We start from the raw sequence: 288358 nt of genomic DNA, 5'->3' as shown, positions 1-288358 counted from the left end.
GATTTCCAGTACTATTTCTATGCTGATGACACCCAATTATACACCTCTACTGCTGACATCACGTCTGCATTATTACAAAACACCAGTGATTGTCTTACCGCTGTCTCCAACATTGTGTCCTCTCTCTATCTGAAACTGAACCTGTCAAAACTGAACTTGTGTTTCCTCCCTCTACTAACCTACCTATGCCCAATACTGCCCTTTTCCATGTGTGGTTCTGCCATTACTCCACAGCAACATGTCACTGTCTTTGGGGTAGTACTTGATTCAGAGCTTTCATTCACCCCCCACATCTGATCACTGGCTCGCTCTTGTAATCGGCACCTCAAAAACATTTCTAGAATTTGACCGTTTCTCACTGTGGACACTGCAAAAACTCTTACTGTAGCTCTTATTCATTCTCATCCGGACTATTGTAACTCTCTATTAATTGGCCTCCCTCTTACCAAACTCTCCCCCCTCCAATCCATCTTGAATACAGCAGCTAGGATCATATTCCTCACCAACCGTTACACCGATGCCTCTACCTTGTGCCAGTCATTACACCGGTTACCCATCCACTCCAGAATTCAACATAAACTTATCACTCTCACCCACACAGCTCTCCACAGTTCAGCACCACCCTACGCCCTCCCTCGTCTCAGCCTACCACCCTACCCGTGCCCTCCGTTCTGCTAATAATATAAGGTTAACATCCTCATTAGAACTTCTCACTTCCGACTCCAAGACTTCTCGCATGCTGCGCCAACTCTTTGGAATGCACTACCCAGGATAATTCGATTAATCCCCTTTTACATATTCTGGCTGATAACTGATTCATGCAGCATTACATGAACATCCGGTTTCTTTCATTATCGCTGGTTAGAACAATTAAAGCAATTGTTACCATCCACCTTTTGTGTCTCCCCTGTTTCCTCACATAGATTGTAAGCTTGCGAGCAGGGCCCTCATTCCTCCTGATATCTGTGGATTTATGTGATTATTGTTATGCTGTAATATCTTTTGTCTCTACAAGTCCCCTCTAAAATGTAAAGTGCTGTGGAATATGTTAGCGCTGTAGAAATAAAATTATTATTATTATTATATTATACTAGCTGTTTCCAGCCAGCTAACGCTCGGCATGCTCATTGCTATCTAATTAACGCTGCTAGTGATTAAACTAAAGTAAATAATGACAACATTCAAAAGCGCTTAAGCAGGTGGTAAATTAACAAATTAAGTTAAAATGAAGTTAATAACAATAATAATTAAAAATCAGAATAATACTAATACATTTTATTCACAGTGTAAAATCAAAAGCAAATTGGATTCGTGTGGTAATGTGTGTGGACAGAGCCTCGTGTGGTTGTGTGAGGAAGGAGCCTTGTGTGGTAATGTGTGGGGACGCAGCCTCATGTGGTAATGTGGGGGGATGGAGCCTCGTATGGTAATGTGTGGGGACAGAGCCTCGTGTGGTAATGTGTGGTAACGGAACCTCATGTGGTAATGTGTGAGGACGGAGTCTCGTATGGTAATGTGTGAGGACAGAGCCTCGTGTGGTAATGTGTGAGGACAGAGCCTCGTGTGGTAATGTGTGAGGACAGAGCCTCGTGTGGTAATGTGTGAGGACAGAGCCTCGTGTGGTAATGTGTGGGTACAGAGCCTCGTGTGGTAATATGGGGGGACGGAGCCTCGTGTGGTAATGTGTGGGGACGGAGACTCGTGTGGTAATGTGGGGGGGCGGGATTATGTGTGGTAATATGGTGGGGGGCGGGATTATGTGTGGTAATGTGGTGGGGCGGCGGTATTGTGTGGTAATGTGGTGGGGGGGGCGGGATTATATGTGGTAATGTGGTGGGGGGATTATGTGTGGTAATGTGGTGGAGGGGTGGGATTATGTGTGGTAATGTGGTGGGGGATTATGTGTGGTAATGTGGTGGGGGGGCGGGATTATGTGTGGTAATGTGGTGGGGGGCGGGATTATGTGTGGTAATGTGGTGGGGGATAATGTGTGGTAATGTGGTGGGGGGGCGGGATTATGTGTGGTAATGTGGTGGGGGGGCGGGATTATGTGTGGTAATGTGGTGGGGGGGTAATGTGTGGTAATGTAGTGGGGGGGCGGGATTATGTGGTAATGTGGGGGGGCAGGATTATGTGTGGTAATGTGGTGGGGGGGTGTTATGACCCCAATGGCAGAGTGTCTCAGAAATAAATACCAAGTCTGCAAACACAAAAAACCAGCTCATAGGGCAGTGGTAACTGGGCTGACCGTATATCTAATCCTAGCACCACAAATAGCAGCAGCCGGGGAACGTGCCTACGTTGGTTCTAGACGTCTAGCGCCAGCCGGAGAACTAACTAACCCTAGAAGGGAAAAGATAGACCTTTCTTGCCTCCAGAGAAAAGACCCCAAAAGTTGGATACAAGCCCCCAACAAATAATAACGGTGAGGTAAGAAGAAAAGACAAACGTAAGAATGAACTAGGTATTTAGCAAAGAGAGGCCCACTGACTAATAGCAGAATATAGTAAGATGACTTATACGGTCAGCAAAAACCCTATCAAAAATATCCACACTGGATATTCAAGAACCCCCGAACCGTCTAACGGCCCGGGGGGAGAATACCAGCCCCCTAGAGCTTCCAGCAAAATCAGAAATCACATTTAGTACAAGCTGGACAAAAAATAAGAGCAATACAAATAACCAAAAAACAAGGAAGCAGGACTTAGCTTAATTTTGCAAGAACCAAGACCAGCAGACAGGAGCAAACAGAAAGGACTGATTACAACGATGCCAGGCACCAGACTGAGAATTCAGGAAGTTCATATAGCAACACCCCTGGACTAACGACCCAGGTGGTGCCAAACTGAGGAAAGACAATCCCAGAGTCATATCACTAGTGACCACAAGAGGGAGCCAAAAAAGTCTAATTCACAACAGTACCCCCCCCTTTAAGGAGGGGTCACCGAACCCTCACCAAGACCACCAGGGCGATCAGGATGAGCAGCGTGAAAGGCACGAACTAAATCGGCCGCATGCACATCAGAGGCAACCACCCAGGAATTATCCTCCTGACCATAGCCCTTCCACTTGACCAGATACTGAAGCCTCCGCCTGGAGAGACGAGAATCCAAGATCTTCACCACGTACTCCAACTCGCCCTCAACCAACACCGGAGCAGGAGGCTCAACAGAAGGAACCACAGGTACAACGTACCGCCGCAACAAAGACCTATGGAACACGTTGTGAATGGCAAACGACACCGGAAGATCCAAGCGAAAGGACACAGGATTAAGGATTTTCAATATCTTGTAAGGACCGATGAAGCGAGGCTTAAATTTAGGAGAGGAGACCTTCATAGGAACAAATCGAGAAGACAGCCATACCAAATCCCCAACACGAAGTCGGGGACCCACACCGCGGCGGCGGTTGGCAAAACGCTGAGCCTTCTCCTGTGACAACTTTAAGTTGTCCACCACATGATTCCAAATCTGCTGCAACCTATCCACCACAGAATCTACCCCAGGACAGTCAGAAGGCTCCACATGTCCCGAGGAAAAACGAGGATGGAAACCAGAGTTGCAGAAAAATGGCGAAACCAAAGTAGCGGAACTAGCCCGATTATTAAGGGCAAACTCAGCCAACGGCAAGAAGGTCACCCAATCATCCTGATCTGCAGAAACAAAACACCTCAAATAAGCCTCCAGAGTCTGATTAGTTCGCTCCGTTTGTCCATTAGTCTGAGGATGAAAGGCAGACGAAAACGACAAATCAATGCCCATCTTAGCACAAAAGGATCGCCAGAACCTGGAAACAAACTGGGATCCTCTGTCAGACACGATATTCTCAGGAATGCCGTGCAAACGAACCACATTCTGAAAGAACAAAGGAACCAGATCGGAAGAGGAAGGCAGCTTAGGCAAAGATACCAAATGGACCATCTTGGAAAAGCGATCACATACCACCCAGATGACAGACATGCCCTGAGACACCGGAAGATCTGAAATGAAATCCATGGAAATGTGTGTCCAAGGCCTCTTCGGGACAGGCAAGGGCAAGAGCAACCCGCTGGCACGAGAACAGCAAGGCTTAGCTCGAGCACAAGTCCCACAGGACTGCACAAATGACCGCACATCCCGTGACAAGGAAGGCCACCAAAAGGACCTAGCCACCAAATCTCTGGTGCCAAAAATTCCCGGATGCCCTGCCAACACCGAGGAATGAACCTCGGAAATGACTCTGCTGGTCCACTTATCAGGAACAAACAGTCTGTCAGGTGGACAAGAGTCAGGTCTACCAGCCTGAAATCTCTGCAACACACGTCGCAAATCCGGAGAAATGGCTGACAAGATTACTCCCTCTTTAAGAATACCAACTGGTTCTGCGACTCCAGGAGAGTCAGGCACAAAGCTCCTTGAAAGAGCATCAACCTTCACATTCTTTGAACCTGGTAAATACGAGACCACAAAGTCAAAACGGGAGAAAAACAATGACCAACGGGCCTGTCTAGGATTCAGGCGTTTAGCAGACTCGAGATACATCAGATTTTTGTGATCAGTCAAGACCACCACACGATGCTTAGCACCCTCGAGCCAATGACGCCACTCCTCAAATGCCCACTTCATGGCCAGCAACTCCCGATTGCCAACATCATAATTCCGCTCAGCAGGCGAAAACTTCCTAGAGAAAAAAGCACATGGTCTCATTACAGAGCAACCAGGGCCTCTCTGCGACAAAACGGCCCCTGCCCCAATCTCAGAAGCATCTACTTCAACCTGAAAGGGAAGTGAGACATCAGGCTGGCACAAAACAGGCGCTGAAGTAAACCGGCGCTTCAACTCTTGGAAAGCCTCCACGGCTGCAGGAGCCCAGTTAGCAACATCAGAACCTTTCTTGGTCATATCCGTCAAAGGTTTAACAACGCTAGAAAAATTAGCGATAAAACGACGGTAGAAGTTAGCAAAGCCCAAGAACTTCTGAAGACTCTTAACTGACGTGGGTTGAGTCCAATCATGAATAGCTCGGACCTTGACTGGGTCCATCTCCACCGCAGAAGGGGAAAAAATAAAACCCAAAAAGGGAACCTTCTGTACTCCAAAGAGACACTTTGAGCCCTTAACAAATAAAGCATTCTCACGCAAAACCTGAAACACCATCCTGACCTGCTCTACATGCGAGTCCCAATCATCAGAAAAAAACAGAATATCATCCAGATAAACAATCATAAATTTATCCAGATACTTCCGGAAAATATCATGCATAAAGGACTGAAACACTGAAGGAGCATTAGAGAGCCCAAAAGGCATCACCAAGTACTCAAAATGACCTTCGGGCGTATTAAATGCAGTTTTCCATTCATCTCCTTGCTTAATGCACACAAGGTTGTACGCACCACGAAGATCTATCTTGGTAAACCACTTGGCACCTTTAATCCGGGCAAACAAGTCCGACAACAGAGGTAAAGGATACTGAAATTTAACAGTGATTTTATTCAGAAGCCGATAGTCAATACAAGGTCTCAAAGATCCGTCCTTCTTGGCCACAAAAAAGAATCCCGCACCAAGAGGGGAAGAGGATGGACGGATATGCCCCTTCTCCAGAGATTCCTTGATATACGAACGCATTGCGGTATGCTCAGGTACAGACAGATTAAATAGTCTTCCCTTAGGAAATTTACTACCTGGAATCAAATCTATAGCGCAGTCACAGTCCCTATGAGGAGGCAGAGCACTGGACCTGGACTCGCTGAATACATCCTGAAAATCAGACAAATACTCAGGAACTTCCGAAGAAATAGAGGAAGCAATAGATACCGGCGGGGAATCACCATGAATTCCCTGACAGCCCCAACTTGACACAGACATTGCCTTCCAATCCAAGACTGGATTATGGGTCTGTAACCATGGCAGACCCAAAACGACCAAATCATGCATTTTATGCAGAACAAGAAAACGAATCACCTCCCGATGTTCAGGAGTCATGCACATGGTTACCTGTGTCCAAAACTGCGGTTTATTTTCCGCCAATGGCGTAGCATCAATACCTCTAAGAGGGATAGGATTTACCAACGGCTCAAGAACAAAACCACAGCGCTTGGCAAATGACAGATCCATAAGACTCAGGGCAGCACCTGAATCCACAAACGCCATAACAGGGTAGGAAGACAATGAGCAAATTAAAGTCACAGACAAAATAAATTTAGGTTGCAAATTACCAATGGCGACAGGACTAACAACCCTTGTTAGGCGTTTAGAGCATGCTGATATAACATGTGTAGAATCACCACAGTAAAAACACAACCCATTCTGATGTCTATGATTTTTGCATTAAATCAGGTGTTTGTTCAGACAACACCACCAGAGGATTAGCGGCTTTGCGCTCCCGCAAACGCCGGTCAATTTGAATAGCCAGCGCCATGGAATCATTCAGACTTGTAGGAATGGAGAAACCCACCATCACATTCTTAATGGCTTCAGAAAGGCCATTTCTGAAATTTGCGGCCAGAGCACACTCATTCCACTGAGTAAGCACGGACCATTTCCGAAATTTTTGGCAATACACTTCAGCTTCATCCTGGCCCTGAGAAATAGCCAGCAAGGCTTTTTCTGCCTGAATTTCAAGATTGGGTTCCTCGTAAAGCAATCCGAGCGCCAGAAAAAACGCATCAATATTTGCCAATGCCGGATCTCCTGGCGCTAGCGAGAAGGCCCAATCCTGAGGGTCGCCCCGTAAGAAAGAGATAACAATTTTAACTTGCTGAGCTGAGTCTCCAGACGAACGGGGTCTCAGAGATAGAAACAATTTACAATTATTCCTGAAATTCCTAAACTTAAATCGGTCTCCAGAGAACAGTTCAGGAATAGGTATTTTAGGTTCAGTCATAGGACTACTGGTAACAAAATCTTGTATGCCCTGCACACGAGCAGCAAGCTGGTCCACACTTGTAATCAAGGTCTGGACATTCATGTCTGCAGCAAGCTCAAGCCACTCAGAGGTAAAGGGGAGGAAGAAAGAGAGGAAAAAAAAAAAAACTCAGAAATTCCTTTCTTATTATCCCACTTCTGCAATGCATTAAACATTCAACTTTGGCCTGGCATACTGTTATGACCCCAATGGCAGAGGGTCTCAGAAATAAATACCAAGTCTGCAAACACAAAAAAACAGCTCATAGGGCAGTGGTAACTGGGCTGACCGTATATCTAATCCTAGCACCACAAATAGCAGCAGCGGGGAACGTGCCTACGTTGGTTCTAGACGTCTCGCGCCAGCCGGAGAACTAACTAACCCTAGAAGGGAAAAGATAGACCTTTCTTGCCTCCAGAGAAAAGACCCCAAAAGTTGGATACAAGCCCCCAACAAATAATAACGGTGAGGTAAGAAGAAAAGACAAACGTAAGAATGAACTAGGTATTTAGCAAAGAGAGGTGTTGTGAAATTGGATTTTGGGCTCCCCCGGTGGCCACTGGTGGAATTGAACTTGTGTGCATCATCCCCTCTGTTCACCTGTTCCCATCAGGATGTGGGAGTCGCTATTTAACCTTGCTCCTCTGTCACTTCCATGCCAGTCAACATTGTAATCAGAAGCCTTTCTGTGCATGTTCCTGCTACCAGACAACTTCCAGCTAAGTCGGACTTTTGTCCTTGTTTGTTTTTTGCATTTTGTTCCAGTTCACAGCTGCAGTTTCGTTTCTGTGTCTGGAAAGCTCTTGTGATCTGAAATTGCCACTCTGATGTTATGAGTTAATACTAGAGTCTTAAAGTAATTTCAGGATGGTGTATTGATAGGGTTTTCAGCTGACCATGAAAGTACCCTTTCTGTCTTCCTGCTATCTAGTAAGCGGACCTCGATTTTGCTAAACCTATTTTCATACTACGTTTGTCATTTTCATCTTAAATCACCGCCAATATATGTGGGGGCCTCTGTCTGCCTTTCGGGGAAATTTCTCTAGAGGTGAGCCAGGACTATATTTTCCTCTGCCAGGATTAGTTAGTCCTCCGGCCGGCGCTGGGCGTCTAGGGATAAAACGCAGGCTATGCTACCCGGCTACTGTTAGTTGTGCGGCAGGTTTAGTTCATGGTCAGTTTAAGTTTCCATCCTTCCAAGAGCTAGTTCCTATGTATGCTGGGCTATGTTCTCTTGCCATTGAGAACCATAACAGTTTGACCGGACCACAAAGGGTTAAATTAATTGGCAGAGAAAGGAGAGAAAAAAGAAGTCTGCTGAATTTTTTTTTTTTTTTTTTTTTTTTTTTCCTTCAGTTCTGAGTGTGCTTTCAAATGAATCACTTGCAAGTCTGCCTATATTGCAGCCTTCCTCTCTCTCTCTCCTTCTAATCCTGGAATGGCTCTGTGTTCACCTGTTTAAAATGGATATTCAGAGTTTAGCTGCAGGTTTGAATAATCTCACCACGAAAGTTCAAAATTTACAAGATTTTGTTGTTCATGTTCCTATATCTGAACCTAGAATTCCTGTGCCTGAATTTTTCTCGGGGAATAGATCTTGCTTTCAAAATTTCAAAAATAATTGCAAGTTGTTTTTGTCCCTGAAATCTCGCTCTGCTGAAGATCCTGCTCAGCAGGTCAGGATTGTGATTTCCTTGCTCCGGGGCGACCCTCAAGATTGGGCTTTTGCATTGGCTCCAGGGGATCCTGCGTTGCTCAATGTGGATGCGTTTTTTCTGGCCTTGGGGTTGCTTTATGAGGAACCTCATTTAGAGCTTCAGGCGGAAAAAGCCTTGATGTCCCTATCTCAGGGGCAAGATGAAGTTGAAATATACTGCCAAAAATTCCGTAAATGGTCTGTGCTTACTCAGTGGAATGAGTGCGCCCTGGCGGCGAATTTCAGAGAGGGTCTCTCTGATGCCGTTAAGGATGTTATGGTGGGGTTCCCTGTGCCTGCGGGTCTGAATGAGTCCATGACAATGGCTATCCAGATCGATAGACGTCTGCGGGAGCGCAAACCTGTGCACCATTTGGCGGTGTCTACTGAGAAGACGCCAGAGAATATGCAATGTGATAGAATTCTGTCCAGAAGCGAACGGCAGAATTTTAGACGAAAAAATGGGTTGTACTTTTATTGTGGTGATTCAACTCATGTTATATCAGCATGCTCTAAGCGTACTAAGAAGCTTGATAAGTCAGTTTCAATTGGCACTTTTCAGTCTAAGTTTATTCTATCTGTGACCCTGATTTGTTCTTTATCATCTATTACCGCGGATGCCTATGTCGACTCTGGCGCCGCTTTGAGTCTTATGGATTGGTCCTTTGCCAAACGCTGTGGGTATGATTTAGAGCCTCTTGAAACTCCTATACCTCTGAAGGGGATTGACTCCACCCCATTGGCTAGTAATAAACCACAATACTGGACACAAGTAACTATGCGAATTAATCCGGATCATCAGGAGATTATTCGCTTTCTTGTGCTGTATAATCTACATGTGTTGGTGCTTGGATTGCCATGGCTGCAATCTCATAACCCAGTCCTCGACTGGAACGCTATGTCTGTGTTAAGCTGGGGATGTAAGGGGATGCATGGGGACGTACCTTTGGTTTCCATTTCGTCATCTATTCCCTCTGAGATTCCTGAATTCTTGTCTGACTATCGTGACGTTTTTGAAGAACCTAAGCTTGGTTCATTACCTCCGCACCGGGAGTGCGATTGTGCCATAGATTTGATTCCGGGTAGTAAATACCCTAAGGGTCGTTTATTTAATCTGTCTGTGCCTGAACATGCTGCTATGCGAGAATATATAAAGGAGTCCTTGGAAAAGGGACATATTCGTCCTTCGTCATCTCCCTTAGGAGCCGGTTTTTTCTTTGTGTCTAAGAAAGATGGCTCTTTGAGGCCGTGTATTGATTATCGGCTTTTGAATAAAATCACGGTTAAATATCAATATCCGTTGCCACTGCTGACTGATTTGTTTGCTCGCATAAAGGGGGCCAAGTGGTTCTCTAAGATAGATCTCCGTGGGGCGTATAATTTGGTGCGAATTAAGCAGGGGGATGAGTGGAAAACCGCATTTAATACGCCCGAGGGCCACTTTGAGTATTTGGTGATGCCTTTTGGCCTTTCAAATGCCCCTTCAGTCTTTCAGTCCTTTATGCATGACATTTTCCGTGATTATTTGGATAAATTTATGATCGTGTATCTGGATGATATTCTGATTTTTTCGGATGACTGGGACTCTCATGTCCAGCAGGTCAGGAGGGTTTTTCAGGTTTTGCGGTCTAATTCCTTGTGTGTGAAGGGTTCTAAGTGCGTTTTTGGGGTTCAAAAGATTTCCTTCTTGGGATACATTTTTTCCCCCTCTTCCATCGAGATGGATCCTGTCAAGGTTCGGGCTATTTGTGATTGGACGCAACCCTCTTCTCTTAAAAGTCTTCAGAAATTTTTGGGCTTTGCTAACTTTTATCGTCGATTTATTGCTGGTTTTTCTGATGTTGTTAAACCATTGACTGATTTGACTAAGAAGGGTGCTGATGTTGCTGATTGGTCCCCTGCTGCTGTGGAGGCCTTTCGGGAGCTTAAGCGCCGCTTTTCTTCCGCCCCTGTGTTGCGTCAGCCTGATGTTGCTCTTCCTTTTCAGGTTGAGGTCGACGCTTCTGAAATCGGAGCTGGGGCGGTTTTGTCGCAAAGAAGTTCCGACTGCTCCGTGATGAAACCTTGTGCTTTTTTTTCTCGTAAATTTTCGCCCGCCGAGCGGCATTATGATATTGGGAATCGGGAGCTTTTGGCCATGAAGTGGGCTTTTGAGGAGTGGCGTCATTGGCTTGAGGGGGCTAGACATCAGGTGGTGGTATTGACCGACCACAAAAATTTAATTTATCTTGAGTCCGCCAGACGCCTGAATCCTAGACAGGCGCGCTGGTCGTTGTTTTTCTCTCGGTTTAATTTTGTGGTGTCATACCTACCGGGTTCTAAGAATGTTAAGGCTGATGCCCTTTCTAGGAGTTTTGAGCCTGACTCCCCTGGTAATTCTGAACCTACAGGTATCCTTAAGGATGGAGTGATATTGTCTGCCGTTTCTCCAGACCTGCGGCGGGCCTTGCAGGATTTTCAGGCGGATAGACCTGATCGTTGCCCACCTGGTAGACTGTTTGTTCCTGATGATTGGACCAGTAAAGTCATTTCTGAGGTTCATTCTTCTGCGTTGGCAGGTCATCCTGGAATCTTTGGTACCAGGGATTTGGTGGCAAGGTCCTTCTGGTGGCCTTCCCTGTCACGAGATGTACGAGGCTTTGTGCAGTCTTGTGACGTTTGTGCTCGGGCCAAGCCTTGTTGTTCTCGGGCTAGTGGATTGTTGTTGCCCTTGCCTATCCCGAAGAGGCCTTGGACGCACATCTCGATGGATTTTATTTCGGATCTTCCTGTTTCTCAGAAGATGTCTGTCATCTGGGTGGTGTGTGACCGTTTCTCTAAGATGGTCCATTTGGTTCCCCTGCCTAAGTTGCCTTCTTCTTCCGAGTTGGTTCCTCTGTTTTTTCAAAATGTGGTTCGTTTGCATGGTATTCCGGAGAATATCGTTTCTGACAGAGGAACCCAATTCGTGTCTAGATTTTGGCGGGCATTCTGTGCTAGGATGGGCATAGATTTGTCTTTCTCGTCTGCTTTCCATCCTCAGACTAATGGCCAGACCGAGCGGACGAATCAGACTTTGGAGACATATTTGAGGTGTTTTGTGTCTGCAGATCAGGATGATTGGGTTGCTTTTTTGCCTTTAGCGGAGTTTGCCCTCAATAATCGGGCCAGCTCTGCCACCTTGGTGTCTCCTTTTTTCTGTAATTCGGGGTTTCATCCTCGATTTTCCTCCGGTCAGGTGGAATCTTCGGATTGTCCTGGAGTGGATGCTGTGGTGGAGAGGTTGCATCAGATTTGGGGGCAGGTGGTGGACAATTTGAAGTTGTCCCAGGAGAAGACTCAGCTTTTTGCCAACCGCCGGCGTCGGGTTGGTCCTCGGCTTTGTGTCGGGGACTTGGTGTGGTTGTCTTCTCGTTTTGTCCCTATGAGGGTTTCTTCTCCTAAGTTTAAGCCTCGGTTCATCGGCCCGTACAAGATATTGGAGATTCTTAACCCTGTGTCCTTCCGTTTGGACCTCCCTGCATCTTTTTCTATTCATAATGTTTTTCATCGGTCATTGTTGCGCAGGTATGAGGTACCGGTTGTGCCTTCCGTTGAGCCTCCTGCTCCGGTGTTGGTTGAGGGCGAGTTGGAGTACGTTGTGGAAAAAATCTTGGACTCCCGTGTTTCCAGACGGAAACTCCAGTATCTGGTCAAATGGAAGGGATACGGTCAGGAGGATAATTCTTGGGTGACTGCCTCTGATGTTCATGCCTCCGATCTGGTCCGTGCTTTTCATAGGGCTCATCCTGATCGCCCTGGTGGTTCTGGTGAGGGTTCGGTGCCCCCTCCTTGAGGGGGGGGTACTGTTGTGAAATTGGATTTTGGGCTCCCCCGGTGGCCACTGGTGGAATTGAACTTGTGTGCATCATCCCCTCTGTTCACCTGTTCCCATCAGGATGTGGGAGTCGCTATTTAACCTTGCTCCTCTGTCACTTCCATGCCGGTCAACATTGTAATCAGAAGCCTTTCTGTGCATGTTCCTGCTACCAGACAACTTCCAGCTAAGTCGGACTTTTGTCCTTGTTTGTTTTTTGCATTTTGTTCCAGTTCACAGCTGCAGTTTCGTTTCTGTGTCTGGAAAGCTCTTGTGATCTGAAATTGCCACTCTGATGTTATGAGTTAATACTAGAGTCTTAAAGTAATTTCAGGATGGTGTATTGATAGGGTTTTCAGCTGACCATGAAAGTACCCTTTCTGTCTTCCTGCTATCTAGTAAGCGGACCTCGATTTTGCTAAACCTATTTTCATACTACGTTTGTCATTTTCATCTTAAATCACCGCCAATATATGTGGGGGCCTCTGTCTGCCTTTCGGGGAAATTTCTCTAGAGGTGAGCCAGGACTATATTTTCCTCTGCCAGGATTAGTTAGTCCTCCGGCCGGCGCTGGGCGTCTAGGGATAAAACGCAGGCTACGCTACCCGGCTACTGTTAGTTGTGCGGCAGGTTTAGTTCATGGTCAGTTTAAGTTTCCATCCTTCCAAGAGCTAGTTCCTATGTATGCTGGGCTATGTTCTCTTGCCATTGAGAACCATAACAGAGAGGCCCACTGACTAATAGCAGAATATAGTAAGATGACTTATACGGTCGGCAAAAACCCTATCAAAAATATCCACGCTGGATATTCAAGAACCCCCGAACCGTCTAACGGCCCGGGGGGAGAATACCAGCCCCCTAGAGCTTCCAGCAAAATCAGAAATCACATTTAGTACAAGCTGGACAAAAAATAAGAGCAATACAAATAACCAAAAAACAAGGAAGCAAGACTTAGCTTAATTTTGCAAGAACCAAGACCAGCAGACAGGAGCAAACAGAAAGGACTGATTACAACGATGCCAGGCACCAGACTGAGAATTCAGGAAGTTCATATAGCAACACCCCTGGACTAACGACCCAGGTGGTGCCAAACTGAGGAAAGACAATCCCAGAGTCATATCACTAGTGACCACAAGAGGGAGCCAAAAAAGTCTAATTCACAACAGGGGGGATTATGTGTGGTAATGTGGTGGGGGCAGGATAATGTGTGGTAATGTGGTGGGGGGCGGGATTATGTGTGGCAATGTGGTGGGGGGTGGGATTATGTGTGGTAATGTGGTGGGGGGATTATGTGTGGTAATGTGGGATTATGTGTGGTAATGTGGTGGGGGGCGGGATTATGTGTGGTAATGTGGTGGGGGGATTATGTGTGGTAATGTGGTGGGGGGGTGGGATTATGTGTGGTAATGTGGTGGGGGGATTATGTGTGGTAATGTGGTGGGGGGGCGGGATTGTGTGGTAATGTGGTGGGGGGCGGGATTATGTGTGGTAATGTGGTGGGGGGGTAATGTGTGGTAATGTGGTAGGGGCGGGATTATGTGGTAATGTGGTTGGGGGGCTTATGTGTGGTAATGTGGTGGGGGGGCGGGATTATGTGTGGTAATGTGGTGGGGGGGTCAGGATTGTATGTGGTAATGTGGTGGGGGCGGGATTGTGTGTGGTAATGGGGTGGGGGGCGGGATTGTGTGTGGTAATGTGGTGGGGGGCGGGATTGTGTGTGGTAATGGGGTGGGGGGCGGGATTGCGTGTGGTAATGGGGTGGGGGGCGGGATTATGTGTGGTGATGTGGGGGGGCGGAGCTACTGTGCAGGGGGCGGGATTAGTGAGTAATCACGATGCTTCTTATATATATAGATTAGTGAGGAAGAGGAGTATTCAGCCTCATGATTCCCTATCCTAAAACTAATATTGGAGTCAAATAACATCTGACACCTGAAATCTCTTTAATTTTTCTTCTGATAAAGTCTCAAAGGAATTATACAGCAGTCATCTTTACATGGAGGCAGAGTAAGGGTACTGTCACACACTGCAACTTTCCAACGATCACGACCAGCGATACGACCTGGCCGTGATCGTTGGAAAGTCGTTGTGTGGTCGCTGGAGAGCTGTCACACAGACCGCTCTCCAGCGACCAACGATGCCGAAGGCCCCAGATAACCAGGGTAAACATCGGGTTACTAAGCGCAGGGCCGCGCTTAGTAACCCGATGTTTACCCTGGTTACCAGCGTAAAAGTAAAAAAAAAAACCCGTACATACTCACATTCCGGTGTCCGTCAGGTCCCTTGCCGTCTGCTTCCCGCTCTGACTGAGTGCCGCCATAAAGTGAAAGCAGATCACAGCGGTGACGTCACCGCTGTGCTCTGTACTGCCTTACGGCCGGGAGTCAGCGGGAAGCAGACGGCAAGGGACCTGAAGGACACCGGAATGTGAGTATGTACGGTTTGTTTGTTTTTTACTTTTACGCTGGTAACCAGGGTAAACATCGGGTTACTAAGCGCGGCCCTGCGCTTAGTAACCCGATGTTTACCCTGGTTACAAGCGAACACATCGCTTGATCGGTGTCACACACAACGATCCAGCGATGACAGCGGGAGATCCAGCGACAAAAGAAAGTTCCAAACGATCTGCTACGACGTACAATTCTCAGCGGGGTCCCTGATCGCTGCGTGTTAGACACAGCGATATCGTATGGATATCGCTGGAACGTCACGGATCGTACCGTCGTAGCGATCAAAGTGCCACTGTGTGACAGTACCCTAAGACAACGTCTCCAGTCCTTCTCATGAAGTCATGTCTGGCTCTTTTTTATCGTACTGTGCAAAACTGGGGAAAAATGCTACAATGAAAAAGTGCTTTACAAAATAGAAATGTTAATAGCTTATGTTTATCAATTGGAAAAAGAAAAAAACAAAGTGATGAAGAAACGAGACATCTAAATGAAATCAATATATGGTGTGACCTCCCTTTTCCTTCATCAGTTCTTCTATGTAAACATGCAAACAGTTTGTGAAGGACCTCAGCAGAATGTTTGTGGCAAACATCTTGGAGAACTAACCACAGATCTTTTGTGGATATCACTTGCACAAATCCTTCTGTGATCCCAGACATGATGCTGAGATCAGGGATCTGTGGGGCCATGTCATCACTTCCAAAACTCTTTCTTCTCCTTTACGCCGATAATAGTTCTTAATGATATCGGCTGTATGTTTGGGGTCATTTTCCAAATGCAGAACATATTTGGAGATAATCAGGACTCCCTGTAGTTATTGCATGATGTATAAATAACTGCCTGTATTTCTTAACATTGAGGACTGCATTGATCCTGACCAAATCCTCATCTCCATTTGCTGAAATGCACCAGGATTCACTGTTGCCTGCAGACACTCATTATTGTACCCTAGCCAACAAACTGCCTCCTGTTAAAGCCAAATATTTCACATTTTGACTCCTAAGTCCGGAGCACCTCATGGTATTTTTCTGCACCCTGGGAGTTATTTTGTCCTGCAGAGTTGAGTCGCTTGGCTTTGTTTCTACACCGAGTATATTTTTGACTGCAGTTCTTCAATGAAGACCACTTCCAACCAGATTTATCTGACCAGTAGATGTTGTAGCTGGGTCCCACTGGTTGCTGCACGTTTTGAACTGATGCCACTGCTGGACATTTTCCAATTTCACAATAAAGTAAGCACGTGATATCTTTCTTCTGCTGCACTGCGATCACTGTTTCTATGCCCCCAATGTTGTCCACTCCTTGGTGTCCTCAATGCTGAGAAAAAAAGGCAGATACTTATCCATCATGCAATATAATCATGGAGGCTTCTGATCGGCTAAAAATGTATTCTGTGGCAGTATAACGACCCCAAACACACAGCCCATGTGATTAAGAACTATCATCAGCGTAAAGAAGAACAAGGAGTCCTGGAACTGAAGATATGGCCCCAACAGAGAACTGATCTCACCATTATCGAGTCTCTCTGGGATCACAAGAAGAGACAGAAGGATCTGCACAAGTATCATACACAGGAGATCTGGGGAAGTTCTCCAAGATGTTTGGAACTACTTCCCTGCCCAGTGTCTTTAAAAAGTATGTATATAGATATATATATACACATAGTGCTATCCACGGTGTTACTATACAGTATAATGTATAATCAGTATGCAATAAGCACGGAATAGGAATTTCAACTTTTCGAAATTACAATGTTTTATTTTGGCCTAGGACATATTCTATAATGTTTTATTACTTATAATCCATAGTTTATTTATAGTTTTAGAGCATAATTTGCAGGTAATGAAGGTGCATATTTCCAGCAGTAGATCAGCGTTTGTTCTCTATGCCCTTCTTCGATGAGTTGCATTCTTTGGTGTAAATTATTCCTTCGATTCTTGAAGCTTTCCTTTGTGTACAAATGAGCAATATTTCCTTCCTGAGTGCACATCTGGACGACTCACCACATGGTCATTCCGGGTCACAATAACCTTGTCCTCATTATGCCGGCTCCTGCACCACAAAGCTTTTGGATCTTTCGATGTTAGTAGTACAACAGCCTTACCCGTCCCTGCTCTGGCACTGGCTGCCTCTGCTGTCGGGGGTAGCCACTCCATTTCAGTGGGCGAGACAGTGGTGACACTACCACAAATACAAATCTAGAATACTTACAATATATGTACAGGCAATGAAAAAAAATTGTAACTCATTTTTTTTGTTGGCATTGACGTTCCAAGGTCAGAGTCTGCAGTATTTCCCTACTGTACTTAATTTTATAGTGTTCCTATGGCAACACTTCCGGCTCTGTCTTGATATACAGTTTATATATTCCAATCTCTGTATACATTCATTACAGATGAGCAACTGTTGTGAAATTGGAACATGCCAGCGTCGCCAATTTTTTTCCACAAAATCAATTTGCATTGAATCGTTTATACTGCAAAGCCTACAAGTGCCCTGAAAAGACGTATAACACTATGTCAGGTGACGTATTATAGGGAGACTGTACAGTCAGGCCTGGGGTCAGGTGATCCTTCTGCGGCTCATGCAATCTCCTGTAACGTGCAGCATAGCAGCTGGTCTTCTTTTAGTGATTCGTGTCAATCACATTGCAAATTGTTTGAATTCGTCGGATCCAACAAATTACCTAAAATTTGGTTTGTATAGATTCGATTAGCTCATCTCTAACATTGATGTCTAAATTACAATGGTTGCAGTTCTTATGAAGGTTCTGATGCCTACGACAAGGGTCAATCATCACACTACTGGATAGAAAGTCATATGGACAACAGAGAAGAGCTGGAAATGTGGGAACTGAGAAGAGGGCTTAAAAACTGTTCAATATTTTTTAGATTCAGTTTTACTCTCTTGAAGTTCTTCTTAAAGGGTCATCCAGGACTTTATTATTTAGCATAGGTTATCAATTTCAGACTGGTGGGGGTTTGAAACCCGGCAACTGTACCAATCAATTGTACTCAGCACCAGAAGTGATCGATTCCACTCTGCAACTGATCACTTCCAGCTTTCGCCAAGACCAGGAACACCTGATCAGCCAGGAAGCCAAATATTGCACCTCCACCAATCTGGTATTGATGACCTATCCTGGGGATACTCCATCAATATACAGTCCTGGGCAACCATTGTAACTGTTTTAAGGTGTGAAAACTACCTTGAATGAAGTGTGATTGTAAAAAGTATCTTTACTCAGCGCTTTCCATTTGATACTTGCACCCAATAAAACCTTTGAGAAGATTTATAAATAAAATCATTCAACACGAGTAATCTATAAACTTAGAAACAGGTCTGATTACCAGCAGTGAAGGATTGCTGCATACTTTGAGTTACACATAAAGTGATGAGTATATGCTCCTTGTCACCAGGAAGCGTATCAAATCCAATTTTTTTTGTAGTTTCTATATAATTTCCAAAAGCAATTCTGTAAATATTCTTTACTATCTGTGGAATTTAAATGGACACTGTATTTTCAGGCATCTTGATCTCATATCAATATATCATATTGATAAGCACTCTGTTAAATAGACAATCTACAAATCACTTTATTAAATTATGTTGTCTTACCTGCGATTAACTCATTCCAAGGTGCCAGACTCTATGTGTCTAACTTCTGTGTAACTTGCTGTCTGCTGCCTGTTGTCAGGTGTAATCCATCTCTAGCAGCAGAAATACCAAAACCAATTAGAGTAAGTGGGGGAGGGTTTTTTGTCTCTCTACAGACAGTGGGGAGGGGTCTTTGTCTCTCTACAGACAGTGAGGAGGGGTCTTTGTCTGTCTACAGACAGTGGGGAGGGGTCTTTGTCTCTCTACAGACAGAGGGGGAGGATCTTTGTCTCCTTACAGGAAGAGCGAGTGAGTCTTTGTCTTTCAACAGAAAATGGGGGTGGGTCTTTGTTGCTCTACAGAAAGTGGGGGCGGATTTTTGTTGCTCTACAGAAAGTGGGGGCATGTCTTTGTTGCTCTACAGAAAGTGGGAAGCGGGTTTTTGTTGCTCTACAGAAAGTGGGGGCGGGTCTTTGTTGTTCTACAGAAAGTGGGGACAGGTCTTTGTCACTCTACAGAAAGTGGGGGTGGGTCTTTGTTGCTCTACAGAAAGTGGGCGCGGGTCTTTGTCGCTTTACAGAAAGTGGGGGTGGGTTTTTGTCTTGCTACAGGAAGAGAGGATGGGTCTTTGTCTCTTTATGGGAAGTAGGGCAGGTTGTTGCAGTGGTCCCCAAAATTTCTGACCTTGAGAGCCACATTCAGCTCTGAGGGTCATGAGACACAGCCAAAGCTTGTACACTGAAATCACACCAATCGCTCCAGGGTTTCCTATCTTACCCTCAGTCAGATCTGCTCTTCGGTGCAGGGGCTACACACAACAGTCTCCATCTAGAGATCTGCTTTTAATATCTGTTTGCTACACCTGCTGCTAATGCACCAACTAGCAGATGGACGCGAGGCACACATCATGGGCTCACAAGCTACATGTGGCTCTTGAACTACAGGTTGGGGACCCCTGGTCTACAGGAAGTGACGACAGGTCTTTTGTCTCTCTACATGAGGTGGGGATGGGTCTTTGTCTCTCTACAGGAAGTGAGGGTGGGTCTTTGTCTCTCTACAGGAAGTGGGGGCGGGTCTTTGTCTCTCTACAGGAAGTGGTGACAAGTTTTTGTCTTGCTACAGGAAGTGGGGGCGGGTCTTTGTCTCACTACAGGAAATGGGGGTTGGTTTTACATTCTAAAGGACTATGTGTAGTCAGGTTAAATACACAGGAATTATTTAAACAGTTTTCTTATCAGCCATGTGGTCAATCAGTTCTTAAAGAGCTAATTTTTGCCTTTGTTAACCATTGCATGTAGAAAGGTTTCCATCTGCTAGAACATGTGCTGAGTGGGGAAACCCTCTGTTATGTTCATATGGGGTTGTGTTTATTTAATACAGTTTTCGGACTAGACTCTTCTGTTACGTAGTATACTTCATCATGGTGTTATTTTATGTGACTGATGGAAAATGCAATTAAATTCAAAATAATGGAAGATAAAATGCCTAACAGAGCATAATAAATAAACCTTAATCTGTGCGTTCAGGTGCTCCCTGGTATTAACAAGTCACAGGATGTGGTGACAAGATGAGTCAGTAATGAAATGTATCATTTGGTAACAATCCGAGTTTCCCTCTGTAGTTATTAATTAGGGAATTCTTCAGACACCCAATTGGTTTTTATTTTCTAAAACTCTTGAAGTTTATTAAGAGCTTTGAGTCATCAGATGACTACATTGTAACTTCATCTTCATGTGAACACTAGTAGAATTATTTGCCTTTCCAGAAAGCTCCTATAACTAGTTTTTAATTGTTCTGTATGTCCTCCAATTATTCAATCTAGTATAGCAATTGAGTAAACGTTGATAGCAGTTGAATAAACCGCCATTAAAGCAGATTTCACAATACAAATTGTACTACACTCTGCGACCTGATGAGGCTGGAGTACTTATTTTAGTGATTGATAGAGCTCTTGAACCTGTAAGATGGTCACTGGATAAGTCCTTGAGGGGAGATATGTGTCATTGCGGCTATTAACTGCGGTGATGTGAGCCCGGAAGTGTGGTCCAGCACATATAGTGTTGAGAGAATTGTTTGGGGTGCTCCAGGGCCAGGTTTTACGAGCGGTCATAAGAGGTGGGTGGGAATGACCGCTATCATATGCCCACCCCAGGGGCGTGGTTTGGTAAATAAAATGGAGGCCAATTGCCTCATTCAGTATCTGTGTCTGGAGGTGTGGAGACCTCCATTGTGTGTGTGCTAAAGACACTGACCTGTGCTATACTATACTATATGGACTGTTATATTTTTTTCGTTTGTTACTTTGTGCCGGAAAAGGCTGTTTATTTGTTTTCCTAACCAGAGCAGTTTATGCTGTTTGAATAAACCTGCTTGGGCATTCCAGGGATACCGCTTACTGTGCCTACCTCAACAGCAGCCGAGTGAGTACAGATCCTTACAAGCCCATCAGTACTGTCTCCACCCACCCAGCTTGATTGTCAGTTACAGCTTGCGCTGAGTAGTGTGAGAGATCAGCTGCAGCAGTGAAGAGAGACACTGAAGAGCTCTCAATCAGGCTATGTCGACATTCACTAGCAGGGAGGAGAGGCACTAGGTAATCGTTACTCAGAATGGTGTGTGGAGATACAGAAACAGCGAGGAACGACATTAAAGGGACACTGTCACCTGAATTTGGAGGGAACAATTTTCAGCCATAGGGGCGGGGTTTTCGGGTGTTTGATTCACCCTTTCCTTACCCGCTGGCTGCATGCTGGCTGCAATATTGGATTGAAGTTCATTCTCTGTCCTCCATAGTACACGCCTGCGTAAGGCAAGATTGGGAGGACATAAGCCAGCGCGCCATGCAAGATGGGAGCAGGAGCGGGAGCGGGGGGGTGGAGAGATAAGCCATGCATTCAGGGGGGAATATGAGCCATGCATTCAGGGGGGGAATATGAGCCATGCATTCAGGGGGGAATATGAGCCATGCATACAGGGGGGAATATGATCCATGCATTCCGGGGGGGGGGAATATGAGCCATGCATACGCGGGGGAATTTGAGCCATGCATACAGGGGGGGAATATGAGCCATGCATACAGGAGGGGGAATATGTGCCGTGCATACAGGGGGGGAATATGAGCCATGCATACAGGAGGGGGAATATGAGCCATGCATACAGGAGGGGGAATATGAGCCATGCATACAGGAGGGGGAATATGAGCCATGCATACAGGAGGGGGGATATGAGCCATGCATACAGGAGGGGGGATATGAGCCATGCATACAGGAGAGGGAATATGAGCCATGCATACAGGAGGGGGGATATGAGCCATGTATATGGGATGGGAGGGAGATGAGCCATGCATACAGGGGGGGAATATGAGCCATGCATACAGGAGTGAGTGGGATCATGTGGGATCATTATACAGTATGAAGAACTGTGTGGCCATTATACAGTATTGAGCATCATATGTGGTCGTTATACAGTATGGAGCATCATGTGTGGCCATTATACAGTATGGAGCATCATGTGTGGCCAATGGCCATTATACAGTATGGAGCATCATGTGTGGCCATTATACAGTATTGAGCATCATGTGGGATCATTATACAGTATGGAGAACTGTGTGTGGCCGTTATACAATATGGAGCACTATGTGTGACCATCATACAGTATGGAGCACTGTGTGGCCATCATACAGTATGGAGCACTGTGTGACCATTATACATTATGGAGCATCATGTGTGGCCATTATACACTATGGAGCATCATGTGTGGCCATTATACAGTATTGAGCATCATGTGTGGCCATTATACAGTATGGAGCATCATGTGTGGCCATTATACACTATGGATCATCATGTGTGGCCATTATACAGTATTGAGCATCATGTGCAGCCATTATACACTATGGAGCATCATATGTGGTCATTATACAGTATTGAGCATCATGTGTGGCCATTATACAGTATGGAGCATCATGTGTGGCCATTATACACTATGGAGCATCATGTGTGGCCATTATACAGTATTGAGCATCATGTGCAGCCATTATACACTATGGAGCATCATGTGTGGCCATTATACAGTATTTAGCATCATGTGTGGCCATTATACAGTATGGAGCACTGTGTGGCCATTATACAGTATGGAGCACTGTGTGTGGCCATTATACAGTATGGAGCACTGTGTGTGGCCATATTACAGTATGGAGCATCATGTGGGGTCATTATAACATATGGAGCACTGTGTGGCCATATTTTTTTTGTTTAAAATTATTGTATATAAAACAGTGTGATCAGCAGTGCTAAATGGGTGTGGTTGGGACGTGGATATGGGTGTGACTAATTATGAATGGGTGTGGCCAGAGGCGTGGCCTAAAATTTGCCGTGGCGCGCGTTGCGCGCCGCAAACTTTGTCCCTCTTTCCCATCTTCATAAGTTGGGAGGTATGAAAACATACTGTAGACATTCTGACATGGATTTTCAAAGTACACTAACCTCAAGTCTGAACAATGTATTTAGGCATGTATGCAGATTTCATTTTGAAATTTGGTGTCAGATTACCTTTAACTTATAATTCCTTTTTTAATTGGAACTGGAAGCCAAAGGCCGGCGTCACACTAGAGAGTTTTACGGACGTATGCGAGGCGCAAAAACAACGCATTGCACACGGACCAATGATTCTCTATGGGGCAGCTCCTATTTGGCATATATTACGCATCTGTATTTTACGGGCATAGAAAATTGCAGCATGCTGCGTTTGTCAGCGTATTGCGCAAAAAATCCACCAATGAAAGTCTATGGGTGCGCAAAAAATACGGATTACACAATGACAAACAGTGTGACTTGCGTAAAATACGCAAGAGTTCAGCAGGTGATAGGAAATGTGCCAAGCCCTCAATCAGGAAGCTAAGACATGCAAATTAGCTGAAAAAGCCACACAGACATCCCGGAAGTCTGCCTCGCCTCCACGGGGTCTCCTGCATCATGGCCAATATTATAAATGTGGAAATGCTGCTGGTCCTGGTGCAAGAGAGGCCAGAAATATGGGATCAGCGAGATGCCCATTATTCCAACCGGGCCACAAAAGAGGCGGCATGGAGAAGCATATGTGGGATCTTTTTCCCAGAATATGAGCAGCGGCCACATGAGGTCCAGAGGCAGATAAGTAAGTACACTCATGTTTCTCTATGAATAATATTGCAAACTGCATTACCTACATGAATTTGGGCCTTTTGTTATTTTCATTAAGATTAATCTCATTTATTTATATAGCACCATTAATTCCATGGTGCTGGACATGAGAAAGGGGTTACATACAGAGTTTTATAGATGTCGTTTACATTAAACAAATTTACAATGACATACTGCTACAGAGGGGAGAGGACCCTGTCCTTATGGCCTGAAATTCTATGTATTTTCCATTATATCGTATTGCGCTGTTTGTGTTTACAATATTTATGTTGATGATATTTTTTAAGAAATGCAGGTTACTAGGCCACATTAAAATCTGTTATATCACTGAAACATTGTGGTACCACTGTGCACAATGGCCTCATACATTATTTTTTTCTCTTTCATTGCAGTGGAAGATGTTACGAGACGATGGTGCAGCATAAGGGACCAATATAGGAGGGAAAGGCAGCAGCGGGCCAGGAGTGGGTCAGCAGCGCCTGGAAAAAAAGAAAATATATTTATTATGACCAACTCTCCTTTTTAGATCCCAGTATGGATCTGAGACCGTAAGTAAAACATAAATAAAAATTACACATATGTTTTATAAAGGTAAAATTTAAATTTTTAATTAATTATTCTCATACTTTACAAACAGAACACAGTCAAAACTCACCGAGAAGGAGACCGGCTCAGACTCGGAGGCCCTGATAGATCCGGTTTTGGAAGGAGAAGAGGTGGCTGGCCCATCTTCACATCCTTCCAGTGACATCCCTCCTGCAACATCTTCAGTTGCACCACAAGATGCGGCAACAACTGGCCAAGAAGCTGCACCACCACCCACAGCAGCACCACATCCAGGAAGTCAGGATGATCCAGGAAACAGTAGCAGCCCTACTGTTCCACTGGAGACATCCCCACAGCCTGCTGTCATTTCCCGGCGTGGCCGCTGAAGGAGAGAGCTGCAAGAAAGTCGCAGAAATGTGGACATTGGGGTCCTTAATTATTTGGCCAGGGATGCACAGGATGATGGTGAGGAGGCCTATTCGAGGAGCCTGGCCCGGTACCTCCGTCCCATACCCAGTGAGGTGAGGCTACGTGTGAGAGGGTGTTTTCAAATACTTATTGATGCATGTACCCCACCAAATGCACCCTATGAATTATTTGAGTTCATTGAGAGGTGGCAGCTGTCAGCACGTAACGTCCTGCACCTTCCATCATCTCAACAGGTGCATGCTCAACAAGTATTTGAAGAACCCCCTCCACGCGTGCCTACACCTCTACCCGTTCCCACCCAAAACCCACCAAGGCCAGCACATTACCATTTGCCATCATACCATCAACCTTCCCAATATGGCCACTTGTCCAGACCCAGTGCTGGAGGCTGGTCCCAACCTTGTTTTGGACGACAAGGCCATATTGGGGGGGGGGGGGTTATGATGCAAGGCCTTATTTTCAACCTCATGAGGGCCATACTCAAAACCCTTATTATAGCCAATACACAACTGGCCAATATGATAAAGGGCATCATTTTGAGCAGGGACAGACATCATACACATAGGATGATGGACAATTGGCACAACAAAGGCCACCTGACCAGGACCCTGAGCTTCCGCCATCACCTCCACCAACTTACCGAAATCTGTAATGAGAATTGTTTTATGAGGAATCTTTTTTATTTTTGGTTCTAAACATGTTTTTGTTTGACTCTGCTGTGATAGCACTTTGTTATATTTATCTAACAAAATGGGTTATGTCATGTTTTATGAAAAAACAAACAAACATATGATATTAATATGGTGTTTAAAAAACAAAAAAGGCCTTTGCTATGATAAAAAAAGTCAAAAGTCAATTTCAGTTTGTTGAACAAATCATTACATCATACTCAATTACTCGGTTGATAAACATCTGTTACATAATTCAATGAAACACACATAGTTAAGTAATTTAAGTAATTTTTGAATTTTTTTCTGAAAATATATATAGATATACCGTATATACTCGAGTATAAGCCGAGATTTTCAGCCCATTTTTTGGGGCTGAAAGTCCCCCCCTCGGCTTATACTCGAGTCATACCCAGGGGTCGGCAGGGGAGGGGGAGCGGGGGCTGTCTAATTATACTCACCTGCTTCTGGCACGGTCCCTGCAAGTCCATGGCTTCCCCGGCGCCGGCAGCTTCCTCAGTAGTGAGCGGTCACATGGTGCCGCTCATTACAGTAATGAATATGCGGCTCCACCTCCCATAGAGGTGGAGCCGCATATTCATTACTGTAATAAGTGGTAACAGTGACCGCTCACTACAGGAAGAAGCTGCGGGGAAGCAGGGACCACAGCGCCAGGAGCAGGTGAGTATAACTGGGAGGGGGAGCGCTGCACGATATTCACCTGCTCCCCGTTCCGGCGCCGCTCCATCTTCAGCAGTGACGCTCAGGTCAGAGGGTGCGGTGACGTGGTTAGTGACACTCTGCTCTCTGACCTGAGCGTCACTGCTGAAGATGGAGAGGCGCCGGAACGAGGAGCAGGTGAATATTGAAAGTGCCGGGGCCTGAGCGACGGAGAGGTGAGTATGTGATTTTTTATTTTTTTATCGCAGCAACAGCAAATGGGGCAAGTGTCTGTATGGAGCATCTATGGGGCCATAACGTTTGTGCAGCACTATATGGGGGCCATAACGTTTGTGCAGCACTATATGGGGCCATAACGTTTGTGCAGCACTATATGGGGCAAGTGTCTGTATGGAGCATCTTATGGGGCCATAATCAACGTTTGTGCAGCACTATATGGAGCAAATATCTTTATGGAGCATCTTATGGGGCCATTATTAACCTTTATGCAGGATTATATGGGGCATATTTTGATATGGAGCATCTTATGGGGCCATAATGAACTGTATGGAGCATTATATGGGACTCCTGATTCAATATGGATATTAAAAAACACAACCTACTGATGTCTCAATTAATTTTACTTTTATTGGTATCTATTTTTACTTTTGACATTTACCGGTAGCTGCTGCATTTCCCACCCTAGGCTTATACTCGAGTCATTAAGTTTTCCCAGTTTTTTGTGGCAAAATTAGGGGGGTCGGCTTATACTCGGGTCGGCTTATACTCGAGTATATACGGTATATGAAAAAATTACAACAAAGAAACAGCATTATCCTACCAGGGAGTAGCTCCCTGAGGAGAAACAAAATCATTTGTAAAAATATCCCTAACTTTTATGCCAGAAAGGGGACGCCGCGGAGTAAGGAAATGTGTTGTAGGCCTACCCACATTAGCCAACATGCCTTCAATACTGTCAGCTGAGGAGCACTCATGAATTCTTGTGAAGTTGTGTAGAACAACACAAGCTTTTATGACTTCATTGACATTTGCCTCACTCAGCTGAATGGCAGACTGGAGAACACGCCATTTGGATGCCATAATGACAAAGGCGCACTCCACCAGTCGCCATGCCGTGAAAGTCTGACATTAAAGACACGCTCATGACATGCCTGGTCAATTGGAAGGCCTCATCTGCCACAAGTACATATGGGACTGCTTCAGCATTGGAGCCTGGGAGTTGTCGTGGTGGTGGGAGGTCCAACAAGTTTTCACGTAGCTGCCTACCCATAATGGACGCATTGAAGACTCTAGAGTCTCCAGTTCGCCCATAGGCCCCAATATCTACAATTATAAACCTGTAGTTACTGTCAACTACAGCTAACAGAACTACAGAGAAAAACTGCTTATAATTATAGAATTGGGTTACCGAGTTTGGCAGCTTACGCACCCTGATATGTTTCCCATCCAGGGCTCCAATACAGTGAGGAAATTCACAAGAGTCAGTAAATCCACGGGCTATTTTCAGCCAATCCTCCCTTTTGGGCTTCGGCATCACAAGTTCATGTAGTTTGTCCCATACTTGAACACATGTATTACGCACAAAGCCTTAAATAGTGGACCGCCCCATGAGAAATTCAAGATGTAGTCCCGCATAAGATAATCCAGTTGACAGGAATCTGAAAAAAAAAAAATTGCTAAGTAACAATGCTTTAAAAAAACCCTAGTAAACCAAAGTAATATGAGGATCAAAAAGGCAGGAGACCAGTGTACCTTCATAAATTTACACTGGATACTAACACTTACCATTGAATACATATTTGTATATGATTTATAAAAAATATATTAATATAATTTTAATAAGATGCTATGAAAATCAAAGTAGTACAAAAAATATCATCAACATATAGTATGTGAGGATGGTGAATACATACCGTAAGGTCAGGAGAAGACGCTCCTCTGTGGATATGCATTTCCGCATCCTGGTATCCTGATACGTTATTCCTGGATGTACTGTCTCCAACAAGATATCAAAGGTGGGTATTGTCATGCGACAGTACTGGAAGAATTTGTTCGGATGTGTTCGCAGAGATGAATAGAGCCGGTGAAAATGCCCCTTAGTGAGGCGTTGCCACAAAAGTGGATGCACCCACAATCATCTTCTCCTCCTTCGCGGATCAACTATCATGGGGTATGGCTGGCCAAAGCGGTGTGACAAGACCCAATTAAATAACACCCGCTGAGTTGGTGTGAAATGCAGGAGGTCAGGCATGTTGCACAAGTACCACCAAAACACCTACACAAGCACAGCAACAAAATGGCCATATGGGAGGGTTTCAGCTGTTGTAGAGGCCTGAAATAGGGTTTATGCTGATGATTTAAATTATTTTCAGGCCTCAAAACCGTTAAATGTCCATTTTGTAAGGTTGCGTGAAAAAAACGCAGTATGGATGTCATACGGATTACATACGGAGGTTAACGTGCGTAAAATACGCAGACACGCCCTGCCTACGGATGACATATGGAACACTATTTTTGGGATCATTTCTGCGTATTACGTGTGTATAATACGGACCCTATTTTCCTACGCTGAGTGTGACGCCGGCCTAAATCACAACAAATGCTCTCTAAGAATTGCACCAAACCCACCTATCTGAACATGAGATATCGATTACAGTGGACTTACAGTCACAGATGCAAATCCATCCTTACCCCTGATAATTATGGCTTATGACATGTCCCTTAGGGATGCTAGCAGTGGCATAAAATCCTGTACAGGATATTCTGAATATACCGTATTTTCCGGCGTATAAGACGACTTTTTAACCCCTGAAAATCTTCTTAAAAGTCGGGGGTCGTCTTATACGCCTGGTATCGCCTTGTACGCCGGGTGTATATGGTGGGTGGGGGGGGGAGTGGTCCTGATGACGACGAGGGGGCGTCTCACAGGAAAGTGAGTATCCCCCATTACCTCATCATAGCGCTGCAGCGTGGGGTCTCTGTGCTGGGAGCGGCGGCTGCTGTGCTGTGGGGCGGCGGCTCCTCTTCTGCAGTGTGGGGCCTCTGGTGCTGTGGGGCGGCGGTGGCGGCGTATCTTCATGCAGTCGGGGCTCCTCCGGCATCTCCTTAAAGCTCGGAGGCCCCGCGTCGCTGGCAGCTCCATCGGTACAATGCGGTGGCCTCCGGGAAAATGGCCGCACATCGCACGTGATCGCACATCGGAGGACAGAGAAATAGGGTCCCCGATGGCCCCCGATAGCCCCCCAATACTCACCTATCTCCCCCGGTGCTCCTCGTGGCTCCCGATGGGCGCCGACATCTTTTTTCCGGGAAAAAATGGCGGGCGCACGCGCAGTACGCCCGCCGCCCGGCACCCGGAAGATCTTTGGGGTCTCGGCTGCCGGGGGTAGCTGAGACCCCAAAGAACATGATCGGGGTCGGTTTGCACCGACCCCTGTTTTGCGATCGCCGGTAATTAACAGTTTACCGGCGACCGCAAAAAAAAAAAGCGATCTGTAATTCTCTGTCCTCTGATGTGATCGCACATCAGAGGACAGAGAAATAGGGGGATTCGGGGACCCTATAATACTCACCCGGTGTCCCTGGGTCCTCCTGTGTCTCCTCTTGCCGGCCGGCTTCTTCGTCGGGAAAGAAAATGGCGGGCGCATGCGCAGTGCGCCCGCCATCTGCTGCCATCTGCCGGCCGGCAGGAGAGACGAGTTGGGGCTAAAATTAGGGTTAGGGTTAAGGTACTGTCACACTAGGCGATATCGCCAGCGATCCGTGACGTTGCAGCGACCTGGATAGCGATATCGCTGTATTTGACACGCAGCAGCGATCTGGATCCCGCTGTGAAATTGCTGGTCGCTGCTAGAAGGTCTGCACTTTATTTGGTCGCTAGGTCGCCGTGTATCGCCGTGTTTGACAGCAAAAGCAAGGATACCAGCGATATTTTACACTGGTAACCAGGGTAAACATCGGGTTACTAAGCGCAGGGCCGCGCTTAGTAACCCGATGTTTACCCTGGTTACCAGCGTAAAAGTTAAAAAAACAAACAGCACATACTCACCAGCGCGTCCCCCAGCCTCTGCTTCCTGACACTGACTGAGCGCCGGCCCTAAACTGAAAGTGAAAGCACAGCGGTGACGTCACCGCTCTGCTGTTAGGGCCGGCGCTCAGTCAGTGTCAGGAAGCAGAGGCTGGGGGACGCGCTGGTGAGTATGTGCTGTTTGTTTTTTTAACTTTTACGCTGGTAACCAGGGTAAACATCGGGTTACTAAGCGCGGCCCTGCGCTTAGCAACCCGATGCTTACCCTGGTTACCCGGGGATCTCGGCATCGTTGGTCGCTGGAGAGCGGTCTGTGTGACAGCTCTCCAGCGACCAAACAGCGACGCTGCAGCGATCGGCATCGCTGTCGCTATCGCTGCAGCGTCGCTTAATGTGACGGTACCTTTAGAGTTAGGGTTAGGGCTAGGGTTAGAGTTAGGGTTAGGGTTAGAGTTAGGGTTAGGGTTAGGGTTAGAGTTAGGGTTAGGGTTGGGGCTAAATTTAGGGTTAGGGTTAAGGCTAGGGTTAGGCTACTTTCACACTAGCGTTTTTTGGCTTCCGTCGCAATGCGTCGTTGGAGAAAAAACGCATCCTGCAAAAGTGCTTGCAGGATGCGTTTTTTCTCCGTTGGCTTGCATTAGCGACGCATTGCGACGGATTGCCACATGTCGCATCCATCGTGCAACGGATGCGTCGTGCTTTGGCTACATGTAACTTTTTTGTGCGACGTGTCCGCCATTTCCGACCGCGCATGCGCGGCCGGAACTCCGCCCCCGCCTCCCCGCACCTCACAATGGGGCAGCGGATGCGTTGAAAAAACAGCATCCGCTGCACCCGTTGTGTGGCGCTTACAACGCTAGCGTCGGTACGTCGGCCCGACACACTGCGATGGGCCGAGTACGACGCTAGTGTGAAAGTAGCCTTAGGCTTCTTTCACACTTGCGTCGGTACGGGGCGGTCGCAATGCGTCGGCCTGACGTACCGACGCACGTTGTGAAAATTGTGCACAACGTGGGCAGCGGATGCAGTTTTTCAACGCATCCGCTGCCCAGTCTATGTCCTGGGGAGGAGGGGGCAGAGTTACGGCCACGCATGCGCGGAAATGGCGGACGCGACGTACAAAAAAAAGGTTACATTGAACTTTTTTTGTGACGACGGGGCTAAAGTTATGGTTAGGGTTGGGGCTAAAGTTAGGGTTAGGGCTAAAGTTAGGGTTAGAGTTGGGATTAGGGTTTGGATTAGGGTTGGGATTAGGGTTACGTTTGGGATTAGGGTTGGGATTAGGGTTACGTTTGGGATTAGGGTTAGGGGTGTGTTGGATTTAGGGTTTTGATTAGGGTTATGGTTAGGGTTGAGATTAGGGCTGTTTTGGGGTTAGGGTTGTGATTATCGTTAGGGTTGTGATTAGGATTATGAATTGGGTTAAGATTAGGGTTAGGGGTGTGTTGGAGTTAGGGTTGGAGTTATAATTTGGGGGTTTCCACTGTTTAGGTACATCAGGGGGTCTCCAAACACGACAGCCAATTTTGCGCTAAAAAAGTCAAATGGTGCTCCCTCCCTTCTGAGCTCTGCCGTGCGCCCAAACAGTGGTTTACCCCCACATATGGGGCATCAGCGTACTCGGGATAAATTGGACAACAACTTTTGGGGTCCAATTTCTCCTGTTACCCTTGTGAAAATAAAAACTTGGGGGCTAAAAATCTTTTTTGTGGGAAAAAAAAATATTTTTTTATTTTCACTACTCTGCATTATAAACTTCTGTGAAGCACTTGAGCATTCAAAGTTCTCACCACATATCTAGATAAGTTCCTTAGGGGGTCTAGTGTTGTGAACTATACTTTTTGGCTCCCTCTTGTGGTCTCTAGTGGTTTGGCACTTGGATTGTCTTTTCCCAGGTTGGTACTCACCTGCTTCGTTAGACCTGGGGTGTTGCTATTTAAACTTCCTGGATTCTCAGTCCAGTGCCTGGCATCGTTGTAATCAGTTCATTTCTGTTTGCTCCTGTCTTCAGGTCCTGGTTCTTTGCAAGATAAGCTAAGTCCTGCTTTCTTATTTTTGTTTATTTGCATTGTTCTTATTTTTGTCCAGCTTGTACAAAATGTGATTCCTGATATCGCTGGAAGCTCTAGGGGGCTGATATTCTCCCCCCTCACCGTTAGTCGGTTTGGGGGTTCTTGGATATTCAGCGTGGATATTTTGCAGGGTTTTTTGCTGACCATATAAGTCATCTTACTATCTTCTGCTATTTAGTCAGTGGGCCTCTCTTTGCTAAAATCTAGTTCATTCTTACGTTTGTCTTTTTGTCTTGCCTCACCGTTATTATTTGTTGGGGGCTTGTATTACTTTGGGGTCTTTTCTCTGGAGGCAAGAGAGGTCTTATTTTCCCTGATAGGGTTAGTTAGTTCTCCGGCTGGCGTGAGACGTCTAGGATCAACGTAGGCACGTTCCCCGGCTACTGTTAGTGTTTGTGCTAGGATCAGCTATATGGTCAGCCTAGTTACCACTTCCCTATGAGCTGGTATTTATGTTTGCAGACTTTGCTTTAATCTCTGAGATCCCTTGCCATTGGGATCATAACAGTATGCCAGGCCATTAATAGTTAATGCATTGCTGAAGTGGGATTAAAAGAAAAGAAGTTCTGAGTTTTGTTTTGTTTTTCTTCCTCCCCTTTATCTCTGAGTGGCTTGAAGCTTTGCTGCAGACATGAATGTTCAGACCTTGATTACTAGTGTGGATCAGCTTGCTGCACGAGTGCAGGGCATTCAGGATTTTGTTGTTAGCAGTCCTATGTCAGAGCCTAAGATACCTATTCCTGAGCTGTTCTCTGGAGATCGATTTAAATTTAGGAATTTTAGGAATAATTGTAAATTGTTTCTATCTTTGAAACCTCGTTCGTCTGGAGATTCAGCTCAGCAAGTTAAAATTGTTATCTCCTTCTTACGTGGCGACCCTCAGGATTGGGCTTTCTCGTTGGCGCCAGGAGATCCGGCATTGGCGGATGTTGATGCGTTTTTTCTGGCGCTCGGATTGCTTTATGAGGAGCCTAATCTTGAAATTCAGGCAGAAAAAGCTCTACTGGCTATCTCTCAGGGCCAGGATGAAGCTGAGGTGTACTGCCAAAAATTTCGGAAATGGTCCGTGCTTACTCAATGAAATGAATGTGCTCTGGCCGCAAATTTCAGAAATGGCCTTTCTGAAGCCATTAAGAATGTGATGGTGGGTTTTCCAATTCCTACAAGTCTGAATGATTCTATGGCGCTGGCTATTCAGATTGATCGGCGTTTGCGGGAGCGCAAATCCGCTAATCCTCTCGCGGTGTTGTCTGAACGGACACCTGTCTCAATGCAATGTGATAGAATCCTGACTAGAACCGAACGACAAAATCATAGACGTCAGAATGGGTTGTGTTTTTACTGTGGTGATTCTACACATGTTATATCAGCATGCTCTAAACGCCTAACCAAGGTTGTCAGTCCTGTCACCATTGGTAATTTGCAGCCTAAATTTATTTTGTCTGTGACTTTAATTTGTTCATTGTCTTCCTACCCTGTTATGGCATTTGTGGATTCAGGTGCTGCCCTGAGTCTTATGGACTTTTCGTTTGCCAAGCGCTGTGGTTTTGTTTTGGAGCCTTTAAAAGTTCCTATTCCTCTCAGAGGAATTGATGCTACGCCACTGGCGGAAAATAAACCGCAGTATTGGACACAAGTGACCATGTGCATGACTCCTGAACATCGGGAGGTGATTCGTTTTCTTGTTCTGCATAAAATGAATGATTTGGTCGTTTTAGGTCTGCCATGGTTACAGACCCATAATCCTGTTTTGGATTGGAAGGCTATGTCTGTGTCGAGTTGGGGTTGTCAGGGAATTCATTGCGATTCTCCGCCGGTGTCTATTGCTACTTCTACTCCTTCAGAGGTTCCTGAGTATTTGTGTGACTATCAGGATGTATTCAGTGAGTCCAGGTCCAGTGCTCTTCCTCCTCATAGGGACTGTGACTGCGCTATAGAGTTGATTCCTGGCAGTAAATTTCCTAAGGGACGATTATTTAATTTGTCTGTACCCGAGCATGCCGCGATGCGTTCTTATGTCAAGGAGTCTTTGGAGAAGGGGCATATTCGTCCATCCTCTTCCCCTCTTGGAGCGGGATTCTTTTTTGTGGCCAAGAAAGACGGGTCTTTGAGACCTTGTATAGACTATCGGCTTCTGAATAAAATCACTGTTAAGTTTCAGTATCCTTTGCCACTATTGTCAGACTTGTTTGCTCAGATTAAGGGTGCCAAGTGGTTCACCAAGATAGATCTTCGTGGTGCGTACAACCTTGTGCGCATTAGGCGGGGAGATGAATGGAAAACTGCATTCAATACGCCCGAAGGTCATTTTGAATACTTGGTGATGCCCTTTGGGCTCTCTAATGCTCCTTCAGTGTTTCAGTCCTTTATGCATGATATCTTCCGGAAGTATCTGGATAAATTTATGATTGTTTATCTGGATGATATTCTGTTTTTTTCTGATGATTGGGATTCTCATGTAAAGCAGGTCAGGATGGTGTTTCAGGTTTTGCGTGATAATGCTTTGTTTGTGAAGGGCTCAAAGTGTCTCTTTGGAGTGCAGAAGGTTTCCTTTTTGGGTTTTATTTTCTCCCCTTCTGCTGTGGAGATGGACCCAGTCAAGGTCCGAGCTATTCATGATTGGACTCAACCCACGTCTGTTAAGAGTCTTCAGAAGTTCTTGGGGTTTGCTAATTTCTACCGTCGCTTTATCGCTAACTTTTCTAGCGTTGTTAAACCTTTGACGGATATGACCAAGAAAGGTTCTGATGTGGCTAATTGGGCTCCTGCAGCCGTGGAGGCCTTCCAGGAGCTGAAGCGCCGGTTTACTTCGGCGCCTGTTTTGTGCCAGCCTGATGTCGCACTTCCCTTTCAGGTTGAAGTGGATGCTTCTGAGATCGGTGCTGGGGCTGTTTTGTCGCAGAGAGGCTCTGGTTGCTCTGTGATGAGACCATGTGCCTTTTTCTCTAGGAAGTTTTCGCCTGCTGAGCGGAACTATGATGTTGGTAATCGGGAGTTGTTGGCCATGAAGTGGGCATTTGAGGAGTGGCGTCATTGGCTCGAGGGTGCTAAGCATCGTGTGGTGGTCTTGACTGATCACAAGAATCTGGTGTATCTCGAGTCTGCTAAGCGCCTGAATCCTAGACAGGCTCGTTGGTCATTGTTTTTCTCTCGTTTTGACTTTGTGGTCTCGTACCTGCCTGGTTCGAAGAATGTTAAGGCTGATGCTCTTTCTAGGAGCTTTGTGCCTGACTCTCCTGGAGTCTCGGAGCCAGCTGGTATTCTTAAAGAGGGAGTAATCGTGTCGGCCATATCTCCTGATTTGCGACGTGTGTTGCAGAGATTTCAGGCTGGTAGACCTGACTCTTGTCCACCCGACAGACTGTTTGTTCCTGATAAATGGACCAGCAGAGTCATTTCCGAGGTTCATTCCTCGGTGCTGGCAGGGCATCCGGGAATTTTTGGTACCCGAGATTTGGTGGCTAGGTCCTTTTGGTGGCCTTCCTTGTCACGGGATGTGCGGTCATTTGTGCAGTCCTGTGGGACTTGTGCTCGGGCTAAGCCTTGTTGTTCTCGTGCTAGCGGGTTGCTTTTGCCCTTGCCCGTCCCGAAGAGGCCTTGGACACACATTTCCATGGATTTCATTTCTGATCTGCCGGTGTCTCAAGGAATGTCTGTCATCTGGGTGGTGTGTGATCGTTTTTCCAAGATGGTCCATTTGGTACCCTTGCCTAAGTTGCCTTCCTCTTCCGATCTGGTTCCTTTGTTTTTTCAGAATGTGGTTCGTTTACACGGCATTCCGGAGAATATCGTGTCCGACAGAGGATCCCAGTTTGTGTCCAGATTCTGGCGATCTTTTTGTGCTAAAATGGGCATTGATTTGTCGTTTTCATCTGCCTTTCATCCTCAGACTAATGGTCAAACGGAGCGAACTAATCAGACACTGGAGGCTTATTTGAGATGTTTTGTTTCTGCGGACCAGGATGATTGGGTGACCTTCTTGCCATTGGCTGAGTTTGCCCTTAATAATCGGGCTAGTTCCGCTACTTTGGTTTCGCCATTTTTCTGCAAATCTGGTTTTCATCCTCGTTTCTCCTCGGGTCATGTTGAGTCTTCTGACTGCCCTGGGGTGGATTCCGTGGTGGATAGGTTGCAGCGGATTTGGAATCATGTGGTGGACAACTTGAAGTTGTCACAGGAGAAGGCTCAGCGTTTTGCCAACCGCTGCCGCGGTGTGGGTCCCCAACTTCGTGTTGGGGAATTGGTTTGGTTGTCTTCTCGGTATGTCCCTCTGAAGGTCTCCTCTCCTAAGTTTAAGTTTAAAATTTTGGAAGTTCTTAACCCGGTTTCTTTTCGTTTGGATCTTCCTGTGTCGTTTGCCATTCACAACGTGTTCCATAGGTCTTTGTTGCGGCGGTACATTGTGCCTGTGGTTCCTGCTGTTGAGCCTCCTGCTCCGGTGCTGGTTGAGGGCGAGTTGGAGTACGTGGTGGAAAAGATCTTGGATTCTCGTCTCTCTAGACGGAGGCTTCAGTATTTGATCAAATGGAAGGGCTATGGTCAGGAGGATAATTCCTGGGTGGTCGCCTCGGATGTTCATGCGGCCGATTTGGTTCGTGCCTTCCACGCTGCTCATCCTGATCGCCCTGGTGGTCTTGGTGAGGGTTCGGTGACCCCTCCTTAAAGGGGGGGTACTGTTGTGAACTATACTTTTTGGCTCCCTCTTGTGGTCTCTAGTGGTTTGGCACTTGGATTGTCTTTTCCCAGGTTGGTACTCACCTGCTTCGTTAGACCTGGGGTATTGCTATTTAAACTTCCTGGATTCTCAGTCCAGTGCCTGGCATCGTTGTAATCAGTTCATTTCTGTTTGCTCCTGTCTTCAGGTCCTAGTTCTTTGCAAGATAAGCTAAGTCCTGCTTTCTTATTTTTGTTTATTTGCATTGTTCTTATTTTTGTCCAGCTTGTACAAAATGTGATTCCTGATATTGCTGGAAGCTCTAGGGGGCTGATATTCTCCCCCCTCACCGTTAGTCGGTTTGGGGGTTCTTGGATATTCAGCGTGGATATTTTGCAGGGTTTTTTGCTGACCATATAAGTCATCTTACTATCTTCTGCTATTTAGTCAGTGGGCCTCTCTTTGCTAAAATCTAGTTCATTCTTACGTTTGTCTTTTCGTCTTGCCTCACCGTTATTATTTGTTGGGGGCTTGTATTACTTTGGGGTCTTTTCTCTGGAGGCAAGAGAGGTCTTATTTTCCCTGATAGGGTTAGTTAGTTCTCCGGCTGGCGCGAGACGTCTAGGATCAACGTAGGCACGTTCCCCGGCTACTGTTAGTGTTTGTGCTAGGATCAGCTATATGGTCAGCCTAGTTACCACTTCCCTATGAGCTGGTATTTATGTTTGCAGACTTTGCTTTAATCTCTGAGATCCCTTGCCATTGGGATCATAACAGTCTAGTTTCCAAAATTTGGTAACTTGTGGGGGGTTTCTACTGTTTAGGTACATCAGGGGCTCTGCAAACGCAACATAACACCCACAGACAATTCTATCAAAGTCTGAATTCCAAAATGGCGCTCCTTCTCTTCCGAGCTCTGCCGTGTGCCAAAACAGTGGTTTACCCCCACATATGGGGTACCAGAATACTCAGGACAAATTGGAGAACAAATATTGGCATCCAATTTCTCTTGTTACCCTTGTGAAAATAAAAACTTGGGGGCTAAAAAATCTTTAGTGTTAAAAAAATATATTTTTTATTTTCACGACTCTGCATTATAAACTTCTGTGATGCACTTGGGCATTCAAAGTTCTCACTACACATCTAGATAAGTTCCATGGGGGGTCTAGTTTCCAAAATTGAGTCACTTTTGGGGGGGGTTTCTACTGTTTAGGCACATCAGGGGCTCTCCAAACGCGACATGGCGTCCGATCTCAATTCCAGTCAATTTTGCATTGAAAAGTCAAATGGCGCTCCTTTGCTTCCGAGCTCAGCCATGCGCCCAAACAGTGGTTTACCCCCACATATGGGGTGTCGGCGTACTCAAGACAAATTGTACAACAACTTCTGGGGTCCATTTTCTCCTGTTACCCTTGGTAAAATAAAAATTTGGAGGCAAAAAGATCATTTTTGTAGAAAAAATGCGATTTTTTTATTTTCACGGCTCTACGTTATAAACTTCTGTGAAGCACCTGGGGGTTTAAAGTGCTCACCACACATCTAGATAAGTTCCTTAAGGGGTCTAGTTTCCAAAATGCTGTCATTTGTGGGGGGTCTCCACTGTTTAGGCAGATCAGCGGCTCTCCAAACGTGACATGGCATCCGATCTCAATTCCAGCCAATTCTACATTGAAAAAGTAAAACGACACTCCTTCTCTTCCAAGCTCTGCGGTGCGCCCAAACAGTGGTTTACCCCCACATATGGGGTATCGACGTACTCAGGAGAAATTGCACAACAACTTTTGTGGTCTAATTTCTCCTGTTACCCTTGTAAAAATAAAAATTTGTGGGCGAAAAAATAATTTTTGTGAAAACAAATGCGATTTTTTATTTTCACGGCTCTACGTTATAAACTTCTGTGAAGCACTTGGGGGTTCAAAGTGCTCACCACACATCTAGATAAGTTCCTTAAGGGGTCTAGTTTCCAAAATGGTATCACTTGTGGGGGGTTTCCACTGTTTAGGCACATTAGGGGCTCTCCAAACGCGACATGGCGTCTGATCTCAATTCCAGCCAATTCTGCATTGAAACAGTCAAACGGTGCTCCTTCACTTCCAAGCTCTGCGGTGCGCCCAAACAGTGGTTTACCTCCACATATGGGGTATCGGCGTACTCAGGAAAAATTGCACAACAAAATTTGTGGTTAAATTTCTGTTTTTACACTTGTGAAAATTAAAAGAATGGTTCTGAAGTAAAATGTTTGCAAAAAAAAGTTAAATGTTCATTTTTTTCTTCCACATTGTTTCAGTTCCTGTGAAGTACGTAAAGGGTTAATAAACTTTTTGAATGTGGTTTTGAGCAGCTTGAGGGGTGCAGTTTTTAGAATGGTGTCACACTTGGTTATTTTCTATCATATAGACCCCTCAAAATGACTTCAAAGGTGATGTGGTCCCTAAAAAAAACATGGTGTTGTAAAAATGAGAAATTGCTGGTCAACTTTTAACCCTTATAACTCCCTAACAAAAAAAAAAATTGTTTCCAAAATTGTGCTGATGTAAAGTAGACATGTGGGAAATGTTATTTATTAACTATTTTTTGTGACATATCTCTCTGATTTAAGGGCATAAAAATACAAAGTTTGAAAATTGCAAAATTTTAAAAATTTTCGCCATATTTCCATTTTTTTCATAAATAATCGCAAGTAATATCGAAGAAATGTTACCACTAACTTGAAGTACAATATGTCACGAAAAAACAATCTCAGAATCAGCGGGATCCGATAAAGCGTTCCAGAGTTATAACCTCTTAAAGTGACACTGGTCAGAATTGTAAAAATTGGCTCGGTCATTAAGTACCAAATTGGCTCTGTCACTAAGGGGTTAATAAAGATAAAAGTAAACAAATGTCACCCAAATGTAATTAAAAAGAGGGATACAGTCTCTTCCAAAAAAACTTTAGAGACTCAGTGACCTCTAATAGGAAACCAAACTCCGCATATAGCAACTCCTGTGGAGTACAAATGGACCAAGGTACAATACACAAATCTGCTGCAAGAAAAAGTATATAATAATCAGCAGCACGAATGAACATACACTTGGTTACATAAAAAACAATTAGTCATTTTACACAATAATGGCACTTGATACAAACCGTGCCAGTTTATAGTTACAAAGTAATGGAAAAGGAACAATCTCACCAATTCCACGGTGGAGGCACAGGAGCTCTGGATAATCTCCAGTCAGGAGTAAGTCCAAGAATTGATAGGGGAAGACAATACCCTGTCGATCCCTATGGGGCTACCGATAAGCTATCCCCAAAGCTCCTGCCCTTACAAGGGCAGTCCACAACTACCCCTGCACTCACATGCCCTGCACTCTCCCTGTATCATAGTCCCAACGCGTTTCTTCCAAGCTAAATCATCAGGGGACTTGCTTGTTTGAGGAGACAGAGTGCCTATGTGCTATGCTAGAGGACAAGAAAGTCCTGCCACCCTCTGTGCTATCTTGCAGAGAATGAAGGGGCGTAGGGCCAATCTTTAAATACCAAGCGGTCTGGTAAAAAAACAAACAAACCAGAGCACTGGTTATGGGGTAATCAATATATATTTGTGGCAGCTGTGGGTACGAAACAATGAGCCAATGAATTGTGGGCAGGCAGAAACGAAACACCCACTAATAGTTATCAGTAATCTGTATGGACAACTACCGTTTTATGAACGTGCTGTAATACTGGTAACAGATAAAGACTCACAGTTATATAGACGTCACACGCCGAGGAGCGACGCTCGTGTACAAATGGAAAAAACAATCACTTCCGTCATGCGCAGAATAGACCGGAAGTTGCCGCTGCTAGGTTACAGAGAACGCCAGACCATCTGCCAATTTGAATTGTCAAATAATGGAGAGTCGGCGTTAGTTAATGAGAGACAGCCAGCGATGCGAATACTATCTGTATAAATACATCGCACTGACGACTATGCAGGAGAAAAAGTTACATCTCCTGAGCGTCGGACGGAAGTGGCTGTCACTAAGCAAAGCAATACTAAACAAAGCAGAAGGCAGGGTAGAGACTGAGCGCATGCGCAGGACTAAATAACAAATGAACACTTGAGTCATGCGTAATATCTACCGGAAATTACCGCTGCTATCTTACAAGGGACGCCATTCTGGACGTTAGTTACACTTCATGATACCAGCGAGAAAAAAGAAGTAACAAGTAGTGTGAGTGCTACCTATATGAATATCATAAAGATATGCCGGTGCAGATGAAAAACGTTAAGCATATTATACTCCGGCAGGGAGTGGCTATAAATAAGCAGTAGCATACCAAAGTACGAGCGGCCAAATAAAGAATGGGCGTGAGCATAGACCCCACATATATATAAGAAGGAGAATATATAATCAAACACTTAGCTATAGTAACCACAATAAGTTTTAAAAACTGCGGCATATAGCAATAAGTTATATAAGATATGATTGTTAGAAGCTTCTATTATAGGAAATTGCCGCGACACAAATAAACCCCATACCACATGATCAGTGGAAAATATAGAATGAAAATTATTAGTCATGCACATCCAATACAGAATGTGGGTGACAGTAATGAGGATTTAGGCATAACAAAATGAATAAATAACTGTGTAATAACAAAAAGGAAGACAAAAAAAGAGGAAAGGAGAGGAGGACAATTCAGATAAAACAGCTGTAGTTAATTTGGTCATTCAGACCGTGTGGACTGACAGTATTCAAGTAGAAAGTCCACTTGGCCTCTCGTTGCAGTAGCAATTGGTCCCAATCACCTCCACGTATAGGTTTTGTCACTTTTTCAATTGCCATGAATTTAAGATGATTAGGAGAGCCATTGTGTGATTGATGAACATGTCGGGAAATAGAGGTATCTCTACCATGCAATACATCTCCGACATGTTCGCCGACTCTTCTTTTAAATTCTCTGATGGTTTTCCCAACATATTCAATTTCACAAGAACAAGATACTTTATATACAACCCCTTTGGTACTGCAATTAATAAATTGCTTGATATTATAGCTTCTGCCTGTAGCGTTGCTTACAAAGTTAGTACCTGTGTCAATGTACTGGCAGACCGTACAATGTCCACATTTGAAACAGCCCTTTATGTCACTCCTTAACCATGTTTCATTTACAGGGCTAGTAAAATGGCTATGAACCAATCTATCATTAAGTGACCGCGATTTCTTGTAGGTAATCGCTGGGGTGTCATCAAGGTAGTTAGAGATGTCCATATCCATCTTTAATATGGACCAATGTTTCGCAATGATGTCTCTCACATGATTGGCACCATTGTCAAAAGTGGTAATAAACTGCACCACCTCACTGGTCTGTGTCCTTGCCAGGGGATTCAACAAAGAAGGTCTGTCCCTACTCTTGGCATCATGATAGGCCCTTGTGAGGATCTTAGGTGGATAACCCCTGTCTCGAAAGTTTCTCCTTAGTTCCTGGGCCTGAGACTCAAAAGTGGCATCATCAGAGCAATTCCTCCGAATCCTCAGGTATTGCCCCTTAGGGATACCTCTCTTGAGGTGCTCCGGGTGATGACTGTTCCAGTGTAGAAGGGCATTGGTGGCTGTAGGTTTTTTGTAATTTGAAGTAACCAAATCACCATTTAATCCTTTGGTGATAAGGATATCCAAAAAAGGCAATGCGGAAAATTCAATTACTGACGTGAAAAAAGGCCAATGTTATTATGGTTAAGCCCATCCACAAAACTTTCAAAATCACCTCTGGAGCCCATCCAAATCAAAAAGATGTCATCTGTGTACCGTGTCCAAATGTCCAGGACACGGCACATAGATACATCAGGGTCATCATTCCAAACCATAGTCTCCTCCCACCAGCCGAGGAAGAAGTTGGCGTAGGCCGGGGCACAGGGACTGCCCATGGCCGTCCCCCTCAGCTGGTGGTAGGTCCTACGATTGAATGTAAACACGTTATGTGTCAGACAAAGCCGGAGCAGTTCAAGAACAAAATGATTATGTTTCTCAAATTGTAAACCCCTCATTTGGAGAAAGTATTTGACTGCCTCCAAACCCTTATCATGAGGGATGGAGGAATAGAGCGCCTCCACATCGATACTTGCAAGATATGCATCAGGATCGATAGTGAGGCCCTCCAAACCACGAAGGAGATCAGGGGTGTCCTTCACAAAGGATTGTAGGGCAGACACAAAAGGTGACAATACCCGATCTAAATAAATGCCTGCATTCTGACAAAGACTACCTACCCCTGACACAATGGGCCTCCCTTTTAACGGGTTAAGGCCCTTGTGGATCTTGGGGAGGCAGTAGAAGGTGGCTGTTATAGGATGGCGTGGAAGAATGAAATCAAACTCCGTCTTATCTATAATACCACTCTCCAAGCCCTCCTGTAGAATCTGAGTGAGTTCCTCACGATATTCATTATTTGGATTCCGTGAGAGGACCTCATAAGACTCGCTGTCAGTAAGGATAGATTCACAGATCTTTTGGTAATGGGCAATGTCTAGGATGACAACATTGCCACCCTTGTCCGAGGGTTTAATTACAATGGTGTCATCACTCTCGAGGCGATTGATTGCCTCCATCTCCTTTTTAGTGCAATTGAATCTACACGGTAAATGGGATTGCGAGAGACCAATTAAATCAGATGTCACTAGGTTAGAAAAAACATCAATAGCTGAAAGATCCCCCCCCCCCCCACCTGATGAAGGAACCTGAACTTTCATCTGCACCTTCCTCTTTGTCCCCGTGTAAGGTGGTATAGTATGCGGAAAGGGGAACCTGACTTTCAGCAGGGTCAGATTCTGGTTGTGTAGAGTGCAAGGGGAATGTAGTGGTCTGGGTCAATGTACCAGCAGACTCATTTAGCAGTGGCTGGGCAATGGGCAGGATGAGGAGGAAACACAGATATAGGCCCAAATAATAAAGTAGGCTAAATGCAGTTCAAATGTGGTAACAGGACTAAACAGGCGGCATTGCTTTGTTCAGTGGAGGAAAACTGTAATGAGTGGCAGTCACAGTTAGTAGGCCCAAATAATAAAGTAGGCTAAATGCAGTTCAAATGTGGTAACAGGACTAAACAGGCGGCATTGCTTTGTTCAGTGGAGGAAAACATTTGTAATGAGTGGCAGACACAGTGAGTAGGCCCAAATAAGAAAGTGGGCTAAATGTCTGCCAAAAAATTGTTCATAAATAAACAGGTGGCATAGCTAGGTACAGGGGTGGGCTCCTCTGCTGAGTAGCAGACAGTGGTAGTAGGCGCAAAGAATTAACTGGTCTAAATGGAGGCCAGGGCCCCTGTATATTTTTACTATCATCTATCATTTCAACAAATTTGTATTGGCAGTGCCATTGAAGGATTTAACAGCACAGACTACACAGTGGTGGAGCAGGGAGAGGTAAGTATTGCAAGTGGTAGAGCACTGTTCGAGCTGGGGGGAACACTCTCTCATGGGCGGCAGTACTGGCACAGGGCCCCTCATATTACGATGGTGTGTCTGACGTTGGCTCGCACAGGTGCTTGTGCCAGGTGGTGACCACGGCCCTGGGGGGGGGGTCAGCCCATTTAGGGAGGTATAAAAATGGCCTATGTTGGACATTCAGCAGCTGCAAATGGAGGAATTGGAGAAGTCAATAAGAGGAGGCCAAAAGCAAGACATTTTTCAGGCAAGCTACGTGTCAGCAGGGGAAGGTGGGGCAAAATAATTTGAAATCCATGATTGGTTCATTTTAATGAAGGTTAGATCATCAACATTTTGGGTAGCCAGACGTGTCCTTTTTTCGGTCAGTATTGAACCAGCAGCACTGAAGACTCTTTCTGATAGCACACTAGTACTGGTAAATGGTACTGTAAAACAAGGTAGACGGTGTATATAAACTTGTTGAGAATTTAAATCTCCCTTTTTTTTGGGGGAGACTGAACCAAAACTCAGGCCCTGTGCATAAAACAACACATTGTAAGTGGCAGAAAGTGGCTGGCTGATATACGACAAACTAACAGGACTGAAGTATATCCACTTTGTGAGAATTTGAATCTCACTTTTTTTTGGGGAGACTGAACCAAAACTCAGGCCCAGTGTATAAAACAACACAATGTAAGTGGCAGAAAGTGGTGGAAGATATATGAAAAAATCCCAGGACTGTAGTACAATTTCAATCTCCCTACAATGATCTCAGGACAAATATGGCAGCAATAAAAAGGACTGCTGCACACAAAAGTGTGGACAAATAAACAAGATAACTGTGCAGAAAGGAGCAACAGGATTTTTGCTTTTAAAAAAGCAGTGGGTTTGCAGAGCAGCGTGTAAACAGCAATGCAGCTATCATGGAGCCTTATAAGGCAGCCTAATAAGCTACAGAGCTGATGCACAAAAATATAGCCTCCACTGTCCCTGCAAAAAAAGGTGGTGTTGGACAGTGGAAATCGCTACAGCACAAGCAGTTTGGGGGTTAATCTTCCCTCCCTAACTATATCCCTTCTGATGAAGCTGCAGCAACCTCTCCCTATGCTAAGATCGGCAGAAGTAAGATGGCGGTCGGCGTGCACGCCCCTTTATAGCCCCTGTGACGCCGCAGAAAGCAAACCAATCACTGTCATGCCCTTCTCTAAGATGGTGGGGACCGAGACCTATGTCATCACGCTGCCCACACTCTGCGTCCTCCTTCATTGGCTGAAAAATGGCTCTGAAAGCGTCATATGAAACGCGCAGATCGGCGACCTCATGGCCGATCCCACACTAGGATCGGGTCGGGTTTCATGAAACCCGACTTTGCCGAAAGTCGGCGATTTTTGAATTTGTCTGATCCGTTTCGCTCAACCCTACTGATAGGTCATCAATATCAGATTGTGGCTCTCTGACATCCGACACTCTCACAATCAGCTATTCACTGTATTTTTTTTATGCTGTAATGTCTATTATCTGTACAAATCCCCTCTATAATTTGTAAAGCACCGTGGAATATGTTGGCCTATATAAATAAAATTATTATTATTTATTATCATTAGCTGAGCTGCAGTACCAAAAGTGGCCACTACACAATGTACAGCGCTGTATACACCCAGTCACAGCTGATCAGTGGGGATCCTGCTTGTCGAATCCCCACCAATTTGATATGGATGACCCATCAATATCAAAGTAGTGGACATCCCCTTTAAAATTATTCAATAAAGTACCAATTAGTACTTTTTAAGAAAGAATCCGCCTATAATGATGCATTTTCCAGCCCATGGATTAGTACTTTAGGAGACAGTTTAGCATCTAGTGGCTGCCAGTCCTGGTCAACATGGTGGTTGCAGCAGTAAAATATGGAATCCAAAGTTACACATTGGCCATTAATAAAGCAGATATCCCGAATCTCACCGTATTTGCCTCGGTCTAGGAGCAGCAAGTTGTCTAGTGAATAGCTAACAATGCAAAAAAAAAAAAAGCAGACCTGCAGTGTAAAGTAAAGGGAAGAGCAGATCAACAGTTTAATAACACTAGATGGGTCTTAGAATGACGCATGGTTTTTCGTCCAGCGCCTCTCCGTTCCTAAGATAGTGACCCCCTCTTCGCTGTAAAACTAATCTTGTTATTCAGCTGGTTGTGGTCTTGGAAGAAGACGCAGACAGAGAGGAGTTCAGGACCACACCAAGTTTGCTAAAGGACTAGATTTATACATTTCTTATCAGATTATCGTTCTTTATCTATGATCAATTAGTCATTTGTTAGCAAGCATTCACAAATTCACGTATGTTGATCAGCCATTACAATAAAACCACTGACGGCTGATGGGAATAACTTCAATACTTGTGTCTTTATATATCACTAAATCTCCTACCGCAGGCAGGCGCTATTGTCACCAAATAATCAAAGGCAGATATTTCCACCAGCATCTAGACCTGACGGACACTTCTTGTCTCTCCTGTTATGTATAAAGGACAATGTTTCTTTACAAGGTTTCTGCTATTTTGTGACAACAGTAGCAGGACACATAATGTAACATGTGTCACTCTGGTCATGTGCACAGAACTGGATGACTCTGTCTGGCCCCAGATATTACCAAAATATCACAGACCTGCTCTCACATTCTTCCTTCTTCATAAAAGGAAAGTTATTACTTTTAGCTTCACCATAAAGATCAACAAAACCCTAAAGCGACTGTGAAGAATTGCTGCAAATTGGGTCCTCCAGGCAAGAAGAAACAATGTGTCCATGTCTTACCTGTACAGCCCATTGATCACAATGAGACTTGTGTAATACTTCATCTTCCCTGAGGTGGCGCAAAAGGAACTAAACTTTTACTGCTGTAATTGCAGCTGATCACTGGGGGTCCCAGCAGACCCTTCTACACTGGCATGTAAAACCCCAATCTTGATAAATCCGGGATTTAGCATTTTAATATAATTTTTAGATCTATGTATGTCGTTAGCGAATGAAAATATTTTTGCTTACATCCAGGATCAAAAAGGCTCTTCAGGGCTTTTCCAATATCTCTGCTGTTACAAACTAGGAAGAAATTCGTTTTTGGGAATGTTCACACAGACATATTTTCAAGCAGATTATTCTGGCTGAAAAATCAACATGAAAAAGCTTAAAAAAAAAGTTTTGGGGGAAGTTTGTTATTTATGGGGCATCATTTCTGCTTCAGTTAATTGAGTAGCCAAATTTGGTGTTTATACATTGGGTACGGAAAGTATTCAGACCTCTTTGTTTCATTGCAGCCATTTGGTAAATTAAAAAAAGTTAATTTTTTCACATTAATGTACACTCTGCACCCCATCTTTACTGAAAAAAAAACAGAAATGGTCAGCTGAAACACACTGACATGTGCACAGACCCTTTCATTTGAATGGGTCTATGTGTGTCAGTGTCTCAGGTACATGTGAAAACTGTCACCACAAGTACCAGAGACACGGATGTGTGAAAGAGGCCTAAGATATGGCCTCCTCTTCTCCATGTGGAAATCTAGCCTTTTTATCCAAGTTGGCACGGACTTCAAGAAGACCACTAAGAGTTGAGAACCACACCCACTTGTCTTAAAAGACCAGGTAGATATACAAGGAATAGAGGGGCGCAGGAACAAAAGAAAAACAACCCCAGATTCAGGAGAACAGCGGCATTTACACCAGGTAAGGCCTCTTTCAGAAGACAGTGTCTCCGACACATGTGGTGACAGTTTTCATATGTCCTGGAGACACTTTCACATGTAGACACATTCAAGTGAATGGGTCTGTGCATATGTCAGTGTGTTTCCACAGACCTTGTGTCCGTGGGCAAAATATGCTGACATGTCCGTTTTTTTAACAGCAGCAAGAACCTGGGAAGCAGCACTACAGTTAACGCTGCTCCCCGGCGCCAGGTGCTGAAGACCGCTTGCATCATTCTCCCCAGCTCTGTCGGCGATCAGCACGAGTAGTGGAGAATGTTGAGAGTTATATTCAACTAGTAACAGCGAGAGCATGCAGCGGCTGATAAGACTATTACTCCCATCAGCCTACACCTGCTGCCGCTAATAACTGTGAGAGCAGGCAGCGCATGATTGGAGTATTCATCAGCCACCACCTGTGCTATAAATAAATAACAAAACGGCATGGTTCCACTGTATGTTTGATAACCAGCCAGGCAAAACTGACAGCTGCAGGCTGCAACCCTCAGCTGTCAGCTTCAGCAAGGCTGGTTATCAAAAATAGAGGGGTCCCCAAGCTGTTTTTTTAACCCCTTCATGACCTTTGACGCCACGTAGGCGTCATGAAAGTCGGTGCCAATCCGACCTGTGACGCCTATGTGGCGTCATGGAGGGATCGCGTCCCTGCAGATCGGGTGAAAGGGTTAACTCTGATTTCACCTGATCTGCAGGGACAGGGGGAGTGGTACTTCAGCCCAGGGGGGGTGGCTTCACCCCCCCGTGGCTACAATCGCTCTGATTGGCTGTTGAAAGTGAAACAGCCAATCAGAGCAATCTAATATTTCACCTATGAAAATTGGTGAAATATTACAATCCAGCCATGGCCGATGCTGCAATAGCATCTGCCATGGGTGGAGACCCCGATCTGCCCCCCCACCGATCTACTCCTCTCTGTCCTGCCATGTCCCCTGCTCCCCTCCGTCCTCCTGTCCACCCCCCCCCGTCCTCTTGTCCGCTCCCCCGTGCTCCGATCCCCCCCTCGTGCTCCGATCCCACCCCCCCATACTTACCGAGCTCCGATGTCCCTCCCGGTGTCCGTCCGTCTTCTCTATGGGCGCCGCCATCTTCCAAAATGGCGGGCTCATGCATGCGCAGTGCGCCCGCCGAATCTGCCGTCCGGCAGATTCTTTCCAGGTACATTTTGATCGCTGTGATAGGTTCTATCACAGCGATCAAAATAAAAAAAATAGTAAATAACCCCCCCCCCTTTATCACCATACCCCATAGGTAGGGAACATAAATATATTTTCTTTATTTTTTTATTTTTATTTTTCCACTAGGGTTAGGGTTGCACTTAGGGTTAGGGTTGCACTTAGGGTTAGGGTTTCACTTAGGGTTAGAGTTGCACTTAGAATTGCACTTAGGGTTAGGGTTTCACTTAGGGTTAGGGTTGCACTTAGGGTTGCACTTAGGGTTAGGGCTGCACTTAGGGGTAGGGTTAGAATTAGGGTTAGGGTTGCAATTAGGGTTAGGGTTGCAATTAGGGTTGGTGTTGCAATTAGGGTTAGAATTAGGGTTAGGGTTGCACTTAGGGTTAGGGTTGCAATTAGGGTTAGAATTAGGGTTAGGGTTACAATTAGGGTTAGAGTTAGAATTAGGCTATGTGCACACGGTGAGGATTTGGCTGGGGATCCGCAGCGGATTGGTCGCTGCAGATTCGTAGCAGTTTTCCATCACGTTTACAGTACCACGTAAACCTATGGAAAACCAAATCCGCAGTGCCCATGGTGCGGAAAATACCGCGCGGAAACGCTGCGTTGTATTTTCCGCAGCATGTCAATTCTTTGTGCGGATTCCGCAGCGTTTTACACCTGCTCCATAATAGGAATCCACAGGTGAAATCCGCACAAAAAAACACTGGAAATCCGCGGTAAATCCGCAGGTTAAGCGCAGTGCGTTTTACCTGCGGATTTTTCAAAATTGGTGTGGAAAAATCCGCACACAAATCCGCAACATGGGCACATAGCCTTAGGGTTAGGTTTGGAATTAGGGTTAAGATAAGGGTTAGGGGTGTGTTGGGGTTAGGGTTAGGCATGTGGTTAGGGTTATGGTTAGGGGTGTGTTGTGGTTAGGGTTGGGATTAGGGTCATGGTTAGAGTTTGGATTAGGGTTATGGGTGTGTTGGGGTTAGTGTTGGAGTTAGAATTGAGGGGTTTCCACTGTTTAGGCACATCAGGGGGTCTCCAAATGCGACATGGCGCCACCACTGATTCCAGCCAATCTTGCATTCAAAAAGTCAAATGGTGCTCTCTCCCTTCCGACCCCCGATGTGTGCCCAAACAGTGGTTTACCCCCACATATCGGGTACCAGCATACTCAGGACAAACTGGACAACAACTTTTGGGGTCCAATTTCTCCTGTAACCCTTGGGAAAATAAAAAATTCTGGGCTAAAAAATTATTTTTGAGGAAAGAAAAATGTTTTTCTATTTTCACGGCTCTGCGTTATAAACTTCTGTGAGGCGCTTGGGGGTTCAAAGTGCTCAACACACATCTAGACAAGATCCTTTGGAGGTCTAGTTTCCAAAATGGGGTCACTTGTGGGGGGTGTCTACTGTTTAGGCACATCAGGGGCTCTGCAAACGCAACGTGATGCCCGCAGATCATTCCATCAAAGTCTGCATTTCAAAACGTCACTACTTCCCTTCCGAGCCTCGACGTGTGCCCAAACAGTGGTTTACCCCCACATATGGGGTATTAGCGTACTCAGGACAAACTGGACAACAACTTTTGGGGTGCAATTTCTCCTGTAACCCTTGTGAAAATAAAAAATTGCGGGCTAAAAATCATTTTTGAGAAAAGAAAAAATATTTTTTATTTTCACGGCTCTGCGTTATAAACTTCTGTGAAGCACTTGGGGGTTCAAAGTGCTCATCACACATCTAGATTAGTTCCTTGGGAGGTCTAGTTTCCAAAATGGGATCACTTTTGGGGGAGCTCCAATGTTTAGGCACACAGGGGCTCTCCAAACGCGACATGGTGTCCGCTAATGATTGGAGCTAATTTTCCATTCAAAACGTCAAATGGCACGCCTTTTCTTCTGAGCTTTGCCGTGCGCCCAAACAGTGGTTTACCCCCACATATGAGGTATCGGCGTACTCAGGAGAAATTGCCCAACAAATTTTAGGATCCATTTTATCCTGTTGCCCATGTAAAAATGAAAAAATTGAGGCTGAAAGAATTTTTTTGTGAAAAAAAAAGTACTTTTTCATTTTTACGGATCAATTTGTGAAGCACCTGAGGGTTTAAAGTGCTCACTATGCATCTAGATAAGTTCCTTGGGGGGTCTAGTTTCCAAAATGGGGTCACTTGTGGGGGAGCTCCAATGTTTAGGCACACAGTGGCTCTCCAAACGCGACATGGTGTCCGCTAACGATTGGAGCTAATTTTTCATTCAAAAAGTCAAATGGCGCTCCTTCCCTTCCGAGCCTTACCATGTGCCCAAACAGTAGTTTACCCCCACATGTGAGGTATCGGTGTACTCAGGAGAAATTGCCCAACAAATTTTAGGATCCATTTTATCCTGTTGCCCATGTGAAAATGAAAAAATTGAGACTGAAAGAAATTTTTTTGTGAAAAAAAAGTACTTTTTCATTTTTACGGATCAATTTGTGAAGCACCTGAGGGTTTAAAGTGCTCACTATGCATCTAGATAAGTTCCTTGGGGGGGGTCTAGTTTCCAAAATGGGGTCACTTGTGGGGAAGCTCCAATGTTTAGGCACACAGGGGCTCTCCAAACGCGACATGTGTCCACTAAAGATTGGAGCCAATTTTTTATTCAAAAAGTCAAATGGCGCTCCTTTCCTTCTGAGCCCTGTCGTGCGCCCAAACAGTGGTTCCCCCCACATATTGGGTATCAGCGTACTCAGGACAAATTGGACAACAACTTTCGGGGTCCAGTTTCTCCTTTTACCCTTGGGAAATAAAAAAATTGTTGCTAAAAGATCATTTTTGTGACTAAAAATTTAAATGTTCATTTTTTCCTTCCATGTTGCTTCTGCTGCTGTGAAACACCTGAAGAGTTAATAAACTTCTTGAATGTGGTTTTGAGCACCTTGAGGGGTGCAGTTTTTAGAATGGTGTCACTTTTGGGTATTTTCAGCCATATAGACCCCTCAAACTGGCTTCAAATGTGAGGTGGTCCCTAAAAAAAATGGTTTTGTAAATTTCGTTGTAAAAATGAGAAATCACTGGTCAAATTTTAACCCTTATAACTTCCTAGCAAAAAAAAAAATTGTTTCCAAAATTGTGCTGATGTAAAGTAGACATGTGGGAAATTTTATTTATTAACTATTTTATGTCACATAACTCTCTGGTTTAACAGAATAAAAATTAAAAATTTGAAAATTGCGAAATTTTCTAAATTTTCGCCAAATTTCCATTTTTTTCACAAATAAACGCAAAAATTATCGACCTAAATTACAACCATTATGAAGCCTAATATGTCACGAAAAAACAGTCTCAGAATCGCTAGGATCCGTTGAAGCGTTCCTGAGTTATTACCTCATAAAGGGACATTGGTCAGAATTGCAAAAAATGGCCAGGTCATTAAGGTCAAAATAGGCTGGGTCATGAAGGGGTTAATTATTTAAATAAACTATAAAATATTTTATTTAAATAATTATAAATAATAATAATTATAATAATTCTGCCTAATGGGAGTGCATTATACAATACTAGATGGTGGCCCAATTCTAACGCCTCCAGATCTCAACCCATAGAAAACCTTTGGTGGGAATTCAAAGTCCGTGTTGCCCAGCGACAGTCCCAAAACATCACTGCTCTAGAGGAGATCTGCATGGAGGAATGGGCCAACATACCACCAACAGTGTGTGCCAACCTTGTGAAGACTTACAGAAAACGTTTGACCTCTGTCATTGCCAACAAAGGATATATAACAAAATATTGAGATGAACTTTTGTTAGTGACCAAATAGTTATTTTCCACCATAATTTAAAAAATCTTGCCAAATCAGACAAGGTGGTTTTTTGGATTTGTTTTCTCACTTTTGACTCTCATAGTTGTGGCCTACCTATGATGTCAATTACAGGCTTCTCTCATCTTTTTAAGTGGGAGAACTTGCACAATTGGTGGCTGACTAAATACTTTTTTTCCCCACTTTATCTAATCCCACCTTAGTCTTCTCTATACATGTCCCTCCCTCATTATAGGAAGTTGGGTCATGGGATCTCCAGTCTGACAACCTTTACAATACATGTGCTTGTGTGTGGACGGGATGTCAGTCTCTGTCGGAAGGACTTGAATTTCTTATTGAATAACAATTTTGGATCATCACTACTCAGAAGTTTGCATACGGTATTGTTCTTCCTCTGCTGTTACTCCTGGAAATGTATGAAGAGACTTATTGAAGAGCTGTCTCTCATTGCTGCTCCAGCTGCTGCAGTGATGTAACGGCGGCAGCTCTGCAGCCATCACTTAGCTCAGCAGCACTGCCTGTATGAGATCAGTGATTGCCTGCAGCACTCACTGTTGATGTGACGACACCACTGCAGCCTGTGCACAATCATCTTTGAAAGGGGACAACCGCTTTATTTAAATTATATAAAAAACATAGAGTAGGACTGCCCCATTTGAGAATGCCTTGGCATGGTGGGATAGCTCAAATAATTGATCAATTGTTTGCTAAATGTCTCATTTTGAAATACAGTTAGAAATCAATATGTGCATGTGCACTTTATGTATTGCGTTCTGACCATAAGCAGCGCTGGCTTCTCCCCTTTTTTGTTTTATTATAATAGAGAGGCTGCCTATGGGGGGCTGCATTATAATAGAGAGGCTGCCTATGGGGGGCTGCATTATAATATATAGGCTGCCTACGAGAGGGGGCTACATTATAGTACAGAGGCTGCCTATGAGAGGGGTGCTGCATTATATTACAGAGGCTGCTTATGAGAGGGGGGTGCATTATATTACAGAGGATGCCTATGAGAGGGGGGCTGCATTATAATATATAGGCTGCCTATGAGAGGGGGCTGCATTATAATATATAGGCTGCCTATAAGAGGGGGCTGCATTATATTACAGAGGCTACCTATGAGAGGGGGGTTGCATTATAATATATAGGCTGCCTATGAGAGGGGACTGCATTATATTAGAGGCTGCCTATGAGAGCGGGGCTGTAGTATAATAGAGAGGCTGCCTATGAGAGGGGGGATGCATTATAATATAAAGGCTGCCTATGAGAGGGGGGCTGCATTATAATATATAGGCTGCATATGAGAGGGGGGCTGCATTGTATTACAGAGGCTGCCTATGAGAGGGGAGCTACATTATATTACAGAGGCTGCCTATGATAGGGGGGCTGCATTATAATATATAGGCTGCCTATGAGAGGGGGGCTGCATTATAATATATAGGCTGCCTATGAGAGGGAGGCTGCATTATAATATATAGGCTGCCTACGAGAGGGGGGCTGCATTATATTACAGAGGCTGCCTATGAGAGGGGGGCTACATTATATTACAGAGGCTGCCTATGAGAGGGGGGCTACATTATATTACAGAGGCTGCCTATGAGAAGGGGGCTGCATTATAAAATAGAGGCTGTCTTTGAGAGGGGGCTGCATTATAATACAGAGGCTGCCGATGAGAGGGGCTGAATTATATTACAGAGGATGCCTATGAGAGGGGGGCTGGATTATAATATATGGGCTGCCTATGGGGTTGCATTATAATATAGAATCTGCCTATGGGGTGTGCATTATACTATATTGAGACCTATGGGGAGTGCATTATACTATATGGAGGCCTATAGGGAGTGCATTATACTATATGGAGACCTATGGGGAGTGCATTATATTATAATATATATTATAAATTCTGCCTATGGGGAGTGCATTATACTATAAATTCTGCCTAATGGGAGTGCATTATACTATACTAGATGGGGGCCCGATTCTAACGCATCGGGTATTCTAGAATATGTATGTATGTATGTATGTATGTACGTCGCGCTTAGCACAGCCACGTAGTATATAGTACAGCCACGTAGTATATAGCAGCCACATAGTATATAGCACAGCCCACGTAACAGACAGCCACGTAGTATATAGCACAGCCATGTAGTATATAGCAGCCACGTAGTATATAATACAGCCCACGTAATATATATAGCACAGCCCACGTTATAGCACAGCCCACGCAGTATATAACACAGGCCACGCAGTATATAACACAGCCCACATAGTATATAACACAGCCCAAGCTGTTAGGGTTGGCGGAACGCACAGAGTATATATATGTATTAATAGGTGCGTTCGCAACCCGGGGTCCACCGTGCAGGAGAGGAATCTGCTGCTGGCAAATGGCGGTGCTATATGTCGGTATAAGCGAACGCTGTTAACTCTACAGATTCGCTAGAAACAAGATGCTGTGCCATGTTAACCTCACAGAGGTACATAGCTACCAAACAGAGCAAAACTGTGGTCATGCAGTCAGAGAAACAGGCAAACAACTCCTCACTGGAGGTGCCGGTATTCTAGCGGCTTATTTCAGCCAAGGCCCTGAATACACACATACAAACTCCTCACCAGAGGTGCCGGTATTCTAGGGGCTTATTTCAGCCAAACCCTAACCACATCCAGACATGACCACACTGGCGCTGAACTCAAAGACTTTGGTTTATACTAGCGCATGGCCATGCAAACCTTTTATAGCTGTAGCAGACAAGGACCTTCCAAGTGGTCCAATAGCTGCTACAGGGCCTCAGCATGTGACCCCCGACCTCCACTGAGAGGTCCTCCCATGGGCATGCTCAGTGTGTGCAAAGCAGGACTTAGTCCCAGAAAAGCCTGCACACCGCTAACCAGTGCTGGCTACAAAAGCAGAACCTGGAAAGGCAGCAGTAACTAACCCTTTGCACAGAATCAGGCTGAGCGAGACACTGGTACCTACGTCTCCGCTAAGCAGGCTCCACTGCGGCTGAAGCAGAATAGGAGACCGCAGCAGACATGGCTCGAGATTCCCCCTGTGCAGCGGCGGGAACTCGACTCCTAACACACGCAGTATATAACACTGCCCACGCAGTATATAACACAGCCCACGTAGTATATAGCACAGCCCACGTAGTATATAGCACAGCCCACATAACACAGACAGCCTCGTAGTATATAGCACAGCCACATAGTATATAACACAGCCCACATAATATATAGCACAGCCACATAGTATATAGCACAGCCCGTGCAGTATATAACATAGCCCATGTAATATATAGCACAGCCCACGAAGTATATAACACAGGCCACGTAGTATATAACACAGCCCATGCAGTATATAACAGCCCACGTAGTGTATAGCAGTGTGGGCACCATATCCCTGTTAAAAAAAAAATCAAAATCAAAAATAGTTATATACTCACCCTCTGGGGTCTAGCGAGTCATCTGGGTAATTTCGCAATGCATCACTGGGAACGGAAGCTGGCGGCAGCATCGCGTGCATCGGTGGACGGTGGAAGGTGAGAATAGCACAATTTTTCATTTTTTTTAACATATATCTTTTTACTATTGATGCTACATTATATTCTATGGTGGGGACTGCATTCTACCTGAGGGAGTTGCATTATATTTTGTGGGGTGCTGCATTATGTTCTATGAGAGGGGACTGCATTATATTTTATGAGGGGGCTACATTATATTCTTGAGGGGGCTACCCCAACCCTTGCTACATAATTAAGATGTGAACAACCTTATATTATACCCTGATATTAGCGCTTTTTACCGCACAATTGGTGGTCTTGTATCTATTTCTATGTAGCTACATAGTGGGCCCCAATAATGATTTTCTCTTGTGGGCCCAAGGTGCTCCGACGTTAGATTAGGTGGGCTGTCCAGTGTTATCCCAAATGCATCCCATGTGAACAGACACCACAGTTCACAGAGCCAGGATGCAGTTGGGCCCATTTGGCTCTGTGAACTGTGGTGTCTGTTCACATGGGATGCATTTGGGATAGCACTGGACAGCCCGCCTAATCTAATAGTAGGGGTGTGACCAATAGGCTGTAAGCTGGATGCTCTGCATCACCTATCTGTGAACAGTGCCACAGACAGGCAGACTTTTTTGTGCATTAATATGCCAAGCAACCACCCCCTCCATGGATTGGCAGGCTGTGAGTGTTTGCCTCAATGGCTTTTTCTGCACATGTGTTAAGTGGGTCCACTGCATCTTGTTAGTGCATTTGTCTGGAGGCCTCGGCAGGTAAACATCTCTGCTCTGCTGATATTTTTCTCTATGTTTTGTAGGATTTTGAAGTCCTTTTTTTTTGTTGCTTAGGAATTTGTTGTATTCTCTGCAGCCGAGTCCTGGCTGGAAGAAGTCGATATGTTGGTCTGGGCCAGATGGAAAAGACGGGAAAAGTGAACGATTTCATCAGAAAGAACGTCAGCAGTAAGTCATCATCTATAACCGTGCTGTAATCTCTTATATGTTCTGTAGGGCTGGTATCTACCACTGACCATATGGCGGTAATATCAATATTGGTCTTTATATAGAGATTATTTTCAGCAACAGTGCTGTCATCTGCTGAGGTTCTCCTCCACTATTAGGGTGAGTCATCCAGTTGCAATCAAGGTTACCTGGTTAGGGGCCCACTCAGAAGTTTCGCCCCCCCCCCCCCCCCCTGAATTAAAACCCTAGCTACGCCTCTGGTCCTTCGACAGCTCTTTGGTCTTCACCATAGTGGAGTTTGGAGTGTGACTGTTTGAGGTTGTGGACAGGTGTCTCTTATACTGAAAATAAGTTCAAACAGGTGCCATTACTACAGGTAATGAGTGGAGGAAAGAGAAGCCTCTTAACGAAGAAGTTACAGGTCTGTGAGAGCCAGAAATCTTGCATGTTTTTAGGTGACCAAATACTTATTTTCCACCATAATTTGCAAAATAAATCTTGCCAAATCAGACAAGGTGATTTTCTGGATTTGTTTTCTCAATTTTGACTCTCATAGTTGTGGTCTACCTATGATGTCAATTACAGGCCTCTCTCATCTTTTTAAGCCGGAGAACTTGCACAACTGGTGGCTGACTAAATACTTCCCCCCCTACTGTAAATGGAGCATTGGGAATATTGATGGCGGGTAAACATTATATTGTGCAAAAATAGCTGGACTGCTTCTTTCAGTACATTGCTCTCTTTTATATAAAAAGCTGACTCATCACCATTAAATAAACCAAGAACTCAAGTATTAAGCCATCTGTATGACGTAACGCTGGGGGATCTCCTTGGTTCCATAAACACATCTTCTGTTCGCACAAACAATAAGCCAACGGTCGTACTCCAATCTGCTGCAGATTTCCAGGAATCATTGTCCTCACATCAGCCGGGACCAGCGTGGAGTCATTTCTACATTCATGGTCACTAACATTGTCTCCAAAGTAACAAAATATTTATTGTTACCGTTGACGGTGAGGAAGTGAATCTCCCATTGCTTCTATATATTGTAAACATATTCTGCAACATTGTTCCCAAAGCGTAATCACTCCCATCAGATCCTGATGTCAGAGGGGCTCAATCTAAACTTCAGCTGACCACCGTTCCGCTGACAGCTATTCCTCCAGAGCCTCTATATAAATACTCGCTTGGCTCCATTATGTGGAGGGGAGTCAGCAGCTTTTAGACACATCTGATGGCGGCATGTCTCCCTCGGGAACAAACACATCAGGCATTGAAATTCAACATGCCAGATACTTCTTGGGGAAAATAAGGACACCCCATATGTCAAGATGGTTGGCCAATCCTAATGAAATCAGCGAGTCTAACTAATTTGGGATTCACACATCCGTGTGTCGTGAGTGCAGGACCGCAGTGCCCGGACTGGCCATGGGTCACCTGACCCGAACCCATCAGCCTTATATATGTCTATAGGCAGTGTTTCTCTAAAAATAAGACAGGGTCTTATATTCTATTTTGCTCCGAAAGAAGGATAAGGCTTATTTTCAGGGGATGTCTTATTTTTTCTCATGAACAACACTCCACATTTATTCCTGCACAAAAATAATCAACATTTATTCAAATATAATCATGTCATCACACACACTGCACATACATATAACACATGCTGCACATACATACACCCACACTGCACATACAGTGGGTACGAAAAGTATTCAGACCCCTTTACATTTTTCACTCTTTGTTTTATTGCAGCCATTTGGTAAATTCAAAAACATTCATTTTTTTTCTCATTAATGTACACTCTGCACCCCATCTTGACTGAAAAAAACAGAAATGTAGAAAGTTTTGCAAATTTAATAAAAAAAGAAAAACTAAAATAACACATGGTCATAAGTATAAAAATCTTATTTCTCATAGTCTGGGAATCCTTCATGTGTTTTTTTTTATTAAACTCTGTGCGGGCTTTCATATGTCTTGCACTGAGGAGAGGCTTCCGTCGGGCCACTCTGCCGTAACGGCCCAATTGGTGGAGGGCTGCAGTGATAGCTGACTTTGTGGAACTTTCTCCCATCTCCCTACTGCATCTCTGGAGCTCGGCCACAGTGACCTAGGGGTTGCTCTTTACCTCTCTAACCAAGGCTCTTCTCCCATGATTCCTCAGTTTGAATGGACGGCCAGGTTTAGGAAGACTTCTGGTGGTCCCAAACTTCTTCCATTTAAGGATTATGGAGGCCACTGTGGTCTTAGGAACCTTGTGTACTGCAGAAATTCTGTTGTTACCTTGGCCAGATCTGTGCCTTGCCACAATTCTGTCTCTGAGCTCCTTGGCCAGTTCTTTTGACCTCATGATTCTCATTTGGTCTGACATACACTGTGAGCTGTGAGGTCTTATATAGACAGTACCTTTCCAAATCAAGTCCTATCAGTTTAATTAAACATAGCTGGCCTCCAATGAAGGAGTAGAACCATCTCAAGGAGGATCACAAGGAAATGGACAGCATGTGACTTGAATATGAGAGTCTGAGAAAATGGTCTAAATACTTATATCCATGTGATATTTCAGTTTTTCTTTTTTTTATTAAATTTGCAAAAATGTCTACATTTCTGTTCTTTTCAGTCAGGATGGGGCGCAGAGTGTACAATAATGTGAAAAAATTAACTTTTTGAATTTACCAAATGGCTGCAATGAAATAAAGAGTGAAAAATTTAAAGGGGTCTGAATACTTTCCGTACCCACTGTACTCACACACCCACTGCACATACACACACACTGCACATACATGCATGAACTAGGCAGCGCTCCTGGGCAGCAGCCTGTATAAAGATGTAGCAGGAATTCATCGGTAACATGCAATGAGAATAATTGCTAAAAGGCACTAAGCATCATAACCTGTCAGTGGACGTATTCATAGTGATTGGCTCTTTGCAGGCATGAAAGGCTGCAGGTCAAGAGGTTAAGTGGGAACCTCACCTTGCTATTATTGCACATATATACTAATCACTCCCTCACAGTTGCCCTTTGCCTCTAGTGATCAAACACAAACACACTAGCTGGTCTATTCAACCTCTGGGTAATTGACCGAGACCTCTATGTCCACACTTCTTAAAGGGAATATGTAATCAGAAAATTACCTATTGTTTAAATCAGGTTTTTGTGTTACATGTATTTTCTTTTTAAATGTTGCCATTTTTTTCATATCTCGATCTTTATTACAAAAAAAAAAAAGCAATCTTTAAATTTGCACACTTGCCACAAGGGTTATTTTATAATAAGTTCCTGTTATTTCAGAAAGAGTTGTCAAGAGGCCTACTATCAGCAGAGGCAGGATTACAACAGGTAGCACCTCTATATAAAGTAGATAACACAGGATCCACCATTCAGAATAGGTGATGTCACAGCTCACCTCCTCCTCCTGTACAATGCCTGATAACACCTCTATATACAGCAGATAACACAGGATCCAACATTCACACTAGGTGACATCACAGCTCACCTCCTCCCCCTCCGGTACAATGACTGATAGCACCTCCTTATACAGTAGGTAACACAGGATCCACCATTCACAACAGTTGCCACAACTCACCTCCTCCTCCAGTACAATGACTGATAACACCTCTATATACAGTAGATAACACAGGATCCACCATTCACAATAAGTGATGTCACAGCTCGCCTCCTCCTGTACAATGACTGATAACACCTCTATATACAGTAGGTAACACAGGATCCACCATTCAGAATAGGTGATGTCACAGCTCACCTCCTCCTGTACAATGACTGATAACACCTCTATATGCAGTAGGTAACACAGGATCCACCATTCACAATAGGTGATGTCACAGCCCACCTCCTCCTCCTGTACAATGACTGATAACACCTCTATATACGGTAGATAACACAGGATCCACCATTCACAATAGGTGATGTCACAGCTTACCTCCCACGCCTGTACAATAACGAATAACAACTTTATACACAGTAGGTAATACAGGATCCACCATTCACAATAGGTGATGTCACAGCTCACCTCCCATGCCTGTACAATGATTGATAACACCTCTATATACAGTAGATAACACAGGATCCACCATTCACAACAGTTGTTGTCACAGCTCACCTCCTCCTCCAGTACAGTGACTGATAACACCTCTATATACAGTAGGTAACACAGGATCCACCATTCACAATAGGTGATGTCACAGCTTACCTCCCACGCCTGTACAATAACGAATAACAACTTTATACACAGTAGGTAATACAGGATCCACCATTCACGATAGGTGATGTCACAGCTTACCTCCCACACCTCTACTATATAATTGTCTAAGGGTCACTTCCGTCTGTCTGTCTCTCACGGAAATCCCAAGTCGCTGATTGGTCGCTGTTAAACGGCCACGACCAATCAGCGACGGGCACAGTGCGGCCGTGAAATGGCCGCTCCCTACTCCCCTGCCATCAGTGCCTGCTCCATACTCCCCTCCAGTCAGCGCTCACACATGGTTAATGGCAGCGTTAATGGACCGAGTTATGCCGCGGTGTAACGCACTCTGTTTACGCTGCTATTAACCCTGTGTGACTAACTTTTTACTACTGATGCTGCCTATGCAACATCAATAGTAAAAAGATCTAATGTTAAAAATAATAATAAAAAAAAATTCATTTTATACTCACCTTCTGTCGGCCCCCGGATCCAGCCCAGGCCTTTCCCGCTCCTCGCGACGGTCTGGTCCATGCATTGCGGTCTCGCGAGATGATGATGTAGCGGTCTCGCGAGACCGCTACGTCATCATCTCACGAGACCGCAATGCACTCGTGGGACCGGAGCATCGCGAGGAGCATCGGTAAATGCCTGGGCTGGATCCGGGGGCCGACAGAAGGTGAGTATATAACTATTTTTCATTTTAATTATTTTTTTAACAGGGATATGGTGCCCACATTGCTATATACTACGTGGGCTGTGTTAGATACTGCATGGGCTGTGTTATATACTACATCTCTGTGCTAAATACTATGTGGGCTGTGCTATATACTACGTGGCTGTGGTATATATTACGTGGCTGGGCAATGTACTACATTGCTGTGCTCTATACTACGTGGCCTGGGTTATATACTGCATGGGCAGTGTTATATACTACGTCTCTGTGCTATATACTATGTGGCTGTGCAATATATTACGTGGCTGTGCAATATATTACGTGGCTGGGCAATATATGTGTCTGCTATGTACTACGTGTCTGTGCTATATACTACGTGGCTGGGCAATATACTACGTGGCTGGGCAATATACTATGTGGTTGGGCAATATACTATGTGTCTGTGCTATATACTACGTGGCTGGGCAATATACTACATGTCTGTGCTATATACTACGTGGCTGGGCAATATACTATGTGGCTGGGCAATATACTATGTGGCTGGGCAATATACTACGTGGCTGGGCTATATACTATGTGGCTGTGCTATATACTACATGGGCTGTGTTATATACTACATGGGCTGTTATTTACTACGTGGCTGTGCTATATACTACGTTGGCTGTGTTATATATTACCTGGGCTGTGTTATACGCTACTTGGCTGTGCTATATTGCTCTGCTGTATCTGTGCATCATGAATCATGGTATGTGTTAAAGAGGGAGGCCCACTGAGACTCTTTCGCCCGGGGCCCTCAAAAACCTGGAGCTGGCCCTGGCTTCACTGATTGGTCACGCCCGGTCGCGAACAATCAGCAACAGTCGCAGTCCGCCCGCGAATTGGCGCAGAATTTGAACCACGCTTCGCTAATTGGTCGCAGCCGGACAGCCGAATCCTTTGTATAAAATGCATTATTCTGAAAACTTCATAAATAAACTACACACATATTCTAGAATACCCGATGCATTTGAATCGGGCCACCATCTAGTGTACAATAACTGATAACAGCTCTATATACAGTAGATAACACAGGATCCACCATTCACAATAGGTGATGTCACAGCTCGCCTCCTCCTGTATAATGACTGATAACACCTCTATATACAGTAGATAACACAGGATCCACCATTCACAATAGGTGATATCACAGCTCACCTCCTCCTCCTCCTGTACAATGACTGATAACACCTCTATATACAGTAGATAACACAGGATCCACCATTCACCATAGGTGATGTCACAGCTCGCCTCCTCCTGTATAATGACTGATAACACCTCTATATACAGTAGGTAACACAGGATCCACCATTCACAACAGTTGTCACAGCTCACCTCCTGTATAAGGAGAAAAGAAGGTATCCAGCTCCAGAAATAAAAGCAAAAAATCTTTATTACAACATTTTTTAAATAAAAAGCCGCTTGCAAATGACCGGCGTTTGCCTAGGAGAAATGCCATGAACCACTGAACGCGTTTCGAACACGTGTGGTGTTCTTAGTCTTCCTAACACGTATAGGTTCAGTGGTTCATGGCATTTCTCCTAGGCAAACGCCGGTCATTTGCTAGCGGCTTTTTATTTTAAAAATGTCATATTAAAGATTTTTTGCTTTTATCTCCGGAGCTGGATACCTTCCTTTCTCCTTATACAAGTTTACAGCGTTGGGCAGAGACGCTTTTCCGTGCTCGTATTCTCTCTCGGATTATTTGGATGTTCTCATAAGGGTGAGCTGAATTTTCCTCTTGTTTTTCTACAGCTCACCTCCTCCAGTACAGTTACTGAGAACACCTCTATATACACTAGATAACACAGGATCCACCATTCACAATAGGAGATGTCACAGCTCATTCCCTCCCTTAAAGGGAACCTGTCACCCCGTTTTTTCAGTATGAGATAAAAATACTGTTAAATAGGGCCTGAGCTGTGCGTTACAATAGTGTATTTTGTGTACCCTGATTCCCCACCTATGCTGCCGAAATACCTTACCAAAGTCGCCGTTTTCGCCTGTCAATCCAGGTGTTCTGGTCAAATGGGCGTGGTGACATCGCTGTTTCTTCCCCCAGATCTTGCTTATTTTTCCGTTGGTGGCGTAGTGGTTTGCGCATGCCCAAGGCCCGAATCCACTTCATAGGTGTGGAAAAAGAGCGCGATCTGCGATATTCCCCTGGTGATCGGTGGGGGCGGCCATCTTCCTGAGGCCGCTCGTGCGCAGATGGAGTGCTCTGCTGCCCGGGGCTTCAGGAAAATGGCCGCGGGATGCCGCGCGTGCGCAGATGGAGATCGCGGCGGCCATTTTCCTGAAGCAGAGTTCGCATCTCGGCTTCAGAAAAATGGTCGCCGCGATCTCCATCTGCGCACGCGCGGCATCGCGCGGCATCCCGCGGCCATTTTCCTGAAGCCCCGGGCAGCAGAGCGCTCCATCTGTGCACGCGCGGCCTCAGGAAGATGGCCGCCCCCACCGATCACCAGGGAAATAGCGCAGATAGTGCTCTTTTTCTTCACCTGTGCTGTGGATTCGGCAGTTGGGCATGCGCAAACCACTACGCCACCAACGGAAAAATAAGCAAGATCTGGGGGAAGAAACAGCGATGTCACCACGCCCATTTGACCAGACCACCTGGACTGACAGGCGAAAACGGCGACTTTGGTAAGGTATTTCGGCAACATAGGTGGGGAATCAGGGTACACAAAATACACTATTGTAACGCACAGCTCAGGCCCTATTTAACAGTATTTTTATCTCATACTGAAAAAACGGGGTGAAAGGTCCCTTTAACAATGACCTTTATAGTTTTAATACGAACAGTGTTTTGGCATTATTATTATTATTATTATTATTATTATTAAGTAGCCAATCCTAAAATTATTACTATAGAGTATGGGGACACACGTGGCAACTTTGCTGCATTAACGTACCTACCGTATATACTCGAGTATAAGCCGACCCGAGTATAAGCCGACCGATTTCCCCTAATTTTGCCACAAAATTCTGGGAAAACTTAATGACTTGAGTATAAGCCTAGGGTGGAAAATGCAGCAGCTACCGGTAAATGTCAAAAATACAAATACGGTAGATACCAATAAAAGTAAAATTAATTGAGACATCAGTAGATTAAGTGTTTTTGAATATCCATATTGAATCAGGAGCCTCATATAATGCTCCATAAAGTTTATGATGGGCCCCATAAGATTCCCCATATAATGCTGCACAAACGTTGATTATGGCCCATAAGATGCTCCATGTAGACATTTGCCCCATATGCTGTTGCTGCGATAAAAAAAAATAAAAAAATCACATACTCACCTCTCGTCGCTGCCGGCCGCCGCTGCGTCTTCCCCGTCCTCTGCACTAACTGTTCAGGAAGAGGGCGGTGCGCACACTAATCGCATCATCGCGCCCTCTGACCTGAGCGTCAGTGCAGAGGACGGGGAAGACGCAGCAGCGGCCGGCAGCGGTGGAACGGGGAGCAGGTGAATATCGCGCACTGCGTTATACTCACCTGCTCCTGGCGCGGTCCCTGGTTCCCCGGCGCCGGCAGCTGCTTCCTGTAGTGAGCGGTCATATGGTACCGCTCATTACAATAATGAATATGCGTCTCCACCCCTATGGGAGTGGAGTGGGGTCCATATTTATTACTGTAATGAGGGGTACCATGTGACCGCTCACTACAGGAAGAAGCTGCCGGCGCCGGGGCACCAGGGACCGCACCAGGAGCAGATGAGTATGATTACACAGCTGCCACTCCCCCTCCCCTGCCGACCCCCTAGGTATGACTTGAGTATAAGCCGAGAGGGGCAATTTCAGCCGAAAAAAATGGGCTGAAATTTTCGGCTTATACTCGAGTATATACGGTACTTGCCTAATCGTTTCTACTGTTTCATGGTGCTGTACACCCTCTTGACTCTGCTGCTTCAAGGTTCCTAACTTTCTACTCGTCACAACTGTTTCAAAGTGCTATCCGCATTCTTGACTGCTATTCCAAGGTGCCAGTCTCTAACTCCTGCTCCATTGTTCATCCTACCATCCAGTTCCAGGTGCCATCCTGCATATTTAGCTCTATTACGGCTTAGTTAATGAACCTCACCACTATATGGTCGCTGTATGGTGGTAATATTGGTCTTGGTATTTTATTTTTTATTCAGTAACAAAACGATAATCTGTTAAAATACCCCTTATACCCACTATGATTAGAGTACGTCTCCATATTTGTAAATACTTGCTAGCCAGGTTGAGAGCCCACTCAGGGTGGGTTCCTCTCCATCTCTAGCTACGCCTCTGCCCCTATGTTAGCAGGAGCTACATGAAAGACCCATTATATATGTGCATTACTTCAATAAACATTGAAGCTATGCAATGAGGGCATTGCAGGGAATGGTTAGTGGTCAGACTTATTTGCCCCTGAGATAACACTTGGGACTTGCAAACAGTTGATCATGTCAGTCATTATAACCGCATAGTTGGCCGAGCATTTGTACAAAGATGGCTTTGCACTGTGGACCAGCATTGCAAATGGTTAAATTTGCAGTTTTAAACGATCAAGTGAATGCAGTACCAGACACAGCCACACTTGCATGCATGGCGCTGCCCTCCCTCATCATGTTAATTGCAGGGGGTTGTGCTCCCATTAATCACACATTGATAATATCAAATATAGAATTAACTATAATATTGTGATCAAATGAGGAACTACGTTTTCAAACAAAATAATTTTTTTGAAAGCTAATTGATAAATTCTCAGATTTCATGTAACTTCCACAAAAGCAATTCATTTTCTGTTTTTTTTTTTCCCCAAAGATGTCGGAAAGGAGAACTCAGGCATTGTGTAGAGTAAAAGCAATGAAGCAATGAGTATGTGTGTGAAGATCTGTCAAAATACATCCACATGCAGCGGTAATGTTACACCAGGAAACCATGACTCTCGCGGGCAGGGTCCTCTCTCCTCCTGTACCAACAGTGACTTGTATTGTTTAAGATTATTGTACTTATTGTTAATTATGTATCCCCCTCCTCACATGTAAAGTCCCATGGAATAAATGGCGCTATAATAATAGATAATAATCAATGGGACTGATTCGGTTATGGAGTAGGGTGTAGTGACACAGTCTGAATGAGATACGTCAGCCGGTTATACAAGTTCAACAAGAAGAGTGACTGATGGATCTTGTGATATTAGCACAGCCTGGGAGTGGCTGCTTGTAGCATAATGAAAGTGGATGGAGGGAGACGTGGCTGGTTATGCTACTGAGATATCAGGATATCACATGGGGAACAGGTCACTTTCTGTGCTCCCAACACAATGATCGCGTTTCCTACACTAAATTACAAAATCTTCAGTAACTACAAGTCGCTGCTGACACAATCTAAGAATCATATTAGGGGTTCATCAGGTGCAGCACTCTTTAAAAGAAGCTGAAATTTGTTTCCTCAGATTCTGTCTGAGACCCGGCAATAATTACTAGAGAGCCCCTAGTTACAGTGCAATGCAGACAGCCCCCAATTCCTGGCGACCTCAGAATGCCTTATTTGTAAACCCATCATTGTACAAGAGCGCCCCTATCCATAGTGCCAGCAGAGCGCTCCCTATCCATAGTGCCAGCAGAGTGTCCCCAATCCATAGTGCCGGCAGGCTGCCCCTATCAACAGTGCCAGCAGAGTGTCCCCAATCCATAGTGCCGGCAGGCTGCCCCTATCAACAGTGCCAGCAGAGTGTCCCCTATCCATAGTGCCAGCAGAGCGCTCCCTATCCATAGTGCCAGCAGAGTGTCCCCAATCCATAGTGCCGGCAGGCTGCCCCTATCAACAGTGCCAGCAGAGTGTCCCCAATCCATAGTGCCGGCAGGCTGCCCCTATCAACAGTGCCAGCAGAGTGTCCCCTATCCATAGTGCCGGCAGGCTGCCCCTATCCATAGTGCCAGCAGAGAGCTCCCAATCCATAGTGCCGGCAGGCTGCCCCTATCAACAGTGCCAGCAGAGTGTCCCCAATCCATAGAGCCAGCAGAGAGCTCCCAATCCATAGTGCTGGCAGGCTGCCCCTATCAACAGTGCCAGCAGAGTGTCCCCAATCCATAGAGCCAGCAGAGCGCCCCCATTCCATAGTGCCAGCAGGCTGCCCCATATCCATAGTGCTAGCAGAGTACCCCTATCGATAGTGCTGGCAGAGTGCCCCCAATCCATAGTGCCGGCAGAGTGCCCCCTATCAATAGTGGCAGCAGAGTGCCCCTTATCCATAGTGCCAGCAGAGTGCCCTCTTATCTATCGTGCCAGCACAGTGCCACCTAACCATAGTACTAGCAGAGTGCCCATAAAGGGACTCTCCAGGCTTGGAGTACAAGTTGGCCCTCACTCTATGTGACTGCAATACTCTTGCAATGAGTGAGACCGCGCACGTCTTGTCGACATATGACTACATCTATGCAAATCACATACTTGCGGTCACACGCCTGCCTTCTCACGGCGCAGGAGAATCTTCAAAGCAGAAACTGTACACTGCTAGGATTCCCATGTCTTCAGTCACATAGAGTGCAGACTTATTCCCGAAGCCTGGACACCCCCTTTAATTTTACAATATTCCAATAATTCCCTGACTGGTGAAGAAAGCCAGACAATATGGAGGAGTAGGCAGGCACCCAATAAGCCTAAATGCAACTTGTTAAACATTATACACTACTGTGCTTTCTGGAAAGCTGGGAAACAATCAGCATGTCAGCCACTAATATTTCATTACTGTTTCCAAATGCCCCAGAATGGCAAACTGCGCAGTGCACTGTGATATCACACAGCATCGCAAGGAAATATTATTCTATTCCCTGAAAGGATTAATACAACCTGGAACATACCAGAATGTGATGGAGTCAATAAAGAATCTTTTTGATGTTGCTCCTTTTTTATTATTGTGCCACAGAGTCTTCTGTGTTTCATATATGGGGTTCTGGTTATTCGGATGGTGACCGCACTGCTCGGTAAAGCACATATGTAGATCGAAACAGATTTCCTTTAGGTAAATTTTAGTTCCCCTTTCAATTTACTTCCCCTGTGGTTTTCGACAGTGACGCTATAAGCACTTAGCAAAGTGACTGAACATAATATCATGTATGTATTATCCCCAAATCAGAGCTTATTACATGAAGTATACACTGAAGAATGTTATTTGTAATAGGATATAACCGCCTGATCAACAACATCTTACAGTTAAGGTAGCAGAAAGTGAGTGCAGCTCTGAGGTATAATACAGGATGTAACTCAGGATCAGTAATGTAATGTATGTACACAGTGACTGCACCAGCAGAATAGTGAGTGCAGCTCTGGAGTATAATACAGGATGGAACTCAGGATCAGTACAGGATCAGTAATGTAATGTATGTACACAGTGACTGCACCAGCAGAATAGTGAGTGCAGCTCTGGAGTATAATACAGGATGTAACTCAGGATCAGTACAGGATCAGTAATGTATTGTGTGTACACAGTGACTGCACCAGCAGAATAGTGAGTGCAGCTCTGGAGAATAATACAGGTTGTAACTCAGGATCAGTAATGTAATGTATGTACACAGTGACTGCACCAGCAGAATAGTGAGTGCAGTTCTGGAGTATAATACAGGTTGTAACTCAGGATCAGTAATGTAATGTATGTACACAGTGACTGCACCAGCAGAATAGTGAGTACAGCTCTGGAGAATAATACAGGATGTAACTCAGGATCAGTACAGGATCAGTAATGTAATGTATGTACACAGTGACTGCACCAGCAGAATAGTGAGTGCAGCTCTGGAGTATAATACAGGTTGTAACTCAGGATCAGTAATGTAATGTATGTACACAGTGACTGCACCAGCAGAATAGCGAGTGCAGCTCTGGAGTATAATACAGGTTGTAACTCAGGATCAGTACAGGATCAGTAATGTAATGTATGTACACAGTGACTGCACCAGCAGAATAGTGAGTGCAGCTCTGGAGTATAATACAGGATGTAACTCAGGGTCAGTAATCTATATACATGGTGAGTGCAGTATTTTTCTTACATCTGCATCTGCTATATAATCGTCTAATTCTGTCTGTAACGAAAATCTCGCATCGCTGATTGATTGGTTGCGCCAGCCGCCCGCGACCAATCAGCGACAGGCACAGTCCGGCCGCGAATTGGCGCGGGATTTGAACCACTACATACATATTCTAGAATACCCGATGCGTTAGAATCGGGCCACCATCTAGTATGTGAATAATTGTCCAGTTAGTGATAATAATTAGAAATCTATGAGGGAAATGTACAGATGATTCCAGTCGTTGAAATTGTCTCTTGTCTTGTAGTTGTCCTCGGCTGGAATGACTGTCCTAACCCAATAAACCACACGCCCTGTTTGATGCCTGTAAACGTAGTTTTATGCCCACGTCTGTAATTATAATGTATTCTTTTAGGTGTCTGAGTCATTAATCACACATCTGATCTCACTTCCTTCACTGCTGTACTGTAATTAAGGCTACGTGCCCACAATCAGGAATAGCAGTGGTGTGGATGTAGCTCTGTATCTCACCTGCGCTGCATCCAAAACACTGCGTTCTAGGTTACAAGCACAAATCCCATGCCCACTGTGCTTCTGTTTAACTCTGCGTAAACTCCCCTGTGGTGCGGGTTTATGAACCGCAGCATGTGAATTATCTGCAGCGAAGACGTCTGTCTCCGATGTCTAGTTTCACCGTTAGGCCAGTGGCACACTTGCAACTGCAAGGCGAGAAACTGGCTTGAGTCTCTCGTCTCAATCCCCGGCACTGCAGCCGGCGGTTCGGACCGCAGTGTTCAGCTACATAGAAATACATGCAGCGACACACTCTGGTCCCGAGTGCCGCGGCAGTGCCGGGTATTGAGGCGAGAGACTTTTGCGAGTTTCTCGCATTGCAGTTGCAAGAGTGACGCCGCCGGTCTTAGCCATTCATTAGATGCGATAAATCCGCATGACTCACTGAACGCATGCGGATTTACCTGCGTGATTGAAAGTGCAGCGAAAATACGTTGAGTCCAAAACGCTGCTATATCCTGATGGCGGCACCATAGCCTACCTCCTGGTCCCCTCAAAGGAGAAATGTGAAGAACGCTTCCAATATTTCTTGAAGGAAACCTGTCACCAGATCTTCTAGGTATTTTCTTTTATCGGATCTGATGACATGAATGGGGGTATACACTGGTGGGCTTCTCTAACAACATATCTAACACGCAAGTCATCAGAGGACATCATTACTATTCTGATCTCTTTTTATTCCATTTCATTTTTTTTAGATTTTATTTCCATTCTGGGAAAAGGAGTGGTTTCAACTTTTTTTTTTTATTATTTAAAAAAAGTATTTTCATGTATTTGACCCTTTCTCTATTAGTCTCCTTAGGAGTCTTGCACCAGGGATCACTCAATTGTACTGTAAAATTATCCATCTCCTATAAAGTACAGCCTCAGACTTCATAGATGTCCCAACATGGCAGACATGGAGCCTTGGGTAGCCCACCGCATGACCCTTCCAGGCACCATGGGAAAGCCTTTGGCATTCTGCCGTCATGTCGGAGAGTGTTAGGGACACATTCCCGTTTCCAAACTCTTTAATGCATCTGTCACGATTGACAGCCTCATCTAGGAGATTAAACTCCCGCAATGGCAGCCAAGTCTGTTTGCAGCAGGTAGTCTTGAGTGCCAGCAATGCACACAGCTATGGAGGAGTTTCCAAAATGAAACATGGGCCGACTGGGCACCCCGTTGCCGTGTGTCCATGGACAGAGGTTTGCCATGTGATTGCACCAGCCCCGATTTTAATTTTCGCATGTCAAGGTCCCATTCTGGGGTTTCATGCATTGAAATGATAATACCAATACCATGTAAATATTCCTGGCCAATGGCTTCCTCTGCAGGCGTCAAAGACGCGCATCAGGTTCTATGGCCATTATGCACACCCATCTTCCAAATTCAAGGCCTGAGATGCAGCGTTAATGACATGCTCACAGTTTACACGTCAACCACTTCCTGAGGAGCCACGTGCCATAGCGATAAAGATCTTCCTGACTGATAACTTCTCACTTTCCACTATTACTAAAATCCCTGACTATGCATTGCCCCCAAGCAGGACGGCCGACCGCTGCTGAATCCGTGACATTTCACTCTGCTGCAATTATTGGTTCCATCTTTCAATGGCGGTATCTCAACATCTATGATATAAAAGACGTGGGTCTCATCCTTTGCTGGGACCTCCACCTACTTCCAAAATAGGGATTCCTAACTCCTGTTCATCTGGTGAAGCAGCTGTTGGAGGAGAATGAATGGAGAGGAGGGAGCGCATGCATATGGCTCTATTCACTTCTATGGGGTAAAGTTTATCCTTGCGGAGAGCTCCAAGTTGGCATAAGGGGGGGACTTATAGGTCGTGCTATGCTCCCCTGAGAAATCAGATGAAAATATCCTCTTCACAGAGGAACTGTAGCACCACCTATTGGAAGTAGCAATGCTCAATGTCAATATAGACTCTTTAATAAGGTTGTGTAGCCAGAAAATTACTTATTATTTAAATCATGTTAAATATTAAATACTTACTTTTTTAATTTCTTTATATCACGATCTTTATTTAAAAAAATAAACCCAAAATTAATAATCTTACAATTTTCAAATTGGACACTGGGGTTATTTTAGACTCATACTTCCTGTCCTTTAACCCCTTACTGACATCGGACGGGATAGTACGTCCGATGTCAGCTCCCCTGCTTTGATGCAGGGCTCCGCGGTGAGCCCGCAACAAAGCCGGGACATGTCAGCTGTTTTGAACAGCTGACATGTGCCCGCAATAGCGGCGGGTGAAATCGCGATTCACTCGCCGCTATTAACTAGTTAAATGCCGCTGTCAAACGCAGACAGCGGCATTTAACTAACACATCCGGCCGGCCGGCCGGAAATGACTGCATCGCCGACCCCCGTCACATGATCGGAGGTCGGCGATGCTTCTCCATTGTAACCATAGAAGTCCTTGAGACCTCTATGGTTACTGATCGCTGGTAGCTGTGAGCGCCACCCTGTGGTCGGCGCTCACAGCACACCTGATTTTCTACTACATAGCAGCGAACAGCAGAGGCGATCGTGCTGTGCCTGCTTCTAGCCTCCCATGGAGGCTATTGAAGCATGGCAAAAGTAAAAAAAAAAGTTAAAAAAAATGTGAAAAAAATAAAAAAAATATAAAAGTTTAAATCACCCCCCTTTTGCCCCAATCAAAATAAATCAATAAAAAAAAATCAAATCTACACATATTTGGTATCGCCACGTTCAGAATCGCCCGATCTATCAATAAAAAAAAACATTAACCTGATCGCTAAACGGCGTAACGAGAAAAAAAATCGAAACACCAGAATTACGTTTTTTTGGTCGCCGCGACATTGCATTAAAATGCAATAACGGGCGATCAAAAGAACGTATCTACACCAAATTAGAATCATTAAAAACGCCAGCTCGGCACGCAAAAAATAAGCCCTCAACCGACCCCAGATCATGAAAAATGGAGATGCTACGAGTAACGGAAAATGGCACAATTTTTTTTTTTATTTTAGCAAAGTTTGGATTTTTTTTTTACCACTTAGTTAAAAAATAACCTAGTTATGTTAGGTGTCTATGAACTCGTAATGACCTGGAGAATCATAATGGCAGGTCAGTTTTAGCATTTAGTGAACCTAGCAAAAAAGCCAAGCAAAAAACAAGTGTGAGATTGCACTTTTTTTGCAATTTCACCGCACTTGGATTTTTTTTCCCGTTTTCTAGTACACGACATGGTAAAACCAATGATGTCATTCAAAAGTACAACTCGTCCAGCAAAAAATAAGCCCTCACATGGCCAAATTGACGGAAGAATAAAAAAGTTATGGCTCTGGGAAGGAGGGGAGTGGAAAACGAACACGGAAAAACTAAAAATCTCATGGTCATGAAGGGGTTAAAGAAGAGTTTCCAGCATGCTCTTTATCATCAGAGGTAGGATTACAATGATTGATAACTCCTGTATATACAGTAGATAACACAGGAGCCACCATTCTCAATAGGTGATGTCACAGCTCACCTCCTCCTCCTGTACAATGACTGATATCTATGGTATACAGAGGTGTTAACACAGGATCCACCATTCATAGTAGGTGATGTCACAGCTCACCTCCTCCTCCTGTATGATTGAGAACACCTTTATATACAACTGATTACAAAGGACCCACCATTCACAATAGGTGATGTCACAGCTCCCCTCCTCCTCCTGTACAATGACTGATAACACCTCTATATACAGTAGATAACACAGGATCCACCATTCACAATAGGCAATATCACAGCTCACCTCCTCCTGTACAATGACTGATAACACCTTTATATACAGTAGATAACAGAGTCCACCATTCACAATAGGGGATGTCACAGCTCACCTCCTCCTCCTGTACAATGACTGATAACACCTCTATATACAGTAGATAACACAGGATCAACCATTCACAATAGGTGATGTCACAGCTCACCTCCTCCTCCTGTACAATGACTGATAACACCTCTATATACAGTAGATAGCACAGGATCCTCCATACACAATAGGTGATGTCACAGCTCACCTCCTCCTCCTATACAATGATTGATAACACCTCTATATCCAACTGATGACACAGGATCCACTATTCACAATAGGTGATGTCACAGCTCACCTCCTCCTCCTGTACAATGACTGATAACATCTCTATATACAGTATATAACACAGGATCCACTATTCACAATAGGTGATGTCACAGCTCATCTCCTCCTCCTGTACAATGACTGATAGCACCTCTATATACAGTAGATAACACAGGATCCACCATTCACAATAGGCAATATCACAGCTCACCTCCTCCTGTACAATGACTGATAACACCTTTATATACAGTAGATAACAGAGTCCACCATTCACAATAGGGGATGTCACAGCTCACCTCCTCCTCCTGTACAATGACTGATAACACCTCTATATACAGTAGATAACACAGGATCAACCATTCACAATAGGTGATGTCACAGCTCACCTCCTCCTCCTGTACAATGACTGATAACACCTCTATATACAGTAGATAGCACAGGATCCTCCATACACAATAGGTGATGTCACAGCTCACCTCCTCCTCCTATACAATGATTGATAACACCTCTATATCCAACTGATGACACAGGATCCACTATTCACAATAGGTGATGTCACAGCTCACCTCCTCCTCCTGTACAATGACTGATAACATCTCTATATACAGTATATAACACAGGATCCACTATTCACAATAGGTGATGTCACAGCTCATCTCCTCCTCCTGTACAATGACTGATAACACCTCTATATACAGTAGATAACACAGGATCCACTATTCACAATAGGTGATGTCACAGCTCACCTCTTCCTTAATGACCCTTACCTTGGCTACAGTATGCCCAGAGGTTACACTTATTTACAAATAAATTTGAGTCAGTCTATTTCTAATATTAGGCCTATTATTATTATATTATTTTTTTTTTTTTGGGGGGGGGGATTGTCACCGTCCGCTCCACCTATGTTTTGCACTGATGCATGGCAGCAGCAAGCTTTGTTAAGAGGCGCACACACCCTTCATCAAAACTGGAACACAAAACGCCAATTTTATTGACTGTGAAAACACATGCACTGTCAGCGAGAGTCACTTGAGAATGATCTGCAATCTTTGGCATCCCCCCCCTCCCCCTGTGGTTGGCTCTGCATTTTCTCTGGTAATTGGTTATTGCATAGACCATCTCAGTGTCATGGCATTACATGGCGAGCAGGTCCCCTGCCCCCCGAGTGCTCACTGCTTCCTGTCCCCCCATCAGTAGGTGTGGTACACCGAGATTTCCTGTGACAAGGCCGCGTTCTGTTCACTAATCATTATCAATTTGCTCAGCCTAGGACCACACCCAGCAACCATAAAAATCTCATTATATAATAAGGCAAACAACGCGGTCGCCAGCAACACGGGGGATACACAACATAACACTGCACTGCGTAATCAGTCCCAGGCATGCCAGATGTTGCAAAAGTCTTCTCATTGTGAGCAAGAAGCGCCCACCCTCCTGCGTGACTGATCAGTTCATGCAGAGAGCATAGCCCCTCCAAAAGTTTTCACAACTAATGCAACTGCAAGAATTCCACTTTTGTGGTACTGCAGGTCACAGCATGCCCTGGAAGAAACTTCAGATGCTGTAGTGTTTAGAGAAGTGTGGACGACCTATAACAAAGATCTGTTCCCCTTCCCTGTCAGCCGATTCAAGCTGCCCACGGTTTGTCTTGACTGCAGCTTGCAAACCATTTTAGGCTATATGTGCACATTGAGTTTTTGATTCCAAAAATTTCTGCAAGGTTTCTGCATCTCTTGGCAGGAAAAACGCTGGGCCAAAAAAACCCAAGTTTTTGCCATGATTTGGTGCATTTTGACGCGTTTTTGTACAGCAATGAATGCTTTTTTGAGCTAAATAAAGATATTAAAAAAAAGTTTTGTGATGTAATGTCTTGTCTCAGCACCACCTTTTTCACGCTGATGCAGTGTGGCATCAGGGTAATGGGATTAGGGCAGCAACTGTCATTGACACTTAGCTCTAGGCTCAAGGCTGAGTCACACATAACGATATCGTTAACGATATCGTTGCAACGTCACGCTTTTGGTGACGTAGCAACGATCCCGCTAACGATCTCGTTATGAGTGACAGCGACCAACGATCAGGCCCCTGCTGGGAGATCGTTGGTCGATGGGAATGATCAGGACCTTTTTTTGGTCGCTGATCACCCGCTGTCATCGCTGGATCAGCGTGTGTGACGCCGATCCAGCGATGTGTTCACTTGTAACCAGGGTGAATATCGGGTTACTAAGCGCAGGGCCGCGCTTAGTAACCCGATATTTACCCTGGTTACCATTGTAAAAGTAAAAAAAAAAACAGTACATACTCACATTCTGAAGTTTGTAACGTCCCCGGCGTCCACAGGGTTAAAACTGCTTTCAGCAGGAGCGCTGTTAATGCACGCACTGCTGCCGAGAGCTTCCCTGCACTGACTGTGTCAGCGCCGGCCATAAAGCAGAGCACAGCGGTGACGTCACCGCTGTTACTGCCGGCGCTGACACAGTCAGTGCAGGGAAGCTCTCGGCAGCAGCGCGTGCATTAACAGCGCTCCTGCTGAAAGCAGTTTTAACCCTGTGGACGTGACAGACATCAGTATGTGAGTATGTAGTGGTTTTTTTTAACTTTTACAATGGTAACCAGGGTAAATATCGGGTTACTAAGCGCGGCCCTGCACTTAGTAACCCGATGTTTACCCTGGTTACCCGGGTGCTGCAGGGGGACTTCGGCATCGTTGAAGACAGTTTCAACGATGCCGAAGTCGTTCCCCTGATCGTTGGTCGCTGGAGAGAGCTGTCTGTGTGACAGCTCCCCAGCAACCACACAACGACTTACCAACGATCACGGCCAGGTCGTATCGCTGGTCGTGATCGTTGGTAAGTCGTTTAGTGTAACGGTACCTTTAGTAATGAAAAGGTGTCAGCCTGACACCCTCATTACTAAGCCGATAAGTAAACACAAACACACACATTGTCACCAGCCTATGTAGGAGCGTTAACAGAACAAAAGTACATAGGCTGTAACCAGACAGCAACTGTTAATTTTAAAGAAAGCAAAATGAAAAAAAAAAATTGTTTGGGCGCCTGCATAATCATCAGGAGAATGCCAAGAGTGTGCAAAGCAGTCATCAAAGCAAAAGGTGGCTACTTTGAAGAACCTAGAATATAAGACATAATTTCAGTTGTTTCACACTCTTTTGTTAAGTATATAATTCCACACATGTTAATTCATAGTTTTGATGCCTTCAGTGTGAATGTACAATTTTCATAGTCATGAAAATACAGAAAAATCTTTAAATCAGGTGTGTCCAAACTTTTGGTCTGTACTGTGTGTATGTATATATATATATATATATATATATATATATATATATATATATATATATATATATATATATATATATATATATATATATATATATATATATATATATATATATATATATATATATATATCTTATTATATATATCCCATGTCAGCTGTGCAGAGTCTGCTGAAAATACGCCAGATGACATCTGTCTGATACAGCCAGCACCTGCCTCCAGGAGAGAGATTAGCGCTAGGTACGGTCGCTGCTGCCAGTCCACCATTTAGATGCCGATGTCAATCTGTGACTGCGACATTTAAATGATTTGAAGTGGTGCAGGCGTGCAATCAGGAGCCCCCTGCACCCCCCACCCACTCGCCGTGACTAAAGACCTCTCTCGCATCCATCTTCGTGCTCCTACTGGGAGTCTAGGAGCTATATTTACTATATAGAAGTAGCAAGAGAAAAAAGCGCCATCTTAATAATATAGAAAGCAGCAAAAGTAATGATGCAAGGCCTGAGCCAAAGCACAGAGAAGGTGGCAGCATCCCTCGTCCTGCCTAGCCCCAGAGGTCCACAGCCTGCAGTGAATGCTGGAAAAACAAGCTTAGATATAATGGCGGAATTGCTTGTTCTTTTGACCATTTCATCACACTTGGAATTTATTTTTCTGTTTTTCAGTGCATTATATCATAAATGGGTGGCATCATTTAGGCTACATTCTGACATCATAGTGGGCTTTGTTTTTTCTTGGACAGGGCCCGAACCCAGAAAAGTCTATGGGGGATCGGTATAAAACAAATGGCATGCGGAAGAAAGACTTTTTAATTCAGTTTTCCATCCGAGTTTTGTCCTTTTTTTTTAAAACTGATCCATTGCAAAGAGCGAATGGATAAAAATAAAAGTTCAGACAATGAGGAAAAAAAACGGAAGCAGCTAGGATGACACCGAAGAGAAACAAATCGGGTTGTTACTTGGATGTGTGAATGCGGCCCTAAAACTTCAACTCTTCCCACATAATACACGCCCTCGTATGTCTGCGATAATGGAAAAAAAGGGGAAGAAAAAAGAAAACGTAAAAAGGTTACATTTGGCCGCATTCTTAAGGGCCATGCAGAAAAAATCTGCGCATTTGGAGAATCTGATTCTTGGTATCTGTACACACCTGCTGTGACTGTGAACCACGAATGACTGAATAAATGAAGCTGTGCGCTGTAATCTCACACGCAGCACAATCATCCGCTGCTTTATCCGGGCACAATGCCCCTCATTACAGGGATAACATGCCACAAAGAGGAATGCCCCCTCAGCAGAAACGTGGCAGTGATTTGCCAGCTCTATCTTCACTTTGTAAACCTATATAGTGCTGCAAAGCGACAACCTCAGAAGCAACGTTTTCTCACTCTGAATTATTTAAAGAGGAAAATTCAATAATTCTCCATAAGTCTAAAAACTGCTGACAGCTTAGAGATACCTGTAGGTGCTCATATGAATGGTAAAATATTGCCGACAGGATCCCTTGAAGTTCAAGAGTACAGGATGACAAAACCATGGCAGCTTTCTTCCAAAAACTGCACTGCACCTGTCCCCAGGTTGGGTGCAATAGAGCAGCCCAGCTCCATTCACTGTAGTGCATCCGATCTGGAGCATTGGACACAACCCACGGTCAGGTGTTTGTCTAATCCGTAACACACCTTTAAGGCTCATACCCATTTGCGAGAAAAAAAACGGTCCGATTTCCTGACCGAAAAAACAGACGAGTGCTATGCGAGTGTAATGCGATTTACGTGCGAATTTCCCACGTAACATCCATATGACATGCGTATGCAATCCGTGTGCAATTCTCTGTATGTAAAAGCTCATGTTAAAACCACATTGTAAAATACAACTGTACACATCATTTTAAAACAAAATAATCTTCAAAACATATACCGTATACACTCGAGTATAAGCCGACCCGAGTATAAGCCGAGACCCCTAATTTTGCCACAAAAAACTGGGAAAACTTAATGACTCGAGTATAAGCCTAGGGTGGGAAATGCAGCAGCTACTGGTAAATTTCAAAAATAAATACCAATAAAAGTAAAATGAATTGAGACATCAGTAGGTTGTGTTTTTAAATATCCATATTGAATCAGGAGCCCCATATAATGCTCCATACAGTTCATGATGGCCCCATAAGATGCTCCATGCAAAATATGCCCCATATAATGCTGCACAAAGGTTAATAATGGCCCCATAAGATGCTCCATAGAAACATTTGCCCCATACAATGCTGCATATAGGTTGATGAAACCCCATAAGATGCTCCATAGATTATGCCCCATAAGATGCTCCATAGATTATGCCCCATAAGATGCTCCACACATTATGCCCCATATGCTGTTGCTGCAATAAAAATAAAAAAATCACATACTCAGTCACCTCTCTTCGCTCAGGCCCCCGACACTTGAGATATTTACCTCTCCCAGTTCCACCGCTGCGCGCAGCTCTGTTTTCCATCCTCCGCAGTGACTGTTCAGGCAGAGGGCGGCACGCACACTAACTACGTCATCGCGCCCTCTGACCTGAACAGTCACAGCCAGAGGACGGACGACACAGCGGCGCGCAGCGGTGGAATGGGGAGAGGTGAATATCGCGCAATGCTCACCTCCCCCGTCATACTCACCTGCTCCCGGCGCAGTCCCTGGCAGCGTCTCACTGTCAGATGGTCTCCGGGAGCTGGCGGCATCTTCCTATGTTCAGCGGTCACGTACCCCTCATTAAAGTAATGAATATGCATCCATATTCATTACTTTAATGAGCGGTATCACGTGACCGCTGAACACAGGAAGAGCTGCCCGTAGACCATCGAGGCTGCAGGGACTGCACCAGGAATAGATGAGTATGTGACAGCCGCTGCTCTCCTTCCCCGCTGACCTCCTGGGACGACTCGAGTATAAGCCGAGAGGGGCATTTTCAGCCCAAAAATGGGCTGAAAATCTCAGCTTATACTCGAGTATATACGGTATATGAATGTGTTGAGAACAATAAAACCTAAAAATATCATCAACGTAAATCACAACTAAGTAATATCCCACGGAGGTCTGGAGTTGGAATGATGCTCAAAATCAAAGTGGAAAATGAAGTTACAGGCTGATCCAACTTCAGTGGAAATGCCTCAAGACAAGGAAATGATGCTCAGTAGTGTGTGTGGCCTCCACATGCCTGTATGACATCCCTACAATGCCTGGGCATGCTTCTGATGAGGCGGCGGATGGTCTCCTGAGGGATCTCCTCCCAGACCTGGACTAAAGCATCAGCCAACTCCTGGACAGTCTGTGATACAACGTTATGTTGGTGGATGGTGTGTGACATGATGCCCCAGATGTGTTCAATTGGATTCAGGTCTGGGGAACGGGTGGGCCAGTCCATAGCTTCAACGCCTTCATCTTGCAGGAAATGCTGACACTCCAGCCACATGAGGTCTGGCATTGTCCTGCATTAGGAGGAACCCAGGACTAACCGCACCAGCATATGGTCCGAGGATCTCATCTCAGTACCTAATGGCAGTCAGTCTACCTCCGGCGAGCATATGGAGGGCTCTGCAGCCCTCCAAAGAAATGCCACCCCCACACCATTACTGACCCACTGCCAAGCCGGTCATGCTGAAGGATGTTGCAGGCAGCAGCTCGCTCTCCACGGCATCTCCAGACTCTGTCATATCTGTCACATGTGCTCAGTGTGAACCTGCTTTCATATGTGAAGAGCACAGGGCTCCAGTGGCGATTTGCCAATCCTGGTGTTCTGTGGCAAATGCCAAGTGTCCTGCATGGTGTTGGGTGTGAGCACAACCCCATCTGTAGACGTCGGTTTCTAACCGTTTGTGCAGACACATGCACATTTGTGGCCTGCTGGGGTTCGTTTTGCAGGGCTCTGGCAGTACTGCTCCTGTTCCTCCTTGCACAAAGGCTGAGGTAGTTGTCTTGCTGCTGGGTTGTTGCCCTTCTACGGACCCCTCCACGTCTCCTGGTGTACTGGCCTGTCTCCTGGTAGCGCCTCCAGCCTCTGGACACTACGCTGACAGTCACAGCAAACCTTCTTGACACAGCTCGCATTGATGTGCCATCCTGGATGAGCTGCAATACCTGAGCCACTTGTGTGGGTTGTAGATTCTGTCTCATGCTACCACGAGTGTGAAAGCACAACCAACATTCAAAAGTGACCAAAAATCAGCTAGAAAGCATTGGTACTGAGATGTGGTCTGTGGTCCCCACCTGCAGAACCACTCCTGTATTGAGTGTCTTGATAATTGCCAATAAGATTTTTCTGTATTTTCATGACTATGAAAATTGTACATTCACACTGAAGGCATCAAAACTATGAAATGACACATGTGGAATTATATACGTAACCCATTATCTATCAATGTCCTTTTTTTGGGACGCCTAATCCTTAGCTTCTAGCAACTAAGGTTTTATAATTTTTATAATTAGGTCCAATTTTTTGTGTTGTGTTTGTAAAATGAATGTTTTCAAAATAGGAAATCATGTAATTGTCATTTTTAATTGAATATTGGGACACCCTTTTCTGAAAAATACGTACTTGCAAAAATTTTAATTTGGCAAGTAATGGGTTAACAAAAAAGTGTGAAACAGCTGAAATTATGTCTTATATTCTAGGTTCTTCAAAGTAGCCACCTTTTGCTTTGATGACTGCTTTGCACACTCTTGGCATTCCCTTGATGAGCATCAAGAGGTAGTCACCGGGAATGGTTTTCACTTCACAGGTGTGCCCTGTCAGGTTTAATAAGTGGGATTTCTTGCCTTATAAATGGTGTTGGGACCATCAGTTGTGTTGTGCAGAAGTCTGGCGGCTACACAGCTGATAGTCCTACTGAATAGACTGTTAGAATTTGTATTATGGCAAGAAAAAAGCAGCTAAGTAAAGAAAAACGAATGGCCATCATTATTTAAGAAATGAAGGTCAGTCAGTCCGAAAAATTGTGAAAACTTTGAAAGTGTCCCCAAGTGCAGTGGCAAAAACCATCAAGCGCTACAAAGAAACTGGCTCACATGAGGACCGCCCCAGGAAAGGAAGACCAAGAGTCACCTCTGCTTCTGAGGATAAGTTTATCTGAGTCACCAGTCTCAGAAATCGCAGGCTAACAGCAGCTCAGATTAGAGACCAGGTCAATGCCACACAGAGTTCTAGCAGCAGACACATCTCTACAACAACTGTTAAGAGGAGATTTTGTGCAGCAGGCCTTCATGGTATAATAACTGCTAGGAAACCACTGCTAAGGACAGGCAACAAGCAGAAGAAACTTGTTTGGGCTAAAGAACACAAGGAATGGACATTAGACCAGTGGAAATCTGTGCTTTGGTCTGATGAGTCCAAATAGGAGATCTTTGGTTCCAACCACTGTGTCTTTGTGCAACGCAGAAAATGTGAACGGATGGACTCTACATGCCTAGTTCCCACCGTGAAGCATGGAGGAGGGGGTGTGATGTGTGGGGGTGCTTTGCTGGTGACACTGTTGGGGATTTATTCAAAACTGAAGGAATACTGAACCAGCATGGCTACCACAGCATCTTGCAGCAGCATGCTATTCCATCCGGTTTGCGTTTAGTTGGACCATCATTTATTTTTCAACAGGATAATGACCCCTAACACACCTCCAGGCTGTGTAAGGGCTATTTGACCAAGAAGGAGAGTGATGGGGTGCTATGCCAGATGACCTGGCCTCCACAGTCACCAGACCTGAACCCAATCAAGATGGTTTGGGGTGAGCTGGACCGCAGAGTGAAGGCAAAAGGGCCAACAAGTGCTAAGCATCTCTGGGAACTCCTTCAAGATTGTTGGAAGACCATTCCCGGTGACTACCTCTTGAAGCTCATCAAGAGAATGCCAAGAGTGTGCAAAGCAGTCACCAAAGCAAAAGGTGGCTACTTTGAAGAACCTAGAATATAATTTCAGTTGTTTCACACTTTTTTGTTAAGTATATAATTCCACATGTGTTAATTCATAGTTTTGATAACTTCTGTGTGAATGTACAATTTTCATAGTCATGAAAATACAGAAAAATCTTTAAATGAGGTGTGTCCAAACTTTTGGTCTGTACTGTATATATATTAGATAGATAGATTAAAAGCCAGCAGATGCCGAGTACAGTATAGAATAGGTTAGAATAAAATAAATAGAATATATACACATAGTATATGTCACTGACAGAATACATATATATATATATATATATATATATATATATATATATATCTATATATATATGTATTCTCTGTGTATATATCTATTCTATTCTAACCTGTCAGTGTGATTTTACTGTACGACGGACATGCTGCGATTTTTTTCAGTCCGATTTCGATTGAGAAACAATTCGCAAATGAGATGTCACCTATTGAATAACATTGGTCCGAGTGCAATCCGATTTTTAATCGGATTGCACTTGCCCGTTTTTCTTGCGAGTATGAGCCCTTAGGGTTCATTCCCACAGGACATAAATGATACAGAATTTCTGCACTAAACTGTTAGCTTAGTTACATTGAGGTGAATGTAACTGATCTGCAATACCACACATGACCTGGGAACAGATGTGGTCTGTTTTTGGAGAAATCAGCCATTTTTTTCTAATTCTGGACAACTTCTTTAGGTCATGGTCTCGCTCCCCACTGCAGGGATGGACACTGTGGCTGACATGGTGGCAACTGTAGCTGGCGCTGTATGAGAATATTTCTGGCTTATTTGCTCAGCAGCAGAAAAAAATAATCTTGCATCTAACATGGATATACGGTCTGTGGCTGCCGCGCTCCAGACGGCAAAAGAAATAAGAGTGTAACCTACTTGTCTGTATTCTCAGATTAATGCGAAAGAGAGAAATAAGGACACAGGTGCCGAAGAACTAACATCCGCCCATCAGTCACTATATGACGCAGTCAGCAGGTACAGACAATAATTCTCCAACTGCCCCGATTATTATGTTCTTTCCATAAATCGTAAACTTTTGAGATCATTTCAGGTCTATTCCCATTGGATGAAGTGATGGGCTCTGGGACCCTGACCAATCCTGAGAACATTTAACTGGTCTTCAGAATTTAGTCTCTGGGAAAGCTGAGTGACAAGTATGGTCATCATTAACAGTTTTATAAGAGTCCAGAAGGGCTGTAGTTAGACCACATATGGTAAAAAAAGATGTTGGGCGTATCTATGCCATCAAATAACTGGGGAATTTGGGTTCAAATCTCGGAAGAACCTATCATGGCATCTGAGGTTTCCTAGAAATAAGAACCAGCTGATTAGGTGGCATGGGGACGTGATTGAAATGGGGCATATGGGCTTTTTATGGTGGCCAGGGACCATATATGAGATGGGACCATGTACAGCATAGAGGAGATCCACAGATGCTCTTTATATTGGTATCAGTCCAGATCACTCCAGCCTAAGCAAGCAATTGCCTATCCAAAGATCGGAATAGAACCCCCACCTATCGGCAAAACAGGAAACATGTGCCCCCCTCTTCCACCTGCTTTCAAGACAGCAGCCAGGAGGAGTTGAATGGATCAGCAAATGACATTATGGCACCATAGACTTGAATTGAGACACCTTGGCCACAAGCTTGTGGCCAGGAGAGTGGGAGAAAAAAGCCCCCTATTCTGGAAATCAATGGGTGTCTTAGTAGTTGGAACTACACCAATTTAGCAGATGGAAATGTAGGATCAAAGTCACCGTGGCCACCATTATGGCTCATACTAGGAACGCCACCCATTGTTTCCACATTCCTAAACACCCAATCCTTCTAGTTATCCGGATGCAAAAGAAGAGCCCTAGGAAAAGATGACTTATGGCCGTGGACAGGATTGAATGGCCTCCTGACTCTGTATGTAAGGAACAGTAGCTCCATCCAGAAAGAACCCAAAAGGGACGTGCATTTTTTAAATTTCTGTTAATCAGAAGCATTTGGAGGTCCTGTGTATTTCTATGGCAGCCCTAGTCTAAAGAAAGGTCTTCCGGCATGGATGAAAGTTGTCAAAGATCCTAAATGACCTTATCACAGGTCAGTGCAGGTTAAGACGAGGTCACAGAGCAAATGCCATTCTTTCTCCATATATAGGTGAGCCGATAATAGCACTCTGCGCACACTGTCATTATTTCCCCATTGATTATGATGGAACCGACGCCACCTTTGTCAGAGGTGATGACGCCCTGCACGGTGACATGGATTTTGGACACACCAGCCGAAGATCTTGAGTAATACGTGAGGATGAAGGATATTCATCAGTAATGGAGGAGAAAGCAGTATAAATAATGCAGCGCTGTCCTCCTTACCTGTATGATTTCTCTTTCTACACACTGATTATTCATGGTCTTAGGGAATTATTATTTCGGGGTAGAGCTGGCCATTGCAGCATTGAGATTTTAGGCTTTGGTCATTTGTGTGCACGTCTGTAACCAACATTATCTTCCTCCATTATGTCTAAACTAGAACGTAAAGAAACATTAGAAGACCAGGCTACGTGCAAGGCTTGTTTGTAATGTGTAACCATGAAGACACACAGGTCTGCGTAGGAGCTGTGTACATTAATCAGGACTACTTGTACAGCGGCTTCAACTGTCATTGCGGATGCATTAATTGGACGGAGAAGCATACATACCAGTGAACGTGTTTGACTACATTCACACCTTGTATATTTGGATTTTTATGCAGCAAATTCAGAATGTGTCACATGCAGATTTGTAGGAAACGTCTTTCTGCAGATTTATTACTCGGCACGTCAGGTCAACTTACACAATGATGAAAATTCTTCAGTTTTCGCCTACTTGGCTGCTACTGTATTAATCAGCAGCTTTTCTGCATGCAAATCAATGCGGAAAATTGACACCAGTAATGCTGTAGGGTTAATGTGGAACCCTCACTCTTCCCTGGTCACAAGATCACGGCCAGGTGAAGGAGTACCCATCACTTCACCGCACTGACGAAGATGGGCGATCATTGGCACTCCCAGACAATGGTGCCGCATCGAGATTATGTGACCGGACGCTCCATTCAACTCCTCACAACCATTGTTTTATGGTCAGAAGATTATTTCCCCCAATCTGATGATCGGTGCGGGGCACAATCTAACAATTATCCCCTATGTGGTGCAGTGACGATAATCGTTATAGATTGGATTAACCATTTAAAGGGAACCTGTCAGCTGAATTTGGCGGGACTGGTTTTCGGGTGTTTGATTCACCCTTTCCTTAACCGCTGGCTGCATGCTGGCCGCAATATTGAAGTTCATGCTCTGTCCTCCGTAGTACACGCATGCGCAAGGCAATCTTGCCTTGCGCACGCGCAGTATGCTTTGCCCAACTGCTGGCAAAGCCGAAAAGCATTAGTGCGCATGCGCCGGCGCACTATGTCCCGGAAGTATTTCGCTGTGTTCCGGGACATAGTGCGCCGGCGCATGCGCACTAATGCTTTTCGGCTTTGCCCGCAGTTGGGCAAAGCATACTGTGCAAGGCAAGATTGCCTAGAGCAGGCGTGTACTACGGAGGACAGAGCATGAACTTCAATCCAATATTGCGGCCAACATGCAGCCAGCGGGTAAGGAAAGGGTGAATCAAACACCCGAAAACCCCGCCCATATGACCGAAAACCAGTCCCGCCAAATTCAGCTGACAGGTTCCCTTTAATATTCAGTTTAGTTCTTGGGTAGCAGAAAGTAGTGACAGAGCTCGATTCCTGGGTTGTCACATAAAATAAGGGTTTCTCAGCTGCAATGGCAACCGAGCACTTAAGTCCACCTCATGATGTGCGCACCCTCAGTTTCTCCTATCCATCACTTACGTCTTCCACAGCATACATAAAAAGCTGTTAATCACCCACAGGAGGCTGTGGGGGCTGCAGCTCATCGACACCACGGTTCACCTTATCACCCACTGACACACTGTGGGTCTCTTGGTCCCTACTTCCGGGCTCCTTTTTGACACACAAGAAATTGCCAATAATCACTGTCAGGTACCTTTCCTTGCAATCAGAAAAAATGTAAAACCTGTCCCTTTATGACCACGGACAAGATAAAGAACCCCAACTCACATCAGGACTACAAGATACCAGATACTTTCAGCTGCATCACATCTAATGTGGTGTACTTAATTATTTGTACTAAATGTCCAACTGGGGGTCTGTATGTGGGGGAGACAGGGCAAAAGCTTAGAACAAGAATGAATTCTCACCGCCATACAATAAGAGATAAAAGAATGGATCTACCTGTGGCAATACATTTCTGTCTCCCCAATCATAACATTATGGACATGAAATTACTTGTATGAAAAGAGAACTACAAAACTACAAATCTCAAAGAGACAGAAGAATATGGGAATATAAATTGATGATGACATTTGACACTCTTAGTGCAGGAATGAATGTGTCGCATGGATTTATGTCTTTTCACATCAACTAAGGAATTTGCCCCTCAAACCATGTGGGGTCATCACAACAGAACCAGACCCCAATCAGAGGACAATAAAACATTCCTTATCTAAGAACTGATCCAATATTTATGGACATAACTGTTTATCACTCATGGTAATTCTACTTCATGTCACCTGTCTTATCCTTGTTTTTTTTTTCCTGTGATGTGTTGTGCATAAATATGTGATTTTCCAGAATTTCTTTTAGTCTATGCCTGATGAAGAGACCCGAGTAGTTTCGAAAGCTTGCAATTTGTTACCATCTTTCAGTTAGCAATGAAAAAGTATCAACCACTGAGGATTCTCAATTCTAAATATTTTTCTGTCTCACCCAGTGATTGGCTGAGTGGCATTGCCTCTAATAAAAAGGAGCAGAAAACTGAAGCTAATGAGAATGCATGGAGCACTGGAACAGCAGAAATCGAAGGAGGTAAGTATTTTTTTTTTTTAAGTTGCACATGCAGGACATCCCCTTTAATGTTGGAGTAAGTGGATATTTCAAGTAACAGCAGTTTTCACCCAGTTAAATGTGTTTTCTATTCTTCTTTCTTCAGAAGCGCCGGCTCCTTGCTTAGGTAATGTGGCACTCATATTGAGGGGGGCTGGTAGCCTAGGCAAAAAACTGTAAAGTATAACATGAAGAATCCCTTCTATTGTGAAACTAGATAATATTATTAGGTTATAAATTGCAAAGTTGACGATTTTTACAAACATTTCGCAATTTTACCCATTAATGAAAATGATAAAACCCCTTTACAGGTCTCATTCACATGTTTTTTTCAGTCCGAGTGCGGTCTGTGAAAAAAAAAGAAAAAAAGAGACTGCACTCAGCCCAATGCTTTTCAGTGGGGAAGTGCAGATTTTTTTCACTGACCAAACAAATCTAAGTGTGAAAAAAAATTGCAGCGTGTAGGATTTTCCTACGGAAATCAGATGAGTCTCATTCATTCAAGTCTGTGGGTGTGGAAAAAACAAACAAAAAGAAACAAGATTCCATATGGAGCCACAGTAAAGGATCCAATTTGTATGGATACATTTTAATTCTGTAACATAGGAAGCTGCAAACGGTCCTGTAAATTATTAATCGCTGCTGTAAAAAACGGATTGTACACGGATGACAAGTGAGAAATAAATCATCTGAGTTTTGTAGATGATAACCTGACTGATTTGTTAAACTCTTGTGTGACCCTGGTGGTAAACTCATTCAGAAAAATAGAAATTGATGGCAAAAACGGTAACTAAGTGGATAATACATAAACGGTGACCAATATACAACTTCCTGTATTAAAAAAAAAAAAAAAAGACACCACAACAAAACTAAAATCAAATATTTCTGTAAAAAGGAGAACAATAATTGGCAAACTTTAGCTGCTGCTGCTTTTACATACAGCCATAGCTTTGTCCATCCACAGCGTAGACTGGAAGCAATGGTATAAAAAGATCACATTTTATATCACATCAGATGGTGATGGGCAGGGACCAAAAAAATAAAAAAAATATTTTTCATGCAATTTAGAGAACGTTGTAGCTTTGGTAAAGATCACAATGTAGCGGCAGCACCCCCCACAGGACAATGACAGTCACTGCATCTCAATAGTAATGCGTGCAGGTCAGGCAGCAGATATGGGAGAAGTCTGAGCCAATCAGATTGTAGCAGCTGATGTCAGGACGGGTCCCCCCAATTATTAGTCCCATTTTAAAGGGGCAGATATGCCAATAATCCATAAGAATTTTTATGGATTTTTTTAGGGCTAAAAAACCTCATTTACTTGCAGGGTATATGGAGTATTCGTGAATGTGATGAGGATTGCACAGAAGGCGAACCAAAATTCTCATCACTTCTTGAATGGGTCTGAAGCATCAAGGAAACGAAACATTTTATACAGATTTCAGAGCTGTTCACTCATCCAGGATCTAATAGGGATTAAAGAGGGGAATCTGTGCCAAGAACCTTACCACATCCAGTGCATCTGTAAGGATTTCTTTTGGATCCATTTTAATCTACATGGATATTTGTCTGCACAGTTGGGAACAAAATCCATGAGAAAAATATGCACCATGAATGTTTTCATGAATTCTGCATGGAAAAGACTGCAGGTATTGTGCACCCCCGATATCCTAATGATGGCACAGGAGCACAATTCCTGCCCGGCAGGCAGCAGGAGCCATGACGTGTCCTCCTCCCCCCAATGTGGATGTGAGTGGACCAGGTATACCCCTTTCTGGCCTATCCACACAGTCTCATACATGGCAGCTTGGTGCAAGTGCGGATTCCTTCTTCATTACAATCCATGGAGAATGTGACAGCTGTAAATTGTGTAATGGGGGTCAGCAGACCAGTGCCCTCCTGAGATCTAAAGGTCCCATTGGGCATTTATGGCGCATCCCTTTCACATACCTTCATGATGTTATGATTCATTCTTTTCAGATGTATCTTGCAGAAATTATTACCTGGCTACATGCACAAAATATACAATATAACCAAGCTGGCATAAAATACAGAATTAGGAAAAAAAACTCAGGAGATATATAAATATGAAGTGTTTATCTTCCGGATAGACATTACACGAGTGCTCAGGTCACGTACAGACCACAGATTCCTACAGCCGATCTTCCCTTTATATTTACCAGGAGGTAATTATGGAAAATCTTCATACATTCACTTTGTAGATAAATGGTGACTGCACTGAGCAGAGGACGGCCGCACCGCAGACGTCTCCTACAATCTTCCTCGCTGCGGTCTGTGATGTGCCCCACCCCCGACCATAATCTCAGCATGCTCCCGGGGTCTCCGCCACCATCCAGCACACATTTACCATCTTCTTAGCCTTGTGGAGCTGGTCCAGAAATGCCACAGGATGCGATGACGGCATTACTGCCCGACATTCCCTCCGCTTCTACAACACCGAGGAAAGAGAGACCATAGCAGTCATTATAAAAAGATCCACCTGCGGGAAATATGATATTTGCACAAAATGCAAGGTACATCGATGTTACTAGACCCTAAGACCTCATTCAGACGCCCGTGAATCACCTGTTTGTTCTCTGGTTTTCACCGATAGAGCACGTACCCATTGAAGGCTATGGTGACGGTCACACCTTCGTGGTTTTTGGGGACTTCTGAGGATCTAATGACACTAGGACCGTTTTTGCTTAAGTGAAAATTCACTGACGTCTGATTAAGGCCATAGGCCCTATAAAAAAAGAATGAACCAGTCATGTCTGCAAAATGTGGATGTGGACCAGAAGAAGTTAGAACTTATTTTTTTCTTCCATGCATTGATCTTTGTGGAAAAACGCTCTTTTATTGATTTATTTTTTTACACAAATGCATTTCTTTCTGGACACAATTCACTGTTGCAATAGGTTTTCCTGGAAATGTGTGCACCGTTTGCCTCCCAATATCATGCAGAAATCTGAGGCCGTCAGAAAGGAGCAGCTAACCAAACGAGGAGCCGCGATTTGCAGGGCGCCCGTCCAGAAGCAACAGATGCCGACACGGCTGCTGGACTGGGTACTGCGAATCAATCTGCACCATTTATAAAACTCTTACCTTCCTTCTTCCATGCTCCTATCAGTTGAGTTATAAATCACTAAGTTCAGGTCAATGTTCATGTGGTCATAAATCAGTGTAAGAGGAGAAAGCTAAAAACGTGCTGGTCTGAGAGGGCTCACTGATGGGTTCTCAGTTAACTCACTGTGCAGCACAGAGGCCACTGAAATCAAACCGTGAAACATTTTTAAGGAAACCCAATTGCAAAAATGATTTTTAGCCAAAACTACAAAAAAAATTAAGCTACGTGAACAGGACAAGGATAGGAACAAGATTGTCTCCATTCACTGACAGCGAGCAGAGCTCTTGCGCAACAACGTATATGAAAAAAATGTAAAACTTATTTTACAAAGCTCAATATGTATCCACATATAATGGGAAATGCTTTATGACATTAGACAAGAACCATCACAGCGGCGAAGCTCTCGAGCACGTGCGACTCACTTATTTTTTCCTGTAGATTTGCAGAATATGGATGTCTTCACTGCGATATTCCTCATCGTGTTTATCAATGGGCACCTCCTCATAGTCAAAATCCATTTTCAGCAGCTGCATAAAGAAACAGGGACAGAATTACCGCGCCTGCTTAAAGGGCTATTCCAGGAGTGACCATTACACAGGTACAGCATTAGTGCAGGCCGGACACTGAAATGTGGTGTTTATTTCTAACCTGTCCCCAACTCAATACTGGCTTTTGCTGCAATTGTGATCATCTTGATCTTCTAGGTTCTTGAAGATAATATCAGACTTGTGGGATTGCAAGAATTATTATGACCCTCAAAAAGCAGCAGATGATAGAAGATGGATGACAACACCTAAGGGAACTGTAATGGAAGCTCTTTGTATGAGCTGAACACAGGTGATGATTTGATAAGTGGCGGTGGATCTGTGAGGGATCTGAGCAGATCATGGAATAGGGCTTTAAAATGGCCCATTATAATGGAGTGGTGGACGCACATGTGAACCACACATTGTTTATGGGACTGTGGGAAAAAGCGAAGTGCTGAATTTGGCCATCTCCAACAGTCCCATGAACAATACATGGAGCAGAGCAGTACCTGCACAATAGTACTCGCTGGCACGCCACTAATCCCACACAAGAGGCTCTAAAATGCCATGATGGAATAGTATGGTGGCCATGGAGCAGTGCCATGTGTGACGGTTAGAGATAGCTCACTGGGGCAACGGTGGAAAACCCAGTGGTCAGTTACCCACTGATTAGCAGGTTATCCCCTGGTTTTGGTTTGGGAATGATCCTTTAACCCCTTCCCGACATGTGACGGTATAGTACGTCACATGTCGGGACCCCCGCTTTGATGTGCGCTCCGGCGGTGAGCGCACATCAAAGTCGCGACATGTCAGCTGTTTTTTACAGCTGACATGTGCGCGCAATAGCGGCGGGTGAAATCGCGATCACCCGCCGCTATTAACTAGTTAAATGCCGCTGTCAAACGCAGACAGCGGCATTTAACTACCGCATCCGGCCGTGCGGCCGGATATGAGCGCATCGCCGACCCCTGTCACATGATCGGGGGTCGGCGATGCTCCTCCATTGTAACCATAGAGGTCCTTGAGACCTCTATGGTTACTGATTGCCGGTGGCTGTGAGCGCCCCCCTGTGGTCGGCGCTCACAGCACACCTGCATTTCAGCTACATAACAGCGATCTGATGATCGCTGTTATGTAGCAGAGCCGATCGGGCTGTGCCTGCTTCTAGCCTCCCATGGAGGCTATAGAAGCATGGCAAAAGTAAAAAAAAAAAGTTTTTAAAAATGTGAAAAAAATAAAAAAAACATAAAAGTTTAAATCACCCCCCTTTCGCCCCAATCAAAATAAATCAATAAAAAAAAAAAAAAACCTACACATATTTGGTATCGCCGCGTTCAGAATCGCCCGATCTATCAATTAAAAAAAAGCATTAACCTGATCGCTAAATGGCGTAATGAGAAAAAAATTCGAAACACCAGATTTACGTTTTTTTGGTCGCCACGACATTGCATTAAAATGCAATAACGGGCGATCAAAAGAACGTATCTACACCAAAATGCTATCATTAAAAACGCCAGCTCGGCACGCAAAAAATAAGCCCTCACCTGACCCCAGATCACGAAAAATGGAGACGCTACGAGTATCGGAAAATGGCGCAATTTTGTTTTGTTTTGTTTTTTGCAAAGTTTGGAATTTTTTTTCACCACTTAGGTGAAAAATAACCTAGTCATGTTAGGTGTCTATGAACTCGTAGTGACCTGGAGAATCATAATGGCAGGTCAGTTTTAGCATTTAGTGAACCTAGCAAAATAGGCAAGCAAAAAACAAGTGTGGGATTGCACTTTTTTTTCAATTTCACTGCACTTGGAATTTTTTTCCCGTTTTCTAGTACACGACATGCTAAAACCAATGATGTCGTTCAAAAGTACAACTCGTCCCGCAAAAAATAAGCCCTCACATGGCCAAATTGACGGAAAAATAAAAAAGTTATGGCTCTGGGAAGGAGGGGAGCGAAAAACGAAAACGGAAAAAGCTCCGGGGGTGAAGGGGTTAATAGAAAGTTGGATAACTACTTCTAAATCCAGCCATTATCTACCTTTTTTGTTTGTTATTTTCTTTGCTGCTATAGCGCCATCAATTCCGTAGGGCTGTACAGACATCATCGGCACTGTCCCCAATGGGGCTCATAATCTAAATTTTCTATCAGTATGTCTGGAAAGAAACTGGAGTACCCGGAGGAAACCTACGCAAACACAGGAAGAACATACAAACTCATTGCAGATGTTGTCCTTGGTGAAATATGTACCCAGGACCCCAGTGCTGATCATAGTTAGGAACCATACAGTTTAAACTATGCTAGGTCTGCACCCGCATCCATGGTGGCTCCATGCTCTTATACTATGGTAGGTCTGCACCCGCATCCATGGTGGCTCCATGCTCTTATACTATGGTAGGTCTGTACCCGCATCCATGGTGGCTCCATGCTCTTATACTATGGTAGGTCTGCACCCGCATCCATGGTGGTTCCATGCTCTTATACTATGGTAGGTCTGTACCCGCACCCATGGTGGCTCCATGCTCTTATACTATGGTAGGTCTGTACCCGCACCCATGGTGGCTCCATGCTCTTATACTATGGTAGGTCTGTACCCGCACCCATGGTGGCTCCATGCTCTTATACTATGGTAGGTCTGTACCCGCACCCATGGTGGCTCCATGCTCTTATACTATGGTAGGTCTGTACCCGCACCCATGGTGGCTCCATGCTCTTATACTATGGTAGGTCTGTACCCGCACCCATGGTGGCTCCATGCTCTTATACTATGGTAGGTCTATACCCGCACCCATGGTGGCTCCATGCTCTTATACTATGGTAGGTCTGTACCCGCACCCATGGTGGCTCCATGCTCGTATACTATGGTAGGTCTATACCCGCACCCATGGTGGCTCCATGCTATGGTAGGTCTGTACTCGCATCTGTCGCTATGTACAGGCCCAGGATAAGTACAACTCAGTAAACAGCAGCAGAAGTAAATAACTTATGGAAATCATTGTGATTTCTTACCTCAAAAAATTTCTGTTCTATTGCAGGATTTTTACCAGTGGTTCTCTCCTCGTAACAGCATAAAATACAAGTCTCGCCACTCGCCAGGTCCCTCAAGGTCTTCAGTAATGGCTGCAAAGACTGGAAGGATTCAACGGGCGGAAATAGAAAAAATTAAAACATTGCCTTTAAGCCAGGACGTTAGAAGAGCAAATAAGTCTTGGCAGAGCAAATTACTGCAGTGCGCAGGCGCTGGGCCTCTCTGACCTTTCCGGTGCCTGCGCACTGCAGTACTTTGTTCTGCCCTCAACAGCGCAGACAAAGTACGCCTGCGCCGGAGCCGCGGCCTGAAGAACAAAAGAGGACGCCATGGAATGAAGATGGGAGGCGCCGAAGCGGACCTGAGACACCCATTTGACCAGACCGCAGCGGGACCACCCCTGGGTGAGTATAATCTAACCTCTTTTTCTCCTCTTTCAGGATACATCGGGGCTTATCTACAGCATTACAGAATGCTGTAGATAAGCCCCTGATGACAGTGAGCATACCTCACCATCGATTTTGGGGTTGACAGGTTCCCTTTAAGAATATTGCAAAAGTACCCTCAAAGCATTGGTGCTCATTTTAGAAAAGCTGATCTCACCTGGTCCTCTGGTCATGTCCTTCTTTACAGGGCAGGGGTTAAGGTCCATTTGCTACCAACATAGCACTATGTCGTGCCCCTGCAGTTAAGCTGTACCCAAGTGTTTCACTGCCACTCAAATTCTCAACTCCCTTCTCCGGATGAGTCTTGGAACCAAGACTAAATACATCAGGGAAGTATGTGAGATAACAGCAGAGAGACCCAATAATGGGGTCCACACCGCTGGAGGCACTTAGGTGGACATTTACTCCTGTAACTCTACCCTGTCAGGAATGGCCCTGCCGATGTTTGGAGCACGAATACTAGAGGACCGGGTGACATCTTACTTTTCTCTGGAATTACCACTTTTCGACGTTCTTGGGTGACTTAATGCTGCGTTATTAATGACTGGCACCGTTTTATACTCTCGGACCTACAAAAATTACTATTTACACTGTGACTATGACGTAATAGTAGCTGTATTTTGCCTGGGAGGTCCCAAGATTTTTCTCACTGCTTTATGCCAACAAGCTTGTGAGTGTGTAATTCAATCTTAGAAGTTGTCGTTGAAGCATGGCCTCTTACATTGTGAACGAAAGCTTATGTTTTCATTCATTCCTCGATCATTTGAGTAAGAAAAAAAACATTCTACATATATTGCATTTTATCCTAGTAATAGGATCCACACACCTCCTCGTAGTAGATGCAGTCAGCAATCAGGATGTAGTCAGGAGAAGAGGAGAAACCAGAGACGTCCTCACCCCTGAAACACAAAAACATCAGTGTTTTACGAACCTGTCACTAAGCGTTACCTCGGTCAGCACAGATTCTCCAGCAGGTCCACAGATATACAAACCATTTCAATACCTTCGCTTGGCAAGAACCTGTGATGAGAGCGGAGTTTCTTTTAATGTTCATTATCATCAGATCTTGCAAATCTTCCAGATCCGTCACAGTGACGTCCGCTCTGTAACAGTAAAGGAAGGTTAGTGCGATCCATGAAGTGGGGATCCTCCCAAGATCTAAGCTGCTGGTGTGTGCAGCAGTGATACCCGACCTACGGCCTTATGTACATGATGATCGCATGGGGATTCTCACCCTCTGTAACACAACTTTCTGCAATCAGATACCCTACTAGCTCCATTTTCTGGCTCTCCTGTCCGTTCCTAGTCCCTGCTTAAGTGATGAAATTTATGACATAGTCCGGTGACTGCAAAGGCCAATGATCGGCTGTGGCAGGCCACTTGTAAATGTTGGGGTTGAAGCAAGAAGTAGGGACTGGCCTGGAATCCCCGCCATTGGCAGCACTTCCTGGGACACCAAGCATGGCCATGTCAGCCCAATTTAAGTGGCTCTTCTAATAATTTATGCAACTGGACATTAAAGGGATCATCTCACGTTGACGTCCCTACCCAGTCTCCTGGCCGGGTGGGCACAACCAAGAGGTTTGATTGACAGTTTGGAACAGTGCCATCGTTTCATTGCTGATCCAAACTGTGTGCTTCCAGATGCTGCCAGCAGAGGGCGCCATAGCTGTAAAATGGAAGGAGCACAGGGACACTGACGCTTCATTGCAGTGCTGTCCGGCTCATGCATGGCCAGGCATAATGGGGCTTGTAGTGCGCCTGTGACAAGCTGGGGCTAGAGTTTTATAAGCGCCCAGAGCACGGCTCACCCGAGGGTCGCTGCCATGATGCCCACGATGCCGGTGCCCGAGCCCAGCTCCACCGCTGCTTTCCCAGTGAACAGCCCGGGCTCCGCACTTTCCCTCCGCTCCATGAATTTGGAGAGGACGATGGCGGCGTCCCACACCACACAGCCCACATCCCCGGAGCTCAGCTGCCGGATCTCCAGCACTGCCCCATCCCGGCGCTCCAACTCCCGGACAAACACTCCGGACTCTTCCGCCATGTCCGCTGAGGAAACCGCGCGTGCGCCAATAATCAGCCGCAGAAAATGCTACGGCGCATGCGTGCCACTCAGTAGTTACTTGTGTGCTTAGTATGCTTTACGTTACGTTTTGGTGCTGCAAACCCTAGAAAACAGATCACTTATTGATCAAGATACTAATTAAAAATTATATAAATAAGACACCACACTGAATTTTGGGGGGACAATCCTGCAATTCTTTTGTTTTTCTATTTAATAGTTTATTGAACTATTATTCCTCCAAGATATACTGCTCAGAAGCGAAGCACCATTGCAACTGCAGGGTTAAATAAACCAGATGGTAGTTGTCGCTAATCCAGGCTGTTTCTGTACAGATACATGGATGGCGCAGGCTACCCCATACCGGGGCAGCAATTGTTGCCACCAATGTTGCCATAGCGATAATGGTGGTTATTTTCAGAACATGTCGACTGGCTAATAAGGCTTCTCGCTCGTCGGATCACCCTTGGAGCAGAAAGATGTGAATACGGCCCAAGAGGCAGAACGGACCCGCTTCCATCCATCGGTGCTCCGTGTGTATGGTATTAGCAGTGGCGCGGCTGGGGACCATAGCCAGAGCCAAGACTACCCCAGTATCACCAGGTGAGGTGAGTGACAGGAGGCTCACCAAGGAAGAGACCTGTCAATCACTAGGAGGAGACGGCCACTGTCTATTCTGCACAAAATGTCAGAACATTTCATCTGTAATCACACAAGATTAATGATCAATGCTGCCCGCGGTTTAGGCAAGAAGCAGCGGCCCGCGTCACTTTAATAGGAGTCTGTCAGTGGGACTTGGCTCCTATAAAAATCATACCTATATACAGATTGTAAAGGGCTAAGCTGCGCTTACACTACAAGATAAATCTGAATGAGTGTTCTTAAAAAAACCCCGGTGGTTTCACAATAATCTAAACAAGCTGCCGATCACCCTATGAACAAGCGAAATGCTCCATCATCGGAAGAAATGGAAAGAACCATGGCAGCCTGTGTGCGGAGCGATCTATGACAGGCCGCTGTGTGCATTGTTTACGTCGGTCTGCCTCTGTGAACCCTTAAGATATGTGCACATGTTGCGGATTGGTGTGCGGATATTTCCGCACTGGTTTTGCAAAACCCGCACTGCGAATTACCCGCGGATTTACCGCAGTTTTTGTGTGGATTTCACCTGCGGATTCCTATTATGGAGCAGGTGTAAACCGCTGCGGAATCCGCACAAAGAATTGACATGCTGCGGCATAAACAACGCTACGTTTCTTGCGTTTTTTTTTTTCCGCAGCATGTGCACTGCGGATTTTGTTTTCCATACGTTTACAGGGTCCTGTACAACACATGGAAAACAGCTGCAAATCCGCACCGAAATCCACAACGTGTGCACATAGCTTTAATGAGTTCGGTGTCATGGGCTTGGAACACTTTTTGCTATAGCTTACACCACTTAAAAAATAGAGTATCATTGCAAAATAGGAGCCTGTTCACAGTGGCTATTAAACAGATAAAAACCCAAGCCAGAAACCAAATGACCATGTACCCTGCTGTAAGTAAGGCTACTTTCACACTCGCGCCGTGTGACGTACGTCACAATGCGTCATTTAGGAGAAAAAACGCATCCTGCAAAGTTGTCCGCAGGATGCGTTTTTTCTCCATAGACTTACATTACCGACGCATTGCGACGTATGGCCACACGTCACAACCGTCGTGCGACGGATGCATCGTGTTTTGGCGGACCGTCGGCACAAAAAAAGTTACATGTAACTTTTTTTGTGCATCATGTCTGAAATTTCCGACCGCGCATGCGCGGCCAGAACTCCGCCCCCTCCTCCCCGGACATTACAATGGGGAAACAGATGCGTTGAAAAACTGCATCCGCTGCCCCCGTTGTGCTACTTAACACACTGTCTGTCCGGCCGACAGTTTGCGACGGCGCGTACCGACGGACTAGTGTGAAAGTAGCCTAAGAAAGCTATAGTTGCGTATAAACAACATTGGGGACTTCGTAAACACCATTTTTGATTTAAAAAAAATAGAGCGTAAAAGCCATCTCCCCCCCCCAAGGCTGTGTGTCCATATTCGGGATCCGGTCCTGCTCGGTCCTTATTCACATTGTCGTCATTGACATACAGTAAGGTTTTAATACTGGAGTATAAAACAATTCTGATTAGGTACCACCTTGTTGCGGTGGGATGGCTTTTATGCTTTTTTTTCCGAAAACTGTTTAGGAAGTACCCCATTTATGTGCACTGTTTCTTTTACTTACATCAGGGTATATGGTCATTTGGTTTCTGTTTTGGGCTTTATCTGGTTAATGGCCAATGTGAACAGGTTCCCATTTTGCATGCATACTAACTTATATTCCAGTTCATTTTTCTTGTAAGTAAAAGTGGCATTAATTATAGCAAAAGTATTCCAAGTCTATGACGCTGCACTCACTAAGAGGCGGTCATTAGCATTTTACACAAGTGTACTCTGGATATAAAAAAGCCAGTCTTGATAAATTGCCCCTTCTAATATTGATTACTAGTCCTTCGTTCATCTTTGTCAGGTCAGTGGTGGTCTACACCTGACACCCCCCCACCCCGATCAGCTGTCTGATCTTACCAAAACACCACTTTGTGGTGGATCCAGGTACTGCAGCTCAGATCACATTCACTTGGATAGGAGCCAAGCTGCAGCACCAAAGATCGTCCACTGTCCAATATACGGAGCCGCGGTGGCTCTGCACCATGTTTACATCGAGGCTCTCCAAGAGCTGATCGCAGGTGGTGCCGTGTGTGAGACCACCACCGATCGGACATCGATGACCCTTCCTAAGCGCAAGTCATCAAGATAACAATAGTGAACAATCCCTTTTAAAATTATACAGTGATAAGGTGATATAACACCAGAAACCCTCTTTAACCCCTCACACGCCGATCACTTACCAGTTTTTCATGGATCTGATGGAAATCATAGATATCGGGTCATCGGTTTAAGACTACTGAAAATTTATTACATCTGTTAAGAACACAGATACGAAGCACAGTAAAAGGCCACAAGACGGGAAATGAACGTGGCTCTTAGACAGCTGTACAAACACTGCAGAAACCTGATAAGTCATGTGACATCCCACGCTGTCCACCATTAGAGGTCTGGTACAAAAGGAAAAAAAAATGTCCATTGCCAAGACGGATTCTCGCCATCGATATCAAATTTATCGGAAAGCTCTTCCATAGGGGAAGTTACGTTATCCTCACTTTACCCTCCCCCCCCCCCCTCCATGCATCGCTGACCGCCCCCCCCCATTATTATAGAAGAATACAACAGATCCAGCATTAATAAGGCAGAGCTGGAGAAAATAGCGGAATCACAAAACTTCACTTTCCAGAGGGTAACAGGGTTTCAGATCTGAATAAACATTTGCACAGTTTTACCAAAAGTGGGGCGATCGATAAAGTGCAACATATTACCTGTACACAGAGTTGGCGACCAAACTGTGCCCCCCCCAAATGCCACCCCTCAATGCAGCACTCCACGCAGACCAGCGCCCGCCCGGTACAGGTGACACATCCATTTTACTAACTCGCCCAGAAGAACTTATCTATATACAAAGTGCAAGGACTGAATATTTGATAAAATACTTTCCTTTAACCCATTGCATGCCATATGCGGAGTCTGCAGAAAATCGGTGTGGGGGACAAACTTTGTAAAAAAAAAAAAAAAAAAATTCAGTTTAACAGAGAAAAACAGCCGTAAAAGAGGTCGTATTAAATCGTACATTCATACCAGAGAGGACTGATCGATAGAAAAAGGCAACTCATCAGCAGAATCTGCTAAAATAAAGGAAAAAGGCACAATCTGAATACTCCGCAAGAGTAACCTGGGGTCGGCAGAGAAATTAACACTTATATAAGGAATCGAAGTGGTGGAAGTGTGAGGGCGGCTGACATTTACTGGTGTGAACCCTTCTCATCTCTATTGCACTCTGGTGTCAGCCATACAGTGGTGGATGCCACACTGGTCGTAGCAAATGCGCTCTCTGGTATCGGAAAACGATCACCATCCTGACAGAATCAGGTTGTGTGTGAGCAGCTTTACTCAGGGGAAATCGTACTTTCAGCTCACAAACATAACATACAAATGTAGCAGAGCAGAGTCTGTCATACCAGGTTGTGATCGACTGAGTCAGTGCAGACATTGGACCCACCATGACAATGCACCATACAGTGGTGTTCTGCTATTTAAGTTTAAAAGGGTTGTCCAGGGCAGAGATACCAGATGGATCCTAAGGATGAGGGTCCGACACCTAGTACCCCCCCACCAATCAGCTAACATACAATGTGTAGTGGCCACTCCTAGGTATTGCAGTACCTGACACCCGCCACTACAGTGTATGGAGCTGTGCTATTCCTATTCCGATATTCACAGGACCTGGTAGTTGATCAAGGGGGTGCGAGGTTTCAGACCCCCAATGATCTGACACTGATGACCTATTCCTGAGGTAAGCCATCAATAACTATTCAAAGAGATATTAAAAAATGGCAGAATGGTGGGTCACACCACGAAGACCCCTAAGTACTGTGTGTTCTCCATATACTTCAATGCTGAGGGATGGCATTTGCACAATATTCTCAGCTTAAATTTATACAAGTTATGGAAAAAACTCAGCAAGTAGTATTGGCCATGACTACAAAGTCCCATAGACCTCAATGGAGAGGGTAGTGCCCAGCTACCTCTCCACCAAAGTGAATGGAGCCAGGAATGAGCCAACAAGCCTGTGGACCCCAGCACCTGTCAGACGGTTCTGGCATCTACTACAGATGGGAATAGCCTCTTTAATCAGAAACTATAAATTAAGCATTATTGATGAGAACATGCTCAGATAACGTCTTATCCGAGCATGCTCGGGTGCTATCAGGGTCTCTTGGCTGTGACTGTATATTATGTTCGAGTCCTCACGGCTGCATGTTTTGCAGCCGTTAGGCTATGTGCACACGTTGCTGAATTGCCAAGGAAATTTCTGCGGCAATTCTGCAACTCCCTGCCACGGGTAAAACGCATGCGGAATTGGCATGCGTTTTCCCGCTAAACACTAGCGTTTTACAAGTGTAATTAGCTTTCAGAATGTTAGCGTTTTCCAAGCGATCTGTAGCATCGCTTGGAAAACTGATTGACAGGTTGGTCACATTTGTCAAACATTGTGTTTGACAAGTGTGACCAACTTTTTACTATTGATGCTGCCTATGCAGCATCAATAGTAAAAAGATATGTTAAAAATAATAAATTTAAAAAAAAAATCATGATATTCTCACCTTCCGGCGGCCCCACAGCCTTCCCGATCCTCGCGATGCTCCCAGCAACTCCTGTTCCCAGTGATGCCTCGCGACAATGACCCCAGATGACGTAGCATCACGCGAGACCGCTACGTCATCACAGGTTATTGTCGCAAAGCATCACTGGGAACGGGAGCTGCCGGGAGCATCGCTAAGGCCTGGGCTGGATCCGGGGGCCGCCAGAAGGTGAGTATATAACTTTTTTTCTTTTTTTAGGACCTGGAGGAGAGTCTCCTCTCCTCCACCCCGGGTACCATCCGCACAGGATCCACTTACTTTGCGCATGGTGGGCATAGCCCCATGGGGGAAGTAAGCAGATCAATGCACGCCTATGTGTGCGGAATCGCCGCGATTCAGCACAAAGAATGAGCATGCTGCGTATTTTTCCGTGATGAGATTCTGCCGCGGAAAAATACGCAGCATTAGCACAGCATTGCGGTATCCCATTGAATTCAATGGGTTGTGTTATGTATGCTTTTTCGCCGCAAAAAAAGAGGCAAAAACACATATAATCCGCAATGTGTGCACATAACGTTAGACAGACAAACATGCAGGGATTGCCTGATTGTTAGGGAATCCCCGCATCTTTTGAGGCTAACAGCTAGCTGCAAATCATGCAGCCGCGGGGACTCGACCATAATATACGAGCACTTCCAGATGCTCGTTATCCGAGCATGTTCGCTGATCACTACTAAGCATCTATTTGTAGACATTTTTACTTAATTTCCTTATTTTTAATATTTGATGGCTGTTAGTGACTTGAAACAAATACTTATTCCCAGATACAGTCTTCTTATTCTATGAATTAAAGGAGTTGTCCAGGCACAAACTATAGATGACTTATTTGTGTGATAGGCCATCAATAACGGTTCCGTGGTGATCCAACAAATGGCACCAGCACCGATCAGCTTACGACAAATCCAGTGTCTGCTGGATGTAAATGTTGAGCGCAGCTCCGTTCAGGGAGCAGCAGCACCTACTGTGTACTGTACATCGTGGTGGTGGTCCAACACCCAGCACCCCTACCGATCTCAAATTGCTGACCAATCCCATAGATGGGTCCATGTTTTCTGCCTGAACAGCCCCTTTAGGTCGGATTCACACATCAGATTGTCACGGTCTGTGCTCGGACCGTGAGAACTGGATGTGGGAATCTCGCCTTAAGTACATCGGCACGATGCTCCCTATTTCAGAGGTAGCAATGTCCATTGGAAAAACTATTTCAAGTCATTGACAACAAGCAGAGGTCTTTAAAATGGACGTAATTCAAACATGCTACCAAAAAATTGCAATTTTCATTACACAACCCCTTTAAATGACAGACTCCATTCTGCTATTCGTTGAGAAAATCCCCCAAAAACCTTCCTTTCAAATTATTGTACCCTTAAAAAATTGCTTGCATGTAGATACCCATCTGCCAAAAACAAAAAAGGAAAAATAAATAGCACCCAATGGTCTGCACGCAACAAAGCCGGACAGGCGGAATGCTGCTCCCATCTGCGGAGGATTAGCCACGTCTCGTTTTCGATTTGGAAAGAAAAAGGACACTTAGTGCATTTGATAACCAAGACATCGAATCCTCCGAACTAGACAGTTTTTTCCCCAAAAATTATTTTGGCGTGCTGAATGGGCCTGGAATGTGCCGATCCATTTGGAGGGTGAAATGCAAAAATAAAAAAAAATTGCAAGATGTGAAAGCGGAAAAGGTGGGAGATTAAGGAGCCGACAGCACTGTGTCCCCAAAACAAGGCAAGGACGCATGGTGTTCCCCTGAGGCAGTAACACGCTGTTTTAGTGTTTGAAGGCCGTAGTGTGGATCATTCCTGCACTTGCTGTTTTGATCAGTAGCACTTTAGTATAAGAGCGTTATCGTTAACCCTTCCATTAATAAGTGATGAGCACAGAAGGGGTTAACGGTGGAAATACAGTGCCTTATCAAAATAAATAAATTAAAAAGAAGCTAATAAAAGTACATCGCTGATCCCTATCCAGTGTCGAGGACTTCTGTCGGCTGTAGTCATTGCGGCGTTTCTGCATTCTCCAATAAGGTTAGTCTGTGCAAAGGAGGGTGGGAAAATTCCCTTTTGTAAGTCTTTGGTGGCAGTTTTGGTAGCTGAGGGCTGGAATTCTGCCTCGGAGGGACCGGCGGAGCCGCACATGGAGAGAGGTTGTTGTGGCTGGTGCTGAGCCCACAGCAGCGGCGCAGCGCTCTAGGGGACGGAGTGCTTGGCGGGGTGTTGGGAGAGTTGGGGATGGTGTTTGCTTCCCGAAACCAATCCTGCTCTCGGTGGAGACGTCCCAGGGGTGGAGGCTGAAGGTTCAAGGGGCAGTTTATAAAGTGTTCAGGAGGCCTTTGTGGAACAGGAGGTGGCGTGTCAGGAAGAGGATCTCTGGGGGGAGGAGGAGGTGGGCTGTGCAGGGGTCCATCAAAGGCTCCGGTATAAGCAGGGACTCGGGGTTGGATCTTTGGAGGTGGAGGAAGTCTGGGTGGAACTGCAGGAGGGTCCTCATCTGATCGAGAGCTCCCCTGAATGACAGAAGAAAAATCAGCATAAATGGAAAACGTGAACGAATATTTCAGTATAGACCGATATTAAAGGGGTCCTCCAAGCTTAGAAAAACATGTCTGCTTTCACCCAGAAACACTACTCTGGCCATGGATTGTGTGATATCGCAGCTCAGCTCTACTGCAGTACCAGACACAACCTGAGGACATGAGTGGAGCAGTCTTCAGAGGAAAGCAGCAATCAATATATAATATTCTGTACATCGGCAGTTCAGTTAATCTATTCTTTTATTACTCATTTAATCCTTGAAGGTGGTTGACGGGCAAAAACAGCTGGAAATAATAATAACACACACACGTACTCCCCTACCAGGATAATTGCCCTCACCACATGTATTTATTACATAAGGCCGGGGTCACACTTGTGACCGTGATGAGAGAAACTCGCGCTAGTTTCTCGCATCAATACCTGGCACTCGGGACCGGAGCGTTCAGCTGCATAGAAATACATACAGAAACACACTCCAGTCCTGAGTGCCGGTGGCAGTGCGGGTATTGATGCGCGAGTTTCTCGCATCACACTTGCAAGCGTGACCCCGGCCTAAAGCTATAGAAAGCCCGCTTTAAAGGTGAATTCCAAAGCTATACATCAGAACATGCCACAAAAGCCTGACAGATGAGAGTCTTACTGCTGGGTTCTAAAATCATCTCTGCCTTCAGGCATGGAGTGACTGGAGAGGTGGCCGTAAGTGTATGTGCCACTTTTCATGAGGTAGGACATCAACTAAACATCTATCATGGGAACAATCCTCTGCAGATTGTATGTTACATAATGGGGTCCCTGGTCACACTTAACGTATGGAAAACTGGTCGGAGTCTCCCTGCCAAGAGGGTTCTCTGTATGGTCATCCGTGTGTAAAGCGTTTGCAATGCTATGAGATTTTCTTGAACCTATGTATCTGCATGATACGCGTATGGCTTTACATTTCTCACTGATTTTCCCCATTGAATTTAATGGCTCAATGGGCTGAAACGAGGAAAATGTGCGTATTTGTCACAAGCTAGATGGATGGTCCGTGTGGTGTCTGAGCTTTTCTCGCACCCATAGACTTGCATTGGCGAGACTCGGATGATATCTTAGCATTCTGTGGTTTCACACGCACGTAGAATACGCCTGAGAAAAACAATACAGTGATGTGAGCTGCCTCATAGATTGACAGTGGTCCGAGTGCTATGCGATGTTTTCTCGTATAGCACGCGTCTGTATTCTACGCTAGTGCGTCTCCGGCCTTACTGCGTGTATTGGAGAACACAAATCACAGGCTGGGCCCTGCTCTGCACTTACAGCTTCTGTACAGCATCATGGCTTCTGCTTATAATGAGATGTGTCAAGTTTCCCGAATTTTTTGTGCTTTGGATTCATTGGATTCAGAACCCTAATAAACTGTGAATGGGGGCTCTGTTTTTTGTAATTGATGAATGGTATATTTCTGCAGACACCACTAGGGGGAGCTCAGCAGTAATGGATTTGCATAGATCGTATAAAAATAGTATTAAGCAGTATTCTGCATTCCGACATCCAGGGAACGCAGCCGACCCTATGACTACCATCATTATCACAATGAAATAAGAAATCTGTACAAGAGAATCACATATCTGGAATTCTCCGATGATGGCAGGTAACGGCACATACCGAGAGGCTGCAAGAGTCCGGATCAACTTTCTTACGTGGAGGTAATGGAGGAGGAAGGAGAGGCTCTTCACTTAATCTGTGCAGACTATTACATGAGCTGAAGAAGGATTCTAGAAAAGACCGAAAACAATAGCGGAGGTCAGTGAGAAAAGGAGATTTTTGTGTGCTCACCGTAAAATCTTTCTCTTAGCCTCTAATTGGGGGACACGGGACCATGGGTGTTATGCTGCTGTCCACTAGGAGGCGACACTATGCATAATCTGAAAAAGATTAACTGTGGCTCCTCCTCTGCAGTAAACACCCCTGGACGGCGTCAGCCTTCTCCAGTTTTGTGCAAAAGCAGTAGGAGGAACGTAACATGAATAACATAATTATGCCTGTAAGAAGGCAACTATGTACGAGCTCAAGAAAACAAAATATGAGAACTCAACAGTTACAACGGCCCGGAAAGGGCAACAGGGTGGGAGCTGTGTCCCCCAATTAGAGGCTAAGAGAAAGATTTTACGGTGAGTACACAAAAATCTCCTTTACTCTGTCGCCTCATTGGGGGACACAGGACCATGGGACGTTTTAAAGCAGTCCCTGGGTGGGAAGCAATGGACGAATATTGTGCAGACAGGCCCCTATACTTAGGGCACCGCTGCCTGCAGAACACATCTACCCAGGCTCACATCCGCTGAGGACTGGGTATGAACCCTGTAGTGTTTAGTAAACGTATGTAGGCTAGGCCAAGTGGCCGCCTTACACACTTGTTGTGCCGAAGCCTGGTGCCGAATGGCCCAGGAGGCCCCTACCGCCCGTGTAGAGTGTGCCGTAATACCGGCTGGAAGAGGAGAATTCTTAAGGCGGTAGGCCTCTTGTATAGAGGATTTGATCCACCTGGCAAGGGTAGCTTTGGAAGCTGGCAGACCCTTGTGGCCGCCTTCCGGAAGGAGGAAAAGAGAATCAGACCTCCGGAAGGACGCAGTCCTAGACACGTATATACGCAATGCCCTGACGAGGTCAAGCATATGCAGAGCCTTCTCCACTCTATGAAACGTAACCGGACAAAGGGATGGTAGTGAAATTTCCTCATTGAGGTGGAAGTTGGACACAACCTTCGGAAGGAAGGATGGGACCGTACGAAGAACTACCTTGTTCTGGTGAAAGGCCAGGAATGGCCGTCTGCAGGAGAGTGCTGTCAGTTCAGATACCCTGCGTAGCGAGGTGATTGCCACCAGGAAAACCACCTTCTGGGAGAGAAGGCGGAGCGGGGCCTCCTTAAGGGGTTCGAAGGGTGGTTCCTGCAATGCTGTCAGGACCAGGTTGAGGTCCCACGTTTCTAGTGGTCGTCTGTAGGGGGGAACCAATCGGGAAACCCCCTGAAGAAAAGTCCTTACTTGCGGCTTGGTAGCAATGCGCCTTTGAAAAAGCACTGAGAGGGCTGACACCTGGCTCTTAAGCGAGCCCAATGACAGCCTGGCCTCCAGACCCGATTGGAGAAAACCAAGTACTTTGGGTAGGGAGTAGGGGAGTGGGGTCTGGCCACGAGATTCGCACCAGGTAAAGAAAGCTTTCCAGGTACGGTAACAAATCTTGGCAGAGCCTGGCTTCCGTGCCCTGATCATGGTTGCAATGACGTCCAGCGAGAGCCCTGTCTGGGTTAGAATCCAGGTCTCAAGGGCCACGCCGTCAAATTGAGAGCCCCTGAGTTCTGGAGGTAGAACGTGCCTTGTGATAGAAGATCGTGGCGGTCGGGGAGACGCCAGGGGGAGTCTGCTGTAAGTTGTACGATGTCGGCGTACCATGTACGTCTGGGCCAGTCCGGTGCAATTAGGATGGTTGGAACTCCCTCTTGTTTGATCTTCCTCACCACTCTGGATATCAGGGGGAGAGGTGGAAAAATGTACAGAAGCTGGAACCGAGTCCAGTCCTGAACCAGAGCGTCTGCTCCGAGCGACCGCGGATCGTGTGTTCTGGCCATGAAGTTGGAGACCTTGGCATTGAAGTGGGATGCCATTAGGTCCACATCCGGGGTCCCCCAGCGATGGCAGATCTGGCGGAAAATTTCGTGATGGAGAGACCACTCTCCTGAGTCTATTTCTTGTCGGCTGAGGAAGTCTGTTTCCCAGTTGTCCACACCTGGAATGTGGACCGCCGAGAGAACCGACCCTGTGTCCTCCGCCCAGTGGAGGATATGTGACACTTCTCGCATCGCTTGGGTACTGCGGGTCCCCCCTTGGTGATTCACATATGCCACAGCCGTGGCATTGTCCGATTGTATTCTGATGTGAGAGGCTGCCAGTAAGTGATGAAAGGCCCTCAATGCCAGGAGGATGGCACGAATTTCCAGGATGTTGATGGGCATGGTCGCTTCCACTGGGGACCACTTGCCCTGTGGTGTAGGTGCACTACACCCCAACCATTCAGGCTCGCATCGGTGGTCAGAACTTTCCAATGACTCGTGAGAAAGGATTTCCCCTTTGCTAGGGAGGTTGATTTGAGCCACCAGTGCAGGGACTTCTTGGTTGACGTTAGCCAGAACTCCCTGTCAAGAGAGAAAGGGTTTTTGTCCCAAGACTTGAGGATGACTAGTTGGAGAGGCCTGAGGCGAAACTGGGCAAATGGGACGGCTTCTATTGCTGCCCCCATCCTGCCGAGGCCTCTCATGGCAAACCGGAGAGATCGAGGGGGTTTGCGGAGGAAGGTGCGAACTCCTAGACAGAGAGCCAGTGCCTTGTCCTTGGGAAGGAGCACTAGACCCCTGGAGGTGTTGAATAGCATTCCCAGAAAGGTCAGAGACTGACTTGGGGTTGGTGATGACTTTTGTAGGTTGACTAACCAGCCCATGCGACTCAGTGTCGATTGTGATTGAGACGCTGAGCTCGCAGTCCTTGAAGGTGGGAGCCTTGATGAGTAGATCGTCCAAGTATGGAACGACTACTATGCCTCTGGAGTGCAGGACATCCATGGTGGCAGCCATGACTTTGGTAAACACTCTGGGAGCCATGGCGAGTCCAAACGGGAGAGCCACGAACAGGTAGTGGTCCTGGTCGATTGCGAACCTGAGAAATCTCTGATGAGCAGGTGCAATCGGTATATGCAGGTATGCGTCTTGTATGTCTATGGAGGCGAGATATTCTCCCTTCTCCATGGACGCAATGATGGACCGAAGGGACTCCATGCGGAAGTGACGGACCAGTACGTATTTGTTGAGTTGTTATAGGTCCAGTATGGGCCACACGCTGCCTCCTTTCTTGGGGACTACGAATAGATTGGAGTAGAACCCTCGGAAGCGCTCGGCCGTGGGGATCGGTACCAAGACTGCTGCTTGAAAAAGCGAGGCGACTTCTTGCCGGAAGGCACGAGCCTTGGCTGGTGGTTTTGGGGGGACAGAGAGGAAGAATCGGTTCGGTGGGTTGGAGGTGAAGTCTATTTTGTATCCGGAAGACACTAGTTCCCTGACCCACCTGTCTTCTGTAATAGGCAGCCAGACTTTATGAACGAGCAAAAGTCGTCCGCCTATGGGTGTGGTGTCTTCCGGGGTCCGTGAGTCATGAGGAGAAAGTTTGAGATTTTCTTCCTCTGGGTTTAGACTGGGCTGCTTTTGCCTGCCATGTCTTGTCCGACCTCTGCGTTGATCGTGAGTTGTCCCTGCGTGGGGAACGGTTACAATTTTGTGCTGGACGCGAGACGGACCAGCCCGAAGAATTCCGAAAGGATCGGAATCGTGTTTGGCTACGCTTCTTGTAAGTGCGTTTAGGTTTCAGTTGGGGAAGAGAGGTACTCTTACTCCCGGTGGCGTTGGATATCATCGTGTCCAACTGTTCACCGAAAAGTCGCCCACTGAGGTAGGGGAGGTGCGTGAGCGACTTCTTTGAGGCTGCGTCGGCTTTCCATTCCCGCAGCCAGAGGATACGCCGAATTGTGATGGCGTTTGATGCTATCCCCGCTACTCCCCTTGCTGAATCCAGAGCTGCATGAAGCATGTAATCTGCTACGACTGCTATTTGAACCGCTTGGTCCGACAGCTCAGGAGCGGATGCTTGGAGGCCAGCTTGTAAATTTTTGGCCCAGGCCAGAATGGCCTTGGCAGCCCAAACTGAAGCAAACGCGGGAGCCAGGGATGCCCCTGCGGCCTCGAAAATTGAACGAGCCATGCGTTCTACCTGCCGGTCTGCTGCATCCCTGAGTGTTGAGCTATCTGGCAGTGAAAAGGAGGGTCTGTGCTGCTAGTCTAGAGACTGGGGGATCCACTTCGGGTGGGCCTGTCCACTCCTTGGTACCCTTCTGCGGGAAGGGGTACCTCGCCTCCAGATATTTGCAATTAGCGTCTTTTTTTCTCAGGCTGCGAGAAATGCTTTTTAAGGATCGCCTTAAACTCTGGGTGGTTTGAGAAAACCTTAGGCGGCTTCAGAGGTCCTTCAAAGGAAATCTTGTGTTCTGAGGCCTCTGGTGGCGGATCAGAAATGTCCAGCACCCGAAGGATGGAAGAGATTAAGTCCTCAACTAGCGCTGTATTGCTAGGGGGGATTGGGATCAGGGACCCCTCCATTTCCTTGTCTGAGTCGGAGTCACAGATGCCTTCCGAATCCTGTGTATCACTGAGGCGTCCCCTGCTGGGTGAACTGGGGAGGAGGCCTTCTCTGGTCGGGGATTGCGGAGATCTGCATTGTCTGTCCCTGGAAGGGGACGGTCTAGATGACCTGGAACTACGGTGTCTCTCCCTAGAAGGGGATGACCGAGTGCTATGGGATGACGTAGATGGACTGTGGGTCTGCTTGCGTCCTGACTTAGATGTGGATGTGCCAGGGTCGTCCTGTTCCTGAGTCAAGCTCTCCCTTTGCTGGGTAACGGTCATAGCTGAGGCATGACTCTGCAGAGCCTGAAGCAATGTGGAGGTTACGTTATCTATAGACTGCGTCATAGATTGCGACATCTGAGTGACCCATTCTGGCGTGGCATTAGACACCGAAGCATTGGCAGGGGCCTCTTGGGGCTCTGACACAGTAGTCTGAGTGCCGCCCTGGCAGTGTGGGTATATACTGCCACTGGGGAGAGCGGTCCTGCGGGCTGTGCAGAATGCATAATAGCAGTCCTGCCTGGTTCTCTTGGGCCTTGAGCCCGGCATAGTGCACAGAGTGCAGAAGGGCTGCTATGCAGATGGACCTTACAGGAGTGGCTATGCAGAGGAGCCTTATGGGGAATATGGATTCACAGCCGAGTAAAACAACCCAGCTGTGATCTTACCCCAACCAGTTTGCCCCTAGGTCCAGCGCCGAAGATCCACAGTTCTGTGCCCCCCGGAGACTGGCTGGCCTGGTCCTGCTGACCGGGAGATGCAGGGTTAATCCTTGCTGCAGTAGAAATGGCCGCCGAGGAGAAGAGGCAGGGGGAGAAGGGGGCGGAGAGCTGAGAAAAAGGCGGCAAAGCTGTGTAAAAACGCACCCTTTCTGTCTCGATCCGCCCCCTCTATGACACTGTAGAGTGTCATATTTGTCATCCAGGGGGCCTAAATTAGATGCCTGATGCCCAGAAGGACTCCAGGCCGGCGCGAAAGTCCGGGAGGGGGTCAGAAGTGAACCGGACCCCCCCGGATTTAAAGGCAGTATAGCGGTGGGGCTATAAGCGGAAAGGGGGCCCGGTGAGGGGTCCCCCTGAGGCAGTATAGAGCTGGTGCTGCCGCAGAGACAGGGGCGCAGGGAGCCCTGTGTCTGTATGTGCCATGCCTGCCTGCACTCCCCCCAGCCCCAACAGGAGCCCGCAGCTTGGCTGGGGTCCCTGGATGCAGGCGCAATGTGCTGGCCCATTGCTGGGAGCTGCAGAGTGCTGCCTGTACGGGCCCTACCTGAGGCGTCTCAACCTAATGCCCCCAGAGGGGGATTAGGGAGGGTGCTGTTGTCACCTTCAGGGGCCTTTATCCTCGCCTCGACCTCAACCCAGAAACGAAGAGGAATTGGGGAAGGAGGGGGAGTCTCGACTTTGAACCAGCAACCGAGGGACTGGGGAAGGAGCAACATGGGGAATAGCCGTCTCTACTTCAACCGGGCACCCCATAATAGGGGGCCGAGGAAGGAGCCATGCCGGGAGTCTCACAGGAGACCCACTTTTCTTCATCTGTAATCCGTCGGAAAAAAACGGAGTAAAGAAAAAAATCTTAGGTGTGCCTCCTATGCGACACTAAGCAAAACCTGGAGTAGGCTGACGCCGTCCAGGGGTGTATAATGCAGAGGAGGAGCCACAGTTAATCTTTTTCAGATTATGCATAGTGTCGCCTCCTAGTGGACAGCAGCATAACACCCATGGTCCTGTGTCCCCCAATGAGGCGACAGAGTAACACAGAAATGCACTGGACAACAGCAGCTGCATGGGACAAAGTTTCTGCATTGCGTCTACACCAGAGGAACCGTGTAGGATCCGGACAAGGCCAGCTACGTAGGGTATTGCTGGGGTAACAGATAATTAAAAGGAACCAGTCAGGTCCCCGGATTGTCCACAGCTGCTCCTATAGTCCGGTGCAGATTTATTTTATCTGATCATGTCTTAAGTAACTAATGAAGAATCAACTAGTAATCTGGAGCGACACATATGTTATGGCAGCAGGACTAGCCCGACGGGGCGTCTCTTCCTCAGGACAAGCCCGACGGGGCGTCTCTTCCTCAGGACAGGCCCGACGGGGCGTCTCTTCCTCAGGACAAGCCCGACGGGGCGTCTCTTCCTCAGGACAAGCCCGACGGGGCGTCTCTTCCTCAGGACAAGCCCGACGGGGCGTCTCTTCCTCAGGACAAGCCCGACGGGGCGTCCCTTCCTTAGGACAAGCGCAACGGGGCGTCTCTTCCTCAGGACTAGTCTGGTCTCTGATCTGCCGCCATACAATCTCTGGTATGGTAGCATTGGTCCCTTTGACAGTCGGGGAAGATGCACATTCGGAAACCCCTGCCTTGTATGCTTGTGACACTGCTGTACGTAACTCTAATGTGACAACATCTGGAACGTTGTGGCGAATATTTATCAGGAGCAAAACTTAGTGCCAAATTTATCACAGAACCCATAATTTGATAAGTATTTTTAGCCAGGAGCACCAACAAAAGTCTGCAAGAACTGTTTGATTTTTTTTTTTTTTTTGCAAATGAAGCCAGAACTTTGGCACATTTTGTTTAGTAAATCAGCTCCATTAGATACATAAACCCAATAAATATAAGGAAATTATACTTACTGGAGTGAGGCAGGAACACAGGAGCAAAGATACTGTTACCACCTGTAAAGACAGGAGCAATGAGTGTGGTGTACGGGGGATGACATTTACTCCCCACGCGAACTGAACTTCATTACGTACATAGAGAGTATGATCCGCAGGACAAATTCCACCTTACCGGCACCCAATAGACTGTATTTCGACAAATATAAATGTGTATAAGTTTTTAATGGCGCCATTAATTTTACCATATAATGTACTGAAAAATGAGAAGAAAGAATTTCAAGCGTTGTGAAAATGGTGAAACCGCACTACAATTCCAACACCGTGTTATGGACTTAACGTCTCACGATGAATAGAGTAAATGATATTCTAAAAAGCCCATCCACAGGCTAGACCCCAAACGAGGAGCAAGATGACAGCGACGGGGTGTTCAGCAGGCATGGGCATAACCCCTAAATGCTACCCTGGATGGAGGAGCACTGGAACTGCCGGTATTGGATGGAGAAGACTTACCATAGGAACTGTTCATATCACCATCTAGAAACACGCTGAGCTCAGAGGAGGCCGAGACGGGAGGTGTAGACGGAGTGTTAGGTGAAATGGGGGGAGAGGTGGTAGATTCATGCTCCGATTCGGTGATCCGGCTGAAGCTCATCTTATATGGTTCCCTTTCCAGTGGGGTTGGATGACCACGGAGTGTGCCAGACGATGACAGGTGCCTGCCACTATTTGGTCTTATACCAGGAGACTTTAATGGGTATGTCGTTTTTCGTGGCTGTAAGGAACAGAAGTTAGAAGATGACGCATTGTATAAGGAGGATGGATGGAAACCAAGCCTCACACAGCTAGCAAGTAATTCATCACTTCTCTGCTTAATAACAGAACATACCCAGGAAGGAGAATTACATACAGTGGATATAAAAAGTCTACACAGCCCTAAACGTAAAGGGGACATCTAGAAAGTATTGCATTAAGGGTGTGTATATTTAGGCAAACACATTTTATTTCTTTTTTTTTCAACTTAATTGTACAGATTATGGGAGACATTAAAGATGGGAACAGTTCTGAAATTATTCGTTATTATTATTCGATATGATTTTTTTTCATTATTATTTTACATGACAAAAAGCTGGCATTTTAATAGGGGTGTGTAGACTTATATCCAATGTATTCTACTAGTGCATGGCCTGGGGGATTTTCTCTGGTGCAGCCAAGCCCAGCACTTTGGGTCTTGTATACAGGCGTGTTCACACTGGGATGCATTGAGTGAGTGCTGGCCAGCCCTGGCCATCGAATAGTAGCGGCGTGACTAATAGGCCGAGAACCAGACACTATGCAGTACCTGCATGTGAACAGCGCCCTATACAGGCCTCTATTGTGCACATTTATACTAATCAGTCACCCCCTCCATGAATGGGTATGTGGCGAGTGGCTATCTATTTAGCGTTTTGCACCTGTGTTGCCAACATCTTGCTATACGGGCTGGCTGCGTCCTGTAGTGCAGGTAACGGTACTGCCTTTTTTCTGCTGTATTTTTGCATTTTTTGGAGGATTTTTAGTCCTCTTTTGTGGTTTTGCCATTAGTTTTTTTATTTTCTCTGGTGGTCTTTGAATCCCAGTGTCATGCTCTGTTCCCTTATACCCATGTCTGCCCATAACATAGCGAATAAGATTTTCCTGGAGAGTTAAAGGGGTGTTCAAAAAGGAAATTTTTGTATACTCACCGTAAAATCTCTTTCTCTTAGCCTCTAATTGGGGGACACAGGACCATGGGTGTTATGCTGCTGTCCACTAGGAGGCGACACTATGCATAATCTGAAAAAGATTAACTGTGGCTCCTCCTCTGCAGTATACACCCCTGGACGGCATCAGCCTTCTCCAGTTTTGTGCAAAAGCAGTAGGAGGAACGTAACATGAATAACATAGACATGCCTATAAGAAGGCCACTATGTACGAGCTCAAAGAACAATATGAGAACTCAACAGTAACAGCCCGAAAAGGTCAACACGGTGGGAGCTGTGTCCCCCAATTAGAGGCTAAGAGAAAGATTTTACGGTGAGTACACAAAAATCTCCTTTACTCTGTCGCCTCATTGGTGGGACACAGAACCATGGGACGTCCTAAAGCAGTCCCTGGGTGGGAAGCAATGGACGAATATTGTGCAGACAGGCCTCTATACTTAGGGCACCGCCGCCTGCAGGACACATCTACCCAGGCTCGCGTCCGCTGAGGACTGGGTATGAACCCTGTAGTGTTTAGTAAACGTGTGTAGGCTAGTCCTAGTGGCCGCCTTACACACTTGTTGTGCCGAAGCCTGGTGCCGAATGGCCCAGGAGGCCCCTACCGCCCGTGTAGAGTGTGCCGTAATACCGGCTGGAAGAGGAGAATTCTTAAGGCGGTAGGCCTCTTGTATGGTGGATTTGATCCACCTGGCAAGGGTAGCTTTGGAAGCTGGCAGACCCTTGTTGCCGCCTTCCGGAAGGAGGAAAAGAGAATCAGACCTCCGGAAGAACGCAGTCCTAGACACGTATATATGCAATGCCCTGACGAGGTCAAGCGTATGCAGAGCCTTCTCCACTCTATGAACCGGAACCGGACAAAGGGATGGTAGGGAAATTTCCTGATTGAGGTGGAAGTTGGACACAACCTTCGGAAGGAAGGATGGTACCGTACGAAGAGCTACCTTGTCCTGGTGAAAAGCCAGGAAGGGCCGTCTGCAGGAGAGTGCTGTCAGTTCAGACACCCTGCGTAGCGAGGTGATTGCCACCAGGAAAACCACCTTCTGGGAGAGAAGGCGGAGCGGGACCTCCTTAAGGGGTTCGAAGGGTGGTTCCTGCAATGCTGTCAGGACCAGGTTGAGGTCCTACGTTTCTAGTGGTCGTCTGTAGGGGGGAACCAATCGGGAAACCCCCTGAAGAAAGTCCTTACTTGCGGCTTGGTAGCAATGCGCCTTTGAAAAAGCACTGAGAGGGCTGACACCTGGCTCTTAAGCGAGCCCAACGACAGCCTGGCCTCCAGACCGGATTGGAGAAAACCAAGTACTTTGGGTAGAGAATAAGGGAGTGGGATCTGGCCACGAGATTTGCACCAGGTAAAGAAAGCTTTCCAGGTACGGTAATAAATCTTGGCAGAGGCTGGCTTCCGTGCCCTGATCATGGTTCCAATGACGTCCGGCGAGAGCCCTGCCTGGGTTAGAACCCAGGTCTCAAGGGCCACGCCATCAAATTGAGAGCCCCTGAGTTCTGGTGGTAGAACGGGCCTTGTGATACAAGATCGTGGCGGTCGGGGAGACGTCAGGGAGAGTCTGCTGTAAGTTGTACGATGTCGGCGTACCATGTACGTGTGGGCCAGTCCGGTGCAATTAGGAAGGTTGGAACTCCCTCTTGTTTGATCTTCCTCACCACTCTGGATATCAGGGGGAGAGGTGGAAAAATGTACAGAAGCTGGAACTGAGTCCAGTCCTGAACCAGAGCGTCTGCTCCGAGCGACCGCGGATCGTGTGTTCTGACCATGAAGTTGGAGACCTTGGCATTGAAGTGGGATGCCATTAGGTTCACATCCGGGGTCCCCCAGCGATGGCAGATCTGGCGAAAAATTTCGGGATGGAGAGACCACTATCTCGAGTCTATTCCTTGTCGGCTGAGGAAGTCTGTTTCCCAGTTGTCCACACCCGGAATGTGGACCGCCGAAAGAACCGACCCTGTGTCCTCCGCCCAGCGGAGGATGTGTGACATTTCTCGCATCGCCTGGGTACTGCGGGTCCCGCCTTGGTGATTCACATATGCCACGGCCGTGGCATTGTCCGACTGTATTCTGATGTGAGAGGTTGCCAGTGAGTGATGGAAGGCCCTCAATGCCAGGAGGATGGCATGAATTTCCAGGATGTTGATGAGCATGGTCGCTTCCACTGGGGACCACCAGCCCTGTGGTGTAGGTGCACCGCACCCCAACCCGTCAGGCTCGCGTCGGTGGTCAGAAACTTCCATTGACCTGTGAGAAGGGATTTCCCCTTTGCTAGCGAGGTTGGCTTGAGCCACCAGTGCAGGGACCTCCTGGTTGACGACGTTAGCCAGAACTCACTGTCGAGAGAAAAGGGATTCCTGTCCCACGCCTTGAGAATGGCTAGTTGGAGAGGCCTGAGGTGAAACTGGGCAAATGGGACAGCTTCTATTGCTGCCCCCATCTTGCCGAGGACTCTCATGGCAAACCGGAGAGATCGAGAGGGTTTGCGGAGGAGGGTGCGAACTCCTAGACAGAGAGACAGTGCCTTGTCCTTGGGAAGGAGCACTAGACCCCTGAAGGTGTTGAATAGCATTCCCAGGAAGGTCAGGGACTGACTCGGGGGTTGGTGATGACTTTTGTAGGTTGATTAACCAGCCCATGCGACAGAGTATCGGTTGTGATTGAGACGCTGAGCTTGCAGTCCTTGAAGGTGGGAGCCTTGATGAGTAGATCGTCCAGGTATGGAACGACTACTATGCCTCTGGAGTGCAGGACGTCCATGGTGGCTGCCATGACCTTGGTGAACACTCTGGGAGCCGTGGCGAGTCCGAAAGGGAGAGCCACGAATTGGTAGTGGTCCTGGCCTATTGCGAACCTGAGAAACCTCTGATGGGCAGGTGCAATGGGTATATGCAGGTATGCGTCTTGTATGTCTATGGAGGCGAGATATTCTCCCTTCTCCATGGACGCAATGATGGACCGAAGGGACTCCATGCGGAAGTGACGGACCCATACATATTTGTTGAGCTGTTTTAGGTCTAGTATGGGCCGTACGCTGCCTCCTTTCTTGGGAACTACGAACAGATTAGAGTAGAACCCTTGGAAGCGGTCGGTCGTGGGGACCGGTATTTTGACTCCTGCTAGAAAAAGCGAGGAGACCGCTTGGTGGTAGGCACGAGCCTTGGCTGGCAGTTTTGGGGGGACAGAGAGGAAGAATCGGTCCGGTGGTTGGAGGTGAAGTCTATTTTGTATCCGGAAGACACTAGTTCCCTGACCCACCGGTCTTCTGTAATAGGCAGCCAGACTTGATGAACGAGCAAAAGTCGGCCGCCTACTGGTGTGGTGTCTTCCGGAGTCCGTGAGTCATGATGAGGAGAAAGTCTGAGATTTTCCTCCTCTGGGCTTAGGCTGGCCTGCTTTGACTGCCAGGTCTTGTCCGACCCTTGCGTCGATCTTGAGTTGTCCCTGCATGGGGAACGGTTACGATTTTGTGCTGGACGCGAGACGGACCAGCCCGAGGAATTCCGAAAGGATCGGAATAGAGTTTGGTTACGCTTCTTGTAAGTGCGTTTAGGTCTGAGTTGGGGAAGAGAAGTACTCTTACTCCCGGTAGTGTTGGATATCATAGTGTCCAACTGTTCACCGAAAAGTCTCCCACTGAGGTAGGGGAGGTGCATGAGGGACTTCTTTGAGGCTGCGTCCGCTTTCCATTCCCGCAGCCAAAGGATACGCCGAATTGTGATGGCGTTTGATGCTATCCCCGCTACTCCCCTTGCTGAATCCAGAGCTGCATGAAGCATGTAGTCTGCTACAACTGCTATTTGAACCGCTTGGTCCGACAGCTCAGGAGCGGATGCTTGGAGAGCTCGTAAATTTTTGGCCCAGGCCAGAATGGCCTTGGCAGCCCAAACTGAGGCGAACGCGGGAGCCAGGGATGCCCCTGCTGCCTCGAAAATTGAACGAGCCTGCCGGTCTGCTGCGTCCCTGAGGGTTGAGCTATCTGGCAGTGAAAGGAGGGTCTGTGCTGCTAGCCTAGAGACTGGGGGGTCCACTTCGGGTGGATCTATCCATTCCTTGGTGTCCTTCTGTGGGAAGGGGTACCTCGCCTCCAAATATTTGCGATTAGCGAATTTTTTCTCAGGCTGTGAGAGCTGCTTTTTAAGGATCGCCTTAAACTCTGGGTGGTTAGAGAAAACCTTAGGCGGCTTCAGAGGTCTTTCAAAGGAAATCTTATGTTCTGGGGCCTCTGGTGGCGGATCAGAAATGTCCAGCACCCGATGGATGGAAGAGATTATGTCCTCAACTAGCGCTGTATTGCTAAGAGGGATTGGGATCAGGGACCCCTCCGTTTCTCTGTCTGAGTCAGAGTCGCAGATGCCTTCCGAATCCTGTGTATCACTGAGGCGTCCCCTGCTGAGTGAGCCGGGGAGGAGGCCTTCTCTGGTCGGGGATTGCGGAGATCTGCATTGTCTGTCCCTGGAATGGAACGGTCTAGATGACCTGGAGCTACGGTGTCTCTCCTTAGAGGGGGATGACCGTGTGCTATGGGATGACGCAGATGGACTTGATCTATGGGTCCGCTTGCGTCCTGACCTAGACGTGGATGTGCCAGGGTCATCTTGTTCCTGAGTCAAGCTCTCCCTTTGCTGGGTAACGGTCATAGCCGAGGCATGACCTTGCAGAGCCTGAAGCAATGTGGAGGTTAGGTTATCTATAGACTGCGTCATAGATTGCGATATCTGAGTAGCCCATTCCGGTGTGGCATTAGACACTGAGACATTGGCAGGGGCTTCTTGGGGCTCCGGCACATTAGTTTGTATACAGTTCTGGCAATGCGGGTAGGTGCTGCCACTGGGGAGAGCAGTCCCGCAGGCTGTGCAGAATGCATAATAGAAGTTCTGCCTGGTTCTCTTGGACCTTGAGCCCGGCATAGTGCACAGAGTGCAGAAGGGCTGCCGGCAGAGGACCTTACAGGGGTAGAGAAACCTATAGGGGAGCCTTATAGGTAATATGGATTCACAGCTGAGTAAAAAACCCAGCTGTAATCTTACCCCACCAGTGTGCCCCTAGGTCCAGCGCCGAAGATCCACAGTCCTGTGCCCCCCCGGAGACCGGCTGCCTGGTCCTGGTCCTGCAGACCGGGAGATGCAGGGTTAATCTGCAGCAGAAAATGGCTGCTGAGAAGGAGAGGAAGGGGGAGAAGGGGGCGGAGAGCTGGAAAAAGGCGGCAAGGCTGTGTAAAAACACGCCCTTTCTGTCTCGATCCACCCCCTTTATGACACTATAGAGTGTCATATTTGTCATCCGGGGGGGCAGAGAGGCGGCAGCTTCAGCTAGGCCGAAGCCGTGGCCTAAATTAGATGCCTGATGCCCAGAAGGGCTCCAGGCCGGCGCAAAATTTCGGGAGGGGGTCGGATCTGAACCGGACCCCCCCGGATTTAAAGGCAGGATGGCGGTGGGGCTATGAGCGGAAGGGGGAGCCCGGTTGGGGTCTCCCTGAGGCAATATAGAGATGGTGCTGCCGCAGAGACAGGAGTGCAGGGAGCCCTGTGTCTGTTTGTGCCATGCCTGCCTGCACTCCCCCCGGCCCCAACAGGAGCCCGCAGCTGGGCTGGGGTCCCTGGATGCAGGCGCAGTGTGCTGGCCCATTGCTGGGAGCTATAGAATGCTGCCTGTACAGAGGGGGATTAGGGAGGGTGCTGTTGTCACACCTTCAGGGGCCTTTATCCTCGCCTCGACCTCAACCCAGAAACCAAAAGGAATTGCGGAAGGAGGGGGGGGGGGGGTCTCGACTTCGAACCAGCACCCGAGGGACTGGGGAAGGAGCAACATGGGGAATAGCCATCTCTACTTCAACTGGGCACCCCATAATAGGGGGCCGAGGTAGGAGCCATGCCGGGAGTCTCACAGGAGACCCTCTTTTCTTCATCTGTAATCCCGTCGGAAAAAACGGAGTAAAAATCTTTTAGGTGTGCCTCCTATGCGACACTACGCAAAAACTGGAGAAGGCTGATGCCGTCCAGGGGTGTATACTGCAGAGGAGGAGCCACAGTTAATCTTTTTCAGATTATGCATAGTGTCGCCTCCTAATGGACAGCAGCATAACACCCATGGTCCTGTGTCCCCATGGTCCTGTGTCCCCCAATGAGGCGACAGAGTAAACCAAAGTTAAAGTTGGAGAGTCCCAGTGCATGTCATGGATTGCTCTATGTTTCAGGGTTGGGAAAGTTACTGTGGCAGTGACCGTGGCCCACTGATGACATCCCAATCGAGTATCGCAGCATGCATTGGGGATTCTCAAACAAAATGTTAGCAAAATGGAAGTTTATTAGAGAGAAAAAATTTGGTAGGATTTTTTTTTTTGTTTCGGACCACTCCTTTACCCCCAAGGGTGGTTTGCACGTTAATGACGGGCCAATTTTTACAATTCTGACCACTGTCCCTTTATGAGGTTATAACTCTGGAACGCTTCAACGGATCCTGATGATTCTGACATTGTTTTCTCGTGACATATTGTACTTCATGATAGTGGTAAAATTTCTTTGATATTACCTGCGCTTACTTGTGAAAAAAACGGAAATTTGGCGAAAATTTCGCAATTTTCCAACTTTGAATTTTTATGTCCTTAAATCACAGAGATATACCGTATTTTCCGGTGTACAAGACGACTTTTTAACCCCTGAAAATCTTCTTAAAAGTCGGGGGTCGTCTTGTACGCCGGGAATCGCCTTGTACGCCGGGTGTATATGGTGGGTGGGGGGGGGGAGTGATCCTGATGACGACGAGGGGGCGTCTCACAGGAAAGTGAGTATCCCCCATTACCTTATCATAGCGCTGCAGCGTGGGGTCTCTGTGCTGGGAGCGGCGGCTGCTGTGCTGTGGCGGCTCCTCTTCTGCAGTGTGGGGCCTCTGGTGCTGTGGGGCGGTGGCGGCGGTGGCGTATCTTCATGCAGTCGGGGCTCTTCCGGCATCTCAAAGCCTAGAAGCCCCGCCGGCAACTCCATCGGTGTAATGCGCTGGCCTCCGGGAAAATGGCCGCTGCTTAGATTCAGATCTCGTGTCCCGAGATTTCGGGACGAGATCTGAATCTGAGCATGCACAGCCCCCAGCGGCCGGGCCACCGCATCGCACCTATTGAGCTGCCTCCGGGAAAATGGCCGCTGCTCAGATTCAGATCTCGTCTCCCGAGATCTCGGGACGAGATCTGAATCTGAGCAGCGGCCATTTTCCCGGAGGCCACCTGACCGCATTGTACCGATGGAGTTGCCGGCGGGGCTTCCAGGCTGAGATGCCGGAGGAGCCCCGACTGCATGAAGATACGCCGCCGCCACCCCACAGCACAGAGGCCCCACACTGCAGAAGAGGAGCCGCCACAGCACAGCAGCCGCCGCTCCCAGCACAGAGACCCCACGCTGCAGCGCTATGATAAGGTAATGGGGGATACTCACTTTCCTGTGAGACGCCCCCTCGTCCTCATCAGGATCACTCCCCCCCCCCCCCAAAAGGCACATATTCACCGGCCCTATAAGACGACATACGGTGTATAAGAAGACCCCCAACTTTTAAGAAGATTTTATTTTTTAACTGGTAAAGTTGGGGGGTCGTCTTATACGCCCAGTCGTCTTATACGCCGGAAAATACGGTATATGTCACACAAAATACTTAATAAGTAACATTTGCCACATGTCTAAGTTACATCAGCACAATTTTGGAACCTATATTTTTTTTTTTGTTAGGGAGTTATAAGGGTTAAAAGTTGACCAGCAATTTCTCATTTTTACAACACCATTTTTTTTTTAGGGACCACATCTCATTTGAAGTAATTTTGAGGGGTCTATATGATAGAAAATACCCAAGTGTGACACCATTCTAAAAACTACACATCTCAAGGTACTCAAAACCACATTCAATAAGTTTATTAACCCTTCAGGTGTTTCACAGGCATTTTTGGAATGTTTAAAAAAAAAAGAAAAAAATGAACATTTCACTTTTTTTCACAAAAAATTTACTTCAGCTCCAATTTGTTTTATTTTACCAAGGGTAACAGGAGAAATTGGACCCCAAAAGTTGTTGCCCAATCTGTCCTGAGTACGCGGATACCCTACATGTGGAGGTAAACCACTGTTTGGGCGCATGGCAGAGCTCGGAAGGGAGGGAGCACCATTTGACTTTTCAATGCAAAATTGACTGGAATTGAGATGGGACGCCATGTTGCGTTTGGAGAGCCACTAATGTGCCTAAACATTGAAACCCCCCACAAGTGACACCATTTTGGAAAGAAGACCCCCTAAGGAACTTCTTTAGATGTGTTGTGAAACCTTTGAACCTCCAGTTGTTTCACTACAGTTTATAACGCAGAGCCGTGAAAATAAAAAATATTTTTTGTTTTTCACAAAAATAGGGATTTTTGTGTGTACTCACCGTAAAATCCTTTTCTCCGAGCCACTCATTGGGGGACACAGGACCATGGGTGTTATGCTGCTGTCACTAGGAGGCTGACACTAAGTTGAGACAAAAAAGAGTTAGCTCCTCCCCTGCAGTATACACCCTCATGCTGGCTTCCAGAGACCCAGTTCAGTGCAAAAGCAGTAGGAGATTAATAACAGTACAATACCTAACATTAGAGTATAACATGTCGAAGAAAGTCAGGAACCAAAAAGGTAACAAGCCATAAGACTAACAGGGTGGGTGCTGTGTCCCCCAATGAGTGGCTCGGAGAAAAGGATTTTACAGTGAGTACACACAAAAATCCCTATTTCTCCTTCGCCACATTGGGGGACACAGGACCATGGGACGTCCTAAAGCAGTCCCTGGGTGGGAAACAAAACAACCAAATAAACTCCGTGTACCAACTGACTATAAATGCGCTACGGCCGCTTGCAGAAAACGTCTGCCAAGGGCCGCATCCGCAGAAGATTGAATATGGACACTGTAGTGCTTTGAAAAAGTATGCAGGCTGGACCACGTTGCGGCCTTGCAAACCTGCTCCGCCGTCGCCTGGTGCCGGATGGCCCAGGAAGCACCCAACGACTGAGTAGAGTGTGCTTTAATCCCCGCCGGGACAGGTCTGGCCCTGACTCGATAGGATTCTTCGATAGCAGACCGAATCCATCTGGCTATCGTGGCCTTAGACGCAGCTAAACCCTTTCTGTGACCCTCCGGAAGAACAAAGAGGGAGTCCGATTTGCGGAAATGAGCAGTTCTGGAAATGTACCTCCTGAGGGCCCGTACCACATCCAGGGTATGAAGGGCCTTTTCGACCTTGTGTTTTGGCTGTGGGCAGAAAGAGGGAAGAATGATGTCCTCGTTAAGGTGGAAAGATGAGACCACCTTAGGGAGAAAGTCCGGAGATGGGCGTAGAACTACCTTGTCCTGGTGGAAGGCAAGGAAAGGCGCCCGGGCAGGATAAAGCGGTCAATTCTGAGACCCGTCTGATAGATGTCACTGCCACAAGGAAGGCAACCTTCCAGGAGAGGACAGGTAGCGGTACGCCCTGAAGAGGTTCAAACGGAGGTTCCTGAAGAACGCTCAGGACCAAATTGAGATCCCAGGTCTCTAACGGCATTCTGTAGGGGGGTACCACATGGGAGACCCCCTGAATGAAGGTTCTCACCTGCAAGTTGGCAGCGATCTTACGTTGAAACAACACGGATAGAGCAGAGATCTGACCCTTGAGGGAACTCAGTGCCAGGCCGGAATCCAAACCGGACTGCAGGAAATCCAAAATGGAAGGAATAGAGAAAGCAAGCGGAGGGCGACTTCGGAGCCTGCACCACGAGAAGTAGGCCTTCCAGGTGCGGTGGTAGATGCGAGCGGAGGACGTCTTGCGAGCTTTGATCATGGTGGGAATGACCTGCTGAGAGAAACCAGCTTGGGTTAGAATCCAGGTTTCAACAGCCACGCCGTTAAACGTAGGGCCCCTGAGCTCTGGTGGAAGATCGGCCCTTGGCGAAGCAGATCTGGGCGGTCTGGTAACCGCCAGGGAACGTCGGATACGAGCTGAACGAGCTCCGCGTACCAAGCGTGACGTGGCCAATCCAGGGCAACAAGGATGACCTGAACCCCCTCCGCCTTGATTTTCCGGATTACCTTCGGTAGTAAGGGAAGCGGAGGAAACACGTACGGAAGTTGGAACCGATGCCACGGGTATATCAGTGCGTCCACCCCGATGGCCTGGGGATCCCGAGAACGTGCTATGAAGTTGTGAACTTTGGCGTTCAGTCTGGACGCCATCAGATCCATGTCCGGGGTTCCCCAGCGAAGGCACATTTGCCGGAAAACCTCTGGATGAAGTTCCCACTCCCCTGAGGCCCTGACGGCTGAGAAAATCCGCCGCCCAGTTCTCCACGCCCGGAATGTGCACCGCGGAAATGATAGAGTGGTTGGTCTCGGCCCAACGAAGAATGTGGGAGACTTCCTGCATCGCCGCCCTGCTGCGGGTACCCCCTTGATGGTTTATATACGCCACGGCTGTGACGTTGTCCGATTGAACCCGAACCGGGTCACCCGCAAGCAGGGGGTGGAAGCGTCTCAGGGCGAGTCTGATCGCTTGAATTTCCAGGATGTTTATAGGGCGCCTCGACTCCCGAATCGTCCAACGCCCCTGGACAGAGTGGTGTAGGAAAACCGCTCCCCAGCCGAGGAGACTGGCATCGGTAGTTACCACCAGCCAGCGGATCGGGAGGAAAGACTTCCCCTGGAGGATAGATGATCCCAGAGTCCACCATGTGAGGGCTTGCCTGATCCGTGGTGACAGAGGGCATGGGCGATCGAGGGATAAGGGACTCCTGTCCCAGATGTCCAGCAGAGCCTGTTGTAAGGGGCGGAGATGGAGTGGGGCGGAGATGGAGTTGAGCGAAGGGAACAGCTTCTATTGCGGCCACCATCTTTCCCAGAATCTTCATGGCAAAACGGATGGACCGGGGACGAGGGTGACAGAGCGTCCGAGCTCCCTGCTGAAGCTCTTGGACTGAGGAAGTAAGACCAGTCCCCTCGATGTGTCCAGGATCATGCCTAGGAATAAAATCTGTCGGGCAGGAATGGGAGAGGACTTGTCCGAGTTGATTAGCCAGCCCAGGCGCGAAAGAGAATCCAAGGTATTGCGGACGCTTGCTTCGCAGGCCTGATAAGACGGACCTTTTATGAGGAGGTCGTCTAAGTATGGCAACACGACCACTCCTCGAGAGTGAAGAATAGCCATGACAGCCGCCATGACTTTTGTAAATACCCTGGGCGCCGTGGCGAGACCGAAGGGTAAGGCTGTGAACTGAAAGTGGTCCTCCAGGATGGCGAAACGGAGAAACCTTTAATGTGGCAGGAAGATTGGGATGTGAAGGTAAGCATCTTTGATATCTATTGATGCTAGGAACTCCCCTCTTTCCATAGAGGAGATGACCGATCGGAGAGATTCCATCCTGAAGTGCCGTACTTTTACGTACTTGTTTAGGAGCTTCAGGTCCAAAATGGGGCGTACCGTTCCGTCCTTTTTCGGCACGACGAAGAGGTTGAAGTAGAAACCTCTGAATCTCTCGTGTTCCGGAACCGGAACAATGACCCCGCTTTGACGGAGGGATTCGGTGGCGCAGCGAAGGGCGCAAGATTGAGCTCCCAAACTTGGGAGATGAGAGGGAAAAAAGCGTGCTGGAGGGGAGGGGGAGAATTCTAGTTTGTAGCCAGACGACACCAGATCCCTGACCCATTCGTCGTGGACGACGGAGAGCCAGACATGCTGAAAAAGAAGCAGACGTCCGCCTACTTTGGAGGTGTCGACTGGAATAGACCCCGAGTCATTGTGAAGTGAATCTGGCAGGCCTGGACCCTCTGGTTCTGGGTTGCCTAGGCTTTCCTCGCCAGGACTGATTCGGCCTGAAGGAAGGTCGAGAGTCCCTGTCTGGGCGAGCGGATCGTTCTGATCTGGATGAGGGGGCAGAATTGGACCAGAATGGGCTACTGCGGAAGGGCCTAAAGCGAAAATATTGTTGACGCTGAAAAGCGGCTTTGGGCCTGTGTTGCGGGAGGAACAGGATAAGGGAGGGGGGAGATCGGTGCCCTTGAAGGGGCCCGTCGCCCCTAAAAATCAGCTCAGGCAGTGGCTTCCCACGTCGCAGGAGAGGATACGGAGAGGTAAAAACTCCCGTGCTCGCCTGTTGTTGGTTCGGGGGAGATCGGAACATGAAAGAATCCGTCTCCCCCTTCGTCCGGGATAGAAAGGTTTAAATCCAGTGTGCCTCCTACGGACACTAAGCTTGAACTGGGTCTCTGGAAGCCAGCATGAGGGTGTATACTGCAGGGGAGGAGCTAACTCTTTTTTGTCTCAACTTAGTGTCAGCCTCCTAGTGACAGCAGCATAACACCCATGGTCCTGTGTCCCCCAATGTGGCGAAGGAGAAATTATATTTTAGCCCCCAGTTTTGTATTTTCCCAAGGGTAACAGGAGAAATTAGACCCCAAAAGTTGTTGTCCAATTTGTCCTGAGTACGCTGATACCCCGTATGTGGGGGGGAACCACCGTTTGGGCGCATGGCAGAACTCGGAAGGGAAGGCGCGCCGTTTGGAATGCAGACTTAGATGGATTGGTCTGCAGGCGTCACGTTACATTTGTAGAGCCCCTGATGTAACTAAACAGTAGAAACCCCCCACAAGTGACCCCATATTGGAAACTAGACCCCCCCAAGGAACTTATCTAGATGTGTTGTGAGAACTTTGCACCCCCAAGTGTTCCACTACAGTTTATAACGCAGAGCCGTGAAAATAATTTTTTTTCCCACAAAAATTATTTTTTAGCCCCCGGGTTTGTATTTTCCCAAGGGTAACAGGATAAATTAGACCCCCAAAAGTTGTTGTCCAATTTGTCCTGAGTACGCTGATACCCCATATGTTAGGGTAAACCCGTTTGGGCGCACGTAAGAGCTCGGAAGGAAAGGAGCACTGTTTTACTTTTTCAACGCAGAATTGTCTGGAATTGAGATCGGACGCCATGTCGCGTTTGGAGAGCCCCTGATGTGCCTAAACAGTGGAAACCCCCCAATTCTAACTGAAACCCTAACCCAAACACACCCCTAACCCTAATCCCAACCATAACCCTAACCACACCCCTAACCTTAATCCCAACCGTAAATGTAATCCAAACTCTAACTTTAGCCCCAACCCTAACCCCCTAACTTTAGCCCCAACCCTAACCCTAATGGGAAAATGGAAATAAATACATTTTTAAAATTTTTATTATTTTTCCCTAACCCCTAAGGGGGTGATGAAGGGGGGGGGGGGTTCGATTTACTTTTATAGTGTTTTTTTGGCAGATCTTTATAATTGGAAGCCGTGACACACTAAAAGACGCTGCAAAAAATAGTTTTTGCATCTCCACATTTTGAGAGCTATAATTTTTCCATATTTTGGTTCACAGAGTCATGTGTCTTGTTTTTTGCGGGACGAGTTGACGTTTTTATTGGTACCTTTTTCGGGCACGTGACATTTTTGATAGCTTTTTATTCTGATTTTTGTGAGGTAAAATGAACAAAAAACAGCTATTCATGAATTTCTTTGGGGGGGGCGCTTATACCGTTCCACGTTTGGTAAAATTGATAAAGCAGTTTTATTCTTCAGGTCAGTACGATAACAGCGATACCTCATTTATATCATTTTTTTATGTTTTGGCGCTTTTATACGATAAAAACTATTTTATATATAAAATTATTTTTGCATCGCTTTATTCTGAGGGCTATAACTTTTTTATTTTTTTCGTTGATGACGCTGTATGGCGGCTCGTTTTTTGCAGGACAAGATGACGTTTTCAGTGGTACCATGGTTATTTATATCCATCTTTTTGATCGCGTGTTATTCCACTTTTTGTTTGGCGGTATGATAATAAAGCGTTGTTTTTTGCCTTTTTTTTACTGTGATCACTGAAGGGGTTAACTAGGGGGACAGTTTTATAGGTCTGGCCGTTACGGACGCGGTGATACTAAATATGTGTACTTTTATTGTTTTTTTTATTTAGATAAAGAAATGTATTTATTGGAAATATATATATATATATATATATATATATATATATATATATATATATATATATATATATATATATATATATATATATATACACACATATACACACACACACACATATATATACATATATATTTTTTTTTTATTTAGGAATTTTTTTTCTTTGAACAACGTGTAAATATTTTCTTTTGTACTTTGTCCCGGACATGACTATATAGGGTCAGATCGCTGATCTGACATTTTGCGATCTGACAGGCACAGCAGAGAGGCTTCCCGGCGCCTGCTCTGAGCAGGCGCTTGGAAGCCACCTCCCTGCAGGACCCAGAAGGCCCCCCATGGCCATTTTGGATCCGGGCCTGCAGGGAGGAGGTAAGAGACCTTCGGAGCAATGCGATCACATCGCGTTGCTTCAAGGGTCTCAGGGAAGCACGCAGGGAGCCCCCTCCCTGCGCGATGCTTCCCTATGCCTCTGGAACGCTGCGATCATCTTTGATCGCAGTGTGCCGGGGGTTAATATGCCAGGAGCGGTCCGTGACAGCTCCTGGCACATAGTGGCGGATGTCAGCTGCGATAGTCAGCTGACACCCAGCCCCGATCGGCCACGCTTCCCCCGTGAGCGCGGCTGATCAGTGATAACGTACTATCCCGTCGGTGGTCATACGGGCCCATACCACTTCGATGGGATATTACGTCCGATGTCAGAAAGGGGTTAATAGAGGGATCTGCACAGAATATCACAGGAAGGAAAAGAGGAAAATAAGTCCCACATAATTATAAGAGATACTTACAAATCTGGGGGGCTGTTTGCAGCCTCGAGGCTCGATCTCCAGAGATTTATTAAACAGGTAGTCTGAGAAGTCTTTCTCCAAGGTATTTCCCATAGGGCTCAAATTCTCAAAGAACCTCTACAATTAGATAAAGGGGACACTGTCAAAACCAATAACCCCTTCAAGACGCGGCCATTTTTATTTCATATTTTTTGCTTTGATGTATTCCCTCCTCACTTTCCAAGGCATCATTTTCATTTTTCCATTGACAGCCACATGACGGTTTATTATTATTATTATTATTATAAATGCTAGCTTTTAATGTCACCATCCATTATAGCACATAATGTACTGAAAAAAAATGGAAAATCAAATCCAAATGGGGTGAAATAAAAAAAAAAACAAACAAAACAAATTCTGACTGGTTTTTGTGCTTTTGTTATTATTATATTTACTTTTTTTTTAGTAAAAATTACCTGGTAAATTTTTTCTACAAGTCTGTGCAATTATGATTATACCAAATTTATATAGGTTTTTTTGTCTTACTACTAAAAAAAAGGAGATTTTTGTGTACTCACCGTAAAATCCTTTTCTCCGAGACAATCATTGGGGGGACACAGGACCATGGGTGTTATGCTGCTGCCAGTAGGAGGACACTAAGTAAACACAGAAAGAATAGCTCCTCCCCTGCAGTATACACCCTCCTGCTGGCTCTCAGTGAACCAGTTCGGTAACAAAGCAGTAGGAGCTTAATATTTAACAAGGATGAACTATGTCAAAAACAAAGTTAACTCAACAAAAACCAAAGCCAATAGGTTAACAGGGTGGGTGCTGTGTCCCCCAATGATTGGCTCGGAGAAAAGGATTTTACGGTGAGTACACAAAAATCTCCTTTTCTCCTACACCTCATTGGGGGACACAGGACCATGGGACGTCCTAAAGCAGTCCCTTGGGTGGGAAACAATTAACTGCAATTGCTACTTGCACCCACAAGTTACAGATGCGGCACAGCCCCCTGCAAAATTTGTCTGCCGACGGTCGCATCTGCCGAGGCCTGAGAGTGAATATGGTAATGTTATGTAAAGGTATGCAGGCTGGACCAAGTCGCAGCCTTACAAACTTGTGCTGCCGAAGCTTGGTGCCGGATGGCCCAAGACGCACCCACTGACCGAGTGGAGTGAGCCTTAATCCCTGCTGGGACAGGAAGACCTCTGACTCAGTAGGACACCTGAATAGCCAAACGGATCCATTTGGCTATTGTCACCTTGGAAGCGGGAAACCCTTTCCTCGGTCCTTCCGGGAGCACGAATAGGGTATCTGACTTGCGGAAAGACACTGTCCACGAGATGCATCTCCTAAGAGCTCTCACTAAATCCAGTGTGTGAAGGGCCTTCTCGATGCGATGGACTGGTGCCGGACAGAGTGAGGGTAAGACAATCTCCCCATTGAGATGAAAAGAAGATACAACTTTCGGTAGAAAAAACGGGGATGTCCTCAAAACCACCTTATCCTGATGAAAATTCAGAAACGGAACTTGAGAGGACAGAGCCGCCAGCTCGGAGACTCGTCTGATAGAGGTGACCGCAACTAGAAAAGCAACTTTCCATGAAAGGAGAGACAGGGAAACCTCCTGTAGAGGTTCGAAAGGAGCCTGTTGCAAAACTCCGAGGACCAGATTAAGATCCCATGGTTCCAACGGCATTCTATAGGGGGGCGCCCGATGGGAGACTCCCTGAATAAACGTCTTGACCTGTAATCTGTTGGCAATCCTGCGTTGGAAGAGAACAGACAGGGCTGAGATCTGCCCCTTGAGAGAACTAAGGGCGAGACCCAAGTCCAAACCAGTTTGTAAGAACTCGAGAATGGAAGAGATGGAAAAATGTAGAGGAGAACTTCCTCGGTCCACTACACCATGAAAAGAAAGTCTTCCAAGTGCGATGATAGATACGCATAGACGTAGGCTTTCTAGCGTTGATCATCGTAGCTATGACTTCTGGAGAGAAACCTGCCTGGGTTAGGACCCAGGACTCAACGGTCAAACACAGGGCCACTGAGTTCTGGTGGTAAAAGGCGCCTTGAGATAGCAGATCTGCGCAATTCGGTAATCGCCAGGGAACGTCGGCAACTAGTTGAACTAGTTCCGTGTACCACGCCCGGCGCGGCCAATATGGCGCAATCAGGATTACCGGTACCCTCTCCGCTCTGATTTTCTTGATGACTCTCGGTAGGAGAAGCGGGGGAAATATGTACGGAAGCCGAAAATGATGCCACGGGAGTACAAGAGCGTCTGCCCCGATGGCTGCCAGATCGTGGGACCGAGCCATGAAGTCGGGAACCTTGGAATTCAGCCGTGAGGCCATCAGATCCACGTCCGGGGTTCCTCAACGACAGCAGATCTGGTTGAAGATCTCCGGATGGAGAGACCACTCCCCGGAGTCGAGGCATTGTCGACTGAGGAAGTCTGCCTCCCAATTGTCCACTCCCGGGATGTGAACCGCAAAGATCATTGAGCGGTTTTTCTCGGCCCATTGGAGGATGTGGCCTACCTCTGTCATGGCCGCCCTGCTGCGGGTTCCCCCTTGGCGGTTGATGTATGCCACTGCAGTGGCGTTGTCGGACTGAATCCTGATTGGGCGACCTGCTAGGAAGGGATGGAACTGGAGAAGTGCCAGCCTGATCGCCCGGATTTCCAAGATGTTGATTGGAAGGCGTGATTCCTGGGGGGACCAGCGGCCCTGAGCAGTGTGATGAAGGAACACCGCTCCCCAGCCTAGAAGACTGGCGTCTGTCATCACAACCAGCCAGTGTACTGGAAGAGAAGACTTCCCTTGATTTAGGGAGGATTTCAATGTCCACCACCTGAGAGACTGTCTGACTCGCTGGGGAAGGAGGAACCGACAGTCTAGGGAGAACGGGTTCCTGTCCCAAACAGCCAGGAGGGCATGCTGTAGAGGATGGAGGTGTAGTTGGGCAAATGGAACCGCCTCCATAGCTGCTACCATCCTGCCGAGGACTCTCATACTGAAGCGCAGAGAGTGAGAGCGAGGCTGAGAGAGCTTCTGAGCTTCTCGCTGTAAGACAGATCTTTTCCGGGGGAAGAAGAACCAACCCCCGGGACGAGTCGAGTATCATTCCTAGAAAGGAAAATCGCTGAGCAGGTACTGGGGAAGATTTTTTGAAGTTTATCTTCCAACCCAGGCGAGAAAGGGTATCTATTGTGATGGCCACGGCTTCCTTCCTTGCAGGAGCAGAAAGAGGGACCTTTGATGAGGATAGCGTCTAAATACGGGAGCGCCACCACTCCTCGGGTGTGGAGTATGGCCACAGCAGCCGCCATGACCTTGGTGAATACCCTGAGAGCGGTGGCGAGGCCGAAGGGCAGAGCAACGAATTGGAAGTGATCTTCCTGAACTGCGAAGCGAAGAAACCTTTGGTGAGAAGGTAAAACAGGAACGTGGAGGTATGCGTCCTGGATGTCTATAGACGCCAGGAACTCGCCTTTTTCCATGGAGGCGATGACAGAACGAAGCTGTTCCATCCGGAACCGTCGTACCCTGACGAACCTGTTCAACAGTTTTAGGTCCAGTATGGGCTGTACTGTACTGTCCTTCTTTGGAACAATGAAGAGGTTTGAATAAAAACCTTGAAACCTTTCGCTTTGAGGGACTGGAATAATGACTCCGTCTTTTCTCAGAGAGCTTATAGCTTTGAAGAACTCTGATGCTTTTGCCCTGGGAGGAGAAGACAGGAAAAAACGGTTTGGAGGATGAGATAAGAGATCTATCTTGTATCCAGAGGACACTAGAGCGCGGACCCACTCGTCGTGAACGACCGAGAGCCACGCGGCACTGAAGGAAAGCAGGCAGCCGCCTACTTTGAGGGTGTCCCCCGGATACCGCAGGGAGTCTGTGTGGAAGGTCTGCCCGTTCTGGCACCTCTGGATCCCGGCTGCCTTGGCCTGCCTCTCCATGAAGGGGAAGGCTTAAAAGAGGCCTGTGAACCTCTGTCTCCACGTTGTGCCCGGCCGGAACCGGGAGATGTGGAAGTAGAGGACCAGTTTGAGTTGTAATGAAAAAAAATCGGGAACGAGCCTGTGGTTGCAGATTCTGAAAGGGCCGAGAGGGTCTCTGTTGTGGAAGAAATTTACTCTTCCCTCCAGTGGCGTCAGACATTAACTGGTCGAGCTTTTCGCCAAAAAGGCGACTGCTCTGATATGGGAGAAAAGTCAATGACTTTTTGGAAGTAGAATCCGCATGCCAGTCCCTGAGCCATAAGGACCTCCGGATGGTGATGGCATTTGCTGCTGCTTGAGAAGCGCAGTCAGCGGCATCCAGGGACGCGGTCACTACAAAATCTCCAGCTCTGGCTATCTGAGTAGTGAGGTCTGCTATCTCGGGGGGAAGATTGGTATCCAGTACTGCTGTAGACAAGACCTCAGCCCAGTGGGTCATAGCCTTAGCCACCCACGTAGCGGCAAAAGATGGAAAGAGTGCGGCCGCTGAGGCTTCAAAGGCTGAACGTGCCATATTGTCGATCTGACGATCGGTTGGATTTTTGATAGAGGCGCCCTCCGAGGAGGATAAAACAGATTTGGTAGCCAGGAGCGATACCGGAGGATCTACTGGGGGAGATTCTGACCAATCTTTTCTTAGATCCTGGGCAAAGGGATATTTGGACTCCATGGGCTTCTGCCCTGTGAATCGTTTATCTGGACAGATTCTGTGAGATTCAACAATTTGCTTAAACTCGGGATGAGTGGCGAACACTCTGAGCTCGTTTGGTCCTCATAAAGGACACGGCATGATCCGTTTTAGATAAGGGTTCCTCCTCAAGTCTCAAAGCCTTATTCACTGACTCAATTAGAGAGTCGAGAGTCTCCTGATCGTGATGAAATTCCTGATCTAGGGACGTATCAGAATCGTCCTCTGAAACAGGTTCTCTACTAGCCCCAATGGAAGGGGAGCGAGAAATGGGGCTCTCAGAACCCGAAAACCGTTGATGGTCTGGGGATATGGCATGAGTCCTTTTCCTGGAAGAGTGAGAACTCCTTGGCAAGGTACGACCCCTGGAGTACGAGGGGTTCTGACCATCGGAAGCGTCGTCCGTATTAGTGCCCTGGTTAGAGGAAGGGTCTCGGAACGAGTCTAACGCTTTTGCCAGGGATGCCATAGACCGGGTAAGGGAGGTAGCCCACTCAGGGGGACTAGGCTCACTGGGTTCAGTATCAGCAACAGGTGGTTCCTGAGCCGTCACCGGTTCACAAGCTGTGCATAATGCAGTATTGTGACCCCGGGGTAATGATACCTTACAAGAGGTACATGCAGCGAAAAATACAGTGTGGGTTTTCCCAGACTTTGTGAGGCTTTGGTTGAGACATAGTAAAGACTGGAGGAAAGCGCTTACTAGCAGGGGAAGGGTTAAGCTATGTGTCTGCAGCTTACCCAGGTCCTGTGTCTTGAGTCCCCAGGGCAGGTCCTCAGTGTAGGCAGAGAAAAACGCTATTCCTAAGGGCTGTGATAGGAAATGCTGGAACAGTGCTGCAGCATCAGGGCTGTGGGTGTCCCAAGATGGCCACCGAGATCATGAAGTGGGAGCTCATCACAGAGAACGAGAAGCGCCAGAAAAAGCGGGCGGGGTTAACTGCCGGTGGGCGTGGCCAAACCTCCGGCCTGTATTGAGGGAAAAAATTTTTTTTCTGCAGTTGCGGCCTGCAGGGCAGCGACCGCTATTATCGCCATCATTAGCTGCACTCCTTCGTGGGGTTGCCACACCAAGGACCACCCACGGACACAGGCTTAAGGTGCGGACCTCCCATACCCCGGAGACCAGGACCCCCCAGCGCCTCGACCCCCGCAGTGTACTCACGGTAGATGCGGTGGGCCGGTGCTCAATCCACCGTCGCCATAGTCAGGGAGGGGGTGGAGAGCTTCTGCCGCCACGCGTCATCCTCTATATCAGTGGTGATGCAGAGGGGGGCTGCACGGACGCCATATATATAATGTCCGGCTATGCACCTGGCTCCAGGAGAGGTAGAAGGAGGGCGACTCCATGTGGTCGCCTGCTATGGAGGGGGGAGATCGGAACGCGAAGGAACCGTCGCCCCCGTAATGTGAGCTCAGGGCTGGCATCCAACGTTGCAGGAAAGGATACGGGAGGAATGCTCCACGTACTTACCTGTTGATGGTTCGGGGGAGATTGGAACCTAGAAAGGATCCGTCGCCCCCATTCGCTCCGTTAAAGGAAAAAATAGAACGAAAAATCAAAAATTAAAATAAAAACGGTGGGGTCTGAAACAGACCCAAGTGCCTCCTACAGACACTAAGCAAGAACTGGTTCACTGAGAGCCAGCAGGAGGGTGTATACTGCAGGGGAGGAGCTATTCTTTCTGTGTTTACTTAGTGTCCTCCTAGTGGAAGCAGCATAACACCCATGGTCCTGTGTCCCCCAATGAGGCGTAGGAGAAATATATATATATTCCCCATATTCTGAATCATAACTTTTTATCAGTTTGTTTTTTAATGGTATGAGCTGAAGTTTTTAGCAGTATCAATTTGAGGTCAGAATGACTTTCTAATCTCTTTATTCTATTTTTTTTTAGGTGACTGGAAGAAAAAAACTTGTCTCATGTGTCCCCCCAATGGAGTGAAGGAGAAAACAGCAATTTTGCCATTTTATTAGTTTGGACAATTCCGCAGGTCCTGAGCCTGCACCATACAATGCACACATCTGCCTTACATGTACAATTAAAGTCCATGTGAACATGGCCTCAGAGCTAGAGATTTCTACATATTCATACCCGGATATCCGCTTCAACCCGCAAACAATAAGGCTGGTTTTGGTACTGCTGGATCTCCCCTGTGATTTCGGCCACTTTTCGCCTTTTGCTGAAGTTGATCAGTTCTTTGCCATGCCTCTTCAGGAAGTCTGGGTTCCCTTCTTCGGTTTTCAGTATATTTGTTAAATATATTCCTGCATTAAAGATTTAGAAAAAAAAAATCCTCATTAACAATGAGCCGATGTCAGAGACAAAAAGGAGATTTTTGTGTACTCACCGTAAAATCTTTTTCTCCGAGTCATCATTGGGGGACACAGGACGAATGGGTGTTATGCTGCTGCCACCAGGAGGACACTAAGTTAAACACACACAAAAGATTAACTCCTCCCCTGCAGTATACACCCACAGGCTGGACAATCCAGAGCCAGTTCGGTAACAAAGCAGTAGGAGTAAACCAGTTAACAAAAAACAGAAAACATGTCATAGTCAAAACACAGACTGAAAAGAACAGTCGAGCCAACTAGGCTAACAGGGAGGGTGCTGTGTCCCCCAATGATGACTCGGAGAAAAAGATTTTACGGTGAGTACACAAAAATCTCCTTTTCTCCTACGTATCATTGGGGGACACAGGACGAATGGGACGTCCCAAAGCAGTCCCTGGGTGGGTAACCAAAAGTTATAAATGCTGTGCGTGCCTACGAGCTACAGATGAGACACAGCCGCTTGTAGGATTCGCCTACCGACGGAAGCATCTGCCGAGGCCTGAAAATGCACATGGTAGTGTTTCGTGAACGTATGAAGACTGGACCATGTAGCAGCCTTGCAGACCTGTGCTGCCGATGCCTGGTGCCGGATGGCCCAGGACGCGCCGACCGACCGGGTAGAATGAGCCTTGATCCCCGGAGGTGCGGCGTGACCCTTGACACGGTAGGACTCTTGGATGGCGGAACGAATCCACTTGGCAATGGAGGCCTTGGAAGCGGGAAGTCCCTTCCGTGGCCCTTCCGGAAGAACGAACAAGGCGTCTGACCTACGGAGAGACGCAGTCCTGGAGACGTAACGTCTGAGACCCCTCACTAAGTCCAGAGTGTGGAGCGCCCTTTCCGTGCGGTGGGAAGGAGCAGGGCACAGTGAGGGAAGGACAATCTCCTCATTAAGATGGAAGGAGGAAACGACCTTCGGAAGAAAAGTCGGACATGTCCGCAGAACCACCTTGTCCTGGTGGAACACGAGGAAAGGAGGCCGGCACGACAGAGCTGCCAGCTCAGAGACACGTCTAATAGACGTGACAGCCACGAGGAAGGCAATCTTCCAAGACAAGAACAGCAAAGACACTTCATGCAAGGGCTCAAAGGGGGGCTCCTGAAGAGCACAGAGAACTAGGTTCAGGTCCCATGGTTCCAAGGGCATCTTGTACGGCGGAACCATATGAGAAACACCCTGGATGAAGGTCCTGACCTGCAGCCTGTTTGCAATCCTTCTCTGAAAAAGAACCGAGAGAGCCGAAATTTGGCCTTTAAGAGAGCTGAGGGAAAGACCCAAGTCCACTCCTGATTGGAGGAATTCCAAAATGTGAGGGATAGAAAAGCGGAGGGGGAAACGTCCCCGCTTCCTGCACCAGGCGAAGTATGCCTTCCAGGCGCGGTGGTAGATGCGCATAGAGGAAGGCTTGCGTGCGCGGAGCATGGTAGATATCACCGTCTGGGGCAACCCTTTCTGCCTCAGTACCCAGGACTCAACGGCCACGCCGTTAAACACAGGGCCTCTGAGTTCGGGTGGTAAATGGGCCCTTGAGACAGGAGGTCTGCGCGGCTCGGCAGCCTCCAAGGTACGTCTGAGACCAGTTGAACCATCTCGGCATACCATGTCCTGCGCGGCCAGTCCGGAGCGATGAGAATTACTGGAATCCGTTCTGCCTTGATCTTCCTGATCACCTTTGCCAGAAGAGGGATTGGGGGAAAGATGTATGGGAGTCTGAAACCCTGCCATGAGAGAACGAGAGCGTCGGCTCCGAAGGCTGAGGGGTCGTGAGACCTGGCCATGAAGACAGGAACCTGGCAATTGAAGCGAGATGCCATTAGGTCCACGTCCGGGGTCCCCCATCGAGAGCATATCTGGTAAAAGATTGCGGGATGGAGAGACCACTCTCCGGGATCGAGGCTGTGGCGACTTAGAAAGTCCGCTTCCCAGTTTTCCACGCCCGGGATGAAGACTGCTGAGAGTATGGAATAATTCGTCTCGGCCCAGCGGAGAATGAGCGTCACCTCGGCCATGGCCGCTTTGCTGCGAGTGCCCCCTTGGCGGTTGATGTAGGCTACCGCAGTGGCGTTGTCGGACTGGACTCTGACCGCACGGCCGGAGAGGAACGGCTGAAAATGATGGAGAGCCAGTCTGATTGCCCGAATCTCTAGTATGTTGATGGGCAGCTGGGACTCCTGCGGAGACCAGCGACCCTGAGTCGAGTGGCGCTGGAACACTGCACCCCAGCCGAAGAGACTGGCGTCCGTTGTGACAACCAGCCAGTGCACCGGAAGGAAGGACTTCCCCCGAGTCAGGGAGGACCTCTTGGTCCACCACCTGAGGGACTGTCGGATTGGGCGAGAGAGAAGGAGACGGCGGTCGAGCGAGGCAGGATTCCTGTCCCATACTGCCAGAATGGCGTGTTGTAAGGGACGAAGGTGGAAAACCGCAAAGGGCACTGCCTCCATTGCCGCCACCATCCTGCCGAGAACCTTCATGGAGAAGCGTAGGGAGTGAAAGCGAGGTTGAGTAAGCTTCCGGACTTCTCTCTGTAGAGTGGATACCTTTCCCGGAGGTAAAAGTACTAAACCCTGAGAGGAGTCTAGGATCATTCCCAGGTAGGATATGGTTTGGGCCGGGACTAGGGAAGATTTTTTGAAATTGAATTTCCAGCCCAGGCGCAAAAAAGTATTTATCGTGATGTCTACCGCCTCTGAGCAGGACCGGAAAGAGGAGCCTTTTATGAGAATGTCGTCCAAGTAGGGCAACACCACTATGCCCCGAGCATGCAGAATGGCCACGGCAGCTGCCATGACCTTGGTGAACACCCGAGGAGCGGTGGCCAGCCCGAAAGGTAGGGCGACGAACTGAAAATGGTGCCCCTGGACCGCGAAGCGGAGAAAACGCTGATGAGACGGTAGAATGGGGATGTGCAGGTAAGCGTCTTGAACATCTAGAGATGCAAGGAACTCGCCCTCTTCCAGAGAGGCAATTACCGAGCGGAGGGACTCCATACGGAATTGACGTACACGGACGTACTTGTTGAGAAGCTTGAGGTCCAATATTGGACGTACTGAGCCGTCCTTCTTTGGTACAATGAAAAGATTGGAATAAAAACCTTGGTACCTCTCGTTCTGGGGCACCGGAATGATGACCCCGTCTTCCCATAGCGATCTTATGGCCTGAAAATACTGACGGACCCTTGCTCTGGGAGGAGGGGACTGGAAGAAACGAGCTGGGGGAAGAGAGACAAACTCTATGTTGTAGCCGAAGGACACCAGATCGCGGACCCATCGGTCGGGAACTACCGAGAGCCACGCGTCCCGAAAGAGGAGTAGGCGGCCGCCAACTCTGTCTGTGTCCTTTGGCGTTTTCCAAAAGTCATTGAGGTGGAGACCTGTTAGGTCTGGGTCCTCGGGATCCCTGTTGTCTGGGTCTGCCTCTCCAAGAGGGAGAAGGTTTGTAAGACGGCTGGGAGGCCCTGTCCCTGCGCTGACCTCTCCCGACGCCGGGAGGCGCGGAGGAAGGATTGGACCAATTGGAGCCGAAACGGAAATATCGGCCTCGGCCCTGTTGGATGCGAAAGGGACGAAAGGTTCGTTGTTGGGGAAGGAATTTGCTCTTTCCCCCTGTGGAGTCTGCGATTATTTTATCTAGTTTGTCCCCAAAAAGGCGTTCGCCCTGGTATGGAAGGGACGTGAGAGATTTTTTGGAACCTGAGTCCGCTTTCCAGTCCCTGAGCCAAAGGGATCTGCGGATGGTGACAGCATTGGCCGCTGCCTGTGAGGCACAGTTGGCCGCGTCTAAGGAAGCGGAAACTACAAAGTCCCCCGCTCTGGCAATCTGGGTGGCCAGGTGTGAAACCTCGGGGGGTAGGTCGGCGTGAAGTGCTGTAGAGGCTAAAGACTCAGCCCAATGGGTCATGGCTTTTGCAACCCATGTGGCGGCAAACGAGGGGAAGAGAGAAGCCGAAGAAGCTTCAAAAGCCGAGCGAGCCATCTGTTCGATTTGTCTATCAGAGGGATGCTTAATGGACGCGCCCTCGGAGGATAGAACCGCCTTAGTGGCTAGCCGCGACACTGGCGGGTCCACGGAGGGTGACTGAGACCACTCCTTAGCAAGGTCCTGAGCAAACGGATACTTCAATTGCATAGCCTTTTGCCCTGAGAAGCGTTTATCCGGACGGACTCTATGGAGATCGACAATGTCCTTGAATTGAGGATGCATAGGAAAAAATCTATGAGCCTTAGTGGTTCGCCCGAATGACACGGGATGAACCGCCTTGGACGGGGTTTCCTCCTCTAACTGTAGCGTCTGACTTACAGAGTCTATGAGAGAATCTAGGGTCTCTTGGTCGTGACGATACTCTGGGGAACAGGACACGCTGGATGCGTCGTCCAGAAAGGATTCCCTGCTATGAGCTGGAGATGAGTGACGAGAGACTTCGCTCTCTGAGCCGGAGGGCTGATCATGGACCGGAGATATTACCCTGGACCTCTTTCTAGATGAGTGAGGGCTTCTGGAAACGGTACGACCTCTAGGCCGAGAGGGGTTCTTAGGTCGCGTTGCATCATCCGTGGAAGTGCCCTGGGTAAGGGACGGCTCACGGAGGGACTGTATCGTCCTTTCCAAGGATGCCACAGAACGAGCAAGGGAGGACGCCCATGCGGGGGTATTAGGCTCAGTACATTCCGGGTCAGAAGCCGGAGAATCCTGTGCTGCAGACATTTCGCAGGCGGAGCACAGCGGGGTAGTGTGACCTCGGGGTAGAGATACCTTGCAGGAGGTGCACACAGCAAAAATAACAGAGTGGGTCTTTCCAGTCCGTCTTTGCTTAGACTGTGACATCTTTTCCCTTAAGTGAGTGTACTGGTAGGGGAAGAGACAATCGTAGTGAGTGCGTCTCACCAAGTTCAGCGATGCTTGGCAGGGAGATCCTGAGGTCCTGTGCGCTGTGGTGCTGCAGAGCCGCCAGCGCACTTCCTGGTCCAAGATGGCCGCCGAGATGTGGAAAGGGCGCTTCTCGGGAACGAGAGGCGCCCAGAGAGAGAGAGAGGGCGTGTCGTGGGCGGGCGGTGGCGCGTTAGAGTCCGGCCCAGGGCCGGTAAACTGTGCCATCGCTCTAACAGAGCGCCGGATTGCCCGCCATGCTCCCATTATAAGGCTGCCCCGCGGCTGCAGCGCCGCAATAGAAAGGGGATAAGGGATCCCTGAACAGGCGTCCTCTGACAGCTCGTCGGCCCCCGCACTTACCTTGTGCGATAGGGCCGATGCTCCATCCGCCTTCACCTTAGTAGGGAGAGGGTGGAGAGCTTCTGCCGCCGTGCAACATCCGCTATCTTCAGTGGTGGTGCAGTGGGCGGCTGCACGGACGCCATATCATTAGTCCGGCTGTGCCCTGGCTCCAGGAGACTTAGGTGGATGATTAGTCCCCGTGGTCGCCTGAAAAGGAGGGAGGGAGATCGGAACGCTGAGGAACCGTCGCCACACTGGAAAGTGAGCCAGGGCTGGCATCCATCGTCGCGGGAAAGGATACAGGAGGAACGCTCCGTGTACTTGCCCGTTGTTGGTTCGGGAGAGATCAGAGCTGAAAATTTGCCTGTCGCTCCCTTCCGTTAAAAATCAAAAAAAAAAAAAATTGGTGGGGTCCTGAGGACCCAAGTGCCTCCTGAGACACTAAGTAAGAACTGGCTCTGGATTGTCCAGCCTGTGGGTGTATACTGCAGGGGAGGAGTTAATCTTTTGTGTGTGTTTAACTTAGTGTCCTCCTGGTGGCAGCAGCATAACACCCATTCGTCCTGTGTCCCCCAATGATACGTAGGAGAAAATCTTTTTAAATAACCCAGAACCAATAATCCCAGCATGCGATGCAGCTGCAAACAAGGTGGAATAACCTGGATCATCTAGTGTTCTGCACGCAAACAAGAGCCGCTCTGTGCTCATGAGGAACTTTTGGTCAAGTCAAATACTGTAGACCATGTCCCCAAGAACACCAATGATGCCAGGTAGAACCCCCAGGGCTCAGCCACATCACTCCACTGACACAATATCCGCCACACCGAGGGACCCACAGAGGTTCGCTGTGACATGGCAGTGGGCTTATACACATTGATCAAAATACTACGGGAATTGACCCTTGAGAGTGGACTTGGTAATAAGGACAAGACCCCTGCATCTCTCACTTCAGGAGAGAGGAGGATGAGTAAGGTCGACATACCAAAAAAAGGCACACAAGGTGGGTTGATTGACTTGAGTTTTGCCAAATATTTCTTGAAGTGATCCTGACTGAGCTCCACTGCTTCATCAAGTATCCTCTTCTTCCTTTCCTGTAACGCCTGAGGGCAAGAAGCAGACACAGATCACATTATCATCAGCTTCATATGAATAAGTCAGGTCAGCAGAAATGGAAGATAAATCTATTGCTCACCTCGAAAGTGTGATCCAGGCGATAGACGGGGACAGAGTTCACTGCGCTCACAATCTCCAAAACGCCATTAAAATTGTTCAAATCTTGAAAAACCTGAAGAATTTCGATAATTCGGCTGAAAACTGCCACCCGCTCCTCGAAGTTGTCAGTCTCCACAAGACACCTGGCCGACAAGAAAGCAGCTGACAGCAGAGGTTTTATACAGAGATGATCAACAATTCACGTCTCTCCCGAGCCCCCTATAACCTCTCCCAGCTGATCACAATTTTCATTTTTTTTTTCACAAAAATGATCTATTCGCCCCCAATTTTATATTTTCCCAAGGGTAACAGGAGAGATCTGACCCCAAAAGTTGTTGTACAATTTGTCCTGAGAACGTTGACTCCATACATGCAGGAAAACTACTGTTTGGGCGCATGGCAGAGCTCGGAAGGGAAGAAGCGCTATTTGACTTTACAATGCAAAATTGGCTGGAATTGAGATCGGATGCCATGTCGCGTTTGGAGAGCCCCTGATGTGCCTAAACAGTGGAAACCCCCCCCACAAGTGACACCATTTTGGAAAGTAGACCCCCTAAGGAACTTATCTAGAAGTGTGGTGAGCACTTTGAACCCCCAAGTGCTTCACAGAAGTTTATAATGTAGAGCCGTAAAAATAAAAAATAATTTTTTTTCACAAAAATGATCTTTTCGCTCCAATTTATTTTCCCAAGGGTAACAGGAGAAATTGGACTGCAAAAGTTGTTGTGCAATTTGTCCTGAGTACGCTGATACCCCATATGTGGGAAGGGGGGGGCACCGTTTGGGCGCATGGCAGAGCTCGGAAGGAAAGGAGCGCCGTTTTGGAATGCAGACTTTGATGGAATGGTCTGCGGGCATCACATTGCGTTTGCAGAGCCCTGATGTACCTAAACAGTAGAAACCCCCCCAAAAGTGACCCCATATTGGAAACTAGACTCCCCAAGGAACTTATCTAGATGTGTTGTGAGAACTTTGAACCCCCAAGTGTTTAACTAAAGTTTATAACGCAGAGCCGTGAAAATATAAAAAAATCATTTTTTTTCCCCCACAAAAATTATTTTTAGGCCCCAAATTTTTATTTTTACAAGGGTAGAGGAGAAATTGGACCGCAAAAATTGTTGTCCAATTTGTCCTGAGTACACGATACCCCATATGTGGGGGTAAACCACTGTTTGGGAGCATGGCAGAGCTTGGTAGGGAAGGAGCACTGTTTTACTTTTTCAACGCAGAATTGGCTGGAATTGAGATTGGACACCATGTCGCGTTTGGAGACCCCCTGATGTGCCTAAACTGTGCCTAAAACACCCGAACCCTAACTCTTACCACACCCCTAACCCGAACACACCTCTAACCCTAATCCCAACCCTAACCCCAACACACCGCTAACCATAATCCCAACCCTAACCATAACCCTAACCACGCCCCTAACCCTGACACACCAGCAACCCTAATCCCAACCGTAAACGTAATCCAAACCCTAATCCCAACCGTAAACGTAATCCAAACCCTAACCCTAACGGGAAAATTGAAATAAATACATTTTTTAAATTTTATTATTTTTCCCTAACTAAGGGGGTGATTTATAGCGGGTTTTTTTTATATTTGGCAGCTGTTACACACTAAAATACACTTTTTATTGCAAAAAAATAGTTTTTGCATCACCATATTTTGAGAGCTATAATTTTTCCATATTTTGGCCCACAGAGTCATGCCAGGTCTTTTTGCAGGAAGAGCTGACGTTTTTACTGGTACCTTTTTCGGGCACATGACATTTTTTGATCGCTTTTTATTCTGATTTGTTTTATTTTTGTGAGGCAGAATGAAGAAAAACCAACAATTCATGAATTTCTTTGGGGAGGGGAGGGTGTTTGCACCATTCCGCGTGTGGTAAAATTGATAAAGAAGTTTTATTCTTCGGGTCAGTACGATGACAGCGATACCTCATTTATATCATTTTTTTGTTTTGGCACTTTTTTACAATAAAAACTATTTTATAGAAAAATAGTTATTTTAAAAAAAATTTATTCTGAGAGCTATAACTGTTATTTTTCTGGTGATGGAGCTATATGGCGGCTTGTTTTTTGCGGGACAAGATGGCATTTTCAGCGGTACCATGTTTATATCCGTCTTTTTGATCGCGTGTTATTCCACTTTTTGTTCGGCGGTATGATAAAGCATTTTTTTTTGCCTTTTTTTAATGGTGTTCACTAAAAGGGTTAACTCGTGGGACAGTTTTATAGGTTGGGTCGTTACGGATGAAGCGATACCAAATAGGTGTACTTTTTTGTTTTTTTATTATTTACATTCATATATGTATTTAATGGTAAAAAAAATTTTTTTTTGTTATTATTTATTTGGGGATTATATATATATATATATATATATATATATATATATATATATATATATATATATACACACACACACACACACACACACACACACACACACACACACACACACACACACACACATATATATTATTTTTTACCTTCATTACATTGTCCCAGGTTGGGACATTACTATATAAAGTCAGATCGCTGATCTGTCAGGCAGTGTAAGAGGCCTGCTCTTAGCAGGCGCTGACAAGCCACCTCACTGAAGGACCCGGAAGGTCCCCACGGCCATGGAGACAACAGGAACAATGCGATCGCATAACGTTGTTCTGGTGGAAGAGAGCAGGGAGCCCCCTCCCTGCACGATTGTTCTCTATGCCGCTGTCAGTACTGACAGCGGCATCAGAGGGGTTAAATGCCCACAATCGGTGTTCGCACCGATCGTGGGCGTTGCTGTGGGGTGTTAGCTGTCACATACAGCTGACACCCTCACCCGATCACCGCAGTGTTAAGCGTGAGGCCGCGGTGTTCGTGCCACCGTACTAGCACTGCTCCGGGCAGAAATGCAGTTCCTGGAGAGCAGTACTAGTACGGCGAAGGTCGTGAAGGGGTTAAACCCAATCTCACAGCCAAAATGGTGGGTTTGGGTCTACCTTAATATAACCAGCTAATGTTTACTGGAATTTCTCAACTTTCCCCCCCACTGGAAAATTTGGGTGCAGAGAAGATTTAGGCAACTGGATTTTACCTTTCCAGAACCTTTATTTTCATCTATCTATATAATCGTCTAAGGGGTACTTCTGTCTGTTTGTCAGTCTTTCTGCCTGTAACGGAAATCCTGCAACGCTGATTGGTCGCGGCAGTCCGGCCGTGACCAATCAGCAACAGGCTTAGTCCGGCGGCAAATTGGCCCCTCCCTACTTTCCTCCAGTCAGTGCCCCCTCCCTACTACCCTCCAGTCAGTGCCAATGTGTCGCCCCATCCCGGACCAACTTTTTACTATTGATGCTGCCTATGCAGCATCAATAGTAAAAAGATATGTTAAAAATAATTAAAAAAAAATAAAAAAATTGTGCTATTCTCACTTTCCGCCGTCCATCGGGACAGCTTCGGTGGACGCCGGAGGGGGAGTATATAACTATTTTTTATTTTAATTTTTTTTTTTTTTTTAACAGGGATATGGTGCCCACACTGCTATATACTACGTGGGCTGTGTTACATACTGCGTGGGCTGTGGTATAAACTGCGTGGCCTGTGTTATATACTACGTGGGCTGTGCTTTACATTACGTGGGCTGTGCTATATACTGCCTGGCTGCTATATACTATGTGGGCCGTGTTATATACTGCATGAGCTGTGTTTTATACTGCGTAGACTGTGTTATATACTACGTGGGCTGTGCTATATACTGCCTGGCTGCTATATACTACGTGGCTGTGTTACGTGGGCTGTGATATATACTACGTGGCTGCTATATACTACGTGACTGTGCTATATACTACGTGACTGTGCTATATACTACTATACATATTCAAGAATACCCGATGCGTTAGAATCGGGCCACCATATAGTGGAAAATAAACCTCCACCGAACATGTTCAGGAGTGGCTTTATCACCCTCTTCCCCATCGAGTGGCGCATGCGCGCATATGAGAAAAGTGCGAGAAATACAGTGTGCATATACAATACATGCCACACTGACAACTCTACTACTAACAAATAAAACAGTCTGTCAAAGTGTAACCAATAGTTAGCGAGACCTCGACAGTCAGGCTTGCGGTAGTGGGTACAAAATTGTGACAGACTAGCAAGTCTTTATTATATTCTGTGCAATTTGCCTGGGAAACCTATTAATTGAGGCAATGATCCCTTGCATCTCTGTCAGACCTGCAGCCATTGTATCGGCGCCCGGATCTGTAGCAGAACCTACTTTTCGAACCACAGAGTGAGGTTTGTGGTGTGGCGGATCATCTTCAGCAAGTTAGAGGAATGAATTTCTTTGTCTTCTTTCGTCCAGACGCTGCCCACAAGTTCTGATGGCTGCACGGCCCTAGAGACAACAGAAAGGACGATGCCTTATACACCATATCGGACTGCTGTGTGACTGGTGACAGCTCTCTAAGCAGCCAGCCATTGTTAGGCCGGCATTGTGCACGTGTCCTATTAATCAGAATAGAATGCATACAGTATACCTGAAAGGAATTGAAGACTGACACTGCCATCACTGATTTGACAGCATCAGATTGTGTACAGACACATCTATTGGCAAGGGGAATGGGAACATCTAGTACAGTTCCAGGATGAATAACAAAGGAACATCTAAATGCAGAATTCTAAGAAATAATTATTTAATGGAAATGTATTTACTAAAGGTGTCATTTTCTCTTTAAAGGGTTTATGCAGCACTTATCACTTTCGCCAGTAATTATTAGAAAACCCCAATGATAAATATTTGTGATCAAGAGTGGAGGATACCTTTAAATGATCATAATATGTGAAGGCATTTCTTTTCAGTAACATAACACTGACATTTCTTACCTGTACAGATCAGACTCTATAAGAGTCAGCTGACGAGCGATCTCTATAGGGTGCAGGGTCATCAGATCAAATGTCTCGCACTGGCCGCAGCGACTTATGTGCCACTCAATAGGAGGAGGGGGGCTCTCAAACGTAATGTTGTGGCTGATGCCATTCGCCTGGGCTTGTTTCTTGCGTCTGATGATTTTGGCGATGGACTCCACCCATTTCTTCATGGATTTTCCTAAATAAAAGAAGAGAAAATATCATTATCAGGATGAGGTTAACTGAACACCCCTTCAGGTAAACTTCCATCTTTTATGAGGACTTTACCTTTAACACTGGTGATGAAAGTTTCTAATCGCTCAAGAAGCTCCGGGTCTCTTTCAAAATCATAGAAATGATGTTCAACCCAGTGCCGAAATACATTTAATACCCTGCAAGAGATAGCGAGGCCAGTGCAGTGGACAGTGGAGAAGACACATATAAAAGGGCCGGCGTCACACAGCAGAAAAAAACCCACCTGAGCTGCACGGGCTGAACATATTCTTTCCGGAATCTCTTAAGGTTTGCACTGATCGGCTGTTCTCCCTTCTCTATCGCGATTCTGTCGGATTCTGTAGGTTCGGGATCTGGTATTTCGAATCTACAGAAAAGCCGGTCAATTAGTTTTTTTGTAGAATGGCAAAATGAATCGTTCCTTAAATAGCATTCTATGAACTTAAAGTGCTATTCCTGAAAATAGAGGCTTAGATTTATCAATGCATTTGCAAAATTTTGTGCCATAAGTTGCAAAAAACAAACAAAAACAAACTCGAAGCAAATCATGATGTGCGCCAAAACTTTGCACAAAGTTCACTTGTTATGCTACACTTTCCAAAACTTGAAAAAGAGGTGGAAAAGCGGGTACAGCATTATGGAGGATGGTAGAAGGGGCGTGGGCTCCATGCTTACGACAAAGTGAAAAAGTAAGCCTGTTCATATCAACTGTAGATTTCGTGTTCTTACTTTAAGTCCAAAATGCACCAATTTTCATTAAGACAATTTGGTATAAAACCACTCAGACTTGATTGTGTATGTGCGCCTTAAAGGGGACCGATCAGCTCTAAGAAAGATGCAAAACGTGACAGTAGATGAAATGCTAAGTCCTTTCTCAAATAAATGTCATTAGCAAATCATTCCATTTCCCTCACTATTATAGGGGGGTGCAATGTTTAGTTTCACTTTAAAAGAATAAGCTCAAAATCTGGTGAGGTTGTACCAGCCACGAGGGGGAGATGCTTCTGTACAGCATCTGAATAGTCAATGGAGCCTTGTGCTTACATCTGCAGGATTTACGGTGGACTCATCAATTCGCCAGTTTTGTCAAGTCACTTATCTATTGAATACAATAGGAGAATCAATTACTTTATTTTTCTAGTAAATTTTCCTAGATTCACAAACATGGTGAATCATTTCACAAATGCATACCAATGAACTCAATTAATGAGATGCTACCAGGAGTAAAATTGTCCTCCCTCCCTCCAGGAGGTTTAACTTAACTTGATGAAAACTATTGCCATTTATAATACATGTAATAAGATGTCCTGTGTATTCTGCAGGACAGTTGAAGAGGACATAGCTGTTTATAAAAGGTTAATCCGCTAATAAGAGGACACAGCTGCTTCTAAAGGAATAACATATTTACAGAATTTACAGATACAACAGCAGCCAAACCGCTCAGAGAAGGCTGCAGGATTTACCTCTTCTATCCTTCTGTAGCTGCCTAATAATATTCATGTTAATGAAGCATTAGTCAGTCATGCACACTACCGCTCCATTCATTCTTTTTGAGACCTCTGTAAATAGCGGAGTGCCATGTTCAGCTGGTCTTCGCCACTCCCATTAAGAATAAATGGAGTGGAGGTGATGACCACAGTTCCGTCACTCGCGGGCTCTTCAGAGCCATGTTTCTCAGGTTCAATGGGAGTTCAAGCAGTCTGACACCCAACGATTGGAAGTTATGCAATCAATGCCTTATCAATGGGGAAAAAAACTTTCAAACTTGGTAGAACCACTTTGGCCGGTGAAGGCTAGATGGATTACCGATTAGGAACGCTATCAGAAAAACAGCTTTGATAGTTATAAAGCTTATAGTTTGTGCAAATAAACTTGCAAGACCCGGCCAGCGCCCAGGTCAGTAATCAGGGATAATCAGACTGGACCCTTCAGAGCCTCCTACCTACCAGCAACCACAGTTCTTTTTTTGTTTGTTTTATTAGCTGGCTGGCTAGGAGGAGGCTCCTGTCTGACAGCCACAGATCACAGATATCCAAAAGACCAGGTCCTGCAAATGGACTTGCAGATACACTGCAGAGTGAGCTGTCAAAGTTGCCAAGGCGTTTTTATAGCCGCCGCTCCCAGCATACTGATCTGTATCCGCTCAGTGCACACCCCCATGGCTGAAACCCGGCAGATAACGGAAATAAATATATTCATTTTCTCCTAATAGTCGCACCTTCAGTAAGGTGGCCTGGCAGCATTATAACACTATTTAAAGGGATCCTGTCACCAGAAATAACACCGTTAACCCGCAGATATGGGGTTAATCTGCAGGTTAACAGCGTTATGATGCTGTCTGGCGGCTGCATGCAGCCGAAGGCAGCTGGGAGAAAATTATCTTTATTTTACCTGCCAGCATTCGGTATTCAGTTATAGGGGCGGAGTGGCACTAGTTAAGTCATCTCTCTGAGTATACCGAGTGGCTGCTGTAACCGTGCCCCCGACTGACACTGGCTCTACACTGCGGCTAGCTGTCAGTCAGGGACATGAGGCGGCCAGCCCAACACAGGAGACATGAGGCACTAGACATGAGGCGGCCGGACCAAAACACGAGACATGAGGCACCAGACATGAGGCAGCCAGCCCAACACACAAATCATGAGGCCCCAGACACGAGGCAGGCAGTCCAACACAAGACATGAGGCACCAGACATGAGGCGGCTGGCCCAACACACGAGACATTAGGTACCAGACATGAGGCAGTCATCCCAACACACGAGACATGAGGTACCAGACATGAGACGGCCGGCCCAACACACGAGAAATGAGGCACCAGACATGAGGCAGCCAGCCCAACACATAAAACATGAGGCTCCAGACACAAGGCAGCCAGCCCAACACACAAAACATGAGGCTCCAGACACGAGGCAGGCAGTCCAACACAAGACATGAGGCACCAGACATGAGGTGGTCATCCCAACACATGAGACATGATGTACCAGACATGAGACGGCCGGTCCAACATACGAGACATGAGGCACCTGACATGAGGCAGCCAGCCCAACACACGAGACATGAGGCACCAGACATGAGGCAGCCAGCCCAACACACAAAAATGAGGCTCCAGACATGAGGGGGCCGGTCTAACACAAGACATGAGGCACCAGATTTGAGGCGGCTGGCCCAACACACAAGACATGAGGAACCAGACATGAGGTGGCCAGGCCCAACGCACAAGACATGAGAAACCAGACACTACTGAGATTCGAACAAAGGATCTGTTGACAAGACAGGTGTTTTAACCAGCTAAGCCACAGAACCTAAAGGAGAAGCACCAAGCTGCAAGACATGCAAGAGTCACAAAGCCACAGGACTACTGAACCACAAGGCTCCAGGCCAGACATCAAGCATAGGCAGGTATAGAAGCATTAAATGTAGATTCTCCAAGACCGTTAGCAAGTCAGTGCCTGACTGTCCCCTGTACTCGTTGCCATTCTTACTAGAGGTTGCTATAGAACACACCATGATGTTCCATGAATCACGGCTGCTCCAGCCATCTGCTCAAGGTTCCTACATCCAAAGGACAAGAAAGCTACATTAAAGGAGGAAATGGGAGTTGTCTTTTGATTTTGTGCTCTTGGCTTCCTGTCAAGTGATAGCAGCTGATCCCACTCTCTCTCAAGTACTGTCATGGGTGAGGGGAAAACAACAATGTATACTCCCCTCTCGCAGAGGCGCCATTCTAGTGAAGACCATGCTACTTTTCCCAGTGGATGATGAGTCATTGGTGTGTGCCAATCAGCAGCCATTGATTAGGTGCAGTTCATCAAAATTCCGTCGGTTTGGCCGCAGCGGTCATATAACACAATGTCACATCAGCTGCTGGGAACATAAGTGCCAATATTGCTATAATGGCGCTGCTGCGGGAGGCAGGTATTCACTGTTTTCATTCTCTATATTGCCCTGAAGTGATTAAGCAGAGGTGTCCAGCAATGTGATAAATGAGGTGTCTTTTTGGTTTAAAGGTAAGTTTTGGTGCATTGGATGAATATTTACTTGCCTTTCGATCAGTAGACTCAGTAACTCCTGTGGTTTACAAAATGAGCGATATGTGGTCAGAAAAGTGCGTACAAAGTTAGGATCTGGTAAAAGAAAAAAAATGTTTTTAAAAAACCCTAATTCTTAAAGGGTTAACTAGCATTTGTCAGGACGGGGACCGTACCTGCATACATGTGATATGTCAACCTCTCAATGAGTTTCACCACTGTCCCTCCTTTAATAATGGGAATTCCTCCCCTACTCTGCACATTGTCTTCAAAAACGATGTTCTCCTCCGAATCTTCCTCAACAAAACGATAAACGTCCGGGCTAGGCAGGCGCAGGGGCTGCTCATTCTCCTCCTGAATGAGCACAGAGTCCAGCATCCGGTCCAGTGTGCTGCGGTACTGCAACGAGATCAGAGCTGCCATCCAGTTGTTTTTCTCGTCAGCTGTCTTGGCGGCAAAGACTATGTTGTTTTCATCCTTTGAGAGCAACTCAAATGCATGTTTGAAATCACACGTGTCTTCCCGGTCGATGACCTGTACCTTCCTCATGATGAATTTCTCCTTGAGACGATACTCGGCGGTGTTGTATCCGGGAATCCGGGACTGGCCGTGATTCGTTTTGCAGCTTATCATCAGGCCATCAAAAAGGAAGATGTGCCGCTCATGCTTGGCCCCAACTCTGGTCAGGGAGCCCTCCATAATAAACTCATTGCAACACTGACCAATGTCTTTGCCCTCCCAACCATCAATGTTCTTCTGGATTTCGTTCATTTTCTTAATAGCCAGACGCTTGCTGCGCATTTGACCATTGTACAGCCTCCAAATTGTCTCCCTATAAAAGACATGAACAATGTATGTAATAATAGTCATAGAAAGGTTTTTTTTTTTGTTTTTTTTAAATATCAGTTTCTGAAAAGCTGGGCTGCTACCTTCACTGTCCCTACATCACCCACCAGAGTTACTATCAAACATTCATTGCGTCTCAGGAGTGAGGTGGGGTTGAAGAGTTATTGGCATTGCTCGTTCCCAATGCGACTCTGCACTGGTCCGGATAATACTTGTTACGTTTTTGTAAAACTACAACTCACAACACACCCTGACAAACTTTGGCTGTTAGGGATTGCTGGGAGATGTAGTTTCACAACAGATGGAATAGCAAAGGTTGCTGTCCTCTAGTCTAATGGGAATAACTACGTTTATGTAGATCTATAATCAGACAGAACAAAGCCATTGTTGGTCATTAACTTCCTTGCCCTTTAATGATCAGAAGCCTCTGCTAACCCTGTCTCAGTCTGTTCAGCAGAACTGAAAGAGAGCTACAGAAAACTGGACATATACACTGCTCCAAAAAATAAAGGAAACACTAAAATCGCACATCCTAGATATCACTGAATGAAAGTTGTAAATTTTTATTCATTACATAGTGGAATGTGTTGAGAACAATAAAACCTAAAAACGATCAACTTAAATCACAACTAATATCCCACGGAGGTCTGGGGTTTGAATGATGCTCAAAATCAAAGTGGAAAATTAAGTTACAGGCTGATCCAACTCCGGTGGAAATGCCTCAAGACAAGGAAATGATGCTCAGTAGTGTGTGTGGCCTCCATGTGCCTCCCTACAACACTTGGGCATGCTCCTGAGGAGGCGGCGGATGGTCTCCTGAGGGATCTCCTCCCAGACCTGGACTAAAGCATCCGCCAACTCCTGGACAGTCTGTGGTGCAATGGGCCGTTGGTGGATGGTGTGAGACATGATGTCCCACATGTGTTCAATCGGATTCAGGTCTGAGGAAAGGGAGGGCCAGTCCATAGCTTCAATGCCTTCATCTTGCAGGAACTGCTGACATACTCCAGCCACATGAGGTCTGGCATTGCCCTGCATTAAGAGGGACTCAGGGCCAACCGCACCAGCATATGGTCTCACAAGGGGTCTGAGGTTCTCATCTCGGTACCTAATGGCAGTGAGGCTACCTCTGGCGAGCACATGGAGGGCTATGCGGCCCTCCAAAGAAATGACACTCCACACCATTACTGACCCACTGCCAAACCTGTCATGCTGAAGGATTTTGCAGGCAGCAGATCGCTCTCCACGGCGTCTCCAGACTCTGTCACATGTGGTCAGAGTGAACCTGCTTTCATCTGTGAAGAGTACAGGGCGCCAGTGGCGAATTTGCCAATCCTGGTGTTCTGTGGCAAATGCCAAGCGTCCTGCACGGTGTTGGGCTGTGAGCACAACCCCCATCTGGGGACGTCGGGCAATCAGACCATCCTCATGGAGTCGGTTTCTAACGGTTTGTGCAGAAACATGCACATTTGTGGCCTGCTGGAGGTTATTTTGCAGGGCTCTGGCACTGCTCCTCCTTGCACAAAGGCTGAGGTAGCAGTCCTGCTGCTGGGTTGTTGCCCTCCTACAGCCCCCTCCACATCTCCTAGTGTACTGGTCTGTCACCTGGTAGCGCCTCCAGCCTCTGAACACTACGCTGACAAACACAGCAAACCTTCTTGCAACAGCTCACATTGATGTACCATCCTGGATGAGCTGCACTACCTGAGCCACTTGTGTAGGGGTAGAGTCCGTCTCATGCTACCACGAGTGTGAAAGCAGAACCAACATTCAAAAGTGACCAAAACATCAGCCAGAAAGCATTGGTACAGAGATGTGGTCTGTGGTCCCCACCTGCAGAACCACTCCTTTATTGAGTGTGTCTTGATAATTGCCAATAATTTCCATCTGTTGTCTATTCCATTTGCACAACAGTATGTTTAATTGATTGTCAAACAGTGTTGCTTCCTAAGTGGACAGTTTGATTTAACAGAAGTTTGATTTACTTGGAGTTATATTCTGTTGTTTAAGTGTTCCCATTATTTTTTTGAGCAGTGTATATGAGCTATGTTTCTTCTTCTTTGGGGTCTGCAATTGAAAAAAGCATCACAAATTAAAATACATTTAGACTGTCTTTACCCTGGCCGACGCCGCGGCGAATGCTTATTGTAAATACGTTCCATGCTACATCGTAGGTTGAGCAGAGCAGTGATGGCTTGTTTTAGACATTCTCTGTCCTCTTGATCTTCACTCCGTTCTTGTAACAGCTAAATATTGAGGAAAATAACAGTGAACCTGATAAATTATTACAATATCTCACTAACTTACATCCTTCACAATGTAAAAAATTGTCGCCAATGTTCATCTACGAACGTTAAAAAAAAGAAGAAAAAGAAAAAAAAAGTGGTAAGTCTCAATTGTATTTTGTTTTTCGACTCCTAATTTCCAAGATTTCCGCTTGTTCTCAGTAAAGTTCAACATTCTTGCTTACATTCAAAAGCCAGAAAATCAATTGAACAGGAATTGGTAATTATAAATGAATGATTTCAGGTGACGGCGAGAGAAATGTTCCCCTCTTACCTCTAATAATTCAAAATAGTGCAAACAATGGTAAACGGGAACCAGCATCAGGCGAGGAAGGACGTATCTTACCGCTTCTTTAAAACCTTCTGAAATGGACTGCAGGAAAAATTATACACGAGGTTAGAGAAAGAAAAACAAGTGAAATCTTTATAGCAAGTCTAAAGCAAAATCTAATATTAACCCCTCCGTGACCAGAGTGATTAGATTCTAAATAACTGGACAAACTTTTTTTTTTTCTGGCCTACCAAAATAATTTTTGGTTCTATTTTTCTTGAGATGGGTAGGACTGTCTTTTCCTTTTTTTTTGGGTGGGGGTGGGGGGGGGGTGAGAAATCGAGAGACCGCTACGTCATCACAGGTCATTCTCGAGCAAGGCATTACTGGGAACGGGGAGCATCATGAGCATAGGGAAGACTGCGAGGGACACCGGAAGGTGAGAATATCAAAAAGATTTTTGTGTACTCACCGTAAAATCTCTTTCTCTTAGCCTGTAATTGGGGGACACAGGACCATGGGTGTTATGCTGCTGTCCACTAGGAGGCGACACTATGCATAATCTGAAAAAGATTAACTGTGGCTCCTCCTCTGCAGTATACACCCCTGGACGGCATCAGCCTTCTCCAGTTTTGTGCAAAAGCAGTAGGAGGAACGTAACATGAATAACATAATTATGCCTGTAAGAAGGCAACTATGTACGAGCTCAAGAAAACAGAATATGAGAACTCAACAGTTACAACGGCCCGGAAAGGGCAACAGGGTGGGAGCTGTGTCCCCCAATTAGAGGCTAAGAGAAAGAGATTTTACGGTGAGTACACAAAAATCTCCTTTACTCTGTCGCCTCATTGGGGGACACAGGACCATGGGACGTCCTAAAGCAGTCCCTGGGTGGGAAGCAATGGACGAATATTGTGCAGACAGGCCCCTATACTTAGGGCACTGCCGCCTGCAGAACACATCTACCCAGGCTCGCGTCCGCTGAGGACTGGGTATGAACCCTGTAGTGTTTAGTAAACGTGTGTAGGCTAGTCCAAGTGGCCGCCTTACACACTTGCTGTGCCGAAGCCTGGTGCCGAATGGCCCAGGAGGCCCCTACCGCCCGTGTAGAGTGTGCCGCAATACCGGCTGGAAGAGGAGAATTCTTAAGGCGGTAGGCCTCTTGTATGGTGGATTTGATCCACCTGGCAAGGGTAGCTTTGGAAGCTGGCAGACCCTTGTGGCCGCCTTCCGGAAATAGGAAAAGAGAATCAGACCTCCGGAAGGACGCAGTCCTAGACACGTATATACGCAATGCCCTGACGAGGTCAAGCATATGCAGAGCCTTCTCCACTCTATGAACCGGAACCGGACAGAGAGATGGTAGTGAAATTTCCTCATTGAGGTGGAAGTTGGACACAACCTTCGGAAGGAAGGATGGGACCGTATGAAGAACTACCTTGTCCTGGTGAAAAGCCAGGAAGGGCCGTCTGCAGGAGAGTGCTGTCAGTTCAGACACCCTGCGTAGCGAGGTGATTGCCACCAGGAAAACCACCTTCTGGGAGAGAATGCGGAGCGGGACCTCATTAAGGTGTTCGAAGGGTGGTTCCTGCAATGCTGTCAGGACCAGGATGAGGTCCCATGTTTCTAGTGGTCGTCTGTAGGGGGGAACCAATCGGGAAACCCCCTGAAGAAAAGTCCTTACTTGCGGCTTGGTAGCAAAGCGCCTTTGAAAAAACACAGAGGGCTGACACCTGGCTCTTAAGCGAGCCCAATGACAGCCTGGCCTCCAGACCCGATTGGAGAAAACCAAGTACTTTGGGTAGGGAATAAGGGAGTGGGGTCTGGCCACGAGTTTCGCACCAGGTAAAGAAAGCTTTCCAGGTACGGTAATAAATCTTGGCAGAGACTGGCTTCCGTGCCCTGATCATGGTTCCAATGACGTCCGGCGAGAGCCCTGCCTGGGTTAGAACCCAGGTCTCAAGGGCCACGCCGTCAAATTGAGAGCCCCTGAGTTCTGGAGGTAGAACGGGCCTTGTGATAGAAGATCGTGGCGGTCGGGGAGACGCCAGGGGGCGTCTGCTGTAAGTTGTACGATGTCGGCGTACCATGTACGTCTGGGCCAGTCCGGTGCAATTAGGATGGTTGGAACTCCCTCTTGTTTGATCTTCCTCACCACTCTGGATATCAGGGGGAGAGGTGGAAAAATATACAGAAGCTGGAACTGGGTCCAGTCCTGAACCAGAGCGTCTGCTCCGAGCGACCGCGGATCGTGTGTTCTGGCCATGAAGTTGGAGACCTTGGCATTGAAGTGGGATGCCATTAGGTCCCCATCCGGGGTCCCCCAGCGATGGCAGATCTGGCGGAAAATTTCGGGATGGAGAGACCACTTTTCCGAGTCTATTTCTTGTCGGCTGAGGAAGTCTGCTTCCCAGTTGTCCACACCCGGAATGTGGACCGCCGAGAGAACCGACCCCGTGTCCTCCACCCAGTGGAGGATGTGTGACACTTCTCGCATCGCCTGGGTACTGCGGGCCCCCCCTTGGTGATTCACATATGCTACGGCCGTGGCACTGTCTGACTGTATTCTGATGTGAGAGGCTGCCAGTAAGTGATGGAAGGCCCTCAAAGCCAGGAGGATGGCACGAATTTCCAGGATGTTGATGGGCATGGTCGCTTCCATTGGGGACCACTTGCCCTGTGCCCTGTGGTGTAGGTGCACCGCACCCCAACCCGTCAGGCATCAGTGGTCAGAACCTTCCATTGACCTGTGAGAAAGGATTTCCCCTTTGCTAGCGAGGTTCGCTTGAGCCACCAGTGCAGGGACCTGGTTGACGACATTAGCCGGAACTCCCTGTCGAGAAAGGGTTCTTGTCCCAGGACTTGAGGATGGCTAGTTAGAGAGGCCTGAGGCGAAACTGGGCAAATGGGACGGCTTCTATTGCTGCCCCCATCCTGCCGTGGCCTCTCATGGCAAACCAGAGAGATCGAGGGGGTTTGCGGAGGAGGGTGAGCACTCCTAGACGGAGAGACCCTTGGAGGTGTTGAATAGCATTCCCAGGAAGGTCAGAGACTGACTCGGGGTTGGTGATGACTTTTGTAGGTTGACTAACCAGCCCATGCGACTCAGTGTCGATTGTGATTGAGACGCTGAGCTCGCAGTCCTTGAAGGTGGGAGCCTTGATGAGTAGATCGTCCAAGTATGGAACGACTACTATGCCTCTGGAGTGCACGACGTCCATGGTGGCTGCCATGACCTTGGTAAACACTCTGGGAGCCGTGGCGAGTCCACACGGGAGAGCCACGAACTGGAAGTGGTCCTGGTCGATGGCGAACTTGAGAAATCTCTGATGAGCAGGTGCAATCGGTACATGCAGGTATGCGTCTTGTATGTATATGGAGGCAAGATATTCTCCCTTCTCCATGGATGCAATGATGGACCGAAGGGACTCCATGCGGAAGTGACGGACCCGTACGTATTTGTTGAGTTGTTTTAGGTCCAGTATGGGCCGCACGCTGCCTCCTTTCTTGGGGACTACGAATAGATTGGAGTAGAACCCTCGGAAGCGCTCGGCCGTGGGGACCGGTACTATGACTCCTGCTTGAAAAAGCGAGGAGACCGCTTGCCGGAAGGCACGAGCCTTGGCTGGTGGTTTTGGGGGACAGAGGAAGAATCGGTCCGGTGGGTTGGAGGTGAACTCTATCTTGTATCCGGAAGACACTAGTTCCCTGACCCACCTGTCTTCTGAAATAGGCAGCCAGACTTGATGAACGAGCAAAAGTCGGCTGCCTACGGGTGTGCTGTCTTCCAGGGTCCGTGAGTCATGATGAGGAGAAAGTCTGAGATTTTCCTCCTCTGGGTTTAGACTGGGCTGCTTTTGACTGCCAGGTCTTGTCCGACCTTTGCGTTGATTGTGAGTTATCCCTGCGTGGGGAACGGTTCATTCCCGCAGCCAGAGGATACGCCGAATTGTGATGGCGTTTGATGCTTTCCCCGCTACACCCCTTGCTGAATCCAGAGCTGCATGAAGCATGTAATCTGCTACGACTGCTATTTGAACCGCTTGGTCCGACAGCTCAGGAGCGGATGCTTGGAGGCGAGCTTGTAAATTTTGGGCCTTGGCAGCCCAAACTGAAGCGAAAGCGGGAGCCAGGGATGCCCCTGTGGCCTCGAAAATTGAACGAGCCATGCGTTCTACCTGCCGGTCTGCTGCGTCCCTGAGGGTTGAGCTATCTGGCAGTGAAAGGAGGGTCTGTGCTGCTAGTCTAGAGACTGGGGGGTCCACTTCGGGTGGGTCTGTCCACTCCTTGGTATCCTTCTGCAGGAAGGGGTACCTCGCCTCCAGATATTTGCGATTAGCGAATTTTTTCTCAGGCTGTGAGAACTGCTTTTTAAGGATCGCCTTAAACTCTGGGTGGTTAGAGAAAACCTTAGGCGACTTCAGAGGTCCTTGAAAAGGTAATCTTGTGTTCTGGGGCCTCTGGTGGCGGATCAGAAATGTCCAGCACCCGATGGATGGAAGAGATTAAGTCCTCAACTAGCGCTGTATTGCTAGGGGGGATTGGGATCAGGGACCCCTCCGTTTCCTTGTCTGAGTCGGTCACAGATGCCTTCCGAATCCTGTGTATCACTGAGGCGTCCCCTGCTGGGTGAACTGGGGAGGAGGCCTTCTCTGGTCGGGGATTGCGGAGATCTGCATTGTCTGTCCCTGGAAGGGGACGGTCTAGATGACCTGGAACTACGGTGTCTCTCCCTAGAAGGGGATGACCGAGTGCTATGGGATGACGTAGATGGACTGTGGGTCTGCTTGCGTCCTGACTTAGATGTGGATGTGCCAGGGACATCCTGTCCCAGAGTCAAGCTCTCCCTTTGCTGGGTAACGGTCATAGCAGAGGCATGACTCTGCAGAGCCTGAGGCAATGTGGAGGTTAGGTTATCTATAGACTGCGTCATAGTTTGTGACATCTGAGTGACCCATTCCGGCGTGGCATTAGACACCGAAGCATTGGCAGGGGCCTCTTGGGGCTCTGACACAGTAGTCTGAGTGCAGTCCTGGCAGTGTGGGTACATACTGCCACTGGGGAGAGCGGTCCTGCAGGCTGTGCAGAATGCATAATAGCAGTCCTGTCCGGTTTTCTTGGACCTTGAGCCCGGCATAGTGCACAGAGTGCAGAAGGGCTGCTATGCAGAGGACCCTATAGGGGAGCCTTATAGGGAATATGGATTCACAGCCGAGTAACAACAACCCAGCTGTGATCTTACCCCACCAGTTTGCCCCTAGGTCCAGCGCCGAAGATCCACAGTCCTGTGCCCCCCCCTGGACTGGTCCTGCTGACCGGGAGATGCAGGGTTAATCCTTGCTGCAGTAGAAATGGCCGCCGAGGAGAAGAGGCAGGGGGAGAAGGGGGCAGAGAGCTGAGAAAAAGGCGGCAAAGCTGTGTAAAAACACGCCCTTTCTGTCTCGATCCGCCCCCTCTATGACACTGTAGAGTGTCATATTTGTCATCTGGGGGCGGGCCGGGGGGCAGAGAGGCGGCTTCAGCTAGGCCAAAGCCGGGGCCTAAATTAGATGCCTGATGCCCAGAAGGGCTCCAGGTTGGCGCGAAAGTCCGGGAGGGGGGTCGCATATGAACCGGACCCCCCCGGATTTAAAGGCAGGATAGCGTTGGGGCTGTAAGCGGAAGGGGGGCCCGGTGAGGGGTATAGAGCAGTATAGAGCTGGTGCTGCCGCAGAGACAGGGGCGCAGGGAGCCCTGTGTCTGTATGTGCCATGCCTGCCTGCACTCCCCCCGGCCCCGACAGGAGCCCGCAGCTTAGCTGGGGTCCTTGGATGCAGGCGCAGTGTGCTGGCCCATTGCTGGGAGCTGCAGAGTGCTGCCTGTACAGGCCCTACCTGAAGCGTCTCAACCTAATGCCCGCAGAGGGGGATTAGGGAGGGTGCTGTTGTCACCTTCAGGGGCCTTTATCCTCTCCTCGACCTCAACCCAGAAACTAAGAGGAATTGGGGAAGGAGGGGGAGTCTCGAATTCGAACCAGCACCCGAGGGACTGGGGAAGGAGCAACATGGGGAATAGCCATCTCTACTTCAACTGGGCACCCCATAATAGGGGGCCGAGGAAGGAGCCATGCCGGGAGTCTCACAGGAGACCCTCTTTTCTTCATCTGTAATCCAGTCGGAAAAAACGGAGTAAAAACCTTTTAGGTGTGCCTCCTATGCGACACAAAGCAAAAACTGGAGAAGGCTGATGCCGTCCAGGGGTGTATACTGCAGAGGAGGAGCCACGGTTAATCTTTTTCAGATTATGCATAGTGTCGCCTGCTAGTGGACAGCAGCATAACACCCATGGTCCTGTGTCCCCCAATGAGGCGACAGAGTAATATCAAGATTTTTTTTTAATTATTTTAATCATTTTTAACATTATATCTTTTTACTATTGATGCTGCATAGGCAGCATCAATAGTAAAAAGAGGGAGCGAGAACTTCCCGACTGGAAATTCTTCCGCGCATGCTCAGTTTCAAAAGACGGCATCAGTCGCTGGATTCCTGCTTTTGACAGTCAGTGACGGATCCTGCGTCCATAGGCTTCCATTATAGCCAACGACTGGCAGCGCAGGATCCGTCGCTGAGCGATTTTCCAACGTACAGAAAAAACGTTCCTCTGTGCGATGTCTCTGCCCAACGGACAGCAATTTTACAATGGATCCAGTGCACCACGACGGATGAAACGGAAGGCCATCCGTCACTAATACCAGTCTATGAGAAAAAAACGGATCCAGCAGAAACATTTGCTGGATCCGTTTTTTTTTTTTCACAAAACGACGCATTGTGATGGAAAGAGAAAGACGGAAGTGTGAAAGAGGCCTTTAGTAAACTTAAAGGGGTTGGCCACTGTTTATTATTGATGGCTTATCATTGGATAGACTATCAATATCTGATCCGTGGGGGTTACAATGTTGGGCACCCACGCCGATCACCTATTACTGGAGGCAGCTGGAAGTTACCAAAACAGCGGCGGCGGCCGGGCGCTACCGATCCACCCCCGAATCAAATGTCAAATGAATAGGGGATGTATATGTAATACCTTTCCATGGCCGCTATAGAAATGACGGACCTGCTTTGTTCTGGTAGCATCCCAGAACTTCCAGCCGCCTCCGGTAAGAGCTGATTGGCGGAAGTGCCGGATGTCGTACACCCACCAATCAGATATTGATTGCCTGTCCTTGATATAGGCCAACAATAATAAAAAAAAAGTAGCGGCCAACCCCTTTAAGGGGATTTTTCTTTTTTGTCCCCCTTTAGGACTAATCGTTGCCATCCCTTAATCGATTACATGTTACTTTAAATGCTTTGGGCTCTATGCTTTATTCCAGTCAGTGTAATTCGGTTGGTGGGCGTTATACTACTGAGAAGGAGCTAACTTTTAATGCCTAGTGTCAGCAGAATACACCCATGGTTACATGTGTCCCCCAATGAAGCGATAGAGAAAACTGACATTTGGATTAGGCCATTCCTCTCTGACAGACCTAGAAGTCTTCGTCAAGTCCCGTGATGCCACAGAGACCTGTCAAAACAATTGGAAAGGAAACTCCTTCCCATTATTTAGAATTTTCATTTTTTTCTTCTCTAATTTGTTTGTGAGAGGACTTATTTTTGGGTGCACAGTTAGTTATTCTATTATGATTTTGAGGGTCTATATGATGTTTTGATAACTTTCTACTGCATTTTTGTGAAGAGGCGCAGTGATCGAAAAGGTGCATTTCTAAAGTTTAAACCTTTTCATTGTTTACATGGTTTAACTCATGGATTAAATCAATTTTATATTTTGATTGATCAGACTTTTACAGATGAATCAATACCAATTCTAAGATATTTTTTTTTTTTTTTTTAACTTTAATCATATTATCATATTTAGATGGAAGCAATATGAATGTTTATGGGTTGTATTTATTAATACTTGTACTTTTTTTTTTTTTTAACATAACTTCTGAAATATACCAGTCCCCTCGGGAAACTTGAACCTGCGATCACTTATGCTTTATACCTGTGGCTGAGTGTCACAGATGGCGGCGATGGAGGGGGTCTTCAGGAGGCCCCTGGCTGCCATTTCAAACCATCAGCATGAGTGGATGGCCCCACCAGGATGGCGTTACTTAAATGCTGCTGTCAGAGACTGACAGTGGCTTTAAGTGGTTATATAGCAGGGATAGGAGCTCAGCCCGCTCCATGACATAGTAGTACACCATGTAGCAGGAAAGGGGGTTAATCTCTCGATATGCCGTGGGTTGCTATATGCATGTAAGGGGTTAAATGGCTTGGACTGGAGATAACGTTGATCTTAGACTGTTGCACCTGCTGCTGATCAGGGCACAGCTCCTGATCATCTTCAGGTAAAAAAAAAAAGCGGAGTTACCTGAAAATAGGGAGCAACTGCTGGCTTAGCCATGAGGTTGTTAAAATGTTCGTGGAACTGGGCAGCTAGGATGTCCTGGGATAAAGTTTCATAAGGGTCGAAGGCCTGCTCCTGAGAGAAAGCAGGGGAGAAGGTTCGTGATTGGGACCCAATGAATTATCATCCAACAGATCGATAGTACAGCGAGGATAACCAGCACCCATAATATACGGCCGGCATAAAGAAACCGACAGCGCAGATACAATAAAATCCCACATGTATGAATGGAGCCTGGTCCTCACCTCGGCCAAATCTTCAAAGCAGCTTCCGACCAGTGGATGGGGACTACTCTCATCAGTCATCTCCACCGTGTCCTCAATCAGACCCAGAAGCTTCACGGTTAATTCATGAATGTCCAGAATGTTACTGAAGATAATCTCTATGTCCTGCAAAAAAATAAGTCATGGAGATAGTTCATCAAGAGGGCTATAGCGTAGCCACGCTACAAAATTCTGCAGTCTCCAGAGTTGCAATCTCCCACTATTCCTCACTGCATCAATATCTGCAAAGGGCTTATTCTGGATATCTGCTTTGGGAGTAATCTGACATCCACCAGCAGAATAGGGGCAGCTCTAGAGTATAACACAGGATGTAACTCAGGATCAGTAATGTAATGTAATGTATGTACACAGTGACTGCACCAGCAGAATAGTGAGTGCAGCTCTGGAGTATAATACAGGAGGTAACTCACGATCAGTAATGTAATGTATGTACACAGTGACTGCACCAGCAGAACGGTGAGTGCAGCTCTGGTGTATAATACAGGATGGAACTCAGGATCAGTAGAGGATAAGGAATGAATGTACATAGTGACTCCATCAGCAGAATCATGAGTGCAGCTCTGGGGCATAATACAGGAGGTAATAATTTGTGTATTACAGAGCAGTATTACAAGGTGCAGCGGCTGCAGAGGAATACTTGTGGTTGTCAGTACAAGGTCTTATCTGAACCTTGGAGCTGTTGATATCATATGGTGACATTGAAATACACTTTAAACAACTTAAGCAAACAATTCTCAGCTTGTCCTACAACGCCTCAGAAATAAGGTGAAGATATGAGGAGCAGAAAGTGATTAGACTAGGAGGACAAACACTGGTGGTGATGGAGGTTACTTACTCAATTTTACAGAAATCACTGGGCCTCATTTATCAAAAACTGACCAAGTAACGATCATTGCTGCCACGGCAGCCAATCAGAGCTCAGCTTACATTCTACCAGAGCAGTTTAAGAAATAAAAGCGGAGCTCTGATTGGTTGTTAAGGGAAACAACGAGGCTCACTGTTCAAATTGTGACTATACTTGAGAAAGTGCTCAGATAAGGGGAGGCATTACCCATAGCAACCAACAGAAAACAGATGGGTGGACCGGTTTCACATATGTGTTGTGTGGTCCATATTCTGAGAGCAATGCATGGACCGGTTGAAGGTCTCCTGAACATGGCAGTCTCACAAGCACATTACTGTGCTGAGGCAGCTCCATACGAAAGGGGTCCCGGCTACCTTACATAGCAGGCACTTATTACTGCAGTGATCTGAGTTAGCAGGTGTTAAGGTGAAGAGTGGACACGGCACTTAAAGGGTAAGGCCTCTTTCACACTTCAGTCTTTTTCCTACCGTCAAAATCCGTCGAGTTTTGAAAAAAAAAAAAAACAGGATCCTGAAAATTTTTCTGCAGGATCATGTTTTTTTCCCCATAGACTTGTATTAGCGACGGATTGCCATCCGTTGTGCACTGGATCCGTCGAAAAATAGCGGTCCGTCGTCTGGAAAAAAACGTTCAATGAAACGGTTTTTTTGTCAGCGTCGGAAAAATGTGCAACGACGCATCCTGCGGCATACGTCTTTGGCTATAATGCCAGCCTATGGACACAGGATACGTCGTTGCAGGAATCCAGCGGCGTATTGTGTTTTTCTATTCCGAGCATGCCTGGAAGGGTTTTCGAGTCTGGGGAAAAAAATCTCTCTCTCGATGTGGCGCCGAGGTTTCTTGACAAGCCCCTGGATGTGGCATCCAAATTTCTTTACACGCCACTGGGATGTAGCATCCAGGTTTCTTTACAAGCCCCAGGATGTGCCACCCAGGTTTCTTTACAAGCCCCAGGATGTGCCACCCAAGTTTCTTTACACGCCCCTGGATGTGCCACCCAGGTTTCTTTACACGCCCCTGGATGTGGCACCCAGGTTTCTTTACAAGCTCCTGGATGTGGTGCCCAGATATCTTTACACGCCTCTGGATGTGGTGCCCAGGTTCCTTTACACGCCCCTGGATGTGCCACCCAGGTTTCTTTACACGCCCCTGGATGTGGCACCCAGGTTTCTTTACAAGCTCCAGGATGTGGCACCCAGGTTTCTTTACAAGCCCCAGGATGTGGCACCCAGGTTTCTTTTATCATCAAAAACAGTCTGCTGTGGTGCCATTGCCACCAGACCAGAAGTGATTCCAACAAACACTATTATCTTGTTAAAAAGTCTAACATTTATTGATGCTTAATTAAAATGAATACATATCATAAAATTAGACAGGGCTGAAAAACCTCAAAGAGGTTAACAAGATAATAGTGTTTGTTGGAATCACTTCTGGTCTGGTGGCAATGGCACCACAACAGACTGTTTTTGTTGATATTTAATTGAAGTGTCTAACAATAGAATGAATCTAGATTTCTTTACACGCACCTGGATGTGATACCCAGATATCTTTACACGCCCCTGGATGTGGTGCCCAGGTTCCTTTACACGCCCCTGGATGTGGTGCCCAGGTTCCTTTACACTCCCCTGGATGTGGTGCCCAGGTTCCTTTACACGCCCCTGGATGTGGTGCCCAGGTTCCTTTACACGCCCCTGGATGTAGCAGCCAGATTTCTTTACACGCCCCTGGATGTGATACCCAGATATCTTTACACGCCCCTGGATGTGGTGCCCAGGTTCCTTTACACACCCCTGGATGTGGTGCCCAGGTTCCTTTACACGCCCCTGGATGTGGTGCCCAGGTTCCTTTACACTCCCCTGGATGTGGTGCCCAGGTTCCTTTACACGCCCCTGGATGTGGTGCCCAGGTTCCTTTACACGCCCCTGGATGTGGTGCCCAGGTTCCTTTACACGCCCCTGGATGTGGTGCCCAGGTTCCTTTACACGCCCCTGGATGTAGCAGCCAGATTTCTTTACACGCCCCTGGATGTGATACCCAGATATCTTTACACGCCCCTGGATGTGGTGCCCAGGTTCCTTTACACGCCCCTGGATGTGGTGCCCAGGTTCCTTTACACGCCCCTGGATGTGGTGCCCAGGTTCCTTTACACGCCCCTGGATGTGGTGCCCAGGTTCCTTTACACGCCCCTGGATGTGGTGCCCAGGTTCCTTTACACGCCCCTGGATGTGGTGCCCAGGTTCCTTTACACGCCCCTGGATGTGGTGCCCAGGTTCCTTTACACGCCCCTGGATGTGGTGCCCAGGTTCCTTTACACGCCCCTGGATGTGGTGCCCAGGTTCCTTTACACGCCCCTGGATGTGGTGCCCAGGTTCCTTTACACGCCCCTGGATGTGGTGCCCAGGTTCCTTTACACGCCCCTGGATGTGGTGCCCAGGTTCCTTTACACGCCCCTGGATGTGGTGCCCAGGTTCCTTTACACACCCCTGGATGTGGTGCCCAGGTTCCTTTACACACCCCTGGATGTGGTGCCCAGGTTCCTTTACACGCTCCTGGATGTGGTGCCCAGATATCTTTACACGCCTCTGGATGTGGTGCCCAGGTTCCTTTACACACCCCTGGATGTGGTGCCCAGGTTCCTTTACACGCCCATTGGATGTAGCATCCAGATTTCTTTACACACCCCTTGGATGTAGAATCCAGATTTATTAACACGCCCCTGGATGTGGCTTCCAGATTTCTTTACATGCCCCGGGATGTGGCTTCCAGGTTTCTTTACACGCCCCTGGATGTGGTGCCCGGGCTTCTTTACATGCCCCTGGATGTGGTATTGCATCATTATGATGTGTAGGCCATACACATGGGGAATGGAGCACAATCTCACCCTCTGACGGATTTGCCAAAATCTCAGAAATTCCTTTACATTAACTTGCCCATAAACTTTGTCTTTCCCAAAAAATAAATGAATCTTTTTACTTTTACAAAACAGCTGACTCAGTATTTCCAACCTGAACAATTTCAGCCATGCCGTACCAAGGCAGGAACGTCATAGACACAGTACAGAACACAAAGTGTTCGTTCCCTCGTATCTGTCTGCAGCGGGTGCACACATCATCAGGGCACAGACACCTGGCATCTACAGTACATCCAGAATTAGGAATAAAAAAAAAGCAAATCCTAGGCATCCGATATTCACCAGTTCATAGTTCCGCTGCTCTGCACAGGGGGACTGTGAAAAAGCCACAGACTGTAGGGAACTGCTATCTATGCAATTCTCTAATGTTTAAAGGGACACCAGAAACTTCAGAAGTGTTGCAATGAATTAATAACAAGCAGTGGCCAGAAATGCAACTTCACACATGGTGGTCAGCTTCTTAGGCCGGGTGCACACGATCTGGAAATAGCAGCGCTTTGGATGCAGTGCATATTTGATATCTATTGAACGCAGATGAATCCGCATGTGTTCACTGAACCAAGCAGATTCATCACATTCACATTGTACGGGTGAAATTTCTTGTCTCAGAAAGAGAAATCAATATGCTGCGGTCTGCAGAGACGTGCCTCATATCCGTCTCCGCGTTTGGTCCGTGGGCATCTGTGGATGCATAGTGGACATGGGATTTCTTGAAATCCATCCACTATGCTGTAAAAGCGGTCAGCTGCGGGTTTGACGCTGCACAAGTAAGCAGTGTCAAACCCGCAGTGATTACTGATCATGTGCACATACCCTTAAGGAAACCCGTCCCCCAGGACCATTCCTTTACGAAAACTTACTCCTGTGAATCCCTACCAGGACTGGTTATGGTGGTCCTCAGAAGTCAGGTGGATAGAGGGGACGTCATCACTTCCAATCCCAGTATTAATAAAATAGCTCTTGAGGATGGGCTACACTGTTGCTTTGTGGACCTGACCGCCCTATCTCCCCTTGTTATTTGCAAATCTCAGCTAGAGGTGCAGCTGCAGCACCAGAAGACAATTGCATAGCCAGCAATTCCATACTGCATGGTACCCATCATAGACATATAATACCCACAATATGAAAAATGCACAACTTACGTTGGGTGTAAATAGCTTTTTGTTAGCCAGGAATGCCTCGCGAAACACCTTAATAATCAGGTTCAGCTCGCGCAGATATTGTCTCTCTCCAGCTATTTCTGTCCTGACCAACTCATAATAGTTCAGCTCCCCCGTAGAGGAAGGTTCCTCGTCGCAGAGAGCCACTAAGCCAATGTCGTCATCTTGATCGAACATGTCCATCAACACCTTGGGGCGTGCGGCGAGATAGGAGGAAAGCAGGGATAGTAATTAGAATATGGTATTTTCAAATATACTTAAAGGTGCTCTCTGATAATCAGGGAAATAAAAACAAACAACTTTTCTTATCTGTTTACATTCTGAGCCTGAATACCCATCTTAATAATGCCCAATGGACATAGATTATAAACTCTGATAAACTGAGCACATGGAGGTGTTTTCAGACTCTGGATGTAAACGGGAAAGTTCCCATTCACTGATGGCCAAGATTCAAAAAAATAAATAAATGAATAAATAAAAATCTAAGACGCCCATTTTCTAAGATTGACATTTTCAAAGAGCGCCCATGAATATCCTGGCAATGGTTATTCTCCCTACAAAGCAGAAGGATTGGCCCATGGAAATCCAATGTGCCAGATCATTCTCTCCCCTATTGGGACTTGTGTATAAAGTGCATACATTTATTGAAATCATAAAGAAGGATCAGCGGGAGGACACTGGTCATTTCTGCAAAGATGAATGTGAATCAGTGTGAATCTGAGCCCCATAAACCGACCATCAATTACAGCTCTATACTTCTGGTTGTGGCTTTACCACGTATCACCGCTCAATCCCAGTAAATCAGACTAAGAATACCTGGCGAAGCAATGAGGGTGCTGTCCCTGGGCCCTTCAGATAGCCGACTGGCAGGAGGTGCTGGGAGTCGGACCCCACCAATCTAATACTTAAGCATGATCCTTAGTGTCTGGATAGCTGGCTCTCACCTTATCAGCGCACATAGACACTTTAATATCCTGCTGAGAGATCTCATAGTGTCGGATGTTAAAAACGTAGTTTCCTGCTAGCTTTAGGATGTCAGCGGAGATGTATTCCAGGACGGCCACAATGTAGAGCGATACATGGTAATCTACCTTGTAGCCGAGCACTTCCTGATATGGAAAAGGAAAGAATCACTCTTAAGAAGCGACAACTGACCGAATTATTCTAAGATGTACAAATGTTATTTAATAAGGACATCTGTCCCAAAAGTCAGGGTATTAAAGCAAACCAGTCATCTCCAAAAAAAAAACAAAAACTATATACCAGAAGAAAATTAGCACTTAAATCATGACTGGCAGCTTGTTCTGCATGCGTGCATGCGTGCGTGTGTGTGCGTGCAGAGCAGGCTGTCAAAGAGCTGGGGAGTGATCACAGCATGCTCCTTGTATAGTGACTATAATCACTGCCTGCACCTAACCAAGAACTGCAAGAGAGCAGCTGCAGGGAGGATATAACCACATTTTCTCCATGTAGCCGCTGCTGCAGTAAGGCAGCTAGGCATAGCTTAAATGCTATTTATTGTAGAAAAAAACTATATCTCCAGGTACAGTCTGTTTCTGGAGGCAATATGTTCCCTTTAAAAGTAGCAATCAGCATTTTCCGAATTATAAAATTGGATGGCTACTGAGATGTACAGGGTGGGCCATTTATATGGATACACCTGAATAAAATGGTAATGGTTGGCAATATCAACTTCCTGTTTGTGGCACGTTAGTATATGGGAGGGGGAAACTTTTCAAGAAGGGTGGTGACCATGGTGGCCATTTTGAAGTTAGCCATTTTGGATCCAACTTTATTTTTTCCAATGGGAAGAGGGTCATGTGACACGTCAAACTTATTGAGAATTTCACCAGAAAAACAATGGTGTGCTTGGTTTTAACGTAATGTTATTCTTTCATGAGTTATTTTCAAGTTTATGACCACTTATAAAATGTGTTTAAAGTGCTGTCCATTGTGTTGAATTGTCAATGCAACCCTCTTCTCCCATTCTTGACACACTGATAGCAACACCGCAGAAGAAATGCTAGTCTAAGGCCATGTTCACATAATGCGTTTTTTACTGCGGAACCGCGGCGATTTTGCCGCTGCGGGTCCGCAGCTGTTTTCCATGCAGGGTACAGTACAATGTAACCCTATGGAAAACAGGAAACACTGTGCACATGATGCAGAAATTCACTAAAAAAGCCGCGCTGAATAGCTGCGGTAAAAAAGAAGGACCATGTCACTTCTTTGTGCGGAACTGCAGCGGTTCTGCACCCATAGACCTCCATTGTGAGGTCAAACCCGCAGTAAAACCCGCAGATCAAAAATATATCTGTGGGTTTTATTGCGGTTATGGGTGGAGAAACCGTTGCAGCAGGAAGTGCGGGGAAGCGGGTGGAAGTGCGTGGGCGGAAGTGCTTGGGCGGAGTGTGTTCCGAAGAGACATGGAGGCATACCGTCGCATGGGGATCGATGTCGGCCGTTTGATTGATTTGGTATGTGTGTGTGTTAGTGTGTGTATGTGTATGTGTGTGTGTGTGTGTGTGTGTGTGTGCGTGCATCTGTCTGTGTGTGTGTGTCCCCATGCGACGCTAGGGCCACCATTGTGCTACGTCGCCGTATGGGACTACTACTCCCATCCGGTATTAGGATGGGAGAGTTGTCCCTGTGTCCGGCGACTTAGCACAGTTGTAAAGTTACACAAAACACACACAATACACATACATGACACACAGTACATACAACATATAACACAGAGTATATACTCACCAACAGCACACTGGTAGGCGAAGCCCTCGATCCCCTAGAAAAAATCCCAAAATAAAAAATCAAATCCATACTCCCTGTCCGCAGAATCCATAAAACGAGTGTCCCACGCTGATCGGCTGCTCTCCGGCGTCTTATTGACGCCTCTCCATTATTAACCGGGCTTAATGCCACCTTACAATAGCAAGGTGGCATTAACCCCTCATTACCCCATATCCCACCGCTACACGGGAGTGGGAAGAGAGGGGCTAAGTGCCGGAATTGGCGCATCTTTTTGATGCGCCTTTTCCGGGGCGGCTGCGGGCTTATATTTGTAGCCGGGGGGGGGGGGCAAATATCCATGGCCCCTTTCCTAGTCTATGAATATAAGCCCACGGCTGTCTGCGTAGCCTTTCTGGCCTAAAAATATAGGGGGACCCCAACACTTTTTTTTTCGGGGCCCCCTATATTTTAGTGCCAGAAAGGCTACGCAGACAGCTGTGGGCTTATATTCATGGCCTGGGTAAAGACAGGGGTATTTTAACCCCTTCCCAGGCCACAAATATTGGCCCGCAGCAGTCTGCCTAGCCTTTCTGGCCTAAAAATATAGGGGGACCCTATGTCATTTTTTTTTTTTTTTTTTTTTGGGGGGGGGGGGGGTCCCCCTATATTTTTTTTATTTTAATAGCATTAATAATGGATAGGCGTCTTGTTGACGCCTCTCCATTATTAACCGGGATTAATGCCACCTTACAATAGCAAAAATATGTGCAACTGAAATACGTGGCACTTAAATACGTGATACGTGGCACTGAAATACGTGGCACTGAAATACGTGATACGCGGCACTTAAATACGTGATACGTGGCACTTAAATACGTGATACGTGGCACTGAAATACGTGATACGTGGCACTGAAATACGTGGCACTGAAATACGTGGCACTGAAATACGTGATACGCGGCACTTAAATACGTGATACGTGGCACTTAAATACGTGATACGTGGCACTTAAATACGTGGCACTGAAATACGTGGCACTGAAATACGTGATACGCGGCACTTAAATACGTGATACGTGGCACTTAAATACGTGATACGTGGCACTTAAATACGTGGCACTGAAATACGTGATACGCGGCACTTAAATACGTGATACGCGCACTTAAATACGTGGCACTGAAATACGTGGCACTGAAATACGTGATACGTGGCACTGAAATACGTGGCACTTACATACGTGATACGTGGCACTTAAATACGTGGCACTTAAATACGTGATACGTGGCACTGAAATACGTGATACGTGGCACTGAAATACGTGGCACTGAAATACGTGGCACTGAAATACGTGGCACTGAAATACGTGGCACTGAAATACGTGATATGTGGCACTTAAATACGTGGCACTTAAATAGCTGGATAGAGCTGGATCCGCGGGCTGTGATCTGGCCTACGCTCAGCACTCTGCGGAGCGCTGTCATTCAAAACACGTCCACTCATTTTGGTGTTTAGTCCCAAAATGGAGGATGGAAGAAAAGGGTTGGACAAGGAAATGACATCATTTCTTTTTTTTTTCCCCCCACTGCAGTTTAAGCTTTATTTGTGTCAAACACAGAAAATCTGCAGAGAAAACTGCATAAAAAAACGCACTAAAAACCGCATCAAAAAACGCACCAAAACGTACCAAAAACCGCACCTGCGTTTTCTGCCAAGAGCTGCGGTTTTTAGTGCAGAAAAAACAGCAGGGAAATCAGGAACGTGTGAACATGGCCTAAGGGGGTCAGATTCCTTGTAGGAATGCTCGGACCTGACACCCATAATGTGGTGATGCACCATCTTGCTGGAAAAACTAAGGGAACATGCCATCTTCAGTGCATAAAGAGGGCAACATCATCATGTAGCAATTTCAGATATCCAGTGGCACTGAGGTTTCCATTGATGAAGAATGGCCCCACTATCTTTGTACCCCATATACCATAGCACACCATCAATTATGGGTGTCAGGTCCGAGCATTCCTACATGAACAGTTTCCTGGAAAGTGGATTGGTCATCGTGGGCCAGTTGGATGGCCACCAAGTTCTCCCGATCTGACCCCCTTAGACTTTTATCTTTGGGGTCATCTGAAGGCAATTGTCTATGCTGTGAAGATAAGAGATGTGCAGCATCTGAAACAACAGATACTGGAAGCCTGTACTAGCATTCTTCTGCAGTGTTGCTATCAGTGTGTCAAGAGTGGGAGAAGATGGCTGCATTGACAATTCAACACAATGGGCAGCACTTTGAACACATTTTATAAGTGGTCATAAACTTGTAAATAACAAGAATAAAGTTACGTTAAGGCCATGTGCACACGTTCAGGATTGTTAGCGTTTTTTTCGCGTTTTTTCGCTATAAAAACGTGATAAAAACGCCAAAAAAAACGCTTACATAAGCCTCCTATTATTTACAGGGTATTCCGCATTTTTGGTGCAAATGTTGCGATTTTTTCCGCGAAAAAATCGCATAGCGGAAAAAAAAGCAACATGTTCATTAAAAATGCGGAATTGCAGGGATTCCGCACACCTAGGGGTCCATTGATCTGCTTACTTCCCGCACGGGGCTGTGCACACCATGCGGGAAGTAAGCAGATTATATGCGGTTGGTACCCAGGGTGGAGGAGAGGAGACTCTCCTCCACGCACTGGGCACCATATAAGTGGTCAAAAAATAAGAAATAAAATAATAAACAGTCCTATACTCACCCTCGATGTCTTGCCGCCTCCTCGCACGCTGCCGTTCGGTTTCTGTACCTGGTGTGCGCTGAAGGACCTCGCCGAATGACGTCACTGTCCTGTGATTGGTCGTGAGCGGTCATGTGACCGCTCACGTGACCGTGACGTCACGGGAGGTCCTGTGCGCACAGACCAGCTATACGGAACGGACGCCGGTGAGATGTCTGGGTGAGTATAAGCATTTTTTTATTTTTTTTATTATTTTTAAACATTCTATCTTTTACTATAGATGCTGCATAGGCAGCATCTATAGTAAAAAGTTGGTCACACTTGTCAAACGCTATGTTTGACAAGTGTGACCAACCTGTCAGTCAGTTTTCCAAGCGATGCTACAGATCGCAGGGAAAACTTTAGCATTCTGCAAGCTAATTACGCTTGCAGAATGCTAAAAAAACGCGAAAAAAAGGAAAAAAAACGCAAAAAAAAAAATGCGGATTTCTTGCAGAAAATTTCCGGTTTTCTTCAGGAATTTTCTGCAAGAAATCCGCAACGTGTGCACATACCCTAAAACCAAGCACATCATTGTTTTTCTTGTGAAATTCTCAATAAGTTTGATGTGTCACATGACCCTCTTCCCAGTGAAAAAAATAAAGTTGGATCCAAAACATCCAACTTCAAAATGGCCACCACGGTCACCACCGATCTTGAAACGTTTCGACCCTCCCATATACTAATGTGCCACAAACAGGAAGCTGATATCACCAACCATTCCCATTTTATTTAGGTGTATCCATATAAATGGACCACCCTGTAGTGACGCAAATTTTCCTAACCAGCTCTGTAATGAAATCAACACTGAAGTTTCACCAAACATCCGAATAGTGAATTCACATCTCCACTGCTCAGTACTGCTGTATAATCTCCTCCATGCTGCTGCTCCTAATCAGGTGCTTCATAGACACAGGAGAGGAGTAATCCCTGGTGTCTATGTGTGGGAAACCTCAAAGCAGCTATTCGCTACCCACTAGCTCAGGGACAACTGCATTTTGAAAAATGCAAAGTACAAGTTACAGAATGGCCAGAAATAGTGATATTCCTCAAGTACACATACAGTGGCTTGCAAAAGTATTTACTCCTTTGGCATTTTTTATGCTTTTCTAGCTGAGAGCCTCGAATTTCACTTTCTTTTTGAGAGTTTGCATTAGCTCATTTAAAGCAAACAAATAGAACAAAATAACTGAAAACTTCAGTTTTCCTTGGTAGCCAAAAAGTTCAGTTTTGGTCTCATCTGACCACAGCACCTTCCACCATACATTTGGGGAGTCTTCAGGATAACCTGTGGTCTCGGTGTCGCCTCTCTAATTAATGCCCTCCTTGCCTGGGCTGAGAGTTTTGGTGGGCGGCCCTCTCTTGGAAGGTTTGTGGTGGTACTATGTTCTTTCCATTTGATAATGGATTTGATGGTGCTCCCCGGGGTAATCAGAGATTGGTATTTTTTAAACAACCCAACCCTGATTTGTACTTCTCAACAGCTTTGTCCCTGACTTATTTGGAGATCTCCTTGGTCTTCATGGTGGTGTTTGTTCGTTAGTGATGCCTCTTGTTAATGGTGTAGCAGCCTCTGTGGCCTTTCATAAAAGGTAAAGTATATATATACACTGACAAGACTATGTGATACTTAAGGTACCTTCACACGAAGCGACGCTGCAGCGATAGCGACAACGATGCTGATCGCTGCAGCGTCGCTGTTTGATCGCTGGAGAGCTGTCACACAGACCGCTCTCCAGCGACCAACGATGCCGAGGTCCCCGGGTAACCAGGGTAAACATCGGGTTGCTAAGCGCAGGGCCGCGCTTAGTAACCCGATGTTTACCCTGGTTACCAGCGTAATAGTAAAAAAAACAAACAGCACATACTTACATGCGTCCCCCAGCGTCTGCTTCCTGACACTGACTGAGCTCCGGCCCTAACAGCAGAGCGGTGACGTCACCGCTGTGCTTTCACTTTCACTTTAGGTGCCGGCGCTCAGTAAGTGTCAGGAAGCAGACGCTGGGGGACGCATGTAAGTATGTGCTGTTTGTTTTTTTTACTTTTACGCTGGTAACCAGGGTAAACATCGGGTTACTAAGCGCGGCCCTGCGCTTGGTAACCCGATGTTTACCCTGGTTACCAGTGTAAAACATCGCTGGGTATCGTTGCTTTTGCTTTCAAACACAACGATACACAGCGATCGGACGACCAAATAAAGTTCTGGACTTTATTCAGCGACCAGCGACATCACAGCAGGATCCTGATCGCTGCTGCGTGTCAAACGAAACGATATCGCTAGCCAGGACGCTGCAACGTCACGGATCGCTAGCGATGTCGTTTCGTGTGAAGGTACCTTTAGTTACAAAGTAGAAATTCACAGCACACTCTGAGGATTTTCAAGTGATGCAAGAAAAAAAACGTTTATTGGTGAGAACAAAAAAAACAGTAGAAAGTGGCAGAGCGCAGAAAAAATTAGAGACTATATAACGTTTTGACCTATCCCAGGTCTTATTCAATACGTCGTCAATGTTGTCTTGGTGGTGGATGTACAATGTATAGGGAAGCCTCCCTGGTTGTGGTTATGTGTACAATGGGCTGTAAAGTCCAGAGAGAGAAAGCGATATGCTTTAAGGTTGTGGTGGCAGCGCTCCCGCGCCTTGCCTCGTGCTTGCTGCTGTTTTCGGCAGGATCAGTCGTTGTGCTGTTTTCTGCCGGACAGAAAAAGTTGCTCTGGACGTTTTCTCCGTCCGCCAAAAAACTAATTTTTGACTGATCCGGCAAAAAACGGATGAACCGTTGGGATATCAGGCACAATCCGGCGCTAATACAACTCTATGAGAAAAAAAAACAGATCCGTTTTTTTTTTTACAAATTCGCCGAATTGTGCCTGATGCAAAAAACCTGATGTGTGAAACTAGCCTTAGATTGCACAAAAGAGGCTGGTAAATGGTGTTGGTCACACACAGGACAGTGTCTGTTTACAACTTATTAGCTATGCCGAAGGTGGGCTGCCCAGCACTATCTAGATGATTCCCATGAGGGCAGACAACCTAGTTTACAAGGCCCTAGTGTAAACCAAACACTGCATTACCTGTATGTGAACAGCGCCCTATACAAGCCTCTTGTGCAATTAGATACTAAGCAATCACCCCCTCCATTAGTTGGTAGGCTGTGAGTGGTTGCGTCATCAGTATTTTGCGTCTGTATTGCTGCTATCTATATCACATGGGCTTGCTGCATCCTGAGAGTACACTAGTTCTGAGACCTGGAAACGTAGGTAAGCCCTGCAGTCCCTTTGTGCTGTATTAATTCTTGAACTTTTGGAGGATTTTTAGTCCTCTTTTTGTTTTTTTTTTCTACTGAGTTGCCGCACCCACCTACATGGGTTCCTCAAATGACTCAGACCCAATCTCCCATGGCCCTTGGACTTCCAACATACAGAGGCCCAGTATATAAGGCCCAGTGCCCGAAAAAATCCCTCTACCGTCTGAAGCGACAGAGTCAGACGGGAGAGAAAACGCCCATGCTTGATGGTCCCCCTGAAGGAGAGATATTATTATCCCCACACATTGCTCCTCAGTACATGATGAAATGGGACGCAACTTAAAGTACAGTTTACAGGCCTCCTTGAAAACCGCAAACTTGTTACGCCCCCTCCCCAAAGAACCTGTCAGGCGAATTCTGCAATAGATGTATTAGGGTGCTGCAAAACAATCGTGCGTAAATCTGTCGCCTATAGACTGAGCTGCATCAGTTGCCCCATCAGGGCAGTAATAGAACCCATAATGGATCAGAAAATGGTTACGGTCAAAGGTAATGTCACAACTCAGCTGTCGGATGTCCCGGGACCAGGGTCTCCATCCCTGTCTCTACCACCAGCTTGACCTATTCCCCGGGATACTTCTGAAGATGACGGGGCCGCCACCCTTGCCTTATCTCCTGAGTTAGCCCTCGTCTGTTCTCTTACCCCACCCAGGGAAGAGGGGCGCTACTGTGCACCGCAGTACAACAACCTGACAAACAAGGCAAAACAAATAAGGATAAACTGAAAATACCAGGCATACAAATTATTCACTCACATTTAACAGAGGAATGCACTGGGAAGTGGAGGACAGTCGAAAAACCAAAGTAGTAGAAGGAAGGAATTATCACACTTACAAACCATGCATGAGTCACAGATAACTCCTCAAAAACTCCTCATATGAACACTTCTCCTCCTAAGCCATGCAGCAAATGCTAGCTCTGACATGGATTAGAATCAGGACCCAGATTATAAAGAGGATGGAGTGGATAACTGAGCTCAGCTGAGAGCTCAGAGTTTCTAACATGGCTGATTAACCCCTGTTCTGCCAAAAGAAATAAACACCATTAAAACGAAGGAGAAGCGCTTCTTCTCAGAGCAGGAGTAGGAGCAATCAGACTCTGCAGTCTTCTGGCTCCTCTCTGTTGCGGTAACTCTGTGACACTGAGCATGGGATTTATGAAGGGAATTACTTGCTCCATAAATTTTTAGGGCCTAATACATACGAATATAACAATTTTTAGTTATTTGAGTCCATTATTTTAATGTATGCCTATATTTTTGTCACTTCTCTTCACCAACTTAAGACTATTTAGTGCTGATGCATCACACACAAATCAAAATACAAAAATATTTAATCACAGGTTGTAATGTAACAAAATAGGTAAAAGCCAAGGAGGGTAAACACTTTCACAAGCCAGTGTAACAACTTATTATGAAGTCACCTGGATTGATAGGCACTGTTTAAGCTAAAAGAAAAAATCCAGCTCATCATAGTTGTAGTCCCTGGAGGCTCGGAGCACGGAAACACTGTGTCAAGGCGTGAGGAATGCAGGAAATAGAAAAAAATCCAGCTCAACGAGGTGGTGAAAAAGCAAAGTCTTGGTACTTTATTCACTTCATATCAAAAAATAGAGGATAAAACAACAGCACAATATAATTAAAAACACTATCTACGCGTTTCTGGTGACATAGCACCCTTAGTCATGAAGTGAATCATCATGACTAAGGGTCATGTTTTATCCTCTATTTTTTGATATGAAGTGAATAAAGTACCAAGACTTTGCTTTTTCACCACCTCGTTGAGCTGGATTTTTTTCTATTTACTGTTTAAGCTACTTTACAGTTTTCAGAAATAGTGTGACAGCCCTCAACAACCATAATAGTTGTCACCCAGCTTTCTTAACATTTAATATCAGAAGAAAGTCAAAGAATGGATAAAAGAATCCAACCAAATCGGTATATACGAGAAAATTAGACTTTCAGGATCTAAAAACCTAAAGACTCTAAACGCATGGATAGCCTGGTTGAACGCCTCAGGGGATCACCAAATAAGCACAACCAGTAATCCTTGATTTCTGTCTCCCTACAAATTTCTTTTGTTATTCCCTTTTTCTCTTTTTTCTTCACATATAGTCTGTTCTGTAATGTTGATGCCTCAATTTGAGTTTGATCTCCCAAATCGCTTAGTTAATCTCTTATTTTAAGCAGGACTTTCTGACTCCCTACCCTTCCCTTTCCTTCCCATGTCCCTCCCCACAACTGTCCCTTGTTTTTTTTTTTGTTTTTTTTTTTATAAATTCTTCTTACAACCATTTTGGTTCGCAAATCCGCAGCCTTGTAGCGTTATCGTTCTGGTTTATTACGATTGTATTTATGTTTGTTTGTTTTTATATACTTTTACTATTTCTGAAAATATTTACCCTTTTTTTTTCCCTTTCCTGTTATATTATTGAAATTTTCTAAATAAAGAGTGTATAAAAAAAAAATATTAGAAGGAAGAACTGAACGCGATTTGTAGAAGAAATAGTATAAGGAATGGTTACCTTCAGCGATGGGTGGATTTTATCTACTGGAAGCAGCAGGGGATTCCTTCGCTTCCGCTTTTCAATGGCAGACTGAGCATCAGCGATGGCCCACTTGTCGATGGGATGCGGAAAGGTTTTCTGCACTCGCTCCTAAGCAGGATTACAATTATAGATGTCATTAATTGTGGCTTTATATCATGGGACAAGTGGAGAGGGTACAGAAGCGACCCCCATACATTTATACTTCCATACAGACTCCCAAAGGTCATTTCCTAGAGGTGGGAGGTGGTATGCTCAGTGCCCAAAAAACTAATAACACAAGTACACCACAAACCATTCCTAAATAAGAAATGACACGTGGACGCTAATAAAGAAAGAGCGCCTGTCAACACTAAAATGCAAGTCTTGGCGAACGACCAGTAAACCTGTGCCAGACCAGACCACAGCGCAGGGAGATGATGAATGGGTATGTATAGTGTATACTGTACCACAGAAGTTGCCCCACAACTGAACCATTAACACGAAGCCTCCTGTGCCAGACTGGATAAAAGTACAAAGAAAGGTCAATGTCTACTTCAGAATGACTGACAGCAAGGACAAGCGGCAACCGGCCATAACTGACCTCGCTCCCATGCTGCATGAAGAGACAATACAAGAGCTCTGGGGGACGGAGGGCGGCCGGACCCCTGCCAGCATCAGAGCAGCGATATAGTTAAAAGCTTGTAAGCGCTGCAGAGCAGCAATATAGCTAAAAGCTTGTAATCGCTGTGCTGCTAGACCAGCAACTGCTAATAACTGCAGAGGTGGCCAGTAACTAAGGCAGCGAGCATTAAAGGGAACCTGTCACCTCCAAAATGGAAGATGAGCTAAGCCCAACAGCATCAGGGGATTATCTACAGCATTCTGGAATGCTGTAGATAAGCCCCCGATGTAACCTGAAAGATGAGAAAAATAGGTTAGATTATATTCACCCAGGGGCGGTCCCGGTATGGTTCTGGTCCGATGGGCCTCCTATCTTCTTACGATGACATCCTCTTCTGGTCTTCACGCTGCGGCTCCGCGCAGGCGTACTTTGTCTGCCCTGTTGAGGGTAGAGCAAAGTACTGCAGTGCGCAGGCGTCCATCGGACCCGAACATTTTTGGGGGTGACAGGATCCCTTTAAACTACAGAATTAGCCCTCAAGTTTTGAGAAAGGGGAAGATTTTTAATACCAAGTACATTGCACAGTCGATCATTTTCTCAAGCACTTCAAAACTTCACTCACTTATAATGTTGAAAACCCTCCTTTAATAGATTGTCTAAATTCTAAAATCTGTTCTCTCATGACTGTTATGCAACTTGTGGCCATATTGTGTGTGAAATAGGAAGACACTAAAGAGCTGCAGTTATTAGGCCATCACTAAGATTGATGGGTGTCATATCTCTGACAATCATCTGATTAAAGGGCTGCAGCAGGTATCGCAGCTCCTTCAGCTGAGAGTCAACCCTCCCCAATCTGATACTGACGGCCAATCAGGCCAAGTCATCCTATTTGTACGACTGGAGACCCCCTTTAACTTCACTAACCTCCACATCTTGGACTGTCCGGGGCTGAGCAATGCATAATTTACTAAGAAGCTGTAGGATGAGCTCCTCTATATAGTACAACGAGTCTTCTTTTGCGGACAGCGTGGGATGTACTTGTTGTTGGACCTGGGGAGAGAAAAAATATTAAGATTTTATGAAAAAGCTAGAATGGAATATGCTTACCCATTTTATTACTGAGCATTTTTAGTCCAAAAATAATAAAAAACACCAATAATTAAAAGAGCCTAAAAACTCTTCTCCGCTGTCCCTCAGAGGTAATATGGAGAAGGGTGGCCAATATGACGGCCAGTACGGCTTCCACAGCAGAAATCACACTTCTTTCCTGGCAATGCCATGACATCTCCTTTCCTACCCAAGACAGTGGGAGGCCGTACGGTAGGCCATACTACCCATCACCAATTTATATTGGCGTCCACAGGAAATTGCGCAGCATTTATCCGACGCCTGAGGCTTTGATAATGCTAAGAAAAAAAAAGTTGATTAACAGGCAAAACCAGAATGCGGGTACATGGCTGCCAGAGCAGGGTGTGTCCGCTGCAGAATAAAGTCACGTCTTACCCACTGATCTGAGAAAGGAATCCTCTAAGTTCTTAGACGGCCAAGCCATTACTGGCCGGTATTGGCAAGCGGCTGCCAGCACCAGTCATCCAGTCCTGAACTGCCACCTGCTTGGTATGGCAAAGCCCGTGGGCCCACCACTAGGTTACTTGGCATTCTCATGTATTACACAGATTGACTTTTTTAATTTTAATGGGGGCCGTGTAATCCTCCAGCAGACAAGACGAGCCACTGGCTGATTTCTCTGATTTAAAGGGGTTCATGGACATTAAAAAACAGTAATATCACTAAAGCAGGCTGTGACTGGCTGGCCCATGTCCCGACATGTTGCCCCCATGGGCAACATGTCATCATGCACAAGTGTGATCAGATCTGTGCGGGCACGTGTATAGGGGAGGTTGGGAAGAATAGCTGCGAGACAGAGCATTGAGCCGGCAGCTGTGCGGCCACATATAGAAACGGACGGAAATATTTACAGCAAATTGTCACAAAGTGGAAGAAAAAAAAAAAAAGTAAAAACCATAAGGAGCCAATATTTCTGAAAAAGCCCCGAATCTATTCAATGTAACACACAGCGCCAGGCCACGCAGCAGCACACAGGCCGTCCCGGCCAGCGCTCTCCTGCTCCGATTCCACAAGACAAGAATAGTCTGTAACCTGAGCTCCATTTAATGACTGCAGCTCATTTTCCAAGCACTTTGGGGGTATTAATGGATTCTTGTTTGCCTCGGAGAGCATGACAGCTCGCTCTGATCCAAACGCAGCTCAGCGCAGATATACCAGCCACGTAAGAGTCTGGTACTTACTACGGAGGAGGGATAAGCCGGGCACAGTGTGGGTTTACACCCGCCGATTCCTTCACGGGCATATCCCTCTAATCAAGTGGGCACAAAATCACCCCGAATCTCCTGATCCAGACATCCACTGCACAGAGAAAGGGGTTGTCCAACAATTACAATCACCAATCCATGTGTGTGTGATCACTTAAGGTATGACTGCTGGAACCCCACCCCCTCATCAATGATCAGTCCACAGGTGTGAGATTACTCAGGGTCCGACTGTTGGGACCCTCCAATGATCAATCCATGGTGGTGCAATCACTCAGGGTCTGCCTGTTGGGACCCCCTTCATCAATCCACAGGTATGGAACCACTAAGAGTCCCACCGCTGGGTCCCCCAAACACTCAATCCATGGGTTTGCAGTCACTCATGGTCTGACCGCTGGGAAAACCAATAATCAATCCATAGGTGAGCAATCACTCAAGGTCTGACTACTGGGACCCCGCAGTGATCAATCCATGGGTCTGCCATCACTCAGGGTTTGACCACTAGGACCCCCCAATAATTAACCCACGGGTGTGCAATCATTTGAGGACTGACCACTGGGATTCCCAGATGATCAATCGACTGTTGTGCGATAACTCAGGGTCTGAGCACTACGACCCTTCAACGATCACTTTAATATCTGGTGTGTAAAATGCCAGGATAGTCATGTTGACATAATTCCAAAGTAAGTACACCAGCCTTATCAAGTATAAGAGATCAGTCTAATAATGCATGCAGTTTATATTGGGAAAACTGGAATAAAAATGGAATAAACGTCGCTATAATAATAAATAATAACTGGCAACAGATCTGTTTGAAATTAACATCTGGTGACATTAAACCATAAATAAAAACTGCAGCACGTGAAACCGCCCAAGGGGCCCAATATGTCCTAACACGGCTCACAATGGAGTCCATATATTTGATCCCCTGCAGCGATTTTACGGTAATGTAAAAAAAGTGTAAAAAAAAAAAAAAAGATTAAGATTAAAGAGGTATTAAAAGTGCAGATCCCAGAAGAGGAACCCACATCCATGTACGGAGATGCCCTGATCCGCACTGTGGCGGACAATGCCTTCACCTATCAGGATAATCCACCAATACTCTCCAGCTCAAATACTCTAACACCCCTGGAACCCGCATTATATGGGTAACAGGAGTCTAGGTGACTTCCCAGAAGGTTCATGTGACATGGCACGGTTCATGTCACGTACCCCTTGTGATGACTTCTTCCAGAGATAATTTATGAATAGTACAAACACTCCCATGTCAGGACCGTGAAGGGAGCAGAGAGGGGTGCTTGTTCTCCAGTGAAGCATTTCACACTCACAAGTGTCAGAAATTCTTGGAAATAGAGACCATCAAGTGGCAAGAACAAGCAAATAATGTTAAAATGCAGCTCAACTGGCAATAAAGAATTAGGGTATGTTCAATATAACGTCCAATCCGCAGCGCCCAGATGTTACAGCAAATCCACTATGAATATCCAGACATGCGGCGCGTCTTTCCAGACCGCAGCATGTCTATTTATCTTCAATCTCTGCAAGACAAATAGCACAGTCCTATGTATAGGATGCGGTGATTCCGCACGGTTCAATGAACACATGTGGAATCACTGCGTGTACAAAAGCCGGCAGCGCTTTGGACGGAGCGGGTATCTGCTGCGTCTAAAGCGCTGCCTTTACAGAACGTGGAAACATATCCTAAGGAGGATATCCAAATCAGGCTATTAGCGAGGGTGGGATCCTAGATAAAGAGCTGATCAGCGTCCCTTTCTGAGTCCTCCAGTGATCAGCGTGATCTGTAGGAAAGAATATTAAGTTTCCTATTTCCCTGCAGCGCCCTTGGAGGAGAAATGAAGCACCACACATTTCTCAGATACACCAATGGAGGTGGCATAATTATTTTTGGAGAGGGAACTCATTACTTTTTAAGGGAGAATTATATGTAACAAGGGCACACTACTTGCATCGTCTCAGGTGCTGGCAATCCAAGCTACGATGCCGATTTATGGAAATTTTTGTTCATCACACCCTAAAATATGCTTTCTGGGTCCAGAGATGGACATATTCTTTAATATTCCATCATCAGTGACCTAAAATGAACGATCCCTTTACGGTAACTACTCACTTAGCAATTTTATGTTTTAGTTCAAAGTTGCACGTGGATCAATCCGTTAAGGAATTTGGAAGACGACATGAGCAATACTTACAACGGGAGACAAATGAGAGGGCAATAAAGCTGAGGCATACTGTGGCGCTGAGGTACAAGGCATAAAAGTATATAAAACCTGAACTTCCTGTTCGTACCTGGTGACCGTAGACACCAAGAGGTTTACTAGCAGTCAGAGCAAGATGGATAAAGAATGGACAAGTCTGCGGAGTCAGCAGACAATGGGCATCGAGAATTGCCCCCCATTGATGAAAAGATTATTAAAGGGAATAAGAAAAATTAACAATAGATATGGTCTCCATGGTGCCACCAAAACTGGCAGGATCAACTAAAGGGGGTCTCTGGTTAGCAAAAACCCACTGAGTCATTAGATGGGGGTCCCCTCTTTAGGATCCTCATCTCTTGCCTGCAGAGTATGCATTTCTGGAGGAGCCATCCTGTCCTGCATTACACAGACATCCCACTGCTTTGCATGGGCACCGTGCAATACTTCATCTATCCTGTGGTAGCGCTGCAGGGAATTGCACCATAAATCACAGCTGATCTCTGGAGGTCTGAGCACTTTCACACCCGGAGCTCCTGGAGGACATGAATATTTCATGTAAAACACTGCAGATAGAAATCTAATCACCTACAATGGTTCTTCTAAAAGAAAACTGTGGGAATTTTTGACATGTAGGTGAAATGTTCACTTTCCCATAAAAGTCTCATCCTCTGGGCTCAGAGTATCATAGCAAGTCCCTGCAAAACAACGGGATCGGGAAGTCTCGCTCTTCAAAAGACAACTTTGTCCACAGCCCTTACGGGATCTGGACAGAGGGGCCTATGTTACCTTTCAAATATTAGTTTTTCCTGCGGCGGGCTCTACTTTCTGCTGCAGTGATGACCTCTTAGCACATGGACATTTGACCGCTGCCGCCAATCACTGGCATCTTTGGCTGTAGCCAGTCCAGCGAGAATAGGAAATATAGAGACTGTACTTTTGGAAGATTGGGGATGGGTGATCAGTAAGTGGAGCATACTCCATTGTTAAAGTATTAAAATATTTGGGGTATTTTATGAAAAAAATAAATAAAATGTTCCGGTGTGGACAAGCCATTTAAGTAGATGCAGTTAAACCTTTTGATTTGATTGAAATTCTCATTGACACAGAACTTGGGGGGGTCCCGACAGTTAGACCACCACGGATTATGGATTTGGAAAGGTGATAAATGTTATTCTTAGGACGAGCCAATTGTCTGTTTAAGCAAATACCCGTATTCCCCATAAAATAACAATTCTGGATTATCTTCTCATTCCTCTTTGTTGCCACGTTCCTCTGTTATTCCTCCTAGACATGTATGAATAAATTGACAACTGGGTGTTACCATTCGTTGGCGTGTGCACCGTCACAGACAGCACTGATTGGGCAGTGTGAGGACTTCCAGCCAGTAACAAGCAATTTACATGACATTTCTAGGAGGAATTACAGAGGAACGGCACAATGGAAATTTGTAACGGAAGAAGCTACAGATTTATTATTTTATGGGGAGTAGAAGTAGCTACTAGATGTCATGTACAAATGCTCTAGATGTAAGGGACCACCTGAAATCTCATGGGTAGGTCCCTCCCGGACGGCAAATTGTCAGCAGAGCTCACCCCTAATAGCAGGATCTACAGATCCACTTCCCATGTATATGGCTGGAGTGCGGAAGGTTGAGGAGAAGCCTAATGGAACGGTTATCCAACTTGGCTATGGCTCCTGAACTTTTTCCGCACCCTGATATGCTCCTGAATCAGCAAGCTCAGGATGAACAATGCTATATCGCCTCCTTACATAAAAAAACGCATGTAACTTGGGATGTACAGGTGAAAAAATTATACGGGTCATTTATAGGGTCCACTATTACAGTGGTCTGCTGCTAGTGTTCAGAAGCTGAATGCATGCTGAGATGTATAGTTCATCTTGTGATGATGATCAGCTCCCCGACCGTGTACACAGACTGATAAAAGTGAGGTGATACCAGAGAAGGCCTGAAGCGATTTTATGGTTCCTATACAAGTCAGTTAGGCCCGAAGAGCAGCAGACGGTGGATCGCTACCATAAATGAGCAAGTGGCTTCTTGTAAATATCCAGGGCTCCGCTACCTGCCAAGAGCCCCCCGGCGGCTTGTCCTGGAGATGCTCAAGGTTCGCTGCCAGAAGCGGAGAACTAGCGGGTGACAAGTCAATGTCTGATCCATCCGCGCCCCATAATAAAGCCACGTCATCAACGGGTACTACGCCAGCCAACACTGCGACTGGCGGGGTCTGCCCACTGAGACCCTCATGGATATGGACAGCGGCTCGGCCACACAGAGAACTGCACAGTGGCCCTACTAAATCAAATGGGGCTGTGTGACGGCATTTCTCAAGGATCTGCCATGACACATTTATTACCCCATGTCTGGTACCTCAGCATTCATTTGTACAAAGCAACAAACTGCAATACCAGGCACAGACACCTGAACAAGAGAGGCGCTGTTTACAATGAAAAAAATATCATGTCTCACGCAATACAGACTGTTCAGAGTCCTAGAGCACAACTCCCACCGGATGCTATTTTCTAGCATCTCTAACAAATTATCAAAGTAGGTAATGAAAAGAAAAAATAGAAAATTCTGAATATTTACTTTTACCTGTAATATTGGCCCAGCAGTCAGCACAGACACTGCCGGAACTGTAAGGAAGTCTACACAGCAGTGGGCGCTACTGTGCACACACTACAAGCCCCAGCATGCTCAGAGGCCTCTTCAGATTAGATCAGAGGGTCAGTGAATACATATTGTGTGACTGGTATCTGCCAATAATCCGGCATGCTGCAAATGATCACAACACATGAACAAGCAAAAGGAAATTCCTTTAATCCGGCAGGCAGGTGATAACCAAATAATCCAGGATGTTGGATAATCCGGCACATGATGCCACATCCCAACACCCCGCTGCTGACAATCCCCTGACACTTACAGACCTCGGGAATCTACAGGGTTTCTGGACTCTTCCTGAGATATCCAGCTGACCCAAGTCATCAGCACCTAACCCTGCTCCATTCACTAAGGATATGCTGGTATTTGTAGTTCTTAATACCCAAACATGTCATCTTATGCCACATGAAAACTACATCTCCCAGCATGCCCCGTTATTGAGATAACAGCCAATAAACGGCAGCGAACTGTGGGAAGTGTAGTTCTCAGGTACATGGCGGCTAGAGAGCTTCTTCCATCCTTCCCTCAGGCTCACCTTCCTCAGGGCAGGCACGAAGAGCCCCCGCCACTTCAGGCCGTTCTCCTCGCTGAAGAAGTCGTACGTCTGCGGGGAGGGCTGCATGGTCCCGGCCTCATGGGACTCCCTCCGCCTGTAACCCGTTGCCGCTCAGTCCGGTCTGGGGTCCCGGGCGGCCCCCATCATGCCGGGCCTCAGGATACCACGGCCGCTGCTGCTTGTTGTTGTGATGGGATCCGGCTTCCTCTGGGAGACTCGGCAGCCCTCCCCTGCCCGCATAGACTGCACGGAGCATGCGCGAAAGAGAGGAGGCGGGACGAGACCAGCCAGGGTAGGGGCGGGGTAACGGTGGACTGGGAGGAGGCGGGGTGACGGGGGAATGGAAGGAGGCGGGGTGAGGGTGGAACGGGAGGAGGCGGGGCTCAGTTACAAGGGCGCTCCACAGCAGAGGGCCCAGGAGACCTCTAAAATTCTTCAGGACGCGGACAATTTTCAGTTTTTCTTTCCCTTGCTTGCTTTCTGTACCCAGAGCTGTAGTTTTAAATGCCAGCATCCTGGGCTACATACATTTTCACCACGCGGCAAACAAAAAAAAAAATTGTGGTGTTTCAATTTTTTTCTCTATGTTATGGGTTAAATCATTTACTATTTTGATAGACGGGGCTCCTAGGAACACAGCATTGACACAGGTGTGCAAAATGCGAGTTTATGAAAATTGTCTCGCCTTCAATGACTGGTTCTTCTGCCCTGATTTAAAAAACAAAGAAGGATTTTATTTTTATTATTATATTATTATTATTATTATTATACATTGTTATAGCAATATTTATTCCATGGCGCTTTACATGTGAGGAGGGGTATACATAATAAAAACAAGTACAATAATCTTAAACAATACCAGTCACAACTGGTACAGGAGGAGGGAGGATCCTGCCTGCGAGGGCTCACAGTCTGCAGGGGATGGGTGAGGATACAGTAGGAGAGGGCAGAGCTGGTCATGCCGCGGTTCAGCAGACAAAGGATCGCTGCAGGCGGTAGGCTTGTCGGAAGAGGTGGGTCTTCAGGTCCCTTTTGAAGGTTTCTATGGTAGATTGTGAGCCTTCGCGGGCAGGGTCCTCTCTCCTCCTGTACCAGTTATGACTTGTATTGTTTAAGATTATTCTACTTGTTTTTATAATGTATACCCCTCCTTACATGTAAAGCGCCATGGAATAAATGGCGCTATAATAATAATAATAATAGGCGAGAGTCTGATGTGTTGGGGTAGAGAGTTCCAGAGTATGGGGGAAGCACGGGAGAAGTCTTGGATTTTACACAAAACGTGTCAAAGTACAAGCGAGATGAACAAGAAAAATATTATATGCAAAAAAATATATATTTAATCCTTATATATTATTTCTAAACACTGTTTTTTGGTGATTACTTTGTATCTCTGTTCATACTGCACCCACACAAATGGTACATTATTTGAAAGGTAAACTTGCCCCCTTCAGCAAGAAAATAGCCAAACCACACATCCGATGTGATCATAAAATACAGTTTAACCCCTTAGTGACAGAGCCAATTTGGTACTTAATGACCAGGCCAATTTTTACAATTCTGACCACTGTCACTTTATGAGATTATAACTCTGGAACGCTTTAACGGATCCCGCTGATTCTGAGATTGTTTTTTCGTGACATATTGTACTTCATGTTAGTGGTAAAATTTCTTCGATATTACTAGCGATTATTTATGAAAAAAACGGAAATATGGCGAAAATTTTTAAAATTTTGCAATTTTCAAACTTTGTATTTTTATGCCCTTAAATCAGAGAGATATGTCACAAAAAATAGTTAATAAATAACATTTCCCACATATCTACTTTACATCAGCACAATTTTGGAAACAAAATTTTTTTTTGTTAGGGAGTTATAAGGGTTAAACGTTGACCAGCAATTTCTCATTTTTACAACACCATTTTTTTTTTAGGGATCACATCACATTTGAAGTCATTTTGAGGGGTCTATATGATAGAAAATAACCAAGTGTGACACCATTCTAAAAACTGCACCCCTCAAGCTGCTCAAAACCACATTCAAGAAGTTTATTAACCCTTTACGTGCTTCACAGGAACTGAAACAATGTGGAAGGAAAAAATCAACATTTAACTTTTTTTGCAAACATTTTACTTCAGAACCATTTTTTTTTTATTTTCACAAGTGTAAAAACAGAAATTTAACCACAAAAGTTGTTGTGCAATTTCTGCTGAATACGCCGATACCCCATATGTGGGGGTAAACCACTGTTTGGGCGCACCGCGGAGCTTGGAAGATAAGGAGTGCCGTTTGACTTTTTCAATGCAGAATTGGCTGGAATTGAGATCGTGTGCCATGTCACGTTTAGAGAGCCCCTGATGTGCCTAAACAGTGGAAACGGTCCACAAGTGACACCATTTTGGAAACTAGACCCCTTAAGGAACTTATCTAGATGTGTGGTAAGCACTTTAAACGCCCAGGTGCTTCACGGAAGTTTATAACGTAGAGCCGTGAAAATAAAAAATCGCATTTTTTCTACAAAAATAATCTTTTTGCCCCCAAATGTTTCTTTTGACAAGGGTAACAGGAGAAATTAGACCACAAAATTTGTTGTGCGATTTCTCCCGAGTACGTCGATACCCCATATGTGGGGGTAAACCACTGTTTGGGCGCACCGCAGAGCTTGGAAGAGAAGGAGTGCCGTTTTACTTTTTCAATGTACGGTAGAATTGGCTGGAATTGAGATTGGACACCATGTCGCGTTTGGAGAGCCCCTGATGTGCCTAAATAGTAGAAACCCCCAAGTGACCCCATTTTGGAAACTAGACCCCTTAAGGAACTTATCTAGATGTGTGGTGAGCACTTTAAACCCCCAAGTGCTTCACAGAAATTTATAAAGTAGAGCCGTGAAAATAAAAAATCCTTTTTTTTTTCCTCAAAAATGATTTTTTAGCCTGCAATTTTTTATTTTCTCAAGAGTAACAGGAGACATTGGACCCCAAAATCTGTTGACCAGTTTTTCCTGAGTATGCTGATACCCCATATGTGGGGGGGGGGCACTGTTTGGGCACCCATCGGGGCTCGGAAGGGAAGGGGCGCCGCTTGGAATGCAGACTTTGATGGGATGGTCTGCGGGCGTCATGTTGCATTTGCAGAGCTCCTGATGTACCCAAACAGTACAAACCCCCCCACAAGTGACCCAATTTTGGAAACTAGACCCCCCAAAGAGCTTATTTAGATGTGTGGTGAGCACTATGAACCCCCAACTGCTTCACAGAAGTTTATAATGTAGAGCCATGAAAATAAAAAAATCATATTTTATTCGGACTCCCATGACAGCACTACGAGAGAGGGGATCCGCCCTTCAGGAACAGGAAACCTACGTATACAAAAGGGGGCACCTCTCCCATGCATCAGTTGGTTTCCTGTTCCTTGAGGGACAGATGCCTACGGATATATCCTTAAGGAACCCAGGACGGCGCCGGGAAGTATCCCCGTCTCTTCAGGTCTGTGCAGCGGGGTTGCGGGGTTCCGGCGTCAGGAGATGACGCCGTCCGGAGCGCTGCTGCTCATTCCCGGCGTCCTGCACCGCTCTGCAGCGTTTTCGGGCTGCGGTGACATCGGGGGCAGAGTCTGCGGGCACTTCCGGGTCGCTGGGTGGCTGCACATGCGCAGTCGATCCAAGATGGCGGCGCCCATCGGATCCTGAACGCCGGATTCATCACAGGACCCGCTGACCTCCCAGCTGCAGCCTGAACAGCGTGGACCAATGGGGCAGCGCCTGGCAGTCTGCTGACCGGAATCCAGGGGGATTTAAGCAGGTGTCGGATTTAGAACCCTGCTTTTGGCCATATCTTCATCATGGAGAGTGATGGTGATCAACGGCCTCAGCTGCTGGATGAAGTGCGACAGAAGCCCATGGAAAAGGAGCGTGTCAGGAGTGACCAGTCCAGTCCTAAGAGCTCTTCCAAGCAGGGATCAAGAGCGTAGACTGGGAAAGAACCCCCTCATATTCCGGTACCTGTTTTGGCGTGCACTGGTGAGTGACCTACGTGAATGTTCACTCAGTGACGCGGGCCCCTTATACTTTGTCATTTTAGGGGAAAAAAAGTACAGGCAAGACGAAACATAAGGAGTGCGCCCTCTGTGGGATCCCTTTGCCAGATTCTTATCCCAAAAAATTATGCGCCACCTGTATACAGCAGACGGTGAGGTCTACAGGAGTGGTAGGGGTTGAGTGACATCAGGTCGCATAGAGGTTATCACCCTTATTGTCCTCCCCAAGGTAACGGAAGAATCTACGAGTACGGCTAATTTAAAAGAGATGATCTGTATGGAAGTAAGGGAATCCCTGCGGTCCCTATCCCAAGCGGGAGGTTCGAAACATAGAACTCCCTTGATATCTGATTCTTCGAAGGAAGAAAGAGAAGAAGGTTCCTATGGCTCTATTCCCTCTTCCTCTTCATCAGAAGAGGACTCTGGCAGATTTTGTCTACCTCTGGACCGGGTTGACAAATTAGTTAAATCAGTCAGAGGTACAATGGGCCTAGAAGAGCCTAAGACGCAACCTTCCAGACAAGAAATAATGTTCAGCGGGTTAGATCATAAAAAACGTAGATCATTTCCGCTGAACAAAAAGATTCAGGATTTAATTCTATGAGAGTGGAAGAAACCTGAAAAGAAAGGCTCTTTACCACTGGCATTGAAGCGCAGATACCCCTTTGATGATACAGCTGTTGATACCTGTGACAAGACGCTTCAGTGTATTCAGTTAGAATGGCGGCCAGAGCAGCAGGACTCTCCAACCCGGCTCGCAGAGCCTTGTGGTTGAAGTGTTGGTCAGGAGACATTCAATCAAGATCAAAACTCTGCGCTATCCCATGCAAAGGGGAATACCTCTTCGGGCCAACCTTGGATGAGTTGCTAGAGAAAACGGGATGACAAGAAAAAGTTCCCTAATTTGTCATCAGCAACTTACCGTCGTCCTTTCAACAGAAGGAGATTTGGCCACGGAAGAAAACGCGTATCCTCACCTTGTAGAGATAATTTTGGATGGGAGGATAGATGCAGGAGAGGTACGGGCTACATGTTTCGCCGTTTTTCGAAAGAACGTAAGAAACCGGACCAATGACTAGCAATCCCCGTGGGGGGAAGATTGGCAGCCTTCTCTTCCGCATGGTCTGACATCACAAATAGTGACTGGGTCCGAGGCATAATATCAGATGGTCTGAGACTTGAATTTAATCAATGGCCTCGTGATAAGTTTAAGTTAACCCCTTTACATTCTTCCACCCTTGAACAGACAGCTTTGGAAGCGGAGGTCATAAATTTATGCCTTAAAAAGGTTCTGATTCAAATCCCGGAATCAGAAAGGGGAAGAGGGTTCTACTCTCCTCTATGTAATAATTATAGGGCATAATTCAGGAGACTCTTTGCGTGGAACAAGACAACAGGACACAGTTTTATAAGTGGTAAAGTTTATATTATCACGCGGTGTTTCAACCAGGTGCAGAGAGAAACTCAAGTCCATAACACTTGGTGCAAATAATAAACGCAGCTTAGCAGTCAATAGGAAACTTCAGAGATATATGCAAACAAACAGAAAGTTTATGAAGCACAGTTATTCTTGAGAAAACTTGACACAAATAGATCCTTGACTTAGTCCAGACACAGATAGATATGCTATTAGGCAGTTCTAATCATATCTTAGGTCAACCAGGGAGGCCTGGTTAATAGTCTCAGGTTTTGCAGAGCAGAAACTGCTTACATGTCCAGCAAATGCAGATGGAAGTAACACGAGCAGCAGATGAAGGAGGATACTGAACACTGGTGTATGCAGCAGGAACTCAGAGCAGAGTGGCATGATCTCCAACACAGGTTCACAGGAGCAGGTGCAAGGCCAGGGAGTAATCAGAAGCTGGATGCAAAGCAGAATAATCTAGCACAGACTGAAGGCTGGGGTGGAGTTTTATAGCAGGAAGACAAGTGCACATGAGACCAAAGACGCCATGTTGGAAAAGGGCAGTAATGCACAAAAGGTAAAAAATGTTCAGAGTCCTGACATTACTCCCTCCTTAGAAGCGGCCTCAGGACGACCCTGGACCTGGTTTCTCAGGGAATCTCTTATGAAAACGAGAAATCTTCTGTTGGGCATTGATGTTTTCCACAGGTTCCCAAGAGTCTTCCTCAGGGGGATATCCCTGCCATCTTATCAGATATTGGAGCCGATTCCTGCGAATCCTGGAATCAATAATTTCCTCCACCACGAATTGTTCTTGCCCATCAATAACCACAGGCTGCGGAGGTGGCACAACACGTCCCTGGAAGGTATTAGGAGATACAGGCTTTAGTAAAGATACATGAAAAACTGGGTGTACCTTCATTGTCCTAGGTAGCTTCAGCCGGCAGGCCACAGAGCTCACAATACCGTTGATCTTGAAAGGGCCAATGAATTTCTGTCCAAGTTTTTGTGAAGGAACATTTAACTTCAGATTCTTAGTTGCTAACCACACGGAATCTCCTACCTTGAACATGGGTGCAGGTTTACGGAATCTATCAGCCGATCTCTTATAATGTTCTTGAGCCGTGGTCAGGGATTCCTTCAGAACCTCCAGATTTTGTCTCATGGCAGTCAGCCTTTCCTCCACTGCTGGAACCGGAGAATTAATTGGAGACCTAGGTAAAATACACGGATGATAACCCAGATTAGCAAAGAAAGGTGTAAATTTAGTGGAGGCGCTCTGAGAATTTTTATATGAAAATTCGGCTAACGGCAACAACTCCAACCAATCATCCTGGAGATGGCTGACATAGCATCTTAGATATTGTTCCAGCATCTGGTTGGTACTCTCAGTCTGACCATTTGTCTGGGGACGGTAAGCAGAAGAGAGACAGACATTAATATTGAGTGAAGAGCAAAACCCCTTCCAGAATCTTGAAGTGAACTGTACTCCACGGTCAGAGATGATCTCATCCGGCACCCCATGCAACTGAAAGACATTCTGAATAACCAAGTTCACTGTATCTTTAGCAGAGGGGAGGCCAGTGCGCGGAACAAAATGAGCAGCTTTAGTCAGGCGATCAACTACCACCATGATTGTATTCATGCCCCCCGATGTAGGCAGCTCCACAATAAAGTCCATTGATATAGACCCCCAAGGGCGGGATGGAACAGGTAATGGTTGTAGAAGACCCGTAGGTGCCACATGAGGAGTCTTGTAATGGGCACATACCTCGCAAGAGAGAACATAGTCCTTGGTATCCTTCAGGCAAGTTGGCCACCAGAAGAATCGGCTCAGGAACTCTTGTGTCTTCTGTACCCAAGTGACCAGCCAACTTGGAGTCATGTACCAACTTGAGGATCTGCAGACGGACGACCTCCGGGACGTAGATACGTCGATCCCTGAACCACATGCCATCCTTAAAGACAAGATTAATATCCACAGGTGGGTTGGCCAGAAATACATCACCTTCATAGGCCTCCCTGCACTCCTTCCACAAGTCCTGATCGTGGATAACTCCGATGAAATTGGCATCAGATAGAATGGTCTTGGACGGGGCTCCAGGTACGGAATCCGCAGCATGGATTCGGGATAAAGCATCAGCCTTCCCATTACGAGAACCTGGACGGTACGACATAACAAAGTTAAATTGATTTAAGAATAAGTTCCATCGAGCCTGACGAGGAGAAAGACATCTAGCGGATCTAAGGAACTCTAGATTGCGATGGTCAGTTAGCACTATGATCTGTTGTGCAGCTCCTTGCAGATGATGCCTCCATTCTTTGAAATCCGCAATAATAGCCAGCAATTCCTTGTCTCCCACGTCGTAATTCTTCTCTGCTGAGGTTAGTCTACGGGAAAAGAAAGCACAAGGATGTAGCAGACCCTTCTCTCCAGTTCTTTGGGAGAGAATAGCCCCCAAAGCATTATCTGAAGCATCCACCTCCACAATGAAAGGATGTGTTGGATCTGGGTGTATCAACAGCGGTGCTGATGTGAAACAGATCTTCAGCCGATCAAAAGCTTCTTGAGCCTGTGATCACCACTTAAAGGGCTTTTCCTTCTTTGTCAAGGAAGTAATGGGACGGACAATATCAGAAAAATTTCGAATGAAGCGTCTGTAGAAATTTGCAAAACCAATAAAACGTTGTACCTCCTAAACATTCTTGGGTGCCGCCCAGTCAAGGATACCCTGAATCTTACCAGATTCCATGTTCAGCCCCTGGGGAGAGATGATATAACCCAAGAACTGTATCTCAGAACAATGGAACTCGCATTTCTCTGGCTTGATATACAGTTAGTTCTCTTTCAGATGTCTTAAAACAGTTTTGACATGTTCTTCATGTTCCTGTAGAGAGTCAGAAAAGATTAGTATATCGTCCAAATAGATCACCACAAACTGGTCCAACATATCTCTGAAGATGTCAATAACAAGGTGTTGAAATGCTGCAGGGGCGTTACAAAGCCCGAAGGGCATCACAAGAGATTCAAAGTGTCCATACCAGCATCTGAATGCTGTCTTCCACTCATCCCCTGGATGATTATGCAGCAAATTATAAGCCCCACGAAGATCCAGCTTAGAGAACACCTTAGCATGGCGGACTCTTTCCAGTAATTCGGGAATCAGAGGCAAAGGGTAACGGTTTCATACGGTTACCTTATTGAGTTCCCGGTAGTCAACACAGGGTCTCAGGGTCCCATCCTTCTTCTTTACAAAAAAAATGGGTGCCCCTGCTGGTGAGGAAGAAGGACGTATGAAGCCTTTGGCCAGATTTTCATCAATATACTCCTTTAAGGCTTGAAGCTCAGGTGCCGCCAAAGGGTATACGTGACCAAAAGGAATATCTGCCGCAGGAAGCAACTCAATGGAACAGTCATAATGCCTATGTGGAGGAAGTTGATTTGCATTCTTCTTGTCACAGAGGTCAGAGAACTCTTTATATCCTGGAGGTAAAGAAGATACCTGTACATGTGGTTCCGTAGCCGTGGACTCAGGGACAGCTTCTGTTAACGCTGAGTTGCTCCTTGTTGGAAAGATAATCTCCTTTGTCTCCCAGTTGATAATTGGGTTCTGAGAACGCAACCAAGGAATGCCTAAAAATCACAGGAAAATGAGAAGAAATTAGCAAGAAAGAAAGTTGCTCCTGATGATTAGGCTCCAACAAAATTTCAAGGGGTACGGTCTCCTGATCCACAGGCCCAGAGATTAAAGGTGACCCATCCACTGTTTCCATGGTGATTGGAGAGGCTCTTTGCTGAATTTTAATACCATATTCCTTGGCAAATGCGTTATCCATGAAATTGCCACCTGCACCAGAGTCAATCATAGCTGAACTGGAAATCCACTTTGCTGAACACAGGATCTTAATAGGGAGAGAACAGTGAGAGTTCTTTTCCTTCAGCTCCTTGGGGGGTGAAGTCATAGAAAGTGAATGGAATACAGCGTTTAAAGGCAGGCTACATTCAGAGATGTCAGATTCATCATTCATCACAGTTGTCATACTCCCCTATTGCTGCTAGCACCTAGCTAGGCCGTCTAGGACACTTAGGACAATTGATCAAGAAGTGGTCAGACTGGCCGTAGTAGAAACATAGACTTTCACGAAGGCGATGCTCCCGGCGCTGATTGATCTCGCGTCTCTGAACGGAATCAATTTGCATGGGCACCTCCTCCACTTCCTGAGATGTTTTACCTGCAGGCTCTTTGGAAGGAAGGGAAAAGTTAGAAATACGGTTATATGCAGCAAATTTCTCCTGCCTATGCTCAGTAAGGCGAATGTCTAAGCGCACCCTATGCTGTGTAAATGTCTCTAGCTCTTGTGGTGACTCTGAGCGAGCTAGTTCATCTTTTATAATACTAGACAGACCCCTTTTAAAAATAGGCAATTGTGCATAACTGTCCCAATTGGTATCTACCGCCAGTCTCCTGAATTCAGTGGCATACTCAATAACAGAACGTTTAGCCTGGGGTAAAGACAACAAAGCAGATTCAGCGGTTGCACGGCGATTAGGGTCATCAAACATTAATGCCATAGCGGCCTAGAAATCATCGGATTCGCCCAGGCGAGCGCTCGTGAGGTCAGTAGCATTATTACACACAATACTTTGGATCTATCAGTAGGAAAATGGTCAGCATGCACATCAAAATATAGCATACATTGATTCACAAAGCCACAAAATTTGTCGCGATCACCATTAAATCTGAATGGGGGCAACTTAGGTGGGCTAGCTGGTGGCGGTTGCCCAGAGGGTAAAGTCACTTGTGCAGCTATTTGCGTGCTTATGTCCTGAAAATCCCGTCCATACTGGGACTCTATGCCAGCAAGTTTGTTTTCCTGGGCTGCCATGCAATTGCTTAAGTCCTGGAAAGTTTGTCCAAACACTTGTTGATTGTGTTCAAAGCTTCCAAACTTCTTTTGCAGACCTTCCACATCTTTCTGCAGTGATCTAATTATGGAAAACACCTGCTCTAATCTGCTCTCTGCAGTCATTGTTCCAGCAGTCTCCTTTTTTTTATGGCTAGATTATCCTGTAATAATTATAGGGGATAATTCAGGAGACTCTTTGCGTGGAATAAGACAACAGGACACAGTTTTATAAGTGGTAAAGTTTATATTATCATGCGGTGATTCAAGCAGGTGCAGAGAGAAACTCAAGTCCATAACACTTGGTGCAAATAATAAATGCAGCTTAGCAGTCAATAGGAAACTACAGAGGTAGATGCAAACAAACAGAAAGTCTATGAAGCACAGTTATTCTTGAGGAAACTTGACACGAATAGATCCTTGACTTAGTCCAGACACAGATAGATATGCTATTAGGCAGTTCAAATCATATCTTAGCTCAACCAGGGAGGCTTGGTTAATAGTCTCAGGTTTTGCAGAGCAGAAACAGCTTACATGTCCAGCAAATGCAGATAGAAGTAACACGAGCAGCAGATGAAGGAGGATTACTGAACACTCGTGTATGCAGCAGGAACTCAGAGCAGACTGGCAGGATCTCCAACACAGGTTCACAGGTGCAGGTGCAAGGCCAGGGAGTAATCAGGAGCTAGATGCAAAGCAGAATAATCTAGCACAGACTGAAGGCTGGGGTGGAGTTTTATAGCAGGAAGACAAGGGCACATGAGACCAAAGACGCCATGTTGGAAAAGGGCAGTAATGCACAAAAGGTAAAAAATGTTCAGAGTCCTGACAGGGAGAGTTCCAAAGAGTAATTTAAATAACACCAACATTCCGAGAACAATGGGAGAGTTCCGCAGAGTAATGTAAATAATGCCAACATTGAGAGAACAATGGGAGTGTTCCGCAGAGTAATTTAAATAACTCCAAAGACCTCAAAGCCAAGGAAAGTACTTGGCGTACTAAAGCTATTAATATTTTCAAGCAGAATGTCACAGACTGTTCGCAAGATATCATTCCGAGTAATAGGGAAACTATGCAAAAATATAAAAATGCTTTACATCGCAAAATCAAACTCTGGTGGAATAAGACCTCATTAGAAAATTATTGCACTCAGAAAATTGTTCCGAGAGGACTACGCATTCAGATATATCCATCATTTGAATTAGATAATGATCTCCTTACAAAGAGATGGACCGAAACTGCAAATAATTGCTCTGTGGAATTTATAAAAATAATAGACAAAAACACTATATCTTTAACAGAGCTGGACTCTGAACTTGATAGCCTGCAAAGCATACTACAAAAAAATGTATCTACATCTGATTTTGAGAATTGGTTAAAGGACATTAACAAAGAAAGTGGCAAGTGGGAGGACGAGATCAGTCTGAGTAAATCCAAAAAATACATGCGTGATGTAAAGGATTATGAGAACCAAAGGGTGTATAGATGGCAGTATAAAACAAAACCAAAGATGACAGATAAATCTTTACATGAGAGAACTGAAGTGTCAAGTGCCTCTGGAAGTGAAAGCAATGCATCCTTGAGTGACTCTGAACATATTAGAGATTCTTACCTCAGAAGTGGACATCACTGTAAATTTCCAGACATCTTCAATAAATCACAAAGACCTAGAAAAAATAGAGATCGGTATCAGGTAATCAATTTATCTCAACATGAACTGACGGATAGGGTTGAGCGACTTTTATTTTTATAGGGTCGGGTTTCACGAAACCCGACTTTCTCAAAAGTCGGGTCGAGTGAAATCTGCCGATCCTATAAAAAAGTCGGGGTCGGGGTCGGCCGAAACGCGAAACCCAATGCAGTGCAATGGGATACTATGGTTCCCAGGGTCTGAAGGAGAGGAAACTCTCCTTCAGGCCCTGGGATCCATATTTAAGTGTAAAATAAAGAATTAAAATAAAAAATATTGATATACTCACCCTCTGACGCGCCCTGGTACTAACCGGCATCTTCCGTTCCTAAGAATGGCGCTTGAAAGACCTTTCGAATGCTTCACGGCTTGTGTTTGGTCGCGGCGGCCCACGTGACTGCTCAGCGACCAATCACAACAAGCCGTGATGTAATTCTCAGGTCCTAAATTCCTCATTCTAGGAATTTAGGCCATGAGAATTACGTCACGGCTTGTGATTGGTCGCTGAGCGGTCACGTGGGCCGCCGCAACCAATCACAAAGCCGTGACGTCATCTAAGGCCCTTCACACGCTAATTCTTAAGAAGGAAGGCTGCCGGAAAGAAGCCGAGGGTGAGTATATTCCTATTAGGTATATACTCACCCTCGGACGCACCCTGCTTCTTTCCGGCAGCCTTCCTTCTTAAGAATTAGTGCGTGAAGGGCCTTAGATGACGTCACGGCTTTGTGATTGGTCGCGGCGGCCCACGTGACCGCTCAGCGACCAATCACAAGCCGTGACGTAATTCTCATGGCCTAAATTCCTAGAATGAGGAATTTAGGACCTGAGAATTACCTCACGGCTTGTTGTGATTGGTCGCTCAGCGGTCACGTGGGCCGCCGCGACCAATCACAAGCCGTGAAGCATTCGAAAGGTCTTTCAAGCGCCATTCTTAGGAACGGAAGATGCCGGTTACCAGCGGCGATGTCCAGGCTGCGTCGGAGAGGTGAGTATATCAATATTTTTTATTTTAATTCTTTATTTTACACTTAAATGTGGATTCCGATACCGAGTTCCGATATCGCAAACATATTGGAACTCGGTATCGGAATTCCGATACCAGATTCAGAAGATCGCCGACCTCATGGCTGACCCCACACAGGGGTCGGGTCGGGTTTCATGAAACCCGACTTTGCCAAAAGTCGGCGACTTCTGAAAATGGCCGACCCGTTTCGCTCAAGCCTACTGACGGATGTTCATTGTAAGATCCTGGAAAAGGGTCTGACGTTCTCTCCATCCTCTCATTGAGATGCCTTCACCACGGTAAAGGATATACATCTCTTGGCAAGAAAAATTGTTTTGAAAAAACTGCATTTTAAATCTGGTGGTCCAAATAAGAACAATACTGATGAGGACATAGAAACTTTAAGAATACTAGAGTCATTAGAAGAGGAAAATGAAATTAAAGAGGTAAGTACTATTCCTCCTCATTTATACACTAAATCTAGTAAATTCCCTTCATTATCACTCTGTCCTACAGTAGAAGTATTCACCAAAGTAGTAACTGGTGAAATTGAAGCACTAGCAGCACAGCGGATTAATGCTTACAACTTGTCTAAAAAAGAGAATCTAGCTCTGGAAGAATTAAAGTCTTGGACAGATGTCCTATATAAACCTGCAGACAAAGGTGGCAACATGGTAATTTGGCCAACATCCATGTATGAAAGACAAGCATATAAACAACTAAATGATAAATCATGTTATCGTAAATTATGCTATAACCCGTTGACTTCTTTCCAGGAGGAACTTATTGCCATATTGGAACAGGCGTATCAACTAGGCATTGTTTCAAAAACATTGGTGGATAAAATCCGAAAATGCCATCCAAGGCTACCTACACTATACCTGATACCCAAAGTCCATAAAGATCCCCGTGATCCCCCGGGAAGACCGATCGTATCAGGTAATGGGGGTTTATGTGAGTTGATTTCTGATATAGTGGACCATTTTCTAAAACCTATGGTGCTGACGCTTCCCTCATTCATCAGGGATACCAACCAAGCACTTCAAAGAATTGATCAAATAACCATTGAGGAAAATATGATGTTGGTAACAGCTGATGTCAAAGCCTTATATACGTCAATTGAACATAGTGATGGTTTAGAGGAAGCCTCGTGGTATCTACATTCCAGTAATTTAGACGGTGAGTTGGCAGATCTAATCCTGATGCTCCTTGAGTTTGTACTAAAACACAATACCTTCATTTTCGATCAAAATATATATTTGCAGTTAAGAGGTACAGCAATGGGGGGGCATCTTGTGCCCCCTCGTATGCCAACCTTTTTATGGGCTACTGGGAAAGAAGTATATTTTTGGGTGAAGAGATACCAGAAATTAGTAAAGTCCATAATTGGGTTAGGTACATTGATGATGTGCTGTTTATATGGGAAGGTACTACTAGTGAACTCGAGACCTTTATGAATAAATTGAATTCCAATACCAGAAATATTAAACTTACCTTTAACCCCTTCACCCCAAAGCCTGTTTTCACCTAAGTGACACGGCCAATTTTTACAATTCTGACCACTGTCACTTTATGAGGTCATAACTCTGAAACGCTTCAACGGATCCTGGTGATTCTGACATTGTTTTCTCGTGACATATTGTACTTTATGATAGTGGTAAAATTTCTTCGATATGACTTGCATTTATTTGTGAAAAAAACAGAAATTTGTCGAAAATTATGAAAATTTAGCAATTTTCAAATTTTTCGTTTTTATGCCCTTAAATTAGAGAGTTATATCACATAATATAGTTAATAAACAACATTTCCCACATGTCTGCTTTACATCAGCACAATTTTGGAAACATAATTTTTTTTTGTTAGGGAGTTATAAGGGTTAAAAGTTGACCAGCGATTTCTCATTTTTGCAACAAAATTTGCAAAACCATTTTTTTTACGGACCACCTCACACTTGAAGTGACTTTGAGGGGTCTATATGACAGAAAATGTCCAAAAGTGACACCATTCTAAAAACTGCACCCCTCAAGGTACTCTAAACCACATTCAAAAAGTTTATTAACCCTTCAGGTGCTTCACAGGAATTTTTGGAATGTTTAAAAAAAATTGAACATTTAACTTTTTTTTCACAAAATTTTTACTTCAGATCCAATTTGTTTTATTTTACCAAGGGTAACAGGAGAAATTGGACCAAAAAAGTTGTTGTACAATTTGTCCTGAGTACGCCGATACCCCACATGTTGGGGTAAACCATTGATTGGGCACATGGCAGAGCTCGGAAGGGAAGGAGCGCCATTTGACTTTTCAATGCAAAATTGGCTGGAATTGAGATCGGAACCCATGTCGTGTTTGGAGAGCCCCTGACGTGCCTAAACAGTGGAAACCCCCACAAGTGACACCATTTTGGAAAGTAGACCCTCTAAGGAACTAATCTAGATGTGTGGTGAGCACTTTGAACCTCCAAGTGCTTCACAGAAGTTTATAATGTGGAGCCGTAAAAAAAATTAATATTAATTTTCACAAAAAATGATCTTTTTGCCCCAAATTTTTTATTTTCCCAAGGGTAGCAGGATAAATTGGACCCCAAAAGTTGTTGTGCAATTTGTCCTGAGTACGCTGATACTTCATATATGGGGATAAACCACTGTTTGGGCGCATGGCAGAGCTCGGAAGGGAAGGAGCGCCATTTGACTTTTCAATGCAAAAGTGGCTGGAATTGAGATCGGAACCCATGTCGTGTTTGGAGAGCCCCTGACGTGCCTAAACAGTGGAAACCCCCACAAGTGACACCATTTTGGAAAGTAGACCCTCTAAGGAACTAATCTAGATGTGTGGTGAGCACTTTGAACCTCCAAGTGCTTCACAGAAGTTTATAATGTGGAGCCGTAAAAAAAATTAATATTAATTTTCACAAAAAATGATCTTTTTGCCCCAAATTTTTTATTTTCCCAAGGGTAGCAGGATAAATTGGACCCCAAAAGTTGTTGTGCAATTTGTCCTGAGTACGCTGATACTTCATATATGGGGATAAACCACTGTTTGGGCGCATGGCAGAGCTCGGAAGGGAAGGAGCGCCATTTGACTTTTCAATGCAAAAGTGGCTGGAATTGAGATCGGAACCCATGTCGTGTTTGGAGAGCCCCTGACGTGCCTAAACAGTGGAAACCCCCACAAGTGACACCATTTTGGAAAGAAGACCCCCTAAGGAACTTATTTAGATGTGTGGTGAGCACTTTTAACCCCCAGTTGTTTCACTAAAGTTTAGAATGTAGCGCTGTGAAAATCAAAAAATCATTTTTTCTTTCCACAAAATGATGTTTTAGCCCGCAATTTTTTTCCCCCAAGGGTAACAGGAGGAATTGGACCACAAAAGTTATTGTCCAATTTGTCCTGAGTACGCTGATACCCCATACATTGGGGGGAACCACTGTTTGGGCGCACGGCAGAGCTCGGAAGGGAAGGAGCGCCGTTTGAAATGCAGACTTAGATGGATTGGTCTGCAGGTGTCATGTTGCATTTGCAGAGCCCCTGATGTACCTAAACAGTAGAAACCCCCCACAAGTGACCCCATATTGGAAACTAGACCCCCCACGGAACTTATCTAGATGTGTTGTGAGAACTTTGAACCAACAAGTGTTTCACTACAGTTTATCACGCAGAGCCATGAAAATAAAAAATATTTTTTTTTCCACGAAAATTATATTTTAGCCCCCACATTTTTATTTTCCCAAGGGTAACAGGAGAAATTGGACCACAAAAGTTGTTGTCCAATTTGTCCTGAGTACGCTGATACTTCATATATGGGGATAAACCACTGTTTGGGCGCACGGCAGAGCTCGGAAGGGAAGGAGCGCCGTTTGAAATGCAGACTTAGATGGATTGGTCTGCAGGTGTCATGTTGCATTTGCAGAGCCCCTGCTGTACCTAAACAGTAGAAACCCCCCACAAGTGACCCCATATTGGAAACTAGACCCCCCACGGAACTTATCTAGATGTGTTGTGAGAACTTTGAACCAACAAGTGTTTCACTACAGTTTATCACGCAGAGCCATGAAAATAAAAAATATTTTTTTTTCCACGAAAATTATATTTTAGCCCCCACATTTTTATTTTCCCAAGGGTAACAGGAGAAATTGGACAACAAAAGTTGTTGTCCAATTTGTCCTGAGTACGCTGATACTTCATATATGGGGATAAACCACTGTTTGGGCGCACGGCAGAGCTCGGAAGGGAAGGAGCGCCGTTTGAAATGCAGACTTAGATGGATTGGTCTGCAGGTGTCATGTTGCATTTGCAGAGCCCCTGATGTACCTAAACAGTAGAAACCCCCCACAAGTGACCCCATATTGGAAACTAGACCCCCCACGGAACTTATCTAGATGTGTTGTGAGAACTTTGAACCCCCAAGTGCTTCACTACAGTTTATAACGCAGAGCCGCGAAAATAAAAAATATATTTTTTTCCACGAAAATTATATTTTAGCCCCCATGTTTTTATTTTCCCAAGGGTAAGGCTGGTTTCACACTTGCGTTTTTTTTTAAAAACGCATGTGTGAAAAAACGCATGTAATCGCGGTAAAACGCATGCGTTTTTTTAGACGCATGCGTTTTTATAGAAAAACACAAGAAAACAAGAAAAAAACAAAAAACCCTAACCCTACCCCTAACCCTACCCCTACCCCTAACCTGAAATACGTGGCACTGAAATACGTGGCACTGAAATACGTGGCACTGAAATACGTTTATATACGTATATACGTATATAAGTGCCACGATATTTCAGTGGCCACGTATATAAGTGCCACGTATTTAAGTGCCACGTATTTAAGTGCCACGTATTTCACGTAAATGCCACGATATTTCAGTGCCACGTATTTCACTGAAATACCGTGGCACTTAAATACGTGGCACTCAAATATCGTGGCACTGAAATACGTGGCACTGAAATACGTGGCACTGAAATACGTGGCACTGAAATACGTGGCACTGAAATACGTGGCACTGAAATACGTGGCACTATGACTGTCAGAAAATGTTCATTAAACGGTTAGGGATGAGTTTAGGGGTAGGGTTAGGGTTAGGGTTTGGATCCCTTTATCACCTTGATGGTGGTGGGTGACTTTTCAGTGTGTGTTCTGTTTTTTTTCTATAAAAACGCATGCGTTTTTAACGCAAACAAACGCGTTGAGATCGGACGCCATGTCGCGTTTGGAGAGCCCCTGATGTGCCTAAACAGTGAAAACTCCCCAATTCTAACTGAAACCCTAACCCCAACCCTAACCCTAGTCCTAACCCTAGCGCTACTTTCACACTAGCGTTTTTTTGCATACGTCGCAATGCGTCGTTTTGGCGAAAAAACGCATCCTGCAAAGTCATCTGCAGGATGCGTTTTTTCCCCATAGACTAACATTAGCGACGTATTGACACACGTCGCAAGCGTCGTGCGACGGTTGCGTCGTGTTGTGGCGGACCGCCGGCAGCAAAAAACGTTACATGTAACTTTTTTTGTGCTGACGGTCCACCATTTCCGACCGCGCATGCGCGGCTGGAACTCCGCCCCCACCTCCCCGCACCTCACAATGGGGCAGCGGATGCGTGGAAAAACAGCATCCGCTGCCTCCGTTGTGCGGCGCTTGCACAGTATGCGTCGGTATGTCGGGCCGACGCAGCGCGACGGCCCCGTACCGACGCTAGTGTGAAAGTAGCCTAACGGGAAAATGGAAATAAATATATTTTTTTAAATTTTATTATTTTTCCTAACTAAGGGGGTGATGAAGGGGGATTTGATTTACTTATATAGCGTTTTTTGGGCGGATTTTTATGGTTGGCAGCCATCACACACTAAAAGACGCTTTTTATTGCAAACAATAGTTTTTGCATCACCACATTTTGAGAGCTATAATTTTTCCATATTTTGGTCCACAGAGTCATGTGAGATCTTGTTTTTTGCGGGACGAGTTGACGTTTTTGCTGGTACCATTTTTGGGTACATGACATTTTTTGATCGCTTTTTATTCCGATTTTTGGGAGGCGGAATGAACAAAAACCAGCAATTCCTGAAATTCTTTTAGGGGGTGCGTTTATACCGTTCCGCGTTTGGTAAAAAGGATAAAGCAGTTTTATTCTTCGGGTCAGTACGATTACAGCGATAACTCATTTATATAATTTTTTTATGTTTTGGCGCTTTTACACAATAAAAACTATTTTATATAAAAAATAATTGTTTTTGCATCGCTTTATTCTGAGAGCTATAACTTTTTTATTTTTCTGCTGATGATGCTGTATGGCGGCTTTTTTTTGCGGGACAAGATGACGTTTTCAGCGGTACCATGGTTATTTATATCCGTCTTTTTGATCGCGTGTTATTCCACTTTTTGTTTGGCGGTATGAGAATAAAGCGTTGTTTTTTGCCTCGTTTTTTTTTTTTTTTTTTTACGGTGTTCACTGAAGGGGTTAACTAGTGATATAGTTTTATAGGTGGGGTTGTTACGGACGCGGCGATACTAAATATGTGTACTTTTATTGTGTGGTGTTTTTTTTATTTAGATAAAGAAATGTATTTATGGGAATATATTTATTTTTTTTTTCTTTATTTAGGAATTTTTTTTTTTTTTTTTTTACACATGTGGAAAAATTTTTTTTTAACTTTTTTACTTTGTCCCAGGAGGGGACATCACAGATCGGTGATCAGACCGTGTGCATAGCACTCGGTCTGATCACCGATGTGCCAGGCACATTGCAGGGGCTTGCCGGCGCCTGCTATGAGGATTCTCAGCAGACGCCGGCAAGCAGGGTCATCTTATGACCCGGAAGGAGTCCTGCGGCCATCTTGGATCCGGGGACTCCTTCCAGGTCACCGGAGCAGCGCGATCTCATCGCGCTGCTCCGGTGGGAGAGCGCAGGGAGCCCCCGTCCCTGCGCGATCCCCCTCTATGCCGCTGTCACTATTGACAGCGGCATCAGAGGGGTTAAATGCCCGCGATCGGCGACAGCGCCGATCGTGGGCATTGCTGCGGGGTGTCAGCTGTCATATACAGCTGACACCCGCACCCGATCACCGCGGCGCTCAGCGTGAGACCGCGGTGATCGGGGCGCCGTACTAGTACTGCGGCTGTCAGTAATGCAGTGCCGGCAGCGCAGTACTAGTACGGCGCATGTCGGGAAGGGGTTAAATCTGGTAGGAAATTGGAATTCTTGGATATTCTCATTGAAGCATCGGAAGATGGTACACTACAGACAGAAATATAAAGGAAACCTACTTCAACTAACTCTCTCTTGATGGCAGATTCGGCTCATCCAAGATCTACGATTCGGGGAATCCCTATCGGTCAGTTTCTGAGACTCAAAAGAATCTGCTCGGATGAACGGACTTTTCATATCCATTCAGCGGACCTGGCAACAAGATTCGAGCAACGAGGATATAGTAGGAGACTGATCCGCCAGGGTTATCATAGGGCAATTAAGACATCACGAAATAGCCTTCTTTATGGACCCGCTATTCCAAAAGAACTAGAAGACCAACCGCAAATTCGATTTATATCAACTTTCAACAACTAATGGAAACCATTAACGGATATTATTCGAAAAAATTGGAATATTCTCCTAACAGATCCTGTGTTAAAACAAATACTTCCTCGGTCTCCTCAAATGGTGGCAAAAAGATCGCCAAATTTAAAAGACATTCTGGTCCACAGTCATTATGATTCGAAATGTGACAAAAGGAATATGAATAATAAAGGAAATAATGGTTTCTTTGCGTGCGGCATGTGTAAGGCATGCATAAATCTTATAAAATCAACGACATTTGATAACCATGATGGAACAAGAAGATATAAAATATTAAAACATCTAAACTGCAGTTCAAAAGGTGTGATATATCACGCGGAATGTCCATGTAAAAAAGTGTATATAGGTCTAACAACGAGAGAATTAAAGATTCGAACGAGGGAGCACGTCCGTGACATTGACAAGTCCAAAACAGTTGAAGATGATACTCAACTGAAGACCCTGCCGCGTCATTTTAAAAGGTACCATCAATCTAATTCCAGGGGATTAAAAATTAAAGCTATAGATCAGATTTGTTTGGGCCCCAGGGGAGGGGATTTATCACGGACGCTTGCTCAACTGGAAAACCGTTGGATTTATCGCTTAGGAACTCTTTACCCCCGGGGACTTAATGAAAACATGGGTTTTGCTTCCTTTTTGTAAAAATATGCATAGTTGAGGAATATGATATCTTTTTTAGGGGTAGGGGGGCAGCTATAGTATGTTTAGGATATAGCGATTGTTTTATGCACTTTTCAGTTTTTTGTTTTTAAATTTATTTTATCCTCTTTATTATATAGCCCTTATTGCCATGCCAGTAACTGGACATTGTGAAATTTGAAAAAGTTCTTGAAAACGATGGGTGAAGAATGGCTGTCTTGGAAAAAAGGATATTTATGTCAAAGGACCTTTATTCCCCTATATATGTAACAACAGTTTTAGTCGAAGACGTTTTTTAGAGACATATGGAGTTATGAGACTATTGTACGCACCATCACTCTTTTTTTTTCCTCCCCCTCCCCCCCCTTATATGTTATGGGTCTACATATATGCAATTTTGGTTTATATGCACATGCAATATGTTTTTATGTATATGTGTTTATTTCATCCCTTCCTTCCTTTTCCTCCCTTCCTTTTCTTTTTCTCCTTTTATTACTTTGTCACTTTCATATGTATATCACTATTTTAATATATATTTGTAATATGCTTTTAATTAATATTACAATAGGATTTTACTTATATTTGTAATAGTTTCATCACTAACACTATCACTAGTGTACACAGTATATATATTACCACCATTCACAGTTGTGTCTGGTTTTTATTTATGTTTCACATTTCTATAATCATTAATTCTATTAATATTTATATGCTGCACATAATATTGAGAGTTTTCTGTGTAGGAGACAATGTATTTGTTTTACTAATGCTGCCAAGCATTAACATTTTCGGTAAAAGTGATAGTTTAAATAGGGTTCCCCATGATATCCACTATTTGCCCGTCGCATCATGTTATCCACAGTCCGCTACTGCTGCCTCGGCTATGACGACAGTGCGCATGCGCAGTCCTCCCCAGCTCGCGATCTTCCAGCGACGCTCACTAAGACAGGCTTGCGGTCCACGCTTGCGTGTCAGAAGCAGAGACTGGAAGATCAACATCACGAGGGGGATGACGCTGACATGCGCCGCTTAGGTCGTCGGGGCCGACGCAGTAAGCCTATTGGCTAATGGCAGTTTTTAAGGGCCAGCTGTTCCTCACCCCGACACGCCCCCGGAAGAAGCTGGCGGCGAAACGCGCGTCGGGGTGAGGGGACGCTGCTTTCTGGATCCAGATTCACTTACCTGCCAAGTCCCATGATATAGGTATATTTAACCTCCTTTTTCGCTTTTCATCTAGCGTTTTCTCTATGATATTGTGTCTACCTCCTGCGGGCAACTTTATTGTGTTCCTTTTGCCCAATCCAAGTCTTACTGATTATATAGTTATATTTAATGTTATTTATTTACCCTTTATCCATGCTTGCTGGTAGCTTGGATGGAATGTCAGGAGCTAGCATATAGACAATTGAGATATTGATTTATGCCATTGGCGATTAGTCTACGTTTACATTTGCGGTCGGCGCCGCAGCGTCGCCGCATGCGTCATGCGCCCCTATATTTAACATGGGGGCGCATGGACATGCGTCGCACTTGCGTTTTGCGCCGCATGCGTCCCTGCGGCACCCGCGTCCGGGCGCAGAGGACGCAGCAAGTTGCATTTTTGCTGCGTCCAAAATCAATGAAAAAAAGGACGCATGCGGCGCAAAACGCAGCGTTGTGCATGCGTTTTGCTGCATTTTTGTTTGCGTTGTGCGTTGCGGCGCCGACGCTGCGGCGCACAACGCAAATGTGAACGTAGCCTTAGTGGGACATTAAAACAACATATTGTTACTACACTTAGTATCTATATCAAACATAGACATAGAGTCTCTCTATATCCTTATTTACATCTTTATTCACATGTAGTAATTTATAATAATTCACTCCAGAGCATGATTAGATAACACACATAGAAATTATTAACTGTATTCTTATTGGAGTGATGTCCATTTTTTGATATAGACATTTGTTTATGTACTATATAGGTATTGGTGTTATTGTGATTGTCTATTTTGGGTCTGGATTTCAGCAGCTTCCCTTTCTGTGTATTGTTCTGCTTTTTATGTCTTTTAAATTTGCTTAATAAAGTGTTACCCTTTTAAAGGATCTCTTCTGAATTCGGCCCTTATTGGATCGAAATAGTTGTATAAATTTAATTTAAATAACGCCAACATTCCGAGAACAATGGGAGCATTCCGCAGAGTAATTTAAATAACCCTAACATTCCTAGAACAATGGGAGAGTTCCGCAAACTAATTTAAATAATGCCAACATTCCAAGAACAATGGGAGAGTTCTGAAGAGTATTTTAAAAATCTCCAACATTCCGAGAACAAAGGAAGTGTTCCGCAGAGTAATTTAAGTAACCCCAACATTCCGAGAACAATGGGAGAGTTCCGCAAACTAATTTAAATAAAGCCAACATTCCGAGAACAATGCGAGAGTTCTGCAGAGTGATTTAAATAACGCCAACCTTCCGAGAACAAAGGGAGAGTTGTGCAGAGTGATTTAAATAACGCCAACATTTTGAGAACAAAGGGAGAGTTCCGCAGAGTAATTTAAATAACGCACACATTCCGAGAACAAAGGGAGAGGCCCGCAGAGTAATTTAAATAACCCCAACATTCCGAGAACAATGGGAGAGTTCCACAGAGTAATTTAAATAACCCGAGCATTCCGAGAACAATGGGAGAGTTCCACAGAGTAATTTAAATAACGCCAACATTCTGAGAACAATGGCAGAGTTCTGCAAAGTGATTTAAATAAGGCCAACATTCCGAGAACAATGGGAGAGTTCCACAGAGTAATGTATATAACGCCAACATTCTGAGGACAATGGGAGAGTTCCGCAGAGTAATTTAAAAAATGCCAACATACCGAGAACAATGGGAGAGTTCCGCACAGTAATTTAAATAACGCCAACATTCTGAGAACAATGGGAGAGTTCCAGAGTAATTTAAATAATGCAAACATTCCGAGAACAATGGGAGAGTGCCGCAGAGTAATTTAAATAACCCCAACATTCCAAGAACAATGGGAGAGTTCCACAGAGTAATTTAAATAACGCCAACATTACAATGGCAGAGTTCTGCAAAGTGATTTAATTAACGCCAACATTCCAAGAACAATGGTAGAGTGTTATGATCCCAATGGCAGAGGATCTCTGATATTCCGGCAAGATAGCAAAAATATAAATACTGCTCTAGGGAGGTGGAAACTGGGCTAACCGCATACCTGATCCTGACACAAACAACTAAAAGTAGCCGGTGAACGTGCCTACATTGGTTCTAGACGTCTCGAGCCAGCCGGAGAACTGACTACCCCTAGAGGGAAAAAATAAGACCTCGCTTGCCTCCAGAGAAATTGAACCCCAAAGATATAGAAAGCCCCCAACAAATAATAACGGTGAGGCAAGAGGAAAACACAAACGTAGAGATGAACTAGATTCAGCAAAGTTAGGCCCAATAGTCTAGATAGCAGAAAATAGATAGTGGACTATGCGGTTAGCAGAAAACCCTACAAAACATCCACGCTGAACATTCAAGAACCCCCACACCGACTGACGGTGTGGAGGGAGAATATCAGCCCCCTAGAGCTTCCAGCGAGTCAAAAATCAAATGTAAAGCAAGCTGGACAAAAACACTGAATAATGCAAACGATCCAAATTGTACAAAACAGACTTAGCTTTTCTTGCATGAGGCAGACTGAAAGGAATCCGGAGGAGACCAAATAGGTCTGGATACAACGATGCCAGGCAAGAGACTGAGTCCAGAGGAGACTCAAATAGGAAACACCCGCTGCTTAGCGACACAGCTGGAACTCAGGCCTGCAACAAGACATACCTAACACAATACCGTTAGTGACCACCAGAGGGAGCCCAGAAACACAGTTCACAACAGTACCCCCCACTTGAGGAGGGGTCACCGAACCCTCACCAAGACCCCCAGGGCGATCAGGATGAGCAGCGTGAAAGGCATGAACCAAATCAGCCACATGAACATCAGAGGCGACAACCCAGGAATTATCCTCCTGACCATAGCCTTTCCACTTAACTAAATACTGGAGTTTCCGTCTAGAGATACGAGAATCCAGAATCTTCTCCACCACGTACTCCAACTCGCCCTCAACCAAAACCGGGGCAGGAGGCTCAACAGCAGGAACCATAGGCACCACGTACCGCCGCAACAAGGACCTATGGAACACATTATGAATAGCAAAAGACGCTGGAAGGTCCAAGCGAAAAGACACCGGGTTAAGGATTTCCAAAATCTTATAAGGACCGATAAAGCGAGGCTTGAACTTAGGAGAGGAGACTTTCAAAGGAACATGCCGAGAAGACAACCAAACCAAATCCCCAACACGAAGTCGGGGACCCACACCGCGGCGGCGGTTGGCAAACCGCTGGGCCTTGTCTTGTGACAATTTCAAATTGTCCACCACATGGTTCCAAATCCGCTGCAACCTATCCACCACAGAATCAACCCCAGGACAGTCAGAAGGTTCAACCTGACCCGAGGAGAAACGAGGATGAAAACCTGAGTTGCAGAAAAAGGGTGAAACCAAGGTGGCAGAACTAGCCCGATTATTAAGGGCAAACTCGGCCAGTGGCAAAAAGGTAACCCAGTCGTCCTGATCAGCAGAAACAAAACATCTCAAATAAGTCTCTAACGTCTGATTAGTTCGCTCGGTCTGGCCATTAGTCTGAGGATGAAAAGCCGACGAAAAAGACAAATCAATACCCATCTTAGCACAAAAGGATCGCCAGAATCTGGACACAAACTGGGATCCTCTGTCAGATACAATATTCTCAGGGATGCCATGCAAACGAACCACATTCTGAAAGAACAAAGGAACCAAATCAGAGGAGGAAGGCAACTTAGGCAAGGGCACCAAATGGACCATTTTAGAAAAACGATCGCACACCACCCAGATGACAGACATCTTCCGAGACACCGGAAGATCCGAAATGAAATCCATGGAAATGTGCGTCCAAGGCCTCTTTGGGATAGGCAAGGGCAAAAGCAACCCGCTGGCACGAGAACAGCAAGGCTTAGCCCGAGCACAAATCCCACAGGACTGCACAAAAGAACGCACATCCCGCGACAAGGAAGGCCACCAAAAGGACCTGGCCACCAAATCTCTGGTACCGAAAATCCCAGGATGTCCCGCCAACACCGAAGAATGAACCTCAGAAATAACTCTGTTGGTCCATCCATCAGGGACAAACAATCTCTCTGGTGGACAACGATCAGGCCTATCAGCCTGAAATTTTTGCAGCCCTCGTCGCAAATCTGGGGAAATGGCAGACAAAATTACTCCCTCTCTGAGAATACCAGCCGGCTCAGAGACTCCCGGAGAATCAGGCACAAAACTCCTAGAAAGTGTATCAGCCTTCACGTTCTTCGAACCAGGCAGGTACGAGACCACAAAGTCAAAACGGGAGAAAAACAATGACCAACGGGCCTGTCTAGGATTCAGGCGCTTGGCAGACTCGAGGTAAATCAGATTTTTATGATCAGTCAAGACCACCACACGATGTCTAGCTCCCTCGAGCCAATGTCGCCACTCCTCAAATGCCCACTTCATGGCCAACAACTCCCGATTACCAACATCGTAGTTCCGCTCAGCAGGCGAAAATTTCCTTGAAAAGAAGGAGCATGGCTTCATCACGGAGCCATCAGAACTTTTTTGCGACAAAACAGCCCCTGCACCAATTTCAGAAGCATCAACTTCAACCTGGAAGGGAAGAGAGACATCCGGCTGGCACAAGACTGGCGCTGAAGTAAACCGACGCTTCAGCTCCTGAAAGGCCTCCACGGCCGCAGGAGACCAATTCGCAACATCAGAACCCTTCTTGGTCATATCCGTCAAAGGTTTAACCATGCTGGAGAAATTAGCGATAAAACGACGGTAAAAATTAGCAAAGCCCAAGAACTTCTGCAGGCTCTTAACAGACGTGGGCTGAGTCCAGTCATGAATGGCACGGACCTTAACTGGGTCCATCTCCACAGTAGAAGGGGAAAAAATAAAACCCAAAAAAGAAACCTTCTGTACCCCAAAGATACATTTTGAGCCCTTCACAAATAGAGCATTCTCCCGCAAAACCTGAAACACCATCCTGACCTGGTTCACATGGGACTCCCAATCATCAGAAAAAAACAAAATATCATCCAGATAAATAATCATAAATTTATCCAGATATTTCCGGAAGATGTCATGCATGAAGGACTGAAACACAGAAGGAGCATTAGATAATCCGAAAGGCATCACCAGGTACTCAAAATGACCCTCAGGCGTATTAAATGCCGTTTTCCATTCATCTCCCTGCTTTATGCGCACAAGGTTATACGCACCACGAAGATCTATCTTGGTGAACCAACTGGATCCCTTAATCCGAGCAAACAAATCAGACAACAATGGTAAAGGATACTGAAATTTAACAGTGATCTTATTCAGAAGACGATAATCAATACAAGGTCTCAGAGACCCGTCTTTCTTGCCCACAAAAAAGAATCCTGCACCAAGAGGGGACGAGGATGGGCGAATATGTCCCTTCTCCAAAGACTCCTTTATATAACTCCGCATCGCGGCATGCTCTGGCACAGATAAATTAAAGAGTCGTCCCTTAGGAAACTTACTACCAGGAATCAAATCTATAGCACAATCACAGTCCCTATGAGGAGGAAGGGCACTGGACCTGGCCTCATTAAATACATCCTGAAAGTCTGACAAAAACTCAGGGATCTCAGAAGGAGTAGAAGAAGCAATAGACACCAATGGAGAATCGCCATGAATCCCCTGACACCCCCAACTAGACACAGTCATAGCTTTCCAATCTAAAACTGGATTATGGGCCTGTAACCATGGCAGACCCAAAACGACAACATCATGCATTTTATGCAGTACCAAAAAACGAATCACCTCTTGATGTACAGGAGTCATGCACATGGTCACCTGCGTCCAATACTGAGGTTTATTCTCTGCCAATGGCGTAGAAACAATTCCTCTAAGAGGAATAGGATTTTCCAAAGGCTCCAGGACAAAACCGCAGCGCTTGGCAAACGACAAATCCATCAGACTTAAAGCAGCACCAGAATCCACAAAAGCCATAACTGAGTAAGAAGATAATGAACAAATTAAAGTCACAGACAAAATAAACTTAGGCTGAAAAGTACCAATGGCGACAGGATTAACTTTTTTCTTTAAACGTTTAGAGCATGCTGAGATAACATGTGTTGAATCACCACAGTAGAAACACAACCCATTTTGACGTCTATGATTTTGTCGCTCGGCTCTGGTCAGAATTCTGTCACATTGCATAGAATCAGGTGACCGCTCAGACAGCACCGCCAAAGGATTATCAGATTTGCGCTCCCGCAAACGTCGATCAATTTGAATGGCTAGAGCCATTGAATCATTTAGACCTGTAGGGATAGGAAACCCCACCATCACATCTTTAATGGCTTCAGAAAGACCATTTCTGAAATTTGCGGCCAGTGCACACTCATTCCATTGAGTAAGCACGGACCATTTCCGAAATTTTTGGCAATATACCTCAGCTTCGTCCTGACCCTGAGAGATAACCAGCAACATTTTTTCAGCCTGATTTTCAAGATTAGGCTCCTCATAAAGCAAACCAAGTGCCAGAAAAAACGCATCAACATTCACCAATGCAGGATCTCCTGGCGCCAGAGAGAAGGCCCAATCCTGAGGGTCGCCGCGCAAGAAGGAAATAACAATCTTAACTTGCTGAGCGGAATCACCAGAGGAACGAGGTTTCAGAGACAGAAACAATTTACAATTATTCCTAAAATTCAAGAATTTAGATCTATCTCCAAAAAACGGCTCAGGAATAGGTATTTTTGGTTCAGACATAGGGCTATGGATAACAAAATCCTGAATGCTTTGCACCCTAGCAGCAAGCTGATCCACACTAGAAGTCAAGGTCTGGACATTCATATCTGCAGCAGAGTTTCAGCCACTCAGAGAAAAAGGGGATGGAAGAAGCTAGGCAAACTGCAGCAAAAAAAAACAAAAAAAACCTCAGAACTTCTTTTTAATCCCGCTTCTGCGATGCATTAAACATTTTCTTTTGGCCTGGCATTCTGTTATGATCCCAATGGCAGAGGATCTCTGATATTCCGGCAAGATAGCAAAAATATAAATACTGCTCTAGGGAGGTGGAAACTGGGCTAACCGCATACCTGATCCTGACACAAACAACTAAAAGTAGCCGGTGAACGTGCCTACGTTGGTTCTAGACGTCTCAAGCCAGCCGGAGAACTGACTACCCCTAGAGGGAAAAAATAAGACCTCGCTTGCCTCCAGAGAAATTGAACCCCAAAGATATAGAAAGCCCCCAACAAATAATAACGGTGAGGCAAGAGGAAAACACAAACGTAGAGATGAACTAGATTCAGCAAAGTGAGGCCCAATAGTCTAGATAGCAGAAAATAGATAGTGGACTATGCGGTTAGCAGAAAACCCTACAAAACATCCACGCTGAACATTCAAGAACCCCCACTGTTGTGAATTAGACTTTTTGGCTCCCTCTTGTGGTTACTAGTGATATGACTCTGGGATTGTCTTTCCTCAGTTTGGCACCCACCTGGGTCGTTAGTCCAGGGGTGTTGCTATTTAAACTTCCTGGATCCTTAGTCCAGTGCCTGGCATCGTTGTAATCAGATCCTTTCTGTTTGCTCCTGTCTGCTGCTCCTTGTTCGTGCAAAATTAAGCTAAGTCCTGCTTCTTTGTTTTTTGGTTATTTGCTTTGCTCTTATTTTTGTCCAGCTTGTACTAAATGTGATTCCTGACTTTGCTGGAAGCTCTAGGGGGCTGGTGTTCTCCCCCCGGGCCGTTAGACGGTTCGGGGGTTCTTGAATATCCAGCGTGGATATTTTGATAGGGTTTTTGCTGACCATATAAGTCATCTTACTATATTCTGCTATTAGCTAGTGGGCCTCTCTTTGCTAAATACCTAGCTCATTCTTACGTTTGTCTTTCCCTCTTACCTCACCGTTATTATTTGTTGGGGGCTTGTATCCAACTTTTGGGGTCTTTCCTCTGGAGGCAAGAAAGGTCTTTCTTTTCCCTTCTAGGGTTAGTTAGTTCTCCGGCTGGCGCGAGACGTCTAGAACCAACGTAGGCACGTTCCCCAGCTGCTGCTATTTGTGGTGCTAGGATTAGATATATGGTCAGCTCAGTTACCACTGCCCTATGAGCTGGTTTTTGTGTTTGCAGACTTAGTAATTATTTCTGAGACCCTCTGCCATTGGGGTCATAACAGTATGCCAGGCCAACATTGAATGTTTAATGCATTGCAGAAGTGGGATAATAAGAAAGGAAATTCTGAGGTTTTGTTTTTTTTTTCCTCTCTTCCTCCCCTTTACCTCTGAGTGGCTTGTGCTTGCTGCAGACATGAATGTCCAGACCTTGATTACAAGTGTAGACCAGCTTGCTGCTCGTGTGCAGGGCATACAAGATTTTGTTACCAGTAGTCCTATGTCTGAACCTAAAATACCTATTCCTGAACTGTTTTCTGGAGACCGATTTAAGTTTAGGAATTTCAGGAATAATTGTAAATTGTTTCTATCTCTGAGACCCCGTTCATCTGGAGATTCAGCTCAGCAAGTTAAAATTGTTATCTCTTTTTTGCGGGGCGACCCTCAGGATTGGGCTTTCTCGCTAGCGCCAGGAGATCCGGCATTGGCAAATATTGATGCGTTTTTTCTGGCGCTTGGATTGCTTTACGAGGAACCCAATCTTGAAGTTCAGGCAGAAAAAGCCTTGCTGGCTATTTCTCAGGGCCAGGATGAAGCTGAAGTGTATTGCCAAAAATTTCGGAAATGGTCCGTGCTTGCTCAGTGGAATGAGTGTGCTCTGGCCGCAGATTTCAGAAGTGGCCTTTCTGAAGCCATTAAGAATGTGATGGTGGGTTTCCCCATTCCTACAAGTCTGAATGATTCCATGGCGCTGGCTATTCAAATTGACCGGCGTTTGCGGGAGCGCAAAACCGCTAATCCTCTGGTGGTGTTGTCAGAACAAACACCTGATTTAATGCAATGTGATAGAATTGAGACTAGAAATGAGCGGAAAAGTCGTAGACGTCAGAATGGGTTGTGTTTTTACTGTGGTGATTCTACACATGTTATATCAGCATGCTCTAAACGCCTAACAAGGGTTGTTAGTCCTGTCGCCATTGGTAATTTGCAACCTAAATTTATTTTGTCTGTGACTTTAATTTGCTCATTGTCTTCTTACCCTGTTGTGGCGTTTGTGGATTCAGGTGCTGCCCTGAGTCTTATGGATCTGTCATTTGCCAAGCGCTGTGGTTTTGTTCTTGAACCGTTGGTAAATCCTATTCCTCTTAGAGGTATTGATGCTACACCATTGGCGGAAAATGAACCGCAGTTTTGGACGCAGGTAACCATGTGCATGACTCCTGAACATCGGGAGGTGATTCGTTTTCTTGTTCTGCATAAAATGCATGATTTGGTCGTTTTGGGTCTGCCATGGTTACAGACCCACAATCCAGTCTTGGATTGGAGGGCAATGTCTGTGTCAAGTTGGGGCTGTCAGGGAATTCATGCTGATTCCCCGCCGGTGTCTATTGCTTCCTCTACTCCTTCGGAAGTTCCTGAGTATTTGTCTGATTATCAGGATGTATTCAGCGAGTCCAGGTCCAGTGCTCTGCCTCCTCATAGGGACTGTGACTGCGCCATAGATTTGATTCCAGGTAGTAAATTTCCTAAGGGAAGACTATTTAATCTGTCTGTACCTGAGCATGCCGCAATGCGTTCGTATATCAAGGAGTCTCTGGAGAAGGGGCATATCCGTCCATCCTCTTCCCCTCTTGGTGCGGGATTCTTTTTTGTGGCCAAGAAGGATGGATCTTTGAGACCTTGTATTGACTATCGGCTTCTGAATAAAATCACTGTTAAATTTCAGTATCCTTTGCCTCTGTTGTCGGACTTGTTTGCCCGGATTAAAGGTGCCAAGTGGTTCACCAAGATAGATCTTCGTGGTGCGTACAACCTTGTGCGCATTAAGCAAGGAGATGAATGGAAGACAGCATTTAATACGCCCGAAGGTCATTTTGAGTACTTGGTGATGCCTTTTGGGCTCTCTAATGCTCCCTCAGTGTTTCAGTCCTTTATGCATGATATTTTCCGGAAGTATCTGGATAAATTTATGATTGTTTATCTGGATGATATTCTGGTTTTCTCTGAAGATTGGGACTCACATGTGGAGCAGGTCAGGATGGTGTTTCAGGTTTTGCGTGAGAATGCTTTGTTTGTTAAGGGCTCAAAGTGTCTCTTTGGAGTACAGAAGGTTCCCTTTTTGGGGTTTATTTTTTCCCCTTCTGCTGTGGAGATGGACCCAGTCAAGGTCCGAGCTATTCATGATTGGACTCAACCCACGTCAGTTAAGAGTCTTCAGAAGTTCTTGGGTTTTGCTAACTTCTACCGTCGTTTTATCGCTAATTTTTCTAGCGTTGTTAAACCTTTGACGGATATGACCAAGAAAGGTTCTGATGTTGCTAACTGGGCTCCTGCAGCCGTGGAGGCGTTCCAAGAGTTGAAGCGCCGGTTTACTTCGGCGCCTGTTTTGTGCCAGCCTGATGTCTCACTTCCCTTTCAGGTCGAAGTGGATGCTTCTGAGATTGGGGCAGGGGCCGTTTTGTCACAGAGAGGCCCTGGTTGCTCGGTAATGAGACCATGTGCTTTCTTCTCTAGGAAGTTTTCGCCTGCCGAGCGGAATTATGATGTTGGCAATCGGGAGCTGCTGGCCATGAAGTGGGCATTTGAGGAGTGGCGTCATTGGCTCGAGGGTGCTAAGCATCGTGTGGTGGTCTTGACTGATCACAAAAATTTGATGTATCTCGAGTCTGCTAAACGCCTGAATCCTAGACAGGCCCGCTGGTCATTGTTTTTCTCCCGTTTTGACTTTGTGGTCTCGTATTTACCAGGTTCAAAGAATGTGAAGGCTGATGCTCTTTCTAGGAGCTTTGTGCCTGACTCTCCTGGAGTCGCAGAACCAGTTGGTATTCTTAAAGAGGGAGTTATCTTGTCGGCCATTTCTCCTGATTTGCGACGTGTGTTGCAGAGATTTCAGGCTGGTAGACCTGACTCTTGTCCACCTGACAGACTGTTTGTTCCTGATAAGTGGACCAGCAGAGTCATTTCCGAGGTTCATTCCTCGGTGTTGGCAGGGCATCTGGGAATTTTTGGCACCAGAGATCTGGTGGCTAGGTCCTTTTGGTGGCCTTCCTTGTCACGGGATGTGCGGTCATTTGTGCAGTCCTGTGGGACTTGTGCTCAAGCTAAGCCTTGCTGTTCTCGTGCCAGCGGGTTGCTCTTGCCCTTGCCTGTCCCGAAGAGGCCTTGGACACACATTTCCATGGATTTCATTTCGGATCTCCCGGTGTCTCAGGGCATGTCTGTCATCTGGGTGGTGTGTGATCGCTTTTCTAAAATGGTCCATTTGGTGCCTTTGCCTAAGCTGCTTTCCTCTTCCGATCTGGTTCCTGTGTTCTTTCAGAATGTGGTTCGTTTACACGGCATTCCTGAGAATATTGTGTCTGACAGAGGATCCCAGTTTGTTTCCAGGTTCTGGCGATCCTTTTGTGCTAGGATGGGCATTGATTTGTCGTTTTCGTCTGCCTTTCATCCTCAGACTAATGGACAAACGGAGCGAACTAATCAGACTCTGGAGGCTTATTTGAGGTGTTTTGTTTCGGCAGATCAGGATGATTGGGTGACCTTCTTGCCGTTGGCTGAGTTTGCCCTTAATAATCGGGCTAGTTCCGCTACTTTGGTCTCGCCATTTTTCTGCAACTCTGGTTTCCATCCTCGTTTTTCCTCGGGACATGTGGAGCCTTCTGACTGTCCTGGGGTAGATTCTGTGGTGGATAGGTTGCAGCAGATCTGGAATCATGTGGTGGACAACTTAAAGTTGTCACAGGAGAAGGCTCAGCGTTTTGCCAACCGCCGCCGCGGTGTGGGTCCCCGACTTCGTGTTGGGGATTTGGTATGGCTGTCTTCTCGATTTGTTCCTATGAAGGTCTCCTCTCCTAAATTTAAGCCTCGCTTCATCGGTCCTTACAAGATATTGGAAATCCTTAATCCTGTGTCCTTTCGCTTGGATCATCCGGTGTCGTTTGCCATTCACAACGTGTTCCATAGGTCTTTGTTGCGGCGGTACGTTGTACCTGTGGTTCCTTCTGTTGAGCCTCCTGCTCCGGTGTTGGTTGAGGGCGAGTTGGAGTACGTGGTGGAGAAGATCTTGGATTCTCGTCTCTCCAGACGGAGGCTTCAGTATCTGGTCAAGTGGAAGGGCTATGGTCAGGAGGATAATTCCTGGGTGGTTGCTTCTGATGTGCATGCGGCCGATTTAGTTCGTGCCTTTCACGCTGCTCATCCTGATCGCCCTGGTGGTCTTGGTGAGGGTTCGGTGACCCCTCTTTAAGGGGGGTACTGTTGTGAATTAGACTTTTTGGCTCCCTCTTGTGGTTACTAGTGATATGACTCTGGGATTGTCTTTCCTCAGTTTGGCACCCACCTGGGTCGTTAGTCCAGGGGTGTTGCTATTTAAACTTCCTGGATCCTTAGTCCAGTGCCTGGCATCGTTGTAATCAGATCCTTTCTGTTTGCTCCTGTCTGCTGCTCCTTGTTCGTGCAAAATTAAGCTAAGTCCTGCTTCTTTGTTTTTTGGTTATTTACTTTGCTCTTATTTTTGTCCAGCTTGTACTAAATGTGATTCCTGACTTTGCTGGAAGCTCTAGGGGGCTGGTGTTCTCCCCCCGGGCCGTTAGACGGTTCGGGGGTTCTTGAATATCCAGCGTGGATATTTTGATAGGGTTTTTGCTGACCATATAAGTCATCTTACTATATTCTGATATTAGCTAGTGGGCCTCTCTTTGCTAAATACCTAGCTCATTCTTACGTTTGTCTTTTCCTCTTACCTCACCGTTATTATTTGTTGGGGGCTTGTATCCAACTTTTGGGGTCTTTCCTCTGGAGGCAAGAAAGGTCTTTCTTTTCCCTTCTAGGGTTAGTTAGTTCTCCGGCTGGCGCGAGACATCTAGAACCAACGTAGGCACGTTCCCCGGCTGCTGCTATTTGTGGTGCTAGGATTAGATATATGGTCAGCTCAGTTACCACTGCCCTATGAGCTGGTTTTTGTGTTTGCAGACTTAGTAATTATTTCTGAGACCCTCTGTCATTGGGGTCATAACACCCCACACCGACTGACGGTGTGGAGGGAGAATATCAGCCCCCTAGAGCTTCCAGCGAGTCAAAAATCAAATGTAAAGCAAGCTGGACAAAAACACTGAATAATGCAAATGATCCAAATTGTACAAAACAGACTTAGCTTTTCTTGCATGAGGCAGACTGAAAGGAATCCGGAGGAGACCAAATAGGTCTGGATACAACGATGCCAGGCAAGAGACTGAGTCCAGAGGAGACTCAAATAGGAAACACCCGCTGCTTAACGACACAGCTGGAGCTCAGGCCTGCAACAAGACATACCTAACACAATACCGTTAGTGACCACCAGAGGGAGCCCAGAAACACAGTTCACAACAGTAGAGTTCCTCAGAGTAATTTAAATAATGCCAACATTCCAAGAACAAATGGAGAGTTCAGCAGAGTAATTTAAATAACCCCAACCTTCCGAGAACAATGGGAGAGTTCCGCAGAGTAATTTAAATAACGCAAACATTCCGAGAACAAAGGGAAAGTTCCTCTGAGTAATTTAAATAATGCCAACATTCCGAGAACAAAGGGAGAGTTCCGCAGAGTGATTTAAATAATGCCTACATTCCGAGAACAATAGTAGAGTTCAGCAGAGAAATATAAATAACGCCAACATTCTGAGAACAAAGGCAGAGTTCCGCAGAGTAATTTAAATAACCCCAACATTCCGAGAACAATGGGAGAGATCAGCAGAGTAATTTAAATAATGCAAACATTCCGAGAACAAAGGAAGAGTTCAGCAGAGTGATTTAAATAACACCAACATTCCGAGAACAATGACTTCAAAAAATTATCATGCCTAGATATAGCTAGCTCATGTAGAACATATACATCCAAATAAGAAAAAGGAGCTATGGCTTAAAAAGTATAAACATTTTATTTAAATCAATTTCTAAAAACATACATAAAGATACAAAAAATAGGAAAGGAATTTCTTTCTGTAGGGACACTGTGCACAATAAAGACGGACCAGCCTGTGGAAGGTAAAGTGCTAAGAGGGCCTTGTAAAAATCAGATGCAGCAACAAGGCTTGAAGGGTACAGTAATTTAAGGTGCAGGTGCAGCTTAAAGTGCAAATGAATATGAAGCGTTAACCACCCTAGACATAAAGGACCCCCAAAGAAATAGGTATATTTGCTCAATGGCGTAGACACATTACCTCCGTGGGCGTGGACCGGTTCCCCGACGCGCGTTTCGCGTGCAGCTTTATCGAGGGGTGAGTATGGAGGGAAATGTAAGTAAAGAGCTTTATATATCATGGGATAAACGGACATTGGTGGCAGCGGTTGTGATGGCGCTCCATCCGGGAAGTCCGCCCACGTCATCGGGTTTCGGCGTCACGCGGCGTTGGCACTCCTCCCCGCTCGACGCGTCAGAGCAAAGGGAGGAGAAACCGAGCCACTACTGACGCGTTGCCCCGGCAACGCTGGTGCAGGAAATCCCGGAAGAGGCGCTCACCGCCAGAACCCGAGTGCGCATGACGGTGATAGAGAAGTACTATGGGCTGAGTGTCAGAGAGGGATGTTTACGTCCTGCGATAGGGATGAAAAGAAAAAGAAAAAAGGTGCATAGAAGAGGTGAAGGGGGAGGTAAAAACTGAATATAACCAGTAGGTAGGAATAAACACTGTGGGAACAGTGTGGGGAAGAGTGAGAAAATGTCTGGTGAACAAACGCAACATTTAGTCTATAAAAGACCGTGCTATTGGGTCACAAGATAACAAATCACGCGATCTCTGAGTTTTTGGAAAAACACACAAATATAAAGTAAAAGTACATTGATGTGAATAAAAAGGATGTGCATACGATAAGAAATATTATACATTAGTTATTGGTATACAAATTGCAAAATATAATTACAAATCTATTTATATGTTTTGTAAAATAACACATCATTGTGGAAAAAAGGGGGGGGGGGAAAGGGGGGAATGCAGAATAGCAGTCCGTTGCGTTAAAAGACAAAGTCCATTATTCAAGCCGCCAAGGGCATGTTGCCAGTCCTATTTGTATGTTTCAGGGTTCCGCGAATGAATAATAAGCCGCCAACAATGTCCAGAAAATAGCCACATAATTTAAGATGAAAAGTATAGATCCAATCTAAAAATAAAAAATAAGATAAAATGAGGGAGGTTAAAATCATGATAAAACAGCTAAAAATAATGATGTTTAGAGAAATGGGGCAAAACTGAGTACTTCGTTGAGACCAAATGGTTGAACCGATCCTACTCTGTAGATCCAACGGGCCTCCAATTGTGCAAGGGATTTTCTCCAGTTACCCCCCCTAGTATCAATGTGTACTTTATCAATGCCTATGGCTTTCAGCAAAGAAGCGTCACAATTATGAGTCATTTTAAAGTGTTTGGGTATAGATTTAAGGAGCATAGGGTCTTCAATCTCCTTGGCATTGGTGATGTCCCTATAGTGTTCCCTAATTCTTATTTTTAGGGGTCGGGAAGTGAGGCCTACGTAGACTTTGGGGCAGGGGCATGTGGCATAATATACCACCCCAGCAGTATTACATGTGATGTGTTGTGTGATGGAGAATGTTGCTTTACCGTCACATGATTGAAAGGTGGTAGATCGGAGCATGTTGGGGCAAGCAATACAACTGCCACAAGGATAGAACCCCCATTTAGGTCCCTTTGATAAAAAAGCCCTATCCAAAGAGGGGCCGGGGTAATAACTTCGGACCAGCAGATCTTTGAGATTAGGTGATTTTCTGTATGTGATGGGGGGATACTTAGGCAGTTGTTTGGAAAGAGTTTTGTCCATCTCCAGTAATGGCCAATATCTCATGAGGGCTGCCTTCATGTCCCGCCATTTGCTATTGTAGGTGGTAATGAACCGTACCGGTGCATCGTAAGTGGTTTTAGTGCGTGGTTTTAAGAGTTCCATCCGGTTGGCTTTCTCGGCCCTCTTCAGGCCTCTTTTAATGCTTCTGTTGGAATAACCTCTCTCTTGGAATCGAGAGGTTAAAATGCTAGCCTGCTTATGGAAGCTTTCTTCACTTGAACAGATGCGCTTAGCCCTAAGGAATTGTCCTATAGGTATACTTGAGATGAGGGGCTGCGGATGGGCAGAAGAGGCATGCAAAAAAGAGTTCACCGCAGTGTCTTTACGATATATGCTGGTTTCCAAACAAGTATCGGGGGAACCAGTGATTTCAATATCGAGAAAGTCTATTGATGTTTGGCTATGCTTGTAAGATAGCTTTATATTATAAGGGTTTTGATTAAGAGTCCCAATAAAGTCCAGCAGGTCCTGCTCTGGGCCCTGCCATATCAAAAGGATATCATCTATGTAGCGGGCCCAAAACAGGACCTGCTCAATGTGTGCCACTGGTCTGGAGAAGAAAATCTCTCTCTCCCACATGCCCATGAATAAATTAGCGTATGAAGATGCGAAGGCAGCCCCCATTGCGGTCCCTTGCTGTTGTAGGTAAATGCCCTGTTTGAAGATTAAAAAGTTGTGCTCAAGGGCGAATTGAAGTAATATGAGGAGGAACTCTGTAAACTCAGTTTGATATTCCGACATCCCCAGGAATGTTTTAGTGGCCCGTATGCCATCGTGATGTTGTATGGAGGTATATAAGGATTCTACATCCATAGTTACCAGCCACATATCGGCGTCCAAGGGGATGCCTTCGATTTTTCTGAGGACGTCCCCAGTATCTTTAACATATGAAGGAAGGTCAGCGACTAACGGTTTAAGATGAAATTCCAAGTACTTACAGATAATTTCAGATAAACTTCCGTTGCCGGAGACGATGGGGCGTCCTGGTGGATTATCAACATTTTTATGGACCTTGGGGATGAAGTATATGCAGGCCATTTTGGGGTAGAGGGGGATTAGGTGGTTTTTGAGATCAGCCGTAATAAGTCCCTGATCAAAGGCCTTATCCAAGATGTCTTGTAGCTCCCCCTTAAATCTGATTGTGGGGTTAAATGTTAATTTCTTGTAACAGGCTGTGTCCCTGAGTTGCCTAAACGCCTCCCTTTCATACATCTGCGTAGGCCACACTACTACGTTGCCCCCTTTATCAGCTTGTTTGAAAACTACCCCTTTGATTTTTTTCAATTCAGTTAAAGCTGTTCTTTGTGTAAATGAAAGATTTTGTTTAGATTTGGAGATGTTTATCCGCTCAAATTCCTGAGTAACAAGTTTAACAAATGACTCAATATTGGGGTAAAGATTAATTGGGGGGAACTTTTTAGGAATGGGTGGTATAAATTTACCTGTGATTTTTGGTTCGGGTGGTTCGTCACTAAGTTCTTCAAGGATGGATATCGCCCGCAGCTCATCCTCAGTCCAGGTTTCCCCAGAGTGGGACTTGTCATGCAATTTCTTTAGGACTAATTTGCGGGCAAAGAGCTGGAGATCTTTGATGGCTAAGAAGGAGTCAAAAGCATTAGAGGGAGAAAAGGATAGGCCTAGACTAAGGACCTCAATCTGAGGTGGAGTAAGGATAATGCTGGATAAATTAATTACCTGCATTTTGGAGGATGAGGTATAATTGGGGCGATTTGGAGGTTTTTTCGGAGTGTCATTCCTTCTAAAGAAGTTGTTTTTGCGTAGGTTGTATGTGCGTTGGTGGGAATCACCACTCTCACGAGAAGATGTGGATGATATAGAGGAGGATCGTGTAGGAGTTCTTTCGCGTCTACCACCTGATGGCCATTTATAGATGGAACCATGTTTAAAATCATTCAAGTCTCTTTGGAATTTTTTGGCCTTTATTTCCTTAACCTCCTTTTCCCATATAGTGAATTGGTTATCGAGATCTTTATTGATGGCTTCAATTTCAGCTGGCGGGAGATTATCTAATAGCTTGAGGCGAGTAGATTCAATATCTATATCGAGTTGCTCAAGGGTTTTTTTGTTATTCCCAACAAGAAGTTCAATAAATGATTTAGAGCAAATAGTGCAAGATTCCTCCCACCTTGTTCTAAAAGTCGGGTCATCAATGGGAAAGGAGGGCATAATGCGTATACGCAATCCCCTAGGTATGAGGCCCTTTGCTAAATAACTTTCTAAGGAGGCCTTGTTCCACCAAGTCTTAGTTCTTCTTTTTAAGAGATGCTTAAGCGTATTACTAAGTTCAGTTTTTTGCCCATTCTCAGTTGTACTAGAATGCACTGTGTCCCCACAAAATACCGTGTCAATGCAAGAGAGCCAATTCTTGTCTCTTGCTTTATAGTCCATCCTGGCACGTGGAAAAAACCTGTAACTAAGTACAGAAAATAAATAATAACTTCAAAAAATTATCATGCCTAGATATAGCTAGCTCATGTAGAACATATACATCCAAATAAGAAAAAGGAGCTATGGCTTAAAAAGTATAAACATTTTATTTAAATCAATTTCTAAAAACATACATAAAGATACAAAAAATAGGAAAGGAATTTCTTTCTGTAGGGACACTGTGCACAATAAAGACGGACCAGCCTGTGGAAGGTAAAGTGCTAAGAGGGCCTTGTAAAAATCAGATGCAGCAACAAGGCTTGAAGGGTACAGTAATTTAAGGTGCAGGTGCAGCTTAAAGTGCAAATGAATATGAAGGGTTAACCACCCTAGACATAAAGGACCCCCAAAGAAATAGGTATATTTGCTCAATGGCGTAGACACATTACCTCCGTGGGCGTGGACCGGTTCCCCGACGCGCGTTTCGCGTGCAGCTTTATCGAGGGGTGAGTATGGAGGGAAATGTAAGTAAAGAGCTTTATATATCATGGGATAAACGGACATTGGGGGCAGCGGTTGTGATGGCGCTCCATCCGGGAAGTCCGCCCACGTCATCGGGTTTCGGCGTCACGCGGCGTTGGCACTCCTCCCCGCTCGACGCGTCAGAGCAAAGGGAGGAGAAACCGAGCCACTACTGACGCGTTGCCCCGGCAACGCTGGTGCAGGAAATCCCGGAAGAGGCGCTCACCGCCAGAACCCGAGTGCGCATGACGGTGATAGAGAAGTACTATGGGCTGAGTGTCAGAGAGGGATGTTTACGTCCTGCGATAGGGATGAAAAGAAAAAGAAAAAAGGTGCATAGAAGAGGTGAAGGGGGAGGTAAAAACTGAATATAACCAGTAGGTAGGAATAAACACTGTGGGAACAGTGTGGGGAAGAGTGAGAAAATGTCTGGTGAACAAACGCAACATTTAGTCTATAAAAGACCGTGCTATTGGGTCACAAGATAACAAATCACGCAATCTCTGAGTTTTTGGAAAAACACACAAATATAAAGTAAAAGTACATTGATGTGAATAAAAAGGATGTGCATACGATAAGAAATATTATACATTAGTTATTGGTATACAAATTGCAAAATATAATTACAAATCTATTTATATGTTTTGTAAAATAACACATCATTGTGGAAAAAAGGGGGGGGGGAAAGGGGGGAATGCAGAATAGCAGTCCGTTGCGTTAAAAGACAAAGTCCATTATTCAAGCCGCCAAGGGCATGTTGCCAGTCCTATTTGTATGTTTCAGGGTTCCGCGAATGAATAATAAGCCGCCAACAATGTCCAGAAAATAGCCACATAATTTAAGATGAAAAGTATAGATCCAATCTAAAAATAAAAAATAAGATAAAATGAGGGAGGTTAAAATCATGATAAAACAGCTAAAAATAATGATGTTTAGAGAAATGGGGCAAAACTGAGTACTTCGTTGAGACCAAATGGTTGAACCGATCCTACTCTGTAGATCCAACGGGCCTCCAATTGTGCAAGGGATTTTCTCCAGTTACCCCCCCTAGTATCAATGTGTACTTTATCAATGCCTATGGCTTTCAGCAAAGAAGCGTCACAATTATGAGTCATTTTAAAGTGTTTGGGTATAGATTTAAGGAGCATAGGGTCTTCAATCTCCTTGGCATTGGTGATGTCCCGATAGTGTTCCCTAATTCATATTTTTAGGGGTCGGGAAGTGAGGCCTACGTAGACTTTGGGGCAGGGGCATGTGGCATAATATACCACCCCAGCAGTATTACATGTGATGTGTTGTGTGATGGAGAATGTTGCTTTACCGTCACATGATTGAAAGGTGGTAGATCGGAGCATGTTGGGGCAAGCAATACAACTGCCACAAGGATAGAACCCCCATTTAGGTCCCTTTGATAAAAAAGCCCTATCCAAAGAGGGGCCGGGGTAATAACTTCGGACCAGCAGATCTTTGAGATTAGGTGATTTTCTGTATGTGATGGGGGGATACTTAGGCAGTTGTTTGGAAAGAGTTTTGTCCATCTCCAGTAATGGCCAATATCTCATGAGGGCTGCCTTCATGTCCCGCCATTTGCTATTGTAGGTGGTAATGAACCGTACCGGTGCATCGTAAGTGGTTTTAGTGCGTGGTTTTAAGAGTTCCATCCGGTTGGCTTTCTCGGCCCTCTTCAGGCCTCTTTTAATGCTTCTGTTGGAATAACCTCTCTCTTGGAATCGAGAGGTTAAAATGCTAGCCTGCTTATGGAAGCTTTCTTCACTTGAACAGATGCGCTTAGCCCTAAGGAATTGTATTGCTTGCCCCAACATGCTCCGATCTACCACCTTTCAATCATGTGACGGTAAAGCAACATTCTCCATCACACAACACATCACATGTAATACTGCTGGGGTGGTATATTATGCCACATGCCCCTGCCCCAAAGTCTACGTAGGCCTCACTTCCCGACCCCTAAAAATAAGAATTAGGGAACACTATCGGGACATCACGAATGCCAAGGAGATTGAAGACCCTATGCTCCTTAAATCTATACCCAAACACTTTAAAATGACTCATAATTGTGACGCTTCTTTGCTGAAAGCCATAGGCATTGATAAAGTACACATTGATACTAGGGGGGGTAACTGGAGAAAATCCCTTGCACAATTGGAGGCCCGTTGGATCTACAGAGTAGGATCGGTTCAACCATTTGGTCTCAACGAAGTACTCAGTTTTGCCCCATTTCTCTAAACATCATTATTTTTAGCTGTTTTATCATGATTTTAACCTCCCTCATTTTATCTTATTTTTTATTTTTAGATTGGATCTATACTTTTCATCTTAAATTATGTGGCTATTTTCTGGACATTGTTGGCGGCTTATTATTCATTCGCGGAACCCTGAAACATACAAATAGGACTGGCAACATGCCCTTGGCGGCTTGAATAATGGACTTTGTCTTTTAACGCAACGGACTGCTATTCTGCATTCCCCCCTTTCCCCCCCCCCTTTTTTCCACAATGATGTGTTATTTTACAAAACATATAAATAGATTTGTAATTATATTTTGCAATTTGTATACCAATAACTAATGTATAATATTTCTTATCGTATGCACATCCTTTTTATTCACATCAATGTACTTTTACTTTATATTTGTGTGTTTTTCCAAAAACTCAGAGATCGCGTGATTTGTTATCTTGTGACCCAATAGCACGGTCTTTTATAGACTAAATGTTGCGTTTGTTCACCAGACATTTTCTCACTCTTCCCCACACTGTTCCCACAGTGTTTATTCCTACCTACTGGTTATATTCAGTTTTTACCTCCCCCTTCACCTCTTCTATGCACCTTTTTTCTTTTTCTTTTCATCCCTATCGCAGGACGTAAACATCCCTCTCTGACACTCAGCCCATAGTACTTCTCTATCACCGTCATGCGCACTCGGGTTCTGGCGGTGAGCGCCTCTTCCGGGATTTCCTGCACCAGCGTTGCCGGGGCAACGCGTCAGTAGTGGCTCGGTTTCTCCTCCCTTTGCTCTGACGCGTCGAGCGGGGAGGAGTGCCAACGCCGCGTGACGCCGAAACCCGATGACGTGGGCGGACTTCCCGGATGGAGCGCCATCACAACCGCTGCCACCAATGTCCGTTTATCCCATGATATATAAAGCTCCTTACTTACATTTCCCTCCATACTCACCCCTCGATAAAGCTGCACGCGAAACGCGCGTCGGGGAACCGGTCCACGCCCACGGAGGTAATGTGTCTACGCCATTGAGCAAATATACCTATTTCTTTGGGGGTCCTTTATGTCTAGGGTGGTTAACCCTTCATATTCATTTGCACTTTAAGCTGCACCTGCACCTTAAATTACTGTACCCTTCAAGCCTTGTTGCTGCATCTGATTTTTACAAGGCCCTCTTAGCACTTTACCTTCCACAGGCTGGTCCGTCTTTATTGTGCACAGTGTCCCTACAGAAAGAAATTCCTTTCCTATTTTTTGTATCTTTATGTATGTTTTTAGAAATTGATTTAAATAAAATGTTTATACTTTTTAAGCCATAGCTCCTTTTTCTTATTTGGATGTATTCCGAGAACAATGGTAGAGTTCAGCAGAGTAATTTAAACAACTCCAACATTCCGAGAACAAAGGGAGAGTTCAGCAGAGTAATTTAAATAACGCCAACATTCCGAGAACATTGGGAAATTTCTGAAGAGTAATTTAAATAACTCCAACATTCTGAGAACAAAGGGAGAGTTCCGCAGAGTAATTTAAATAACCCCAACACTCCGAGAACAATGGGAATGTTCCGCAAACTAATTTAAATAAGGCCAACATTCTGAGAACAATGCGAGAGTTCTGCAGAGTGATTTAAATAATGCCAACCTTCCGAGAACAAAGGGAGAGTTCCGCAGAGTGATTTAAATAACGCAAACATTCTGAGAACAAAGGGAGAGTTCTGCAGAGTAATTTAAATAACGCCAACATTCCGAGAACAAAGGGAGAGTTCCACAGAGTGATTTAAATAACGCCAACATTCCGAGAACAATGGGAGAGTTCCGCAGAGTAATTTAAATAATGGCAACATTCCGAGAACAATGGGAGAGTTCAACAAGTAATTTAAATAATGCAAACATTCCGAGAACAAAGGGAGAGTTCCGCAGTTTAATTTAAATAACACAAACATTCCGAGAACAAAGGAAGAGTTCTGCAGAGTAATATAAATAACAGAAAAATTCCGAGAACAAAGAGAGAGTTCCGCAGAAAGATTAAAATAACACCAACATTCCGAAAAGAATGGTAGAGTTCAGCAGAGTAATTTCAATAACTTCAACATTCCGAGAACAAAGGGAGAGTTCCGCAGAGTAATTTAAATAACCCCAACATTCCGAGAAAAATGGGAGAGTTCCGCAGAAAGATTAAAATAACGCCAACATTCCGAAAAGAATGGTAGAGTTCAGCAGAGTAATTTCAATAACTTCAACATTCCGAGAACAAAGGGAGAGTTCCGCAGAGTAATTTAAATAACCCCAACATTCCGAGAACAATGGGAGAGTTTGGCAAACTAATTTAAATAACGCCAACATTCCGAGAGCAATGGGAGAGTTTTGCAGAGTAAATTAAATAACTCCAGCAATCTGAGAACAAAGGGAGAGTTCCTCAGAATAATTTAAATAACCCCAACATTCCAAGAACAATGGGAGAGTTCCGCAAACTAATTTAAATAATGCCAACATTCAGAGAACAATGCGAGAGGTCTGCAGAGTGATTTAAATAACGCCAACCTTCCGAGAACAAAGGGAGAGTTCCGCAGAGTGATTTCAATAACGCAAACATTCCGAGAACAAAGGGAGAGTTCCGCAGAGTAATTTAAATAACCCCAACATTCCGAGAACAATGGGAGAGTTCCGCAGAGTAATTTAAATAACGCCAACATTCTGAGAACAATGAGAGACTTCTGCAAAGTGATTTAAATAAGGCCAACATTCCGATAACAATGGGAGAGTTTCACAGAGTAATTTAAGTAACGCTAACATTCCGAAAACAATGGGAGAGTTCCACAGAGAAATGAATATAACTCCAATTTTCTGAGAACAATGGGAGAGTTCCGCAGAGTAATTTAAATAATGCCAACATTCCAAGAACAATGGGAGAGTTCCTCAGAGTAATTTAAATAACGCAAACATTCCGAGAACAAAGGGAGAGTTCCACAGAGTAATTTAAACAACCCCAACATTCCGAGAACAATGGGAGAGTTCCACAGAGTAATGTATATAACGCCAACATTCTGAGAACAATGGGAGAGTTCCGCAGAGTAATTTAAAAAATGCCAACATACCGAGAACAATGGGAGAGTTCCGCACAGTAATTTAAATAATGCCAACATTCCGAGATCAATGGGAGAGTTCCAGAGTAATTTAAATAATGCAAACATTCCGAGAACAAAGGGAGAGGCCCGCAGAGAAATTTAAATTACCCCAACATTCTGAGAACAATGGGAGAGTTCCGCAGAATAATTTAAATAACGCCAACATTCCGAGAACAATGGGAGAGTTCTGCAAAGTGATTTAAATAACCCCAACATTCCGAGAACAATGGGAGAGTTCCGCAGAGTAATTTAAATAACCCCAACATTCCAAGAACAATGGGAGAGTTCCATAGAGTAATTTAAATAACGCCAACATTACAATGGCAGAGTTCTGCAAAGTGATTTAAATAACGCCAACATTCCAAGAACAATGGTAGAGTTCAGCAGAGTAATTTAAATAACCCCAACCTTCCGAGAACAATGGGAGAGGTCTGCAGAGTGATTTAAATAACGCCAACCTTCCGAGAACAAAGGGAGAGTTCCGCAGAGTGATTTCAATAACGCAAACATTCCGAGAACAATGGGAGAGTTCCACAGAGTAATTTAAATAACCCCAACATTCCGAGAAAAATGGGAGAGTTCCGCAGAGTAATTTAAATAACGCCAACATTCTGAGAACAATAAGAGAGTTCTGCAAAGTGATTTAAATGAGGCCAACATTCCGATAACAATGGGAGAGTTCCACAGAGTAATTTAAATAATGCTAACATTCCGAAAACAATGGGAGAGTTCCACAGAGTAACGAATATAATGCCAACTTTCTGAGAACAATGGGAGAGTTCCTCAGAGTAATTTAAATAACTCCAACATTCCAAGAACAATGGGAGAGTTCCTCAGAGTAATTTAAATAATGCCAACATTCAGAGAACAAAGGGAGAGTTCCGCAGAATGATTTAAATAATGCCTACATTCCGAGAACAATGGTAGAGTTCAGCAGAGAAATATAAATAACGCCAACATTCTGAGAACAAAGGCAGAGTTCCGCAGAGTAATTAAAATAACCCCAACATTCCGAGAACAATGGGAGAGTTCCGCAGAGTGATTTAAATAACACCAACATTCCGAGAACAATGGGAGAGTTCCACAGAGTAATTTAAATAACACCAACATTCCGATAACAATGGAAGAGTTCCGCAGAGTAATTTAAATAATGTCAACATTCCGAGAACAATGGTAGAGTTCCGCAGAATAATTTAAATAACGCCAACATTCCGAGAACAATGGGAGAGTGCAGCAGAGTAATTTAAATAACGCAAACATTCCGAGAACAAAGGCAGAGTTCCGCAGAGTGATTTAAACAACACCAACATTCTGAGAACAATGGTAGAGTTCAGCAGAGTAATTTAAATAACTCCAACATTCCGAGAACAAAGGGAGAGTTACGCAGAGTAATTTAAATAACCTCAACATTCCGAGAACAATGGGAGAGTTCCGCAAACTAATTTAAATAACACCAACATTCAGAGAACAATGGGAGAGTTCCACAGAGTGATTTAAATAATGTCAACATTCCGAGAACAATGGGAGATTTCCACAGAGTGATTTAAATAACACCAACATTCCATGAACAATGGGAGTGTTAGGCAGAGTAATTTAAATAATGCCAACATTCCAAGAACAATGGGAGAGTTCCACAGAGTAATTTAAATTACGCCAACATTCCGAGAACAATGGGAGAGTTCCGCAGAGTAATTTAAATAACGCAAACATTCCGAGAACAAAGGGAAAGTTCCGCAGAGTAATTTAAATAACCCCAACATTCTGAGAACAATGGGAGAGTTCCGCAAACTAATTTAAATAACACCAACATTCAGAGAACAATGGGAGAGTTCCACAGAGTGATTTAAATAACGCCTACATTCCGAGAACAATGGTAGAGTTCAGCGGAGAAATATAAATAACGCCAACATTCTGAGAACAAAGGCAGAGTTCCGCAGAGTAATTTAAATAACCCCAACATTCCGAGAACAATGGGAGAGTTCCGCAGAGTGATTTAAATAACACCAACATTCCGAGAACAATGGGAGAGTTCCGCAGAGTGATTTAAATAACGCCAACATTCCGAGAAAAATGGGAGAGTTCAGCAGAGTAATTTAAATAACGCAAACATTCCGAGAACAAAGGAAGAGTTCCGCAGAGTGATTTAAATAACACCAACATTCCGAGAACAATGGTAGAGTTCAGCAGAGTAATTTAAATAACTCCAACATTCTGAGAACAAAGGAAGAGTTACGCAGAATAATTTAAATAACCTCAACATTCCGAGAACAATGGGAGAGTTCCGCAAACTAATTTAAATAACGCCAACATTCCGAGAACAATGGGAAATTTCTGAAGAGTAATTTAAATAACTCCAACATTCTGAGAACAAAGGGAGAGTTCCGCAGAGTAATTTAAATAACCCCAACATTCCGAGAACAATGGGAAAGTTCCGCAAACTAATTAAAATAAGGCCAACATTCCGAGAACAAAGGGAGAGTTCCGCAGAGTGATTTAAATAACGCAAACATTCCAAGAACAAAGGGAGAGTTCTGCAGAGTAATTTAAATAACGCCAACATTCCGAGAACAAAGGGAGAGTTCCGCAGAGTGATTTAAATAATGTCAACATTCCGAGAACATTGGGAGAGTTCCGCAGAGTAATTTAAATAATGTCAACATTCCAAGAACATTGTGAGAGCTCCGCAGAGTAATTTAAATAACGCTAACATTCCGAGAACAATGGGAGAGTTCCACAGAGTAATTTAAATAACCCAAACATTCCGAGAACAAAAGGAGAGTTCCGCAGTTTAATTTAAATAACACAAACATTCCGAGAACAAAGGGAGAGTTCTGCAGAGTAATTTAAATAACGGAAAAATTCTGAGAACAAAGGGAGAGTTCCGCAGAGTAATGTAAATGAAGGAAACATTCCAATAACAATGGGAGAGTTCCACAGAGTAATTTAAATAACCCCAACATTCCGAGAACAATGGGAGAGTTCGGCAAACTAATTTAAATAACGCGAACATTCCGAGAGGAATGGGAGAGTTCTGCAGAGTAATTTAAATAACTCCAGCATTCTGATAACATAGGCAGAGTACCGCAGAGTAATTTAAATAATGCAAACATTCCGAGAACAAAGGGAGAGGCCCGCAGAGTAATTTAAATAACCCCAACATTCCGAGAACAATGGGAGAGTTCCTCAGAGTAATTTAAATAACCCCAACATTCCGAGAACAATGGGAGAGTTCCGCAGAGTAATTTAAAAAATGCCAACATTCCGAGAACAAAGGGAGAGGCCCGCAGAGTAATTTAAATAACCCCAACATTCCGAGAACAATGGGAGAGTTCCGCAGAGTAATTTAAATAACGCCAACATTCCGAGAACAATGAGAGAGTTCTGCAAAGTGATTTAAATAACCCCAACATTCCGAGAACAATGGGAGAGTTCCGCAGAGTAATGTAAATAACCCCAACATTCCGAGAACAATGGGAGAGTTCCACAGAGTAATTTTAATAATGCAAACATTACAATGGCAGAGTTCTGCAAAGTGATTTATATAACGCCAACATTCCGAGAACAATGGTAGAGTTCCTCAGAGTAATTTAAATAATGTTTTATACATAAACACAATCCAATCGTGGATTAACCACCTCAAAAACCAGCATTACCTAACAAGCACCATACTCATAGTAGGTGAAAAAGAGGCATAGGCAAATATAAAAACATATCTACTTTATTGATAATTAATAAAACAAACAAGACAAGGAAATTCATATAAGACTGATAACAGGCAGAACAGGACCATATAATAACATACTAATGGGTAATCAAAGCCATCAAAAATAATTCACCATATCATGTTTAGATCAGCCAATAAAGAGGAAAACATGCACAACTTTCATGCACTCTATATCGATTATTACAAAAAGAGATTTTTATATAAAGCTTCCCACAGAACAAATTATTACTTATATCTGATGAGAGCCAAAAAATCTCAAGATTAAATCTCCAACATAATAGTACTAGAAGGTGTCTAGTGCATCTAAGATAAAGTGCTCTTTCATGTCCTCATTCCCAATGGCAATATTGACTCTCCCAAGCAGCATAACAATATTTAAAGGTGTCTAGTGCATCTAGAGTAAAATGCCACGACCTATCACTCTTTTCAGTGGCAAATAGCACCAATCATTATTGATTAAGTCCTAAACGGCATATTACTTACATCAGTATGTTTTCCTGTCTGCGTGCTCCTCAGTCACCCCGACAGCGCCGTTTCGCCTCTGTGGCTTCCTCAAATATGCCCCTATTATGTAATAATCGATATAGAGTGCATGAAAGTTGTGCATGTTTTCCTCTTCATTGGCTGATCTAAACATGATATGGTGAATTATTTTTGATGGCTTTGATTACCCATTAGTATGTTATTATATGGTCCTGTTCTGCCTGTTATCAGTCTTATATGAATATCCTTGTCTTGTTTGTTTTATTAATTATCAATAAAGTAGATATGTTTTTATATTTGCCTATGCCTCTTTTTCACCTACTATGAGTATGGTGCTTGTTAGGTAATTTAAATAATGCCAACATTCCGAGAACAAATGGAGAGTTCAGCAGAGTAATTTAAATAATGCAAACATTCCGAGAACAAAGGTAAAGTTCCGCAGAGTAATTTAAATAACCCCAACATTCCGAGAACAATGGGAGATTTCCGCAAACTAATTTAAATAACGCCAACATTCAGAGAACAATGGGAGAGTTCCTCTGAGTAATTTTAATAATGCCAACATTCAGAGAACAAAGGGAGAGTTCCGCAGAGTGATTTAAATAATGCCTACATTCCGAGAACAATGGTAGAGTTCAGCAGAGAAATATAAATAACGCCAACATTCTGAGAACAAAGGCAGAGTTCCACAGAATAATTTAATTAACCCCAACATTCCGAGAATAATGTGAGAGTTCCACAGAGTAATTTAAATAATGCCAACATACCGAGAACAATGGGAGAGTTCCGCACAGTAATTTAAATAACGCCAACATTCCGAGAACAATGGGAGAGTTCCACAGAGTAATTTAATAAATGCCAACATACCGAGAACAATGGGAGAGTTCCGCACAGTAATTTAAATAACGCCAACATTCCGAGAACAATGGGAGAGTTCCACAGAGTAATTTAAATAACGCAAACATTCCGAGAACAAAGGGAGAGGCCCGCAGAGTAATTTAAATAACCCCAACATTCCGAGAACAATGGGAGAGTTCCGCAGAGTAATTTAAATAACGCCAACATTCCGAGAACAATGGGAGAGTTCTGCAAAGTGATTTAAAAAACCCCAACATTCTGAGAACAATGGGAGAGTTCCACAGAGTAATTTAAATAATGGCAACATTACAATGGCAGAGTTCTGCAAAGTGATTTAAATAACGACAACATTCCGAGAACAATGGTAGAGTTCCTCAGAGTAATTTAAATAATGCCAACATTCCGAGAACAAATGGAGAGTTCAGCAGAGTAATTTAAATAACCCCAACCTTCCGAGAACAATGGGAGATTTCCGCAGAGTGATTTAAATAACACCAACATTCCATGAACAATGGGAGTGTTAGGCAGAGTAATTTAAATAATGCCAACATTCCGAGAACAATGGGAGAGTTCCACAGAGTAATTTAAATTACGCCAACATTCCGAGAACAATAGGAGAGATCCGCAGAGTAATTTCAATAACGCAAACATTCCGAGAACAAAGGGAAAGTTCTGCAGAGTAATTTAAATAACCCCAACATTCCGAGAACAATGGTAGAGTTCCGCAAACTAATTTAAATAACACCAACATTCAGAGAACAATGGGAGAGTTCCACAGAGTGATTTAAATAATGCCTACATTCCGAGAACAAAGGTAGAGTTCAGCAGAGAAATATAAATATTGCCAACATTCTGAGAACAAAGGCAGAGTTCCGCAGAGTAATTTAAATAACCCCAACATTCCGAGAACAATGGGAGAGTTCCGCAGAGTGATTTAAATAACACCAACATTCCGAGAACAATGGGAGAGTTCCACAGAGTAATGTATATAACGCCAACATTCTGAGAACAATGGGAGAGTTCCACAGAGTAATTTAAATAATGGAAAAATTCTGAGAACAAAGGGAGAGTTCCGCAGAGTAATGTAAATGAAGCAAACATTCCAATAACAATGGGAGAGTTCCACAGAGTAATTTAAATAACGCCAACATTTCGAGAACAAAGGGAGAGTTCCGCAGAAAGATTAAAATAACGCCAACATTTCGAAAAGAAGGGTAGAGTTCAGCAGAGTAATTTAAATAATTTCAACATTCCGAGGACAAAGGGAGAGTTCCGCAGAGTAATTTAAATAACCCCAACATTCCGAGAATAATGGGAGAGTTCGGCAAACTAACTTAAATAACGCCAACATTCCGAGAGCAATGGGAGAGTTCTGCAGAGTAATTTAAATAACTCCAGCATTCTGAGAACAAAGGGAGAGTTCCGCAGAGTAATTTAAATAACCCCAACATTCTGAGAACAATGGGAGAGTTCCGCAAACTAATTTAAATAACGCCAACATTCCGAGAACAATACGAGAGTTCTGCAGAGTGATTTAAATAACGCCAACCTTCCGAGAACAAAGGGAGAGTTCTGCAGAGTGATTTCAATAACGCAAACATTCCGAGAACAAAGGGAGAGTTCCGCAGAGTAATTTAAATAACCCCAACATTCCGAGAACAATGGGAGAGTTTCGCAGAGTAATTTAAATAATGCCAACATTCCGAGAACAATGAGAGAGTTCTGCAAAGTGATTTAAATAAGGCCAACGTTCCAAGAACAAAGGGAGAGTTCCGCAGAGTGATTTAAATAACACTAACATTCCAAGAACAATGGGAGAGTTCCACAGAGTAATTTAAATAATGCAAACATTCCGAGAACAAAGGGAGAGTTCCGCAGTTTAATTTAAATAACACAAACATTCTGAAAACAAAGGGAGAGTTCTGCAGGGAAATTTAAATAACGGAAAAATTCCTAGAACAAAGGGAGAGTTCTGCAGAGTAATGTAAATGAAGCAAACATTCCAATAACAATGGGAGAGTTCCACAGAGTAATTTAAATAACGCCAACATTTCAAGAACAAAGAGAGAGTTCCGCAGAAAGATTAAAATAACGCCAACATTCCAAAAAGAATGGTAGAGTTCAGCAGAGTAATTTAAATAACTTCAACATTCCGAGAACAATGGGAGAGTTCGGCAAACTAATTTAAATAATGCCAACATTCCAAGAGCAATGGGAGAGTTCTGCAGAGTAATTTAAATAACCCCAACATTCCGAGAACAATGGGAGAGTTCGGCAAACTAATTTAAATAATGCCAACATTCCAAGAGCAATGGGAGAGTTCTGCAGAGTAATTTAAATATCGCCAACATTCCGAGAACAAAGGGAGCGTTCCGCAGAGTAATTTAAATAACGCCAACCTTTCGAGACCAAAGGGAGAGTTCTGCAGAGTGATTTATAACGCCAACCTTTCGAGAACAAAGAGAGAGTTCCGCAGAGTGATTTCAATAACGCAAGCATTCCGAGAACAAAGGGAGAGTTCCACAGAGTAATTTAAATAACCCCAACATTCCGAGAACAATGGGAGAGTTCCACAGAGTAATTTAAATAATGCCAACATTCCGAGAACAATGAGAGAGTTCTGCAAAGTGATTTAAATAAGGCCAACATTCCGATAACAATGCGATAGTTCCACAGTGTAATTTAAATAACGCTAACATTCGGAAAACAATGGGAGAGTTCCACAGAGTAATGAATATAACGCCAACTTTCTGAGAACAATGGGAGAGTTCCGCAGAGTAATTTAAATAACGCCAACATTCCGAGAACAATGGGAGAGTTCAGCAGAGCAATTTAAATAACACAAACATTCCGAGAACAAAGGGAGAGTTCCTCAGAGTAATTAAAATAACGCCAACATTCTGAGAAAAATGGGAGAGTTCCGCAGAGTGATTTAAATATCACCAACATTCCGAGAACAATGGTAGAGTTCAGCAGAGTAATTTAAATAACTGCAACATTCCGAGAACAAAGGAAGCGTTCCGCAGAGTAATTTAAATAATCCCAACATTCAGAGAACAATGGGAGAGTTCCGCAAACTAATTTAAATAACGCCAACATTCCAAGAACAATGGGAGAGTTATGAAGAGTAATTTAAACATCTCCAACATTCCGAGAACAAAGGAAGTGTTCCGCAGAGTAATTTAAATAATGCCAACATTCCGAGAACAATGAGAGAGTTCTGCAAAGTGATTTAAATAAGGCCAACATTCCGATAACAATGGGAGAGTTCCACAGTGTAATTTAAATAACGCTAACATTCCGAAAACAATGGGAGAGTTCCACAGAGTAATGAATATAACGCCAACTTTCTGAGAACAATGGGAGAGTTCCGCAGAGTAAGTTAAATAATGCCAACATTCCGAGAACAATGGGAGAGTTCTGCAGAGTAATTTAAATAACGCAAGCATTCCGAGAACAAAGGGAAAGTTCCGCAGAGTAATTTAAACAACCCCAACATTCCGAGAACAATAGGAGAGTTCTGCAAACTAATTTAAATAACGCCAACATTCCGAGAACAATGGGAGAGTTCCTCAGAGTAATTGAAATAACGCCAACATTCCGAGAACAAAGGGAGAGTTCCGCAGATTGATTTAAATAACACCAACATTCCGAGAACAATGGTAGAGTTCAGCAGAGTAATTTAAATAACTCCAACATTCCGAGAACAAAGGGAGCGTTCCGCAGAGTAATTTAAATAACCCCAACATTCAGAAAACAATGGGAGAGTTCCACAAACTAATTTAAATAATGCCAACATTCCAAGAACAATGGGAGAGTTCTGAAGAGCATTTTAAACATCTCCAACATTCCGAGAACAAAGGAAGTGTTCCGCAGAGTAATTTAAATAACCCCAACATTCCGAGAACAATGGGAGAGTTCCGCAAACTAATTTAAATAACTCCAACATTCCGAGAACAATGCAAGAGTTCTGCAGAGTGATTTAAATAACGCCAACCTTCTGAGAACAAAGGGAGAGTTCTGCAGAGTGATTTAAATAACGCCAACATTTTGGGAACAAAGGGAGAGTTCCGCAGAGTAATTTAAATAATGCAAACATTCCGAGAACAAAGGGAGAGGCCCGCAGAGTAATTTAAATAACCCCAACATTCCGAGAACAATTGGAGAGTTCCGCAGAGTAATTTAAATAACCCCAACATTCCGAGAACAATGGGAGAGTTCCACAGAGTAACTTAAATAATGCCAACATTCCGAGAACAAGGGCAGAGTTCTTCAAAGTAATTTAAATAAGGCCAACATTCCGAGAACAATGGGAGAGTTCCACAGAGTAATGTATATAACGCCAACATTCTGAGAACAATGGGAGAGTTCCGCAGAGTAATTTAAAAAATGCCAACATACTGAGAACAATGGGAGAGTTCCGCACAGTAATTTAAATAACGCCAACATTCTGAGAACAATGGGAGAGATCCAGAGTAATTTAAATAACGCAAACATTCCGAGAACAAAGGGAGAGGCCCGCAGAGTAATTTAAATAACCCCAACATTCTGAGAACAATGGGAGAGTTCCACAGAGTAATTTATATAACGCCAACATTCCGAGAACAATGAGAGAGTTCTGCAAAGTGATTTAAATAACCCCAACAATCCAAAAACAATGGGAGAGTTCCGCAGAGTAATTTAAATAACCCCAACATTCCAAAAACAATGGGAGAGTTCCACAGAGTAATTTAAATAACGCCAACATTCTGAGAACAAATGGAGAGTTCAGCAGAGTAATTTAAATAACCCCAACCTTTCGAGAACAATGGGAGAGTTCCGCAGAGTGATTTAAATAACACCTACATTCCATGAACAATGGGAGTGTTAGGCAGAGTAATTTAAATAATGCCAACATTCCAAGAACAATGGGAGAGTTCCACAGAGTAATTTAAATTACGCCAACATTCCGAGAACAATGGGAGAGTTCCACAGAGTAATTTAAATAACACAAACATTCCGAGAACAAAGGGAAAGTTCCGCAGAGTAATTTAAATAACCCCAACATTCCGAGAACAATGGGAGAGTTCTGCAAACTAATTTTAATAACGCCAACATTCAGAGAACAATGGGAGAGTTCCTCAGAGTAATTTAAATAATGCCAACATTCCGAGAACAAAGGAAGAGTTCCGCAGAGTGATTTAAATAATGCCTACATTCCGAGAACAATGGTAGAGTTCAGCAGAGAAATATAAATAAAGCCAACATTCTCAGAACAAAGGCAGAGTTCCGCAGAGTAATTTAAATAACCCCAACATTCCGAGAACAATGGGAGAGTTCCGCAGAGTGATTTAAATAACACCAACATTCTGAGAACAATGGGAGAGTTCCAAAGAGTAATTTAAAAATCGCCAACATTTCGAGAACAATGGGAGAGTTCAGCAGAGTAATTTAAATAACGCAAACATTCCGAGAACAAAGGAAGAGTTCAGCAGAGTGATTTAAATAACACCAACATTCTGAGAACAATGATAGAGTTCAGTAGAGTAATTTAAATAACCTCAACATTCCGAGAAAAATGGGAGAGTTCCGCAATCTAATTTAAATAACGCCAACATTCCGAGAACAATAGGAAATTTCTGAAGAGTAATTTAAATAACTCCAACATTCTGAGAACAAAGGGAGAGTTCCGCAGAGTGATTTAAATAATGCCAACCTTCCGAGAACAATAGGAGAGTTCTGCAAACTAATTTAAATAACGCCAACATTCTGAGAACAATGGGAGAGTTCCTCAGAGTAATTTAAATAACCCCAACATTCTGAGAACAAAGGGAGAGTTCCGCAGAGTGATTTAAATAATGCCAACCTTCCGAGAACAAAGGGAGAGTTCTGCAGAATAATTTAAATAACGCCAACATTCCGAGAAAAAAGGGAGAGTTCCGCAGAGTAATTTAAATAATGGCAACATTCCGAGAACAATGGGAGAGTTCCGCAGAGTAATTTAAATAATGCTAACATTCCGAGAACAATGGGAGAGTTCCACAGAGTAATTTAAATAACGCAAAGATTCTGAGAACAAATGGAGAGTTCCGCAGTTTAATTTAAATAACACAAACATTCCGAGAACAAAGGGAGAGTTCTGCAGAGTAATTTAAATAATGGAAAAATTCTGAGAACAAAGGGAGAGTTCCGCAGAGTAATGTAAATGAAGCAAACATTCCAATAACAATGGGAGAGTTCCACAGAGTAATTTAAATAACGCCAACATTTCGAGAACAAAGGGAGAGTTCCGCAGAAAGATTAAAATAACGCCAACATTTCGAAAAGAATGGTAGAGTTCAGCAGAGTAATTTAAATAATTTCAACATTCCGAAAACAAAGGGAGAGTTCTGAAGAGTAATTTAAATAACCCCAACATTCCAAGAACAATGGGAGAGTTCGGCAAACTAATTTAAATAACGCCAACATTCCGAGAGCAATGGGAGAGTTCTGCAGAGTAATTTAAATAACTCCAGCATTCTGAGAACAAAGGGAGAGTTCCGCAGAGTAATTTAAATAACCCCAACATTCTGAGAACAATGGGAGAGTTCCGCAAACTAATTTAAATAACGCCAACATTCCGAGAACAATACGAGAGTTCTGCAGACTGATTTAAATAACGCCAACCTTCCGAGAACAAAGGGAGAGTTCTGCAGAGTGATTTCAATAATGCAAACATTCCGAGAACAAAGGGAGAGTTCCGCAGAGTAATTTAAATAACGCCAACATTACAATGGCAGAGTTCTGCAAAGTGATTTAAATAACGCCAACATTCCGAGAACAATGGTAGAGTTCCTCAGAGTAATTTAAATAATGCCAACATTCTGAGAACAAATGGAGAGTTCAGCAGAGTAATTTAAATAACCCCAACCTTTCGAGAACAATGGGAGAGTTCCGCAGAGTGATTTAAATAACACCAACATTCCATGAACAATGGGAGTGTTAGGCAGAGTAATTTAAATAATGCCAACATTCCGAGAACAATGGGAGAGTTCCACAGAGTAATTTAAATTACGGCAACATTCCGAGAACAATGGGAGAGTTCCGCAGAGTAATTTAAATAACACAAACATTCCGAGAACAAAGGGAAAGTTCCGCAGAGTAATTTAAATAACCCCAACATTCCGAGAACAATGGGAGAGTTCCGCAGAGTGATTTAAATAACACCAACATTCTGAGAACAATGGGAGAGTTCCAAAGAGTAATTTAAAAATCGCCAACATTTCGAGAACAATGGGAGAGTTCAGCAGAGTAATTTAAATAACGCAAACATTCCGAGAACAAAGGAAGAGTTCAGCAGAGTGATTTAAATAACACCAACATTCTGAGAACAATGATAGAGTTCAGTAGAGTAATTTAAATAACCTCAACATTCCGAGAAAAATGGGAGAGTTCCGCAATCTAATTTAAATAACGCCAACATTCCGAGAACAATAGGAAATTTCTGAAGAGTAATTTAAATAACTCCAACATTCTGAGAACAAAGGGAGAGTTCCGCAGAGTGATTTAAATAATGCCAACCTTCCGAGAACAATAGGAGAGTTCTGCAAACTAATTTAAATAACGCCAACATTCTGAGAACAATGGGAGAGTTCCTCAGAGTAATTTAAATAACCCCAACATTCTGAGAACAAAGGGAGAGTTCCGCAGAGTGATTTAAATAATGCCAACCTTCCGAGAACAAAGGGAGAGTTCTGCAGAATAATTTAAATAACGCCAACATTCCGAGAAAAAAGGGAGAGTTCCGCAGAGTAATTTAAATAATGGCAACATTCCGAGAACAATGGGAGAGTTCCGCAGAGTAATTTAAATAATGCTAACATTCCGAGAACAATGGGAGAGTTCCACAGAGTAATTTAAATAACGCAAAGATTCTGAGAACAAATGGAGAGTTCCGCAGTTTAATTTAAATAACACAAACATTCCGAGAACAAAGGGAGAGTTCTGCAGAGTAATTTAAATAATGGAAAAATTCTGAGAACAAAGGGAGAGTTCCGCAGAGTAATGTAAATGAAGCAAACATTCCAATAACAATGGGAGAGTTCCACAGAGTAATTTAAATAACGCCAACATTTCGAGAACAAAGGGAGAGTTCCGCAGAAAGATTAAAATAACGCCAACATTTCGAAAAGAATGGTAGAGTTCAGCAGAGTAATTTAAATAATTTCAACATTCCGAGAACAAAGGGAGAGTTCTGAAGAGTAATTTAAATAACCCCAACATTCCAAGAACAATGGGAGAGTTCGGCAAACTAATTTAAATAACGCCAACATTCCGAGAGCAATGGGAGAGTTCTGCAGAGTAATTTAAATAACTCCAGCATTCTGAGAACAAAGGAAGAGTTCCGCAGAGTAATTTAAATAACCCCAACATTCTGAGAACAATGGGAGAGTTCCGCAAACTAATTTAAATAACGCCAACATTCCGAGAACAATACGAGAGTTCTGCAGACTGATTTAAATAACGCCAACCTTCCGAGAACAAAGGGAGAGTTCTGCAGAGTGATTTCAATAATGCAAACATTCCGAGAACAAAGGGAGAGTTCCGCAGAGTAATTTAAATAACGCCAACATTACAATGGCAGAGTTCTGCAAAGTGATTTAAATAACGCCAACATTCCGAGAACAATGGTAGAGTTCCTCAGAGTAATTTAAATAATGCCAACATTCTGAGAACAAATGGAGAGTTCAGCAGAGTAATTTAAATAACCCCAACCTTTCGAGAACAATGGGAGAGTTCCGCAGAGTGATTTAAATAACACCAACATTCCATGAACAATGGGAGTGTTAGGCAGAGTAATTTAAATAATGCCAACATTCCGAGAACAATGGGAGAGTTCCACAGAGTAATTTAAATTACGCCAACATTCCGAGAACAATGGGAGAGTTCCGCAGAGTAATTTAAATAACACAAACATTCCGAGAACAAAGGGAAAGTTCCGCAGAGTAATTTAAATAACCCCAACATTCCGAGAACAATGGGAGAGTTCTGCAAACTAATTTTAATAACGCCAACATTCAGAGAACAATGGGAGAGTTCCTCGGAGTAATTTAAATAATGCCAACATTCCGAGAACAAAGGAAGAGTTCCGCAGAGTGATTTAAATAATGCCTACATTCCGAGAACAATGGTAGAGTTCAGCAGAGAAATATAAATAAAGCCAACATTCTCAGAACAAAGGCAGAGTTCCGCAGAGTAATTTAAATAACCCCAACATTCCGAGAACAATGGGAGAGTTCCGCAGAGTGATTTAAATAACACCAACATTCTGAGAACAATGGGAGAGTTCCAAAGAGTAATGTATATAAAGCCAACATTCTGAGAACAATGGGAGAGTTCCGCAGAGTAATTTAAATAACGCCAACATTTCGAGAACAATGGGAGAGTTCAGCAGAGTAATTTAAATAACGCAAACATTCCGAGAACAAAGGAAGAGTTCAGCAGAGTGATTTAAATAACGCCAACATTCCGAGAGCAATGGGAGAGTTCTGCAGAGTAATTTAAATAACTCCAGCATTCTGAGAACAAAGGGAGAGTTCCGCAGAGTAATTTAAATAACCCCAACATTCTGAGAACAATGGGAGAGTTCCGCAAACTAATTTAAATAACGCCAACATTCCGAGAACAATACGAGAGTTCTGCAGACTGATTTAAATAACGCCAACCTTCCGAGAACAAAGGGAGAGTTCTGCAGAGTGATTTCAATAATGCAAACATTCCGAGAACAAAGGGAGAGTTCCGCAGAGTAATTTAAATAACCCCAACATTCCGAGAACAATGAGAGAGTTCTGCAAAGTGATTTAAATAAGGCCAACGTTCCAAGAACAAAGGGAGAGTTCCGCAGAGTAACTTAAATAACGCTAACATTCCGAGAACAATGGGAGAGTTCCACAGAGTAATTTAAATAATGCAAACATTCCGAGAACAAAGGGAGTTTTCCGCAGTTTAATTTAAATAACACAAACATTCCAAAAACAAAGGGAGAGTTCTGCAGGGAAATTTAAATAACGGAAAAATTCCTAGAACAAAGGGAGAGTTCTGCAGAGTAATGTAAATGAAGCAAGCATTCCAATAACAATGGGAGAGTTCCACAGAGTAATTTAAATAACGCCAACATTTCAAGAACAAAGGGAGAGTTCTGCAGAAAGATTAAAATAACGCCAACATTCCAAAAAGAATGGTAGACTTCAGCAGAGTAATTTAAATAACTTCAACATTCCGAGAACAAAGGGAGAATTCCGCAGAGTAATTTAAATAACCCCAGCATTCCGGGAACAATGGGAGAGTTCGGCAAACTAATTTAAATAATGCCAACATTCCAAGAGCAATGGGAGAGTTCTGCAGAGTAATTTAAATAACTCCAGCATTCTGAGAACAAAGGGAGAGCTCCGCAGAGTAATTTAAATAACCACAACATTCCGAGAACAATGGGAGAGTTCCGCAAACTAATTTAAATAACGCCAACATTCCAAGAACAATGGGAGAGTTCTGAAGAGTAACTTAAACATCTCCAACATTCCGAGAACAAAAGAAGTGTTCCGCAGAGTAATTTAAATAATCGCAACATTCCGAGAACAATGGGAGAGTTCCGTAAACTAATTTAAATAACGCCAACATTCCGAGAACAATGCGAGAGTTCTGCAGAGTGATTTAAATAACGCCAACATTCCGAGAACAAAGGGAGAGTTCTGCAGAGTGATTTAAATAACGCCAACATTTTGAGAACAAAGGGAGAGTTCTGCAGAGTAAATTAAATAGCGCAAACATTCTGAGAACAAAGGGAGAGGCCCGCAGAGTAATTTAAATAACCCCAACATTCCGAGAACAATGGGAGAGTTCCGCAGAGTAACTTAAATAACCTCAACATTCCGAGAACAATGGGAGAGTTCCACAGAGTAATTTAAATAATGCCAACATTCCGAGAACAATGGCAGAGATCTGCAAAGTGATTTAAATAAGGCCAACATTCTGAGAACAATGGGAGAGTTCCACAGAGTAATGTATATAACGCCATCATTCTGAGAACAATGGGAGAGTTCCGCAGAGAAATTTAAAAAATGCCAACATACCGAGAACAATGGGAGAGTTCCACAGAGTAATTTAAATAACGCAAACATTCCAAGAACAAAGGGAGAGGCCCGCAGAGTAATTGAAATAACCCCAACCTTCCAAGAACAATGGGAGAGTTCCGCAGAGTATTTTAAATAACGCCAACATTCCGAGAACAATGGGAGAGTTCTGAAAAGTGATTTAAATAACCCCAACATTCCGAGAACAATGTGAGAGTTCCGCAGTGTAATGTAAATAACCCCAACATTCAGAGAACAATGGGAGAGTTCCACAGAGTAATTTAAATAATGCCAACATTACAATGGCAGAGTTCTGCAAAGTGATTTATATAACGACAACAATCCGAGAACAATGGTAGAGTTCCTCAGAGTAATTTAAATAATGCCAACATTCCGAGAACAAATGGAGAGTTCAGCAGAGTAATTTAAATAACCCCAACCTTCCGAAAACAATGGGAGAGTTCCGCAGAGTGATTTAAATAACACCAACATTCCATGAACAATGGGAGTGTTAGGCAGAGTAATTTAAATAATGCCAACATGCCGAGAACAATAGAAGAGTTCCACAGAGTAATTTAAATTACGCCAACATTCCGAGAACAATGGGAGAGTTCCACAGAGTAATTTAAATAACGCAAACATTCCGAGAACAAAGGGAAAGATCCGCAGAGTAATTTAAAAAACCCCAACATTCCGAGAACAATGGGAGAGTTCCGCAAGCTAATTTAAATAACGCCAACATTCAGAGAACAATGGGAGAGTTCCTCAGAGTAATTTAAATAATGCCAACATTCCGAGAACAAAGGGAGAGTTCCGCAGAGTGACTTAAATTATGCCTACATTCCGAGAACAATGGTAGAGTTCAGCAGAGAAATATAAATACCGCCAACATTCTGAGAACAAAGGCAGAGTTCTGCAGAGTAATTTAAATAACCCCAACATTCCGAGAACAATGGGAGAGTTCCGCAGAGTGATTTAAATAACACCAACATTCTGAAAACAATGGGAGAGTTCCACAGAGTAATTTAAATAACGCCAACATTCCGACAACAATGCGAGAGTTTTGCACAGTAATTTAAATAACAACAACATTCCAAGAACAATGGGAGAGTTCCACAGTGTAATTTAAATAACGCCAACATTCTGATAACAATGGGAGAGTTCCAAAGAGTAATGTATATAACGCCAACATTCTGAGAACAATGGGAGAGTTCCGCAAACTAATTTAAATAACGCCAACATTCCAAGAACAATGGGAGAGTTCTGAAGAGTAACTTAAACATCTCCAACATTCCGAGAACAAAAGAAGTGTTCCGCAGAGTAATTTAAATAATCGCAACATTCCGAGAACAATGGGAGAGTTCCGTAAACTAATTTAAATAACGCCAACATTCCGAGAACAATGCGAGAGTTCTGCAGAGTGATTTAAATAACGCCAACCTTCCGAGAACAAAGGGAGAGTTCTGCAGAGTGATTTAAATAACGCCAACATTTTGAGAACAAAGGGAGAGGCATGCAGAGTAAATTAAATAACGCAAACATTCTGAGAACAAAGGGAGAGGCATGCAGAGTAATTTAAATAACCCCAACATTCCGAGAACAATGGGAGAGTTCCGCAGAGTAATTTAAATAGCCTCAACATTCCGAGAACAATGGGAGAGTTCCACAGAGAAATTTAAATAATGCCAACATTCCGAGAACAATGGCAGAGATCTGCAAAGTGATTTAAATAAGGCCAACATTCTGAGAACAATGGGAGAGTTCCACAGAGTAATGTATATAACGCCATCATTCTGAGAACAATGGGAGAGTTCCGCAGAGTAATTTAAAAAATGCCAACATACCGAGAACAATGGGGGAGTTTCACAGAGTAATTTAAATAACGCAAACATTCCAAGAACAAAGGGAGAGGCCCGCAGAGTATTTGAAATAACCCCAACCTTCCAAAAACAATGGGAGAGTTCCGCAGAGTATTTTAAATAACGCCAACATTCCGAGAACAATGTGAGAGTTCCGCAGTGTAATGTAAATAACCCCAACATTCAGAGAACAATGGGAGAGTTCCACAGGGTAATTTAAATAATGCCAACATTACAATTGGCAGAGTTCTGCAAAGTGATTTATATAACGACAACAATCCGAGAACAATGGTAGAGTTCCTCAGAGTAATTTAAATAATGTCAACATTCCGAGAACAAATGGAGAGTTCAGCAGAGTAATTTAAATAACCCCAACCTTCCGAAAACAATGGGAGAGTTCCGCAGAGTGATTTAAATAACACCAACATTCCATGAACAATGGGAGTGTTAGGCAGAGTAATTTAAATAATGCCAAAATTCCGAGAACAATGGGAGAGTTCCGCAGAGTAATTTAAATAACGCAAACATTCCGAGAACAAAGGGAAAGTTCCGCAGAGTAATTTAAATAACTCCAACATTCCGAGAACAATGGGAGAGTTCCGCAAGCTAATTTAAATAACGCCAACATTCAGAGAACAATGGGAGAGTTCCTCAGAGTGATTTAAATAATGCCTACATTCCTAGAACAATGGTAGAGTTCAGCAGAGAAATATAAATAACACCAACATTCTGAGAACAAAGGCAGAGTTCTGCAGAGTAAGTTAAATAACCCCAACATTCCGAGAACAATGGGAGAGTTCCGCAGAGTGATTTAAATAACACCAACATTCCGAAAACAATGGGAGAGTTCCACAGAGTAATTTAAATAACGCCAACATTCCGACAACAATGCGAGAGTTCTGCACAGTAATTTTAATAACAACAACATTCCGATAACAATGGGAGAGTTCCAAAGAGTAATGTATATAATGCCAACATTCTGAGAACAATGGGAGAGTTCTGCAGAGTAATTTAAATAATGTCAACATTCCGAGAACAATGGGAGAGTTCCGCAGAATAATATAAATAACGCCAACATTCCGAGAACAATGGGAGAGTTCAGCAGAGTAATTTAAATAACGCAAACATTCTGAGAACAAAGGAAGAGTTCCGCAGAGTGAGTTAAATAACACCAACATTCCGAGTACAATGGTAGAGTTCAGCAGAGTAATTTAAATAACTCCAACATTCCGAGAAGAAAGGGAGTTACGCAGAGTAATTTAAATAACCTCAACATTCCGAGAACAATGGGAGAGTTCCGCAAACTAATTTAAATAACGCCAACATTCCGAGAACAATGGGAAAGTTCCGCAAACTAATTTAAATAAGGCCAACATTCCGAGAACAATGCGAGAGTTCTGCAGAGTGATTTAAATAATGCCAACCTTCCGAGAACAAAGGGAGAGTTCCGCAGAGTGATTTAAATAAGCAAACATTCCGAGTACAAAGGGAGAGTTCTGCAGAGTAATTTAAATAACGCCAACATTCCGAGAACAAAGGGAGAGTTCCGCAGAGTGATTTAAATAATGCCAACATTCCGAGAACAATGGGAGAGTTCCGCAGAGTAATTTAAATAATGGCAACATTCCAAGAACAATGGGAGAGTTCCGCAGAGTAATTTAAATAACGCTAACATTCCGAGAACAATGGGAGAGTTCCACAGAGTAATTTAAATAATGCAAACATTCCGAGAACAAAGGGAGAGTTCTGCAGTTTAATTTAAATAACACAAACTTTCCGAGAACAAAGGGAGAGTTCTGCAGAGTAATTTAAATAACGGAAAAATTCAGAGAACAAAGGGAGAGTTCCGCAGAGTAATGTAAATGAAGCAAACATTCCAATAACAATGGGAGAGTTCCACAGAGTAATTTAAATAACGCCAACATTTCGATAACAAAGGGAGAGTTCCGCAGAAAGATTAAAATAACGCCAACTGTTATGAACTGGTGGTTTAGGAGCAACATGGGACATGCTCTGTAGGAGGTGGTACCTGTACTGACCGCAGTTCCTGAGCTTAACACAACACTAGAAGTAGCCGTGGGATGTTCCTGTCACTCCATAGACACCTCGTCACAGCCGGAGGACTAACTACCCCTAAAGATAGAAACAGGAAAGCTATCTTGCCTCAGAGAAAATTCCCAAAGGACAGACAGCCCCTCACAAATATTGACTGTGAGTGGAGAGGGGAATGACATACACAGAATGAAACCAGGATGTAGCGAAGGAGGCCAATCTCGCTAGATAGACAAGACAGAATACTGTGCGGTCAGTATTAAAAACTAGAAAAATCCACCACAGAGTTTACAAAAATCTCCACACCTGACTAAAGGTGCAGAGGGTAAATCTGCTTTCCAGAGCTTCCAGCTTAACTGAATAAAACCATACTGACAAGCTGGACTAGAGATAACATAGAATGTGCTAAACGATTAAGTCCACAACAAGTGAACTGCAAAAGAACAAAGCAAGGACTTATCTTTGCTGAACTGGACAGAATATCAGGGAAATCCAAGAGAGATGTAAATCCAATCAGGAACCATTTACAACTGGCACTGGCTGAAGGACAGAGCCAGGATAAATAGCCGAGCCAGAATAGACGATCAGTGGAAGCAGCTGCTGACTGCTAAATCCAAGAAGCAGCAGTTCCAATTAAATACACAGGAGGGAGCCGAAGAGCAGAACTCACAAAAGTGCCACTTACAACCACCGGAGGGAGCCAAAGAGCGGAATTCACAACAGCCAACATTCCGAAAACAATGGTAGAGTTCAGCAGAGTCATTTAAATAACTTCAACATTCCGAGAACAAAGGGAGAGTTCCACAGAGTAATTTAAATAACCCCAACATTCCGGGAACAATGGGAGAGTTCGGCAAACTAATTTAAATACCGCCAACATTCCGAGAGCAATGGGAGAGTTCTGCAGAGTAATTTAAATAACTCCAGCAATCTGAGAACAAAGGGAGAGTTCTGCAGAGTGATTTAAATAACCCCAATATTCCGAGAACAATGGGAGAGTTCCGCAAACTAATTTAAATAACGACAACATTCCGAGAACAATGCAAGAGTTCTGCAGAGTGATTTAAATAAAGCCAACCTTCCGAGAACAAAGGGAGAGTTCCGCATAGTGATTTCAATAACGCAAACATTCCGAGAACAAAGGGACAGTTCCGCAGAGTAATTTAAATAACCCCAACATTCCGAGAACAATGGGAGAGTTCCGCAGAGTAATTTAAATAACGCTAACATTCCGAAAACAATGGGAGAGTTCCACAGAGTAATGTATATAACGCCAACATTCTGAGAACAATGGGAGAGTTCCACAGAGTAATTTAAATAACCGCAACATTCCGAGAACAATGGGAGAGTTCCACAGAGTAATTTAAATAACGCCAACATTCCGAGAACAATGGCAGAGTTCTGCAAAGTGATTTAAATAAGGTCAACATTCCGACAACAATGGGAGAGTTCCACAGAGTAATTTATATAACGCCAACATTCTGAGAACAATTGGAGAGTTCCGCAGAGTAATTTAAAAAATGCCAACATACCGAGAACAAAGGTAGAGTTCCGCAGAGTAATATAAATAATGCAAACATTCCGAGAACAAAGGTAGAGTTCCGCAGAGTAATATAAACAACCCCAACATTCCGAGAACAATAGGAGAGTTCTGCAAACTAATTTAAATAACGCCAACATTCCGAGAACAAAGGGAGAGTTCCGCAGAGTGATTTAAATAACACCAACATTCCGAGAACAATAGGAGAGTTCCGAAAACTAATTTAAATAACCCCAACATTCCGAGAACAATGGGAGAGTTCTGCAGAGTAATTTAAATAATGCAAACATTCCGAGAACAAAGGTAGAGTTCCGCAGAGTAATATAAACAACCCCAACATTCCGAGAACAATAGGAGAGTTCTGCAAACTAATTTAAATAACGCCAACATTCCGAGAACAAAGGGAGAGTTCCGCAGAGTGATTTAAATAACACCAACATTCCGAGAACAATGGTAGAGTTCAGCAGAGTAATTTAAATAACTCCAACATTCCGAGAACAAAGGGAGCGTTCCGCAGAGTAATTTAAATAATCCCAACATTCCGAGAACAATGGGAGAGTTCCGCAAACTAATTTAAATAACCCCAACATTCCGAGAACAATGGGAGAGTTCTGCAAAATAATTTAATTAACGCCAACATTCCGAGAAAAATGGGAGAGTTCTGCAGAGTGATTTAAATAACGCCAACCTTCCTAGAACAAAGGGAGAGTTCTGCAGAGTGATTTAAATAACGCCAACATTTTGAAAACAAAGGGAGAGTTCCGCAGAGTAATTTAAATAACGCAAACATTCCGAGAACAAAGGGAGAGGCCCGCAGAGTAACTTAAATAACCCCAACATTCCGAGAACAAAGGAAGTGTTCCGCAGAGTAATTTAAATAACCCTAACATTCCGAGAACAATGGGAGAGATCCGCAAACTAATTTAAATAACGCCAACATTCCAAGAACAATGCGAGAGTTCTGCAGAGTGATTTAAATAACGCCAACCTTCCGAGAACAAAGGGAGTGTTCTGCAGAGTGATTTAAATAACGCCAACATTTTGAGAACAAAGGGAGAGTTCCGCAGAGTAATTTAAATAATGCAAACATTCCGAGAACAAAGGGAGAGGCTCGCAGAGTAATTTAAATAACCCCAACATTCCAAGAACAATGGGAGAGTTCCACAGAGTAATTTAAATAACTGCAACATTCCGAGAACAATGGGAGAGTTCCACAGAGTAATTTAAATAACGCCAACATTCCGAGAACAATGGCAGAGTTCTGCAAAGTGATTTAAATAAGGTCAACATTCCGACAACAATGGGAGAGTTCCACAGAGTAATGTATATAACGCCAAAATTCTGAGAACAATTGGAGAGTTCCGCAGAGTAATTTAAAAAATGCCAACATACCGAGAACAAAGGTAGAGTTCCGCAGAGTAATATAAATAATGCAAACATTCCGAGAACAAAGGTAGAGTTCCGCAGAGTAATATAAACAACCCCAACATTCCGAGAACAATAGGAGAGTTCTGCAAACTAATTTAAATAACGCCAACATTCCGAGAACAAAGGGAGAGTTCCGCAGAGTGATTTAAATAACACCAACATTCCGAGAACAATAGGAGAGTTCCGAAAACTAATTTAAATAACCCCAACATTCCGAGAACAATGGGAGAGTTCTGCAGAGTAATTTAAATAATGCAAACATTCAGAGAACAAAGGTAGAGTTCCGCAGAGTAATATAAACAACCCCAACATTCCGAGAACAATAGGAGAGTTCTGCAAACTAATTTAAATAACGCCAACATTCCGAGAACAAAGGGAGAGTTCAGCAGAGTAATTTAAATAACTCCAACATTCCGAGAACAAAGGGAGCGTTCCGCAGAGTAATTTAAATAATCCCAACATTCCGAGAACAATGGGAGAGTTCCGCAAACTAATTTAAATAACCCCAACATTCCGAGAACAATGGGAGAGTTCTGCAAAATAATTTAATTAACGCCAGCATTCCGAGAAAAATGGGAGAGTTCTGCAGAGTGATTTAAATAACGCCAACCTTCCTAGAACAAAGGGAGAGTTCTGCAGAGTGATTTAAATAACGCCAACATTTTGAAAACAAAGGGAGAGTTCCGCAGAGTAATTTAAATAACGCAAACATTCCGAGAACAAAGGGAGAGGCCCGCAGAGTAACTTAAATAACCCCAACATTCCGAGAACAAAGGAAGTGTTCCGCAGAGTAATTTAAATAACCCTAACATTCCGAGAACAATGGGAGAGTTCCGCAAACTAATTTAAATAACGCCAACATTCCAAGAACAATGCGAGAGTTCTGCAGAGTGATTTAAATAATGCCAACCTTCCGAGAACAAAGGGAGTGTTCTGCAGAGTGATTTAAATAACGCCAACATTTTGAGAACAAAGGGAGAGTTCCGCAGAGTAATTTAAATAATGCAAACATTCCGAGAACAAAGGGAGAGGCTCGCAGAGTAATTTAAATAACCCCAACATTCCAAGAACAATGGGAGAGTTCCACAGAGTAATTTAAATAACCGCAACATTCCGAGAACAATGGGAGAGTTCCACAGAGTAATTTAAATAACGCCAACATTCCGAGAACAATGGCAGAGTTCTGCAAAGTGATTTAAATAAGGTCAACATTCCGACAACAATGGGAGAGTTCCACAGAGTAATGTATATAACGCCAACATTCTGAGAACAATTGGAGAGTTCCGCAGAGTAATTTAAAAAATGCCAACATACCGAGAACAATGGGAGAGTTCCGGACAGTAATTTAAATAACGCAAACATTCCGAGAACAAAGGGAGAGGCCCGCAGAGTAATTTAAACAACCCCAACATTCTGAGAACAATGGGAGAGTTCCGCAGAGTAATTTAAATAATGCCAACATTCCGAGAACAATGGGAGAGTTCTGCAAAGTGATTTAAATAACCCCAACATTCCGAGAACAATGGGAGAGTTCCGCAGTGTAATTTAAATGACGCAAACATTCCGAGAACAAAGGGAGAGGCCCGAAGAGTAAATTAAAAAACCCCAACATTCCGAGAACAATGGGAGAGTTCCGCAAACTAATTTAAATAACGCCAACATTCCGAGAACAATGCGAGAGTTCTGCAGAGTGATTTAAATAACGCCAACCTTCCGAGAACAATAGGAGAGTTCTACAGAGTTACATAAATAATGCCAACATTTTGAGAACAAAGGGAGAGTTCCGCAGAGTAATTTAAATAACGCAAACATTCCGAGAACAATGGGAAAGTTCTGCAGAGTAATTTAAATAACCCCAACATTCCGAGAACAATGGGAGAGTTCCACAGGGTAATTTAAATAAGGCCAACATTCCGAGAACAATGGCAGAGTTTTGTAAAGTGATTTAAATAAGACCAACATTCCGAGAACAATGGGAGAGTTCCACAGAGTAATGTATATAACGCCAACATTCTAAGAACAATGGCAGAGTTCCGCAGAGTGATTTAAATAATGCCTACATTCCGAAAACAATGGTAGAGTTCAGCAGAGAAATTTAAATAATGACAACATTCTGATAACAATGGCAGAGTTCCGCAGAGTAATTTAAAAAACCCCAACATTCCGAGAACAATGGGAGAGTTCTGCAGAGTGATTTAAATAACACCAACATTCCGAGAACAATGGGAGAGTTCCACAGAGTAATTTAAATAACGCCAACATTCCGATAAGAATGGGAGAGTTCCAAAGAGTAATGTATATAACGCCAACATACTGAGAACAATGGGAGAGTTCCGCAGAGTAATTTAAGTAATGTCAACATTCTGAGAACAATGGGAGAGTTCCGCAAAATAATATAAATAACGCCAACATTCCGAGAACAATGGGAGAGTTCAGCAGAGAAATTTAAATAACGCAAACATTCCGAGAACAAAGAAAGAGTTCCGCAGAGTGATTTAAATAACACCAACATTCCAAGAACAATGGTAGAGTTCAGCAGAGTAATTTAAATAACTCCATCATTCCGAGAACAAAGTTAGAGTTACGCAGAGTAATTTAAATAACCTCAACATTCCGAGAACAATGGGAGAGTTCCGCAAACTAATTTAAATAACGCCAACATTCCGAGAAAAATGGGAAATTTCTGAAGAGTAATTTAAATAACTACAACATTCTGAGAACAAAGGGAGAGTTCCGCAGAGTAATTTAAATAACCCCAACATTCCGAGAACAATGGGAAAGTTCCGCAAACTAATTTAAATAAGGCCAACATTCCAAGAACAATGCGAGAGTTCTGCAGAGTGATTTAAATAATGCCAACCTTCCGAGAACAAAGGGAGAGTTCTGCAGAGTGATTTAAATAACGCCAACATTCCGAGAACAAAGGGAGAGTTCCACACAGTAATTTAAATAATGCCAACATTACAATGGCAGAGTTCTGCAAAGTGATTTAAATAACGCCAATATTCCGAGAACAATGGTAGAGTTCCTCAGAGTAATTTAAATAATGCTAACATTCCGAGAACAAATGGAGAGTACAGCAGAGTAATTTAAATAACCCCAACCTTCCGAGAACAATGGGAGAGTTCCGCAGAGTGATTTAAATAACACCAACATTCCAAGAACAATGGGAGTGTTAGGCAGAGTAATTTAAATAATGCCAACATTCCGAGAACAATGGGAGAGTAGCACAGAGTAATTTAAATTACGCCAACATTTCGAGAACAATGGGACAGTTCCGCAGAGTAATTTAAATAATGCCAACATTCCGAGAACAATGGGAGAGTTCAGCAGAGTAATTTAAATAACGCAAACATTCTGAGACCAAAGGAAGAGTTCCGCAGAGTGATTTAAATAACACCAACATTCCGAGAACAATGGGAAAGTTCAGCAAACTAATTTAAATAAGGCCAACATTCCGAGAAAAATGCGAGAGTTCTGCAGAGTGATTTAAATAATGCCAACCTTCCGAGAACAAAGGGAGAGTTCCACAGAGTGATTTAAATAACACAAACATTCCGAGAACAAAGGGAGTGTTCTGCAGAGTAATTTAAATAACGCCAACATTCCGAGAACAAAGGGAGAGTTCCGCAGAGTGATTTAAATAACGCCAACATTCCGAGAACAATGGGAGAGTTCCGCAGAGTAATTTAAATAATGGCAACATTCCAAGAACAATGGGAGAGTTCCGCAGAGTAATTTAAATAACGCTAACATTCCGAGAACAATGGGAGAGTTCCACAGAGTAATTTAAATAACGCAAACATTCCGAGAACAAAGGGAGAGTTCCGCAGTTTAATTTAAATAACACAAACATTCCGAGAACAAAGGGAGAGTTCTGCAGAGTAATTTAAATAACGGAAAAATTCCGAGAACAAAGGGAGAGTTCCGCAGAGTAATGTAAATGAAGCAAACATTCCAATAACAATGGGAGAGTTCCACAAATTTAAATAACGCCAACATTTCGAGAACAAAGGGAGAGTTCAGCAGAAAGATTAAAATAACGCCAACTGTTATCAACTGGTGGTTTAGGAGCAACATGGGACGTGCTCTGGAGGAGGTGGTACCTGTACTGACCGCAGTTCCTGAGCTTAACACAACACTAGAAGTAGCTGTGGGATGTTCCTGTCACTCCCTAGACACCTCGTCACAGCCGGAGGACTAACTACCCCTAAAGATAGAAGCAGGAAAGCTATCTTGCCCCAGAGAAAATTCCCAAAGGACAGACAGCCCCCCACAAATATTGACTGTGAGTGGAGAGGGGAATGACATACACAGAATAAAACCAGGATGTAGCAAAGGAGGCCAATCTCGCTAGATAGACAGGACAGGACAGAATACTGTGCGGTCAGTATTAAAAACTAGAAAAATCCACCACAGAGTTTACAAAAATCTCCACACCTGACTAAAGGTGCAGAGGGTAAATCTGCTTTCCAGAGCTTCCAGCTTAACTGAATAAAACCATACTGAAAAGCTGGACTAGAGAAAACATAAAATGTGCTGAACGAGTAAGTCCACAACAAGTGAACTGCAAAAGAACAAAGCAAGGACTTATCTTTGCTGAACTGGACAGAATATCAGGGAAATCCAAGAGAGATGTAAATCCAACCAGGAACTATTGACAACTGGCAATGGCTGAAGGACAGAGCCAGGATAAATAGCTGAGCCAGAATAGACGATCAGTGGAAGCAGCTGCTGACTGCTAAATCCATGAAGCAGCAGTTCCACTTAAATCCACCAGAGGGAGCCCAAGAGCAGAACTGACAAAAGTGCCACTTACAACCACTGGAGGGAGCCAAAGAGCGGAATTCACAACAGCCAACATTCCGAAAACAATGGTAGAGTTCAGCAGAGTAATTTAAATAACTTCATCATTCCGAGAACAATGGGAGAGTTCCGCAAACTAATTTAAATAACGCCAACATTTTGAGAACAAAGGGAGAGTTCCGCAGAAAGATTAAAATAACGCCAACTGTTATCAACTGGTGGTTTAGGAGCAACATGGGACGTGCTCTGGAGGAGGTGGTACCTGTACTGACCGCAGTTCCTGAGCTTAACACAACACTAGAAGTAGCTGTGGGATATTCCTGTCACTCCCTAGACACCTCGTCACAGCCGGAGGACTAACTACCCCTAAAGATAGAAACAGGAAAGCTATCTTGCCTCAGAGAGAATTCCCAAAGGACAGACAGCCCCCCACAAATATTGACTGTGAGTGGAGAGGGGAATGACATACACAGAATAAAACCGGGATGTAGCAAAGGAGGCCAATCTCGCTAGATAGACAGGACAGGACAGAATACTGTGCGGTCAGTATTAAAAACTAAATTAAAACTCCGCAGAGTAATTTAAATAATCCCAACATTCCGAGAACAATGGGAGAGTTCCGCAAACTAATTTAAATAACGCCAACATTCCAAGAACAATGGGAGAGTTCTGAAGAGTAAAGGTACCGTCACACTAAGCGACGCTGCAGCGATAGCGACAGCAATGCCGATCGCTGCAGCGTCGCTGTGTGGTCGCTGGAGAGCTGTCACACAGACCGCTCTCCAGCGACCAGCGATGCCGAGGTCCCCGGGTAACCAGGGTAAACATCGGGTTGCTAAGCGCAGGGCCGCGCTTAGTAACCCGATGTTTACCCTGGTTACCAGCGTAAAAGTTAAAAAAACAAACAGTACATGCTCACCTGCGCGTCCCCCAGCCTCTGCATCCTGACGCTGACTGAGCTCCGGCCCTAACAGCAGAGCGGTGACGTCACCGCTGTTGCTTTCACTTTCAGTTTAGGGCCGGCGCTTTAGTGTCAGGAAGCAGAGGCTGGGGGACGCGCAGGTGAGTATGTACTGTTTGTTTTTTTAACTTTTACGCTGGTAACCAGGGTAAACATCGGGTTACTAAGCGCGGCCCTGCGCTTAGTAACCCGATGTTTACCCTGGTTACCAGTGTAAAATATCGCTGGTATCGTCGCTTTTGCTGTCAAACACGGCGATACACGGCGACCTAGCGACCAAATAATGTGCAGACCTTCTAGCAGCGACCAGCAATTTCACAGCGGGATCCAGATCGCTGCTGCGTGTCAAATACAGCGATATCGCCATCCAGGTCGCTGCAACGTCACGGATTGCTGGCGATATCGCCTAGTGTGACGGTACCTTAATTTAAACATCTCCAACATTCCGAGAACAAAGGAAGTGTTCCGCAGAGTAATTTAAATAACGCCAACATTCTGAGAACAATGGGAGAGTTCCAGAGTAAATTAAATAACGCAAACATTCCGAGAAAAAAGGGAGAGGCCCGCAGAGTAATTTAAATAACCCCAACATTCCAAGAACAAAGGAAGTGTTCCGCAGAGTAATATAAATAACCCCAACATTTCGAGAACAATGGGAGAGTTCCGCAAACTAATTTAAATAACGCCAACATTCCGAGAACAATGCGAGAGTTCTGCAGAGTGATTTAAATAACGACAACCTTCCGAGAACAAAGGGAGAGTTCCGCAGAGTAATTTAAATAATGCAAACATTCCGAAAACAAAGGGAGAGGCCCGCAGAGTAATTTAAATAACCCCAACATTCCGAGAACAATGGGAGAGTTCCGCAGAGTAATTTAAATAACCCCAACATTCCGAGAACAATGGGAGAGTTCCACAGAGTAATTTAAATAACGCCAACATTCCGAGAACAATAGCAGAGTTCCACAGAGTAATGTATATAACGCAAACATTCTGAGAACAATGGGAGAGTTCCGCAGAATAATTTAAAAAATGCCAACATACCGAGAACAAATGGAGAATTCAGCAGAGTAATTTAAATAACCCCAACCTTCTGAGAACAATGGGAGAGTTCTGCAGAGTGATTTAAATAACACCAACATTCCGTGAACAATGGGAGCGTTAGGCAGAGTAATTTAAATAATGCCAACTGTTGTAAACACTGTGTGAGTTCTCCGTTTTTTGTCTCCCTCTAGTGGCCTTTTTGTTATACCGCAGCTTGTGGCTGGAATCAGCTGTCTCGTCACTTGTTTGTCAGGTTTGCTATTTAAGCTCACCTGAACCATTATTCCTTGCCTGCTGTCGGTGTATTCAGTGCTTTTCTGAACTCTCCTGGCTTCACTGGTTCCTGCCTCGTCTAGAGAAGCTAAGTTTTCCTGCTAGTTTTTTGCTTATCTTAGATTGAAAATGTTCCTTTGTATATTATGAGTTTTTGTCCAGCTTGCAATATGTGATTCTCTGTTTGCTGGTAGCTCTGGGATTGCAGTGTTGCCCCCCCCCGCATCGTTAGTTGGTGCGGGGGTTCTTGCAATCTCTGCGTGGATATTTTTAGGGTTTTCTACTGACTGCACAGACTCTTGCTATCCTCTGTGTATCTAGTGATTAGCGGGCCTCCTTTGCTGAATCTAATTTCATCTCTGTGTTTTGTATTTTCTCCTGAACTCACCGTTATTATTTGTGGGGGGCTTCTATATCTTTGGGGGTTACTTCTCTGAGGCAAGTGAGGCTTTTGCTCTCTCTTTAGGGGTAGTCAGTTTCTCAGGCCGTGAAGAGACGTCTAGGAATTTAGGTAACGTTCCACGGCTACTTATAGTGTGTGCGGTTAGGATCAGGTTTGCGGTCAGTCCAGTTCCCACATCCCAGAGCTGGTCCTGTATTTTACTTAGCTGGTCAGTTCAGCGATCCTATGCCACTAAGGATCATAACAGTACAGCAAGCCACAAAAGTGTTAATGCATCGCCGAAGCGGGATAAGAGAAGCCTTGTGTGTTTTTTTTTTCTTCTCTGTAGTTTGTCCAGCTTCTCTCCTCCCCTTAAAATCTGGGTGGCTCTGAACTCAGCTTTTGACATGGATATTCAGAATTTGGCTACTAGTGTGGAGCATCTTACTGCAAGGGTACAAAGCATTCAGGATTATGTCATACACAGTCCTATGTCAGAACCTAAGATTCCTATTCCTGAGCTGTTTTCTGGGGATAGGTCTAGGTTCTTAAATTTTAAGAATAATTGCAAATTATTCCTTTCTTTGAGACCTCGTTCCTCTGGTGATCCTGTTCAGCAAGTTAGAATAATTATTTCATTGTTACGTGGTGACCCTCAAGATTGGGCCTTCTCATTGGCGCCAGGAGATCCTGCATTGCTTAATGTGGATGCGTTTTTCCTGGCACTTGGATTGCTCTATGAAGAACCTAATCTTGAAGACCACGCAGAAAAGGCTTTGCTGGCTCTCTCCCAGGGTCTGGATGAAGCAGAGGTTTATTGCCAGAAGTTTAGGAAGTGGTCTGTGCTTACACAATGGAATGAGTGTGCCCTGGCCGCAATTTTCAGAAAGGGTCTTTCTGAAGCTCTTAAGAATGTTATGGTGGGATTCCCCACGCCTGCGAGTCTGAATGAGTCAATGGCCTTGGCCATTCAGATTGATCGGCGTTTGCGGGAGCGCAAACCTGTGCGCCATTTGGCGGTATTTTCTGAACAGAAGCCTGAGTCTATGCAATGTGACAGGATTCTGACCAGAATTGAACGCCAAAATCATAGACGTCAGAATGGGTTGTGCTTTTACTGTGGTGATTCTGCTCATGTTATCTCAGCATGCTCTAAGCGGACAAAAAAGTTCACTAAATCTGTCACCATTGGTACTGTACAGCCTAAATTCATTTTGTCTGTTACTTTGATTTGCTCTCTGTCATCCTACTCTGTTATGGCTTTTGTAGATTCAGGTGCTGCCCTGAATCTGATGGATTTGTCATTTGCCAAGCGCTGTGGTTTTATCTTAGAGCCTTTACAGTTCCCTATTCCACTGAAGGGAATTGATGCTACGCCATTGGCCAAGAATAAACCTCAGTACTGGACTCAAGTGACTATGTGTATGACTCCTGCACATCATGAGGTGATTCGCTTCCTGGTGTTATATAATTTGCATGACGGTGTCGTGTTGGGTCTGCCGTTGCTACAGGCTCATAACCCAGTCCTGGACTGGAATGCAATGTCTGTGTTGAGTTGGGGTTGTCAGGGAATTCATGGCGATGCTCCTTTGGTGTCAATTGCTTCCTCTACTCCTTCTGAAGTCCCTGATTTTTGTCAGACTACCAGGATGTATTTGATGAGCCCAAGTCCAGTGCCCTACCTGTTATGACCCCAATGGCAGAGGGTCTCAGAAATAATTACTAAGTCTGCAAACACAAAAAACCAGCTCATAGGGCAGTGGTAACTGAGCTGACCATATATCTAATCCTAGCACCACAAATAGCAGCAGCCGGGGAACGTGCCTACGTTGGTTCTAGACGTCTCGCGCCAGCCGGAGAACTAACTAACCCTAGTAGGGAAAAGAAAGACCTTTCTTGCCTCCAGAGAAAAGACCCCAAAAGTTGGATACAAGCCCCCAACAAATAATAACGGTGAGGTAAGAGGAAAAGACAAACGTAAGAATGAGCTAGGTATTTAGCAAAGAGAGGCCCACTAGCTAATAGCAGAATATAGTAAGATGACTTATATGGTCAGCAAAAACCCTATCAAAAAATATCCACGCTGGATATTCAAGAACCCCCGAACCGTCTAACGGCCCGGGGGGAGAACACCAGCCCCCTAGAGCTTCCAGCAAAGTCAGGAATCACATTTAGTACAAGCTGGACAAAAATAAGAGCCAAGCAAATAACCAAAAAACAAAGAAGCAGGACTTAGCTTAATTTTGCACGAACCAGGAACAGCAGACAGGAGCAAACAGAAAGGATCTGATTACAACGATGCCAGGCACCAGACTGAGAATTCAGGAAGTTTATATAGCAACACCCCTGGACTAACGACCCAGGTGGATGCCAAACAGAGGAAAGACAATCCCAGAGTCATATCACTAGTGACCACAAGAGGGAGCCAAAAAAGTCTAATTCACAACAGTACCCCCCCTTTAAGGAGGGGTCACCGAACCCTCACCAAGACCACCAGGGCGATCAGGATGAGCAGCGTGAAAGGCACGAACTAAATCGGCCGCATGCACATCAGAGGCAACCACCCAGGAATTATCCTCCTGACCATAGCCCTTCCACTTGACCAGATACTGAAGCCTCCGCCTGGAGAGACGAGAATCCAAGATCTTCTCCACCACGTACTCCAACTCGCCCTCAACCAACACCGGAGCAGGAGGCTCAACAGAAGGAACCACAGGTACAACGTACCGCCGCAACAAAGACCTATGGAACATGTTGTGAATGGCAAACGACACCGGAAGATCCAAGCGAAAGGACACAGGATTAAGGATTTCCAATATCTTGTAAGGACCGATAAAGCGAGGCTTAAATTTAGGAGAGGAGACCTTCATAGGAACAAATCGAGAAGACAGCCATACCAAATCCCCAATACGAAGTCGGGGACCCACACCGCGGCAGCGGTTGGCAAAACGCTGAGCCTTCTCCTGTGACAACTTTAAGTTGTCCACCACATGATTCCAGATCTGCTGTAACCTATCCACCACAGAATCTACCCCAGGACAGTCAGAAGGCTCCACATGTCCCGAGGAAAAACGAGGATGGAAACCAGAGTTGCAGAAAAATGGCGAAACCAAAGTAGCGGAACTAGCCCGATTATTAAGGGCAAACTCAGCCAACGGCAAGAAGGTCACCCAATCATCCTGATCTGCCGAAACAAAGCACCTCAAATAAGCCTCCAGAGTCTGATTAGTTCGCTCCGTTTGTCCATTAGTCTGAGGATGAAAGGCAGACGAAAACGACAAATCAATGCCCATCCTAGCACAAAAGGATCACCAGAACCTGGAAACAAACTGGGATCCTCTGTCAGACACAATATTCTCAGGAATGCCGTGTAAACGAACCACATTCTGAAAGAACACAGGAACCAGATCGGAAGAGGAAGGCAGCTTAGGCAAAGGCACCAAATGGACCATTTTAGAAAAGCGATCACATACCACCCAGATGACAAACATGCCCTGAGACACCGTGAGATCTGAAATGAAATCCATGGAAATGTGTGTCCAAGGCCTCTTCGGGGCAGGCAAGGGCAAGAGCAACCCGCTGGCACGAGAACAGCAAGGCTTAGCTCGAGCACAAGTCCCACAGGACTGCACAAATGACCGCACATCCCGTGACAAGGAAGGCCACAAAAAGGACCTAGCCACCAGATCTCTGGTGCCAAAAATTCCCGGATGCCCTGCCAACACCGAGGAATGAACCTCGGAAATGACTCTGCTGGTCCACTTATCAGGAACAAACAGTCTGTCAGGTGGACAAGAGTCAGGTCTACCAGCCTGAAATCTCTGCAACACACGTCGCAAATCAGGAGAAATGGCCGACAAGATAACTCCCTCTTTAAGAATACCAACTGGTTCTGCGACTCCAGGAGAGTCAGGCACAAAGCTCCTTGAAAGAGCATCAGCCTTCACATTCTTTGAACCTGGTAAATACGAGACCACAAAGTCAAAACGGGAGAAAAACAATGACCAGCGGGCCTGTCTAGGATTCAGGCGTTTAGCAGACTCGAGATACATCAAATTTTTGTGATCAGTCAAGACCACCACACGATGCTTAGCACCCTCGAGCCAATGACGCCACTCCTCAAATGCCCACTTCATGGCCAGCAGCTCCCGATTGCCAACATCATAATTCCGCTCGGCAGGCGAAAACTTCCTAGAGAAGAAAGCACATGGTCTCATTACCGAGCAACCAGGGCCTCTCTGTGACAAAACGGCCCCTGCCCCAATCTCAGAAGCATCCACTTCGACCTGAAAGGGAAGTGAGACATCAGGCTGGCACAAAACAGGCGCCGAAGTAAACCGGCGCTTCAACTCTTGGAACGCCTCCACGGCTGCAGGAGCCCAGTTAGCAACATCAGAACCTTTCTTGGTCATATCCGTCAAAGGTTTAACAACGCTAAAAAAATTAGCGATAAAACGACGGTAGAAGTTAGCAAAACCCAAGAACTTCTGAAGACTCTTAACTGACGTGGGTTGAGTCCAATCATGAATAGCTCGGACCTTGACTGGGTCCATCTCCACAGCAGAAGGGGAAAAAATAAACCCCAAAAAGGGAACCTTCTGTACTCCAAAGAGACACTTTGAGCCCTTAACAAACAAAGCATTCTCACGCAAAACCTGAAACACCATCCTGACCTGCTCCACATGTGAGTCCCAATCTTCAGAGAAAACCAGAATATCATCCAGATAAACAATCATAAATTTATCCAGATACTTCCGGAAAATATCATGCATAAAGGACTGAAACACTGAGGGAGCATTAGAGAGCCCAAAAGGCATCACCAAGTACTCAAAATGACCTTCGGGCGTATTAAATGCTGTCTTCCATTCATCTCCTTGCTTAATGCGCACAAGGTTGTACGCACCACGAAGATCTATCTTGGTGAACCACTTGGCACCTTTAATCCGGGCAAACAAGTCCGACAACAGAGGCAAAGGATACTGAAATTTAACAGTGATTTTATTCAGAAGCCGATAGTCAATACAAGGTCTCAAAGATCCGTCCTTCTTGGCCACAAAAAAGAATCCCGCACCAAGAGGGGAAGAGGATGGATGGATATGCCCCTTCTCCAGAGACTCCTTGATATATGAACGCATTGCGGCATGCTCAGGTACAGACAGATTAAATAGTCTTCCCTTAGGAAATTTACTACCTGGAATCAAATCTATGGCGCAGTCACAGTCCCTATGAGGAGGCAGAGCACTGGACCTGGACTCGCTGAATACATCCTGATAATCAGACAAATACTCAGGAACTTCCGAAGGAGTAGAGTAAGCAATAGACACCGGCGGGGAATCAGCATGAATTCCCTGACAGCCCCAACTTGACACAGACATTGCCTTCCAATCCAAGACTGGATTGTGGGTCTGTAACCATGGTAGACCCAAAACGACCAAATCATGCATCTTATGCAGAACAAGAAAACGAATCACCTCCCGATGTTCAGGAGTCATGCACATGGTTACCTGCGTCCAAAACTGCGGTTTATTTTCCGCCAATGGCGTAGCATCAATACCTCTAAGAGGAATAGGATTTACCAACGGTTCAAGAACAAAACCACAGCGCTTGGCAAATGACAGATCCATAAGACTCAGGGCAGCACCTGAATCCACAAACGCCATAACAGGGTAAGAAGACAATGAGCAAATTAAAGTCACAGACAAAATAAATTTAGGTTGCAAATTACCAATGGCGACAGGACTAACAACCCTTGTTAGGCGTTTAGAGCATGCTGATATAACATGTGTAGAATCACCACAGTAAAAACACAACCCATTCTGACGTCGATGATTTTTCCGCTCATTTCTAGTCTGAATTCTATCACATTGCATTAAATCAGGTGTTTGTTCAGACAACACCACCAGAGGATTAGCGGTTTTGCGCTCCCGCAAACGCCGGTCAATTTGAATAGCCAGCGCCATGGAATCATTCAGACTTGTAGGAATGGGGAAACCCACCATCACATTCTTAATGGCTTCAGAAAGGCCATTTCTGAAATTTGCGGCCAGAGCACACTCATTCCACTGAGTAAGCACGGACCATTTCCGAAATTTTTGGCAATACACTTCAGCTTCATCCTGGCCCTGAGAAATAGCCAGCAAGGCTTTTTCTGCCTGAACTTCAAGATTGGGTTCCTCGTAAAGCAATCCGAGCGCCAGAAAAAACGCATCAATATTTGCCAATGCCGGATCTCCTGGCGCTAGCGAGAAAGCCCAATCCTGAGGGTCGCCCCGTAAAAAAGAGATAACAATTTTAACTTGCTGAGCTGAATCTCCAGATGAACGGGGTCTCAGAGATAGAAACAATTTACAATTATTCCTGAAATTCCTAAACTTAAATCGGTCTCCAGAAAACAGTTCAGGAATAGGTATTTTAGGTTCAGACATTGGACTACTGGTAACAAAATCTTGTATGCTCTGCACACGAGCAGCAAGCTGGTCTACACTTGTAATCAAGGTCTGGACATTCATGTCTGCAGCAAGCACAAGCCACTCAGAGGTAAAGGGGAGGAAGAGAGGAAAAAAAAAAAAAAAACCTCAGAATTTCCTTTCTTATTATCCCACTTCTGCAATGCATTAAACATTCAATGTTGGCCTGGCATACTGTTATGACCCCAATGGCAGAGGGTCTCAGAAATAATTACTAAGTCTGCAAACACAAAAAACCAGCTCATAGGGCAGTGGTAACTGAGCTGACCATATATCTAATCCTAGCACCACAAATAGCAGCAGCCGGGGAACGTGCCTACGTTGGTTCTAGACGTCTCGCGCCAGCCGGAGAACTAACTAACCCTAGAAGGGAAAAGAAAGACCTTTCTTGCCTCCAGAGAAAAGACCCCAAAAGTTGGATACAAGCCCCCAACAAATAATAACGGTGAGGTAAGAGGAAAAGACAAACGTAAGAATGAGCTAGGTATTTAGCAAAGAGAGGCCCACTAGCTAATAGCAGAATATAGTAAGATGACTTATATGGTCAGCAAAAACCCTATCAAAAAATATCCACGCTGGATATTCAAGAACCCCCGAACCGTCTAACGGCCCGGGGGGAGAACACCAGCCCCCTAGAGCTTCCAGCAAAGTCAGGAATCACATTTAGTACAAGCTGGACAAAAATAAGAGCCAAGCAAATAACCAAAAAACAAAGAAGCAGGACTTAGCTTAATTTTGCACGAACCAGGAACAGCAGACAGGAGCAAACAGAAAGGATCTGATTACAACGATGCCAGGCACCAGACTGAGAATTCAGGAAGTTTATATAGCAACACCCCTGGACTAACGACCCAGGTGGATGCCAAACAGAGGAAAGACAATCCCAGAGTCATATCACTAGTGACCACAAGAGGGAGCCAAAAAAGTCTAATTCACAACACCTACCCCCTCATAGGGAATGTGATTGTGCTATAAATTTAATTCCGGGTAGCAAATTCCCTAAGGGACGACTTTTTAATTTGTCTGTACCAGAACATGCCGCTATGCGGAGTTATATAAAGGAGTCTTTGGAGAAAGGGCATATTCGCCCGTCCTCGTCCCCTTTGGGTGCGGGATTCTTTTTTGTGGCTAAGAAGGATGGTTCTCTGAGACCCTGTATAGATTATCACCTTCTGAATAAGATCACGGTCAAATTTCAGTATCCTTTGCCATTGTTGTCTGATCTGTTTGCTCGGATTAGGGGGGCTAGTTGGTTCACCAAGATAGATCTTCGTGGTGCGTATAATCTTGTGCGTATTAAGCAGGGCGATGAATGGAAAACAGCATTTAATACGCCCGAGGGCCATTTTGAGTACTTGGTGATGCCTTTTGGACTCTCTAATGCCCCTTCTGTGTTTCAGTCCTTCATTCATGACATCTTCCGAGAATATCTGGATAGATTTATGATTGGTCAGGATGGTGTTTCAGGTCCTGCGTGCCAATGCTTTGTTTGTAAAGGGCTCTAAATGTCTATTTGGAGTCCAGAAGGTTTCCTTTTGGGTTATATTTTTTCTCCTTCTACTATTGAGATGGATCCAGTCAAGGTCCAGGCTATTCAGGACTGGACTCAACCTGCTTCGGTGAAGAGTCTTCAGAAGTTCTTGGGTTTTGCTAATTTTTACCGTCACTTTATCTCTAATTTTTCTAGTGTGGTTAAGCCTTTGACGGATTTAACCAAGAAAGGTTCTGATGTCACTAATTGGTCTCCTGCAGCCGTGGAGGCCTTTCAGGAGCTGAAGCGTCGGTTTCCTTCGGCTCCGGTCTTGTGTCAGCCAGATGTCTCTCTTCCCTTCCAGGTCGAGGTTGATGCTTCTGAGATTGGTGCAGGGGCTGTTTTATCGCAGAGAAGCTCTGATGGCACTGTGATGAAGCCATGTGCTTTCTTTTCAAGAAAGTTTTCGCCTGCCGAGCGAAATTATGGTGTTGGTAATCGGGAGTTGTTGGCAATGAAGTGGGCATTTGAGGAGTGGCGTCATTGGCTTGAGGGAGCTAAGCATCGTGTGGTGGTCTTGACTGATCACAAAAATCTGACTTACCTCGAGTCTGCCAAGCGGTTAAATCCTAGACAGGCTCGTTGGTCATTGTTTTTCTCCCGTTTTGATTTCGTGGTCTCGTACCTTCCTGGGTTGAAGAACGTGAAGGCTGATGCTCTTTCTAGGAGTTTTGTGCCTGACTCTCCTGGAGTTTCAGAGCCGGTTGGCGTCCTCCGAGAGGGGGTGATTTTGTCTGCCATCTCCCCAGATTTGCGACGGGTGTTACAGGAGTTTCAGGCTAATAGACCTGACCGTTGTCCACCAGAGAGACTGTTCGTCCCAGAGAGATGGACCAACAGAGTAATTTCCAAGGTTCATTCTTCGGTGTTGGCAGGTCATCCAGGAATTTTTGGTACCAGGGATTTGGTGGCTAGGTCCTTTTGGTGGCCTTCCTTGTCGCGGGATGTGCGTTCCTTTGTGCAGTCCTGTGGGATTTGTGCTCGGGCTAAGCCCTGTTGTTCTCGTGCCAGTGGATTGCTTTTGCCTTTGCATGTTCCAAAGAGACCCTGGATGCATATTTCCATGGATTTTATTTCAGATCTCCCAGTCTCGCAAAGAATGTCTGTCATTTGGGTGGTTTGTGATCGTTTCTCTAAGATGGTCCATTTAGTGCCCTTGCCTAAGTTGCCTTCCTCCTCCGATTTGGTTCCGCTATTTTTTCAGAATGTGGTTCGCTTGCACGGCATTCCTGAGAATATTGTGTCTGACAGAGGTTCCCAGTTTGTGTCCAGATTTTGGCGGTCCTTTTGTGCTAAGATGGGCATTGATTTGTCTTTTTCGTCGGCCTTCCATCCTCAGACGAATGGCCAAACCAAGCGAACTAATCATACCTTGGAGACTTATTTGAGATGTTTTGTTTCTGCTGATCAGGATGATTGGGTGACTTTTTTGCCATTGGCCGAGTTTGCCCTTAACAATCGGGCTAGTTCCGCTACTTTGGTTTCGCCTTTTTTCTGTAACTCTGGGTTTCATCCTCGTTTTTCCTCAGGTCAGGTTGAGCCTTCTGACTGTCCTGGGGTGGATTCTGTGGTAGATAGGTTGCAACAGATTTGGAACCATGTTGTGGACAATTTGATGTTGTCACAAGAGAAGGCTCAGCGCTTTGCTAACCGTCGTCGCTGTGTGGGTCCCCGACTTCGTGTGGGAGATTTGGTGTGGTTATCTTCTCGTTATGTCCCTATGAAGGTTTCCTCTCCAAAGTTCAAGCCTCGTTTTATCGGTCCTTATAAGATTTTGGAAATCCTCAAACCTGTGTCATTTCGTTTGGACCTCCCAGCATCGTTTGCCATTCATAATGTGTTCCATAGGTCTTTGTTGCGGAGATATGTGGTGCCTGTGGCTCCTTCTGTTGATCCTCCTGCTCCGGTGCTGGTTGAAGGAGAATTGGAATATGTGGTGGAGAAAATCTTGGATTCTCGTATTTCGAGACGGAGGCTGCAGTACTTGGTTAAGTGGAAGGGCTATGGTCAGGAGGATAATTCCTGGGTTGTCGCCTCTGATGTTCATGCGGCCGATTTGGTTCGTGCCTTCCATTTGGCTCGTCCTGATTGCCCCGGGGGCTCTGATGAGGGTTCGGTGACCCCTCCTCAAGGGGGGGGGGTACTGTTGTAAACACTGTGTGAGTTCTCCGTTTACTGTTGTGAACACTGTGTGAGTTCTCCGTTTTTTGTCTCCCTCTAGTGGCCTTTTTGTTATACCGCAGCTTGTGGCTGGAATCAGCTGTCTCGTCACTTGTTTGTCAGGTTTGCTATTTAAGCTCACCTGAACCATTATTCCTTGCCTGCTGTCGGTGTATTCAGTGCTTTTCTGAACTCTCCTGGCTTCACTGGTTCCTGCCTCGTCTAGAGAAGCTAAGTTTTCCTGCTAGTTTTTTGCTCATCTTAGATTGAAAATGTTCCTTTGTATATTATGAGTTTTTGTCCAGCTTGCAATATGTGATTCTCTGTTTGCTGGTAGCTCTGGGATTGCAGTGTTGCTCCCCCCGCATCGTTAGTTGGTGCGGGGGTTCTTGCAATCTCTGCGTGGATATTTTTAGGGTTTTCTACTGACTGCACAGACTCTTGCTATCCTCTGTGTATCTAGTGATTAGCGGGCCTCCTTTGCTGAATCTAATTTCATCTCTGCGTTTTGTATTTTCTCCTGAACTCACCGTTATTATTTGTGGGGGGCTTCTATATCTTTGGGGGTTACTTCTCTGAGGCAAGTGAGGCTTTTGCTCTCTCTTTAGGGGTAGTCAGTTTCTCAGGCTGTGAAGAGACGTCTAGGAATTTAGGTAACGTTCCACGGCTACTTATAGTGTGTGCGGTTAGGATCAGGTTTGCGGTCAGTCCAGTTCCCACATCCCAGAGGAGGTCCTGTATTTTACTTAGCTGGTCAGTTCAGCGATCCTATGCCACTAAGGATCATAACAGCCAACATTCCGAGAACAATGGGAGAGTTACACAGAGTAATTTAAATTACGCCAACATTCCGAGAACAATGGGAGAGTTCTGCAGAGTAATTTAAATAACACAAACATTCCGAGAACAAAGGGAAAGTTCCGCAGAGTAATTTAAATAATGCCAACATTCAGAAAACAATGGGAGAGTTCCTCAGAGTAAGTTAAATAATGCCAACATTCTGAGAACAAAGGGAGAGTTCCGCAGAGTGATGTAAATAATGCCTACATTCCGAGAACAATGGTAGAGTTCAGCAGAGAAATTTAAATAACGCAAACATTCTGAGAACAAAGGCAGAGTTCCGCAGAGTAATTTAAATAACGCCAACATTCCGAGAACAATGGGAGAGTTCCGCAGAGTGATTTGAATAACACCAACATTCCGAGAACAATGGGAGAGTTCCACAGAGTAATTTAAATAACGCCAACATTCCGATAACAATGGGAGAGTTCCAAGGAGTAATGTATATAACGCCAACATTCTGAGAACAATGGGAGAGTTCCGCAGAGTAATTTAAATAATGTCAACATTCCGAGAACAATGGGAGAGTTCCGCAGAATAATTTAAATAACACCAACATTCCGAGAACAATGGGAGAGTTCAGCAGAGTAATTTAAATAACGCAAACATTCCGAGAACAAAGGAAGAGTTCCGCAGAGTGATTTAAATAACACCAACATTCCGAGAACAATGGTAGAGTTCAGCAGAGTAATTTAAATAACTCCAACATTCCGAGAACAAAGGGAGAGTTATGCATAGTAATTTAAATAACCTCAACATTCCGAGAACAATGGGAGAGTTCCGCAAACTAATTTAAATAACGCCAACATTCCGAGAACAATGGGAAAGTTCCGCAAACTAATTTAAATAAGGCCAACATTCCGAGAACAATGCGAGAGTTCTGCAGAGTGATTTAAATAATGCCAACCTTCCGAGAACAAAGGGAGAGTTCCGCAGAGTCATTTAAATAACGCAAACATTCCGAGAACAAAGGGAGAGTTCTGCAGAGTAATTTAAATAACGCCAACATTCTGAGAACAAAGGGAGAGTTCCGCAGAGTGATTTAAATAAAGCCAACATTCCGAGAACAATGGGAGAGTTCCGCAGAGTAATTTAAATAATGGCAACATTCCAAGAACAATGGGAGAGTTCCGCAGTGTAATTTAAATAACGCTAACATTCCGAGAACAATGGGAGAGTTCCACGGAGTAATTTAAATAACGCAAACATTCCGAGAACAAAGGGAGAGTTCCGCAGTTTAATTTAAATAACACAAACATTCTGAGAACAAAGGGAGAGTTCTGCAGAGTAATTTAAATAACGCCAACATTCCGAGAACAATGGGAGAGTTCCGCAGAGTGATTTGAATAACACCAACATTCCGAGAACAGAGGGAGAGTTCCACAGAGTAATTTAAATAACGCCAACATTCCGATAACAATGGGAGAGTTCCAAGGAGTAATGTATATAACGCCAACATTCTGAGAACAATGGGAGAGTTCCGCAGAGTAATTTAAATAATGTCAACATTCCGAGAACAATGGGAGAGTTCCGCAGAATGATTTAAATAACACCAACATTCCGAGAACAATGGGAGAGTTCAGCAGAGTAATTTAAATAACGCAAACATTCCGAGAACAAAGGAAGAGTTCCGCAGAGTGATTTAAATAACACCAACATTCCGAGAACAATGGTAGAGTTCAGCAGAGTAATTTAAATAACTCCAACATTCCGAGAACAAAGGGAGAGTTATGCATAGTAATTTAAATAACCTCAACATTCCGAGAACAATGGGAGAGTTCCGCAAACTAATTTAAATAACGCCAACATTCCGAGAACAATGGGAAAGTTCCGCAAACTAATTTAAATAAGGCCAACATTCCGAGAACAATGCGAGAGTTCTGCAGAGTGATTTAAATAATGCCAACCTTCCGAGAACAAAGGGAGAGTTCCGCAGAGTCATTTAAATAACGCAAACATTCCGAGAACAAAGGGAGAGTTCTGCAGAGTAATTTAAATAACGCCAACATTCTGAGAACAAAGGGAGAGTTCCGCAGAGTGATTTAAATAAAGCCAACATTCCGAGAACAATGGGAGAGTTCCGCAGAGTAATTTAAATAATGGCAACATTCCAAGAACAATGGGAGAGTTCCGCAGAGTAATTTAAATAACACTAACATTCCGAGAACAATGGGAGAGTTCCACGGAGTAATTTAAATAACGCAAACATTCCGAGAACAAAGGGAGGGTTCCGCAGTTTAATTTAAATAACACAAACATTCTGAGAACAAAGGGAGAGTTCTGCAGAGTAATTTAAATAACGGAAAAATTCCGAGAACAAAGGGAGAGTTCCGCAGAGTAATGTAAATGAAGCAAACATTCCAATAACAATGGGAGAGTTCCACAGAGTAATTTAAATAACGCCAACATTTCGAGAACAAAGGGAGAGTTCCGCAGAAAGATTAAAATATGCCAACTGTTATGAACTGGTGGTTTAGGAGCAACATGGGATGTGCTCTGGAGGAGGTGGTACCTGTACTGACCGCAGTTCCTGAGCTTAACACAACACTAGAAGTAGCCGTGGGATGTTCCTGTCACTCCCTAGACACCTCGTCACAGCCGGAGGACTAACTACCCCTAAAGATAGAAACAGGAAAGCTATCTTGCCTCAGAGAAAATTCCCAAAGGACAGACAGCCCCCCACAAATATTGACTGTGAGTGGAGAGGGGAATGACATACACAGAATGAAACCAGGATGTAGCAAAGGAGGCCAATCTCGCTAGATAGACAGGACAGGACAGAATACTGTGCGGTCAGTATTAAAAACTAGAAAAATCCACCACAGAGTTTACAAAAATCTCCACACCTGACTAAAGGTGCAGAGGGTAAATCTGCTTTCCAGAGCTTCCAGCTTAACTGAATAAAACCATACTGACAAGCTGGACTAGAGAAAACATAGAATGTGCTGAATGATTAAGTCCACAACAAGTGAACTGCAAAAGAACAAAGCAAGGACTTATCTTTGCTGAACTGGACAGAATATCAGGGAAATCCAAGAGAGATGTAAATCCAACCAGGAACCATTGACAACTGGCACTGGCTGAAGGACAGAGCCAGGATAAATAGCCGAGCCAGAATAGACGATCAGTGGAAGCAGCTGCTGACTGCTAAATCCAAGAAGCAGCAGTTCCACTTAAATCCACCGGAGGGAGCCCAAGAGCAGAACTCACAAAAGTGCCACTTACAACCACCGGAGGGAGCCAAAGAGCGGAATTCACAACAGCCAACATTCCGAAAATAATGGTAGAGTTCAGCAGAGTAATTTAAATAACTTCAACATTCCGAGAAAAAAGGGAGAGTTCCGCAGAGTAATTTAAATAACCCCAACATTCCGAGAACAATGGGAGAGTTCCGCAAACTAATTTAAATAACGCCAACATTCCGAGAGCAATGGGAGAGTTCTGCAGAGTAATTTAAATAACTCCAGCAATCTGAGAACAAAGGGAGAGTTCAGCAGAGTAATTTAAATAACCCCAACATTCCGAGAACAATGGGAGAGTTCCGCAAACTAATTTAAATAACGCCAAGATTCCGAGAACAATGCGAGAGTTCTGCAGAGTGATTTAAATAACGCCAACCTTCCGAGAACAAAGGGAGAGTTCCGCAGAGTGATTTCAATAACGCAAACATTCCGAGAACAAAGGGAGAGTTCCGCACAGTAATTTAAATAACCCCAACATTCCGAGAACAATGGGAGAGTTCCGCAGAGTAATTTAAATAACGCCAACATTCCGAAAACAATGAGAGAGTTCTGCAAAGTGATTTAAATAAGGCCAACATTCCGATAACAATGGGAGAGTTCCACAGAGTAATTTAAATAACGCTAACATTCCGAAAACAATGGGAGAGTTCCACAGAGTAATGAACATAACGCCAACTTTCTGAGAACAATGGGAGAGTTCCGCAGAGTAATTTAAATAACGCCAACATTCTGAGAACAATGGGAGAGTTCAGCAGAGTAATTTAAATAACGCAAACATTCCAAGAACAAAGGGAGAGTTCCGCAGAGTAATTTAAACAACCACAACATTCCGAGAACAATAGGAGAGTTCTGCAAACTAATTTAAATAATGCCAACATTCCGAGAGCAATGGGAGAGTTCCTCAGAGTAATTTAAATAACGCCAACATTCTGAGAACAAAGGGAGAGTTCCGCAGAGTGATTTAAATAACACCAACATTCCGAGAACAATGGTAAAGTTCAGCAGAGTAATTTAAATATCTCCAACATTCCGATAACAAAGGGAGCGTTCTGCAGAGTAACTTAAATAATCCCAACATTCCGAGAACAATGCTAGAGTTCCGCAAACTAATTTAAATAACGCCAACATTCCAAGAACAATGGGAGAGTTCCACAGAGTAATGAACATAACGCCAACTTTCTGAGAACAATGGGAGAGTTCCGCAGAGTAATTTAAATAACCCCAACATTCCGAGAAAAATGGGAGAGTTCCGCAAACTAATTTAAATTATGCCAACATTCCGAGAACAATGCGAGAGTTCTGCAGAGTGATTTAAATAACGCCAACCTTCCGAGAACAAAGGGAGAGTTCTGCAGAGTGATTTAAATAACGCCAACATTTTGAGAACAAAGGTAGAGTTCTGCAGAGTAATTTAAATAACGCAAACATTCCGAGAACAAAGGGAGAGGCCCGCAGAGTAATTTAAATAACCCCAACATTCCGAGAACAAAGGAAGTGTTCCGCAGAGTAATTTAAATAACCCCAACATTCCGAGAACAATGGGAGAGTTCCGCAAACTAATTTAAATAACGCCAACATTCTGAGAACAATGCGAGAGTTCTGCAGAGTGATTTAAATAACGCCAACCTTCCGAGAACAAAGGGAGAGTTCTGCAGAGTGATTTAAATAACGCCAACATTTTGAGAAAAAAGGGAGAGTTCCGCAGAGTAATTTAAATAACGCAAACATTCCAAGAACAAAGGGAGAAGCCCGCAGAGTAATTTAAATAACCCCAACATTCCGAGAACAATAGGAGAGTTCCACAGAGTAATTTAAATAACGCCAACATTCTGAGAACAATGGGAGAGTTCCACAGAGTAATTTAAATAACCCCAACATTCCGAGAACAATAGGAGATTTCCACAGAGTAATTTAAATAACGCCAACATTCCGAGAACAATGGCAGAGTTCTGCAAAGTGATTTAAATAAGGCAAACATTCCAAGAACAATGGGAGAGTTCCACAGAGTAATTTAAAAAATGCCAACATACCGAGAACAATGGGAGAGATCCGCACAGTAATTTAAATAACGCCAACAATCTGAGAACAATGGGAGAGTTCCACAGAGTAATTTAAATAACGCAAACATTCCGAGAACAAAGGGAGAGGCCCGCAGAGTAATTTAAATAACCCCAACATTCTGAGAACAATGGGAGAGTTCCGCAGAGTAATTTAAATAACGCCAACATTCCGACAACAATGCGAGAGTTTTGCACAGTAATTTAAATAACAACAACATTCCAAGAACAATGGGAGAGTTCCACAGTGTAATTTAAATAACGCCAACATTCTGATAACAATGGGAGAGTTCCAAAGAGTAATGTATATAACGCCAACATTCTGAGAACAATGGGAGAGTTCCGCAAACTAATTTAAATAACGCCAACATTCCAAGAACAATGGGAGAGTTCTGAAGAGTAACTTAAACATCTCCAACATTCCGAGAACAAAAGAAGTGTTCCGCAGAGTAATTTGAATAATCGCAACATTCCGAGAACAATGGGAGAGTTCCGTAAACTAATTTAAATAACGCCAACATTCCGAGAACAATGCGAGAGTTCTGCAGAGTGATTTAAATAACGCCAACCTTCCGAGAACAAAGGGAGAGTTCTGCAGAGTGATTTAAATAACGCCAACATTTTGAGAACAAAGGGAGAGGCATGCAGAGTAAATTAAATAACGCAAACATTCTGAGAACAAAGGGAGAGGCATGCAGAGTAATTTAAATAACCCCAACATTCCGAGAACAATGGGAGAGTTCCGCAGAGTAATTTAAATAGCCTCAACATTCCGAGAACAATGGGAGAGTTCCACAGAGAAATTTAAATAATGCCAACATTCCGAGAACAATGGCAGAGATCTGCAAAGTGATTTAAATAAGGCCAACATTCTGAGAACAATGGGAGAGTTCCACAGAGTAATGTATATAACGCCATCATTCTGAGAACAATGGGAGAGTTCCGCAGAGTAATTTAAAAAATGCCAACATACCGAGAACAATGGGAGAGTTCCACAGAGTAATTTGAATAACGCAAACATTCCAAGAACAAAGGGAGAGGCCCGCAGAGTATTTGAAATAACCCCAACCTTCCAAAAACAATGGGAGAGTTCCGCAGAGTATTTTAAATAATGCCAACATTCCGAGAACAATGTGAGAGTTCCGCAGTGTAATGTAAATAACCCCAACATTCAGAGAACAATGGGAGAGTTCCACAGGGTAATTTAAATAATGCCAACATTCTGAGAACAAATGGAGAGTTCAGCAGAGTAATTTAAATAACCCCAACCTTCCGAAAACAATGGGAGAGTTCCGCAGAGTGATTTAAATAACACCAACATTCCATGAACAATGGGAGTGTTAGGCAGAGTAATTTAAATAATGCCAAAATTCCGAGAACAATGGGAGAGTTCCGCAGAGTAATTTAAATAACGCAAACATTCCGAGAACAAAGGGAAAGTTCCGCAGAGTAATTTAAATAACTCCAACATTCCGAGAACAATGGGAGAGTTCTGCAAGCTAATTTAAATAACGCCAACATTCAGAGAACAATGGGAGAGTTCCTCAGAGTGATTTAAATAATGCCTACATTCCTAGAACAATGGTAGAGTTCAGCAGAGAAATATAAATAACACCAACATTCTGAGAACAAAGGCAGAGTTCTGCAGAGTAAGTTAAATAACCCCAACATTCCGAGAACAATGGGAGAGTTCCGCAGAGTGATTTAAATAACACCAACATTCCGAAAACAATGGGAGAGTTCCACAGAGTAATTTAAATAACGCCAACATTCCGACAACAATGCGAGAGTTCTGCACAGTAATTTTAATAACAACAACATTCCGATAACAATGGGAGAGTTCCAAAGAGTAATGTATATAACGCCAACTTTCTGAGAACAATGGGAGAGTTCTGCAGAGTAATTTAAATAATGGAAAAATTCCGAGAACAAAGGGAGAGTTCCGCAGAGTAATGTAAATGAAGCAAACATTCCAATAACAATGGGAGAGTTCCACAGAGTAATTTAAATAACGCCAACATTTCGATAACAAAGGGAGAGTTCCGCAGAAAGATTAAAATAACGCCAACTGTTATGAACTGGTGGTTTAGGAGCAACATGGGACATGCTCTGTAGGAGGTGGTACCTGTACTGACCGCAGTTCCTGAGCTTAACACAACACTAGAAGTAGCCGTGGGATGTTCCTGTCACTCCATAGACACCTCGTCACAGCCGGAGGACTAACTACCCCTAAAGATAGAAACAGGAAAGCTATCTTGCCTCAGAGAAAATTCCCAAAGGACAGACAGCCCCTCACAAATATTGACTGTGAGTGGAGAGGGGAATGACATACACAGAATGAAACCAGGATGTAGCGAAGGAGGCCAATCTCGCTAGATAGACAAGACAGAATACTGTGCGGTCAGTATTAAAAACTAGAAAAATCCACCACAGAGTTTACAAAAATCTCCACACCTGACTAAAGGTGCAGAGGGTAAATCTGCTTTCCAGAGCTTCCAGCTTAACTGAATAAAACCATACTGACAAGCTGGACTAGAGATAACATAGAATGTGCTGAACGATTAAGTCCACAACAAGTGAACTGCAAAAGAACAAAGCAAGGACTTATCTTTGCTGAACTGGACAGAATATCAGGGAAATCCAAGAGAGATGTAAATCCAATCAGGAACCATTTACAACTGGCACTGGCTGAAGGACAGAGCCAGGATAAATAGCCGAGCCAGAATAGACGATCAGTGGAAGCAGCTGCTGACTGCTAAATCCAAGAAGCAGCAGTTCCAATTAAATACACAGGAGGGAGCCGAAGAGCAGAACTCACAAAAGTGCCACTTACAACCACCGGAGGGAGCCAAAGAGCGGAATTCACAACAGCCAACATTCCGAAAACAATGGTAGAGTTCAGCAGAGTCATTTAAATAACTTCAACATTCCAAGAACAAAGGGAGAGTTCCACAGAGTAATTTAAATAACCCCAACATTCCGGGAACAATGGGAGAGTTCGGCAAACTAATTTAAATACCGCCAACATTCCGAGAGCAATGGGAGAGTTCTGCAGAGTAATTTAAATAACTCCAGCAATCTGAGAACAAAGGGAGAGTTCTGCAGAGTGATTTAAATAACCCCAATATTCCGAGAACAATGGGAGAGTTCCGCAAACTAATTTAAATAACGACAACATTCCGAGAACAATGCAAGAGTTCTGCAGAGTGATTTAAATAAAGCCAACCTTCCGAGAACAAAGGGAGAGTTCCGCATAGTGATTTCAATAACGCAAACATTCCGAGAACAAAGGGACAGTTCCGCAGAGTAATTTAAATAACCCCAACATTCCGAGAACAATGGGAGAGTTCCGCAGAGTAATTTAAATAACGCTAACATTCCGAAAACAATGGGAGAGTTCCACAGAGTAATGTATATAACGCCAACATTCTGAGAACAATGGGAGAGTTCCACAGAGTAATTTAAATAACCGCAACATTCCGAGAACAATGGGAGAGTTCCACAGAGTAATTTAAATAACGCCAACATTCCGAGAACAATGGCAGAGTTCTGCAAAGTGATTTAAATAAGGTCAACATTCCGACAACAATGGGAGAGTTCCACAGAGTAATTTATATAACGCCAACATTCTGAGAACAATTGGAGAGTTCCGCAGAGTAATTTAAAAAATGCCAACATACCGAGAACAAAGGTAGAGTTCCGCAGAGTAATATAAATAATGCAAACATTCCGAGAACAAAGGTAGAGTTCCGCAGAGTAATATAAACAACCCCAACATTCCGAGAACAATAGGAGAGTTCTGCAAACTAATTTAAATAACGCCAACATTCCGAGAACAAAGGGAGAGTTCCGCAGAGTGATTTAAATAACACCAACATTCCGAGAACAATAGGAGAGTTCCGAAAACTAATTTAAATAACCCCAACATTCCGAGAACAATGGGAGAGTTCTGCAGAGTAATTTAAATAATGCAAACATTCCGAGAACAAAGGTAGAGTTCCGCAGAGTAATATAAACAACCCCAACATTCCGAGAACAATAGGAGAGTTCTGCAAACTAATTTAAATAACGCCAACATTCCGAGAACAATTGGAGAGTTCCGCAGAGTAATTTAAAAAATGCCAACATACCGAGAACAAAGGTAGAGTTCCGCAGAGTAATATAAATAATGCAAACATTCCGAGAACAAAGGTAGAGTTCCGCAGAGTAATATAAACAACCCCAACATTCCAAGAACAATAGG

The 288358-nt window shown here is 45.1% G+C and overlaps 2 protein-coding genes and 2 long non-coding RNA genes across 8 annotated transcripts; 1 reads left to right on the top strand and 3 right to left on the bottom strand.

Moving 5' to 3' along the window:
* Window positions 1-15172: 15172 nt before the first annotated feature.
* Window positions 15173-20940, bottom strand: LOC143818322 (uncharacterized). Its single transcript, XR_013224482.1, has 3 exons — window positions 20866-20940; window positions 18482-18573; window positions 15173-15237 (listed from the first exon to the last, which is right to left on the bottom strand). It is a non-coding gene; the product is annotated as an uncharacterized LOC143818322 (long non-coding RNA).
* Window positions 20941-89235: 68295 nt separating this feature from the next.
* On the bottom strand, window positions 89236-99675 carry VCPKMT (valosin containing protein lysine methyltransferase). Of its 3 annotated transcripts, none has more exons than XM_077267333.1 (6): window positions 97959-99674; window positions 97140-97250; window positions 96974-97046; window positions 95683-95802; window positions 92574-92678; window positions 89236-91470 (listed from the first exon to the last, which is right to left on the bottom strand). In XM_077267333.1, the coding sequence occupies exons 1-5, from the start codon at window positions 98192-98194 to the stop codon at window positions 92574-92576; spliced, it is 645 nt and encodes a 214-aa protein (XP_077123448.1). In that variant the 5' UTR covers window positions 98195-99674; the 3' UTR covers window positions 89236-91470. The 3 variants fall into 3 exon arrangements, with proteins under 3 accessions (XP_077123448.1, XP_077123447.1, XP_077123449.1); XM_077267332.1 differs by having other exon boundaries at window positions 89236-91473; window positions 97959-99671; XM_077267334.1 differs by lacking the exon at window positions 89236-91470 and adding an exon at window positions 91541-91770 and having other exon boundaries at window positions 97959-99675.
* A 5076-nt stretch (window positions 99676-104751) lies between these two features.
* On the bottom strand, window positions 104752-191041 carry SOS2 (SOS Ras/Rho guanine nucleotide exchange factor 2). Of its 2 annotated transcripts, XM_077267329.1 has the most exons (23): window positions 190763-191041; window positions 183929-184054; window positions 182380-182511; window positions 172006-172170; window positions 171044-171250; window positions 166087-166230; window positions 165806-165916; window positions 157418-157516; window positions 156977-157104; window positions 154189-154844; window positions 154027-154108; window positions 150229-150351; window positions 150039-150142; window positions 149727-149949; window positions 149119-149238; window positions 144833-144995; window positions 144623-144740; window positions 138187-138359; window positions 131412-131528; window positions 115411-115672; window positions 114916-114957; window positions 107721-107830; window positions 104752-106048 (listed from the first exon to the last, which is right to left on the bottom strand). In XM_077267329.1, exons 1-23 carry the CDS (start codon window positions 190847-190849, stop codon window positions 105539-105541), a joined length of 4002 nt encoding a protein of 1333 aa, XP_077123444.1. In that variant the 5' UTR covers window positions 190850-191041; the 3' UTR covers window positions 104752-105538. The 2 variants fall into 2 exon arrangements, with proteins under 2 accessions (XP_077123444.1, XP_077123446.1); XM_077267331.1 differs by lacking the exon at window positions 107721-107830 and having other exon boundaries at window positions 105885-106048.
* A 13807-nt stretch (window positions 191042-204848) lies between these two features.
* On the top strand, window positions 204849-212609 carry LOC143818230 (uncharacterized). Of its 2 annotated transcripts, none has more exons than XR_013224444.1 (3): window positions 204849-204999; window positions 211102-211843; window positions 212162-212609. It is a non-coding gene; the product is annotated as an uncharacterized LOC143818230 (long non-coding RNA). The 2 variants fall into 2 exon arrangements; XR_013224426.1 differs by having other exon boundaries at window positions 210998-211843.
* Window positions 212610-288358: the final 75749 nt, after the last annotated feature.

This window comes from Ranitomeya variabilis, chromosome 1 (assembly GCF_051348905.1).
Source record: "Ranitomeya variabilis isolate aRanVar5 chromosome 1, aRanVar5.hap1, whole genome shotgun sequence".
NCBI classification, from domain to species: domain Eukaryota; kingdom Metazoa; phylum Chordata; class Amphibia; order Anura; family Dendrobatidae; genus Ranitomeya; species Ranitomeya variabilis.
Note: the sequence above shows the minus strand (reverse complement) of the source record. Positions and strands in the feature narration are given on the sequence as shown.

Coding starts and splice junctions, on each gene's coding strand:
- VCPKMT (XM_077267334.1), bottom strand. CDS start 98,194: ATGGCGGAAGAGTCCGGAGTGTTTGTCCGGGAGTTGGAGCGCCGGGAT. Junction 97,047..97,139: donor CAAGCGAAGGTATTGAAATG/GTTTGTATATCT, acceptor TTTGTGTTTCAG/GGGTGAGGACGTCTCTGGTT. Junction 95,803..96,973: donor ACTGCATCTACTACGAGGAG/GTGTGTGGATCC, acceptor GAATCCTTCCAG/TCTTTGCAGCCATTACTGAA.
- SOS2 (XM_077267329.1), bottom strand. CDS start 190,849: ATGCAGCCCTCCCCGCAGACGTACGACTTCTTCAGCGAGGAGAACGGC. Junction 184,055..190,762: donor TCGTGCCTGCCCTGAGGAAG/GTGAGCCTGAGG, acceptor TTCTCTCCCCAG/GTCCAACAACAAGTACATCC. Junction 182,512..183,928: donor GGACAGTCCAAGATGTGGAG/GTTAGTGAAGTT, acceptor AATCCTGCTTAG/GAGCGAGTGCAGAAAACCTT.